Source organism: Cyprinodon tularosa, unplaced genomic scaffold, assembly GCF_016077235.1.
Source record: "Cyprinodon tularosa strain WSP-4 unplaced genomic scaffold, ASM1607723v1 ctg362, whole genome shotgun sequence".
Taxonomy (NCBI): domain Eukaryota; kingdom Metazoa; phylum Chordata; class Actinopteri; order Cyprinodontiformes; family Cyprinodontidae; genus Cyprinodon; species Cyprinodon tularosa.
The window spans coordinates 922371-1152500 of record NW_024039077.1 but is presented as its reverse complement, the minus strand read 5'-3'; the positions used below and the strand labels follow the sequence as shown (position 1 = coordinate 1152500).

Here is a 230130-nt window from a genome sequence, read left to right as displayed (position 1 = left end):
CCTTCTGCAGACACTCTGGTGCACCTCTCCAAAATTGTACGTGATCGCAGACAGGAGGCCTCCGATTGATCAAAGCTACTTCCGCTCTACACTATGCATATCTCCTTTTTGGTACCTTACCGGCTTGTTTTGTCTGTTTGACCGCCATTGTGGAAAACGGCTCGTGAAGTTGGATCAGCTAGAACAGCGAGGTGCATGAGAACCCTTTTTCCCGCGTACATGCCTGCCTTTTTTCGCCTTCATGTTCCTCCGTTGTCGCACAAACTTGCCCTAACTTTCTCACTGCCTCAAGTCGTATCTAGACCCACAGCTAGTCCACCATTGTCCCTCTTGCGTTGTGATGTGGAATAACATGCCGTAGACCACCCTTCAATATTGGGCATAAATCAAAAATATCTGCAACAAGCTCACTGCGACACACTGCTGCGGCAGGATAACCAGCCCTTTACACTACAAAATCAGATCTGTTCAAATTTTCTTATAACCGTTGATAATTTTAGATTTTAAAGTCATCTTGAAAACTAAGAATTACACATTATTTTATTCCATCTATTTTCTATAATTTTGCACCCAAAACTGACAATCTTCACTTCAAAGATAGTTTCAAACATTAGCAACCCTCTCAAGTTATAAATCCCCTGCCTTTGCTTAAATATTTTCTTTAAATACAAGCAGAAATCATAATTTTACACTTGGAAACATAATTTCTAATAATAACTGTATCCAACTTGGCTTATCCTAATAGCTTATTTCTGGAGTTTAATCATTGGATCGAAGTTTTTTTTTTTACATTTTCCAAATTTTAAGCACAGTAGATAATTCACAAGTGAATAGCATAACAAAAGAAGGCAGTTCTTATTCACTATATCTCTTGTATTGTAAAGAACATAAATGACCTTTCATAATTTATTTTAATTCATGCAAGGCCTTCAAGGCATCATCTTTTATTACTCCAGAAAACAGTTTTAAAAACTCTTTAAATTCTGACAACTTCTAAATTCAGTTTTACTTCAGTGTTGGTTCCTTTCGCATCAAAAAAACATAAATTTGGTTTGCTTTCATTTCAAAATAGCTTATTTTATGTCCATAATATGTTTAGCTTCATCACTTCTTTTCAACAGTTTCAGTCGCCTTCTTTATGATCCTTCCAGAACAAAATGAATTGGTATCATCTCCAAACATAACATACAGGTGCTGGTCATAAAATTAGAATATCATGAAAAAGTAGATTGATTTCAGTAATTCCATTTAAAAAGTGAAACTTGTATATTATATTCATACATTACATACAAACTCATATATTTCAGATGTTTATTTTGTTTAATTTTGATGATTACAAATGACAACAAATGAAAATCTCAAATTCATCATATCAGAAAATTAGAATATTGTGAAAAGGTTCAAAATTGATGGCCCCTGGTGCCACACTCTAATCAGCTAATTAACTCAAACCACCTGCAAAAGCCTTTAAATGGTCTTTCAGTCTAGTTCTATAGGCTTCACAATCATGGGGAAGACTGCTGACTTGACAGTTGTCCAAAAGACGACCATCGACACCTTGCACAAGGAGGGCAAGACACAAAAGGTCATCGCTAAAGAGGCTGGCTGTTCACAGAGCTCAGTGTCCAAGCACATTAATAGAGAGGCGAAGGGAAGGAAAAGATGTGGTCGAAAAAAGTGTACAAGCAAGAGAGATAACCGCACCCTGGAGAGGATTGTGAAACAAAACCCCTTCAAAAATGTGGGGGAGATTCACAAAGAGTGGACTGCAGCTGGAGTGAGTGCTTCAAGAACCACCACACACAGACGTATGAAAGACATGGGTTTCTGCTGTCGCATTCCTTGTGTCAAGCCACTCTTGAACCACAGACAGCGTCAGAAGCGTCTTGCCTGGGCTAAAGAGAAACAGGACTGGACTGCTGGTGAGTGGTCCAAAGTCATGTTCTCTGATGAAAGTAAATTTTGCATTTCCTTTGGAAATCAAGGTCCCAGAGTCTGGAGGAAAAGAAGAGAGGCACTTCATCCACGTTGCTTGAAGTCCAGTGTAAAGTTTCCACAGTCAGTGATGGTTTGGGGTGCCATGTCATCTGCTGGTGTTGGTCCATTGTGTTTTCTGAGGTCCAGGGTCAACGCAGCCACATACCAGGAAGTTTTAGAGCACTTCATGCTTCCTGCAGCTGACCAACTTTTTGGAGATGCAGATTTCATTTTCCAACAGGACTTGGCACCTGCACACAGTGCCAAAGCTACCAGTACCTGGTTGAAGGACCATGGTATCCCTGTTCTTAATTGGCCAGCAAACTCTCCTGACCTTAACCCCATAGAAAATCTATGGGGTATTGTGAAGAAGAAGATGCAATACACCAGACCCAACAATTCAGAAGAGCTAAAAGCCACTATTAGAGCAACCTGGGCTATCATAACACCTGAGCAGTGCCACAGACTGATCGACTCCATGCCACGCCGCATTGCTGCAGTAATACAGGCCAAAGGAGGCCCAACTAAATACTGAGTGCTGTACATGCTCATACTTTTCATGTTCATACTTTTCAGTTGGCCAACATTTCTATAAATCCTTTGTTTTTATTGGTCTTCAGTAATATTCTAATTTTCTGATATGATGAATTTGAGATTTTCATTTGTTGTCATTTGTAATCATCAAAATTAAACAAAATAAACATCTGAAATATATGAGTTTGTATGTAATGTATGAATATAATATACAAGTTTCACTTTTTAAATGGAATTACTGAAATCAATCTACTTTTTCATGATATTCTAATTTTATGACCAGCACCTGTATTTTAATGGGCCCCAGCACTTGGCCTTGTGGAACTCGATAGATTACAGGTTTAAGATCAAATTTAATATATGAAGCCTATTTATTAACTGGTTAACCAAAGTTATCTGACATATCGATGACATATCGTTCAGATTACTGTAAAGAGTGATCCGTCTAATAAATGCTTTATGTAAATCAATTAATACACCTAATACCAACTCACTATTATTTACAACTGTTGCAATGTTTTCCAAAACTTCCATCACAAATGATTTTGAGGAGGTGGCTCCTAAACCCATACTGATGATCATTTAAAAAAATCCTGTTTCTCCTTAAGGAATCTACCCTTGTTCCAATTTTTTGATTAAGATTTTTGAGGCAGATTGAGGCAGCAAAGAAACTGTTCTGTAATTTGACAACATTTTTACAGATTGGGATCACTTCGGCCATTTTCATCTTATCTGGAGAAATAACAGTTTGAGAAGATTTGTTACAAAAATATGTACACAAGATTAAACCTTTTTTTTCCCCATAGGTGGCATATTTAGCTCATTACAATCAGTACATTTGTTTTCTTTTTCTATTTCTAAAATGTCATTTTCACAAACACCCACATGAACATTGTGTTACATGTATTGAAAGTTCAATCAATGGTTTCATTTTCCTCACCTATAAGGGGAATTCCTTTTACCAATTTAGAGCCTACATTAAAAATTAAATGTTGAACTCATTAACTATACTCTCAATATCCCCAATCACTAAATTGTCAATTTTTTACAATGTGTGTTAAAAAAAAAAAAGCTGTTATTAAAATGTTTTAACACCTTATTCAATACGCACCAGGCAGTGCTTATATTCTTTTTATATATTTGAAGCAATTATTCATAATTTGTTTGGATGCACTAAAAACTTGTGAATGGGATCAAAAAAACAACCAAAAAATAGACCGACTTTTGTAATTCAAAAAAATATTTTTCTCAATTATTGCATAATAATCAAAAAAGCACAACAAGAAGTATATATTTCTTGTATTTAATAGTAGGTATGCACGATATAATCGGCCCCCTATCGGTATCGGCCTGTATCGGCCTTAAAACTGAATATCGGACATCAGCCACCCCACCGATATTTAACCCGATATTTGATCAGCTTCTGAGTTTCTAAAGTCTAAAAAAAAAAAAAATAAATTAAATACTACTTCTTTTTCTTCCTCAAAAACGTATTTTTTACAGACTTAAAAACTTCTAAAGACGAGGGAAAAAATATTGATACATTAAAATATCACAGTATCTTCATTTGCTGATATATTGCCATTTAAAAACACCATATCAATCTCTTTTACTAATGAAATATTGCTATATGTCATCGTTATGCTACGAAATCCCCCGAAAATTCACGAAATTTTGCCATTTTTTTATATGTTGATATATTGACGCGGTGTTGATCTATTTTACTAACAAAATCTTACAAGAATTTGCAAAATATCACGAGAGTTTGTAACAAAACGATGAAATTTCACGAGATTTTGAAAGTAAAATAGATCGATACCGCGTTTTTAAAAATCAATTTGATATCAGCATATGAAAATATATTTGAGTATATTATTTTTCAAAGTGTCAGAAATGCATAACAAAACTGCTATTTTCAATGACTACTTATTTTTGTCCAATTTTGACATCAGTATCGATATCGGTTATCGGCTACATGAGTTTTAAAATATCGACATATCGGATATCGGCCAAAATTCCAATATCGTGCATCCCTATTTAATAGATTATTTCAGGTTATTCAACCATCAGATTGTTTAGTTTTATATAGAAACACAACATATTTTATGCAACTTCTTTGAAAAACTACTTCTACAGAAGTATAAATAGTCCATAAACATTAGTTATAGCACAATTACTCTCAATAGATATGGTAAACAAAATATAAAGCAGCAAGACATGCAATATTGCCTGTAAGAGTTTTACATTTGATGTAAAAAATGAAAAATACATTTCTAATTCAGACATTATTATTACAGGTCAGCCTTGCATAAAGCATTGCTTAAAGATTGCTGTTCAATCTGTAGCATTTAGTGCAATTAAAACATTTGCCACCATGCTCCTGGTCCAAGTGGCAGCGTTATTCAGACAGCACTGGGCCATGGCGGCTATGGACGCATTTCCACCGTAGCTTAGATGTCCATACTGGTCTGAGGTATCCCCAGTTGAGCAACACAGTGGTGCCACTTGTGCCTCAAATTTATGGGTGTAACTGCAAAACAGGCCAATGATCACTTACATCTGTAACCAACATTTAACTATCTAACATCGCATCCGTTATATTTATTTAGAGTGGCTCTGTCCTTAGTCATCCTGCTAGGATTTAAGATCTGTGGGTTAAAAACCAAAATTAATCATAGTATCAATAAATTCTGTAGCTTTTTTATCATCAACACAACATTATGAAAATAATGTAATTAAAATAATTATTATTAAAGAAGTGTAGCCATCTGTGGTATCCACCCCCTTCCTTAACAAGATGAAGGTTGAACTTCCATGTTGTCCTAGGTGTGTTAAAACAAGAAAAGTTTTGTCAGATTTTTTCGAATAGTAAGCTGAAAATATTTTTTATTATACAATGTATGGAAGCATCACAGTTTATCTGCAAAAACCCCCAGTCTGAAAAAAAAAATTGTTTCCCCTCATTCTTAGCTGTAAGGTTACACATCAGATTTCATTTTAATTGCAGCCATTTCCTTCTCATTTACCGCTAATCAGCCCCAATTGATGCTGTTAGATTGTGTTCCCTCTAAGCTACGCCTCATATGGTTTCTGATCACTACAAAGCTGGTTTTAAGAGCTTTTCTGGTTTTGTTGAGCTTGTTCTTTGGTTGCTCCATTCATCGGAGGGACAAAGTGGCCGAACATTCTCACCAGATACGTCGGGTCCTTTCATCCTGCTTCCCTTCTCCTGACCTAATCAAAGCTTTTTTATCTGATTAACCTGACAGGGTTAATTAATCATGTAATCAATAACATGGAATAACTGAGTTAGGCTTCTGTGCTCCTGGTCTGCTAGTAAAGATGCTAAATATTGATTAGTGGGGCAATAATTGTTGTAAAACCATTAAAGAACATTACGGATAAAGGAAATGAGATTGTTGCTCAAACATGTTACTTCTAAGATTTTACCCATATCAACATTTTAGCTGAAAATGTATTTGGCTGCATATTACTTTTACTGTAGATGGTGCTATCACCTGATATTAAAGATTTTAAATAAACACAGCAGTACCTCACTGGTTGCATACAAAGTTTTTCTGAAAAATTAATTCAATTCAGATGGTTGATATAGCAAAAAATACTCAACATGTGCCATTTCAAGGGCACGTTACAGAGACAATACAGTCAGATTAGTTAGGAAAACCAGTTGATGGCATCAAATTGACTTGCAAGACATTCTCCTCCTGGATGAGCCTGTGGTGATGACGTTTGCTTGCATTTTGTCGTTGACTCTTCAATAATCCCTCACACTGACTGTGCATGTAGCGACAGTGGAGAGGATAAGGTTGCTGAGGACGACTGGGGGTTCAAGGAGATGGAAGCAAACATACAAAAAGAACCAGAGATACAAAAGGTAACCGTTAACCTGTCACAGTAAAAGAAACAGGACTACACTGGATACAGGCCGAGCTCGAATATATATAAAGAGATATCTATGGCAACAGCACAGTTGATATTTCAGTCACAGGCAAACGGAGATAGTCCAGATGAAGCTACTTTGATGAGACAAACCAGAGAGCTCATAAAATTATGTGTAGAACTTGACAAGTACTGCAGAATAGAGATAGAATGAGGAAAAGTGGACCCTATGTCCTCCAGCAGCCTAACCATATAGCAGTATAAAAATGGAAAAAGCTCAGGTTAACCTAACTATTTTGGATAAGGTATAGGAAAGGTAGAGCCACAATAGGGCCTAGGTGGAGCTGAAATTCTCCCCCGTCGGATCGGGCCCTTAATGCTCTACCTCCACCCACCTATCTACTCACCCAGCGACTAAGCAAACATAACTCTAATTATAAGCTAAAAAAAAAAAAGGAAAGGAAAAAAAATGAAAGTTTTAAGCCTACATTTTAAAGTAGACAGGGTGTCTGCCTCATAGACTAAAACTTGTAGTTGGTTCCACAGGAGAGGAGCCTGATAACTCAAAGATCTGCCTCTCATTCTACTTTTAGAAATTCTAGGAACCATTAGTAAACCTGCAGAATAATAGCGAAGTGCTCAATTAGGAACATTTAGAGCTTTAAGGGGGATTTTGAATTCTGTTCTGATTTTAACAGAAAGTCAATGAAGCTAAGCTATGAGACGAGAGATATAACCTGTCTTTTTAATTTTCCTCAGAACTCTGGCTGCAGCAGCTTCAATCAGCTGATGGCTTTTAACTACAGTTTGTGGACTTCCTGATAGTAAATCATTACAATAGTCCAGCCTTGAAGTAACAAACACATGCACAGTATCACCTCTGGACAGATTATTTCTAATTTTTGCAATATTTCATAGATGAAAGACAGATATTCTAGAAATGTCTTTGACATGGGATTTAAATGACAGGTTCTTATAAAAAAAATAACACTACGCTTTTTTACAGTTTTATCCCATCCAAATCAAGAGATTGACTAAACAGCTTGTGGTAATACAGCAACAGATTACCACATCCTGCTGTCGTATTATTTTAAGTTTTATTCCTATTCAAACAAGGAAGTAGCCTGGTATAGTGCTCAGCCAGATTGCACCTCCAATTAAAGGAAAACATCCATGAAAATGTCAAAATTCCTAAAAAACAAACAAACTCAAATTTGCAAAAAAAGTTGTTATGCTTGCTTAAGATGCTTTTTGGCTTTTGCAAAAAAGGGCTGACGTGTAAAACAGGAGATGGAAACAATTTTTAGCGAACTTTTACCTCCCATGACTGATTAGCTGTTTCCGCTGTCGGCATCGTCCCAGATGGTCTTATGCATATAAACATGGATAAAAGCATCATTACTCGCTGACACGTTAACCTAAGAACAACTTCCCAGACAACACATCCATTTAGGTTCCTCCATTACTGATATATGGTCAGGATCATCAGGGCTCCTCTTCCCTCCATAAAGGACATTTCATCCCAGCGCTGTGTGTCTCGAGCCCATAACATTATAACTGACCCCTCACACCCTCACCATGGACTGTTCTCCCTGCTGCCTTCTGGGAAGAGACTTTGAAGCATCCGCTGCAGGTCCAGTGACTTCCAGAACAGTTTCTTCCCCACTGCCATTAGACTGATGAATGTTGTATAAAATGGGGTTTAAGAATTTTTTTAAAAAGCGCTGGAGGTTGGAAACTTTAAATGAAATACCCGTGTTGTGTTTACATTTGATCACCATGTTTACATTTTATCACTGCTGCTTACATTTTATCACTGCTGCAAATGGCAATGACTTGAGAGCTGTACTGAACAAAGTTTCTTTTTGTACACTCTGTGTGTACAAGATGACAATAAAGTCTGACTAAGTCTAGATTGCAGCCTCTCCTTTGGTTTATAACAGCCCTGTGTAATGATGTAATGGGGACGGCAACATTTGATGTCATTATGTTTTGCAGTGCTTGGGGAATTTGCCTCAAACCAAATGGAAACAGTTCATTCTTTAATTCCTCTTTTGTTTTGCTTTTAAAAACCATTTTAAAGTGTAAAAAATGTGCATTTATTCAGATGGAAACACAGCAACTCTAGAGTTTATGGATAATTGGTTAAACCTCCTTATATTCACTAGTTGTCATGATGTTTTAAAGAGATCTGACCCACATGCAGGAAACCACTCAGAGAAACCAGAGTAAAAGTTTTACAGATTTATTAGGAGTCCAAATGGGTTGGATTCAGGTGAACTCAGAGGGCTGGTGAACCGGAACTGGAAGTTAGAGGGGAAGTTCACAGAGGTTAGTTCAGGGTCCGTGGGAACTTTGAACGACGTCTTGCAAAGACAGAGGTTAACTGGACTCAAGTTTGCGGAAAAAGGTTTCTTCCCAGAATCCAGTCGGTGTGGGTTTTTCCAGAGATAGAGAGGCTCGTTGGAGGGTGGACAGGTTTTGGTTTGGTCGGTTCCTGAGGAGCGGACTGCCACTTAGATTTCCAGGAGTACTTGAATGGGACGTATGGAGATAAATCCCCTGCTCAGTGTGAAGCTCAAACAAATCCTTCCAGGGGGGAGAAGGCCAATAATCCAGTATGCAGGCGGACTTCCTGCTGTAAGGCAAAAGACAAAATCAACATTAGAACTCAGAGAAACAAAAACTCAGTTAGACTCAGCTAAACTCAGCTCGGCTAGAGTACCCAAAACTGGCAAACACTCTAGCGTTGAGGTAGTGACAGTCCGCCGCTCAAATACTCCCCAGTGATGAGCCAACCAGCCGCAGGTGTGCAGGAGGACCAACGAGGACAGGGCACCACCTGGTGGTGGAGGGAGAGAAAAACACCAAAACACAACCCACACAGACTGGGTTCCTAACACTAGTGATGGCAATGCTACTATTAGTCTCTAAAGTACAAACCATAAGCAGGCAAGAAATCAGATTGGTTCTTACCTTGGTCAGAACAGGGAATTTTCTTTTTCCTAGATGTTCTTGAAAGAGGCTCTAGGGAGGATTCACTAGAACTTAGTTGCTGTAAATCAACTTATTTAATTAATGATCATCAGTCTCTGACCAAACCAAGCTGTTGTTACTGCAAGGTATCGCAGGATATTCTGTTTTTTTTGTGGCGGCCATTTGGTTTTCTGATAGTTTTGCGGTACTGCAGGTAGATGGCGCCACGTCTGTTTATGTTTGCTCATTGCACCCAGTGCTGGAACTATTTAGGCTCAAATAGTATGAGTATCAGGACAGATGTTTGGTGGATATAACCTTATTTAATCAAGATTAGATTTAAATAGTCCTAACGATCATAATGCTAAGGTTTCATTTGCAAGGTTTTTTTTGTAAAATGTTGGAGTTCGTTTCAATCTTAGCACAGACTCACATTGGATTTATGTTTGGACTTTGACTAGACCATTCAAACGAGAGCAAATTTTGCCCTAAATCATGACTTAAACCTATAGCTAAATATTGCACATGATTTGGATCTTTACCAAATTTAAATCACTTATACTTTGGCATGAGAGACAAATTTGGGAAAAATGTTTCCTTAAAATCAATTCATATGTTTTAAATTGATCCTACTTACAAACCAGCAAGGTTCCTTTTTCTTGTGTTTTTGTCTTCAGTAAAATACCTCTGGACTTTTTGAGTCCGATGCTGAGGCTGTCAATTGTCACCGCTGCCACCCTCTGGTTCAGTGGGGAACTGCTTGTCGCCATCTCACAGTTTTAGTGAATCTTTTAAAACATTCCTGTATCCAGGTTATAATCTGGATCATCACGAAAATTTCATGGATTGTTCCCTGGCATGAGGGCATGAGACACCTCTGATAAAAAAAGTCATTAATATCCTCCATAACCTTTCAATTTATCCTGTACACAGACAAACACAGGATCATAACCTTCGTGGCAGAGGTAATGACCCTTTGCTCTAAACTCAACACTTTCTCCTACCAGATGTTTAGCACCCTCCACTGTTACCATGGATTTCTATGGATTGTTCTTGCAGTTTAGGTCCAGTTTGTCAGTTTAGGTGAACAACATGATATTTAAAATACTCTGTTTATCATCTGACTTTATAAAATAAAATCATCATAAGCTTGAGGTTTTACCAAGACAGAAATGAAAGACTCTCTGAATATGCAGGATATGACTCATCTTTGACACCATATATAAAATGCAGCTGCGGTTTATTCATGTTGTGCAGGAATTATATATAGTTTTAAACACCATTTTGAGCCGTCTTTTAAATGTCCGGTTTTAGAACCGGAATTTGGATTATATTAAAACTCCTGAAAGGCTGATAATAGCCTCGTAAAGTTTTTGTTGCCAATGTTTGTTGGGGGGGAAAAAACGCAATCACCTCTTGCTTGTCAGGAAATATCAGAATACATCAAATTAGACTGTTTTTAATGGTTTAGGGTAGATTGGCAATACTCTTTTGCATATAGTAAATGTCTTAGTCCTAATATAATAGTGGCTGTAGTAATGTGGTAGTTTTTACTCTAGAAAATGTGTGTTACTTCACCTTCATTTCTTAAGCACCTTTTGGTACCAAAAGTGTGTCAAGGATCGCAGGAGAATGTATTTAAGCAGATTTGCTTTGTTTTTCTTGCTCTGCCAGATGAAGAGTTTATTTTTATTTATTAGTGTATTAGTTTCTCTCTTTTAGCTATGTTGACCTCTAAAAAAGGGTAAGAAAAAATATGTTGAAATACGGTTTTATATCACAATGACATGATGTAAAAAAGGACGGATATGTTTTATGGGGTGTAAGAGACACGGTCCTAAATATAACAGTTAGGAAGATGAATTAGTATAAAGATCAAAGTTAAACTTTTAGTTGCTTTCATTCATTACTACTAACAATGTTACATTAGAGGAACAAAGGTGGTTTGCCAGTGTTCTAGCTTTTTAAAATCAGACATTTTCTGATTTAATGAATTGTTTTTAACTCTCTCCCTGAGAAAATCACTGTATAAATCTTTCTGATATGGACATGCATTCAAGCAGGAGTTCTTTCTATGCTTACTTTCTGTCCTGTGGCCATTATATGGGTTCAGTTTTCCCTCAGTGTTGTTTATTTTTGAAATCCTTGGCTGTTAGTTTTGTGTTGAACTTTATTTTTTATTCAAATGCACAATTTGCCAAGCCAAATTTCTTATAAACCACTTTGGAAACAGCAGGCACTGACCATACTGCTGCACAAAAGAGCTGAATGATTTGAATACATTTGCATAAAGAAATGAGTGTCTTATTACATTAGGCATTGAAAGCTCTCTAAATGTAAATGTGGAAACCTCTAACGATAACCTGTTTTTCCTCTGTTACTTCAGTAGTATTATGAAGGACATCTGTAATTTATAATGCTCTATATCCAGGCTAACTTTTGTTATTTTATGTGGCAGTAAGGTTGTGACCTCATCTAGTCTGCAAAACACAGAAAGTCCCTGTTGCATCACTTCCAATCATGGACAGATTAGGGTGATTCATCTTACCGCTCATTTTCCCGCGAGGTTTAATCAAATTAATGAAGTTGGACAATTTTTTATTACTTTCACTAGCAGCCTTTTGAACTTTTTTGTTTTTTCACTTTTAAGGTTGGGAAAAAAAGAAGCACACCCATCTGCTGTGTTGCAGCCAGTTATTGATGCCAGGAGACTTCTAGCTTATTGTTGCCAAACTGAAAGAGGAAAATAAATCAGGGTGCTACTGCAATAGATTGAACTGCAGGAGTTTTTATTTTTTAGAAGAGGGGATTTAAGAATTTACTTGCAAGTCTATAGTTAACATTCATCAAGGCGCATCAAAAGGTCCTGCAGCACATTCCGAACAGCTAGGTCAGAGCATCATGAGCATTTAAGCATCTGAGGCGCTTTAAAAGCAGCCAACACTTGAGTAAGAAAACCTGAACTTTTGCTGTTCCACAACAACCAGTATATTTTGGTGTCGTGGCAGGATATCCTTAAACCTTTCACGCTGTTTGTGCTCCAAACCTTATAAATTCAGCTACCATAGCTACATAAGGACACATGGTTTAGTACATTTAAATATTCCCAATCAGGGCTCAATGTTAACCATCGCCCGATCTCCCGGGGCAAGTAGTTTTTATTGTTGGAAGACGAAAAATTTCATTGCATTTGCCCGCCGGGCAAGTGCAATGAAAGCAAAAAATTTTTATTTATCACTCAAAATTACCTTAAAATCACCTGCCTTTGATGAGAACGACCCAGAAGCGTTGCCGGCGCCATTTTTGTTGTTTTGTACACATTCTCGCGTGATTTGAAAAAGCTGCGTGATTTTCCGCCAGATGGCGTGATTTTTGTCCACCTAGCGGTAATTTTGATGTAGTTACCAAAACGACAAACAAGCTAGAAAGCGCTATTGTACCTGTGTTTCTGTATCATTTTATTCGCATAATCACTCAAAAATCATCTACATTCGAAGAAAACGACCCAAAAGCATTGTCTTAAGTTTTTAACCTGTCAAGTTTTTTTTTTTAGATTTTTAACATTACAATTTATATTTTTCCAAGCACACAACAGTTTAAAGCAAAGTTTAGTTTGAAAAGAATATGCAGGAAGGATTGAAAAGCATGTTAACACGGTAATGTAGGCTGGAGTTCATTATCTGACGCATGCAGATACACACCAGGAACCTTTAAACTTTAAACTGAATAAAAAATATTTAAAAAACAAACATGTTTCATTGATACCGGGTATATATACAAAAATGAATATTAGGAACTATATTTATCAAACATTATACTGTGCAAGTAAAAATTGTTTCTGGGCAAATGAAATGTGAAAGTCACTTGCCCAAAGGGCAAGTAGTAAAAATCTAGGGATGCACGATATAATCGGCCCCCTATCGGTATCGGCCTTAAAACTGAATATCGGACATCGGTCACCCCTCCGATATTTAACCCGATATTTGATCAGCTTCTGAGTTTCTAAAGTCTAAAAAATAAAATAAAAAATACTGCTTCTTCTTCTTCCTCAAAAACTTATTTTTTACAGACTTAAAAACTTCTAAAGACGAGGGAAAAAATAATAATACATTAAAATATCACAATATCTTCATATGCTGATACAGTATATTGCCATTTAAAAACACCATATCAATCTCTTTTACTAATGAAATATTGCTATATGTCATCGTTATGCTACGAAATCCCCCGAAAACTAACGAAATTTTGCCTTATTTTTATATGTTGATATATTGATGCGGTATCGATCTATTTTACTAACAAAATCTCACAAGAATTTGCAAAATATCACAAGAGTTTGTAACAAAACGATGAAATTTCACGAGATTTTAAAAAGTAAAATAGATCAATACCGCGTTTTTAAAAATCAATTTGATATCAGCATATCAAAATATATTTTAGTATATTATTTTTCAAAGTGTCAAAATGGATAACAAAACTGCTATTTTCAATGACTACTTATTTTTGTCCAGCTTTAACATCGGTATCGATATCGGTTATCGGCCAAATGAGTTTTAAAATATCAGCATATTGGATATCGGCCAAAATCCCAATATCGTGCATCCCTATAAAAATCCTTAACGTCAACCCCTGCCAATGTAATTAAACAGTAAGAATACTTCAAAGCCATGTAGACCTATTTGGTAAAACACACACATTTTCATAATATTTTATTTTTTTATATCTCTCTATACATATTCATATCTATGTATTACCTGGAATCCTGGGTTATACTCTTATATAAATTGAATAAGGTCAAATTTACCAGTAAAAGATTAGGAATGACTAAAATTTACCTGCAAATTAATCGTTTCCCCTGGTTGCACGAAATAGCTTAAGGAATACTGGTTCTGTTTTTATTACCTTGAAGATCTGCTTTATTAATGAAGGCTGTTTACTCTGACTCAATGATTCCAGATCTCCCTTTAGAGCACAAACCTCTTGAGCAACTATAACTTATCAGAGGAGATTTAAAACGAAGCCTCCTGTATTCATGGGAAAGCACCTTCCTCCACCTAATGCTACAAGCTTCCTCCTTCTCTACACCACTGCTGCCTCTGCTTCCTGACTGTTTTTGTAGTGCTGCTGCTCATGTCAGTCAACCGTCGAGCCTCAGGGAAGGAAGGGGCAACAGTTTCACCTCCTCACCTACCGCTTTAAAAAAACAACTCCCTGCTCAAGGAACTGCTTCTCGGCTGGTTTTTAATACCGAGCAGGAGCCCTTCTCTTGGAATAAACTGCCCAGAACACTGAAAATATGCAAATAAATCCATGTTTCAAAAACAATTAAAAACATGCAAATAGAAGACCTTACTAGTTACGGTTTTATTTCTTTTTTCCTTGTTTGTTTACTAAGAGATGCACCAATACTTTATTTTTCTGACGGGAAAGCTGAGCATATTGGCCGATTTCCGATACCGATCCAATACCACCGTTAAATAATTTAAACGTATGCCTCACCTTGTTAGTGAAGGCATCATGCCTGACATAAAAATGAAAAAAAAAAAGGTGAAAAATGAACACAGATTTAAATTAGTTGCTGTGTGTTTGCTGCATTACAATCATAAAATGGAAGTAACTGTATTTCTGTGTGTGATTTTGTTACGAATAGAAATGGCTAGATTCATCCCATATCTGATCCAGCTGATTAGTAAGTATCGGAGCAGATAGCAAATCAGGGGTTGATGCATCTCTAATCTGAGTAGAGAGCAAATTAGTTGTAAAAAAACAACAAACAAAAATATCTTTTTTTGCTTTACCTATGAGCTACAAAAGATTGGAAAGTTTAAAGTGTGTTAATGTCAGGGAAATGTCCATAAATTACCTGTCAAATCAAATTTTAAATATTAGAGAAGTTTTTTTTGTAAAGCAAAACCTGAGAAATGTTTGGTTGAATATTTTGTGATAAAAAAAAAATAAAAATTATGCTTTGTTGTTCTCAGCGATGAAACATTCCTGAACAAAAACATCCAAATCATGAAACATTCCCCAAAATTGAGTGGAAACTGTAAAAAAAAAAAAAAGGTTTATTTGGAAGATTCAACTTTTTCCTTCGCATCTGGGACCCATCTTCAAAGACGTTTGACTTTCTTGCCTTTTATACATTTGTGGGTTAAATTAAAAGGTTTACTGACAGTAATGTGGGGGATTTCCACTAATTCAATATTTTTTGGATTGTTGATTTAAAAAAAAACAACAAATGTTTAAGTTAAAGAACCAAAGTTGGGTAGGGTGCATTACATCAGAAATGGGAAAACAATGACACGCGTGTGTGTGAGTGTCCTTACCCCGGGTTACTAAGCAGGTTAGACAGAATATTTTGCAGATGAGATGTTTATTTACACAAGCCATAAAACTAATCCATACATGCTTGTGTGCTCAGTGCATTCATTTTTTTCATCTCACAGTACACGACATCCAGATAGGCAGCATTAAGGTCTGACAATATTCACTTAACAACTGCTGTTTGTCTCAAATATACTTTAACACACACATAAGTATAGCCATATTGACACAAGCATAAATACACAAACTTTCACAGAATTACTGACACTTATAGCGAAGATCATCTATGCTGCAGACAGGAAGTAGCTGGTCACTTTAGTAAACACTGAACCTTTAACTCAGAGCTTATCAACAGAAATGATAAAGTACTGTTTAAGCATAAAAAAAAAACGACATAAAATTCCAAAGTCCTCCCATTCCTCGTGTGCCTTTTTCCAATTTAGCCAATTTACTGCCATTCCTAAAAAACTGCTTTCACATTATTCTGATTTTGACTGCAGGCTGTAACCCTACCTCATGTGTTTTTGTTTGCTTTTTTTTCTCCCTCTCTAACATATTCATGACAGAAAACTTCAACAAAACTCTGTTGTTGGGTATTCTGTTACCAAACCTCAGGCTCATATTTAAACTGGATGCAGTTTCAAGAAGTGATTGTGATTTTTGTACGGGATCCCTCTGGAAATCTGCCACGTTTAATGTTTTCATAAGACTTGGCAGAGTTGGATTTCCCTTGAAGGTGACATCCCTCTTAATTAACTGTTATTAACAAGCTTCACTGTTTATTATTACCGAGAGTTGACGTTCCTAAAGCAGTTTGAATGGTGTTTTGGATTAAAGTGCTTATTTTCCATTGGTCTTATTAGCTGTTATTATAAAGTAAAGAAAGATGTTGGGTCAAAATGATAAACATTTAGTTCTAGAAGAATTGATGGTATAATTTGGCAGATTTTTAGCTTTAATGGGGAAAATTTGCTAATTTGGTGGCCTAATTTTCTGCGACATGCCTGTTATTCAGGCAAGAGACGGTGAGAGAGCAGGCTTTAGCAGATAACAGGAAGGCTTAATGGAGTTCACAAAGATATTTTATGCTTTTGAGCTTTCCATCCTCTAGGAAAAAAAAACAACCATGTTGATTTAGTCAACGATAAACCCGTTTTAAGGTCTGTCTGTAAGGAGTATTGTGTAATTTTGTCATATTTTAGGAGGCGAGGTAGGTTGAGGTACAATCAATATGCGCTGCAGGTAAAACACTAACTAGGAACTAACCGATAGAGTTTTTTTTAAGGCAGATACTGATTATTTTGGCATCACTCTTAGCAACTGCTGATATGTCCTGTCATTTTAAGGCCAATTCTTCAGTCGATGTTAATTCTTCTTCCTCAATTTACATGATGTGATATAGCACAAACATAGTCCTAATTAAAACGAATGGTGAACTTAGTTTAAGTTTTTCTTTTTTTAAAGTGAAACTTTTTTTTTTTTTTTATAAAAAAAGATAGAAAACTGCAAAAAGAGACTGAAAATGTTTGACGCTGCTTATGAGGTTATAGATAATTTTTTTTACATTTTAGATGTATATATTTTTTTATTTTAATCTGCTATTCCCTTTTGTTGGGGATTGTGCTTAGAAGAAAATGAATGAAATGACTTCCCAGCTGTTGCATCAATTATGTCTTTAGGCATAATTGATAATTTGTGTTAATACGATTGGTTTTGAGAAAAAGAAATACTTCAGTTTCTTTTTTTTTTTTAAATTTATACAGTTTTCAATCTTTTTCAGTTTCCAATTTTTTTTAAAGTTTTAATATAAATCTTTCCTTTCCATTTGGAAAAATATTTTTTAAAGTTTCCAATTTTTTCAGGTACAATTTATTTATTTTCATTTCAAACAAAGATGGCCTTAATTTAGCTCCATAGGAATGCAGGGGAGCAGCAATGCTTGCACTCCACACGATCTTAAGCCTTGGCTGCTAATGAAAACATACCAATAAATACATGCATCAGCAGGTACAAGAAAAAAAGACAACTAAAATCGGCCGGCCGACATATTAGTCTATCTCTAAGACAGTCTACTCTTAACTGATACAACCCCAGCAAAAGGGAGTCATTTATTAAGCAGAATAAGTGCTGAAGTTTTTCGGACTAAACTAGTTGATCACAAACATACTTTACAAATTTGACAATATCAAACTACTGCTACTAAATGTTTATAGTCTGTGGTTCTAGAAAACCTTCACAGCCATCTTGGGCTTTAAAGGTACTTCTGTTTTATAAATCACTGAATGGCCCAAAACCAAAATGTATTAAAGATTTTTTGTCTTATCGACCTTCTAGACCACGGCAACATTTAATTTTCATGCTACACTAATCTGAACCAGACCTGCCGAATACTGCAAAAATTGTAAAACCCTGAGTTCCTAAAATCAAAGTAAAAATGTTCTATTTAGACTTGTTTAAATATTTAGTCTGTAAGCAGTGTACTTCTTTTCTGACTTTTTAATCATGTGAAACACAACGAATTGTTTTGTTGCTGTAATGTGCCACACAAGTGATCTCGCCCTGCGAGAACCACAACTGCTCGACTTTTTAAAAACTTTCGAGTCTAACCATAATGGAACTCAAAAGTTTCATTAAATAGATTAATGCCACAGAATAAAAAAAAAAAGCAACGCCGAGATTCTGTATTAAGTTTCACTAAATTCCTGAGGCAAGGTTTGGACACCAAAACATCCCCAGATTTTTTCTGGATGACATGTGCCAGGGTATCAGTATGCGTCAAAGTAATAGTACAGTAAATTTAGAGCTCATTCAAATAATCATTTCCAGAGCAATAAATCTTTTTATATAACAGCCGATTTAGATGGAATTACCTCTTAGTGATTTATCCTAAAAAACAAATAATGTTCTGGGTGTGATGTTTGGTTGAAAACCCTCTTCAGATAAGCATGGTAATGGCAGCACATGCTATGGGGATGCTTCCCCCCCCCATTTTAATTATGCATTATTTGTGTCAGTCTATCCCATTGACAGAAATCTTTATTTGCGAAGTGACAAATAAAAACGGCCTCATATTTCTTATCACTTGATGTGATTTACAACTTGTTTCAGTAGCAACATCTGTGTTTCTTATGGCCTCTGCAGACGCATAGCTTTCCAAGACCATCTTTATCATCTCCCTGTCAGCTGAGATCCCTTTTACTTATATCAGCAGGCTTCTCACTGGTAGTAAATTACAAGCACAACTAATGCCTTTGCATTACAGATTTATAAGAGTCCTTTTTTCATCCTATCGTAATAATCTGATGAAGGCATAAACCATGAGGTGAGTTGTGTAGGCTTTCAACTAGCTGATGGAGCTATTCTGGCTTATCAGTTGAAGGGAAATAGCCTTAATGAAATGAAAACGCCCTGAAAATAAACACAGGAAAATTGTTGCAGTCCAACAAACATCTCCAGCTTGTGAGAATCTCACAGGCAGAGTTGCACATTTTGAACTGTCTAATAAATATAAATACAAAGGAACTAATAACACAGCTATGGTCATACATCTCCCTCAGTGTTAGGACAGTTTGTTGTTAAGGTCGGCTGACACAGTTCTACCGGTGCTATGTGGTCCTTTTTGGCCAGTGATTCGCTCACAGAGCCTCTGAGTCTTCCCAGCGGCTTCTTGCAGACAGGCAAGCAGAAGAAGTACAGCACACTGGGGGAGAGAAGGATGAAGACCCAAGGATCGACGATGGAGTTGGTGGAGATGAAACGGAGGGCGTCTAAGTCTTTATCGTGAGATTCAGTTTCAGGATTGTTGACGTAGACTCGGACCTGAGAGATTGATGGAGAGAAGAGTGTTTAATCGAGGTGCAAGCCGTGATGTCACAGACAGCCTGGTTATCAGTCCAACATGAGGGTCCTTTACAACACTAGCTACGCATAAAGCACCAAGTGACCTTCTCGTATGACAGAGAAAGTAAAACATGTTGAAATGTCAAGGAGATACTCATCAAATTCTGTTTATCACGTTAAATGTCAGAATTTTCTGTTCTTTTTTTTTTTTTTGGAAAACGGAACTTTTTAAATGTTATGTGGAAATCATCTGCAATGAGTTGTTTGAGAAAATGACAGATACTGGGAGGAAAAAGGTTTACCTCGATACAGTTCTTAAAAAAAGCTTTATTACTTCTTCAACTTTTTTTTCCTTTTTTTATTTGGTCTGAAAACCAAAACCATATAACCCAGAGGGTTTCTGCCTGCAAATACACAGCTGATATAAATTTAGTAAAGCTCCACAATTATCAGGTCTGTTTGCAACCTTTTGTTTCTGGTGTAAAGGTAATGCATTCAAGCAGAACCACCATTTCAGCTCTCAACATGTCTGACTAATTTGCAACTAAAGAGAAAAAAAAACATTATTTTCTTTCTTTTCTAAAGTTTTTCTAACAAAAAAAAGACTTCCATTTACAACCTAGAAAAAACGGTTTAGAGTATATATTTTTAAAAACATCTCTACCATAATTGCAGCAAATTGAGAATGAATCACTTAAAGCTAATTGATCCACACAGGTTTCAGTATTCCTTTCTATAATTTCTAGCCAAATTAAGTGCCAAAATATTTATGTATTTTTGCTTTACCTCATAAGAGGTTCTCGTATAGAAGAAACGTTTCCCATCTAAAGGCTGATTTATGCTCAGAAACCAGGTCGTCTGCATCTGCACAGACACTCGGTCAGGAGGCCTCTGATTGGTCAAATCTACATCCGCTCTACACTATGAATATTTCCTGTATGGTATCTTAGCGGCTTGTTTTGTTTGTATGAACGTCATTGTGGAAAACGAGTCGTGAAGTTGGACCAGCTAGAAGAGCGATTTTTGTACGGGAACGCCTGGACCCTTTTCCCACCTGGATCCCTGCTTTTTTTTAGCCTCATGTCCCTCCGTAGTCGCACAAACTTGCCCCTTGCAATTTTCCACTTCCTCACCGCCTCGGCTGTTTCTAGATGCACAGCTAGTTCGTGACTGTCCCTCTTGCGTTGTGGCGTGGAATAACTTAGTGCAGAGCACGCTTCAAAATTGGGCATAAATCAAAAGTATCTGCATCATACCTGCGACACACTGCTGCGGGAGTATAACCAGCCCTTAAGACTCCTGCCTATAGGAGCACTTTAGCTCACAACATTTACTCTGTAGATCAAGTGTTTCTAGAGAAGTCCATAAACTAAAGTAATTTCTTTCTGCTACTTCTTTTCTTCAAAGTGCTGTAAATCCAACAGTATAAGTGAAAAAACAATTTCAGGAACTCATTTTACAGGTATAGTGAACGATTTCTCTGGAAATGTAGGTAAGAAACGCCCAAGTCAGTTTGAACCGGACCTTCCTACCTGCTTTTCTGAGAATGCCTATTAAATGTGAGAGCATGTGCGAGCCCAGAATGACACTGTGCACAGCACTGTTTAGCGTCTGTCTGCATCGTTTGAGGACACCAACTTGGCAAACAAAGGAATTTACATTACACTGTTGATTCATTACCTGTAAGTCTAAATCTGCTCACTCAACACTGGAGGTGGGATGTGAAGCATGAGAAAACTAGCAAAGCGAGAGCACGTCACAAAGATCAGCATGTGAGGAGGCAAAAAGACGATACTCAATTAGACCTTTTAAAGCATCCTGTAAGAGATTTAGGGTAAAATTGACCATGCTTGATCTACTTTTACAAAAAAAGGTGAAAAATGTGTGTTTTTCTCTTAAAGGGGTGATAGAATGATTCTATAGGGCATTTGGTCCTGTTCCTTAAGGTTTCTGAATAGGGTGTGTAACATTGGTTGGGCTGTAAATGGCATATTTGCTGCTCTATGAGCCCTAATTCAAGCCTGGTTAAAAGCACTAGAATGAAACGACAAGTTTTCTTCCTTTTATGGTATGCTCATGAATATTTAGATGAGCTGTGCTCTGATTGGTTGGTTTACAACGAGCAAAGCTGCTGAGTAAAGACTCATCATAGCAACAAGCACTCACTCACTGAAACATCAAATTGTTGATATGGTAGGGTGACCAGACGTCCTCTTTTTCCCGGACATGTCCTACTTTTCATACATAAAAAAATGTGCAGGGGGAATTTCAAAATCGTTCAGGATTTTGGTCGACTACAGTGCAGCAGAACCGAGCTATCAGCTCCGGGGCTGGTCCGGTGCAGGGAGCCAGCGGGGGACGGAGCGACTCAACCCTGTTACAGTAGCCGGCTGAGGACGGGCGGCTCATGGCTCTCTGGTGAGGTCCGGTCCAGTCAGCGGCCCAGCAGTCGACTCTTCATAGCCGCTCTCCCGGGGCGTGACAAAACTACAGGCCGAAACCAAATAAGGCAACATCCCCAAGTTTACGTCAACTGGGGGCTCCCTTTAAATTTGCCCGTTTTATGGTGGAAGTTTGGAATTGTTGGCTTTGCAGAGAAAGGAGGTGTCGATTTGGTATGAACTTCTCTATACATCCATTCACCCACTGAACTATCGTTATTCATCTATGACAATGTAAATTCGGTTTTGCATTCTATGATCCCTTTAATCTTGTGTCGGGTATAATAATGTATTTTAGAGGGATTTTATATCAAGTGGGAAATCCTTTTGTAAAGAAAACTATTTTTTAAAGCTGCCATAAATCTGACCCTAAAGGCTGAACAGCAAGAGGAAAGCTGTAGTTGAATATAAGAAAAAACATTTTAATGGGAGTGAACAATTCTCAGGAATCTGCCTGCTCTAACACATCCTTCACCTGGTGAAACACCTTCGGCGGCATCATGCTGCGAAGATGCACACCCCAATTTTTATTCATTAAAACAACAAATTTTTGGTTTCTATGGACAGTTGATTTTATTTTTTTAAGAGCATAAATGTTTTAGTGAAGCACTACATGTTAACTATGTAGGCTGTGTGACCACTGGGTTTTCAGTTTCTCTTGTTTAATAATTTTCTTGACCAAAAATTACGTACTGCTTTTCTATCTTAATACTATTTGTTCTCTTATATCTCTCAACATCTGCTACATTGTTAATACAGGTGCTGGTCATAAAATTAGAATATCATGAAAAAGTAGATTGATTTCAGTAATTCCATTTAAAAAGTGAAACTTGTATATTATATTCATACATTACATACAAACTCATATATTTCAGATGTTTATTTTGTTTAATTTTGATGATTACAAATGACAACAAATGAAAATCTCAAATTCATCATATCAGAAAATTAGAATATTACTGAAGACCAATAAAAACAAAGGATTTATAGAAATGTTGGCCAACTGAAAAGTATGAACATGAAAAGTATGAGCATGTACAGCACTCAGTATTTAGTTGGGCCTCCTTTGGCCTGTATTACTGCAGCAATGCGGCGTGGCATGGAGTCGATCAGTCTGTGGCACTGCTCAGGTGTTATGATAGCCCAGGTTGCTCTAATAGTGGCTTTTAGCTCTTCTGAATTGTTGGGTCTGGTGTATTGCATCTTCTTCTTCACAATACCCCATAGATTTTCTATGGGGTTAAGGTCAGGAGAGTTTGCTGGCCAATTAAGAACAGGGATACCATGGTCCTTCATTCAACCAGGTACTGGTAGCTTTGGCACTGTGTGCAGGTGCCAAGTCCTGTTGGAAAATGAAATCTGCATCTCCAAAAAGTTGGTCAGCTGTAGGAAGCATGAAGTGCTCTAAAACTTCCTGGTATGTGGCTGCGTTGACCCTGGACCTCAGAAAACACAATGAACCAACACCAGCAGATGACATGGCACCCCAAACCATCACTGACTGTGGAAACTTTACACTGGACTTCAAGCAACGTGGATGAAGTGCCTCTCTTCTTTTCCTCCAGACTCTGGGACCTTGATTTCCAAAGGAAATGCAAAATTTACTTTCATCAGAGAACATGACTTTGGACCACTCACCAGCAGTCCAGTCCTGTTTCTCTTTAGCCCAGGCAAGACGCTTCTGACGCTGTCTGTGGTTCAAGAGTGGCTTGACACAAGGAATGCGACAGCAGAAACCCATGTCTTTCATACGTCTGTGTGTGGTGGTTCTTGAAGCACTCACTCCAGCTGCAGTCCACTCTTTGTGAATCTCCCCCACATTTTTGAATGGGTTTTGTTTCACAATCCTCTCCAGGGTGCGGTTTTCTCTCTTGCTTGTACACTTTTTTCGACCACATCTTTTCCTTCCCTTCGCCTCTCTATTAATGTGCTTGGACACTGAGCTCTGTGAACAGCCAGCCTCTTTAGCGATGACCTTTTGTGTCTTGCCCTCCTTGTGCAAGGTGTCGATGGTCGTCTTTTGGACAACTGTCAAGTCAGCAGTCTTCCCCATGATTGTGTAGCCTATAGAACTAGACTGAAAGACCATTTAAAGGCTTTTGCAGGTGGTTTGAGTTAATTAGCTGATTAGAGTGTGGCACCAGGGGCCATCAATTTTGAACCTTTTCACAATATTCTAATTTTCTGATATGATGAATTTGAGATTTTCATTTGTTGTCATTTGTAATCATCAAAATTAAACAAAATAAACATCTGAAATATATGAGTTTGTATGTAATGTATGAATATAATATACAAGTTTCACTTTTTAAATGGAATTACTGAAATCAATCTACTTTTTCATGATATTCTAATTTTATGACCAGCACCTGTATATGCAAATCTGTACATAGATAAAGCAGCCCTGATTCATATCAGCACCCAACTCAAGGCCTGCCTTTATAACTTTGCTTTCCACAAAATAACCAGGTGAGGAGTTTTTCTGTCATAAAGAAATTACTGCAATGGTGGCCTCTGTAGCTGTGCAGACTTTGTTTACCTTCCAGTTAGAAGCACTTAACGTTTTAAAGACTTGTATGATTAAGAGTAATTACTTTAGCTGCTGTATTGCATTAGATTTAGAGCATATTCAGAAAAAAACAGCTCTGTTTAAAAGGGTAAAACTCACATTTACATGTCAACAAAATTCTTCTCATTGTATCTCGGTAAAGCAGACAGTAATGAGCTAGCAGGATGTTTATAAAGCACACAGCAACATTCAAAAACATATTTGCGTTCATCTTAAGCCACAGACTGAAACAGATCTGCTCTCATTTGTGTGTTTTGTGGTTTTATAAAAGCCGGATGTTTAATGCAGAGCTAGAAGCAAATTCACATTCTTCTGTTTATGTTCACCAATGAGGTTTAAACTGGATACACGTTTAATAAGATAAGGAGGTGCTATAAAATGTAGATTTTAATCTCTTATCTGCAGACATCTTTGACATTATCTCCAGTTTAGCAGCATATTACTTGGGGGCCTGGGGGTCCATTTATTTATTTGTTATATTTATTTTGGTCACTTTTCTGGTCACTTTAGTTTATTCTTTGTCAGTATTTACTAACATAACTCAGGTCTCTTAAGTTATTTTTCTTTAAAACAATTCTGTTATGGTTAAAAAAGTTGGTTAAATAAAGATTTAATTGGAAGTCTGTGTTTGTGCTCTTTATTAAAATTAAATCATTTAGCAATATCACAAAATGTCCTGGCAGAGCTGCACATAAAATATGGTTTCAAATCTTTTCAATAATTATCGATATCGACCAATATGCATTTTTTTTTTTTATCGATAAGCTTTTTTTCTATATCGCCCAGCAATAATTACGCTGACCTCAGAACGCAACTAGAAATCTCATTTTCTCTCGTGTCGTGTAGGACAGGCATCCCCAAACTCGGTCCTCAAGGTCCCCTGTCCTGCAGGTTTTAGAGGTTTCTCTGCTTCAGCACAGCTGGTTATAATGATTGCAGTAGACCAAAAGCCTGTTAATCAGCTTTGAATTAAAATCAGCTGTGCTGGAGCAAGGAAACCTCTAAAACCTGCAGGACAGGGGGCCTCGAGGACCGAGTTTGGGGATGCCTGGTATAGGAGACAGCCACCTGGAGCAAGAGCTCTGGGTCAGATTAGATCAAACTCGGGTGGCAGAGATCTAAGGCAACACATAACCCTAAATAAATAGCCCCATTTACACTACCCTTGAAAAACCGATCCAGGCCGAGACCGGTCCGAGCTTGGATCGGTAACCAGGCCAAGCTCAGTTTTGACGACCGTTCACACGTCACACTTATCTCTGTTATCTCGACTCCTCGCCTCCTAGTGACGATGTGCGGTATTACTGCTAGGATTGAAGGAGGGACTCAAGCAGCTGGTGGCGGTAATGCACCAAACGCTGTTTGTCAACCGCCGTAAAAACCCAAGAAGAAGAAGACGAAGGAGGAGGGAATCAAGCAAATCAAAATGGCGGCGCCCGTCACATTCAGAAAGTTATGCTTGATTATTATTGCTGTACTTCCGTGTTTGCGGTGGGTCAGGCGAAGACGGCAACCTTGCGCGGATGTAGTTGAGAAAGTCGGCTTTTGGGAAGCCGACTTTCTGGAATGGAGTGTGAATCGGCATGTTCAGCCAGTCGGCGATGACGCGTTCTGCTCATGTGCTCTTGTTATCAGAGAACCGAGCCAGGAAAAAACCGAGCCGAACCCACCTCGGGAACTGGTCTGCAGTTAGCGCGGTCCGGTTATGTTTATCTCGGTTCAGTTCAGGTTGTTTCCGTTCACACACGACAAGTTATCTCAGTTACTGAGCTCGGACCGGTCTCGGCTCAGTTTTTTAAGGGTAGTGTAAACGGGGTAAATGACTCCTTTAGTAAAACAGGGTGGTGGCAGTATCATAATGTGGGGAAGGTGTTCAGAGTTTATTAAGATCAGTGTAAATCTGCTAGAGGCTGCAAAAGACTTGTCACTGAAGACAGACCTAGAGCTGGACTTTAAATTATTAGATTGGTAGATTAAAATGATCAAAAAGCCAAATTACAGTCCAATTTAGACTCTACAATACCTTTTTAAATGTTTATATTCAGTCTCTGAGCCTAAAATATGTTTCAAAAACAAAAACCGCTCCCAACAGTTGAAATCCCAAAGAAAAACATTCAAGTTAATGTGTAATGTTAATTACTTTTGCCAGTTATTTTTAGGTCTATATTTACTTTGCAAGTAAAATGATTTTTCACAAGGTCTGTGAATTCACAAAATACATCTAGGCAGAAGCAAACAGCTGCATTAGCCTCGAATATAGAAATGCTTTCAACCAATGAAATGCAGTGACGTGTATGACGTCAAGCTGAAGCAAAACAAACATGGCTGCGCCGGTGGAGGTATTTGTAAACTCTGCTATGCAGTCTCTACTAATTTTTTTGAAAACAGAAAAAAGCCACAACTTGTTCCTTGCAGGATGGGAAAGATTTTTGCGAATTCTTCCCAACCGGATTTTATTCATCAACTAACTCCACAAGGTATGAATCAAATCAAGAAAGTGATACTGTACGTCACAGCTGCTACTGCGATTGGCTAAAAGCTTGACATGGGATGCAGGTTGTGGATTTATTTCAGCTTGAAGAATTGGACTGAATGTCCATCCCTTTTGCAAACACTTTCCACAGGAGCCTTTCCAGATGTGTAGAATTCAAACTGAACTACAGGCTCTTGCATGTTAGGTCTATATGGCTCTGCTGTGAAATCGTCATAAAACCCATCTGGTGCCCCTTTAAAAGATGAAAACAAGTTTATGCTTGAAGGCAATATATATTTCACCAATGAATCTCTCTGAACTCGGCTAATATCCAGTTTAATATGTATGCTGGATGTCATGAAAGTCGTCATGTCTGGCTGATTTTAAAATGGGAATTTTTAGCTTTTTTTTTTTTTTAAACTTGGCTAAAACTTCTATTCCCTAGAGCGGACATTTTCACTCACTAAAAGAAACTTGTGGTCCTGATAGAGAATTACTCCAGTGCTTTTCCAGTGCAAGCTTTGACCTTTTTAAAATAAGATGCATTTGTGATATGCAGCCTTAGCAGCAGGTTCCCCTGGTTAGTTCCCTTAGGCTGGAGGGGATAAATCAGCAGCCCAAATGAGAAGCAGTAAATTCCCTGCAGCCATGGCCACAAGGTTGGGAACCAGCTTTTTAATACAATCCATGGAAGCTATGACAAGCTCACAGGTTTAGAAACTTCTCTTACCGTCCTCTCAGGGGGGTCACAAAGGAACAATAAAGGGTTATATTTGAGGGGAAAAGCAGCCTCTGTTGAATCAATGTATTCTCCAGCACTTGTTTAAGTCACTTCCTGCTTTCATTTTATCCTTCTTACTTCTCTCTCCATTCCTTATCGTCTTCTTTCCCTCTTCAATCTTTGCCGTTTCACTGCATTTTTTATCTGCTTGTGCAGAAATGATGCCATCCCTAACTGCTTCCTCCACATGTCAGTTAGTTCTTCCAGAGCAGCATCAGCTGCTGTTAATGTGTTGAAAAAAAGGGCTTTACAAGCTGCTGTGTTACTGTGTAAACATCTCAAACAGTGGGACAACAAGAATCTGCAAACGTTTTTGTTTGGAGCAAATTTTACTGTCATTTTAAATAGAACCACATGGTATCATTTCTCTGATTACCGTCGGTCTTGGACTTGTGAGAAACAAAAACAGTTTTTTCTCGGTTTGGTTTTGTTGTTAAGCCACACTGAGCCACGGAATCTCTCACACTGCGAAGCTATTTTCCTCTCCTTTGAATAGAAACAGGAAGCGTAATAAAAATGTTAAAGCGAAGACGCAGCAAGAGTGTGATGATCACACAAAACCGTCTTCTGTTTTTAATTTTCTGTATATAACTGGCCCTGCAAATGCTTCACCAATACATCCTCGACCTCTCCACGAGCGAGGTTCTCTCTGCCGTTTGGCCTTTTAAATTTTTAATGCTATCAAATGTGACCGCAGGCTCTTCACGTTCAAGCACGTCATCATGCTGCAGCTTCTTAATAAAGAAAAAATGTAATATAACCCAACTTGGTGTGGAGACTGGTGTCACTTTCCTGCTCCTCCATGAGTATTTATATAACGCTCTCAGTAAATTATTCATCTGCTGTACCAGATCTTAACGTGGGCAGCTATAAAACTGTCACTATGGCTGAAGGCTGTCAGAGAAGCACTTTTACAACACAAAGAATACTGAAGCTAGGATTTGGATACAGATGTCTTGGAAAACATCTGGCTAAAGTTAAAGGAAAGGTTACACCCCTTTAATCAGTTCACAGGTTGGTAAAGGTCCACCCATCCTTCTGCTCCAGTCTTTAAAGCAGTTTGAATGCATTGTCTGAAATACAAATACCTAAAATATCAAGAAGTTCGTTGCAATTTTGGACATATTGCACAGATGAAAACTGTGATTAGGATTTAAATCCAAAACATGACATAGTTCTAAAGAGCAGAGTAAGGTTGTGATTAACTTTAATTGAAGGCCTGATCAAAACCAGAGCTCCTTATTCTACTTGCTTGCCTTTTCTTTCACTTAAAAACGGGTTAACTCTACTTACAGAGTTTCTTTACCAACAGTTCTCCAGTTGCCCTTATTTATTTTTAACATGCAGTTTCTCCAAAGTTAACAATTTTCTCTTATAAAACCAAATATCATATTTGAGAGAAGATGGAACCCTTTGAAGACATATTTCCAGTTAATAATGTAGACATCAGGGGTAAACCAAAACTCCAAGAGCCAGGGAGAGACGAGGAAAGCAGACAGACGTTAGACGAGGATCCAGCAAACAGGAACTGAAGAGGGAGGGCTTTTAAAGGGGACAGAGACAAAGAGAGGGCTAACGAGGGAATTGGAAACAGGTGAGGGCAGAACAGAAAACAGAGCAAGGGAAAGAGGACACAAGAGGGCAGCAGAGGACGACAAATGGAAAACCAAGAAAAACAGGAACTAACAAACCAGGACTCTGACATTTTGAATATTGATCTGATAAAATAAAGTCTTTGTTAAAAAAAAAAAAAAAAAATATCAGCTTCCCTAAAACAGTTGTAAAATGTTAAGTACTATTCTTAATGCGCAGTCTGTTAAAGCCACTTTAATCTTAAGTTCTAGTAGCATATATATTCTTTAGAGAGGTTTTATTCTATAGCACGGACCATAAATGTTGTATAAATAGCCTCAGCTGTCTGAGTGATTATGCTCTATAGGCAACATAAAGAGAAGGACGGAAATGAGACAGACTGGATTGCAAAGGTAGCACGTCCATATCCGTGTTATCACTCTGTGTGCTCTGATGTTCCGATGAAATGTTAATAAAGGCTTCCTACGTCCTTCTGCAGATAGAAACCAATGTCAAACAGGTTAGTGGGACAATTGCTTGGACAAGTATGAGAAGATTTATATGGATGACTTGAAACTATCATTACATAACGAGATGAAATAATAGGCAGGATATAAACCAGACGTGGAGGCTCTCCAGTGTAAAGACTTGTAATCAGCAGTGTGTAAACAGAGAAACTCAGAGGTGGGAAAGTCTGCTGTTTCTCAAAGGCCACTTCACTGTTCCTCGTCATATCTAGCTTATTCTAATCACTGCTTTTAATGGTTTTGGATATAATTTTTGCATTTTAGGTTTTTATCTAAATTTGGCTTACATGTGGCCATAGTTTCCAGGAGATTCCTCTGAGCCTTATGCTGTTGTCACTGTTTAGAGGTATAAAGTTTGTTTTTTCTTAGGCTGCCATGTTTGGTATGGAAAGTTCAGGGTTCATTCTGACTGATTGTCATCAATGGTACGTTTCAACATATCCCTGCAGGAACCAGCTCTGAAATCGGATCAACTTTGACCAGATAATCTTCCCCAGATGTACTCAACCTTGCCCCCCTCCCTCCTTGGTCCTCTCTTCTGTTTTCCTTTCTTAAGGGCAGCTGTCAGTCTAGACACCTATTTTTGTAAGAAACTCCATCTCCTGCTTATTTTTCTGCTGCCGCCACGTCACCTCAAATAGCAAAGATGCAGATTTAAAGTTTTCTTGACTCTGCCCTGCTGCCTTTATCCTGTATGCCCTTGTTTCCACTCACTGAACCAGGATCAGATTTTTTTTATTTAGCCTCCTGATGAGCTGCTGCTGAAAGCTGCTCCTTGTGTCCTCTGTTTGCATACAAGGGTGTTGCCCTTGCTGCAAAGGACAATAAAAAAGGCCTACACAAATACTGGTGCAATTTTTTAATCCTTACTCTGTAGTTGTTAGATTTCACGCTGCATCTTAAGTTTTTTTAGGTTTGAAAAAAGCATGAAAACCACAATGATTTTACTTGGATTTTATATTTTAATACCATTATTTGTAATTCTATCATAATAAAATAATATGCAAAGTGTTGCACATCAAAGGTTTAGGTTGGGAAATGCTATTTATAAGGGTTTTGTAAAAGTTAAATTAAGAAAATAATAAACTTTTAACAGCGTCTGCTGTAAATGAGTCTGTGAGAGAAACGAGGTAGTTGGCCTGCCTGTGGTCTGTCTGTGGAATATTAACAACCGCCATAAAAACAGCAAAAAAAAAAACCCAAGCTGGGGCAGGAATTCAGCTTAAGCTGCAGAGATTATGGTTTCCAGCAACAGCTGAGACAACGGTGCACAAGATGGCACTTTGGTCCATTACAGTTGTCTACGCTTAAGTGCACGTCATGATCGATTCTGCATCCGATTTCAGATGTGTCACTTAAAAGCCAATGTGGTTCCATACAGATTAGTGGGGAGTCGCACTGAGACACCCTAATGGCTGAGTGAGGAGTCATTTATGGGTAATCATTGATCCAAGCGCCCTGAATCCCCTTTGCCTGTGCCAAAAACACATTAGAAGTTGTCTTGGGAAACTGCAGGGTCAGCTCTGGGCTGGGCTAATCTTAGGCCTGTGTCTTATATTCATCATGTCTGTTTAATCAAAGTGGCTTGAAAGCATTGCGCATAAATATTAAATAAATTAGAAGCATTCCTCTTAGTGTTAGTCCATCTCTGATCTGTGATTGGTGTCCCTGTGGTATTGGAACCCAGCTGTGTTCAATCTGACTCAAACTAACCCCTTCTGGAAGGAAGATGGTTGGGATGTTTAAAGTCGTAAGGAGGCGGCTGTTCCAACCGTTGCGTTTCCGAACTCTCCCGAGTGGTGCCCGACTTTACACGAGTGAATAAAGGGAATAAAGGGTGATTGGTTGTTTATCAAGGGGCAGGATTGTTGTGGCGGAAGGTTCGCAAGCAAGTTTCATTGTAGCCGGTGTCTCGGAAGCATCTTGCTAACCAGTTAGCAACTTAGTGCTAGTAGGTTCTAGGGATGGAATGGTTTATGAAAACCGTCCGAACCGTTCGGTTTGGTGTGTTGCGTTCGGTTCATGCGCTGCTCCTTTTTCTCATAGGCGAAGCGTGTACACTCCAGAGCAGAAGGTGGCGGTACTGTGACCAAAGCCAACCACCAGTAGTAAACAAGATGAAGAAGAAGCGAAGCAGCGTAGCCGGGTGTAGCAGAAAAAAATCAGTTGTTGTGGAGAATTGTGTGGGTATGGCGAGTGGGAAAGAACAGGAGTTGGAAGACGCGCCAGCAGCACTTTATAGGTCTGCTGTATGGGACCACTTTGCATTAAGTGACCTACGATGACGGCGGAAAGAAAGTTGTGGATAAAAGTGCTACAGTGTGCTAGCATTGTGCAACACGTGTTGATTATGCTAACAGCAACACGTCCAACATGTCAGCTTAGAGATTTTCCTAACAATCAACATTTACCGAACCGAAAACCGTGACCACGAAACCGTGAACCGAACTGAACCGTGGATTTTGTAAACCGTTCCACCCCTAGTAGGTTCCCAATGGGAAATTCCATTGGGACCAAGTAGCACTTAGCAACGACACTGTCAAGGAACGCCATGGACAGCGGAAACATGCAAGAGGAGGAGAGTTTAGTGTCGGAGGTCATAGATGAGTCTCCTCCATCATACATTATTTATTAAGAGGAGGAAAGCGGGACAAAGTTGTAGTAGAAGAGGACGCCAGGGCGGCAGATGCTTGGTTTGCTGTAGAAGGCTTACAGCCGTACATGTTTGAGCCCTTGCCTCGCAACGCTGCCAGTTCTGTTAGCTCTGCGCCTGCTGAAGACACAGACGTCCATCCCTGTAAACACTGGGATGGTGCCCCATGGTTAAAAAATTGATTGACAGATGACCTTTAATATATGATTGGCTGAATTTAGGTGTACAAGCTGATGTATAACTAACTGGCCTGCATAAGATAATGAAACACCCCCCCACAGATTCTAAGACAGGATTTCTTTTTTTAAATAGAAATTTTCAAACTTTTGGGACAATGTCATTTAAATAAATGTTTAAACCAGAATGATTTGACATTTAAATATGACTTCCCTACAACTTTAACAGTAACTGAGGAACTTCTAAGACTCCAGCCTGTGATAAACTGAAATATACTGGAACCGCCGCCAAGCAAACTGATCTTCTCCATTGCGGCTTATCCAAAATAATCAAGCCTAATAACTTTGAGGTAGACGCAGTTCTCGTCAGCCGTTAATTCGCTAATCCACCCTGGGCTCATATCAGACACATCGCAGATGTTAGTGTTTGTGTTCTGCATGAAATTTATGACTCCAGTTTCAAGAACAGATGAGGTTATCATCTTATTACAGTCCCCATCCAAACAGCTTCCTGATGATATTACTGATCTCATCCAGGCTTCTCCAAACCACATTTACAATCAGTGCATCTGCAGCCGGCTAGTAGGAAAAAAATCTCCTTTAGGTTTGCTTTGTGTTTCTTGTTTCCTCCCATTTGTGCTTGTCTCAAGTCAAATCTACATTAATCGATCTAGCATTTTGAAATTCAGCCATCAGCACCATCACACTGCCAGCCTCTCCGGCCTGCATTAGATTGCAGAAACGGTTACAAAGATAAGCGCTGTTTTAGACGGAAGATGACAAACCGCATCTGTTTTGACTGTTTCACTTCTGTTGAGAGCATCATGGTGAAGGCATCAAACCCCAGACCATGCTATTTTTGTTCTTTCACTTTTTGCTGATAATCATCAAATCAAATAAACCAAAGGGGAAGACAGACTGTCAAAGTCGCCATACCTGCCGTAAAAAAGAAAAAAAAAGTCCTATCCATGACCTTTTCTGTTATTTTCTCTAAACTGCTTCATTCTAAAGAACCTAATAATACCAGTAACCTGTAAGTTTGTTTTTTTGTTTTGTTTTTTTTCCCTGAATTTACAGTGTAAATTCATGTGGTTTTTTTAAAGGGATATTTCTGCAGTCCTTGCAGGATGACAAAATTTGTGCCCTAGTCATAATGACCTTTTGACCTTGACAGGAAATGCTACGGGGTTGCCAGGAATAACGGCAGGGAGGTTGATAAAATACTAAACACTATGAAACAATCATTCCAAACCACTAAACAAATTAAACACTGTTATATTAAATGCAACATCATTGGCCGAAATTAAGAATGATTCCATCTCAAAAACCAAATCAGCAGACAACAAATCAAGTAACACTGAAGAATATATTTTTTTTTATTCCATCTTAGCTTAATAGATGACCTCTGGATGACCTTTAACAATAATCTTTAATATATCTAAAACAAAAGTAGCACACATGATCTTTTTTTTTTTTTTTCATTCCTACAAATGAGCATTTTAACTACCCAAACCTGCACTAATGAATCACTAACCATTCAGTCTATTTGCTGAGTCTTTTCACATGGGTGGGGTTTCAGCTTCACGCAGTTGAAGCTCCTCCAATTTTATGATGCGGTTCGCTGTGCATCTAAAATGTAGAGTGGTGAACTCTCTGTGGTGCTGGCAGGAATCACTGCGGACACTGCGCTCTAGGTCTGAATGTACCTAAACTCAGCCTCTCAGGTAAACCGTTGTCTATTTGCTCTCGCAGTGAAATTCGGTTTCTCCTTTTTAATAGTAGCATGCTAAAATTGATTACTCTGTCAAAAAAGTAACACTACCAAAGGTTAGCACATGGTTCCTAAAAGTTCAATAAAAACCTTGCCACGTATGCATCAGTTTTACTTCTTTGTTTTAGTTTGCGGTCTTGCCACGGAGTAAGCCCTGTCGCAATCAGATACACGTTTTCCTACTTCTTCCTCTGGCTTTCATTACCTTTTTTGCTGGATCCACCATGTCATAAACCACCAAAATGAGAAGCTGTTCTATAACCAGCTGATGCTAGTGCAGTGCGGTGCTTGTGGTTACTGATACCGATGGTTTTGTCTCACAGTGCGAATAAGAACAGTCACCAGGTTGGTGTCACAGAAAGTTGCAGGTGTGGTTTTCCAACCAGAACCGGTGGAGAAAATGATCTCAAAATGATCTCATATCAAACTTTTCGATTACCATCACAGTCAGGAACTTGGAAGAGGATATTTTTGGGTTAAAAATGTTACTTAATGCTGGCTTAAATTTCTAAATAATTATTAAACTGTAAAAGTAAACTATTAAATTAGTCTAAACAGTTATAGTCTCTTCTGTCAGAGCATATCTTCAAAAATAGTTGTTCTGTTTAATAAAAATCTCATGTCTAACTTGATCTGGGCAGCCTTTTGAAGATTTCAGACCTAAATCAGTGATTATAGATTATAAACATTTATATCGACTCATATAAATAAAAATAATTAAAAAGGAGAAACTTTTAACTAACTGAAACTGTACTAAAACATACTAAAATAATAGATCTATATCATTCATTAACATTTTTATCATTTTTAAAGGCCTTGCAAACTGTTTTTTTTCCTACAGCGTTCCGATAGTCTGTTGCAACCGAACCAGTTTAAAAAAATGGTATCTTGTTCCCTATATTTATTTATATCTAGCTATAGTTCCCTATATAGGCAGTTAAATACATTACTTTGACCTTTTTCTATCCTTAAATTAACCAAATGAAAAACTGAACAGTGCAAATTAAATTAAAACTAGGCATTTTTAAAATAATAGAAACCAATAAAAATGATCACACCAGTTTTAAAAATTAGTTAAAATTGAATTCGATAAAAAAAATAATAGATACAACTTAATAAAACTAAACAAGAATGAAAAAAACTAAACCTATAAACTTGTTCTACATTTGGGGCTCTGGTCCTCGAAGGCCCTGCTTTAGTTTTAGCTATTTGAATTAGCTTGATCACAGCTGGATTAAATAACTAATAATAATAATAACTGAACTTTATTGATCTCACAATGGAGATATTTACTCTCTGCATTTAACCCTTCCCCTTGGTGAGCAGTGGGCTGCCACTGTGCGGCGCCTGGGGAGCAATCAGGGGTTAAGGGTCTTGCTCAGGGACCCTAAGTGCAAGCTGTGGGGATCAAACCGAGTATTTGCAACCTTCTCAGACCCCATGCCCACTGCTTTAACCTCTAGGCCAACATTCGCCCTAACTGCATTGCTGGAAGGCCTTGGCAGGATTTGGTGTGAGGCTAAGGAGATAATTCAGTGATTTCAACCAGGTGTTGAAGCAGTTACACATCTAAAATATCATCTAGCTTAGCGATCCTGATTGAATTGAGTGAATGACACAAATGTAACGGCCCCACAACCATCTAATGAGCAAAAAAAATAAGCATTTTCTCCTTACTGCCTTTAGAAATGTACACGTTTGCTGCTGGGACAGACTTTTTCGGTTAACATAGCCTCATTTTAAAGTTGATATTTATCGTGTGTGTGTGTGATCTGCTGCCATCTTACCACCAGGGGAATTGTGCAGACGATGAAGATGATCGTCATGAAGACCAGGGGGATGAGGTGCTCCACCTCGTGAGCCACAAATCTTCTGTGCTCGTTGCTGGATCTCATGCTCTTCATCACTGAGCCTTGTCTGTTTCGCCGCCGGTACATCCGGAAGAGCTGGTACATCACAAAGACGTTGCAGGCTACAATGGACAGCACCAACACCAGCATAATTGTGGCATATAGCTTAGCATAAACCTGTTCCTTGGGTTCTGTGGGATTCATGTCAATGAAGCACCATGTCCCGGGGCAGTATTGTACATAATTACCGAATTCCACAAAAGGAAGCATACAAAATAAGATGCATGTCAGAAACATAACAGGGATTGTAATATAAGCCCATTTCTTAGTGACAAGTCGGCTGTACAGGTAGGGGTGGCCTATTGCAAAGCATCTGTCCATAGCTGTAATGAAAAGGAGGGACATGGTGGCCAGGCTAAAGAAGGTCATGCTAACACCAAAGTAATTGCACACGCTACTGCTAGTTCTGCCAAGGGTGTCGTTAGAATTAATTCCAGAAGTCATTTCAACCAAAGTCATGTTCCACGCATATGCAAGCTGCACAACGGGGCTGATCAGGCAAGTCCCGGCCAGGTCCGTGAACACCAGCGAGCTGACGAGGATGTGGAACAAGCCCTTGTATCTCCTGTCGTCGGCCCTCTTGTTCCTGCGCCGTCGGATTTCCAGGATTACCAAGGCAGCCACGTTTCCAAAGATTCCTAAGCCAAACATGATGGCACTAATTAACGGGCTTGTATCCCCCTTTATGAATTTCCTAGAGTGGCATTCGGTATAATTAATGGTCATGGCAGGAGTTTTTCTTCTTTCCTTTAACGAGAAACTGTTTCCAATTCCTGCAGAAGCTTGATAATCGGTGTTCAAAGACGTTTTCAGGAGTAATTCTATAAAAAAAAAAAAACGGCAACAATTAAACTAATAACTCATCAGTTAATCAGCAAATAATTCATCTTTTGTTCCTCATGTTTTTATGTCGTACCTGTTGATCTTGTAATAATCTCATTTTTGCATAATTTGTTTCTTTGTAGCTTAATATGTCCGTAAATTATGAAAATAGTCATAAAATCAAAATAATTCAACCATTTATTTTCAGTTGTTGCATTCATAAGCCATAAAAGGCCTTATCCTGCAGCTTGTAGACCCATTCTTTGGATTACAGCCTGTCGGACCATCAGAAACAGCTCTGATCATCTGCTTAAACATCAAGAAAGATTCCTCTTTTTTTTCAGCTCTTAAAAATTTTATATGCTTCCCTTTAAACCACAGAACAAAAGACCAGAGAGTCTCCTCCTGTAAAAAGGGTTTACTTCTCTCCGATGGTTTCTAAACTGTTTGGCCGCAATATCAACAGCTGTGACTTGCAGCGTCGCTCTAATTTGATGCTTGAAAAACTGTGTGGGATTTACTGGTGCACACGAAGTGAGTAGTACCTGTTATTGACGGAGACGTGCTTTGCATACCCTGAAACAGCACGTTCCACAAGTGCTGCTCCAGTTTTAGAGTTGTGAAACTCATTGTTCTTCCCCTTCTTTCTTATGAATTCTCAGACATCAGCTGACTAGTCAAACTGTAACTTCTTCCCAAGAAATGGATAACAGCACGTACTCGGGCAGCTTCTAGCAGGAATGCAGTTTCTAAAGCAGTTGTTGCTAGAACCTGCTGCTGTGGCTTAAGTTAAAGTAGTTATTCCCCAAAAAGGAAATACAATTATTATTATTCTATCCTTTTAGATTAAAAACAAACATGGTATTAATTTGCTAACAGTCTCCTTTACTCTGATCCATGGGCGGTTCTAAACAGGGGCCACCTGGGGCCAGTGTCCCTATAGAACTGGTCCTGGCCCCATTACTGAAAACACAGTCTACAAAAATTTTAATTAAAAATACTTTTTTTTGTCTCAAAATAATTTTATGTCCATAGATTTGAGCAGGTAAGTTGGATAATTTACCAATTGAGTAAGATGATTAATGTTTAACCCTGTAATGCCAAATGTATCATATTTGATACATACAGTTTCTGAAATGTTTTGCGTCTGACACCTTTTGCATAATTTAATGGTAAAAACTTTGCTCAAAATCCTATTGTGCACAATCAGATATACCTGATAACAGAGGGCAGAAGACTACACAAAAAAAATCTTGATTAATCGCATAGTAATAAATTATTAATATCAAAAATTTATTTTTGTTTTTTCTTTTTACATATTTTGTTAAAAGGCCAAATAAGGAATTCAAAGCAAAAAAAAAAAAGTAATTTTCTGTTTTGTTTTATTCTTGGATCGGGCTTTAAAGGGTTAAAATTTGAAGGAAAAAAAACTTTAAAACAAAATAACTTTTTTTTCAAGTGCATATCTTATCTTTTAGAGTGAAAATATCAATTCCTTCGCCAGATAATCTTAAAACATGTTCAAATTAAGGCCAAATACAGTTAAGAATTTTTTATTTTTTTATGTCAGTTTTTGTGCTGTCATAATAAATAAATCAGTTACTATAAGTGCTGACATAAGAGACCTGGTTTGTCCTTTGGATTATTCTTAATATATTGCTTTTAGACTTTAACTCAACAATTATTTCAAAATTGCAGTCAGCTTTGTTGAACTACGGTGGGATCAGAACTTCTGTTAGATGAGGACTCTACAACTTTGGCTGTGTGGCTCATTTTATATAGTAATTGATGTGCTCTTTTTATTTTTTCCTGCGTTAAATTTAACCTAGAACCGACTCTGCTTTGATCCAGTTAAATAAAATCCTGTGTAACCAGCTGCGTTGATCTATCCTCTTCTGTGTCTTAGCTGCAGTATATTAAATATATAACATTACACATCGTTACTGGGAGGTGCAGCATGTTTTCAAAAGGGCACAGAAAGTAATAAAAAAAAAAAAAGGGTTAAACAATAGTTTCTCATTTTAAATATATTAAGAAAGCTGCAGAACCAAAGAGTTAAGTGTGGTTCAGCACTGAATACAGTGAAATTATTGAGTTTTATTAACATTTGAAGTTTTTCCAATCGATTTTTCTTCTTTTTTGGTTTGAAAAATATTAGTTTTATATACCTAAAATTTAAAAAATCCCTTACCATGAAAAGAAAAACCAACTGAAATAGTTAGTCGCTAAATTATTATCTACAAAATCATTTAAAAATGTCAAAGTGCATTTGTAATTAAGACATATTGCCTGTTGTTTTACTTATTTGAAATAATTATTGTATAATATATAACTTGTTATATATAACAAGTGTTATATATGAAAATGAAAAGTGAAAGGTGCATTCAGACTGATTGTCAGTCACTGTTCTGTACCAGGGAAAATCTTAATCAGAATTCCTTTCAGTGTTAGATCTTATAGGAGCCACAGCAGGGGCCAGTAGCTGTCCCACTGGCCCCTGACTAGAACAGCACGTGGGTCTGCACCCACACACCTGACTCACTTTCTGCCCAGCGGAACCGCTGGAAGTTCCAGCCGCAGAGACCGCATCTCTGACAGATGTGTCCAGCTGTTGGGTGTGTAATACCTAGTGACAGTGGAATGTGAGCATGCTCTGACAAAAAAAAAAAACAAAAACACAAACTTCTATTTCTATAGAGGAAGATGAGTCATTTCTTTACAGAAAACCGAATAGATGAAAAGTTTTCAGGACTGTTTATTAGGAGTTTTGTTTGGAGCGCGCGTTCGGGTGCGGCAACATCAACATTTGTCTTTTTAAGTGGAAAGTGAAGCAAAGAGCGAGAAAAAACAAACGTATGTTTGGTTGTAAATGCGCGCTATCTTTAAAGAAAATAAAACCGGACATGTTTACATCAGTAAATATTTATATGGAGTAAACAAACAGCGCGTGGACCTCCTTCAGAAGCATCCAGTAATCAGGCTCCAGTTCTCACCTGCTTTAGAAGGGGCTCCCGGTGCGGTTCTCCTCAACAGGTAGAAAATAGAAGCTGCTCCTAAATATCCAACTTAGTTTGATCCGGAGCCGCTCTGGTGTAAAGAAATGCTGGCTCGTGATAGGAGTGAGGCGCGAGGAGAGGAGATGTGATGAGGCGGGCATGAATTTGTCCCCAGCTCAGGGAGCGAGGCGGTGACGCAATTAGCCACGCCCACAGAGCTGTGCAAGTCGGAGCTGGTTAGCTCTCCGCCACACCTTCACATTCTGCAATCTACAGCCTCCACGGAAGAGGATTAGGGCCACTGAAAAAATAAGTTAACTGATTTTTACATTTTATTTCAGTATAATATGATAAAAAAGTCAGAATTCTGAGATTAAACTGAGAATTCTGAGATTAAACTGAGAATTCAGACTTTAATCTCAGAACTCTGACTTTTTTTACCTCACAATTCTGACTTTAATCTCAGAATTCAGACTTTAATCTCAGAACTCTGACTTTAATCTCACAATTCTGGCTTTTTTTTGTCATAGTTCTGACATTCTGAGATTAAACTGAGAATTCTGAGAAAGAAAGTCTGAGTTTTGAGATTAAAATTAGAATTCCGAGATTAAAATGAGAATTCTAAGATTAAAGTCTAAATTCTGAGAAAAACAAGTCTGAGTTTTGAGATTAAAGTCAGAATTCTTAGATTAAAGTCAGAATTGTGAGAAAAAAAGTCAGAATAATGAGATTAAAGTCAGAATTCTGAGATTAAAGTCAGAATTCTGAGATTAAACTGAGAATTCTGAAAAAAAGTCTGAGTTTTAAGATTAAAGTTAGAATTCTGAGATTAAACTGAGAATTCTGAGATTAAAGTCAGAATTCTGAGAAAAGTCTGAGTTTTGAGATTAAAATCAGAATTCTGAAATTAAAGTCAGAATTGTGAGAAAAGAAGTCTAAATTATGAGATTAAAGTCAGAATTCTGACTCTCTTTTTTCCCATATTAAACTGAAATTAAATGAAAAAATCAGTCACTTTTTGTTTTTTTGTTTTTTTCCAGTGGCCCTAATCCTCTTCCGTACCACAGAGATCTGACTGTTGGGTTTAAGAGAAAACCAGAGCATTCAGAGGGGAGTCTGGATCAGTATAGAAATAAAATACCAAGTTTTAAAGGAATAGTACACCCAAAACATGATTAGCCTTCATTTTCTACTCACCTCCATGCTGAACAACACTCTGGAGTACTTTTTTGATATCTCAAATGCATCTGGAGATCTGGGAGGCTTCTTGCTGTCTGCTGACATTCAAATAATGGAGGTCCATGGCGCCCGAGACAGAAAGGTCCATAAAAGTCCACAAAAACGTGTCAATATTCCTCCATACTGCTCGTCCAATGTATTCCAAGTGTCCTGAGTGGGTAGCATCCAGAATTTACTCGAAACAAAGTCATTTAGAATGTTTTTAGAGCCTAAACAGTAGTGTATAGGATTTCCTAATAGCGCCCCCATGCGCGCTCACGATTCTACGGAAGCCGGCAGACCAAACCAGATGAAAGTGCGCATTCAGCGTCTGGTCTGCCGATAATGCAAGCGTAGAAGAAGAAATGTGCTGTTTACCTGTGCAAAGAAAGAAACAACGAAAGAAAAATGTCTGAGGACTTCAGTGTTGAGGAAGAGCATGAGTTCTTTGCCGAGCTGAATGCGCTGGTTTGGTCTGCCGGCTTCCGTAGAATCGTGAGCGCGCATGGGGGCGCTATTAGGAAATCCTATACACTACTGTTTAGGCTCTAAAACGTTCTAAATGACTTTGTTTCGAGTAAATTCTGGATGCTACCCACTCAGGACACTTGGATTACATTGGACGAGCAGTATGGAGGAATATTGACACGTTTTTTGTGGACTTTTATGGACCTTTCTGTCTCGGGCGCCATGGACCTCCATTATTTGAATGTCAGCAGACAGCAAGAAGCCTCCCAGATCTCCAGATGCATTTGAGATATCAAAAAAGTACTCCAGAGTGTTGTTCAGCATGGGGGTGAGTAGAAAATGAAGGCTAATCATGTTTTAGGTGTACTATTCCTTTAACACTTCACCTCCTGGCTGGGGGATCAAAGAGTTTTATCTATCTAGATCAGAATCGGGTTTATTGCCATTGTTAGTGAAGAAGTTCACAACTAGGAATTTTTTGTGGTACAGTCGTGCAAACATGAAACATATATGAAATAGTAAATAAAATTATAAAAATCTCTAAAAACACTGGGGTATAAGGCATGCAAAAAATATACTAATATATACACTTAAGATAAAAATATGGATAATATAAAAAGTAAAATGTACAAGGTAGTGCAAATAGAGCAGAGATGATGAGGGCTATATCAATGAGGATCTTGCAGAGATGCCGTTAACCGAGTTTTCCCCTTTGTATTGCATTATAAGCATAATGTTTTCTTATTTTTGTGAGTTTAAAGTATGAAACCAACATGCACTTTTTTTTTGCCTCGTTTACTATGATACACCATCATAACAGAACAGAATAAAGATGTTGCAACAGCCATGTTTGATTCTAGACCCCACCTGACTAATCCTGTGGGTGGAGAGAAAGATCATGCATGAGCAAAAGTCTACAAAACCTCCTACAAAAGATTTATTGATAATTAATGCGGATAAGGTCACTAAGAGGACGCAGTGCTGCTTTGGTTTGGTGTTATAATAAAGTCTGCTGTGATGAAGCTGCATGATCAGTTTAACTAGTTCTAAATTTCTGCAGAGTTTTTGTTGGTTTCTGATGTATCCTGTAGGTATTTTTAAAACAAACATGGTCATCTCTGTGTACTTAATGCAGGCTGTAGCTCATTTAAGGTACCGATACAACTCTTTAAATAAACATACCACAGTGCAAACATTTCATATCTTCAGTAAGCTTCTGCAGAAACTGCTTCCTCTTTGCAGTGAGATATTTTGAGTATATGCAACATCCAGTATGTGCATGTGTGCATGCGCTTACCCTCCCGGGTCATAGTGTGTTTCCACTGGAGCGTCAAAGATCTGTGTGTCCTTCCTAGATGTGTCCCATGGGTTTCCTCCTGCAACATTTTAGATCTAAGGCTCTCATTTCCCATCTGGAATAATATAACTTTCTCTTCTTAATCATTTGTCCCTTGTGAATAGAAGATATAATCAGCGGCCTGGCCCCAACCCCCCTGCTGCCACAACAAAGTGAAGAACTAATCAATGATTGTCTGAAGATGGGAATTTTTGGAAATATTTGTTTTTGCTTTTCAGGGTCTAGGTTTCTTCATGGCGACAGATAATCTGCTAGATCATGATGTCCACTATGAAGACACAGAACATGTTTATTGTCAGAGGAAACGTTAAGTGCTCCGTAATGCATTGAAATGCTACTGTCGCATCATTTTACCTATTATGAAGAGCAGAATAAATGCCAGTCCGGCTCTTGAAATGGGATGTGATGCACGCTGAAAGCCTTTAAATGGCAGAAGTGCTTTCATTCCGGCCCATTAATGAATCCCCAATGGTTCTGCTGTCATTTTGTCTCTTTTTCCCTCGTCTCTCCTCTTTATGCTGCTTTTGTCTCCTTTTGTTCTCTTTTAGGTTCAATAGGTTCACATTTTCTATATATATATTGTGATAGACTTTCTATAAAAGATCAAACACAAAAATACATTAAGGAGACAAAGTTACAGATTAAGTATCAATTGTTATTTGAAGTTTGTCTTGAATAAAAATCTTAAAATGTGATGTGTTTAGCCTGCCTGGTGAACCTAAGTGGACCATTTAAATGATCAGAAAAGCTTTATGGTATCAACATCATGCTGAGGGGAGGAGTTTTTCTTCACCAACAGGTGGTTCTGTAAAGTAGTCCAAATGTATGACACACTTTTCTGATTTCCTCTTTATGAAAATATGTAAAAATATAATTGATTGAATGATTACATGGCCTGATTCTTTTAATTGTACAGGTTCGTATTTTACCATAAAAAAATCGAAATCCTTGTTTATCCGTTCTGCTGTTTCCTTCTTCCTTTGCTCCATATATACTTCCTTTTACATCAGAACCCCTTTCACCTCGTCCTCTGCCCTAATGACATTAAACCAAATCTCCCTTCCTCTACCTTTACTTTCCCTGCAGTTTTTCCTTTTTCCTGCCTTATTATTTTTTTCCCGGCTCTCCTAGGTGCTGTTGGTGTTCAGTTTGTGCCGTTCATTCTCCTGCCCTCTGTTACAGTAAACAGTGGAGCCCCTGCTGAGTCTGAATTATTTATAGGTTCATTTGTTTTTATTAAATATCAGGTGTCTCTGTTAAGACCAGTGCAGCCAGCATCCTTTCTCACAGAGTGTTTCTACAACGATGATTTAAAAACACTCAGACTTAATATTTGGATTAATTTAATGTGTCAGTTAATGAAAAGTCATTAAAATGTTTAAGTAAACATGGTCATCCACATGTTTTGAGGTAGAAATACAGTATGAATCTCCTTAGCCAAATACACAATATAAAGAAAAAACAGTTTGTCTGAAAACTTGCCTTTGGCTCCACCTGGAGGTAAGTTTGAGTAATTACACCACGAACTGACTGTTTCTTAGGAAATTCAACATTTTAGCACAATTTGTTATGTTTAAAAATGTGAAAAGTGTGGCCCTACATTTGGGCTCAGTCTACCTGAATCACCACTTTTTAGAACCAATACAATTACAGCCTAAAGTCCTTCAGTCTCTACCAATTCTGCAGAAACCAGTCAGTGTTTGTTGCGACCACCATTCACTCTGAGTGCAACTCTTCTTCTTCCTAAAGAGTCATCCTTAATTGCACGCGCAAAATTTCTGGACATTGGCAGGAACTGGAGAAATGGTATTGAATGTTTTCTAAAATATCAAACTAAAAAAAATCTCCCCTTAAAGGGAAACATCTGCAAAGCAGCTTGTGATTTTTTTTTTAATCTTGTTTGTTGGGAATATTTGTGGTTATTAATATTCTATTAGCCTACTCATTCAAATCTGACTTAAAAAACATTATTTTCCCTCTTTTTGTTTCTGAAAATATATTTAAATATAGCTAATAAGTGGTTCATAGTTACAGCTTTCAAACTTCAAAATCATTTGAGTTTATTGAACTTCTGACTACTAGATTCGCTGAAGAGGACATTTTTGGTTCCTCAGGTTTTCAGAGGATATTCTCCTCCTGTGGTGCCTTTATTTTCAATTTATCCCTAATTTTTATGTTCATTTTAATTTTTAAAATCCATTATCTATGCTCTTACAGCTTGTTGGCCTCTTCCTTACTTTCTCAATTACATTTCTTTCTTTGTGTCAGGATTTGGTGGTGTTGGTTTGAGGACCCAAATGCAGAGACGGGTGGCTGAGATGAATTTAAGTATTTTAATCAAGGTTCACATGCTCATAGGCTGGAGGTTTACAGGCGCAGAGGCAGGAGTCAAAAATCCAACAAAAATATATCATGAACCAGAATCTAGGAGACGTCAGGGAAAAAACCAAAAAACTAAGAACCAGGAAGAGACAAGGAAGGACGACAGAGAACTGACCAGAGGTTTGATGAGATGTAAGACGTTTGACGAGGATCCAGCAAACAGGAACTGAAGAGGAAGGGCTTTTAAAGGGGACAGAGACAGGAAGAGGGCTGATGAGGGAATTGAACACAGGTGAGCGCAGAACAGAAAACAGAGCAAGAGAAAGAGGACACAAGAGGGCAGCAGAGGATAACACATGAAAAGCTGGAAGACAGGAACTAATAAGAAAACATCAACAAAATAATAATCAAATAACTAGAATAAAAAAACATGGTGAAAAGAAAACTAAACACTAGAAATCAAGAAGCAAAAGAAAAACATAACAGAAACAGAAACCTAACACTTTGTGCCCCTCTGTGTTTTCTTTTGTCCACATCTTTCCTTTCTTTCACTCACTCTGAGGCTTTCTGCCTTCTCTATAAATAAAAATGAACTTAAGCTTATTAATGAAAACAATATATAACACATTTCCCCTTATTTTTGTACAAAATGGCATTTGCACTGCAACCCAGCAAGCTGCTACAGGAATTTAAATATGTACAGATTCCAAACTAAGGAATAAAGATGTGTGTTGTTTTTATATTATTGTTTTAATTCCCTGTCTATAGCAACAATCAGCCAAATATTTGTCTAGACGGTTTTCTTTGGTGTTTCTCACACTGTTGCCATAATATCAGCTATTTACAGCCAACATTATAAACAGTCTTTTAGCAATGAGGCAAGTTTAAGTCAAATTTTTACCAACAATGGAATCGAACCGTATCGTGGTGTATTCTTGAGTATCGCAAATAATCTAATCCTTGGGTCAGGAAATTGATACTGAATCGAATCGCCATGATGGGCGTGATTTACACCTCTTGTACCATAGCATAGAAAAAATAGAAAATTTAAAAGTCTGACTAGTTAATGGGGAGTGGCGGCCTAGTGGTTAGGGCATTGGGCTTTGAATCCTGACGATTATTATTTACACCCCTAGTCTATGCATGTGACATGAGTTTGCCTACACTCCATTTGAAAAGGGTCATTAAAACCCCTCAGTATGATTATGCCACCACCATGCTGGACTAATCTGGAGTTTCTCGAGATGGCACCACATATGATATAGCCTTGACAGCCATCGAATTACAATATGATTTAATCTGAGAAGCAAAGAATTTTGCTTGTCTCCTTTAAGCAGTGACTAATTCCTTAAACAGTTGGACTTTGGCAGATCTGCAACTTTACATTTTCCTGTGTTAAGATACATTACACCAAAGTTTCTTTACTGTTTTAGCAACTTTTCTATGTATTGTCCTGGGCTTTCACAACTGCGTTATTGTAAACATGTGGGGGTTTGATATTTGTGACGAGCTGATTTAGAACTATATATTAAAAAGTATGCTAGTAAATTGAAACGTGTGATTGAATAATTTTATGTCCACCTATTTATCATATTCATCAGGATATTATAAGATAAACCTAATAAGGGGAATTCTCTGAAGCAGGTTTCATTCCAGCAATTTCTCTTTTTTGCATCAATTAGAAAAAAAAAAAATCATCAAAAGGCTTGTGTTGGTCTGTCATCTACGGAAGAGGATTAGGGCCACTGAAAAAAAGAAAAAGTTTACCAGTTTTTAAAATCTACTTTCAGTTTAATATGGGAAAGAACACAGAATTCTGACTTTAATCTCAGACTTCTGATTTTTCCTCAGAATTTTGCCTTTAATCCCAGAATTATGACTTTAATCTCAGAGTTCTGACTTTTTTCTCAAAATTCTGATTTTAAACTCAGAATTCTGACCGAATTCTTAAAGCTAACACACATCAAGCCATAGCCATGTCTAGAGACTAAACTATCTATTTTGTTTTAATCACCTTCCGCTCTTCCATTATTGAAATAGCTTCACCAGGGACCCCTTGGGCACGTAAAAAGTCGCTTAATTCCATCATTTTCCACCAATGTGTCACTGGTCCTCCCAAACAACTCACATCTTTGTCAGTGAAGCTGAGTTCTCCCACATCTCTTCCTTCGGGGTGCCCTTTAAGATTAGGTTCCAAAATTCCGAGATTAAGTTAGAGTTCTGAGATTTAAGTTAGAATTCTGATTAAAAAAGTCAGAATTCTGAGAAAAAAGTCAGAATTCAGAGAAAAAAAAATCTGAATTCTGAGAGTAAAGCCAGAATTCTGGGAAAAATATCAGAATCCTTAGAATAAAGTCAGAATTCTGACTTTTTCCCCCATATTAAACTGAAATATTTAAAATCAGTTAACTTAATTTATTTTTTCAGTGGCCCTAATCCTCTTCCGTAGTCATCCAAAAAAAAAAAAAAAAAAAAACAAAAAAAAAAACAATAGTTCTGTAAAAGCTTATTGTAATGTAATAAAATACTGAAAGCAAGAGAGCAAAGTACATCCTATAGAGTGTAGTGCGTGGTTATGGACGCTAGGTGGCACAAATGAGGCACAAATGTATCGAAATTAACCGAATAAACAGATATGAGTAAAAAAAAGTTATTTTCTCAGATTTATTACTATTTTGTTTCCTCGTATTTATAACAGATAATTTTAACATAATTAATTGTAATTTTATTTGAACGTGAGGAGGGGACTGCTTAAGTGTGTCTTAAAAAGGGAGTAAAAAAAAAGAAAAGTTGCAGAACCATATGTCTTCATGAGTGTTGAGAAACAGATACTGTTACATCCGGATTAAAATACTCCATTACTGTTTAGCTCTAATCAGAGCCAGATGTTACCTCCAGCAGCAGTCCGGCTTTGACCAATCAGAGCAGGCCCAGCTCTTGGCCCCGCCCCCGCAGCAGCGGCGGGGTCTCTGAGGGGTTCTCCTCCTTTTCTGCAGCTCCGCTCTCTATCCGCCGCTGTTTTCTGCTTTCTGCCCATGGACAGAGGAGCGATGCTGACCGCGGCTCTGCTGTGCTGCTGGAGCTGCTCTGTGTATTTGGTCACAGCCATCCGGAGGACAGATCTGTTTCCTTATGGGACTTTGCATGGAGATGCAATTCTACCAGAGGGCGACGATGAGACTTCCAGAGCGCTGACCCTTCCTAGACCCCTTTACTTTTTTGACTCCTCTTTCTCCCAGCTCTACGTAAGTAGAAAACTAATCACTTAATAAATAAGTTTATTTAGAGTATTTGCACATTTCATTCAGTCTGTCAGTTCTATCGCCATAGAAACACATTTTATATTAACTATTTGCTACTTGGATAAAATTACACATCAGTGTGCACTGCAAAAAAACTCTAAAGATTAGCAAAAATGTCTTAAATTAAGTGTATTTACCATTAATTTGAGTAGGTAAATAAGATAATTTGCCAATGGAATAAGATAATTAGATAATATGCACTTGAAATAAGACCATGCGATTGTTTTTTACTTAGTTTAAATTTAAATTGTCTTGTTCCATTTGCAAAGTGTCTCACTTACCTCCTCAATTCAAGAAAAATCTACTTATTGCAAGAAAAAGTGACTTAATTAGATTTAAATTTTTTTTGGAGTGTGAAAATTCTGGTTACTCCAAATCCAAGATTTTATCTTTTGCCAACTAAACTACCAAGCGCCAAATAATTGAATTCAATTCAGTTTATTTCTATAGCGCCAATTTACAACACATGTCCTCTTTAGGCACTTTACAGTTCACCAGATCATACAGTTAAATGGATTCAAAGTTTTCTATCTAAGGAAAACCAGTTGATTGCTTCGACTTGAATGCAAGCTCTTACACTAAGCATGCTTGTAGCGAAAGTGGAGAGGAAAAACTCCCTTTAAACAGGAAGAAACCTCCAGCAGAACCAGACTCGGTGTAAGCGGCCATCTGCTAAATCAAAAAACATAATCTTTCAACACAAAGGAGGCAGTGATTTTTGTCACAGAAACCAGAAGACAAAAATCCAACGTTAAAACATAGCAATCGCACCATCGTCTTTTTTTTTTTTAATATGCAAATTAAAATTTGAAAAGTCAGGTTTGTGTTTAAACACCAATTTGAGTCAATGCTTTAAAGAATTCATCCTTTTTTTTTAAAGCGGTATGTCTAAATCAGCACCAGAAATCTCTGCAACATTCCCATTGCCTGATGCTGGCACCACTATCTAATACAAGACCCATCTAAAGAACGGAACATAACCTGAAACATGGTTCTCAGAACTTTCTGCAAATAGATACCTGAAAAAATAGTTTGTTTAGAAGTCACATATTCAGTCGTTAAAGTTGGGCATGTAGATGTTGTGCAAGTGGTTTGTTAGAAAATCTGAGAGAATAAACAGCAGAAGGAAGGGCAAGGGTACATCAGAGGCCAGGGATGATGTTTGTCTTTCATTTCTAGTTCATCTTGTGTGCAGATTATCCACTGGTGTCAATTAGGCATTTTTTTTTGTAAACCCAGCTGATAGTTTCTTATTATGGGATGATTTCCTGCAAAATACAAGCAGATCCACAGTTTTTGAAACACTCAGACCAGCCAATATGTCAACTACAGCCATGCAACCTCCAGTGTCACTCAAACCTCCTTTCTTTCCCATTCTTATAGTTTCTATTTGAATAGCAGATTAACTATTAACAGATAATTACCTGTTTATCATTAGTCGTGCATGATTAGTAAATAATCTCCAGTGGTTGCTCAGTGTAAGGAATCTGAAATGTTCATCCTATATTATCCTGGTTTTATATAGGTGAATTTCAGATGTGCATCTTTCTATAACACTAGTGGGTCATGCTCTGTTATCCAGCTAATATTGAAAGTCGTTTCACTGTGGTTTGCTGGTTTCCTAAACGTAATCAGGTCCAGGCAGGGAATCCTCGAGGCTGTCCCCGGTGGTTTCTGGAAGTAATGAAGAGGTTCATTATGTGGTTCCCTGGGTCCATCATGGAGCTCTAGTGGTTCATAGGGGATGTGGACTCATTCGGAGATGCCTCCTTTTTTCAAACACCAACCTTCGCTCTGTTTTTTCCCGGCGTAGGTGGCCACCAATGGGATCATCTCGGCCCAGGACCTGCCGATGGAACAGCAGTATGTTGACGACGGCCTCCCTACAGACTTCCCCGTGGTGGCACCTTTCCTGGCTGACATTGATACCAGTGGAGGACGAGGACACATTTATTACCGGGTTACTGGGACCCCTGGCATCCTGAATAGAGTCACCCAGGTTTGTCCAATTAAAATTTCTGATTTAAAACAACTTTAAACAAAATCTCTCGGAAGAAAAACTAAAGTCCTATAGATTTGTTTTCTTCTGTTTGGTTCATCCTCCATTAGTGCATTCCATTGTTCCTCCCTCATTTCTCTCCATCCGTTCGCTCATTCATCTCCCCCCCCAGGAGGTGAACCGTGGCTTCCCAGACGCAAAATTCACTCCCACACAGGCTGTGGTGGCAACATGGGAAAACGTGGCGGCGTATGAAGACCAAGCTCGAGCCGCTGGTCCTTCGAACAAGGTAAGCCGGAAATGGTGCTGGCAATCGCAAACCTCTGATCCTAACTGGTGCATTTTAGAGTTCATAAGACACTCAGACCCAAATTCCTATAATTTGTGTTTCATTTATGCTCAGCCTATTTGTAACCCCCAGCATTCCCCTCTAATCTACCTCTTAACCTTTTGAAGGGGTCAGAGGCCATTTTAAAGTGTCATCAAAGACCCCCTCCCTCCTTACCTACACATTAACTCTCCTCCAGTTCCCACAGTACCTTGACCACTCATGCACAGACCAACACTCCCCTCTCCTTACCCAATATTCACAAAGTTTCTCCTACTTTCTGACCATCTAGTTTCATAGATTTATATATATATATATATATATATATTATAGGGGGGATTTGTTGTAAGGAATGCAAGGAGGAAACAAGTTTCTGGAGCTGGGTCAGCTGCTTTGCTTTAGGCTACAACTCCAGCAGTGTTTGTTTATCCTAAATCTGTTCCCATTTATGAATTTAAAATTATTGTACGACGAGTCGTCCCTGAAGTTGCTCAGTACCTCAAAAAAATCCTAAAATCGTGTTTATCCTTAGAGAAAATCAAGGATTTATCCTTTGTTTTGGTGTAATGTTTAATTCCGTCTGCACCCAAACAGGAAACTGGGCTGAACAATTACAACTGTCATTAAAAAACGAGCCAAATTCAAATGGAGAAAGATGAGGAAATTCTCTACATGAGCGGTTCAGCAGATGTTTCCACTGCCTCAGCTGTTGCTCCATTGATAAATGCTGCATTAAGCGAGACACTAGCTTCATTTTGTGCACCTGTTTCTTTCCCTCCACCAGAAATACAAACTCATGTTTTCAGAATCAGAAATACTTTATTAATCCCAGAGGGAAATTACTTTTGTTACACGCTCCAGATACAGTTTATATATATATATATATATATATATATATATATATATATATATATATATATATATATATATTAATAGATACACAAAAGTTTATTGTCATCTACACAAACTTGTTAACCACTTCCACTGCATTCCAAATGCATACACTGGAAAAAATCGAAATCTAGATAAGTCATTTTTTCTTAAAATAAGTGCATTTGTTCTTGGATTGAGGAGGTAAAAGAGACATTTTGCCAATGGAACAAGACAATTTACATTTAAAATAAGAAAACACAATCGCATTGTCATATTTCAAGTGCATATCATCTATTTGTCTTATTTTAAGAGTAAAAATGCTCATTCCATTGGCTCACTATCTCATTTACCTACTCAAATTAAGGGTAAATACACTTAATTTAAGAAATTTTTTGTTATTTCTAGATCATTTTTCCAGTGTAGATATACACACTTCCTGGAAAAAGCATTTTTTGACATCAAACCCACACACCTTAATGTATTCGTTTGGTATTTAAAAAACAAATGAAAAGAGAAGGACACATCTGCCCGCCCGCCAGACGTGGCCATTTACCTGAACTGACCAAGCAAACAGAGGATTAATCAGAAGAGCTCATTGTAAATCCGGAAGCTTTGCAGAGATCCACAGCTGCGAATCTACCCGCCCTCTTGTGATCACATCAAATCCTAATTAAACCCACTAATGTTTTTTGTTATAAAGCCATAAATCCTTTTTTTACATCAATTCCCATTGGAATAGAAGAACTTTGGCCTCTCTCTTAAGTATTTCCTACTTCTTTAGGAAACAAATCGAGTAAGGATTGGCTTAAATCGCACCAGAAACACTGTTTAGGTTAAAAGCTGGGAAAGACTCCAAGTAAAGCCTGGCAGGCTGAGTTGATCAATTGAACAAACAGTGCTTTGTAGTTCCTGGAGTGCAGCATGTGGGATAGTGGGATGAAGGGAGTGGCAGATTTAAGGAAAAAACCCCAAGGGACCCTTCCTGTGACTGTCCAACCCTTTCAGCAGTGTTTGCTCTTTGTCTTGCCTTTTATTGGATAATTTCTTTAAAGCTTATCTTGCTATCTGATCAAAAGCCAAATATTAAAACATTTATCTGAGGTGATGCTTTAGCAAAGTGTCCTTAAGACCTTGAGCTTGATTTGATGGCGGTGATGTCGATTTATATTATTTTAGGTGGAAAATCAAAATAGCATCTTTAGGACAAGTGGAGTGGTTTCCACGTCTTGAAGTGCAAAATTCTTCTACAAGAGTTTATTTAAAGGTTCTTTTAGAAGGTGTGGGGTCTCAGCTGCAGTGCGCTTCAGCGCGCCTCACTTTGGACTGATAGCATCTTCCTTTGAAGAGATTAGCCAGAGGTTTAGGGTGGGGTTGGTGGGGGTTGGGGTTTTAAGTGTGTGTGAACTGATTAAACTGAGGTGTGTGCTTTTAGGGTTGTGTAAAAGAAGTCATGGGGTGGCATTTTGGGGGAAGGGCCAGACTATGGGTTGTTCTAGAGTTGGATTGTAGAAAAAAAAAGTGACTGTGCGAAGAAATAACCCACCAAAGTCCAATGAAACAAAATATCCAGCATTAACTTCATTCCTGAATATTGGCCTGCATGCGAAAAACTATTTGATCCCTTAAAAACTTAAGGATGCCGTTATATCACTTTACCTGGTTTGAAAATGACTGAAGTTATTCATGCAGGCATGTTCTTAATTTATTTGGATTTTTTTTGTTGCTGTTAAAGGAAACATGATTAGGCTTCATTTTCTACTGTCTGCTGACATTCAAATAATGGAGGTCTATGGTGACCGAGGCAGAAAGGTCCATAAAAGTCCACAAAAAACGTGTCAATATTCCTCCATACTGCTCGTCCAATGTATTCCAAGTGTCCTGAGTGGGTAGCATCCAGAATTTACTCGAAACAAAGTCATTTAGAATGTTTTTAGAGCATAAACAGTAGTGTATAGGATTTCCTGAAAGCGCGCACATGCGCGTTCACGACGCTACGGAAGCCGGCAGACCAAACCAGATGAAAGTGCGCATTCAGCGTCTGCTCTGCCGATAATGCAAGCGTAGAAGAAGAAATGTGCTGTTTACCTGTGCAAAGAAAGAAACAACGAAATAAAAATGTCTGAGGACTTCAGTGTTGAGGAAGAGCATGAGTTCTTTGCCGAGCTGAATGCGCACTTTCATCTGGCTTGGTCTGCCGCGGTTTCCGTAGACTCGTGAACTCGCAGGCGCGCGCTTTCAGGAAATCCTATACACTACTGTTTATGCTCTAAAAACATTCTAAATGACTTCGTTTCGAGTAAATTCTGGATGCTACCCACTCAGGACACTTGGAATACATTGGACGAGCAGTATGGAGGAATATTGACACGTTTTTTGTGGACTTTTATGGACCTTTCTGCCTCGGGCGCCATAGACCTCCATTATTTGAATGTCAGCAGACAGCAAGAAGCCTCCCAGATCTCCAGATGCATTTGAGATATCAAAAAAGTACTCCAGAGTGTTGTTCAGCATGGGGGTGAATAGAAAACAAAGGCTAATCATGTTTTGGGTGTACTATTCCTTTAAGGATCTAGTCACGTAGTACGTCCTCATGAATTTCTACCAAGTATCTAAATCTGGTTGCATAAAAAAGGTCCTCAGATTTGATTATTGGACAATGTTGGCCAGATATTTTTCTGTGTTTCACCTGTTTTGTAGTAATCAGAGTCCTTTGTGTATATTTATCATAACAAGACAACCTGATTGGAGGTAAATAAACAATAAAGAGAACCATATATTATGTAAATGGGAGAAGCAATGAAGTGAGTTAGCGACACAGGGCCAGGCATGAAAAGAAAAATAAATAGTCCAAAACTAGTGTTCTGATCACTCTCATTAGGGAATACGGATTAAGTGTCTTGCACACGACATTGAAAGCTGGAGCTGGGGTTTGAACTGACAACCCTTTGGTTGCAGGGCAAACTGTAGATACCAGGATTCTTGCATTGCATTTTAGCATAGCAGGCCACTGTGTTCAAATTTGTCCCAGCTATACAGAAATTCAAGACTCTATGCAAATTTTTATGACAGCAGCAGCTCTTTGACTGACATCTGGTCCAGTCCAGTGCATTTCACCACAAATTTTGGTTATACATTATATTGGTACCCCTAAGAAAAACCCACTCTAAGTACAGAAATAACTACAATCTTACAAATGTTATGATTAAAAAAAAAATTCTATAGATATAAACAAATGAAAGTCAGACATTGTAATCTAGTACTTGCTCAGCAGTGGGGCTTTGCACAGCTCAAAACCAGCCTATTAACAATAAATGGCATCAAAACAGCGTGGTGCGACCTGGGATAATGACAAAGGCAGAGGACGCTATCCAGGCACGTAAGTTCCTATGAACGCCACCATTTTTGTTTGTGTAATTCCCGACTTGAGAGCTGCAGTATCGTGGACACCTATAGGGGGCGAGGAACCATAGTAGTGTGATGTGTAAATGGCCGTAAGAAACCAAACTCTGCACAGTTAACTGATCTAAGCTCGGTTCGAACTCGGCACGGATCGGTTTCATACAGATAGTGTAAATTGGGCGTATGTTTTTTGGCGACATGGTGTGTACCACACTCAACATGGACCAGAGAAAGTAAAGTGTGTCTCAGGAGATTAGAATAATAATTGTACACAAAATAGGCAAGTTAAAAGTAAAGGATATAAGACAGGGGTGTCAAACTGGTTCCAGAAAGGGCCGAGTGGCTGCAGGTTTTCTTTCCAACCAAGCAATAGCACACCAGACTCCAGTCATTTCATAATGTCATCATGTTCAGATTGGACTCACTTGATGAGATGATAGGAGTCTGGTGTGCTATTGCTTGGTTAGAAAGAAAACCTGCAGCCACTCGGCCCTTTCTGGAACCAGTTTGACACCCCTGATATAAGACTATTACCAAGCTAGGGGTGGAACGGTTCACAAAATCCACGGTTCGGTTCGGTTCACGGTTTCGTGGACACAGTTTTCGGTTCGGTTCGGTATATGTTGATTGTTAGCCTGACATGATGGTCGTGTTGCTGTTAGCATAAACAAAACGTGTTGCATCATCGTAGGTCACTCTAAATGCAAAGCGGTCCCATACAGCAGACCTATAAAGTGCTGCTGGCGCATCTTCCAACTCATGTTCTTTCCCACTCGCCATACCCACACAATTCTCAACAACAACTGATTTTTTTCTGCTACACCCGGTTAAGCTGCTTCGCTTCTTCTTCTTGTTTACTACTGGTGGTTGGCTTTGGTCGCAGTACCGCCACCTTCTGCTCTGGAGTGTAAACGCTTCGCCTATGAAAAAAAGGAGAAGCGCATGAACCAAACGCAACACACCGAACCGAACGGTTCGGACGGTTTTCATAAACCGTTCCATCCCTACTCCAAGCAGATTGATGTTCATGTGATTACAGCTGCACATATTACTCTAAAATTCGTAGGTCTCTAGCCAACCTTCCTGGAAAACCAACCAAAGAGACAGATATTACTAATGTTAACAAAAGAAAACTGAAGCAACATCACCATCAGATCTCACCATCTGTTGTTGATTTAGCCAAAGTGGACTTAATGGGAGATGACCGAGCAGGACAACATTGTTGGAAACGAATCTTTAAAAAGCCAGAATGGAATTTTCCAAACTACGTACATGTTGACGAGCAACAAAAGTTCTTGGCCAAATGAAAAGTGAAGCACATCAAGAAAAGAAGACAGTCCCTTCTATGAAACATGAAGGGACTTCTGTTATGTTCTAGAGAGAAAGGTGCTGCCCACTGTCAGAAAAGTTAATCTTGCAACAGTATAACAGAGCTAAAAGCACCTAACAATGGCTAAGAGGGAAAAACAAAGGATTAGGATTAGTGAAGGATCTCTATTGCTTCAGAATAACATTTAGATTTTGTGTATTAAATGAATTAATCTGAACTAAGCTCAGGTTTAATAAAAAATGTACTTATTGTTCTGAATAAAAATAAACAAACAAATAAAGTGATAAGCGAAAAACATCTAAAGATGATTTAATAAGATTAAATAGATCCTTAATAATAATATCTGAACTGAATTAAGATCTAACATCTTTCTTGTCATCTTTATCCTCTATGGTCTCTAATGAAAGATGTTTTACACGAACCTTAATCCTTTTTTATAATTTCTCTGCACCAGAACCAGCACAATAGAACAGAAACAATTTAGTTTGACTGTTATTTTCTCTCTGATTGACCCGTCTTAATCTGTCGATGTACAACGTTCTTTCTTTGCTTAGAGAATGGATTAGATCATTTGGAGCCTCTCATGTTGTCACTTTTGGCTCATGTTCTGGTTGTGTTAGGGTTGCGCTCTTTCATAGAGACATATTGAATTTGCAAGAAAAGGTCACTGAGTTAATTTTTAGTAATTTTCTGAATTTGAAAGATAAAAGATTGTTTAGTTAGCTCTTTTTAGCACCATGAGAAGTGTCTCTAGATTATTTGTTGTTCTGAGCCTCCCCCCATGAACAACAGGGGATGTTTCTTGGATTATCCTCACATAGCCTCAAAGCATGTTATGACCGCTCTTTAACTTTGACACCATGTTATTCTGACCACATGCAGTGGGACTCATTTAGACCTTTTTTTTTTATAAAAGCAGGGATAAGAAAAAAATTATTATAGAAACAAGCCTGGTTTGTAGCCTGAAGTCTTCCTCTGCAGAAGTCTGGTTTGCGGCGTGCGTTTGCCTGCGTTGCCAGTTCCCACGCTGCAGGCAGTTCTGGTGATACTGGCAACTAAACCACAGCTGCTGTGTCTCTCTCTGCCTGTTTGCAGCTGCTCTGCGGTTAACTCACCAAAACACCAGCAACCAAAAGAACATGTGTACAACACGGATCCTGACCTCTTCCCACATTATGCTTCAGGGCTGCCTCACTGATTTCCAGCTCTATAACTTCTATCAGAAGGAACCACAGAGGGGAAACTCTCTACTTTTAAGCAATTACTGAAGTGGGATTCTGCGGAGTTACTTTAAGCAGTTATTATTAAAATTGGAAAATGATACACTGGTTCCAACGAAGTGGAAATATTTTTAGAACTGCACTTCATTACATTTAAAGATGCAGGAATGTTGGGCTATTTTTTTAACCCAGTTTTGCATTAAGATTCCAGTTTTTGACCATTCTCTGCCCATACTCAGACCAGGCTAAATGGAAACTATCACTGAATTTAGTTTCTTTTAGTTGGTTTTCACCTGATTTGGCCAATTATATTGATAGAAATCCTCAGATATAAAGTATTTCAATCCTCTGCTAATTATTTTTTTGTGTCTAAACATGTGAATGGCATGTTTGTGCATATAAATATAGTTCTTAACTAGCTTTCTTGTCCCTGCAGAGGAAAAACATTCCCACAGCATAATGTAGCCACTTCCATGTTCTATAATATGGGTGTTTTTTTTTTGGCCATACTTGTATCTTAGATTAAAAAAAATTGGTTTTTATCTCATCTGATAGGTCCACTTACTTCTGTGTCACCTACAAGGCTTCAGTGGACTCTGTTCACTTAACAGGTGGTTTCTGAAGACATTTAGAAAGGATTTTATTTAGGAATATTAAAATAAAGGGCCTGGATGCATGTTAATGCAGACTTTTTTTATTGTAAAACATGTTTCTTACGTTTCGCAATAATGCAATACCCATTTTTAGCTGTCACATGAAATGAATTCTAATGAATAGCATTGATTTTTAATCAAAATGCAACAACATGAAGAAATTTAAGAAGTATAAACACTATTTCCACAAAATGGCAAAAGTATGAAGCTAGTTAGAGTGGAACCAATGTCAAACATTTCATAAGGGTTCCTGGAAGCCTAATCCTGTATCAGCTGTGATTAACATGTGGATCTTAGGTTGTTTTAATTAGAGACTGTGATGTCTGCGGTTTGTGACATGTAATGTAAAACATGTGAAAACGCATGTAGCAGAACAGAACGTACCAGCCAGAAAAACGATGTAATTCAATTCAAATGCAGACATTTTGGTTATTTAGCGTAAACCACACAGAACTATCAGGCAGACAATGAAACTAAATCTTCTGTAATCTCTTTGGAAAGAAAAGCAGCAACATTAGTTCAGCAGTAATTACTGTTTATGTTTGTTTCTGGTCAGCATGACTAGTGTAAGCACTCTGGCTTTAGAAAAGGAAAAAGGTGTGAGGGAATGCTGTGGGGAGGTTTAGTGTTGAGTTACAATCTCCGAAAGTCTTTCATCTCTGGTGGCTGTAATTTGTTTTCTTCCAGCTGTGAGTCTGTAAAGAACTCCCAGGCATCTTTACCAATGCCGCGAAACAGCACATGCATTTGGCAAATAGCCAAGTAGATAGAGTAAGGCTGGGGGGGGGGGAGACATGACCCAAATGGGCCCGTCTCGATGTATTATACCAGATGGAGGGAGCCAAAGAATACAGCATTAGTCAACACAAAAAAGGCTATAATTGTAACATCAATGACACAAACGTTTCCTCTATGCTAGAAATATGCAGGTTCCACCTGTAGGGAGATTTGATACTGACACTAAAACAATAATTTTACTTTACATGAAATATTCAGAGTTGGACTAAATTTTACTGGATATCTACCCTTCTTGTCTGAAGGCCCTGAAACCAATCTCTACTCCATGTAGCTCTCACTAGTTAGCGTATTGCCTTGATTGTTTGACCAAAGATCGGTAGTTCGTCGTAGAGAAGAAACTTCATGAAAAATGCTTTATTACCTCTTTCATTGTTGTTTCATCATTCACTTAGGGCTTTAGTATCCGCCCATTATCTCTACCTACTGGTATAAACAATGGAATCGGGTTCCTGTCTTTGGCTGTCTCTTGGCGGAGGGTAAATACTGCCCGGAAATAACACCAGTCCATAACAGGGAAACACAGAACCATTACGATAAGGCACTTCTGAAGGCATTTATTTTTATTTTGTGGCATTAGTGGCCTTTGTTTCAGAAGTGGATGGACAGGATTGAGAGACGTTGAGGACATGAAACAAAGGTCTTTCCAGGTTGGGACTTTTGGATGAGGTCATTACTCTCAGATGCCAATGTCAACGTCAATGTCAAATTTATTTATATAGCACTTTAAAACAGGTATAAAACTGCGCCAAAGTGCTTTACAGGAAAGACAACAACATCAAATTAACAAAACAGAAGAATAAAAATAATATCTTTCTAATAATAAATGATATCTTTCTAGTCAATGAGGTAATTCCTACTAGCTTTTTTGGGGCAGCATGAAGGACAGCCCTAAGACACTGTCCGGTTGACGGAGTAAAAGGCATAAATTTTTAAAACACAGATAGAAAGATCTGAGCTGATCCAGTATATTTCAAAACAAGAGGCTGGGTTCTCCTGGTTCGTTAATTGATCGTACATGGATCGGGTTCTGATTGTGACACATGACAATCTGTGATGGATATATCCATGTGAATTATAGACAGAAGTCTGCCCATGCACTACATAGCACACCCTATGAGAGGCTCTTAAACTAGATAGAAGTTATTGGATCATAAATAGCAAAAGATACTAACAAGTGTTTGAAATAAAATATAAGTGCCTCTTTATTAACACTTGAAGAGGTATATAGCTTTCTCATCTTTTTGGGAGGCAGTTCGTTCACTTGGTTTTTTATTATTGAAGCTAAGAAAGAGAAATATTTATGATGATCACACAAACATATTTTACAGAAGTCTGTTTTACCCTAATCATAGCAGATCTTCTTCATTTCCATCCCTTTTCCCCACCTCCAAAATCCTTCCCCTAAAACTCTGCATCCTGTTTATCATGAATTTTCTACATGAGGCAAAGCAGACAATATCTAGAATGTTGTTAACTCTCAGTCTGTTCTCTGGGAACGATAAGTTTTAAGGCAGAGTTTGTAAAAAGTTTTGAAAGACTAATATATTTGAATTTGGTAAATTATTAATACAGGAAGAATTACATCATTCTGTGACTTTAAGAGAAAAATGTTTTTCTTTGATGCTGGATGAAGGACAGCCCACTTGAGTGTTATCGTTGAAACCATGTTCTATGAGGAGAAATGCTTGTGCCAAACCCCAGGCAGACCGCCTCCGAGGGAGCCTAGTAGATGCTTACCTTTATATCATACGTTGATTGTGTAAATGGTGTTATTCTGTTCGACTGAGTGTCCAATCCCATCTTCTGTTTTCCTATTATGTTTTCCACTTAGGTAGACATACAATATAATGCCAGTAGTTCTGGATTTCTGGAGTTGTGTGTTGACACGAAGAGGTGAGCCAATACTTTTGGCAGCGGAGTTTATTTCCGTTTCCTCTGATTTACCCACTTCCTGACTCCTTTCCACCAGCATCTCTAGCCTCTTGAAAGTAAAACTGGAAATGCAATTTCATTGTTTTCCTGCACATCTGCAGCAGAGGCACGCGGGAAGTATTACGGCAAAGCTTACAAACATGTTTACTATTTTCTTTAGCGTTTGAGTAAAGATCTTCAGAAAATGCCACAGCTGGACCATGTGTACCCAGTAACCTTTTCAATGTATTCTGACCTATATTTTCCTTTTCATTCTCTCGGTTTGTATGTTTCTCCCTCTAAGGATTGCAGGAGGGACACACTCAAATAGTCTATCAATATATTTCCATTATCTCTCACCTGCCTTAAATGCGTAGAGTGAATTTAGGTATTAAAACAAGAATATTCTTATCCTTTTAGTCAAAATAAACCCCCCTCCTCACTAATTACAAAGAGTCTGGCGACTCCTGCAAAGTCCCCCACCTCCTACAAACAACAAGATAGGTTTAAGATGTTGATACAAACAATTAGAAGCAGACCCACATACATTCACGTGAGATGAATATAAGCTAAGGGACATCTGTGTTTGTTTGTGCCCTGTGGCTCTCTGTCTAATGAGATCTGGTTTCCAAGTAGTAACGTCACTGTTTATGGTCAGACTCGGAGAAAGACAGCTGTGGAACCACATCTGGGCTGGTGGTGGTCAACATAAGGGTTGTTATATATACATCGGTGTCTGTGTCTGTGTGCTTGGAGGTATTGGGGAGCCGTTCCAAAGAAAAACAATGTAGGACTGCTCAAAGTGTTTCCTTCATTCATAAAATCGGAGTATTTTTTTAGTGTGGTTTGTAGTATGCAGTTTGCCCTACGTTTCCTCATACATCAGTCTATATAGATTAAATGTTTAGAAAGGTACATCAACAAATGGTCGCGGTGGGTGTAAGAGGCGGAAAGAGGGGTGAGAACCTCCCACAATACTGGGAGATGAGAGAGGAAGGGGGGAGGAGAAGTGAGAAGATTAAACATAGGAGGTAAATGTTTGATCGATCTGAGGGTGACAGAGCAGCCTTGGCAAACAGGAAGTAGCGGATAACAGCATAATCTAGTAGATTACCATACATTTTAGAGAAAATCCTTAAACATACGTTCTCTTATACTTTAAAACCAAAGCTCTGCAAGATAGTATAATGGACTGAAGCAATGAGTCCATAAGCCTTTGTGATTTTTGATAAATTAAGGTCTGGGTTTGAGACGAATTTGAAAATAGAGGCAAAATACATTTGTAAATGGAAGAGAGATGGTTGGATGGGGGGAAGCTAAAAGAAGTAGAGGTACTGAAAATGGATGAGCTCAAGTTCCTGGGGTCAATAAATAGCCGAAGTAGAGAGGTTGAAAGACATGTTCCCTGTGTAGCCAGAGATGGGAAGTAACGAAGTACAAATACTTCGTTACTGTACTCAAGTAGATTTTTCTGATATTTTTACTTTACTACTTATTTTTATGGCGACTTTTTACTTCTACTCCTTACATTTTTACACAAATATCTGTACTTTCTACTCCTTACATTTTAAAAAATTGGCTCGTTACTTTAGTTTTGAATCATTTCAATGGAGTTACCGTTATTATTTTTCACGTCATCAATACCAAATTCAATCTAATTGGATGGGAATCTACGTTGCATTTGACGCACCACTACAAAATAAATCGACAGATTCGCGGTATTCATTGGCGGCAAATCATTGCAGCTTGGTGGCGGTGGCGTTAGCATAGTAGTATGGACGACGAGATGATTAAAAATGAACACAACGGAGATCTAGTCCTATTGGCAGACATCCATTTAAAATGTAGGCAACGGCATGAAAAAAGTGGTTTCTACTTTTACTTTTATACTTTAAGTAAATTTACAAGCCTGTACTTTGTTACTTTTACTTGAGTAAAGAAGTTTAATCAGTACTTCCACTTTTACCAGAGTATTTTTTAACACAAGTACCTGTACTTTTACTCAAGTACGGAAAGTGAGTACTTTTGCCATCTCTGTGTGTAGCCTTATATCTACTGCTTCGTACAGGCTACATGGCTTTGGTTTGTGAAATATATCTGGGAATGTTTGCTTATTAAGCCATTTATGAGGCAATGATTAATTCATCTCCTCATTTTACGGTTTCTATCAGCCAAATTTGGATTTGAAGGGGAAAAAAACTCCCCAGAGGTTGAATTTTTATCCTTACATCTGTTTTCAATCATTTAAGAGTATCTCTTTATGTCCCTGAAGGTCAATACCTTCCAAGCTGTGATTGGATATGATGAAACCGACTCGTACGTTCTCTTTCTTTACCCTGAAGATGGACTTACGTTTTTTGGGACACGGCCTAAGGTAAACCCGGTGGGCTATATATGCATGTATGAACTGCAATGTTATACATAAATACAGCCTGTTAGTATTGTTTCTGTTAACACAGGTTTAAAATCGCTTGTTTCTTGCTGTTTTCTAGGAGTCCTATAATGTGGAGATAGAGCTTCCTGCTAGAGTCGGCTTCAGTAGAGGAGAAGTTTCTTATTTCATCATTTCCAAAACCGATGGACCTTTTTACAGCGTTACCCAGGATGAAGACAGTGTTAAAAGGCTTTCTCAGTAAGCAAAAACGTGAAAGTTGTCGGCCAAAAACTGTTGTGTGTTAATACAACATGTTTAAACTTGACAGTTTATAAGTTAAAATGTATAAAGAAAAAAATGAATGTAACTTGAATGTAGCTACAAGCTAATGTTCATAGCGTTAGCTAAGTTTTTTGGCTCGTCATTGGCAGTTTCCTAAAGCGGTGAATTAAACACCACGGAAATTAAACAAAAAACCTTTTAAAATGTATTTTGGCCATATATTAAATCAGGATTTGAAACATTTCGATGGCTATATAATTCAGTTAAAAATGGAGACCTAGCAGACAACAGCTCCGTCTAGCATTGATGCTAGGTATTTAAAAGTTTAAATACGGTCTTATATTTTCATATCTCCCTGCACTCTTTAGCTTTACTTGCAACTGTTAGTTTTTGCCCCATTTTGTTCTTTTTTCACTGAAGACTAGGATTTCATTCACCATTAGACTGTTGTCATCTCTTTACTAATTTAAAGAGCATTTAAACCATATTTATGCTATTTTTCTCATTGCATAGTTGACCTGATGAAATTAATTACCTTAAGGACAAGCCTAATTAAAAACAGGATGTAGAAAAGATGAAGAAATATGAGCCATAATGTGTGGGTATCTTGGCCATGCCTGTGATTAATTAATAACTGTTCTTCAGGGTTGGAAACACTGGAATAGCAGGCGTTTGGCTTTTCCACACTGGAAGACGTTACTTCTTCCAAGACATCATTCCTGCATCTACTGGTGGTCTCCTTGTTATCCCGCCTACTGTTGGATATAGCCCCTACCTGGTAATCTTATTGTTAGGGGTTTAGCTCCTGGTTTGTTTTAATTCTGTTCTAACTCTACTAACTTCCTCTCCAAGGACACAACCACCCCTGAATATGAGTTTGAAGATTATACCTTTGAGCCAGAGACAGAAGAAGAGGAGGGTAGCCAAACACTGACAGGCAGAGACCCAGAGTACCAACCAGATCCCCGTGGTAGCGAGCACTCAGACTCTCTTCAACCTGGAGGTTTCGCGCCTCCTCCTCATTCAGAAGACTCTGATCGGCAGATATCATACAAAAGAGAAGATGTACCATTGCCTTTGGAGCCGGTAGAAAGGCAATACGGTGCTCCTCGTGTTGGCATCCAAGAAGGACGGGTCCAGGAACAGCAACCACAGGTAACAAGATACATTTGTGGCCAATGATATCAGAAATAGATGAAAAACCATCTTGATTCAAATTTGCAGTCTTTTTTTTTACTGTATTAGTGCTGGTTTGTGAAATTGTTGAGATATAGATGTTGGAGATCAGCCTGTTTTCCAGTGTAGTCCTGTTTCCCTGACTGTTACTGGCTGGATGTGCTCTCTTGTCGTCTGCTTGGCTGTGTGTTTCCTGGACGGGTCCGCCTTGTACAGCTGCTTTTTGTTTCTCTGCTTCTGTCTCCTTGAACCCCAGTTGGCCTCAGCAGATGGCCGCTCACACTGAGCCTGGTTCTGCAGGAGGTTTCTTCCTGTTAAAAGGGAGTTTTTCCTCTCCACTGTCGCTACAAGCATGCTTAGGGTGAGGGATTGCCTTCGAGGCAATGAGTCGATGCAATCAACTGGTTTTCCTTAGATAGAAAACTTTGAATCAATTTAACTGGATGATCTGGTGAACTGTAAAGTTCCTTGAGATGGCGCTATAGAAATAAACTGAATTGAATTGAATACAAAAATCTTCAGAAATAATTTTATCTAAGGGATTGAGAGGTGATTTCCTCCTTCGCTGACTTCTTCATACAAGCTTTACCTCATTAAGTCATTTTCTCTCTTCCAATCCATGTTCCTTTTCTCCTTCCTTTCTTTCCATCATTCATTCATTCAAACTTTCCTTCCTTATATCTCTTTTTTCCAAACTTTCCATCAATCTTCAGCTCGATTCTCATGAACAACATGCCGCTATACCTGAGCTCCTCCCCATGAGATAGAGAGAAACACTCAACCCAGAGGGAGAAGTTGAACTTTAACCTTCATGCTTTGGACTCACTTCTTCTCCTTAAAGTTATGTAGTGCCAACGCCAATAGAACCACATTGTCTGCAGGACAGCAAAGATTGGACACCAAGGTTCTCAACCAGACAACTTCTCCACCAAGACCTCACCTCTTTATCTAAACCACTTAGAGGAGCGTTGACCTGATGCACCTCTGGCTTAAAGGAATAGTACACCCAAAACATGATTAGCCTTCATTTTCTACTCACCTCCATGCTGAACAACACTCTGGAGTACTTTTTTGATATCTCAAATGCATCTGGAGATCTGGGAGGCTTCTTGCTGTCTGCTGACATTCAAATAATGGAGGTCCATGGCGCCCGAGACAGAAAGGTCCATAAAAGTCCACAAAAACGTGTCAATATTCCTCCATACTGCTCGTCCAATGTAATCCAAGTGTCCTGAGTGGGTAGCATCCAGAATTTACTCGAAACGAAGTCATTTAGAATGTTTTTAGAGCATAAACAGTAGTGTATAGGATTTCCTAATAGCGCCCCCATGCGCGCTCACGATTCTACGGAAGCCGGCAGACCAAACCGGAAGAAAGTGCGCATTCAGCGTCTGGTCTGCCGATAATGCAAGCGTAGAAGAAGAAATGTGCTGTTTACCTGTGCAAAGAAAGAAACAACGAAAGAAAAATGTCTGAGGACTTCAGTGTTGAGGAAGAGCATGAGTTCTTTGCCGAGCTGAATGCGCTGGTTTGGTCTGCCGGCTTCCGTAGAATCGTGAGCGCGCATGGGGGCGCTATTAGGAAATCCTATACACTACTGTTTAGGCTCTAAAGCGTTCTAAATGACTTCGTTTCGAGTAAATTCTGGATGCTACCCACTCAGGACACTTGGATTACATTGGACGAGCAGTATGGAGGAATATTGACAAGTTTTTGTGGACTTTTGTGGACCTTTCTGTCTCGGGCGCCATAGACCTCCATTATTTGAATGTCAGCAGACAGCAAGAAGCCTCCCAGATCTCCAGATGCATTTGAGATATCAAAAAAGTACTCCAGAGTTTTGTTCAGCATGGGGGTGAGTAGAAAATGAAGGCTAATCATGTTTTGGGTGTACTATTCCTTTAACAGCATCGTTTGGGACAATCTTAAAACTACTACTCGGTTGTGGAAACTGATCTTGTTTTAGTTATAAAATTGTCAAAATGCCATGAAAAGAAATCAAGGTATCCACACTGCAAAAAATAGAAATCTCAATAGGTTATTTTTTTTTTTTATTAAAATAAGTGTATTTTTTTTTTATTGATGAGGTAATGGAACAGGACGATTTCCTTTTGAAATAAGAAAAAACAATGATATCGTATTATTTCAAGTGCATATTATCTATTTATCTTATTTTAGAGTAGAAATACTCATTCTATTGGCAGATCATCTTATTTACCTGCTCAAATTAAGGGTAAATATACTTAATTTAAGAATTAATTTTTTAAAACTTATTTCTGGATTGTTTTTGCAGTACACTAGTCCTGCGTCTTTCCTAAAACATTCCCATCACCCATTGAACTGCAAGTCTCATCTCATTTTAAAAAAGGTTTTAGTTTTATTCATGACAACTTGAAGATGTAAATCTTTTCTTCCAATTTTGCTGGTGCTGAGGAATGTTGTTTTCAAGTGTTGATGCGCTGCCATCTTATTCCCATGTCATCGTTCTGTGGGTTTTTAGTGTCTGGAGAGGGTTTATGTTCTGGCTTTGTTCTCTGTGACATGATGAAAAGTTTAAAGTTGATTAATGTTTTTCTATTTTGTCTCCATCTTTAGCTTAATTTGGACGTGGTGGACTTGTTTCCACCCCTTACAAGCAAAGTAGCCCTGTCTCCTGGAGGACACGTGGTCAGTGTGGATGAAGATGATGTTGACTTTGACACAGGAGGTGAGAAACAAACCACACAGGCATGTGTTTTGGTGTGGGCCGTCTCGACTGCTGTCACAGAGGATTTCTATTGTAATTAAAATGTGGGTGTTTAAACTGCTGCGAGGATCAGTCATAGTTACTACATTTTATGCAACACAATTTCATAGAATTTGTTCAGTTAGATCCAAAAGTTGATTAAAAGCAGCTCTTAAATTAAAATAGCCTGACTTTACAAGCAATACTCCCTTTAAATGCCAGTGTTGGCCTAGTGGTTAGATCAGTGCGCTTGTGCTCTGAGAAGGTTGTAAGTTCCCACTTTGATCCCCACAGCCTCCACTCTGGGTCCCTGAACAAGACCCACACTGCTCCCTGGGCGCCGCACAATGGCAGCCCACTGCTCCCTAAGAGAATGCAGAAATACATTTCTCCAGTGTGAGATCAATAAATTTCAATTATTATTATCATATAAACATCAATTATTAGATATAAAGAGAAAAATTCCAAAGGTTTATTGTCTTGGCCAACAAAAACAATCTTTCACTTTCACTATTTATCCTCAAAGTCTAAAAAAAACTGCATTTTTTTTTACTTTTGCCAGTTATTTACCTTTATCGGTTATTACAAAATAAGTTACAACATTTAGATGATTTATTCCAGTCTGCATACTGTAAACACCGTATCAGACGTTGATTTAGGAGCAGAAGAGATGCCACTGTGTTTCCTGTGATGTTCGCTGCACTGTTTGCAGCTTAACCTAAACTTGAAGATTTTCGAAAGACTTAAAAGCGTTTCCACATGAAACCTGATCTATAAAGACAACAGGGTGTAAATAATAATCGTTTTGTATCGATTCATCGATCCATGATGATCCGATGCATTGACACGTCCGTAAGAGTATCAATTCATGTATTTTTTTTCCTCCGGTCTATTTTTATCCATTTGCTCCTGGACGTAATTCTGACTCCTGTGCTGCGGTGGCGCTAAACCTCTTTTGCCCTCCTACCTGGCTTCCTTTAGCCACTACCCTCTTTCCGCTTGCAGTATTTTTTATTGTAAGGCCTTTCAGAATCTATAACACAGAAGCATTATTATTTTCCAGTGAATGAGGTTTTCATAGGCTTAGGTGGAGTACAACTTTGCTACTTCTGTTATTTGCTGTTGTTTCTCATATAATATGCAGCTTTAATTGATTTATTTCAAGTTTGAAACATTGTCTAGCCTGTAAGGTAAAAAAAAAAATTGACCAATTTATCGAATCAAATCATATCGTGGTGTATTCTTGAATATAGAAAACAATCGAATCGTTGGGTCAGGAAATTGATAGTGAATCGAATCGCCATGATGGGTGTGATTTACACCCCTAAAAGACAAGTTTAACGCATAAAAGGGAGAAAACACCAACGTTTCAGTACTTTGAAAGCATCAGTTTATAAATATCTTTTCTTGTATTAAATTTAAAAGAGATTTTTAAATATCTATAGAAACCCCGGTTTGTAAAAGTCAAAACTTGAAACCAAAGTATGACTTGTGTTTCTGTTAAAATCTACAGGAAACACCATCATAATAATAATAATACATTTTATTTAAAAAGGCACCTTTCTGGACACTCAAGGTCACCGTACAGAAGCATAAAAACAGTGTCAGAAAAAAATAAAAATAAAACTGCTTCATGTCTTTATGAAGCAGTTGCAAGAAACATTATTTTTTTGCCGGCTCTAGAAAAGAAACCAGATGGAAGAAAGTCCCAGCAGGTTTTCTTGGAATTCCAGATCTTATCTGAGGTGGACATAGAATCAATGGACTGTGAAGCTAATTAAGGTTTCCTGCTGCCTTAAAAAAATGGCTCCAGTATATATTTATAAATCTCATTGAATATATCCTAGCTGCAAAGGTTTCTGGCTATTTTATCCCATCAAACCCAGACCTCATTCTGCACAGCTTTTAACAATGAAGTTTCATGAGCAGTGCTTGTGCCGGTCTGGCAAGCTATCTTTCACAGGGACTAGATGCCTTTTGTTGTGAAATGATGCTGAGCAAATGGCTAAATAACAGTTTCAGATCTGTTACTGGGGTAATAGACTGCAGTCCTGCAACAGCTCAGATTCTCTGTTGCCTTCAGTGTGTGCAGATCAAAGCGGTGCGATTTAACACAACCATAAACACATGCCTCTTCCAGCTTTTTGGGGCCAGATGTTGGCAGGTAGTGAGGAGTTTCTAATATTTTTTTTTTATTTTGAGTACTCACTTAAGGATCTGTTTTATTCATTGAAAATGAGTAGAAAGAGAAAAAAAATCTTATTTTATCTATTTGGTTTTTAAAGAGAAGCTACTGTCCTACTAGAGATTTTCTAATAGCAAGAAAGTTGGCTTACGATGCAGGACGATTAACCACAATAATATTACTTTCCATCCTTAAATCTAACTTAGAAAATAGACAGATAAAGTACAAGAGATGGACGTTTGTCCACGGTTGTTTCAAGTCTCTCTTTGTTGCTCCTGCTTTGTGTGTTTAAGGAAACAAACTTCCCAACCGTTCAGCAATCAGCAGAACCTGCTGTCCATTCTGCTTTCTATATCTAGCTGAAAGAGAAAGTCTTTCTATGGCCATTATTTCTCTTTACAGTGAGCCAATGAGGCAGAAATGTTGCTTCATAGCAGGGGTAACTAATTAAAAATCAGCGATGTCTGAATAAAAAAAAAAATTAGCAACCAGTAAAGGTCCGGAGACATTTTTTATTATAATTTGTTGCTTTAAACTGAATTTAACACTGAAATAAAATGTGGTGTTTATGCATCCATGTTATACATTGACTTATTAAATAAATAAAGAAATAGAAAATGTTTAGATTTTAAAATCTAAAGTGTTTTGTTTTTTTTAAATAGAGAATAACAATCATTCAGTTTAGTATATAGACAATTTCCTGATTCATGTACTTATGAACTGAAGGGTCTGACCAGGAGGTAACGCTTCTCTTTAGATCTAAATGTCCACAAATCATGACAGAAAGAATATTTTAGTACAAAGATGGATTTTTAAAAAGGAATTGTAAGGGACCTGCTAAGGGCCCATCAAGGAAAGTTGGGAAATTTTGAATGGCTACTACTGTATATATTATTTCATTATATTTATATTTCAGCTGAGAATTTTCTCTATAAAATGTTCTGAACATTCATAATAATGAGAAAACCTAAGTTCAGGGTTAAAAAGCAACTCCAGGCGATAAATAAACCCCCCATTAAAGCAATGTCAGTTGTAGGAGTGCTAATCTACTCCTTCTTTATGGAGCAAGGCTACACAGCTGCTTATAGTATAATGCTGCCGCTGTGCAGGACATCTCCAGGTGTGTTTGATGTGTGTGGTTTCCACATTCCCTCCCTCGCAACTCCCCAAGGATTCAGCAATAAACAAGCCGGTGTTCTCAGTAGACCTGTATGGTTTCGTAAGATTTAAAAAGTCCCTGGAGGTCAAACATATGGGGTCAAACAGGATGCCTGCGTTGGGTTTATCTAAGAGAAAAACTAATTTACACTTCAAGACAGACTGCATCCATCCGTCGATTTTCATGCATCTTTTTTAGACGTTATGTCCCTCAGATTTTGATAAGGTAGAGAAACATAAGCGGGTATATAATTGTGAAATGAAAGGAGCATGACCTTGAAAGTAAAAAAAAAAAGAGAGCGCTCAATATGAATCCGTGTATGGTTCGTTCTTTGTTTTTTTCGTTTCAAAACAAAAACGATTTTTCAAAAAAAACCTAAATCGAAATAATGAAAAATCTAATTAATAGAAAATCAACAGCGTTTGAGTAATGTTTTCCCATCTAAATGAAAATAACCGGAAATGAAGTAAGTCGGCAAAGAAAAATCATTTACAGTGGAAGAAGACGGCATCAAAACAAACCATTTCTAAACAAAAGCCAATGGCTGCACTTGAACTGTTTTCTGCATTGATTATCAAACTTTTTTAGAGAGGAAAAACACATTCTGAAATCAGTGATGTTTTGAGCCGCCATGGAGCTCCACATCACTCGGTAATGAATGTCAGAAGGTTTCGTATGGAGCACAACTTGCGCCGATTCCCTCTAAATAACACAAACGTTTCCATTTTGGTAGTACTAACTGAAAAAGTTCTTCTTCTTGTGGACTATAATGGCGGTTGGCAATAAATTGAAGGCGTACATTACCGCCACCTACTGGTAACTAAAAAAGTTATGTGTTGGGAGTTCAGGTCTTCATTTCCGGTTCTGCCATACGGTCCGTTGAATAAACAACAAAATAAAAGCTTGTCTTTGGTTTAACCATTGCAGTTAAAAAACAAAAACAAAACGTACACTTTTTTTTCATTATTGCAAATGCCGTTTTTCTAATTTCGTTTTAAAAACGGAAAAACAAAAAAACCACATGCTTGTTTTAGTTTTTCGTTTTTGTTTTGAAACGAAAAAAATCAAAGAACGAACCATACACAGATTCATATGTATTCAGACTCCTGTATCAGTCTGTTATCTTTACCAATTTAGCACATTTCCTTAAGCTAACAACAAACGTTATTTCAAGACCTATCAGACACATTAAGAATTAAAAAAATACATAATATAATTCATATAATTTTGCTCAAAACAAAGAATTTAGTAGATTAAATGACTTTTTGTTGTACTTCTCACTCATGTTTTCCTTTTCCATTATGCCAAAAAAGAGGTCAGCTGGGTTTTCTGTATTTTCATAAATAGATGAAGCGCTGAAAATAGTTTAGGTTCAACCAGTTAAACTATTTTGCACAGAAAAGTATAAAAGATTACAATTAGGCATAGGCAGAGAAACAGGTTAGTTGAGAACATGGAAGGAGAATAGAGGGATCCAGCTGGGGATGATGACCACCATGGACACTGAATATTGAGGGAGGTTATGAGGAGAATAACATTGGAAGCTGGAGTGAAGATTAGAGGCTTATGAGGAGCAGCTGAGGCAGAAGGATTGTAGAGAAGCTGAGGGAGAAAACCTGTTCACACAGATTAGAGCTAAACGAACAGGAAACAAGGAGATGACAAATCAAAATAATAATAATAATCTGGCATATATAGACTATAAAATTACATTTAGGGGTATCATAATAAAGGGGGCATCACAAATACATGCTACACATCTTAGATATTCATTTGTTACGATATTTCTATCATTTCTTTGTTATGCACTAGTTTTTGTTGGTTCATTTAAAAAAATCCATAAAATTGAATTAGTTCTGTGGCTGCAATGGAAAAACGTGGACACTATTTATGAAATCCAACTTTTATCCACTGAGTTGTGCCAACATGCTGCGGCAGTGGGATGGAAAAAAACTGTTTTGGTCCAGAATTATTTATTTGATAATAATACAAAAATAAATGAGACACATGCAGGGAGGAAATGGAGGAAAACTGTCACTTGGAAATGATTAATGGAGCTTATATCACTTTGAGCTTTCTCTCCAGCTTTTGGAAACTGTCAAAGTTTCCACAAAATAATTGTGTTAATTTCTTCTGTAATAAAAAAACAACAGCTTTTCTGCATATTACTTAGCTCCAAGAATTAGGTTTAGACCTGCAGCAAAGATCTTGTTGTATATTGCAATTTTTAATGATCATTTTGAGGTTAAACCTTAAGGTTATTTGGTTCAAAGCTGACCTGGACCATTTTGTCGTGTCGCTAAATGAACCAGAAAATGCTTTTTGCAACATGTGTCCTCACAAGCAGAAAGCAGTGGGAGGTTGGCTTGCAGCAGCTGGTTTCTTTCCAACCAGTGCCTTGTATATTTGTGTATGGCTGCATGTTTCCCCTGATCCCACCCATCCACTTCTTCTAGCCTAGTTTTCCATGCGTGAATTCAAGCTGTTTTGAATTTGTTTTCCTGCAATTCGATCTTTTATGTTTGTGTAAATACAGATCTATAAAAGCTATCTATAAAGAAACCAGAATGTATTGTTTTGTTTTATTAAAAAAAGCTGAAGCTATAGGAAAGCTTTTCTCTAATGATAACAGAGTAGTTGGTCAGAAAAAAATGCTCAAAAGCTCAATACCTGCTCCTCTGAGTCAGTGTTGGTTTCCCGTCTACTTTCTGTTGGCCTTTTGCAGAAACTAATGATTAAAATCATTACATTTATATATTATATATACTCTAAGGCTATGTCCAAACGTCCCCCCTAACCTCTAGATCCCTCAATCACTACATAGAGTGGGGACTACATGGTGGACTTTATAGTGAACTCTGTTAGCCATCCGTTCAGACAGATGATCTCTACTTTTTCCATCCCCATTGGTCACGTGACTCCGCCTCCCTGAATGATGCCTGCGCCATCTTTGTAATTTCTCACCCCCGTCGGGTAGCAACAGCCATAGGCGACAAATCCCATGATTTGTGCAAAGCATGCTGGGATATATCTGCTCGTCTACCATGGATGATCACTACTTTTCAAGGTGCATTGCGGGAAATTTTGAGTCCACTACTTTTTCATCCACTAGACATTTGGACACTCATTTAAAATGGCGCCACCACTTTATAGTGCACTGTATAGGGATAAGGGACACACAGCTTTTGACTGCTTCTTTAAAACTATTAATTAAGAAGTAACTCTTTATTCTCACTCATAGTGATCCAGTACACAACGGAGAATAAGGAAACGTGTGCCAGGTTAGTGAAAACTTTTATAAACTGATTATATCCTGTTTGGCTTCTATATATTAATCCATATCCCTCTATTTTTTATATAATAATATGTAAATATAAAGACTGAATACCTATATATATCTCCCATTTTCTTATTGTTTAGGTTCCAGAGGCAATGTTCCCAGAATGCATTCTGTTCAGATTATCCCACAGGATTTTGCTGTCACTGCCAAACAGGCTTCTACGGAAATGGCCGCCAATGTCTACCAGACGGTTAGAACCCCCCTTTGAATCAACATTATTTTTTTTTTAAACAAACCCTTTGCCGTGGGTTAAAAATGATTTTGCTGTGTAATGTGTCTCTAGGTGCTCCTCAGCCTGTCAGCGGTAAGGTGAGTGGGACGGTGACGGTCGGCTCCACTCCGTTTGAGCTGAATGACATCGACCTTCATGCCTACATCGTGGTTGGAGACGGTAGAGCATACACAGCTATTAGTGAGGTAGGTGACTCAAATCTACCCGTTAACTTATGGTGAACAGCTATGGAGCAATTATTAGCATAATTAGCAGCTAACCCTTTTTTTCTGTGTAGGTGCCAGAGTCATTGGGCTGGCCCATGATGTCCGTTTCACCAATCGGAGAGCTTTTCGGATGGCTGTTTGCTCTGGAGCTGCCCAATAGCCAGGCAGGATTTAAAATCACAGGTGATCTTGTTTTTGTCAGTTTTATGGGACAGATCTTCCCCACACACGCATGGGGACAAATTGTTCCTTGGCCAGGACTTTCTGTGTTTTGCTTAATGGTCACCCAGCCAGATGTTTTTTTTTTTTTTCTCCAGAGATGTGATGCGATATGAAACTTCTACCTCCCTTCTTTAATAGGAACCAGCTGCAAGTGCGTTTGTTTTGGAGAGCAGAGTTTCTTATCCCCCTTGTCAACAAATGAAGCTTCATTATGGACCTGATGCAGTGTAGGAACAGTTGATTGATCGGCTGACTTGTTGTGTAACCAGGTGCCGAGTTCAGTCGTCATGCTGAGGTGCTGTTTAACCCTGGGAACCAGCGCCTGTCCATCATCCAAACAGGCCGTGGCCTTGACGAACACAACCACCTCAGCGTGGATACAGCAATCAATGGCAATGTGCCATACATCCCCCCTGGAGCTGAGGTTACTATGGAGCCCTTCAAGGAGACCTACCAATACTACCCATCTGGTAAACATGATAATATAGGAGGAGGAAATAAAACCACCGTAATGCTTTATTGTCTAAAAGGTTTTTCTCCTTTTCTTTACATCTCATAGTTACAACCTCCAGCTCCGTCAGGCGGTTTTCCGTTGTTTCAGCTGAACGGGGCGCAGAGTCCTACACTTTCCACCTGAAGCAGAACATCACCTATCGTGACTGTCGCCACAACAGCCAGGCCGCCGCCCCTGAGACGCTGCAGATCAACATGGAGAGGGTGTTTGTGATGTACGACAAGGAGGAGCAGATCCTGAGATACGCCGTGACTAACAAGATCGGCCCGGTTGGAGGTGAGTAACATATAAAGCTGCCTTTAAAGGAATAGTACACCCAAAACATGATTAGCCTTCATTTTCTACTCACCCCCATGCTGAACAACACTCTGTAGTACTTTTTTGATATCTCAAATGCATCTGGAGATCTGGGAGGCTTCTTGCTGTCTGCTGACATTCAAATAATGGAGGTCTATGGCGCCCGAGGCAGAAAGGTCCATAAAAGTCCACAAAAAACGTGTCAATATTCCTCCATACTGCTCGTCCAATGTATTCCAAGTCTCCTGAGTGGGTAGCGTCCAGAATTTACTCGAAACGAAGTCATTTATAATGTTTTTAGAGCATAAACAGTAGTGTATAGGGTTTCCTGAAAGCGCGCGCCTGCGAGTTCACGATGCTACGGAAGCCGGCAGACCAAGCCAGATGAAAGTGCGCATTCAGCTCGGCAAAGAACTCATGCTCTTCCTCAACACTGAAGTCCTCAGACATTTTTCTTTCGTTGTTTCTTTCTTTGCACAGGTAAACAGCACATTTCTTCTTCTACGCTTGCATTATTGGCAGAGCAGACGCTGAATGCGCACTTTCATCTGGTTTGGTCTGCCGCGGTTTCCGTAGGGTTGTGAACTCGCAGGCGCGCGCTTTCAGGAAATCCTATACACTACTGTTTATGCTCTAAAAACATTATAAATGACTTCGTTTCGAGTAAATTCTGGACGCTACCCACTCAGGACACTTGGAATACATTGGACGAGCAGTATGGAGGAATATTGACACGTTTTTTGTGGACTTTTATGGACCTTTCTGTCTCGGTCACCATAGACCTCCATTATTTGAATGTCAGCAGACAGCAAGAAGCCTCCCAGATCTCCAGATGCATTTGAGATATCAAAAAAGTACTCCAGGTTGTTGTTCAGCATGGGGGTGAGTAGAAAATGAAGGCTAATCATGTTTTGGGTGTACTATTCCTTTAAAGATAGCCGTTCTACACAGCAGGTTTGAGATTTTTACAAATGAAAAACAATGGAGGGGTTAATGGAAGAGGTTTTAACAAGTGTTTTTTTGGGTGTTTATGATGCATAAAAAAATATGTGTAACACATGATTAAAGGTTGGTGTTTTACCAGGTGCTTTAAACCTGACAAATGAGCCTCACTGAGACTCATACTCTATATAACTGAGCCTAATCGCCATTGGGAATCCACTATTACAGACCTAGGACCCCTGACAGCATATTTTAAATTGACCGTCACACACAAGATTTTAAATTGGGAAAGCAACTTGAGCAGTTGTCAGATCTTGCTTTTATCAGTTAAGACAATTGAACTTTTCTTTCACAGCGACCCTTTGAAGCAGTTATTCATGCTTTTATTTAATCTGGATTTGATTATTGCAACTGACTCTATGTTGGTGTGTGTCAGTTTTTGATCACATCACTCCTGTCCTCGCCTCGCTCCACTGGCTGCCTCTGCATTTTAGAGTTGATTTTTAAATTCTTATCTTTGTTTTTAGTGCCTAAATAACTTTGCCCCACCCTAGCTCGCTTCTTCACCCCTACTTGCCACCTCTGTCCCTCAGGTCAGCAGAACAGCAGCTCCTGCAGGTACCGTAGTTTAAGAGGAAGCTCAGAGGAGCGAAAGCCTTCTCTATCTGTGACTTAAGGAATAGCCTGCCGCTGCACATTAGTGAGGCTCCTTCCTTGCTGAATTTTAAAACAAGGCTCCAGACTTGCTTTTATTCGCTGGCTTTTAACACCGGCAGGACTTAGTTGTCATGATGTTGTTTGCTTAGCTTTCTTATTATTGCCTTATTTTAAATTTTCATGCTGTATTTTATTCTTTTATTGTGTTTTATTATTTGTTTAACACTTTGTTTTCAGCTGTAGTGGTTTTAAAGCGCTTTATAAATGATGACAATGAGGATGATGATGAATATGACTGTATTAAACAGTAGAGAACCGAGGTCTATGCCCTGCAGAACCCCAATACTTTCTGAGGTTTTAATACTTTAAGGCTTCTAGATGCGCTTTTGCCCCCTAAGTCATAAAGTAAGTGAAGACCAATTAGAAAGGGTTTCATTGCAATGATGTGTGGGTCTTTTACTTGTTTACATCAGATTTAGACTATTTCAGTTTTCTCAGTTTTTCGCTTTTGCAGATACCTTGGAACTAGCATCTGGAATGCTGCAGTTTGCTCTTTAAAGTTCCCCCGACTGCTTGTTGGGGTCTACGTCCAAAAAACATTTGGCCTGCAATGTGTTCTGAAACTTTATTTCTTGATGGTGAACAGAGTTCTGAATTTAGCCATTAGTTTGAGTTTTAGTTTAGCAAAAGATTTATCAGCTGCCTTTTCAGCAGTGGTGTCTAAAGTACACACATTTGTTACTTAAGTAGAAGTATAGATACTGCAGTTTAAAACACTCTGATAAAAGTTGAAGTATCAACTTGACCTCTTTGGTAAAAGTGAAAAAGTATGTGCTCCAAAAACTATTTAAAGTATAAAAGTATAAAGTAACCTTAAAAAAAAACAGCCAGATGCTACTATATGAATTGAAAGCTCAATGTTTCGACTATTTCGAATAATTCTTGGAGATAGGGCCAAGGATGAGGGAGGTCTTATTGGTCTCCATCTCCCGATACGCTCTCGCCTGTGTCTGACCTTTCAGACATTTCAACATCTTTTTCTGAATCCCACATTGTAGCATGGCATAGACAATTCACGTTTACAGTTTGAAGAACACCTGCTTGCTTCTGATGATTTCCTTTAGCTAACCAATGAGTGTTTGCGTTCTATGACTCATCTAGTTACACTAGTTTTCACTAGATGTGGATGGAGCCATTGATCTGCATTGGATGGCGCACATGACGTGAAATAAATATTTATAAACATTAAACCGAAGCCAAGAGTAACGAGTAACGTTTGTTTTAAAAATGTGAGGAAAAGAAAGTACAGATACTTGTGTCAAAATGCAACGAGTAGAAGTCAGAAGTAGGAAGAAAAATAAGTAATGGAGTAAAGTATAGAACACCTAAAAAGTTTAGTACAGTAACAAAGTATTTGTACTTTGTTACTGTACATAACATGAAAATGAATGATTTTTCAGTTCATTTTCAGTTTAAAAAACAGAAAAAGGAGAAAAAAAATTATATATATATATATATATATATATATATATATATATATATATATATATATATATATATATATAAATTTTTACAGCCCTCTAGGAGTCCATCTATATTATCCAATCATTTATTGAATGGAGGATTGTTAGACTTGACTGACCTGATCCAATGTTTTAAAATGTTGTTTATATTTCACTGATTCAGTTTAAAACCATTTCAGTGTGAATTAAGTGGAGGACCTAACTATACGCTGCATGTTTAACTTAAAGCATTGGCTTCCTGCTTAAATCCCTCCCAGGCGAGTTGAGTGGCCAATTGGACCGACCCCCAGAACAGTAATGGTTACAGTTAAACTCAGTCTCAAACGCACACATGCAAAACGCACTGAATATACAATTACTATTTATGTTTCTGCTTTCTGTCACTCTTTGCGTCACAGTTCACTGAAAGTGATTCACACATTTTTAGTCTCTCTCTATCATTGCATTTTTTGCCCGCAGTGCTTTGCAAACATTTCTAGGTAAAGGGATTTGGCTCCAATGAGCAGGACAAACATTGAACTAAAGCCACGTAGCTTATTGTTTATTTTCACAGGAAATGTTTGGTTTTGTGGTTTCAAGACTAAAATACCAAGATTACAATGTTTGTTTTTGGTAATTTTGCTGCCTTTTTACGTCATATCAAAACATAATCAAATCATATCAGTAAAGCATACTTAAATATTGCACTACACTGCAAAAAACTGAAATCTATCAACATTTTTCTTTATATTAAGTGCATTTTTTCTTGAATTGAGAAGGTAAGTGAGACACTTTAACAATGCAACAAGACAATTTACATTTAAAATAAGAAATAACTATTGTTTGTCTTATTTCAAGTGAATATTATCTAATTATCTTATTTTAACGTTAAAAATACGTGTGACTGCTCAAATTAAGGGTAAATACACTTAACTTAAGACATTTGTACTTATTTCTGGATCGTTTTTGCAGTGTGTATGAAATATTTTTGTGTGTTTTCAGATTATCGTTTGATAGATCTTACCTAAAAGATATTTTTCTGCTAAAAAAAAGTCTAAAAACTACCTTTAAAAGTATTAAGCTCCCTCCTTTCCATCAGTTCTGACCAGTTTCCCTGATCCAGGTGAAAAAACTACTATATTTAAAAAGGGTGTGAATACTTTTAAAAGCCACTTTCCATTGCACTTCTTTAGCAATCATCCAAAAACCTCATGATCTTTGCTCCATCTTTAAGGGGAGAACTCGAAGGAGGCTTTTTTTCCTTACGTGTTGGTCGCAGACCAAGTTTCTGTCACTGGAACATCAGTGCTCTGATTAAAAAGCTTACCATTAAATATCTCCAGCACGCTCTTGCTGCTGACACACTGATATACTCTGAACACAGCTGGAAGATCTTGCCGGGATCAGAGGCTCTGTAAACACGACTTAAGTGGTGAGTGTTAACGGATCTTCCACTTTCTGGGAAATAATATCTAAGCCAATGATAGATTTTCTTGAAGAGGGGGGTTGCTGGGCAGAATAGCTGCCCAGTGAGGTCATGAGAATCTGAGATTGCAGACATGCTTAAGGCCCTGAAGAGATAAAAACTAATCATAAAGTATATTTACTTTTGGGAGGCTTTCAAAAATCATTCTTTTATAGCTCTGGCTTTTTAGTATTTACAGAACATTTGGATTAATACAGATAAAGTTTTACAGTAGGATTGGATTGTTTTAAGGATTTCAAGGTAAAGAGGGCTGATTGCACATGCAAAAAAAAGTTCAAATTATAGGAATATCTTGAAAAGGATTTAGGAAAGAGGAATCTGCTGAATTTGTGCATTGAGAAGAGGAGGAAGCACGTGAAAAGCAACAGGTGGGAAGCAGCAGCCATCACTTTGATGGTGTGCAGCGTGTGTGTGGGATGTGTGTGTTCCTAACCTCTCTGTCCTGCTCGCCTTCGCTTCTCTCCCTGTCTCTAATTATCCGTCAGTCTTTTTTTTTTCTTTTTTTCTTTTTCTCCCCCAATCCATGTGGATCTTTGCCTCTCATCTGCCCTCCTTCCTGGCCACATTACACTTTGAAGAGTCTTTTTCTCTCTCTCTGATAATGAGCCAAAATTGCTCTCTGGCCCGGGGAGATGAGGGGCAAGTTTATGTTCTTTATAGTAGAAAACGTGTTTCATAGATGCCTAAAACCTTCAAACATCATTAAAAAGATGTCTTGTTTTATGTTAAACTTTGTGCACATTCAAATCGTCTGGTGGAAAGTAGGCCCACAGTGCTGTTTTATATGAGACACCACAATCCTGTTAGACCATTTTTGTGGCACAGAGGACTCCGACATGACTCCCATCCTGTTCTTTAGAATCGATCCGAGCTGTTTTTAATCCTCTGCACATTTATTCATCTTGCTGCATTCTTTTGTAATGATTTCCGAGAGTTTTCTCTTTTCTAGAATTCCCTGGAAATCAGTCTGAGGTTTTTTTTTATATTCAATTGTTTTTGAAAGTTTATGTCTGAACCAGACGGTGGAATGAGGAGCCTCCACAAACCCCCTCTGCTGCTTGTATGTTGTCTCCTGTTTAACGTCCAGGACATGTGCGCCTAACCTCATCCATATGTTTTTTTGTTTGTTTTGTTTTTGTGTGTGTGTGTGTTGAGAACATGAAGGGGAGTCCTCTCTTTAGAGGAAACAGACACGTGGGAATTTGTCTGGAGCTTTTTTTTTTACATGTGTCCCTGGTTAAGTTTTCATGTAATTAATGAATTTTCCAGCTTTCAGTCAATCTGAGGTCGGACAAGACGGGCGCTGCTGTGGTGGCACTGTTGGATTTATACCTGACTAAACTTTTCAGTCAGGATTACTAAAGTTATTTCTCTTTGAAAAATTACAAAACATTTATTTCTGCTTTCTTTAAATTTACCCTACAAGGTTTTAATTAAATAAACCACACTGCTTCCTTATTTATACCATTAAGTATCAAAATTCAAGGATATTATGAAGAAACACCTGAGGGAACATAAAGAAAATGCATTCTATGTTCCTAATTTTGTCTAGAATAGAACTGGTTACCCTTAATAAACCAAAACAGGAAATGCTCATTTAAATGATTAGTTTCATGCTAACGCTGCACTGGAGTCAAATCAATGCTTTTTTTAACTTTCAATGGTTCTGTTTTGTTCTCCATGTTTGTAGCAGATACTTCTGTGGTCGAGCTGTTGAACCCCTGCTATACTGGGAGCCATGACTGCGACACCACAGCCCAGTGCATCCCACTGGAGGGACAGTCTTTCCGGTGCCAGTGTGCCACTGGTTATAGAGGAGATGGACAGAACTGTAACGGTACATGTCTTTCTGAGATCCCCCACACAAACGTGCACACATTCATCAGAAGGTATTTATTTAATCCAGGGTGGAAAGATGATAAAGCATCTGAGTTAAGCATGTAAGTAGCAGTTGGTTGTGAAGCACTAATTCTGACTGTCTGGGTTCGTTTCATGTAAATGTGTTAACAATCGGCTGATGGTTCAAGGTAACGCGCCTGTGCTTCTTCAGCATTTGTCAGGCTTGTGTTGAGGGTCCAAGTTCCATCTGGATGAATTGAACCAGAAGTGTTATCCTTCTCTTCTCATTGGGCTTTTTAAAGGGGACATGTTAAGACTCTGAGCTGGTGAGGGGTTTATCATGAGGCCAGCAGGTGGTCTCCATCTCCTGCTGACAACACCAAGAAGGCCCCTCAGCTCAGCCTCTCTTCCCATCTGTATCGTTTCACTGTCCTTATAGAACAATGCTTTCCAGCTAAAACTGACCCAGGGTAGTATGCAGGGAGTTAATAGGAATAGTAAACAAAGTAATTACTGCTTTTATTGCCCCACATATGGCGTATTCCTGCTTTACAGGGTGTCTTATGTACCCTCTCTTCCTTTGATGCAGACATTGATGAGTGTGCAGAGGGTTTGAGCTCTTGTGGCGAACACTCCCAGTGCCTCAACCTTCCTGGTACACACCGCTGCCAGTGCCAGAGCGGCTTTGAATCCAGCTACGACGGCCATACTTGCGTTGGTAAGACCAAATATATATAATCTGCTTTTATTCACTTTGAAACTGGGTAGTCAGTTAGACCAATTATTTTCTGCATATATTTTTACAGCTTGCTGCATTTTGTCATATTACAGCCACAAAATGTGTCAAACAAACTATGTCAGGACCTAACAGCATGCAGGGAAAATTGAATATGTTTTATTAAACAAAGCATCTGGGCAGTAAAACATAGCAGGGGAAGTATCATGCTGTGGGATGTTCTCATTCTAGCAGGAAAAACTGGTAAAAACTATCCAGAGATCAACCATGAAATACAATTATAAAAGGGGAGGCTGAAATTATAAATAGTTAAAAAAAATGATATCAATTTGATTAATCAGGCATCATTTCCTGGATCAAAGCTTTTTTTTATTGCAATTACTAGTGAAAGTATATTGGGGCATATCTCTACTTACTGACAACATCTAGATATTTCAGATTTTGGCTAATCTTAAGAAAATAATTTAGAGTGCATACAGGGAATCTGTCTTAAGACTTCCATGAAGGAGTTGTAGATACTCGCTTTGGTTTTTATAATCTGGACACTCTTTTTTTCCTCAACCATTCAAGTGCAATACACTACATAACTGTTAATTTAAGTCATTGTTTTTTGCTATAGCCCTCTGTGTTTATTTGTCTATCCTCATCCCCCAATACATCTTCCTACACCTTATTTAATTGATTTTTTATTCTATTTTTCTATTGTATATACTGTGTCTAAACATCCCCTTTTTTTCTTATATGTGCAATTTTTCCTGCTACTGGAAATACAATTTCCCGAAGGGAGTAATCCCAAGGGATTAATAAAGTCAAGTCTAAGTCTAAGTCTAAGTCATCCGACCATACTGACATATCTAAAACGTTTGTTTATAGCTCTACTTGTGTCTTTGTCTGCTTTAAAGCTAAAGAAATAATCCATCTTTCTTAACTCTGACAGCTTCCCTGTCTGTTTCAAAGCATCCTCACCACATTTTACCAACAAAATGTATAGAAACTTAAACACAAATCTGTATGAAATTTAAGTTTCAAAACTATAAATGCAGGGATAATGGGTTTTAATAGTAACAGTAGCTGTTAAAGTCTCCCTGCTTTGATTTCTGTCTTTAATTAAGTTTTACATCCTTGCGTAACATTAATGGTTGGCTGCAAAATCTACGTTGAAGCAGATATACAGTATGCTTAATGAGAGCCAATAAATGCATGGTTAAAAATCTCATCTATTCAATCAATACTTTAAGGTAAACAGTTTTACATCGTTACCTTTTTTAACTTAAATATAACACTTTTTAAATACTTCTTTTCATAGATTGCAGTGCAGTATTGTGCTGTCAGTATCTTACATCTTTGACAGAGCAATCGACGATCTTAGTTTGCAAAATTAGCAAATAATGATGACTCAAATCATTTTACAACATAAACATTCAATTTAGTAAAATTGGGGATGCCCCTATGTAATTTTTTAATTTCCGGTACGATACTGATTTTGACCTGATACTGTTTCAGCATAAATCATACCAAGAGATGTAGGTTTGTAGTTATTTTTTTAACCCACATGCAGAATCAGATGGAAAACCAGTGAATTTTAATGTTTTATTTGCAAAAAGCAACAAGAACAGCAGGAAGTTAGTGGAAATTTCTGGTTGGTTTGAGGGGAGAAATCAGACCGATCAGGAAGGAGTTGGTTGATGAAAACGGATTGATTTGCATACTTGAGAGATGGAGGGGAGGTAGCATGGATCTGTAGGAGTTTGAATCAGCGGGTTTTGCAGACTGAACCCCTGAGATCCAGGAGAATGTGAGTTAGATCTGAGAACGTTGGTATTTGCAAGAGACGTCATGCTGGAGTGCAGGTAGACAGGTGATGAAGACTGAGAACTGAGCACACAGGTGAGGCCTTTTCCATGAAGATCAGAGACGAACTGAGGTTCACTGCTTGTCTAGAACAATGATAGAGTCCAAGTTACAGAGATTCACAAGAAGATAAGGTAATCATCGGATGAAGAGAAATTATCATTAGCCTCCTTATATACATGCTAGTCATGTTAACTGAGAAATAGATCAGCTGTGCAGCAACATGGGTCAGCCCAGCCACTAGCAAAGATCCTCTCTGCAACAGGAAGCTCACTCACACCACAAAGGCCGCAAAACCCCAAAGACCCTAAGATAACTTATTTTATACTGTTAGAAAAGGTTTGTCCATGTGATGTTACTAAAAAAGGGAACAAAAGGTATGAAAACATTGACCCGTGTGAAATTAACCAATGAGTTACAGACACTTTTAACAGAGTGTTTCCATGAGCATGAAAATATCAGACATTTTAGATCAAATCTGACATCAGTTTTCCAATTAGTTTTGCAGATTAGTTTGCATGGGAGGATGAATCCCTGTTAATCCAACAGAAACAGTGTTTTAGTTGGAAACACCTCCGTTCAAGGACCATTAAACAACTAATGTTGAATGCACAGAAAGTAAACCCTGACACAAAGGATTTGATGCTAAGTTGATAGCTTAGCAGCCTGAGAACTAGGATAGCTGGATTAAATGTATAATAATAAAGAATCCAGACAACGGCATTAGAAATGAAAATAAATCATCTAAATGCCTGAAGAAGAAAAAAAAAACGCTCTTGAAGAAAACTTAGCGACCCCCTTGGAGTCAATTACCCTAATTTAGGAGGTATGGTTAGCAGATGTGCTACGCTGAAGCATGAGGCTGTGATTTTTTTCCTGACTTAGTTGATCTGAATCTTCCTTTGCTTTGTTCACTCAGACATAGATGAGTGCAGCTCCTCTCCATGTCACATCAATGCCAGATGCATCAATGATCTCGGATCCTTCCAGTGTCAGTGCCTGCCTGAATATTATGGGGATGGGTTCCAGTGTTCCCCTCGGTCAGGTTGGTACACTGCAGGCTGGTATAGTTGCCCACTTAGTTCCTGACGGTCACAAATGTCACACCGTGTGGCTTTGTTTGGTAAATTTGAACAGATCGGCTGAGGAGCCAATGCGAGCAGCACAGAGAACGTCTACAGAGTGAAGGACAAACAAGTGTTGGAGCTTACATCCCTCAGTGCGATTTTGATGGACAGTATCAACCACGGCAGGTAGGCTTTCGCTAATAGATTGGTTGCATTTATGTTTAATCGTAAGACTTTTAAATGTAAACAGGAGTCTAAGGATTAGGCTTTTTTTGGCTGATATTTGTTTTCCTTAATCTATATGTTGTTTATGTTGGTGCAAACCCCTATTATTTATCCCTAAGTATTCACTCAGAAATGTTCTCTTATATTTAAGCCTAAATGACTAAAATGGTTGATTTTCTGACGTGTGTTTCTTGTCCATGTGTTTTTGATCTTTATCCTTTCCAAAGACTGACTCACAAAAAATTCCAGTTTCCTTGCATCATATCAAACAATATTTCAATATATATATATACACTATATTGCCAAAAGTATTTGCTCACCTGCCTTGACTCACATATGAGCTTAAGTGACATCCCGTTCCTAATCCATAGGGTTCAATATGACGTCGGTCCACCCTTTGCAGCTAGAACAGCTTCAACTCTTCTGGGAAGGCTGTCCACAAGGTTTAGGAGTGTGTTTATGGGAATTTTTGACCATTCTTCCAGAAGCGCATTTGTGAGGTCGCACACTGATGTTGGACGAGAAGGCCTGGCTCTCAGTCTCCGCTCTAATTCATCCCAAAGGTGTTCTATCGGGTTGAGGTCAGGACTCTGTGCAGGCCAGTCAAGTTCATCCACACCAGACTCTGTCATCCATGTCTTTATGGACCTTGCTTTGTGCACTGGTGCACAGTCATGTTGGAAGAGGAAGGGGCCAGCTCCAAACTGTTCCCACAAAGTTGGGAGCATGGAATTGTCCAAAATGTCTTGGTATGCTGAAGCATTCAGAGTTCCTTTCACTGGAACTAAGGGGCCAAGCCCAGCTCCTGAAAAACAACCCCACACCATAATCCCCCCTCCACCAAACTTTACACTTGGCACAATGCAGTCAGACAAGTACCGTTCTCCTGGCAACCGCCAAACCCAGACCCGTCCATCAGATTGCCAGATGGAGAAGCGCGATTCGTCACTCCAGAGAACGCGTCTCCACTGCTCTAGAGTCCAGTGGCGGCGTGCTTTACACCACCGCATCCGACGCTTTGCATTGCACTTGGTGATGTATGGCTTGGATGCAGCTGCTCGACCATGGAAACCCATTCCATGAAGCTCTCTGCGCACTGTTCTTGAGCTAATCTGAAGGCCACATGAAGTTTGGAGGTCTGTAGTGATTGACTCTGCAGAAAGTTGGCGACCTCTTCACACTATGCGCGTCAGCATCCGCTGACCCCGCTCCGTCAGTTTACGTGGCCTACCACTTCGTGGCTGAGTTGCTGTCGTTCCCAAACACTTCCATTTTCTTATAATACAGCTGACAGTTGACTGTGGAATATTTAGGAGCGAGGAAATTTCACGACTGGATTTGTTGCACAGGTGGCATCCTATCACAGTTCCACGCTGGAATTCACTGAGCTCCTGAGAGCGACCCATTCTTTCACAAATGTTTGTAAAAACAGTCTGCATGCCTAGGTGCTTGAATTTATACACCTGTGGCCATGGAAGTGATTGGAACACCTGATTCCAATAATTTGGATGGGTGAGCAAATACTTTTGGCAATATAGTGTATATATTGAAATATTGTTTGATATGATGCAAGGAAACTGGATCTTGCTGCTTATAGAACAATGCCGCTTAGCTTTGGACTTTTACAGCTAACAGCCACTAGGGTAATACCTAAATCTATGGATTTTACCATCCACCATGTTGACGTCACATTTGCTTCAACACACAAGTGCGGGAATGCGGAGGTCCTCCGGAAGCAGACTTCTACCGCGAGTGGTACGAGACAGAATGACAGTGAGAAAGACAGACATTGCGAGCGCAAGACAGTTTGTGTTAAACATAAAAAACCTGTGGCTTATAGTCCGGTGCGGCTTGTATATGTACAAATCATGCAATTTAGCTTCTGCGGCTTATATTCAGGTCCGAAAATTACGGTACTTCAAAACAATGTTCTTGTTTTTTTTACCCAATATTAAACTTGAATTGGACTAAAATCCGCTCTTGGAATATAAACTGAGTGTTTATAATATCATTCAGCTTTTTCTTCCACTTAACCCTCCGTACTTTGCAAACCTTATTCAGTGTCTTTTAAGCTTTTTAGTAATAAATCATGAGAGGTGGTTAGAACTTTCTGTTGCATAAAAAGCAGTTAAATAAAAATCCTTCTGCATTGGCCATATGTAATTTTTTAATTTTTGGATAAAGTAATTTTTTTGTTCCTTTCAACAATATTAAAAAAAGACAGAAATTAAGAGTTGAAGTATATTATTCTGTCCTGATACTATCTGTGATATACAGTGAGGAAAATAAGTATTTGAACACCCTGCTATTTTGCAAGTTCTCCCAGTCCCAATCATGGAGGGGCTCATGTCCACTGTGAGAGACATAATCGGAAAACAAATTGTATAAATTACAATATATGATTATTTTTTGATTATTTATTAGTATAATACATCGGTGGGGAGAGCTTGGAAAATATCATGGTGTTCAAATACTTATTTTCTCACTGTAATTTTTAGAATAATTCAAAATTCATTTTTGATTATACTAATTTTTTAAGCTATTTCAATATATTCAACATTTTTTTAAATGTGGGTCTTTAGAAACTAAAGAAGATGAGCTGATTCTGCACATGACTGATTCTTTGCAGTGCCATGGTTCTACTGGACAATGTTGGTGTGTGGACAGTAGAGGAGAGGAAAGACCGGGAACCAGGACTCCCCCTGGAGCAGCGCCTGTTGAATGTGAAACACCAGGTAAAACCTTATTTACCTGGGTCAGTTAATTAGATAAAGTAATCATTCCCTGGGTGTTAATCTGGGTGTTATGTTTGGTTTCACTTTCAACCAGATCGCCCAAAGACTCAATGTGAGCACCACAGAGACAGTGTTCGGACCGACAGTAACGATGGACGTCTAATAAATGGAGCTTATGTACCTCAGTGTGATGAAAATGGGCAGTACAGACCTCTGCAGGTCAGTACATAGAATAGGGCTTATTTCACCTGCTGTTGTCTTCCTAGCATCTCCAACCAGTCTATTTATGCACACATGTTGCTTACTGGATATTTTCTCCATTTTGGAATCTGAGAGAGTTGTTGGTGAAATTCCCAGTAAATTAGCATTTTCTGAAACATAAGAAACCATAAACAATGAGGTTTAAATTCCCCTTCTTCCATGCTTGGATTTCACATTAACCAGGCAAAATATATGAGAAAGAAATTGAACAGTGTACCAACTGAAGTGTTATTTTATTCAACTTGCTAGAAGGAGCCTTAAAGCTGAGGAGTACCTGAATTTTCATCTTGCTGAGCTCAGTTCTTTTGTCTCCTGTGGTTTGATGTTGAAATAAAAAGCTATTTTTTATGAGAAAACACATCTATATAAATCTTTGTATCATCTGCATAACGAAACACCCTGACAAGATTTCTCCTTTTTTAGTGCCACGGCTCTACTGGATATTGTTGGTGTGTGGACAGTAGGGGGGAAGAAAGACCAGGAACCCGTTCTCCACCTGGTTCACCCCCCATAGACTGCGACAAACCTGGTAAGTGGTTCTTCCCCACTTCACACGACCCCCCGGAAGGTATCTTATCGGTGGATAATATCCGAGAGCATAAGCAGGTTTATTATGTCACGTCGTTTTAAAGCCACCTGTGAACCCACTAATTCCTCAACTAAGAGCCAACTCAGATGGCGTGTTTACGTGAACTTGTGAGCTATGTGCTGTTGAGGTTACTGGGTCATAGGCTTGGAATGCCTGGAAAAACAGGTGGGTGGTAAAGAGCAGGGTTGGTGGCCAGCGCCATAGTCGTAGTAACTCCTGACAAGTTGAAGAGAAATATAACAAGCAGGTCTTAAGTGGTGGTATGTTTGTAGATTCAGTTCTTTATAGGCTTCCTTTAACGTTTCTAAGCTCCTAAATAGATTTTTATAGGTTAATAAATGTCATAAGCAGGGAACACTACTCTTTTTATCATTCAAATTGTCAGTTTTATGAATTACTTAGAGATTCCCATCTTCTATTTATTTTCTTATGGGCTATCCTTTGCATCTTTCTCAACCTCATGACTTAGATCGTCCAAAAAGCCTCTGTGAGCACCACAGAGACAGTGTTCAGACCACAGACTCGGATGGACGGCCTCTTCTTGGAGCTTTTGTTCCTCAGTGTGATGAAAATGGACAGTATCTCCAACAGCAGGTTTGTATCTTTTGAGAACTTCCTGATGATTTTGGTGTCACTTAAACAGCATCACAACAACAACCTTACTGTTTCCAGTGCCATGGTTCTACTGGACATTGTTGGTGTGTGGACAGTAGGGGGCAGGAGAGAGCAGGAACCAGGACTCCACCTGGTACACCTTCTGTGGACTGCAGCAGAGCAGGTTCATATTTCCTATATGAAGTCTTTTGATAAGAATCACCTGAAGGATGGGCCACATACTAATATAACATATTTAGATCAACGATATTCCTATTGTTGTACAGCTGTTCAAAGACAATTATATTTTTTCCTCCACAGAGATGCCTCCAGCTTTTATTTAGATGTTAATACCGAGATCAATGAACGTTCTGTATGAATAGTGTAAATGTGCAACATCATCTTCCAACAGATGAGCCAGAACGTCCAAAGACTCGCTGTGAGCATCACAGAGACGGCGTTCAGAACTCCGGTTCAGATGGACTTCCTCCAATTGGAGCCTACGTACCTCAGTGTGATGAAAATGGACAGTATCTACCAGAACAGGTTAGCGTCTATTAAATGTTTCTCTGTTTTTGCTTTCACATTAAGCTATTTCCCTGTTTCACATACGTTTACTGTTCCCAGTGCCATGGTTCCACTGGACATTGTTGGTGTGTGGACAGCATTGGACAGGAGAGGTTGGGAACCAGGACGCCACCCGGGTCACTCCGTGTAGACTGTAGCAGAGAAGGTAAGGCTTCATACTATGGAAGCAAATCGTTACCATATTTAAAATGAAAAAGCATTTTCAGAAATGCTTTTTCATTTTAAGAATGTGGCTGCATTGTTTGACTCATAAATGAAATTAGTAATCAATAATCCTGTTTGCATTTTCATTTTCTTCTTCAACACTGCTCATCTTTTTACTTAATTAAAATGAAAAAGACATTTTAGATTTATTTTTCAAAATGTACCCCAGCAAATACATACAATGCAGCCACATTCTTAAAGTGAAAAAGCATTTCTGGAAATGCTTTTTCACTTTCAAATTTTACATTTCAAATTAAATTTTGGTATGTATTTGCTGGGGTACATTTTGAAAAATAAATCTCAAATGTCTTTTTCTTTTTCATTTTAAGTAAACGGATGAGCAGTCTTGAAGAAGAAAATTAAAATGCAAATATGATGACTGATTACTAATTTCATTTATGAGACAAATAATGCAGCCACATTCTGAAAATGAAAAAGCATTTCTGGAAATGCTTTTTCATTTTAAATATGGTAATGATTTGCTTCCATTTCATACAAATTAAGAGTTATGGTGCATTATGTTTGCAAAAAAAAGTAAAGGTGTATTTACAGTTTAAACCTGCATCTCAGCACAGCTCTTTGATTTTCCCATAAAAAGGAAGATCTGCTCCACTTAAATGAATGAACTGGACATCTAGTACTGCAGATTTCCAGGGTATAAATGACCAATTTTGTCTTTATTTAGGGCAAATGCTTCTCTTATTTTTGTAACTGTATGTCCATTATGCATCCAGGTCTCAAAGAGTGGCAGTGTTTGTGGCTTGCAGTTAAAGTGGGATATTTAATGTTTATTGAAAGTCAGCAGTACCCATGAAGAGAAAACACTTAAAAAAAATAGCCCCCTGTAGTTGTTTTCATTTTTACTGGTTAAATTGCCCTGAAGTGTATATATATTCACTGTTTTCATAATCACTTGGAGCTAAATTTAACAGGTTGTTGTAATGTTTGACGTTTCTCAAAAACAGAGGCTGCAGAGTTCATGTCGCTTTCAGAAGTGGAGAGGACTGTATTTACACATGTAGATAGATTTGTTGGTGCTCCTTAGTTAATAAAAGAAAACCAACATTTGTCACAGAAATAACTTAAATCTGAAAAAAAAAGAATACGAATTTAAAAATATATGCAAGCAAACAAATTACAGTCTGGCATTGCTTTTAAACCAATGCCTCAACACAACAACAAAAAAATAAACTCATGAAACAGGCATGGGCAAAAGTGTCGGTACCCTTAACTTAATATTTTGTTCTTACCTAATCTCTTGATACAATCACTGCAATCAAATGATTCCTGTAACTTATAATGCGATATCAGCTCCTCTCAGTAGGTATTTTGGCCCACTCCTCGTGCCTTTTCCTGATGACGTTTAGCTCCTTCCAAAGATGCTCAATAGGATAAGGGTCATGGTTCATTAAAGGCCCCTTCAGAATGGTCCAATGTTTGCCTTTTAGCCATTCTTGGCTGTTTTGGGTCATTACCCTGTTCTAAGACCCATGACCTGCAACTGAGACTAAGCTTTCTGACCCAGAGCTGCACATTTCTCTCTAGAATCCCTCGATAGTCTTCAGATTTCATTGAATCCTGCAGAGATTCGAGCCACCCCATAATTGATGAAGCAAAGCAGCTCCAGAACATAACAGCATCCTCCATGTTTCACAGTAGAGACACAGTGTCCTTTTCTAGATATACTTCATTTTTCCACCTATGAACATGGAGCTGATGTGCCTTTGCAATAAGTTCCACTCTTTGATGACATTCTCCCTGAAGCTTTGCAGCTTCTCAACATGTAGTTTGACAAATTCCAGTCTGGGTTTTTAAATATTTGCTTCCCACAATGTTGTCCTGGTTGGTCGTCACCTATTAAGTCCATAAACAATGACTGATGGTGTGATCTGACACTGATGATCCATTAAGCTGAAGTTCACCTTTAACCTCTTGGGAACTTTTTCTTTTGTTAGCATTAGTCTTATCCGTCTCTTTGGTTCGTCATTAATTTTCCTTCTGCAGCCATGTGCAGGCAGTTTGGCTACAGTCCAATGGTTCTTACATTTCTGAATAATATGTGCAGCTTTAATTGGAGGAACATCGATCTGCTTGGAGATGGTCATATAGCCTTTAACTTTAACATGCTTGTATATAATTTTATTTCTAAACAATTTCCTTTGCATTCTCTGGTCCATGTTGAGTGTGGTACATACCATGTTACCAAACAACACAGTGATCACCTCTAGCCATATAAATAGGCCCACTGACTGATTACAAGTTTGTAGATACTGGGTTGCTTGATTTAACATGTCCCTTTGCTTACATTATTATCAGTGTTTTCTAGGGGTACTACTTTGTTGGTTCTTTAGGATTCTGTTAAAGCATGTGTTTGGTTCAAAAATGTAGGTTCGTAAAAGAAGGACTGAGTACACACAGAAAGGGATTTTCAACAGCTTCCTGCAGGAGGGGAGAAAGAGCTGCAACCAAACACTACTCTCTCTCTGCCCCCCCTCCATCTGCTGTGGCTTTTATTAACAGAACATAACACATGGTTACAAAACAGAGTATTGTTCTGACAGGTCATAAGACAGGATGCTCCACTGATTGAATCATAAGACAGAGTGAAGCATCTCCTTTCCCCAATGTTCTATATGCACATACATTAATTTTATAATCAACATTGAATAAACCTAACAGCATGTTTGAAAAGCAATGTCTGACTTTAATTTGTTCACTTTCATAGATTTTTTATTTATTGTGAATTTTTATGACCACTGTGTTTTTTTCTTTCATCACACAACGGGTAGCGGCAATTTTGTCCACATGTCTTTCAACTTTTTGTATACATAAACATGTTTATATGAATAAATCCATGTCCTGTTACTGCATAAAGCAATCCCTCATTACCTACTCTTTACCATCATGCCTCACACTTGATAAGGTTTAAAAGCTCCAAAGGAAAATATAATTATAAACGAACATTAGTGATTCAGTGTCCTCTGTCTACCTCTTCTGCTAATGTTGCACGTTTCTCAATAATCTCTGCAAATGTGTGTCTTGATCTCAGGTGAGCCAGAGCGTCCAAAGACTCACTGTGAGCTTCACAGAGACAGTTTTCTGGCCTCCGGTTCAGATGGACGTCCTGTCGTTGTAGCCTACGTACCTCAGTGTGATGAAAACGGGCAGTATCTACCAGAGCAGGTTAGATTCATTTCGCTGGTATAATTTTTTTTTACTTCCTGTTTCTAGTAAAGCTTTAATGTGCTTCTGTTTATAAACTAAATAGAAGTTAGTAGAAAAATATTTAAATTGTGTCCTCTAGCCTTGATGTGGTGGGTGGTGTTTATTTCAGGGCTGCAACTAACAATAAAATGTTTTGATTAATCGATTAGTAATCGGATAGTTAAAGGTTAATTAAAGAAGATCTTTTACGAAATTAAACCAGGTGAAACAAAAACTTTTCCACTTCAGGAGTTCTAGAAAGAGCATATCGACAGACGAAGGGTTCATATTTTTTATCTTAAATGCAAAATGCTTATATATATATATATATATATATATATATATATATATATATATATATATATATATATATATATATATATATATATATATATATATATATATATATATATATATATATTATATTTTTTTTTTTTTTTTTTTTTTACAATTTTGGGATAAGTGCTGCTCCAAGTGGGTTTCTCTGTCAGCTAAAGGCATGTTTTACTGACTCAACACTCAAGTTAACGATTAATCGATTACTAGATTAGCTGAAGGTTATTTCAATAATCGATTAATCAAATTAATTGTTTCAGCCCTTGTTTATTCATGTTCTCGTTACGTCTTATATGTTTTAGGACATTAAATATATATATATATATATATATATATATATATATTTAAAAACAGATGAACAGCTGTCTGACAACAAAAAGTAGGCTAAAAGATCTCAAAAAGGAATGAATCATACCCTGATCAAAATGAAATAAAAAAAGAGAGATGAGAGACAAACTAACTGGCATCTGTCAGCAGCATACAGTTCTGTGTTTATCATAGGCATCTGTCCATCTGAAAAAGTTCTTAAGTCTTTCTAAGGTTTGAATGTTCAGTAAACCACAGCTGGAGCCATAATCCAAATATGGAGAAAACTCAACAGTGGTATAACCTTCCCAGGACTGGAAGGTTAGTTCCAAAAGTACATCCAGGGTAAAGGTCAGTGTTCATGATTCAACAAAAGGAAAGAGAGATGAGGCAAACCCCTGCTGATCTCATAGGACTAACAAAAGTTAACCAAACCATTTCTATAAGGACTTTAGGGGGAAAAAAAATGCTGACTCTCAATCTAAAAGGGAATCTGTTCTGAAGGTGACTGTCCCGTTACATCTGGAGTAAAAATCAAACTGAATTTTAGGGGAAAAAAAGCATCATACTGCTAAAACACAGTAGTGGTGGGGGGATGGTCTGCAGCCCTTCATGCTCCAAAATCCTTCAGTCTGTCTGTAGAAAAACTTCCTCAGCAACAATGTTAAAACCCTTATTTCCAGCCATTTGAAATGCTTAATAGCTTTTTGCACAGAGAAAATGGCAGAACCAGTTATCAGGTTTAGAGGGGCAGTTACTTTTTGTTTTAATTGTGTCACGTTGGTTTGACAAGCTTTAAGTAAGATGAATGTATTCATCATTTGAAAACTGCCTTGTGTTTGTACACGGTCTGTCATTGATAATATTTGCTGTTCTGAAACATTTGAGGAAGATGAAAAAGAAAAATGAATGAAGATATGGGTCAGGGGCAGACACTTTATTACAGGTCTGAAGCAGAAAAGATAATTTTACACAATGGTGAGCAGGCAGCTGCTAATATGTTAGTGTTTACCAAGATTAGCCCATATAGCATGAGTGAAATGCAGATCTTTCACTCCAAGAATTAAAAAGGGCGATCACATTTTCAATTTCCCTATAGCAGGCAGAGATTACAATTTAAAGACAGCAGCTTAAGTCTAATATTGTTAGCCTGTGTGAGCTAAATGTCTGGCTCTCTCTCACTCGCCCCAATATGCTGTGGAAAATGGATAATTTTTAAACGTTTCTTCTCTGTCCTCAGACTTAAGTTCAAACTCACTCAATATCAACTTCCACATCGAAGGGTGTTATCACCATTCATTTTCAGCACTCGTGTGTCTGAAAAATATCGGGTTTGCGAGTTTTAAGCTAAAAAAATGTGTCCACTTCTAATTCTCCTTGTTCATCTCAGGTGTGTACGGTTCAATATGAGACTCCTCAGAGCTACATGTTCATTCTTTACTGTTGTAGTGCGACGGTTCTACCGGATACTGTTGGTGTGTAGATGAAAGGGGGCAGGAGCTGGCAGAAACCAGGACTCCACCTGGTACGCCTCGTATGAACTGCAGCACAGCAGGTAGGATCCCTGAGCAATATGGAGGCTGGAGACTTATGGAGAGATATTTGTGCCATCGGTTTGAGCGCGCAGGAACCAATCCGAGCGCGCAGTGAGACAACAAGCGCACGTGCAAAGCCGGTCTGGCGCGCGCTCAACTCTGTAAAACCCTCTGAACACACACTGTTCTCGCGCTCAGTTTCATCTCTGCGCGTGCTCGAATCCGTCTCTGCTCGCGCTCGACCTGCTCTCTCTCCGCGCTCAACACCAGCTGTGCGCTCGGCTATGGCAAGCTCGACTCTCTGCGCTCGCAACTTCAGCAATGTATGTAAATGAACCATACCATCAGCCAATCACACTCAGCTTCTTTTCATCCAATGAAAGCATTCGTTCCTTCTTCTTCTTCTTTTTTATCATGGCGGATCGCAAGCAACTTTAAGGTGCATACCGCCACCTACTGTTCATGAGTGTGTAGCAACATTGTTTTACATCTATTAAATTCTATTTTTTTATTTTGTATTCTGCAGATAACTAATTAATGCTTTCCTTAATCTATAAATATCCTTTATATTTCCTTTATTTCCCAATAATCCTTTAAGACTCCATTCTTGGCCTGTCATTTCAACTACTCTTCTCAATTTCTCCCTTTCAGGTTCATATGTTTTACAGTTCATTAATACGTAAGCATTCGTTCCAAATACTACACCGGGTTAAATGAAAAAATAAAAATAAAAACACAATCAGGAAAATCAAACAACTCTTACAGTTATTTTGTCAACATTCCTAAGATGGTACTATAAAATATCTTGAATTATCTCAAATAAACTTCAGTAAAACAGTTATTAGATCATTGCCTCATCCATCTCTTTTACCTGCTATTGACATGGATTTAAATTTGCTGTTTTAAAAGAAAAATAAGGAGGATATTTCAGGTTCAAGTATGGTTCAACAATATATAGATAAAAAATATTATGGATATGTTAAATTTTTTATGGATGCTTCAAAATATTCCAATATTAGGAATGGTGTTTTGTTTTAGTTCCAGAATTTATTTTTAAATCGGGTAAAAGAATCAGTGATGGAATTCAGCCTACAAAGGAGAAAGGTTTTGGATCATATTGGCCTTACAATGGATTGAAGAAATCGTTCCATTAAGAAGTTTAGTTTGCTCTGATTTTAGATCAGCAACCGTTATATTAATTTAAACACAATTATTCAGACAGCAGACCTGATCTGAAATTTAACAATTATTATTTAGAAGACCTTTTACAGATGGACTCTAAATAAGAGGGTTATTCTTTATTATATATATTAAAAAGAATAATTTGATAAACAGGGTTTTTCAGTTGGTGGCGGTAATTGTTGTTTGCCAACCTCCATAAAAAACAACAAAAAGAAGAAACACCCGCCACAAAAGCTAAGAGTAAGGCCAATATGATCCAAAACATTATCTATATACTGTTGAACCATACTTGACCCTGAAATATCCTCCTTATTTTTCTTTTAAAACAGCAAATTTAAATCCATGTCAATAGCAGGTAAAAGAGATGGATGAGGCAATGATCTAATAACTGTTTTACTGAAGTTTATTTGAGATAATTCAAGATATTTTATAGTACTATCTTAGGAATGTTGACAAAATAACTGTAAGAGTTGTTTGATTTTCCTGATTGTGTTTTTATTTTTATTTTTTCATTTAACCCGGTGTAGTATTTGGAACGAATGCTTACGTATTAATGAACTGTAAAACATATGAACCTGAAAGGGAAAAATTGAGAAGAGTAGTTGAAAGGACAGGCCAAGAATGGAGTCTTAAAGGATTATTGGGAAATAAAGGAAATATAAAGGATATTTATAGATTAAGGAAAGCATTAATTAGTTATCTTCAGAATACAAAATAAAAAAATAGAATTTAATAGATGTAAAACAATGTTGCTACACAATCATGAACAGTAGGTGGCGGTATGCACCTTAAAGTTGCTTGCGATCCGCCATGATAAAAAAGAAGAAGAAGAAGGAAGGAACGCTTTCATTGGATGAAAAGAAGCTGGGTGTGATTGGCTGATGGTATGGTTCATTTACATACATTGCTGAAGTTGCGAGCGCAGAGAGTCGAGCGAGCGGAGAAACAGCCGAGCGCACAGCTGGTGTTGAGCGCGGAGAGAGAGCAGGTCGAGCGCGAGCAGAGACGGATTCGAGCACGCGCAGAGATGAAACTGAGCGCGAGAACAGTGTGTGTTCAGAGGGTTTTACAGAGTTGAGCGTGCGCCAGACCGGCTTTGCGCGTGCGCGTGTTGTCTCACTGCGCGCTCGGATTGGTTCCTGCGCGCTCAAACCGATGGCACAAATATCTCTCCATAGAGACTGACCTGCAAAACGGTTCAAGCAGGAAATTGAAATGAACTAATGTGATGACATTATATTTGTTGAGCTTAAAGGTATAGTGGAGGATTTTTGCGAATTTCTGAAAAGAATAAAAAAAATGCACATGCACAACCCTGTACCTGCTGTTGAGAGGGAGCTCCTATTAAAAGCGTGCATTAGCCTATATCATCTCGTGCATGCTCTGTTTAAAAGTTGCTGTTTGCATCGGTCATACAAGCTTACTTTCCAAAAGAAGATTTTAAATTTTCCAATATGTCAGACTCACCACTGGCAACTGAAAATTGGGAAAAGCACATAGGATGGCCTTAGGTAAACATATCACCAGAATGATTGACAATTAGGAGGACCTTATATTTTGATGATCCACTCGGAAAAAGAACATCCACCGCTTTGTCTTTAATAACCCGACCATCAACAGTTTCTTAATTATTATAATTCCTAAATACATTTTGTAATAGAGTTTTCTATTAAGTGTAATATGTATAAATGCATTTTCTTCTTCCAACAGATGAGCCACAGCGTCCAAAGACTCACTGTGAGCATTACAGAGACAGTGTTCAGACCTCCAGTACAGATGGACTTCCTCCAGTTGGAGCCTACGTACCTCAGTGTGATGAAAACGGACAGTATCTACCAGAACAGGTTAGACATTTATCACTTTCTCTTCATTTAACTTCACATTATGACACTTGGGAGTCCTACTTCTTTCATGAGCAGCACATAATGTTTTTCTTCTTCTGTTTCCAGTGTGATTATTCCTCTGGACATTGCTGGTGCGTGGACAGTCAAGGACAGGAAAGAGGAGGAACCAGGACTCCACCTGGTTCACCTCGTGTAGACTGCAGCAGAGAAGGTGAGGATCTATACCAATCAATTCCCTTATATATGTATTTGCTTCTACTTTAGACCCAATCTCATTTTGATTTTTTTTTTGGATGTTTTTTTAACAGATGAGCCACAGCGTCCAAAGACTCACTGTGAGCATTACAGAGACAGCGCTCAGACCTCCAGTCCAGATGGACTTCCTCCACTTGGAGCCTACGTACCTCAGTGTGATGAAAGCGGACAGTATCTACCACAACAGGTTAGACTTTCCCATTTTCCTTAATATTGAATAGTTTTATGCTCATATACCATTTAATACTATATATGGTGTGTCTATACTGTGGCAGTGCCATGGTTCTACTGGACATTGCTGGTGTGTGGACAGCAGAGGACAAGAGAGAGCAGGAACCAGGACACCACCTGGTGCCACACCTGTAGACTGCAGCAGAGGAGGTGAGGCTCTACATCTCATCAATACATGAAAATAGTCCAGAATAAAAATAATAACAATAATAATTGAACTTAATTGATCTCACATCGGAGAAATTTACCAGAGTGAGGGACTGTGTAAGTGGACCTCAGGATTCCAAGCTCTATCCTCTAACCACTAGGCCGCCACTCCCCCAATGAATCTAAATATTGAATCTTAACTTGAAGTTAGATTGGAGATAAAGACTAATGTTTCTAACTGAAAGAGGTCAGAAAACACATTCATATGCTGTATGTCCAAAATTAAATTGGAAAAACGTGTGTTGTTTTCTTGCAAAAAAGCCCAGATGATCGTCCCTCCACCTCTGGGCTGTAGAGTGAGTTTTATTTTTTTTATTTTTTTATTTTTTTATATTGTGTTTTATAGCATACCATTAAAACTTTGGTTTTATCTCTCCTAAAAAAGTTATTTTCTCTGTTTGATAGCTCCACAGCACTGCCATTCCACTCTTCTCCTTATTCTGTCATGAACTCAGATGTTTAATCAGAAAACTTCGTTCATGAGGCCAGAGATGGAGCAGTTGGATTTTGTATATTTATATTTTTATTAAATAATCCCAATGGCTATTGAGTCCAGTCATCCTTCCATAAAATGAGGAACCTAGCAAAGCCTCAGAAGGAGCTGTAGGGTCCAAAATGTAAAAGATAGTCTGCATCGAAACAGCAAATGTTAATAATTCCTATTGCAGGCAGTGAGAGCTCTAAGTGGTTTGGTCTATTTTACACATTAGGCAAGTTAAAATTCAAAGTAATTCAACAACTGCTCAGCCTAGAACAGGTCTAGAACATATTGCTTGATGAGATCTACCCTTAGTTTGAGTATTTAAAGGGGAACACCAGTTTTTCTACATTGGGCCCTTGATTTTATGTTATCACATTCTACTCACTCATATTAGTTTTGTGTCATTTGAAACCGTTCTGAAGATATTCCGTTAGGTTATATCCAAGTAACGTCTTCCTATGGGCAACGACTTGAAGGCATAAACTAGACTGTTCATAATTTATCATTTATGGTACACCGGCATTCATAACATGTAGGCGAATTACCGGTACTGTCCGCCAGACATCCGCGGTTATATTTTTTATATTTATATATTTATATATATTTTTAAGCGGAGTGTGTATGACTTCATCGTCGCACGCCAGCTACCATTCATTCATCCTGTCCGCTGAATTGCTGCTAGTTTTACTCACATGCCTGTTTTAAAACATATAAATATAAAAAATATAACGGCGGATGTCTGGGGGACAGTGATTCGCCTACATGTTATGAATGCTGGCGTACCATAAATGATCAATTATGAACAGTTCAGTTTGTGCCTTCAATTCGTTGCCCATAGGAAGACGTTACTTGGATATAACCTAACGGAATATCTTCAGAACGGCTCCAAATGACACAAAACGAATATGGGTCGGTAGAACATGATATAATTCCCCTAAGTTTTGATGATGTTATCTTTGAGAAGAGAAACATGAACTTTTCATAATAACCCTGTTGAATCATCGATAGATTAATGCACTAAACTGCTATCCATGTCCAAATTGACTGACTAGTACCAAAGATTCCTTAAAGGCCTTCCAGGCCTTCAACTGTTAGGTGATAATACTTCTGTTACAAAGGAGGCTGTAAAACTGTATGTTCTTTTTGTTTTTCTTTTTTTAACAGATGAGCCACAACGTCCAAAGACTCACTGTGAGCATTACAGAGACAGCGCTCAGACCTCCGGTCCAGATGGACTTCCTCCACTTGGAGCCTACGTACCTCAGTGTGATGAAAGCGGACAGTATCTACCACAACAGGTTAGACTATCCCATTTTCCTTAATATTGAATAGTTTTACGCTCATATACCATTTAATACTATACATGGTGTGTCTATACTGTGGCAGTGCCATGGTTCTACTGGGCATTGCTGGTGTGTGGACAGCAGAGGACAAGAGAGAGCAGGAACCAGGACTCCACCTGGTGCCACACCTGTAGACTGCAGCAGAGGAGGTGAGGCTCTACATCTCATCAATACATGAAAATAGTCCTTAAATCTAAATATTAAATCTCATCTTAAAGTTAGATTGGAGATAAAGACAAATGTTTATAACTGAAAAACATCAGACATGAAATTGTGGACAGTTAACCAGTTTTCCAAGATCTCTTTATTTCATTTATATTTACAAATGTTTGTCCAACTTTTAAATAGAGAAACTTATTGTTTTTCTAATTTGCAAAAAAGCCCAAATGATATTCTTTTTAGCTTAAGGTCCAAAGTTAGCATACATTTTTTTGTTTGCTTGTGTGTGATGTCTGATTTTCTATCAGCAAACCAAACCCAAATCATTATCCCTCCTCCTCCATGCATTCTATACACCCCATTGGAGCTATTGTCCTGCATGTCTTTGGCACAGCATGCCTGTATCAAATTAATTATCCTCAAACAAATTAGTGTAATTGAGTGATTTTAAACAGGTTTTTTCAAAGCAATGACATATTTAACCTACGGTACATGACATTATCCCTTCAAGATTGGAGCTAACCAGCTCTACATGACCTCAGAACAAATTATAGACCCCGATTTAGAAAACAGATCAAATACTGCATAGACAAACAAGCAGTAAGTTGATTGGCCCACCTGGGCACTTCATGTGATATACCAACTAAAAATAGATCTATATTTTACAAATCGTTACAATTTAGAAAGAACATTGCTTATTATTTTATAACACCACCTTTCCATGGAATGACCATTATGCAGTGCACCTTTTGTACCCTCAGGTGATTGATTCAGCAGCGCACCATGACAGGTCCAAAGGGTTGTATATTGTTATACAGCTTAACCCTGCTGTGAACATCTCCAGAATCTTATCCCTAATATAAACCTTGAAAGATAATCTGTTTCTTCCTTGTCTGTGGTAGCATTCATTTGTCCTACTGCTGCCATCTTTAGTCTAGATTAGCTGTTATTTTCCCTTTACTGTCCCTGACTTTGTACTCCAACATCACCCAGGCTGTGCTATAGCAACTTGGTATATACCTCATTTACACTACCCTTGATAAACCCTGCCGAGACCGGTCCGAGCTCAGTAACTGAGATAACTTATCGTGTTTAAATTAAAAGCAAACTGAACTGACCAGAGATAGACACAACCGAACTGCGCTGACTGCAGACCAGTTCCAGAGGTGGGCTCGGGTCGGGTTTTCCCTGGCTCGATTCTCTGATAACAAGAGTGCATGAGCAGAACGCGTCATCTCCGTCTGGCTGCACATCCCAATTCACACTCCATTCCAGTAGTTGGCGGTAATGCCCCTCCGGAAGTTGCTTGCCAACCAACACAAAACAGAAGAAGAAGAACAACTATAAACAACAATCGAAATCTTCTTCACGCAACATTTTGATGTGCTTGATTCCCTCCTTCTTTGCTTCTTCTTCTTGTGTTTTATGGCGGTTGGCAAACAACTTTTGGTGCATTACCGCCACCAACTGCTTGATTTCCTCCTTCAATACTGGCAGTAATACCGCAGATCGTCACTAGGAGGCGAGGAGTCGAGATAGCCTGATGTGTAAACGGTCGTCAGAACCGAGCTCGGCCTGGTTAACTGATCCGAGCTCGGACCGGTCTCGGCATGGATCGGTTTTTCAAGGGTAGCCTAAATGGGATATTAGTCTCCCTGGGAAGTCTGAGAAGTGAAAACATCCTATAGTTGGACTGAAGTCTCCCTTCTTATGAAGATGGACCACCACCCCAGTCTGCCTCTCCATGGGTACTCTACCCAGACACATTGCAATTTTGAAGAGCTGTGGCAACCACAACCATGGCACAATAGCTCAGATATACCTCCATCCTAGGGCCTTACTACCATTACAACACCTTGTTGTCTTCAACTTGTGTGCTGAATGAGTCTTCTTAGTCCTCAGTCTCAGCTTACAGTAAGAAAGGAAGGTAAGCAGGGTTGAGGAGATCATACAAGTATTCCTTCCACTTTCCAACAGTTTTGAGGTTAGCACTTCCCAACCCCCACTGTAAACAGCTCTAGGGAAGCACTGCTTCCCCCTACAGAGGCACTGGATGGTTTGCCAGGCTGTATACTATTGCAAAAGCTTCAGATATTTGAGCCTTGAATAGCGTGGACTATTGACATACTGTGTAGAAGTCATTGCTGTGCCAATGCGTATGATCCAATCATTCTCGTCTCTTACCTATAATCTTTTTGGGTTGCCTCAAACATGGAGATGTAAGCTATAACCAAACATCTCATATATTGTAATTTCTCCAAAAATTAAATGCAATTCATTATATGTTAATTTTGTTCTTCCAACAGATGAGCCACAGCGTCCAAAGACTCACTGTGAGCATTACAGAGACAGTGTTCAGACCTCCGGTCCAGATGGACTTCCTCCACTTGGAGCCTACGTACCTCAGTGTGATAAAGACGGACACTATCTACCACAACAGGTTAGACTATCATCAGTTTAGTTACTTTAAACTGTTAGCCCTTGAAATTAAACACATCATCAAGTCTTCACTGTCTCTGGTTCTGCTGCAGTGCCATGGTTCTACTGGACATTGCTGGTGTGTGGACAGCGAGGGACAAGAGAGGGCAGGAACCAGGACTCCACCTGGTACACCTCGTGTAGACTGTAGCAAAGCAGGTGAGGCTCCAAATCAAACTTTAATCGTGCTAATATAGCAGTAGTTGTATCTGCTTAGAGGATCCATTTCTGATTATGTAGCATTCTAGATGATTTCAGTTGTAATTACATCTAGTCACAATATTTTCTTTATATAATTGTTAGCCCAGGAGGAATCTCAGGGAGCCATTTCAGCATTTGTTTCTTGCTGAAATTGAGTGTCATCAGCATATTAAATTATATAGACAATAGACTGCACTGATGCATGTTGTGTCACAGTTTTTCCCGCCATGGTAGGCCAAAAAAAAAGTATAAAAGATTAAATGTTTTCCAGATGAATCAGAGCCTCCTAAAACTCGGTGTCAGAATCATAAGGAAAGGGGATATGTACCTCAGTGTGACGATGATGGACAGTACATACCACTGCAGGTTTGTATACATGAAATTCCCTCTTTGAACAGACACCTTTGATACCTTTTTAAGATAAAGGCGTATGCTACTCAATCTTTATGGGTGTTTTAGTGCCAGCCCTCCACCGGTTATTGTTGGTGTGTCAACAAAGATGGAGAGGAGAGAGAAGGAACCAGGACACCGCCTGGGACTCAACCAAAGGACTGTACGAAACCAGGTGAGACACTTGGGTTTAGATCAATTAACTATTAGAAGGAATATAAGAGTATTAAGTTTATTTCACTTTGTTGAATGGAATCCATTGGATTAATCAGAGTTAAATTTATTGCTATTAGAAAAGCACAAGAAACCCTTTTAAAATACCTTCATTTCTGGAACTCGATGCTCTTAAAACTCACAGTCAGAGCACTGGGCAGCATTCAGGACCAGTATCTCTTGTTAAAATTTTTGTTCCTCGCTATGATGTACCTAATGCACAGGTGACTCTAGAGTTTTTATTTAATTAAATCCTAGTATGTGCTCATTGATCCTGTTCCACTTAAATCTTATATTGCTGTATAGGTAAGAGCTATTTAAGCAGGGATTGGATTACAGCAGTGTGTTGGTGTGTTAAGACAGTCAAATACATATTAAAATGGCAAAAAAAGTGGTGAAAACATTTATTTTCTCAGTTTGATTTATTTCATTCATGTTCACAGACTTCTATTTTTTCTCTTATGAACCAAGTCGGCATCACAATTAGGCAACTGTCTAAATGGAAGATTGATTCTAAAACCGAGATTTATATTTCCTGATAAGAGTCTTGAATTTAAAGCGAGTACACTTTCTTTTTAACATAAATGAGTGGGATACAACATAAAAAAAAACTTTACTTGTTCTATGGCATTAAATAATTAGCTGTTCTTCATGCAAGATTCATTGAAAATTCAACACACAAGGATGCTTTTGAACATGTGCAGAAGTTGCTCTCCAGGTTTCTGGTCAAAATAATTGATGTTCAGATTGACTGTAGCACCTATTATTAGCTTATAGCTGTATTGAAGTTCCTTAGGTTATCTAAAGGTTACCGATATTTGCAAATCAAGCATAGTCCATTACAAAAGGAGTTTAACCGTTTAGCCTTCTTGTTACTAGCTCAAAGTCCTGCTCTCTCTCGCTCTACTGCAGCCGATGAAAATAAAACCTGAAGTTGATGTTTGTTCACTCGGTAACAGCATCCATACATCTCTGTTAGAGGTAGCATGGTGCAATTACTGATCAATAAAAATACACATTTTTTAATTTTCTTTATTAGGTTGTCTTGTGCCTAGCATTCTTTAAGGGTTTCAGGAATTTGTTTTTCATCTTTGTCTTCTACAATAATTAAGTACATTTTAGCTAGGGCTGCAACTAGTAATTATTTTGCAACTTGATAAATCTGTTGAATAATAATTTCATAGTTAAGATGAAACTAAAACCCTGAGACTTGAGGGGTTCTTGATATAACATGTTTATAGACAAAAGAGGTTTTTCATTTTAAAGGCAGAATGTGCAAATATGTTGTACAGTTTTGCTTAATTTCTGCTTTGAGTCGATGCTTTAAAAAAATATGGCATTTCTCAGAGTTTGCTTGTCTGCTTACAAATGAATCGATTACTGCATTGGTTGATAATTGTATTCATAACAATCTGATCCAGCCCTGATTAGAGAAGCTTTATCTCTGTAAAGTGCCTTGAGATGACATGTGTAGTGAAATGGAGATACTATATAAACAAATTAAACTGAATGTAAGCCTCAGAGACCATTAACTGGATTCATCTTGTAATTTATTAGTTCACTTGAGGCCCACAATAAACTCTCCTCTAAAGCTATTCTGTATTTATGAGTTAAACAGCTCAGGAACTACTAAGTGACTAATCAATATGCTATCTAAACTACTAAATTTATTGGATTATGGGGTTAAATACCATATAATATTCCAACCACTTTAAGAACATCACTATTAATAGGTAAGAAACCAAAAGATCAGTTAAGTTTTAATCCGTTTTTATAAGAACTGAGCAGACAGAAGCAGGAAGCCCTGAATAAACATTTGCAGAAACCTAAAGTGGTTTCAGGTTCAGTTATAAAGATCCTCTTTGCTGTGAGTTATTAAAAGGCCTCTAGGCTGGTAAACAGTTTGGTCTGAGGGAAGACGTGTGTGTATGTGCTCCTCTTTAAACACAGGTTATTCACATACCATTTAATAAAGCACTTCACCTCACATTGCAACATATCCTGCAGAGCTGGGAAACAGATGCTGTGATTAGCTGAATAAATACCTGAAATGTCAACAGAACAGGATCAAAGTTAGCGTCTCACCAGTCTGTTTAGCCAGGTTTCAAAACAGATTTTTTTATTTTTCTTCTACAGCATCTAACAGTCGAGTGGAGAGCGTGTGTGAACGCTGGAGAGCCAGTTTGATCGAGCAATATGGTGGAAAACCAGACCCGCAGCAGTATTTGCCTCAGTGCGAACCAGATGGAGAATTCAGGTACATCATTATACATTTTTATGAGCAGCTAACGTTGTTTCCATGCAGCAACATTCTGATTCTGATCTCTGTGCGCCTCCAGTCCCGTCCAGTGTTACGGGGAGTCCACTTACTGTTGGTGTGTGAACAAGGAGGGACAGGAAATCACTGGTACTCGTTCACACGATGCTGTCAAACCAGCGTGTAAGTTAGATTATTTTTCTTCCTTAGCATTAAAGGGTTGAGGGGGGCAATTACAAACACATGCCACACTTATCAGATTAGCATATGTTAAATATTTGTAAGCCATGTTGTTAGCAAGTAAATATTATATAATCCAATCTTTTACCAGGCCTCCCAACAGTGGCACCCCCCGTCGTACGTCCCGTGACCCGTCCAGACGTGACTCCTCCGGCAAACACCGACGTCACTCTCCTCTACGCTCAGGGGCAGAAAATAGGAGCTCTGCCTCTGAACGGGACCAGACTGGATGCAGCGCGCTCCAGTACTCTGCTGACGTTACATGTAAGAAATGCTGCGACTTTCCATTCCTCTTTTTTAGAAAAATAAAAACAAAGCTGGTCTAAAAATAAAAAAAATAAAGAAGTCTCTAATTTTGCCTCCATATATCATTTTTACTGGCTGTTGACACCCAATGTGTCAAGTGATGCAATGTGTGAGAGACATCTGTGTAACATCTGCTGCGGATGAGTTTCCTACGCCTACTCTAGCAGAAACACAGAAGAAAGGTTTGAATCTGAGATGATAAATCACACTTTGTCAGGATAACAAAGATGTCTGCCATCTTTTCCTTCTTAAGGCAAGTTTAATCAGTTTAAAAAGAAAACAAATCATATAAGAAAAATCATATTTTATAAAAAAAAATCCCCTAAATTGAAAAAAAAAACATGTTTTTTAATTGTGCCCTGCAAAAATGATCCTAAAATTAGTAATAAAAGTCTTAAAATGTGTATATTTACCCTTGATTTGCCAATAGATTATGTTTTACCTTAAAATAAGATAATTAGATATTATGCACTTGAAAGCATTTGAGAATGCAGATGGTTTTTTTCTTATTTTAAATATAAATCGTGTTATTCCACTGGCAAAGTGTCTCATTTACCTGCTCAATGCAAGAAAAAATGCACTTAATTTAAGAAAAATCCTCTTACTTGTTTTATTTGAAATGAGAAAGCTATGGATTTGATTCCAGCTTCCTCATGTTACATGTTGATCTGTGTAAGACTCTCAAGATCTAACTGTCAAGCTTTAAAATAAGCAGATGTCCAGCTGCAAGAAAACCTTAACAATTTCAATTCAATTCAGTTTATTTATATAATGACAATTTAAAAGCATGTCTTCTCAAGGAAATTTAGAGACAATTCAATCAAATCATACAGACAGATTGGTACAAAGTTTTCTATCAAAGGGAAACCAGGATTCGTTCTTCCTGGATGAGTTTGCAGTGACTGTAAACAAATACGGCTAATTCTGAAAGAGGCCAGGAGGAAGCATTCTTTCTATAAAAGCAATATGGCAGCATGGTTTTGGTTTGCAAATCTATATTTGAATATGTTTCATTACACTTGCCGTCAGGGAGGGCAACTGAGCCGGTTGTCCCGGGCCCAGGGTTATTATAAGATATTTGCAAGGAAATTGGAGCTTTATTCTGTATAACTGGTTTTGCCGCTGACACAGTTTCTCAGAAGTTTATTAAGCTGCTATACATAACGCTGGCTGCGCTGCAGGTGGAGAAAGGAAAAGACAGAACCTTAATCTTCCCTCTGTACACGGTCAGGCAGCAGCTCCATCACTTTAACATGAAGGGTACGCAGGAACAGCTTTAGATCGGACAGAACTTAAGATCGTCCTCACCTGCAAAAGCCTGAGAAGACGGTCATAGCTTAAGGGCTCTGATGGAGCAAACAAACTGATCAGCGTCTGTTAAGGGTATCTTCCTGCTTTGCTAGATGAGGTTATAATTAAGACTGGACCAATGGGTGTTGTTTAGAAGTTTTGATGTTTTGAATTTGACTGACGAGACTAAATGGCGTTTCACGGCTGCAACAATACTGCGGTGGACGTGCATAAATACACAATCCTTCCTTACAGCTTTAAAGGTATATTATGCAACCAGGGTTGATTTTCCAGCGAGGCTCCCCCCAGAGGGCGAAAGTAAAAGTGCACTGTCGTAAATATGCTCAGCTGTTCTCCTGGTTTCTCCGTCAAGCCAGGCGCGGTTGTTTTGAGCTTAGCAGACAGGCGAACGCACTGAATGACTAACACAGTGAAAGTATGAACATGCACACAGAGAGAGAGAAACCATTCCAATGTTACTTACAATCGCATCAGCAGAAACGCGAGGTCCGCGTCAGCCTTGCAGCCTTCTTTTTATTTTAGCTCTCTCCATTCGGAAAAAGCTTGCCCGATGTTCACCCGTGTACGACTCCTCTCTCTGTCCAGAGCCCTTTTCCTCTTTCTTGCCTGCTCCGACATGGGCTTTCGCTGTTTTCTCTCTGGTTCCCGCCATGATAACTGCATAAATATCGCCACTGCGCTAGCAACGAGCATGCCTTTCACTGGGGGCGTGTAGCTGTTCTCGCCGTAAAGCAAGACCGACTCTCGTGAGACTTCTGAGCCTGTGGGTGCGGGCCGAGGGCTCCTGCGATTGCAAGTGCGGTATTTCCCCTACAGACCACCAGGGCGGCCGAGAATACCTTTGTTCGACCTGAAATGACTCATTTAATCATCCAAAACGTTATGGAACACATTAATTAACTGAAAAATGTTGCATAGTGTGCCTTTAACTGCTCAAGGAAGATTTTAAACAGAACATGTTGTCCAATTTAAACGCGTCACACAAGTAAAAATCTATAAATGGGATCAAATGCGACTGGAGCATAAATTAAAAACTGTAAAGATCTCTATTTGTAAATGTAAACATTTAAAAGTTACCAGAGATGCTTGCATTAAATAAATAAATATAGTTTTTATCCTTAACAAATAAATAATTAAATATTTTTCACCTATCTAATAAACTGTTAAATATGTTTCTCTTCCTTCCAGAAAAGGTTCCTTTAAAAATTTAACATTTAAGGAGAGATGGGCCCTGACTCGTCAATTCTTTAGATTTTGTCAGATGATATCAAGTATGGTGGGAGCTGTTAGAATCGGGCTTTACTTTGTTTCTAACTTGCAGCCAATGTTGTAGACTTGGCCTAGTCAAAGTTTATCTATGATGGGAAGTTTTCTGATAAGGTGTTGTGTGTATTTTGTGAGTCAATCCAGTGGAGAGCAGGAAAACTGATGCTTTTTTTGCATCATTTGCAATTTTCTTTTTGCATAGACTGCAGACTTACTGTTTTCTGTTTTGTTTTTCAATGTAGGGAGACTTTAATAGAGTTATTTAACTGGTTTAAAAAGTAAAAGCTCTCTAGGGGAGCTGCTTTTAGCAGATATGAAGTTCTGAGCTGTGTTCATTGGTGTGTCTGTTCCCAGGGCTCCATTGTTGTCGGCATAGCCTATGACTGCAAAGAAAATAAAGTCTATTGGACGGATTTGTCAGCGAGGACGATAAACAGAGCTTCTGTGGCAACCGGAGCTGAGCCTGAGATACTCATCAGCACAGGTAGGAGGGTATTCCTGGTCCTCTATGGCGTATTGGATCTGCCGGTTTAAGGAAGGAAACGCTCTCCCTTTAGGTCTCTTCAGTCCGGAAGGCTTGGCTGTGGACACCAAACGCAGGTTGATGTTCTGGGTCGACTCGAACACAGATGTGATTGAAAGTGCTGACCTGGACGGCAGCAGAAGGCGGACCCTGTTTGACTTGGACTTGGTTAACCCCAGAGCCATTATAGTGGTCTCATCCACTGGGTAAGCTTTTTTTTGTCCATCTGTACTTTACTTTTAGCCTTAGTTTGGTCAAAAAATACTATGAACCTGTAGCATCTGGTCTGCATGTATCAACAACTATCCATTAAAACTAATTCCATGTTTTAAAATACGCATTTGGAGGTTTAATGGTGTCACTTATTGACTCCAACTCACAAGCTCCCACAGAGGATGGCTGTGACTCGAAGTGACGTATCAGACAAACCACATGGTTCAGCTTTTAATTAAAACCAGCAAGGTCTCAAAGCAGCTGTGAGTCAATCCAGCGGAGAGCAGGAAAACTGATGCATTATTTGCATCATTGGTTTTGTTGAGTCTGGTTTCGAGCCATCTAAACTAAACAGGGACTCTTTGATAAGAGTCTGAAGGATATTTATGAGTTTGAGAATGCTTTACAAAGTTCATGCTTGGCTCCTCCATTGCTTTAAATTAGTCATGCTTCTTGATTGGTAGGCTTGGAGGAATCCCATCTGCTTTCCATCCTCTGAATTATTGTAATAATGAGCTCTTATGCAGCGTCGTGTATTAGCATGACTCATCAAACTTGAAATGTGTTTCACATCATCGCCTTGACATATTTGGTTTGAGTGGGTTCTGGATGAGAGCCAAGTTTTCCATTAGCACTCATATGTAAGATCCCCACCTGGCTCTGAGCTGATCAGAGGTGGTTAATCACTCAGCCACAGTCTACTGGGATTTAATTATTTTTCAAATGTTTTTAGAAAGTTTTATTTATTTCGTTCTGCATATCAAGTTCTGTATCATGCCACCCTGTAGGAGTCTATATTGGACTGACTGGAACAGGGAGGCTCCTAAGATCGAGACCTCCACCGTGGACGGTCAGGGCCGCAGAGTGGTGGTGTCTGACGGGGTCGGTTTGCCAAACGCTCTGACGTACGACTTCTCCTCTGGACAGATCTGCTGGGCGGATGCCGGTAAACATCAAACATCCAGGTTCCCCAAAGTCCGCTTTGTAGATAAAGGCAGAGTTGATTCAGCATCAATCATCCTTCCTTCAGGTACAAAGCGGTTAGAGTGCATCTCTCCAAATGGCTCTGGACGAAGAGTGATCAGCTCTGGGCTCAACTACCCCTTCAGCATGGTCTACTACAGCAACCACTTCTACTGCAGCGACTGGAGGAGGTAGCCATCTTTAATTCTCCACCTGCTGCCATTCGTTCCTTTCTGATTAGTAATCGCCGTGACTCTCCACAGGGATGGAGTGATCGCTGTGAGCAAAGACAGCAGCAAGTTCACTGATGAATACCTGCCAGAGCAGCGCTCTCACCTGTACGGTATCACCATAGCAACCAGCCATTGTCTACCAGGTAAGATAAAGGTGACATCATATTTACAGATATATTGAGTTTCACAAAAAAAACAGAAAAAAATGTGTCTGATCGTAAAGTGGACCATTTGATCTGTTTCCTCGATGTTCAACCATTTGCTTATTAGTGCTATTTTTGCAGCATTTATATTATGGGCCAAAAAAAGCTTTATTTTTACAAATAAAATCTGAAAAGTGTGGCAGGCTTTTGTGTTCAAGAGTCAACAGTGTGTGGAACCACCTTTGACTGCAATCATAGTTCCTTCCTTTGGGATAAGAAGCGTCTTTAAGTAGCAGTAACCAACTCTTTCCAGGGATTCCTAATTAGATGTCGTTCTGGACTTTGAGTAGGCCATTCTAACCTAAATATGCTTTGATCTAAATATAGTATCAGCAGGCTTTTACTATCCATTATTATCTTGTGTCTATCTAAAGCCGGGCATACACGGTACAATATTTTTCAGTCGTTGCACGCAGCTACAGCTCATGATGCATGTGCGCCCCTTATCAAATCTACCCGCTCACACTGCATGTCTAAAAACCACATCAGACTCATCCTCGGAGTGAGATGACTCATATATCCGGAAGCCAAACCAGTAGAAGAGGAATATGAAGCTCACTAGAGTGAAACGCGCTGCCTTGCAATTGAGCAATTTTGTGCTGAAAGCCCTAAAAAGAAAAGGCGGCGACGTATTTGGACAAAGATATGGCTGGGCAAACGTGGCTACGACAGTCTCAATTCTACAGAAAGAACTCCATTTCATTCATTGCATCCCCGCCATGCTTCTCTGTTTACATCTGAAAAGAAGAAGAAGAGTCCCTGTTTGCCCACTGAGCGATTTGCTCACGATGGTCGATAGAAAATCAAACATTTGATTTTCTCCTGACCACACAATTCCTGATCAGGAGGTGTTTGGGAGAGGCTGATTGCCCCTCGTTACCCCTGGTACACTACACCAGGCGTCCCCAATCTCGGTCCTCAAGGCCAGCTGTCCTGCAGGTTTTAGAGGTTTCCCTGCTTTAGCACAACTATCAGTCGTCTCTTCCCGACCTCCACTGGAAATGCGATACTACGCTACTTCCGGTCGCCAACTTTTTCAGCTTTGGATTTCAACATAAATCTAGTCTTTTTGAGTTTTGTTTTCGTTTCATTTTAACCTTGTGCTATATAGTGCATAATCTAAAGAAAGATACAACTAAAATGCAGATAAACTTGGTTTAATCATATTTTGCCAGACTGCATTTCTGATGATGTCAGAGAAGCAGTTTAACGAAGAAAATTTAAAAAGCATAAACATTGTCTCACAAAAGTCATAAAACATTTTTTTTACAGATGTGCATTAGCATTCTTTAGTGAGTTAAGGACAGAAATAAATAGTTTTAGTACCATAATTACATTATTTATGGACACCCGGATGTATATCTATTCGCGCATGCGCAGAACGGATCGCGCTTTCGGGACGGATCGGGTTGTGACTAGAACTTCTGTTTCTAGAGTTCTTTATTTCAGCTCAGGAGTTGAGCCCAGTTGTTTCATTGTTTCAGGAGCGTTAAGGTGGCAAATAAATGTCAAAATCTGTGAATTCGGGAGATTTGTTCTCCGTTGTACCTGCAACTAGCATGTTCATGTGCTAAATAAAAACTAGCCCCTTATTCTATCATTTCATACTTTGAATTCCTCCTCTGGCAATTAGGAAAAATCTAGAGAAAATCCACACCTTCTAATAAGCTGCATGGTTCAAAGCGTGGAGGAAAAGTAGCAGCTTATACCCCTGACAATACGGTAGTCTTTTTTTGTACGTTTATCATGTAATATATCCCAGTAAGACACATTAGAATGTTCTGGTGTAGCTGAATAAACTTTGAAAAACTTCTTAAATTATATTAGCATTTTGGAACATTGCCGATTACCATTTCTGCTGGGTTTTATGAGAAGTTTGCCATCCTGAAAACTGAACGTTACCTTGGTTTCAGCAGTTTGTCTGGAATGTCATCGCATCCTTTCCCAGCTGTGATAACCATCCATTAAGGTCTTGTGGGAAAAGTGCGATGGTGGGCACCATTTGTAAAGATGACAACACCCATCAAGCATGTGAGGCCACCCTCCTGACTCACCGTGCACGAGCCACAGACTGATGATTACACAGCGGCTGACGACCCCTCTGCCTGTACTTTGGGTCTCTGATGTCCCCGGCTCCTTTCAAAGCTGTGTTTTTAAAACACCTTCAAAGTGCTACGTGGCCCCTTTAAGTACAGGATAATCCTCAAAGCGGCGCCCTGGCAGATGTCCCGGCCAGAGAATCTCGACGCAATGATCGGGGGTGCTCGTCTCTGTAGTCGGGGCCTCCCTTCAAAGACGGCCGATGACAGCTCTGAGGCACACTTGTTAGGGGTTTGGGAGGCGGATGGAAGAGGCTTTAAAAGTCGTCACAGTTGAAGACGTGAACACAGAGAAAACTCTCAGGGCTTTATGTGTTTGTTCTGTCATTAAAAACAGCTGGATTCACACAGGAAGGCAAATCTCCTCCTCTGACTGTCACAGAAATAAAAAAAGGTGTTCTTTGTTTGTTTTTTCAGGTAGCCACTAACAACGGATCAGGAGCCGCACAGTCATTTGGTGCTTTAGTCATGGGAGCCCATCACAGACTGCCTTAACATGGGAGCAGATCAGGAGGCAGACCCCCCCCCCCCCCATCCTCACCCACAAAATATAACCCAAAGTAAATGTTTTGTAAATTTGTTTTATACCTCATTTTTTTCTACTTTTTTTTAATTGTTAATTTGTTTTTTATCACAGCTGTAAAACAATTTAGAAGCTCCACCATGTGTGTGGTTTTCCTACCACTTAAAGGGACAATCCAGGATTTTTAAAAGTAGGATTCAGATAAAGCGCCGCCTTAAAACGACCATCTCTTGCCGTTATTTGGAAAGGCCACCGATTTAAAGACACACTGTTTAACTTTTGGCCACTGGGGGCGCTGGACCTGTAACTGCCTGTATTTTGCTTCTACTAAACATTGAAAATAACAACAAAGATCTATGACTGTATACTAGGAGCAAAGTGTTAACTTACCAGTCTAATAATAAAGCTGATGAAAGAGAATCGGTTTTACATCCAGCCTGCGCCAACGAACAAACTCATTTCCAAAATCGATTCCTTTTTCCGCAGGCACATCCCTTCATGTTTTCTCTTTTTATCCTCCTCAGAAGGTTTAAACTTTTTCATTGCCTCAGCCATGACCGGTAGTCAAAAAAATAGAGCAAAAGCCATGACTCCATGATACGTTCTTCCAGGTCACATGACCTGGCCAACGGGGGTATTTAAAGATGGGAGGCCCACTCGTAGCATTCAAGCACTGTACATGGCCTGAGGAATCATTTAAAATAAGTCATATGCATCAACTCTTTAGGTCAATAAGTCCACCTTTAGCTTAAAGACAGGAAATAAGCTGAAGCTGATGCTTTTATACTGTCCAGTGGGAGCGAGTTTCACTCAGTTTTCATTTCACAGACATTTGTGTGATCTTATTAATCTTAAATTGAACTCAGCAGTATTAATATGGATTTAGAGCCAGTAGGTGTTAAACTGCAAGAAGCGTTGGTTTCATCAGGACATATTTCCTTGCGTTAGCTATAAGAAATAGATTTTTTTCTCTCTCTGTCCAAGAAGTTGTAACATAAAATGGTGCAAATAATATTATTTTTTTTCAAACTCACTGCCAAAAGCAAATCTGTTTTTTCTGGGATGAAACCGGTCGGATTGCAGCAGCTACAGTCCTGTTAATTTGCTGAATATTTTCACATTTTAAACCTTTTCTTGTTAACGAGATGTGATATTTATATCAATAAAATGTGATTTGATACCGGGGTTTTTTTTTCTATGATTGCCTTCCAGTCAAAGTGTGATCTGTGGTATGATTCATTTCAAAATTAACCTTTATTTCATCGACAGGAACAAAATAAAAATTAAATAGCTCAGAACAGCCTTCAAAAGTTCCTCAGTCTTTGAGGAAATTAATTTTTTTTTAACACAACTACATGTAGTTTTTCTACAGGCCTCTCCTACCTTCAAAAAGAAGGTTTGTATTTGCATCTGAGGCTTGGGCCATTGCTTCAAGTTCAACCAAACTGGCCCACATCATGCAACAGCTGTAAAAAAAAGGAAAAAAAACTAGAAGGAAGAATAAGGCCCTTTTCTCTGAGAATTAACTTGAAAACTCCTGCTGCTCGGTCCTCAGCTCCCTCCAGCGACTCTCTTCCATCGCCCTCTCTCATCTGCCGACCTTGCCCAGCCGGTGGTCCGTCTTGGGGTCGGCTATGATGGCCTGAACGGCAACGATGGCCTCGTTGATCTTAGTCTGGAGCTCCCGCAGCTCCTCAATGTGCAGCAGGCGTAAGATCTGAGCTGCTTCGTTCAGGGTGGCGTCTGCGAGGAGAGAGGAGGAACTTTGTTACCAAGCTGGGCGACCTCTTCAGCATGCATGTTTAAAACAAAACCATGTCATTTATCCTCCCTCACCGCCAGTGTCGAAACCGAGAATGTGTTTGTCTAAAGTAACCGGAACACCCTGCAGAGAGATGCGGGACATTTTTAAGCAGAATTCAAATATGACTCTGGGATTTAATTTAATGTGTCTTCTTCTCACCTCTTTGTTCTGGCTGGCTTTAGCTATGGCCTCTGGTGAAAGTCTCTCCTGGATTAGAATCCGAATGGCCTGCAAACGGCAGGAAGATTGACACCGATTAGAGAGCCCTGCAGTTCTGATGGATTTCATGAAGGTGTTTTAGAGTAAAGCAGTTTAATACACAGGAACACCAAACATTCTGCTTCAACTCCAGCTCATTTCATCCTAATGAAGCATATTAAAGTATATGGTTGGAACGCACCCACTATTAAGGAAGTACTCCAGAGGTTATGCAGATAACATAACACACACCCACCTTGAGCATGACCAGGTAATCGTCATGCCGTTGTATCTTAAGGATATTGGCCAAGGCTGTAACTCCCGCTTTAAAATCTGGAGAATTACCTGAAGGAGTAAAGAAAATGGATTAAAATGGAGCAATGGAAGAAAAATCTACAGGAGGAATGCTTTACTTACTGTCAAGGTTCACTAGAGGATCCCCGGCGACCTTATCGCTGTTACCGGACGTGGCCAGAGGCGGGCAGTTCTTATATTTATCAACTGCACAAAAGAAAATAAAGCTCTAATTTAACCTACCATTCACTATACTACCACTCCACCTAGTGGACATTATTTGTATTAACACTAAAGTGCACTAAATTTAGAAAACCATTTATTGAGCATTCAAAACTTAACATTTTCAATTCAAAAAGGACTTTTTATGGGGAAGGTGGTCACCCCAATTAAGTCCAATAAAAGTAAAGTAAGTACTGTTCATAATTAATTGCCCAGAACAGACAATGCAACACAGAACAGAGACAACAGAAATATCTGTAGAGGTTTAAAAATTATTTGTTCACATCTGTTTGAAATAAAATTATGCACAAAATACAAAGGATTGTGATTTTTTTTCCTTTTATTGTATTATTATTTTAGCTGTTGACACATTTGGGGAGGGATTTGGGTTTACGTTCAGTAAAGGAAAGCTGATCATGCAGTGGGTGAGGTTCCCTGAGATTTGCACCCTTAAAACATTTTAACAGAAATCTCCTCTGTGTTGGTCTTAACAGAATATATGTTGAGCTTTAAAAAAAATGGTTATTGATAACAAAATATCCCAAAAGAAAGTCTTTGCTGAAAAGAAAATCAAAGGGAAAATAATCCAAATCTACGGAAGAGGATTAGGGCCACTGAAAAAATTATAAAAGTTAACTGATTTTAAAATTCTATTTCAGTTTAATCTGAGAAAAATGTCAGAATTCTGACTTTTTCCCCATATTAAACTGAAAATGTAAAAATCAGTTCACTTTTTTTTTTTTCTCCCAGTGGCCCTAGTTCTCCTCCATACAAATCAGTATGCATTACCAGCTGAAGGACTTACCATTGTCTCCATATTCATAGCGTACAGCCAGGCCCAGCAGCCAGTCCAGAGCTTCTTTCTTCTCTTGAACTCCAAAGGGACAGTTCAGATCCTTCAGGTACTACAAAAACACAAAGCAGAAAGCTCAAACACAGATCATGGTGTCCAGAAAGTCCATCAAACAGCAGCTTCCTCACCTTCTCGTAGGCTTTGGGCCAATCTGAGCTGGGGATGTTCCTTAGGTTACCTCTGTCCTCAATCTTATAATGTCGGATCTTCTGGTCCTCCAGCCACACCAAACAGTTCCTGAACTGGGTTTCATCTGAGCAGGTATGACAAGCAGTTAGCTCGATCTGAGCAGGTTATTATTATTCAGCAAGAAATTAACCTAAACACATCTGGCTGGTGAATTTAGATTTACTTTATTTATTTTAATAAAAACAGCCAAATTTACTGGCCTAATATACAGATTCTATCGGTAAATATACTTTAAGTTCCAGTTAACTGAAATAAAAGCTTAAAATACCCCCAATATATTGCTATTTTTAGTCTGGCACTTCACGGTCTCCTATATATTATAGTGAACGTGCTGAGAATACGTCTACCAGTTAGCTAGCTACGAGGAAAGCTGAACGAAACCGGTTAGTTTATTCTATTTTTCCTCACCTGAGCAGTCAAATCCGTTGGGGTCGTGATAGTCAAGGGCAGTAAGTTTTCTGCGAAACATTTCACTATAAAAACTTGGTGCTAAAACCTCCGCTTTTCCTATCAGACGCTTGAAACACTACTGCTAGCACCGTGTTTGACAATGCGCATGCGCACTTCGGGCCCAGCTGGTTTCAAGTTACCCTTTCAAAGTAAAAGCTTCACTGCCAATTAATGCAAACAAATGCGGGTTCTTATGTTTTCCTGAGGTTAAAAATATACAGGTGCTGGTCATAAAATTAGAATATCATGAAAAAGTAGATTGATTTCAGTAATTCCATTTAAAAAGTGAAACTTGTATATTATATTCATACATTACATACAAACTCATATATTTCAGATGTTTATTTTGTTTAATTTTGATGATTACAAATGACAACAAATGAAAATCTCAAATTCATCATATCAGAAAATTAGAATATTACTGAAGACCAATAAAAACAAAGGATTTATAGAAATGTTGGCCAACTGAAAAGTATGAACATGAAAAGTATGAGCATGTACAGCACTCAGTATTTAGTTGGGCCTCCTTTGGCCTGTATTACTGCAGCAATGCAGCGTGGCATGGAGTCGATCAGTCTGTGGCACTGCTCAGGTGTTATGATAGCCCAGGTTGCTCTAATAGTGGCTTTTAGCTCTTCTGAATTGTTGGGTCTGGTGTATTGCATCTTCTTCTTCACAATACCCCATAGATTTTCTATGGGGTTAAGGTCAGGAGAGTTTGCTGGCCAATTAAGAACAGGGATACCATGGTCCTTCAACCAGGTACTGGTAGCTTTGGCACTGTGTGCAGGTGCCAAGTCCTGTTGGAAAATGAAATCTGCATCTCCAAAAAGTTGGTCAGCTGCAGGAAGCATGAAGTGCTCTAAAACTTCCTGGTATGTGGCTGCGTTGACCCTGGACCTCAGAAAACACAATGGACCAACACCAGCAGATGACATGGCACCCCAAACCATCACTGACTGTGGAAACTTTACACTGGACTTCAAGCAACGTGGATGAAGTGCCTCTCTTCTTTTCCTCCAGACTCTGGGACCTTGATTTCCAAAGGAAATGCAAAATTTACTTTCATCAGAGAACATGACTTTGGACCACTCACCAGCAGTCCAGTCCTGTTTCTCTTTAGACGCTTCTGACGCTGTCTGTGGTTCAAGAGTGGCTTGACACAAGGAATGCGACAGCAGAAACCCATGTCTTTCATACGTCTGTGTGTGGTGGTTCTTGAAGCACTCACTCCAGCTGCAGTCCACTCTTTGTGAATCTCCCCCACATTTTTGAAGGGGTTTTGTTTCACAATCCTCTCCAGGGTGCGGTTATCTCTCTTGCTTGTACACTTTTTTCGACCACATCTTTTCCTTCCCTTCGCCTCTCTATTAATGTGCTTGGACACTGAGCTCTGTGAACAGCCAGCCTCTTTAGCGATGACCTTTTGTGTCTTGCCCTCCTTGTGCAAGGTGTCGATGGTCATCGTTTGGACAACTGTCAAGTCAGCAGTCTTCCCCATGATTGTGTAGCCTATAGAACTAGACTGAAAGACCATTTAAAGGCTTTTGCAGGTGGTTTGAGTTAATTAGCTGATTAGAGTGTGGCACCAGGGGCCATCAATTTTGAACCTTTTCACAATATTCTAATTTTCTGATATGATGAATTTGAGATTTTCATTTGTTGTCATTTGTAATCATCAAAATTAAACAAAATAAACATCTGAAATATATGAGTTTGTATGTAATGTATGAATATAATATACAAGTTTCACTTTTTAAATGGAATTACTGAAATCAATCTACTTTTTCATGATATTCTAATTTTATGACCAGCACCTGTAATTTCTCCCGAATTTTGTTTAAAATATGATTGACTTAAAATCTTTTAATTAACAGTCTCTCAAAACTTTGACTTCCGTAAGTTTTTATTTTTTTAACGTTTAATTTCCCTAATTTCTAATATATTTGTGAGGACTTTTTGTTTTATGTGTTTTGAAGTTCGACCAATACAATATCTTAACAATTCTGATTAACTTTCAGAATTACTTTTGCTAGCTGAAAGTGTGATTAACAGCGTTAATCTTTAATAATTTTAATCTTGGAAAAGGGATTCAGTGTTTTTTGTTTTTTTTTAATCCCAGATCATAAATAAAGTTACCTACAAAAAGGTTAAAAAAATAAAAATATAATAATAATTTTCACTATTTGTTTAATGGGAACAACCCCAATACTCCATTGAAGATGTATCAGATATCTAAAGCCGTTGTTATAACTTAAAGTTCAGGGTAGACTTTTAAATATGTGAAAATGTAAAAACTTATTTATCAAACATGTCTAGTAGTGAAATAATGAATAAGGTATTTTTATCAACATAAATCTAGTTTTTTATCTCAGAGGCTATTTTACAAAAAAACAAACAAAAGTCAGTAAATAGAGACTTTCTTTGGAAAAAAAACAGTTTTATTAAACATAAGGTTTCATAAAATGAAGGAAAACAAATCAAGATAAAAAGAAAACATGAAATACGGATCCATCACTTTATCAGAACACAGATTTGCATTCAGAAGGGCCTCATGCGGGGGCCAAGGGGTGGCGCTCTGTTTGGTGGTGTGATGGCTATGTCCAGGTAGTCTCCGATCTGGAAACGCTGAGATTGCAGAGTCAGGACATCATCTGGGCCCTTCCTTCCGGACAAAGTACTGCCGATTTCTTTCAACCTTTAAGAGATCAGTTTCCAGTTATTTTAATAATTATCACATTAACCACTTATCTGCTCACAGCTGTAGAAAAATGGACTTACTTGTACATCTTTACTCTGGGATCAGGGTAGACTATAGCAAAACTGAAGTGGGTTCCCTTTTTCCTGGCTTCTGGATACACTTCCTTTACTAGACTAGTTAACTCCTTCAACGTAGCATCCATCCTGCAACACGTTTGAGGTCATCAGGTACACTTCTACTTCGGTGACGCCTTAACCACACAAAAAATTGTTTATATCCCTACCAGGTGTATATTTGGAGTTCACTAGAGGGCACGTTGCCCCGAGCAAATTCATCTCCTCTGTGGTGTCGCCCGCTGTTGGTAGTGAACACCCGCAGGAGGAGTGGACAAGTCTGCAGAAAACAAGACAGCCCAGTATGAGTACTTTTAACATCAACTCTGTGGATAAAGAAGAAGAAAAAGGCTATGCAAATAAATCAGTTTAAAAATACAAGTCAGTAAATCAAGCCTTATAATAGAGAACACTCGTGCAATCGGTATTTGGGTTATTTTGGTGGTCTGGTGGACACCCGGGCCGGACTCTGACAAGCTTTCACCCGGACCACTCAACATTTTATGTAACATACATTTATTGTAGTTTAGATCAAATTAGGGACAGCTTTGACAGCCCAGCTGCAGCTCTTCATGACCTATTGCAATCACCTTAGACCAACCATTTTTTTGCTCTCTAAGATAAAATATGCAGATGAGACAGAAGATAGCCCTGCCGTTAAATCGTGAAGTATCTAGTTGAATACCCCGTTTCAGAGCATGTGAAAATCCATCGACCATGACTGTCCTCTAGTGGCAAAATCATGTTACTACAACACACCTATTTTAGCCAGGTAGGTGGACATGGCTTCCAACTACTCACAATTGTTCTTACATGTTTGAGTTAAAAGAAACAAAAAACAAACATGTGCATTTTTTAAGTTATGCTAGAGACACATGTTAACAGATAACTGCCGTCATAATTTACCGATAACTTTCAGAAAAGCTGATTGATAGCAATTTATTTGCCATTTGCATCGAGCCCATCTTTAAAAATAAAATTAATCAGTCAGTTAATACAGATTAAGTATAGATTGACTATAATTAAATAGAACATATAAAACCATTAAAAGGGACATAATAAAAAATGTACAAACAGGCACACTATCACCACAGGGGATGAAGCATCCAGCTGCTGGGAAGCTACAGCAGGGGCAGAGAACAGAACATGAGTTGATCAGAAAATGTATGTAATTAAACACGGAACAAACCTAGAATAAGACCCGCTGGAGGCTTGACTTTCACACCTATTTACAGAGCTGTCAATTAACACCCCCGAAATAGTCCAACAGCAAGGCGCACACCATGCCCATGATAATACATGGAGGTGGCAGCATCATGATGTGGTGTAATTCAATTTGGATGGAGCTAGACATAGGGAAATTTGAGGAATTGAACTGAGACTGAATTAGAACCGACATCAACACTTACCACGTCTAGAGGTCTTACAAAAGGCTCTGTATAGAATACGTTCATTACTTTGTTTACAATGGTTAAACTAGTTAACTATGGCCTTTACCAAGAAAGATACAGTGGCCTTTCATATGAAGCAGAATCTATATTAAAAAAAAGAATGAGATTGGGAAATATAATCTTTTTTGGCCTTTTAAATGTTAAAAATGCCCCTAAAAGAGGTAGAAAACATTGCATCATGTTTACATAATTATCCTTAAGGCTTCACACTTCACAATGTAAGAAAGATTATGTGACCTATGCAGAGCAACACAGCAAAGGTCTAAACCATCATGTTTAGATGTTGAAATAAGGACAAAGGTACGGTGGCCTCAAAGGGTCACCTTAATACACAGGTCACAACGTAAACCTCAACACCACAGGGCCACCAATAATTTCCACTTTTTTCCCCCTTTCCACTGATTTACTTTGGAGAACAGTAACTGGGATTTGGTGCAGCTAACTGCGTTCAGATCGATTTCAGTTCGTGTTTTTTCCTCGCTCTCCCGAGTCCCACCTCTCGGGGAAATATCATGGGATCTGTCGCTTTGGGGCGTTATATTATTTGGGGTCGATATTCACTACGTAGAGAGTCGCTACGGGGAGGAGGAGAGACACAGCAGCACCCAGTGAATTTTAACCGGCAGCTACTTCCATATATGTTTCAGTAACTTTTAGGAGACTGGCTGGTTAAAAAAATTAGAGATGCCACAGAAAAATCCGTTTGTTACACATACGGAGCTTTTTTAGCTAAAAATGGCAGCAGATTGTACATTTCTAGAAGTTAAAAAAGCTGGGCTTCTAAGAGGACCATTACTGAGAGTTCCAGATTAAAATGAACACATATCTGTTGTTTTCTGATTGAACAGAGATTCTAAAGATCTTCAAAATTAATTTCTACTGGTAGACAGGATCATAAATGTGTTTTTAAGCAGAGCAGAGACTCAATTAGGGAGAGCTGCAGATTTAAAGGTGGGATATGCAACATGCAATAAAATATATCCCCAAGTTTACAAGCTATAACAAAATTCAACATATTTTGTAGTTGAACAAGACTCAGAAATATGTCTGCCAGCCAACCCAGAGACAGACAGACTTACGGGACCCAGACTTCAAATTAAAATGTAAGAAACCAGCAAAAATTAAAGCACAAATAATAAAAACCAGTGCATTAATGATTTTTGAAATATAAGGCTCAATATATGGAGTCTGGCTGTCAATGACATATGGGACAAATTTCTAAAATTTGATTTTGCTGCTTGTGGAGGAGGATAATCACTGATGCAGCTTAAAGGGAAGCCAGGCGTGGATGGAAATGAAGTTGTTTCCATGATAGAGATGCAGGATATATTGATGTTTCATTACTATCGGCTGTTATTCCTCATTTTTATACATTAAATGTGTTTGAGGCCTTCATAAATAACGCACTAAAGGCAGGCATCTGTCTATAAACATCAGTATATTGTGGTACTCTAGTGTTTTCACCTTAATACAAAATTACTTTTGAATTAAGGTGACCCTTCACGGCCACCGTAAAAAAAAAAAGGTACGTATTCTTTCGATTAAAGCTAATGTCGATTTACAGCAGAGCTCATTCAGAAGCTAACTTCATCATCAAGCATACTAAACCCCTCTTAATTACCGTTATAATAAAAAACGTTACAAATCTACAATCGCGAGAGAAACCCGCAACAATACTTCGTTATCGCGATATGTGACAACAAGTCGACATTTTTTTGTGTGTGCATAAAACCAATCTTAACGTGTTTCTACAGAACATGCCGAATAGCGCTTAGCTAGCAAAGCTAAAACGCCACAGACGCACGTCGTTATTATTCTTTTATCGTTTCCCAAAGCCGCTGAGTTATGCAGTATTAGTCCTGCGAATATTTTAATTAAAATATCTGATATGTTGCAAATACTTGATGTAACAAATAACTGTTTGCTCTCATAGTAGCAGATGCTAGTAGCAGCATATGCTAACCGGGTTAGCTCCGATTGGAGAAGGTAAACAAGCTACAGGGAATTACGGAGTTAAACCCAGATGTTTACCTTTTCCCGGTCGATGGGTTTCTCTGGCTCCTTCTTTATTTCTTCTTGTGTAATCCGTGATTCCAGCGCCATTGGTATTAATGGTTTTTGTGGTCACACAACGAGGTCTGGGTCCGTGTTCTTTCCAGAGCAAAGCGGTGAATGAGGTTCTTCTTCTACGGACTGAGGGAGATGACGACTCATCACTGCCCCCTACTGGTTACAATTTTATAGACAAAAAACCCAGGCAGTTAAAAACCTACAGAAGGCATCTCATTTCTCATCTATGTTAGAAGTAAATTAAATAAAAAAACAACATATGCTGTGAAGGTTTGCTGAGATTCATTATCAAAAGATTTATAAAGAATAACTCCATAGAAAAATCAAGAAGAATGACATTTTAGCAGTTAACTATAAAAGAATTTCATAAACTTTGAAAACTTCCTGTTATATTCTCAAAGTCATTGTTTTTGGAAAGTGTCAAAAAAATACAGTAACTATGTGAAAGCCACATTACACATGCAGGGAAATTACAATTGCACATTGTGAAACATCTGCAAAACATGGGAGTGGCAACGTAATGCTGAGGGAAAAGGTTTTACTGCAGGGCAGATAAGGATTTAAGAGTTGATAGGAAATGGAAAATATGTAAGAGGCTAAAATGAGACAGAAGTTTAGCTTTAGTAGGTCTATACTCTCCTTGAAGTTCCCTAAAAGTTCAATTTTCCATCTGTAGCAAGCTGTTTGGAAGTGATAGCTAACAGGATTTAAATCATTATTATATTAATAATGGTTTGTGAAATACCCACATGTCAAGATATAAAAAATGCTTCTGCTTTTATGCTTTTAGCCCAATGGAACTGAGCTTGAGTTCAATGTTTTGTTTCTAAGAATTAAATCCAGTCTTCAGATGAGCAAAGCTAGCAGAGACATTTTTTCCAGAGATGTGGTGTGATTGCAGTGATTGGAGGTGAATAACTGAGTCAGGAAGAGGGAACAAAGTGCACCCCCCACTTTTCCCACTTTTATTTGTAGCAACAACTTTAAGTCATGTTCAATTTTTTTTGTAGAACTTGTTGCATCGTATGTAATCTGTGACAAACTGTAGAAAAGTTCAAGAAGCACAAACACTTTTAGAAGATGTTGTAGATGTAAATTAAGGATGTGTCCCAATATTTCTAAATGACCTTTAGATTTTGCTCATAATGATCAGTAATCAGACCTTCCACCATCATTTATTCCTGATTTATACGTTCATCTGCAACAGAAAACCTCTTGGTGATTCTGCAAATCTTTTCTCTTACCCAGAATGTTTAAACTCTTAATGTTTCAGTTTTACTGTTTTTTTTCTATTACCTGCAGGTTCTCACACAGCAAAGACCCACAGAGCAGAAACCTGCTGTTTGGTCACATGCTGCACTCCTCCCTCGCTCACTAAACTGTCTGAGGAGGCGTGTGTTTAGGATTCTGGTAAAGATGTGTGTACATCTGTACAGTACTCCATAGTACAGTGTGTGCTTCCTGACAGTGCTTCCCTCTGTTCTCTCGCTGGCTGGCTGATCAGAGACCAGGAACTACTCTAACAATCTGCACCCTCTTTCCCCCTAATTCCCACATTACTACTCAAAGACCGTGCTGAAACGATCCATCAGGCTTTTCTTTGCTGCTCTGATTGAATCATCAGACAGAAGCCCTTTTAGTCTGACACTGACACTGATACCATTCACTAAGACAGGGCATTTGTGTCAGGTTAAAACCACAAACCTACAATATATTTAGTTTTTTGACCTACATAAAAAAAAACAACCCTAAACTATCATGTTGACGGGTCAACAGGAAGATGGATGACCAGAGGATGGGGTAAAGGTTAATCTTCCAGTAGGATCATGTCCTAACATTGTCTATATAAGACTCAAACTCACTGCGGATCCAGACATTTGAATTGAGTAAGCTTCCTGGAGAGGTGGCGAAACGTCTTCAAAACTTGAAAACCAAGTCCAGTGGATATTTTTTTAATTTTTACGGAATGACTTTGACCTGGATGACTGAGAAACTTCATCAGCGATCATGTCCTAACTTACAGCAAGAGCTGCACTGGAAAGGCCTAGTCAAAGTTAGGCTGTAAAAAGTTAGGTGATCTCTGAATGCAGTTGACTGCATTTCATTTTGTTTGAGGGCATCACATTTTCTTTCTGTTGAAATCTTTTGAAAGAATCTGTAGTGCGAACGGAGGAAGTGGCTTTTGCTCCCACACTTTAACAAACTGTGGGAAAAGCTCATCTGTCCCAGTCATCAGCAGCACAGAGAGCTGCACTGTCCCGTCTGCTGGCCACTGCCAAGACGTAATTCAGATCTGAGGAGTCCTTCGGAGCCGCTAGCTGTGTCCAGTTACAGTCGCAACAATCACACACAGACACGCCGTCCTACACACCTTCACACCACAATGCAATACTGTTCTTTCAACCCTCCAAACTGCAGCTTGGGCTCATTAGAATGCAACTAGTTTATCGCTGAATAATGTGATAAATAAAACAATCTGGTTTAACACACTGTCAAAAACACAAAATGTTAAAAAGATGTAGAAACATTAAATCTTTATACTTATGACTGTCTAAACACAAAAATAATCAGTTCTCTGTTTTGTAACACAAAGATGTGTGTCGGCTAAAGGCCACGAAGAAAAGACAACAGCAATAGTCTTTCTTTAGAAGCTGTTACTGTAGATCGATGTCGTCGTAAAGTCATTTTCAGACAATTCAGTTTATCATTCAAAAACATGATAACATATTTCATAAATGTTACCACAATCATGTAGCAGACTGATAATGGCACACAGGTAACACTTATTCTAAGCTATTGATGCTAACAGCTGTTCTAGAAGCTACTGAATTAGTTTTTTTTCACTTTATTAACCGCCAAGGAAAGCTAAGTTTTTTTCTAATTCTTAAGATGGATCTTATTTGTCCACCTTAAATAGAAAAGAAGAGCAATTATCTTAATCCAGGAGTGAATTTACCAGAAAATAGTCAAAGTATTTAAACTTACAGGCCTGACCAGGAGTGCATTAATAAATTCATTCCTTAATTTCATTTTAAATTTGGTGTTAACATCAACCTATCCAGGGACCTCAGATAGAAATTAGTTTGTCCATTAATATGTACAGTCGCTTTCTAAATAGATCAATCAGTAAAATCTAAAATTAACTAACTAAATAAAATCAGCGAGTGTTGGTAACTCTGGAGGAGCTGCTGAGATCCACAGCTCAGGCGGAAGAGTCTGTTTGCCTAAAAGCTGTGATTTAGGCTCCTTAAAATCAGTCCTTGAAGGCAGAATAGTAATGAAAGTACATGGCTTAAATGATGGGCTGCATGGTGGGGCAGTGGGCAGAACTGCTGCCTTGCAGCAGCAACGTTCTGGGTTTGATTCCTGGGATCTTTCTGCAAGAAGTTTGCATGTTTCCCCTGTGCATGCATGGGTTCTCTCCGGCTTCCTCCCACAGTTCAAAAACATGGCTGTTAGGTTAATTGGCTTCTCTAAGTTGTGTGTGAATTGTTGTGTGTCTCTGTGGCACCCTGTACCCCGCCTCTCACCCGTAGACTGGCCCCACCGCGACCCTGACAAGGACTAAGTGGGAAAATGGATGGACGGTTTAAATGACACATTTATAGTTTGTGAACACGTGGGAGAACAAGGGGTAATTCATTTTAGTTATTCAACTTGCATGTAGAATGCTATTTAGATTAAAATACCTCGGACACACAATGCTAGGACTGCCCTAACACGTTCATGGCAGTATCATGGTGTGGGATGAAAAACTAGAGGTTTAAAAAGCACTTGAAACTGCAGCAGAGTTTCACCTTCCAGCAGAATAATGACCCTAAACATCCAGACAGGAATACAATGGAAGGATCTAGATCAGCGGTAGGCAGCGGCGGCGTCCTGGAGCTTCTGCATCCATCCCTGCTCCAACGCAAACATGAAACCAAAGGTTACGTTATCTCCTTGGCATGTAAGCAACTCCAGCATCTTTAGCTCTCACAGCTCTGCCTCTGTTCAAAATTACAGCTGCTGATGGAGACATAACCCAGATGAATTTTATTTTGAAACCTCTGTACAGGAAGTCATCCAGCTGAAGTCCTCAGAGTGGCAGGCAGCAGACTTAGGAGCTTCAGGTCTGTCTGGCTCTGCAGAACACATTCTGATTCACTTCAGATAAATTGTGTCACCTGTAAATTTCTTTGGATTTATTTATTTATTAATCATTTTGCAGGAAAAGCAAAATTTGGACGCCTTTGGAACCAGTACCACTATGAAAAAGGTGGGAAAATTAATCATGTTTATGGAAGTTTAGTATTGTAGAAAATAGATTAAAAAACAAAAAAAAAAACTCCTCCTCTCTGTTTAATATTTTTCTACTGAAGAAAATCTGTACTTTTGGAAAGTTAGTTTGAATGATAGACATGGTGTACAGTCTCAGTTTCAGTGGGCTGCGAGGTTCATCAGATGTTCACATGAATGCTGGCAGCAGGCCTTCTCCCTTCCTCCTCTCACTTTCATTCCTTTTCATCCCCTTCCTCTGTCAGAGATGGCTTTTGTTTCTGTGGATTTCTCTGCTTTCATCTTTTCCCACAGAGCTCCTTGGACACGTGCACTATCCTGATCAACAGCATCAATAAATCTGGAGTCAAATTTTTGACAAACTACCAAACCTTTTTCTGTTTAACCTGCAGTTTTGTGGATCGCAGAGTTGTTTTCTGAGCTGAATTTTTCTTCCTTTGTACAGGATGTCTTGGCCGGCTCTGTACGCTCAGCTGGTTGGTGCAAACCGTCACTCCACTTCCTTGGGAAAAATCTGGCTCTCAGTGCTGTTTATTTTCCGAGTCATGGTGCTGGTTGTAGCTGCGGAGAGTGTCTGGGGTGATGAGCAGTCTGACTTCACCTGTAACACGCTGCAGGTAGCGTCTCTTAGGAATGACTCTCATTTTGTTTTAGGTTTTTAAAGAACAATTATATGTGCATACTTTACAAATTTTACATTGTCTTTTACTTTTCCTTTCCACTGTTGCACTGTTCTTGCTTAGGATTGGAAAATGGAAATGTCAACATTCTATGGACATTGCTGCTCTCATAGATTAAACTTTTTTGGGGGGGTGCATTTGTCTTTATTTAAGTTTTTTTTTTTCTAGATTTGTGTTCTTTTGAATCAAATTGGATTTTTTTGTTATTAAATTAAGCAATATATGTTTTTAGGACTGATATTTTTAATAATATATATATATATATTCAGAGCTGATATTGTTTTGTTTGTTTATCTTATTCTGTTCTAAAAGTACCAAAAGTTGAATTCTTTTTGGGAGCATTAAAAATGCATTATATTAAATATTTTTTTATTTGGCCCCGCTTTCCTGTTTTATGCTGTTTTGTAGGCATACTGAAAAACTGGGGTGTCTCAAATCCATCCATCCATCCATCCATCCATCCATCCATCCATCCATCCATCCATCCATCCATCCATCCATCCATCCATCCATCCATCCATCCATCCATCCATCCATCCATCCATTATCTGACAGGCTTGTGTGTCTAAAATCAAGAAGAAAAAAAAAATTCCCCATTGAAAATCTATTCAAACTAGGTGAAATTATCTGTGCATGCAGCAAGATATTTTTACTTACGAAAGATTTTAGATTTTTAAATCTAGAAATAAGCTTAGACTATACTTTAAATTAAAAATTATGTTTTAAAGTTAAATAAATCATCTAACACTTGTATATCTAAGTTTATTTTATCAGTAAGAACTAAATACTTTGCAGTGTAACCTTCCTACTCCACATGTATTCCTACTCTCCTTGTTTTCTTCTATGCCTTTCCTTAGTGAAGACTTTATTTAAATATAGAAAATCTCTTCAAATCAGTACTAGAAGGTATCAAACGATCACAAAGCAGGGACTAATTGACTTCACTCACTTCAAACCCTTATATGCCCAGAACTAGCTGCAACATGGTGCAGGTTTTAGTATCTGTTGCTTTGCTGCAAGAAAGGCGGTAAAGACGATGGCTGGATGGCAAACTAATGCAGCAATCTATTTTCCCTCCCAGCCAGGCTGTGAGAACGTCTGCTATGACCAGTTCTTTCCGGTCTCCCATATTCGCCTCTGGAGTCTTCAGCTGGTCTTTGTGTCCACACCGACCCTCTTGGTTTCTATGTACGTGGCCTATCGTAACCACTGCGACAGGAGACGACTCCTTCAGGTGGGTGTTTCACTTTAGCTGTTAATCAACAGCTGTAATGAGGCAATCTGTCTTAGCAGGGATTGTATGTTTAAATCTAACCAGTGCCTAGACAAAAGTCTTTAAAGTCACCTACATTCAAACACGGTGGTGGTAGTATAATGCTTAGGGGTTGTTTTTCTGCTTTGGGACATGGAAATCTTCTCATAACTCGTAAAAAAAAAAAGTAATTATGGTTTCTTTATAATAACTTATTGTCCAAATATTTTCCACACTGCAAGTATGTATACTAGAAAGATGTTAGACATGTATTGTGTAATTTAGTTTTCTGTTTCACTTATCCCCCTGGAACAACAGATGGAAAATAGCCTTTGGCAAGAATCCGTTGTGTTTATATTCATGTTATCATCATTTGTCTATATTAACAAACTCTGTCTCTTTTAAATAAATAGATGAAATAGTCAAAGCAAAAAAAGAAATATTTAAAATAAACACACTTGTTACCTTGAAAGGACAGAGTGGTTTTTATTGGCAAGAATCAAGAATTGCTTTGATAAATACACATTGTGTGAAAGATTGATAAAATCATATCAACAATAAATGTTTCCTCATAGCTTAGAATTAACAGTTTATAAATGAACCCAAGGGGAGACGCCATGTTGGGTAGCCATTTTGAATCAGAGTAACCAAAATGGGAAAGACGAGGGGTTTTACCTGTATCTGAAAACATTATCATTCCACCATTCACTTTCTGGTGCAATGGAGGAACATCTTTAATCTTTGTCTGGTAAGAGGCAAGAAAAACAAGACAATAAGGGAAAAAGAGGTAATAATGGCATAGCTTTAACTAGGTGGAAACTATTTATGTGGGAGCAGGTGGTTTAAAATGGACACAGAGGTTTCCGTCTTTCTGTTGGACCGGAATTCAATATAACAGTGAAGTTTATTTTGGTGTTATGTTAGAAGCACAGCAGTGATTTGTTTGTTATCCCTCCTGGATGTCCTCCGTTAGTTAACAGTTATTATTCTTCACAGAAGTGATAAAAGGTGGGCGACTTTAAGCTTCTTTCAGCTCTGTTTTCAGAGACATTTTCCATGTGTTTCAGATGCTGGTGAAGATTCATCCAGGTCATAGTCATTCCAAAAACATAAAAAAAAAAAACAATCCCCTGGACTTTGATTCCAAGTTTAAAGACCTTCCGCTTCCCTTATAGGAAGCTTTTTCAATTCCAAATGTCAGAAATAGCGTTGAGTTCGAGGCTTTATAGAGTGGACTAAAATAAAGCCTTGTTTTGGCAAATTGAGCTGGAAGAACGGACCTGCCCCTTAGGAATGGGGAGTCGTTTGGGTTTTTTGTTAGCCTACAACACCCGATACAGGTCTATGCCTCCATACAGGGGACCAGAACATCTCGCCTGTTCAGCCAGGCCAACAATTCCCCCTAAGGACCCCCTTTCAGAAGCATAGACCAGTATTGGGTATTGCAGGCTAACAAAGAACCTAAAAGACTCCACGTTCTTAAGCGACTGACCCATTTGTCCATTTCAATTTGCATGTTTTCTAAGCCCAAACAAGGCTTTGTTTTTGGTCCATTCTATAAAGCCTCAAAATTATTGCTAATTCTGACATTTTGAATTGAAAAAGATTCACGGTAAGTGGAACATCCTCAATGTTTCAGAATTTGCTTGTTAGCCTAAACTGGAAGAGCTCTGATGCAACAGTTACCAGTATTCAGAAGGAGTAGAATGTCACTCCGTGGCTTCTATAGAAGGTCTCACAACCTTAATAAGGGGGCAGCCATCTTTCATTTGTAATCCGTTTAAATCACCCCTAGATGGCGATAAATCTTACACACTGTCCCTTTAAATGAAATCCTCATTTGAAACAGTTTTATATTTTCTCTCTTATTGTCCGATTCTTGCAAGAGTGCCAAATCAGTCTAAGAATTTGTTTTTGCTGCATTTGTTTAGAGTCATATATGCTATGAGTCTTTATAATATGTGCATGAAACCCAAGGGGACCCAAGCTGAGGCTATGCTTATGTAACATCATACTAGAATTATTAACAAGGTGTAGTCTTGTTGGACTTTTACACTTTTTATTTGTATTTTCTTTGATTAAAATCAGATTATTTCCTTCTCTTTACATCTATGCCCTACTTTGTGTCAGTATAAAATGTACAATCTTTCTAAAATATGTTAAAGTTTAAGGTTATAAGAAGCTATGCCATGTCATCTCTTCGTATCTGTGCTTGTCTTAGAAGGTATTTTCTGATATTTTCTTCCTATGGGATGCCCTCCTGTGTGGCAGAGTTCTGGCCGAGCTGGCATGCTCAACAACAAGGGACAAGAGGAGGAGCTGGAGACGCTAAAGAAGAGGAGACTCCCGATAGTTGGCGCTCTGTGGTGGACATACTTCTGCAGCCTGGTGTTTAAGATGCTGTTTGAAGGCAGCTTCATGTAAGCTGTGGGGCTGAGGGTTCTCTTTCTGTCTATAAGCACGCAGTGTACTACATGTCCTTCTCCCTCCAGGTACGTCCTGTATGTGGTGTACGACGGTTTCGAGATGCCCCGCCTGGTGCAGTGCGATCAGTGGCCCTGCCCCAACCTGGTGGACTGCTTCATCTCCAGACCTACAGAGAAAACCATCTTCACCGTTTTCATGGCTACTGCCTCTTCTATCTGCATGGTGCTTAATTTGGCTGAACTTGCATACCTCGTCGCCAAGGCTCTCAATAGGTAGAGACGTTGGTTGGTTAGACTACCCAGTGATTACCCAGAGATTTAATTCCTGCACATTTTTAGATTATATTGATTTGTCTTTCTTCGTTGACAACATGTTGTCCAGATGGAGATGAAATGAGCAATGGGAAAGGTAGAGTTGGGTTTGAAGAAGCCTCAGCATATATGTCAACATAGAGACTTTTTTTACTCTTGTAAATGCAGGTAAATATGCTTCTATACTTTATATGAGTCCAGAAATTGTGACCTGAAGAGGATGTCAGCAGTTTAACACTAGATTTGGACCCAGAATTGTGTGAATGAGAATGCCAAACAAAATGCCTTTATAGAGCCAGAGTGCCATCTACTGGACAATAATAAAACTACATCTACCCATAGAGGTTCTGATCTTTATTCACAGTTTCATTGAATCCAGTTGAGCAACCATCTTGGACTCCATGGACCACTTTTTTTTCTCCACTTGGTTCACATCTAAGAGCATCACAGTTAAGCCTATAATGTTTTTTGGGGATTTTAGATCAACACAGTGTTGTGCATTTTTGGTAGTGAATGGAAAAAGATGTTTTAATACTTTTTTTTACAAACCAAAATGTAAAGGATGGATCTCGCAGGATTATCGGTCCCCTCCATCTCATACCTCTCAATAAAACCCAGAAGTCACCTAAATAGGAAATTAGCTGTGTGATTTAATCTCAGAATAAATGCAGCTGCTCCCTGAAGGTTTCACAGGTTTGCTGGGGAGCGTTAGTGATCCACAGGAGGAATCCTCAGTTTAACAGTACAGGGACTAATGCTTTTTTTTTTTTTTTTTTTTTTTTAAGAGGGAACAGGTTCATTAAACTTAGCAGAGACACCTCTGGCATAAAACATGGAGGTGGCAATGTAGTGAGCTGGACCCTCAACGATCCTTCTGGACACATAAGGCGAACAGCAGAACAGCAAATTCCCATTTAGTTTCCAGAGAGAGATGGTGACATCACAGCCTGATTCTGGACCAAAGTAAGGAGTTCACTGATCAGTTGTGTTGTGCTGAGGGTAGTGGTTAACCTAGACTTCCAATGACTCACTTAGATTTCATTTGGATTAAACCAAATACAAACTTATTTTGTATTATGAAAGATACAAAAAAAGTCATGTTTTATAACTTAAAAATAATGCACAGGTTGTTTATGTGTTCATTTTTCAGACAAACCCTGGTAGAACTTTTCATAAAGCGACATTTTAATTAGAAAAAAAGTTGTATTCATTCTACTTTTTCCACTGCTAATTCCTCTATTTAGGTTATATATGTATTTATTTTCTGTGTCCCTAGCAAATTAACAAGTAATGGTTAAAATGTTATTTGTTGTTGTTGTTGTTTGCATTCTTGATTTTAATATTTTTTAATTTCACTTAAAAAGTCAGTGTTGTGAATCATAAACTGTCTATTTCTAATGAATAAATCCAATACTGGAATTGCAGTAAGAGCTAAATGGAGATTGCCTTTATAGATAGATAGATGATAGATAGATTAAAGTCAGAATTCTGACTTTTTTCTAATATTATAAAATTTAGGAATCAGTTAATTTTTTTGTTTTTTCAGTGGCCCTAATCCTCTTCCGTAGGATTATCATCCGAACTTTATTTTAAATAAATCAATGCATTAGTATTTATTTAAAATATACTTTATTGATACTCCATACGTAAACCATGATGATTATCTATTGCAAATAAATAGGCTTTAATATACAAATGACAAACCATTATTTAAAGTTTATAAAATAGGTTTGTGTTAGAATAGTAAATAAAAAAATTAAATGGGAATTTTTTATTGAATAAAATGATATGAATCTTAAAGTTTGTTTGAATTTTTTTTTTAGGGGGGTAAAATTATGAAATGTTAAACTTTTTTTGTGTTTGATTGTGACGTCAGAGTGGCTTCCAGCCGCCGCTCGCATATTTACGCGCGCGCCCTCCTGCCCCCCTCTCCTGTGCCCCATGCACGGGGGGACACCAGTGAGTGTGAACGACAGTGGCGGAGCGCCTTGTTCCACGCGGGACGCAGCCGCTGCGCTTCGCGGGACGGCTTCCACTCACCGCCTTTTTTCATCTCCTGTCACCACAAGAAACCACGCGTCTCTTATAAAAAAAAAAGACAAAAAAACCCCCCCAAAGAACTAAACTTTTCCATCTTTCTCTCTGCCTCTCTCTAACCCCTCTCCCCTCCCACCGGGACTAAAACCACGCAGGAAAAGAAGAGGAAGCAGGGAAGGCTGGAGAGGAGCCGAGCCTCAGAGGGGAGCGGTAAGCAGGTGGATGCTGGAGTGATGGGGGAGGGAGGAGGAGGGATTATCATCCCTCCACATGCTGGATTATCAGCTCCTCTCATGCTGCGTTCACTGCCTTTTGGAAACGGGAAGCTTCTGATACTCTTGCACAGTGGAACCCAGTAATTAAATTTGAGGTGTTTTGATACAAAAAGTGATTACTGCCATTCAAATTATAAAATAATTTTATTTTACCTCATATCAAGCTAGTTTAACATAACTTTATGATTATTTTCTTTCAGTTCCACTCTGCTTCCTTTTTGATGTGGTTTATTATTTCTTATTATTCCATGGCAGCATTATGCTGTTGGAATAATTATGTCTACTTTTTCTTCACTTTAAATCTTTTTGTTTCTGCAACTCAGTCATTTCGATACTAATAATCCATTTATATATTGGCACAGCTTCAAAAATGTTTTTATCCCTCATTTAAGTATTTACCAAAAGTATTTTTGCTTTTATTTATACTTTTTTGTCTATATGCTGATCTTATCAGTTGTAATTTGAAAAATATGCATCCAGAAAATGTATCAAACTGCAGTCGAGGTGAATGCACAAAGTTAGAAATTAATTAGCCGATGAGCTGATTGAGATAAGGTGTGGCTACAGCTTTTATTCTGGGTATTTTGGTGTGTAAACAGCAAATGAAGAGTTAACTGTTTGGGGCGTTTCAGGACAAAGAGCACTGATCCATCAAAAGCGTGCAGCAGCCTGGACAATATCCATCTGGCAGCTTCTCTATTGTCTGTCCCGACCTGTGGTATTTCATCACATCAACACATAATGTACATCTGCACATGGTGCTGATGCACCAGACACTGATATGTTAGCTGAGAGAAGGATTAAGTTTTGCATCTCTATTTATTCTCCCTAGAATTCCAACCTTGTAGAGCAAGCTTTGGTTTCAACTGTTATCTCTTCACTAACTTTGATTTGCTGCCCTCTAGAGTAAAATCTCTGCCCATTATTTGTTACTTGCATCTATGTCTGGGCTTTGACTAGGCCATTATAACAAATCAATATACTTTGATTTCAACTACTGATTCTCGATCCTGTATTAAGGAACAGCAATGTATGGCATGCTGGGGGCGCAATGCAGTGGATTGGGATTGAAAGTGCATTGGAATAGAAACTTGCAGAACAGTGGGTCCTGAGGATCAGGATTGAGAACCTTTCTTCTATTCTTATGTCTGCTGCACACTCTACATGGATTCAGATGGTCTATAGAGCCACTGGTTTGCTAAACTTCTTAAGCACCAGATTTAGGGATTGCACAGCTAGTTCTCATGCAAACAATTTCTTCCACCTGAGCGGTGGATCTCTGCAGCTTCTCCAGTGTTACAACATGGCTGCCTCTCTGAGTAATGATCTTCATTCTAATCCTGTCAGTTTAGGTTGATTGCCTTATTTTGGTAGCTTTACAGCTGTGCTATACTCTCTATCCTTTTGAATGATTAACTGATCACTAATGTTTGTTCACTGATGAACAGCATCTTTTAACTTAAATTGGTGAATCTGTGTTTTACAGTGTAGGTAAAGGGGGTGAATACAAATGCATGGCGACAGTTTTAGATGGTCATGTCTAAAAATTGGTTAAAATTGCTGACTCGTTTTCTTTCTGGTTGTAACATAGAAAAATTATGAAAAGTTGTGACTTCAGCAAGGCACTGTACATCTTATGAGACTATTGCTGATTTAAGGTTAGGGAAATTTTAAAAATTAAGAGCTTTGTTTGGAAGGGGAATTTTCTCTCTGCACTATAGCAGGCACCTTGCATGTTTTTTGGCTTTCATATCAGTGTATCTCAGGGAAACATTTGCTCCCCTCAGCATTCCTGGGATGTGATGAGTCCAGCATTCAACATGGACAACCTGTTATCCACTCATTCACTTCCCACAGATGGTGAGGCCATTGTCCTCTCACCAGCAGCCCTACAGTGCACACACTCAAAGTTATAGAGGGGCTTTTCTTTTTATTTATTTTTTAGAGTTTTAACGGCACTAGGGGCTTGTTTTTCTGACAGTAGGCTGACAGGAAAGGGGGTATGAGTGGGGGACAGCATGTGGCAAAGCACCACAGGCTGGATTCGAACCCCCGCCGGCTGTGTCGAGGCATGGGTCGTGCACACTAACCACTGCAACACCTGCATGCCCATAGAGGGGCTTTTCAAGCAAAGTTCATAATTAGAGACTAATCTGCCCTTTAGGTTTAAAGGTACACTATGCAACCAGTGTTGATTTTCCAGCGAGGCTCCCCCCAGAGGGCGAAAGTAAAAGTGCACTGTCGTAAATATGCTCAGCTGTTCTCCTGGTTTCTCCGTCAAGCCAGGCACGGTTGTTTTGAGCTTAGCAGACAGGCGAACGCAATGAATCACCATGTCTACTGCGGTAAGTGACTATTTTGTTCCAATTTTCGAGTTTGAAAATTCTCGCTGGTTCCACCTTGATAACTGCACAAATATCGCCACTGCGCTAGCAACGAGCATGCCTTTCACTTGGGGCGTGTAGCAGTTCTCGCCGTAAAGCAAGACCGACTCTCGCGATGTACGAGACTTCTGAGCCTGTGGGTGCGGGCAGAGGGCTCCTACAATTGCAAGTACGGTATTTCCCCTACAGACCACCAGGGCGGCCGAGAAAACCTTTGTTCGACCTGAAATGACTAATTTAATCATCCAAAACGTTATGGAACACATTAATTAACTGAAAAATGTTGCATAGTATGCCTTTAAGTGACAATCAGCCTTGAGTAAAAACGCTGGTTCAAATTTTTACTTCTTAAATCATTAAGGTTGTAAATATTTAATGCCACTGTATGCACTCCAGTGTTGAGGGAATAGGTCAAATTTGCCAAGGTTGTAGAAAGACCGAAGTGCATTATCTGATACCAATGTCTACAGAGCTGCAATAATTTTGTTGGTCCAAAGGTCTTCTAGAGTCTTCTCGTAATTAGTAGCCAGGATTTGTTGTGATGATCACCAGTCTTTTGTCTTCCTCCAGGCTAGATAATTAAGTGAAGCATGGGTGACTGGAGCTTTCTAGGGCGACTGTTGGAGAATGCTCAAGAACACTCCACTGTGATTGGAAAGGTGACCATCCTTTGGAATACCCTAAGAGAGTTTCATAACTCTTTGGTTTACATGAAAAAAGACTGACTATATCTCCATCACAAGGCAATTATGCCTCAGAAATCTTTGACTTAACTTCTGTTTTGTAATTGTTTAATCTTTCCTTTCCAGGTTTGGCTCACTGTCCTTTTCATTTTCCGTATCTTGGTTCTTGGCGCAGCCGCTGAAGAAGTTTGGGGTGACGAACAGTCAGACTTTACCTGTAACACCCAACAACCTGGTTGCGAGAACGTCTGCTACGATGAGGCCTTCCCCATCTCTCATATACGTTTCTGGGTGCTGCAGATCATCTTTGTCTCTACGCCCACTCTCATTTACCTTGGCCATGTGCTGCACATCGTGCGCATGGAGGAGAAGAGAAGGGAGAGGGAGGAAGATCTCAGGAAAGCTGGACGACATCAGGATGATCATGACCCTTTCTACAATGATGGAGTTGGTGATGGAGGGGGAGGAGGTGGTAGAAAGGAGAAGCCGCCAATCCGGGATGAGCATGGGAAGATCCGAATCCGTGGGGCATTATTAAGGACCTATATCTTCAACATTATCTTTAAGACTCTCTTTGAGGTGGGCTTCATCCTAGGGCAGTACTTCCTCTACGGCTTTCAGCTGAGGCCGCTTTATAAATGTGGCCGCTGGCCCTGCCCCAACACTGTGGACTGCTTCATCTCCAGGTAAGGGAATTTCAGTTTTGTTCCTCTTCAAACTATTTAACCTAGCTTTGAATGGTTCATCTCTACATGCAGCTGAAACACAGTACAACACAGACACAATAGAAAGGATTACTAACAATTCTTCACCATCAGACAGTTGATAAGACTTAACATCTCCTACTTTAGGTCAGTTAAGATTACCAAAGGGATTAATATTTACTAAATAAAATAATAGACTACAGTTTGCGAACTGATCATATTTTTGGATGACCATAGCAGAGGAAAACTCTTCTTGTTTTAACCTTTGCAAAGTCGTTGAGTCATATGTTGGCTATAATGGTTGAGACAGATCTTCAATAGAGATTTTAGAAAAGGTCGAGTACCTCCCAACTTCGCCAAAAACCTTCCAGCAAGTGTTGAGAAAGATAACTGACTGACTGTGGAACCTCGGAGTAGGTAGTCCAGCTTTTGGACCAAATAATTAACCTTGCAGAGTGGCCAAGGCAGTCATGGGAGTTAGGTTGTCAAGTCTAAACATTTTAAATCTAAACTCATGCTTATGACTATCTCTCCCAGGGCAATTTGTTGGAAAGTGCTATAGGGTACCAGATATAATCGGGCTGCTCGGTCCTTAGACAATGAAAGCAAGAGCTGTCCCTGCAGTTTGATGCAGACTCTAATGTCTTACTAATGCAGTTCAGTTCACTGTTCCTTTTTGTAGTGTACCTACCTAGACAGGATCTCAGTGGGTAGCAACAGAGAGGAGGATGTCTTTTTTAATTAGCTAAGAGTCTAGGAGATTCCTCTTTTCAGGTGATATAGTTAAGTGGCAGTTCCCAGTACAAGATCCCCAGTATACAAGGGATTTGTTTAAAGTCAAGCATGAGAGAGCTGCAACTGGATTCAGCTCAAGTCTGAAGCCATGGTTTTTAACCATGAAACAAAGCTGGAGCCTGAAATCCTGGAAACTTAGCAATCACTGAATCAGGTTTTTCAAAACATTCTCTTGACTAGATTTACTTAAAGGTAGAGTAAGATATATTCATTTATTTAAGAAAAATAATGTGAAGAAGGGGTCAGGGAGTGGTTGTAGCTGGAGTGGTGGTAGAGAGAGTCATCATTTGTCACACATCTTGTTTTGGTCTACAAAGAGTATTGGACAGCCCACCCAGTGGTCAAATTCTCCTGTGTTTGAGACCTTTCAAAGGCAAGAATAACATTTCCTGGTTATTGAGTTTAGCTTAAAAATTGAACTTTGCAGAGTAGCTGCTAAAAAGAGTCACTTTGTCTCAATTTTGAGCGGAAATGATCACACTCTGCCTCGCATAATCACTCATCGATTGGAGAAAGTGGGAGTTTGCTTACTGAGCAGGTGAAGTGTCATCAACGTAGGTGCATTGTACAAATGAGAAGTTTGTGCTTTGATTTTAGGTGAAAGAAAAGCAGAACGTAGTTAAAAGCTCAAAAAAGTTAATCTGCATGATAGCCTCTATGATTACTCCAAAATAAGCATCCCATATAGCTTTTCTGCACTGTGTGTATCCACCTATTGCAAAATATATTTATTGAAAATATTGATGCCCAAAAAAGAAAAGTGAACGACTTCTAACAATTTTAAAATCCATAAGAGGATTTGTTTTGGTCTAACTTTTCCATGTGTCACTGCTCGATCCATGCATGCTCCTTAGAAGTCCTCCGAGCTTCGCGCTGCAGTGGAGTTGTGTGAAATTTGAGGGCTGAGAACTTTACAGTGCAGCGGAGCTGGAGAAAGTGTACATTTGGGGTTATACTTTTTCCCTGGCGAGGAAGTTTAAGCATTTTGATTTCTGATAGAAAAGTAATGATAGGGTGAAGATGGAGGTGGAGAGACAGATTGGGCCTTTGTCGGTTGTATTGTGGGTATTGCTCTGGTCTGCTGATGTAAAAAAACTAGCTGTGCAAAAATGTGACACTGAAAAATGTATAATTTTCTTCATGTCCAGTCTATACAGCAGCAATAAGATATTAACTATAACTAAATTATGAAAGGGTCAGTTAGGGCCTTTAATCAGGATGTCGTCTCCCTTTGAAGGTTTACTGAAGGGACTGTTTCACCCCTCTGGACTTGGATGAAGTTAAAATTTCTTAGAAAATCTTCAAGAAAGTCTTCATATTATGATTTGTAATTTCTGTTAGATTTTTTATTTTATATTAAATATTAAAACCCATATGTTTTTTTGTTGTTGTACCAGGCCTACTGAGAAGACGATCTTCATCATATTCATGCTAGTGGTGGCATGCATCTCATTGGTCCTCAACCTCCTAGAGATCTACCACTTGGGCTGGAAGAAAGTGAAGCATGGAGTCAGGAAGGAGTTTGTCCCTGACAGTCTGTCTCTGATTGGTGCCAATGAGCCTGGAGACACGGAGACGATTCCTGAACAGACTTCTGCCCCAGGGCTCCAGAGTTTGCCTTTGTGTGTCGTGGGGGGTGAAGTTACTGAAGGAGGAACTTACAGTCACACTGGAACCTCCCACACAGTGATCTCATTAAACCCCAACAGGGTTACAATACCTCCATCTCAGGGGCATAATGTAGAAAGTGCCTCTTTTCACCACGATGACGTCCTAATGGGGTCGCTGCCTGCTTCTATCTACAGTGAGAATGAGGAGAGCAATGTTCATCTCGCAGAGATGCAGCAGAATTGGAGAAACATGGCTTTGGAGCTCCACAATCTAGATGAGGAAAATCCCCCCACTTATCCTCTTCCATCTCCCTTCCCTTCTACCTCTTCCTCCTCTCAGGATGAGACAACATGTTTGGAAGAGAAGCAACGATCCACATTTCCAACACTTCCTCGCAATACACCTCTTTCTCCGCTGGCGCCTAAGGAGACAACTGAGGACAAAGAAAACAGTGTCACCGCAGTGCCACATGATGACTTTACAGTGATAACGAGGGCGGAGATGCATCAGCCTCCCACAGCTGTAGGGACAGACTTAAGGAGGCAAGGAAGCAAGACCAGAGCTCGTCCTGATGATCTGGCTGTGTAGCTAAAAATGTACACACTCACACATTACCCAAACCATGCACACGTGCTTTACTTTACACATACACACATGAAACCAAACCAAAGTCTGTTCTGCAGCTTCAAATTATTTTTTCAATAAGGAAAAAAAACACCATCTTTGAAAATACAATTTGAACATCAATAGCGACCTCATGTCTATATACTACTGTAGCTATGAAGATTTGTCACCAATAGACATGGAAATATCAAGTGATGCTTACTGTAAAGCTTAGAGGTAGACCAAAGAAAAGCAACGTTAGTGGGTCTTCTGATTCTGAGAAATAAAACGTGAATAACTATGCTGAGGGTTGATAAGTTCTGTAAATTCATTTTTTTTTGTCTATGAGAGCTTATGCTAAGAGGTTTTAATCATAGATGAAGACATTTGTTTTATCAAAGTAATGGGGCAAGAAGACAGAAGCATTTCATATTTGATTAACACTCATTAAAAAAAAGTTTTCAAGTTTTTTTTTAGACATTTTATGGGTGTTCTTTTTTTTTATCTCAATACACTGCCATGGATGTAGTGCTATATCTTAATGCCATTAGTAGACAACTTCAGTATGATGAAATTCAGCTCGGATTTATTCTGATTCAGTGATTCATCAGATTTGATACCAAAATATAAAACTAGTTAGATTGGAGGAAGGTCATAGTAATTTGAAACTGAATGAAAATAACAGATTATTCTCAGGGCTGTCTTTTAATAAAATCCTTGTATTCTAATTCCAATCATTCTCTAAAGGATATAAAAAAATCTAATTGTGTAAAATGGTGAACAGTACATACTAAATAAAATTTCTAAGAGTTTTTCTATCTGCACCTTACTGGGAAAATGTGATTGTAATGAACATTGCTAGCTGCTACAATCTCACTATTAAAACCATTTTTGACAGAGCTGTGTGAGAATAAAGAAAATATTGGCATAATATATAGTGGTAAATCAGAATATGCACATACAATTGCACATTATTCCCACATTATGTACAATGGTTTTATCAGCGCTCAAAAACCTTTATTTTATGAGCCTATTTTCTGAAATGATTGTCACAAGCACCTCGAAAATAGTGCAATGCAAAAAAGAAAAACTAAAACACCCTAAATATGTCAGGGAAAGTCAGAGGTTGGGGGTCATTTCGAGTATATTTTTTAGATGGCTGCTGCACATTTTCTCTATACAAGTGGTTTACATAGTAGTATATAACCTTTGTTTTTGACATATGTTTCTATTGTACTTTAATATATCGAGTTGTTAAAAATAGACTGTAATTGTTTGTAAAAGCTCTACAGAATTTAACAAATCCAACTGCAACCAATAAGTGCTCAATTTCAACTGTGATGTTGCACAAAAGTATGGCTTCCTTTGAAATAAATTATTTTTATTAAATTCCAAATTCCTAAAAGATAAACGCACAATAGGAATAATGCAGCGCAATGCTTAAATTGCATCGATTTTGGCTTCAGTGTTACGTCTGGTTCTGCTGGTGGTTTCTTCCTGTTAAAAGGGAGTTTTTCCTCTCCACTGTCGCTACAAGCATGCTTAGTGTAAAGGAAGGCTGAAGGGTCAATGAGTCAATGCAATCAACTGGTTTTCCTTAGATAGAAAATCAATTTGACTTATGATCTGGAGAATTGTAAAGTGTATATATATATATATATATATATATATATATATATATATATATATATATATATATATATATATATACACTGTTGCACAAAAGTATTGCTTCCTTTGAAATAAATAATTTTTCTTAAATTCCAAATTCCTAAAAGATAAACGCACAATAGGAATAATGCACCACAATGCTTAAATTGCATCGATTTTGGCTTCAGTGTTACGTCTGTTAAAAGGGAGTTTTTCCTCTCCACTGTCGCTACAAGCATGCTTAGTGCAAAGGAAGGCTGAAGAGTCAATGAGTCGACTTTATCAACTGGTTTTCCTTAGATAGAAAACTTTGAATCACTTTGACTCTATGATCTGGTGAATTGTAAAGTGCCTTGAGATGACGTGTTGTGATTTGGCGCTATAGAAATAAACTGAACTGAACTGAAACTGAACGTAAGTGCACAAAGAAAACAAAAAAAGCTTTTATTTGTTTTATTTGCTCTCAAGGTAGCAACCCTATTTAGAATAATCAAAATGTAAAAGATATTCAGAGTTATGACAGATTTATTTTCTCAGCTTGAAAATTCTGTTCGCAGTTTTGATGCCTGAAGTTAGAATCTACAATGTAGATGGTCATAAAAATAAGGAAAGCCATTAAAGGAGAAAGTATATCTAAAACTTTTGACCAATACTGCATGTCCCTCCTTAATTTTCCATTATAATTTTGTAAAACAGCTTGTAGTACGTGTTTCAAAAGGGAAAACTGCTGAAGTTTACCACCAGCTTTCTTATAAATAACAGTAGATTTCTAAGTTTTTTTTTTTTATCAAAATGACTAATTAAAGGTTTATAGAATTCGTAAACGTGAACATCATAGACATAATTTGACCTAAGGTGCAGACAGCAGAAGTCTCCCTAATAAAGTTGCAGTAAATAGACACCCTTTTCCCTTACTCCACATCTTGTGTATGCTAAATTTAAGCAGGACCTGTAGGCTTAAAAAGAAACATTTCTAAATCCAAGATGTCTATCAAGCAGCATTTCTATCACCACCATGTAAGACATTTGAACTCATAAAAAATTTACTTAAAATGTAAGTGAAACAGCACTGTCAGAGATTCTTTTTCTCTTCTTTCCATTTTGATCACCATAGCTTCCACAAATTAGCTTTTCATCTGCTCCCAGCAATTGTTGTAAGCTAAATTGACTGTTAGTGTATCTTCAAGATGATAACAGAACTTGTTAGATTAAAGGATAATTTTTCAGTCTCTCCATTTAAAAAATGAAATCAGTTGATTACTTTCTATCCTGCTATACATGGTTTTGACTTTAAGTAATGAAATATTTAGCCCATTCAGCTTTTAGCCTTTATGCTAACCAGTTTTGTAGCTAGTAGCTAATAACATCTAAAGAGTGCTGACTTTTTCGGTCTAACTTTCAGGTCAGAGAGTAATAATTCAATTTGTTTTATCTTGGTTAATATTGTTTTGATATTTAAACAGGGTTTCCGCAGGTCATTAAAAGTAATAAAATTATCAGTTTTTTAAATTAAGGCCTTAATTGTCATTAAAATTCATTAAATGTGATCATCGTAGCATTTAAAATTCGTTATAAAAAAAAAAAACATTTATAGAACAATTTAGTCAGCTATATTATATCACGCTATATTTGTGCGGAACTGTTTCCGGTTGATCGTAAATTGCAACAAAATTTCAACAAAATTGGCGGGAAAACGAGGAATTCGGGCTGCAGACGAAGGATTTTGCCGTTTTACATATATATATAAATATATATATATATATGTGAGAGTCTTGGGTACTTGTTGATGTTATTAAAATTATATAAAAGAGCAATAAAAGAGCATTAAATTACAGTTATTCATTCCTGTATAAACCCTGTTAAAAATACCCCATTAAGCTAATTCAACTGCTTTTAGCCTTTAAGCTTTGCTAAGTTAGCCGTTATACCATGCTTGTAACTAATATCAAAAGATGATAAATGTTTTGACCTGTCATTTTAACTCATTTAACTTGTTGTTAGATATTAGCTGTGTTTTTGTTTATTCCTACTTTCTATCATGTGGTTGTGACTTTAAGTAATGAACCATTTAGCCCATTCAGCTTTTAGCCTTTATGCTAACCAGTTTTGTAGCTAGTAGCTAATAACATCTGAAGAGTGCTGACCTTTTTGGTCTATCTTTCAGGTGAGAGAGTAATAATTCAAATTTTGTATCTTGGTTAATATCGTTTTGATATTTAAAGAGGGTTTCCGCGGGTCATTAAAAAATAATTAAAAGTCATTAAATTGTTATTTTTGTATTTATGGCCTTAACTGGCATTAAAATTAATTAAATGTGATTATTGTAGCATTTACAATGCTTTATTTAAAAAAAAAAAACATTTATAGTACAATTTCGTCAGATATATTATATCACGATATATTTGCGTTGAACTGCTTCCGGTTGATCGTAAATTTCAACAAAGGCTACGTTCACACTGCAGGCCTTGATGCTCAATTCCGATTTTTTTGAGAAATCCTATTTATTTTGTGTTGCAGTTCACATTTCCAAATATATGCGACATGTATGCGATCTCCTGTTTGAAGTGCTTTCATACAGCTTATGTGTCCCGCATGTGCAGTAGAGGACGTAATGACATCACAAGCCAGCAGCTTGGTGTTTACGAAAGTTAACATGGGTGGTAGTGCTGGAGCCCATCTAGTGATCTTTCCAAACCTTAAAACCTCAATCTTTTCAAGATGGTTATAAAAAATATTGCTCTCTGCATCGTCGTCCGCCATGGTGTTTGTTTTTCTTGCCGCCTCTGTGTAGCAAGAAGCAGAATAGTGACCCTTGTCGATTATTAATGGCGTTCAGGTCGGGTGAATGCGACCTGATCGCCCACACACAGGTCGCATTTGAAAAGATACGCTTCGTATCGGATTCAGGACCACATAGCCAAGTGGCCTGGGTCGCATTGGAAGAAATCGGATCTGTGTTGTTCAGACAGCCATGAAAAGATCAGATCCAGGTCGCATATGGGAAAAAAAAATCGGATTTGGGTCACTTCAGGTTACAGTGTGAAAGTAGCCAACATTTGTAAAAAATTGGCTAGAAAACAAGGAATTCGGACATGCAGGGCTGAAGCCTGTCGACGGTAAAGATGACAAAGTATTTAATGCCTTAATTGTCATTAAAATTCATTAAATGTGATCATCATAGCATTTAAAATGTGTTATTTAAAAAAAACGAAAAAATTTATGGATCAATTTCGTCAGATATATTATATTGCGATATATTTGTGCGGAACTGCTTCTGGTTGATCGTAAATGGCGACAAAATTGGCTGGAAACAAGGAATTCGGGACATGGCTGCAGCCTGTGGACGGTAAAGATGACGAAGGATTTTGCAGTGTTTTATATATATATATATATATATATATATATATATATATATATGTGTATATATATATATATATATATATATATATGTATATATACATATATATTAAAAGTATTAAATTACAGTTAGTCATTCCTGTATAAACCCAGTTAAATATACATCATCCAGCTTATTGCTTATTCGACAGCTTTTAGCCTTTAAGCTTCGCTAAGTCAGCCATTATACCATGCTTGTAGCTAATAACAAAAGTTGATAAATGTTTTGAACTGTCAATTTAACTCTGTTGTTAGCTATTAGCTCAGTTTGTGTTTATTCCTACTTTCTATCCTTTTATATATTATTTTTAAACAATTGGCCACAAGATAGTTTGATATTTCATTGTTATTAGCATTTAAAATAAGAAATACAGATAGTCAACCATGTAGTGCTTAGACAGTCCCTACTCCAGCACACCTGAAACTAATCAGCAGCTCGTTAGCAGGCCCTCTGCAGAGATTCAGCCATTTGATTAAGCTGTTTTGGAAAATGAAACAGCTATAATTTGCAGAATAATAGCTCTCAGGGACTGGACCTGTTTGACCCCGGCATGTTCTTTCAAATTAATTCACAGGTTAGTTTATTCATTGTTTATTTTTGATATATTTCATCCTTGTAGATATTGTTTAAAACATTAGCAGTGACCAAGCTAGCCTTTTCACCCACTCTATGTATTTATGATAAACTACGTTAGACAAAAGTCTTTTTTTGTACTTTTTATTTTTATTTTTTTTAAGAAACTGGAAGAGGAATAAATATGACAGATATGAAGTGATTAAAACACATCTTAGGTAAATAAATGTCAACAAAAGCAAGTATGAAAAAAGTTGAATTACAACTGAGCTGGCTGGCTAGATTTGGGTCTTTTATTTTTTTTTATTAAGAAATAAAAAAAATAGGTTTGCACTTTTATTTCTTTACAAAGACAGAGCTGATTGTTTTGAATCTGTCAGTAAAAAAAAGAAAGTGTTTGTGTTGTGCAATAATACAGCCTTTAGTTTCAATGAAGAGAGGGATTTGCCAGCTTTACAATAGAAAGAGAGGAGAAAAATGAAGCAATCCCACCCTGAGGTTTGGCTTCTCAGGCTGTGTGTCTGTTCAGGTGCCTTAATCTTGTATTAATGTTTACAAAAAACGTGATATTTGCAGTCACATCAGGGCTGAACTATTTAAAAGTTATAAATATGTAAATAATGAGAAACTGTTATATCACAACTTTATTTTAACCTACCACTTATCTCTGACAGCTCTCACTACTTAAGCTGCAATACAGACTTTCACCATGAAAACAGAATTAAAAAAAATAGTTTTTTTTTTCTGGAATTAATTAAAGACAATTTGGTTTTAAGGGCAGCATTAAGAGTGAATTAAAGGAAGCTGAAATTTAATTTCCTATTTTTGCAATGCAGCTTGAATAGAGGACAGAAATTGCTCATTTAAAAAAATGATTGTGTTTGCAGTGTTTCTATAAAATTCATGTGTCTCCTTGAAGTGTTCTGTAGGAAGATTGTTTTTCTAGATGAGCAGTAGAATATATATTAGATATCCAGTTTTTTGTAGTTTTTTTTTGATGGGGGGGAATAAACTACGAATTATAAAATGTTTGTTTGTTTAAATAGTCCATAAGAGTATATTGATTGTTGTTCTTTTCCTTTTTTCCCTCCTGCAAAGAAAGGTTTCTTAAAATACAGAAAATTTATAGTAGGTAATGTTCTCCTCTATTGTGAATAGCCAAAGTTCTAAATGAGTCAGATTAAACAAATTTCTGATTTAGTTTTGGTCGTTGTAGATTTACTCTTTTCAGACAAACCGTACATATCAGTAATAAAACAGAAATTTTATTTTAGTTGAAGATAAAATACAGTAAAATAGAACCTGAATTTTACTTGAAGAAATTAAAAAGTCATTTTGAAGACAAGTCGTGATTATATACAATTATGTCTATCTTGACGTATTTTAAAAAAAACTTGTTTAAAAACATTTAAACTAATGACCTTAATGGTTAAATCCACCAAATATGGTGCAGTTAGGCACAATTCTGTGGTTTTGTTGCATTAACGGTTCAAAATGCTTTTCTAATTCAGATTTAGGTAAAGTCACTGATTTTTTTAGAGCTATACCACCCAGCTATCTGATTGCTCCCTAATATCTGTTATAGGTGTTTCTATTTATTTTTTAAAATTAGCTAAAACTAATCTAGCTAAACCAGAGATGTTATTTAAGCCGTATGTTTGCTGTTTGGGGCTTTGTGCCATTTGTTTACAGGTCTTTGATTAGGCTTAGTTAACTAATAAAGGACAACAGAAGGTAAATATCTTCATCTGTTCCTTGGCTTGTTGCAGTAAGTGCAGTATTAAAAATGTTAACCAAATAAATGTTCATATTGGTCATAATTTAAGGTTTAAGCAAGTCCTGAATCCATGAGAGACTATTTTAAACTTGTTGAAAATGTGTTGAAGCAAAGTTTATTTTCCTTATTTTGGTGAGATGTTCGAATTTTACCCTGAATTAGTACCTTTGATATTCAAACTAAGATTTAAACAGCTTAAGTTCAGAAAATTGAATAGTTTGGGTTTTCTATGTCCTAATGTTTGTTATTGAAATAATACCTGCAATGGAAAAACACTGAAACCACAGTGGATGATGTTTTTCTTCTGTCCTGGACATGGATGGAAAGACTTTATCCTATTCTAGCTCTTACACCATAGATTTGCCTTAAATGAAAAGATTTCTAAAATGCTTCCTTAGCTTTCTAACAAGTAGGTTATTTTGCTTGTACTCTATTTAAAGAAAATTCAGGCCAACCAGACTAAATAAATACGTCGTCTATTGAAGCAAAGTGCCTCTCAGCTGAACATTTTGTTAGAGAACATGTTGATGTAAATGTTCATTTACCTCAAATGTTGACGGGACTGTTTCTGAATAAATTTTTTTGTACCATTACTGTTGTTTTTATTTTACAATCATACTGATCAAAATATATTCCCCTATACTTTTACAAAAGATGCCTAACTAGAACTTAAAATGAGTTGGATAACAGAGGCATTACCGTTTCTGCCGTGAATGATGGAGTACAATAGTACTTTAAGATAATAACATTTTATAATATGAAAAAAATAAACGTGCCAATTGATTTATAACGTTTTTTTAATTCTTATTTTAGCTGTGATGCCAGAATTGTAAAATATTTCTCAAAGAACAAAATGATGAATTTTTTCCCATTTGCTGCAGGAGGTGAGGATATAAGGACATTTAAGCTGAAGCGGAAGAGCATCAGTTGTTGCCATGGTGACAGCTGTCTGAATATGGCTGGCAGTAGGCAGAGGAAGGTAGGAAAAGGAAGCAAGAATCTCTCTGTCTACCTTTAATTTGACATTATATGATGTAAGAAGGATCTAAGCACCGTTTTCTCTATGGTTTAAAATATATATATATAAAATAAAAGCAGTTTCTCTTAAAGCTCTTAAAGAATTTTTCTCTTGAAGAAAAATTCCTCCACAGTAGAAAACATTCCTTTATTAAACCATTTAAAACTGCAATGATAATAACTTTTCCTAACGTATTTCTTAATGTCCTCTTTTTTTATGCTGTTTTAACCATGCAGGACTTGTTAATCGATGTACTAGAATAGAACCTGTTGTTCGACACAAAAATAATACACTGATAGGCCTGTCAAATGGTGGAAAAAGAGACACAAGATGAGGTTAAACATCAACTTTACTTCTTAGTCTTGAAGACTGGGATTACATGCATCCCTTTGGGTAGTTAGTGTGAGGGATTGCTGCAAACTCAGTGACACTGAGGACCTATCAATCATCTAGGAGTGAATTATGCCCAGTAGAGTCACTGCAATCAGGTGGGATTCCTCACAAAACCTTTAGCTAATCTGTCTGTATGTTTCAATTGAATTGAGTGAAAAATGTCTGAAGATGAAAAATGCTATGATTTGGTGCCATCTTTTTTATTAACTTTATTTCTTTTTTTCCAATTTTCTTTTTGCTTTGCTCGCTTTTCATTTTTTGTCTTTTATCAACGGCAAGGTTATCTACTCAGATTAAAAAATTACATCAAACCCTTTTTTAACATAAACAGTATAATTAGTAATAATTAAACAATTCAAGTGTGTGTGTTTACTGAAAATAAATACCCTAATCTATTCAATTAAATGCTTGAATGTCAAGCTTTAAGCTTTAGCCATAAAAATTGAGTGATAATCCATGAAAATAACTTTTCTCTGTGAAAAGTTCTGTAAAACTTGGATATTAAATTATATTTGGTTAGTGATGTATGATTCAGAAATAAGAATCAATAAAATACCATTTACTTCAACAATTCTTTCTTATATCAATTAAATGTACTGTATGTTATGTTCTAAATTGGTAGAGATCTTTTCTTCTGCTCTCCCCCAGCAAAAAAAAAAAAACTGTTAGGGGAAAGAGTTGGTGTTTATGCAAAGATATTGACATATTTATCTGATAAGGGTCAATGATTAACTGCTTGTAATGTTTACTTGTAAACTTTTGTTTTTTTAGTCATTGGAGGAAAGAATTTAAAATCTTAAATCATTTTATTAGAAGGAAATAACATTTTAGTTAAATAAATCCAACACAATTCAGCTAAAAGACAAATCAACTGATCGTTGCGATAAACAAAGGAAGCAATCTCTCTGCCGTTTGTGTTTGCTTGTAGATTCGCTCCGTTTTATGCGTACATGTCAGTCCTCACTGTCTCGGCTACAAACCTGTGCTGAGGCCAGCGCTTCCTTTATGCTCACAAAAAGTCCCAGGATTTTGACTGAACAAAGACCTCTCCAGAGAGCATAAAAGGCCTCGAACGCTGACTAATGCTGCTCTGACCTTCGGACACACTGAAGTGTATGGGTCCTTATGCGCCAATATGGATTCAGTCAGTTTGTAAAAACCCCCAGATTGTAAAAAATGAAAAAGGTTGGGAGGATGATGCTGTGGTCTGTTTTTTTTTTTTTTTTTTTTTTTTATCGTATGTACGTGACAAAAAAAAACAAATATGTACATGTGCAAGAATTTGAGAACGAAACTTTAGCTTCATCCTTTGGTAGCTGCAAGGTTTTGAATCATACTATTATGTTTTTCTGATAGATTAAGATATTAATTATTTCTAGTTATTCTAATTTCAAAATCAGCTATTGTGAATGATCCAAGTAGTCCTAAAACAATTACAGCTAGGTTTATTGAAATCTGACCTCCACAGCCTTGGTTTACAGTGTTTAATCGCACAGCTTTATATGCTTTCTAGGCTAATTTCTAAAATATGCCTTTCTTTCTGTATTCCTTGTTTTAAAAACTAAAGGTGAAGGAATAATTGAAGGATTGAGTGGGAAAATTAATAAAAGAGTGAAGGGAAAAATGGACAATGATGGTAAGGAAATAGATTAAAGGAAGGAGTGAGGAAAAGTTTGAAGAACAGACAAGTATACTCTATCTACAATGGTTATTTTTCAAATGTTCTCCAGACCTGGAAAATATTCCACCATGTCTCACTGTATAATTTAATTTCTACTTCCATTTATTTTTTTATTGTATTTTTTTGGCAATTAATTGTATGCTTATATATTTATTGAGCATTTATTTATTTCTGTATTTATTTTAAAATATGGCAGAGTTGGTCCTCCATAAGTGTAGGAACTTCTCTGCAAAAAGTGTTAATCTAAATGAGTAATTTTCTCTTAAAATAAGTGATTTTTTTTTCTTGAATTGAGGAGGCAAGTGAGAGACTTTGCAAAATAACAACACAATTTACATCTAAAATAAAAAACAATTGCATTTTCTTATCTCAAGTGCATATTATCTAATTATCTTATTTAAGAGTAAAAAAATCTCAAATCATCTTACTTACCTACTCAAATTAAGGGTAAATAAACTTAATTTAAAAAAATGTTGACTTATTTCTAGATCGTTTTTGCAGTGTTATCTTTCTGGTGTATTTCAGATAGTCGCTCCTCTAGTGGAGAGACTAGTTTGGTTGAAGTTTAAGAGTCAGTTGTTTCAGATCACCTAGCATTGATCATAAAATAACAGCATGATTTGAACTCAGACAGCTCTTTTTTTTTTTTCTTTCTTTTTATTCACCAAATCAAAGACAAACTTTGAAACAAGGCTTTTCCAAGGTTCCACTTATTTACCTTACTTTGCTCCATTTATTTTAATTCCATGCCAGAGGTTATTCTAATAGGGTATTATTTATTTATGGTTTGTTTTATGATGTTTATTTGAACGTGTTTGTGACTGTTCCCTAATCCTGGCATCCCATCATTGCTGAGGTTATGGCCTGGGGCTGAGGGGCGATCCTTCCTGCCGCCAGTATCATGGCGCTTTCATAGTGATAAAACTGTGAGCCTTTAAATAGATTGATTCCATTTTCACCGCACAGACCGGCGTCTATGTCGGATAGCGGCAATGGCAGTTCTCTGTCGATGACCCTGGGTGTGGCAGTAAGGTCGATGTTACGCATCATGTTCCCTGTTGGAAGGAAATTGTGGAGACGTCTTAAATACTTTTGTTAAAATTCAAAGCACGTCATTAGCAGCAAGATTTTAAGACTTTTACCTTGAATTATATGAACAGTGTGTTGATTTGGGCATACAAAAGCAGCATCCACAGGGCCCTCAATGCCCAACTCCTCCTTCACGGTTTTAGGGTAGCCTTCAATCAAGGTGAAGTGAGCGTCTGCTTTATAGATGTACACCTGATCCCCCTGAAAATGTTTATTGCATAAAGTGGAAGTTGTTTTTTTTCACATTTCTTCATTTTAATGCCATTTTATCATAAAATAGGAAAGTATCAAAAGGATACCTTAATCAAGTACATCCTGTTAGAGTAGGAGAAAACGGCATCGACCCCGTCATTGACTTCTTTCCATCCCCTAGTTATTGGGAAGGGATGAAACCCATCGCGGTGTGTGTCAACACGCAGGTACACTCTACCTAAAGAGATCAATACACATTTGGTTAGTTGGGGCTTTGCAGCAGGAACAGGAAATTATTTATATTCACAACCCTACTGAAGCTAAATATGCATTATTTTCTGACTAAACTGTAAAATTAATTTTGTGTTATTGGTCACCCTCCATAGGATTTTTTATTATTTTTATGAATGTAGATAGACCTGTAAATCAGAGGCTTTGTCCGTTCGCTCAGCGCTCTCTTTACCACAGCAGAACAGTGCAGTGTCCGCATTATAGCAGTAGTATTACACTTCAACTTTTAATACAATTTTTACTTGCCCTAATCTAAATCGCAGTTTTTTTAAATGCAATTTTTCTTTTGCATTAAGCACGTATGTTAAGTATGTTGATATTTCACTTCAGGGATTTCAATTTTTTGTTTGTGCAGAGTTCATTGTTGCAGGGCTTTCCCTTAACATTTGCTTGACAAAGTTCCTATTGCTAGTGCACAGTGTCTGTACAGTGGTCCTGAAGGGCAAACCACATGAACAAATCTTTAAACACAACTACAAATTAAAAAAATACAAAATATTTAAAAAAGCAACAATGGTTTCAAAAAAGCCATGGCATTAACTTGAAACCTAAGATCTTGCTGATTGGACAACGACACAGTTTGACTATTAAACCGCAAGTCAATCTGCTTTTTCTGTTCAAACGTTCAACATGCGAGCATAAGCAGAATGCCATCGTGTTTCTGAATATGTTGTTGCTTTTGTTTATTTGTAGATGTGGTTTGCACTTCAGGGCCATCGTAGATCTGTGTGCTAGCTAGGGGTGTAAATAATATTCGTTTTGTATCGATGCATGGATCCAATAGCTGACTATCCGATGCATCGACACGTCCACAAGAGTATCGATTCATGTTTTATTTTTTTCTCCAGTCTATTTTCATCCATTTGCTCCTGGATGTAATTCTGACTCCCATGCTGCGGTGGCGCTAAACATATTTTCCTCCTACCTCACCTTCTTTAGCCACTGCCCTCATTTCACTCATACACACACACTCGAGTAAACAGTAGGCAAGACAGACATGGCGGAGATAGCGGAGGTGAAAGAAGAGGTAGGCAAGACAGACGTGACAGAGGAAAAAGAAGATGATGTATTCTTGAGTATGGAAAATAATCGAATCGTTGGGTCCAGAAATTGATACTGAATTGAATCGCCATGATGGGTGTGATTTACACCCCTAGTGCTAGCTACAACTATCTCTTCCTTTTGGTGTTATGGCAAACCCACTTTAAGGGTTTTACCACTACCTTAAGGGCTGGGGGGGAACATTTAGGCTACGTTCACACTGCAGGCCTTAATGCTCAATTTTTTTTTGCGTTGCCATTCACATTTCCAAATATATGCGACTTGTATGTGATCTCCTGTGTGAACTGCAGTCATACAACGCAAATGTCCCGCATGCGCAGTAGAGGACGCAATGACGTCACAGGCCAGCATGCTCTGTGTTTATGGAAGTAAACATGGATGGTAGCGCCGGAGTGCATCTAGCAATCTTTCCCAACCGAAAAAAAACTATATTTTCAAGATGGTTAAACATAAATACTACACTCCGCATCATCATCTGCCATGGTTGTTGTTTTTATTGCCGCTTCTTTATAGAAAGACCCAGAATAGGGACCTTTGTCGGGTATTAATGGCATTCAGGTCAGATGAATGCAACCTGGCCGTTCACACACAGGTCGCATTTGAAAAGATCAGATTCGTATCGGATTCAGGACCACATAGCCAAGTGGCCTGGGTCGCACTGGAAAAAATCAGATCCGTGTTGTTCAGACTGCCATGAAAAGATCATATCCAGGTCGTATATAGCCAAAAAAAATCAGATTTAGGTCACTACGTTCACACTGCAGCAAAGTGTGAATGTAGCCTTAGTGCCTTACTCTTGATACATTTTATGCGACTAAAATTGAGGGACTCTGCGATTAAAACAATGTCCATTTTTGTTTTTCAAATTGCCATTGTAGTGCAAATGCAATTAATTGCCTAGCCCTGATTCTTCTGTTACCTGTAAAGAAATACTTCCTTCCTCCATCATCTGTGGTGGCTGCCTCCAGCTTGACGTCACTGCATTTTAGGGGTTTACGATCACCTCCGTGACCTGCCGTAAAAAAAAGAAATCAAGAAATGTTGGAAACAAATATTGTAGAAAATTTGCAGTTATTAATTTTTTACAAAACAATTAATATGTTAAAATTTTCTCCTGAAAGAACCCACCAAAGTTGGGGCAGCTCATGAAGTAATGTCGTGCATCCTTGGGGTAAGTACCAGTCACCTCTCCTGAGATGGGGTGGAAGCGGGTGAAGTTATGTCCGTGGAAACAGTAGTAGTGCTCAAGCCAGCGGAAGGCAGACTTGCACGAGGGCAGGTGTGACCAGGTCTTGGTTTTCACGGTCTTTGTGGCAATATCATACACATGCACATCATGTCCTGTAGGAGGAAACGTCCCATTTAATTTGATCAGCAGTTTTTTGTGGGAGGTTAACTTTAATGGTCAACAAACCTTTAAAGAATAAAACCGAATCAGTCACGCACTCTCCCTTGGGACACTCCACTGCAGCGTCCAGGTGAGTGGGCACTCCAGGAAAATCCTCTTGTATTTGTTTTGGATACCCTTCCTCCAGATTTTGGTTGAAATAACTGTACACTTTATCGTTCTGAAAATCAAATAAGTAACTGAGTTTATCGTGAGATGGCATATAAAATTTCCCTACTCTGAAGTCAAAGCCAGATGTATTGAAGGTTCCATACCTGGAAAAGGTAGATGTGATCGTGGTCATCTGGATTTTCAGTGTTGTGCATGCGGAAAGCGGCGTTGACAGCACCACTCAGCCCCCTAAAGTGCAGATTGGAGAGCTGAGCTGGACCAGTGAAGCCAGTCCACAGATGGTCCCCTGTGAAGACAAGAATTGAGGACAACATATTTGAACATAAATTAAAGATGAAAAACAAGATTAAACAGCAGTTGTTGTACTTAATTGAGTTTACAAGTTTACCACACCTATAAAGAAGAGGGCAGTTCCTTTTTCATCGGGTGTGATGGCATCAAACTCAATACCAGCACATCGATCTGGAACTGCAGGGCTGGAACCTCCATCTAGAGGATCGAATGGTATTTATTACAAGCCACAAAACGTGAATGTATTTCCCTTTAGATCTTTCCAGCTTTTCTATCCATGATGAAGAAAAGTATGAAAAATAATTGTAGTTTCTTTGTTGAATTCTGTGTAACTAATGGCCACAAAATTATTTGTGGATCAACAGAAAAAAAGGGTAGAGGGGGAAGACATGCAGGAAAGGTCAAGATTTGCACCAGGGTGCACAGCTGCACATCACTCTGAGGTCAGTTTGTTCAGTTGTCAAGATAATACTCATATTCATCCTTTTCCTCTTATATAGGACCGGGTTTTTGGGTCAGTAGTCTCTCACTTCCCTCTCTTGGTGAGAGACATAGGCTCTGAAGAAAGCCACCGAAGGGTAGACCTGTTTGAATTCACAGGCAAAACGCCTCTGGTCTCCTTAATTTCAAGAACTTCAAAGGACCCAGTCCAGGTAGACCAGGTCCTTGGAAGATGCAGCCACAATTCCAGGTCGTCCCCTAGGTCCCTTCTCGGTGGGAACCTCCTAGAACACCTATATCAGAAAATGATGTTGGAGCCACCTCAAGGGGCTGTATTCTGAGCCTCTGCGGAGAATGCTCCTTTCAACCGCTTGTACTGTATCCATCTCACTCTTAGTCAGGACCCTCCATAGCTGAGGGTAGAAACATAGACCGATGGTAAATCAAGATCTTTGCCTTTCGGCTCAGCTCTCTACTACAACAGGTCTATGCAGCATTCCCATTATGGTGACAGCCACAATGATCCATCTGTTGATTTGCCTTCTCTTGGAATACTTGAATTCCTTCTCTGTATGCAGGATCTCTCCACCAACCCGAAGGGGACAAGCCACCTTTTTCCGGTCGAGAACCAAGGTCTGGAGGAGCTGATTCTTTTCTTAGCAACTTTTCACTCATCTGTGAACTGCCCCAATTTATTTTGGAGTCAATTCAATTCAGTTTATTTATATTGCGACATGTTACAACATGTCATCTCAAGGCACTTTACAGTTCACCAGATCATACAGTCATTGATTCAAAGTTTTCTATCTAGGGAAAACCAGATGATTGCATCGACTCTCGATTCGAGGCAATCCCTCACACTAAGCATGCTTGTAGCGGCAGTGGAGAGGAAAAAATCCCTTTTAACAGGAAGAAACCTCCAGCAGAACCAGGCTCAGTGTGAGCGGTCATCTGCCAAGGCCAACTGGGGTTCAAGCAAGGAGACAGTCATATGGACAACCACAGTGCAGTTATTACCAGACTCCACACAGAAATGGATTGATGGACACAATCCTACAAATGATGATGAAATACTAAGACGGTTAACACAAACTATATTTTCTTTGGTCAAGGCTTTTTAATTTCCCAAATGATGTAACTATTAATTGAATTAAATTTGTGAGTAAAAAAGGTGTATTGGTAGAGAAGCAACATTTTTCGAATTCCACAGCCTTGAAAGAAAGAACTACATTGAAGCTCGATTTGAAATAATATGATTACAGAAGTTACAAAGACTTTAAGGACTTACCTTCAACAGCAGCATCTTGTCTGTGGATGATAAAAAAAATCTGCTCAATTTTGTTGTTTTTTCAATGTAGGATTAAATAAAATTTCTAACTGCTATGGGGTCAATCAATCAATGACGAGAGCCCTTCTGAGCCCTGTTTATCGATCCAGCTGCTAAACTTTGGTTACACAAGTTTTGTCTGTTGGTTCGCAATCGATTACCCTAAAATTCTGACTAATTCTTGGAAATTCGTGAGAGAAGAACCATAACGTTAGATAGAAAGTTTAATGTAAATGTTTGGAAATGTCCCACATCTGCACCACATTTTTAAGGCAGCAAATATTAATTTACATTTATCATAAATGTCCATCAATACTCACAGCGGTGCTGCCAAGGAGAGAGCAAACAGAGCGCACAGATACAGACTTCTGGTCACCAAAAGCTCCATGTTTACTCTGCTGATGTGGTGTCTCACACTGGAACAAGGCTGTAGTGTAGATGAGCAACAATTCAACCTGTGCTTTTATACCGACGTGTGCGTAAATGTGTGTGCAAATGGACCAGTTGGGAAACTCTTAGCCTGCATAGCTCGACAGTGTGTTTGTTTGCACAGATAAAGAGCTAGAAGTTTAGTTGTTGCACAATTAGCTGTTACTGCCCTTTACCTTCGTTTGTTAGGATTTACTTCTGCTTATTTACATGTTTTTGAATGTTCATGTTTTTGTAAAAGCTGAAATTCTTGAATTTCATGGAGCTTGCAAAGAAAACAAGCTATTTATTTAATTTACATAATGTAAGTTTGATGTTCTCATAATGGTTAGGTCAAGATTCAGGACATTCCTTTGCCAGATTATCAGAATTACTTCACAATATATTGCATATTTTTTTAATCAAATATTTAAATTGTGATAGGTTCAACTCATAATCAGGTCGTTCAGGTTTTATATGATTAGAAATTTCCAGATCTATTGAACTGAAATATTTGAATAATAAAGAAATAAGGGACCCCTTTATTAAATGGAGAACCCAATTTTTCATGTCATTCTGTGATGTGCCAAGTAATAACAAAATACAGACTTAAATCTGTTTTAATGTTTATATTATTTTTATGACACAAGGCAAATACACTGAAAACATCAACATCTTGTATGCATAGATAATGGTGGTAAACAAAAACAGTTTGTAAGTAGTTTTAGTCTATATAATAAGTTCTATATAATTGTTTAGAGCTTAATCATAAATATTTACCATTAAGGACATTATTAAAATTCAAACGCTGGTGGTCAAGTTGTCCATTTTTCAAATTTTCACTTCATACCCTTGTACTTGAAAATCTGCTTTCCTATGTCATCCTTCTGTGGCCCACAATAAACCCACACTTTGACAAAAACATCTATAACTACTTTATTGCATGTATTGAGAGATTCCTACTGTCAGATATGTTAGAGAAGAGAAAAACCTCCACTTTGTAAAAACGGAACAGTAGAAGAGTAGCTTATCTCATGACTGACTGATACCCTTGTGTGACACAAAGTCACAGCTGCCAAACTTTATTCCTTATGGCCCATTTGAGTCTAATAAAATTGAGAGACTAGCCTCTAACAATGATTAACCTCTCAATCATGGATATGATTTAATCTTATAATCAGAGTTATATGGCTACATTTCCTTTAATGTATTTAGATGATATATCCAGGTGTAGACTACGATGGGATTAAAAATAAAATACTTGAAGTCTACAACTAATCATAGAGGTACAAACCCTGTTTAAGGAATATTGGAACACTTTCTCTGAAAGATTACACATATTCATTCCTTCTGGAAAAAATAAATGCAAGACATCCACAACTGCATAAGTACCAAATAGCAAAGGAAATCCCAAAGCCACAGGTTTTACTATTAACACCTCTTAGGATATTTGTCTTCAAATATATGCCTTCTTCCATTTATTTGTAGCGATAAATCTTGACGCAGTGGTTCATGCTGTCTGAGACAACCATATGGCCATCAGGGAGGAGTGCCAGCCCTCGTGGGCTGTTAAGGTTTTCAGATACAAGAGGCCATCCAACACCCTTTGATGGGTAGATGAGAACACGGTGGTGTTGCTTTCCCCAGTCTGCCACTAAGACATCACCATCACTGTCGATACAAAGGCCCCAGGGGCAGGTCAGGACCGGTCCAAGGCCTGAACACACCCCAAGGATTCTGATGGTGTTCCAGCCAGGTTCCAGGACCCGAATGCATGGGACGCGGCCAGTTTCATTGCCTCTTTCTGAAACTGCTATTAGCCGAGTAGTGAGACAGGCTGCAACCAAGTAGGGTCTGTGATACCCGGTTACAACTGTACGTTCTAACCTAGCCCCGGTTTTTGGATCCAACTTTAAGGCAGTCAAGGTGCCGCGCTTGATGTCTGCGACAATGAATTCATCTTGACATGTAACGGTGACCCCTCTTGGAGCATCCAGGTCTTCATTTGTTAAACCAGTCATGGTGCCACCAAATGTTTGTAGAAGGCGTCCATGACGACTGAAAACTAACAATGCTCGTTCAGCAGCACAGGTCAAGGCGATGAGGCCCTTTGAATTTACAGCCACGTCAAAATAGTTGCATATGCATGAAGACCTTTCTGATCCCGATGGAGAGACTTGCTGCACAATGTTCTTTTGGAGATCCGTCACTTGGATACGGGCATTACCACAATCCACCACAAACAGTTGCCCTCTAGCAGTTGCATGAACACCACTTGGCAGGTTGAAGTCAGTTCGGCCTGATCCTTGTTTACCGAACTGTTTCACCAGATAAGCTGTGCCAAAAACAGCTGAATTAGTCCCGTTATCAAATTCTTTAAAACGCATGTCAGTGTTGCCTGTCTTATTGTTGCAAGGCAGCGATTGTTTGTCTTGATTTATTTTGTCACCATCGATTGCTGACATGGACAGAGATCTGCTGACACGGTTGACAGTTAAACCAGGTGTAAGCCGAGTTTGAGATCTCGATTGCCTTTTAGGGCTGATGATGCTCTTATTTGATTCTGGAAAGTTTTCATGGGCTTGTTTAAATGTTGAAGGTTCTGAGGTTAGATGCATTCTACTGACTCTTCTCATTTTTCTGCACTCAGTTTTGTCATCGTTACCCAAAGGGCTTTCCCTACTGGAAAGCTCAGTGGTGCAGGTTGAGCAGCAGTGGTCTTGCTTAAGAGATTCATTTTGTGGAGAATCTACAATAAATGTACTGCAGGAATCTTCACTGTCACCAGGGGATGAAAGGCTTCCACTGTCTAATGAGTTCTTCTTTGAGAGGCTTTGTTGTGAAAGAGAAAGACGTTTTGGAGAAAGGTCTGTAAGACTGTATCTTGAGACTGAACCCTTGCAGCTAGCCTTTGAAAATGTTGCATTGTTTCTTTTATCATCTTTTTCTCCAAGAGGGCATGATGGTTCATCGCACGAAACCATAACAAGGGCCTTTTGCTTTCTTTTACCTTTCACCGTATTGTGTCTCTTTGTTTCATTATGTCTGGAATCAGATTCGTCCCCCTCTGATTCTCCTTGACTGGAGACGAGCGGAATAGCAAGGAAAAGATCCTGCCCTTGTGTGTCTGAACAGACAGATTCTACCTCTTCATCTTGTGAAGATTCTGATACAACGCGATGTCTTTGGATGGAAGACCTCATCAGCCTTTGCTCGTCATCATTCTCTGTAGGGCTTGACAGATGCAGTTTCCGAACAACACGAACGTTTCCACTGTTTGCCTTGATGTTTTCCACTGCTCTACCTCTGTTATGTTGGGGTTCCTGTCGGATTTCACGAGGATTTATGTTTAAGAATTTTGCATCACCAGAGTGCAAGGCGCATTTGTGTCCCTGGTCACCACAGACCCCAATATTATAGGTCATACCTTGTTCGTGAATATCAACCTCCCCAAAATGTAAATTCTTATAATGGGGGCTGGATACAAAATGGACCCTTTTCATTGTTAAAGAGATTTCCCATGGTTGAGTGACCTCTGCTACGCCTCTTTGAAGCTGATTTCTGTTTGATCCATCAGCTTTAAAACCCCATCTAAGGATTTGTTCTTTTAACTGCCTAATTTTATTAATTTGCTGATCAACAAGTGACTGCACAACTCTCACAGCTGCAGCGTTTTCCCTCTTCACTTGACTAAGATGTCGCTGGGTTTCCCTGTAGTCCTGCTCCACCTTTTCAAGAAGGCGTCGCTCCTCACGTTGAGCTTCAAATACTGCATTGTCCAATTCACGGTTTACCTCCTCCACTTCCGTTTGCTGACGCTCCCTTAGACTCTCAAGTTCTTCCTCGCCTTTCTCCAGTGTTGAAAGTGCTTCTTTCACCCATGGAGGAGATAAAGTAGGTGATTGTGGTGTAAAGATGGAGTCCCGTGGGGTAAAGTACAGGGGAGATGAGAAGGTCACATCTCTCTCTTTTGGGGTGCTGTGTGTCAGTAAGGCTGAGAAACCAGGAAGGGCTCTTCTTTCAGAGTGCGACCTCGTGAACATGGTGATTGGTAGATTTGAAAAAGCCAACGTGTCTTTTTTGTCTGTGGAGATAAAGAAAAGCAGCAAACTGAAATAGTGCAGTTTGTACAATCTTTACTATTAGCAGAGTTTTATAAATATACCTCAGATACCTCTAAAGATAGAACATAAAATCCTCCAAACAGCTTTTTATGTCCATGCCCACAAATGCTTTTTAAGTATGACCAGCTTTATCAAATTGAGGCAAAAAAAGATTGTCCATGCATTTTTTTCCCCCCCAAATAATCAACAAAATCACCTTCTCTGACTCTCATCATTTACAATAACTAAAAGCCATATACATTTGGGCCGGTCTTCCATCCATCTTTCATTGCGTTTGTGTCCCATACAGATGGTGGGGCCCTTGCTATGACAACCCCAACCACATTGCTGTGGTTTAAAATTATATTATAATACTTCCTGTAAAAATTAAGTTTTAGGACGAGCTAAAACGAGTAGAGTACGTACTAATGGAAGAGGATCATTACTGATGTATGAGGACATCTTGTTTTGACACATATTTTTCCCATCTGCAAAAGTTTTGATCCGTTCATACTGATCTTAGATCCTTGATGTGCCATAAACAAGCCGTCACCATACAAAGAGAAACAACCTCATACAATGAAACCTTAGCCAATAATTCTTGGTGTGTTTAAAATCGAAGTAGGTGTTCGGACCTTGGTTGACAAACTCTCTGTGATCCTCATTTCAGTCCATGATGGTTTTTTGGGGCGGTTTTTCCCCCCAACAATGAAACTTTATGGGACCTTTTTGCAAATGGATTTGCATACATGAGCAATTCAGAATTTTCTACTTAAATCTAACTATAGGTCTACATTGATCACTCTGGAGCATTGGCTGAACTTTTCCCATTTTAGCTTTTCTGCAGATTATTCCAACTGTTTTTTCTATATTTCTTCAAACATTTGCAGTTTTGTTCTATTAGAATTGTTTCAAGGTCCTTTTAGCCAGACTTATGTGACAATTGTTTATATACTCCACCTGCAAACCATTGCCAACCATTAAAATATGTTATATTTGCTTTAAAAAAGACTGGGTTTAAAACATAACATCTATCATTTGTAACTAATGAGCCAGACTATAACTTTATTCTCCGCCATCACAGACATCCTTTTGTTGTATTGTACACTAGTTTCTCAAGCCTTCAGGTATTCTAGCTGGCCAGCCTGTTTATATATATATGCCGAAAGGACCTGTAGCAAGTTTTAAATCTAGGACAAGAGTTTGCTTTCACTGTGACTTCATGTGGACCAGATCTGGTTTCTCACAGGGACTCTAAAGTGCTCTCAGGTTGCCAGTGTTCTTTTTTCTAGGACGTAAACTAAAATACTCAGACCACCTACTGATCACTACGACATAAATTTGTTCCCAATTAACATTTAGCATGGATTTAAGGCCACAAATGCATGAAAAATTTTTTAAGACTTTACTCGTGAGTTCAAATATCTAAGAAATATTAATCATCCTCATTCTTTTTTCAAATTTTTATCATATTACAGCCACAAGACAGTCTAGAACAATAGGCGAAAAAACTGAGGTTCCAAAATTTTGGGGTCTAAACTTTGACTAGGCCTAATTTTCCTGGACAAATTATTTTTTAGACAACTCTACTTCTACTTGTTCGTTTTTTTTTTGTGGTGCTGCACCAACTTGTTGTTACGTTCCAAAATAAATAGCCTTTCAAGATGACCTTAAATAAATTTGACACTATTGTTACTATTACTATTGTGTATTGTTAATATTATATATTAAACCAAGAAAATTAAGAGTAGGGAAATTATGATCCAGAATTGTAGAAAAGGTTTCCATCAATAGGGTAGTGCAGTCAAACTGTCCTTAACATATTTTCCTGCATTAATTTTAACTTTTATACTTTAAATAATTTTAAAAATGTACTTTTACACTTTTAATTGAGTAAAAAGATTTAAGTTGATACTCTAACTTCTAAAAAGGTTTTTTGAACAGTAGGATTTCTACGTCTACTTTAGTAATAAACATCAATATTTTTGACATCTCTGGTCACTGTTTAGATTCCATACAATTTTCAAACCTTTGGACCTTATTTATGTCAAAATTAAATTGCCCAAGAAAGTTAAATTCTGAAAGCAATTGTTACCCAGTGCACAGCAAACTCTCCTAAATCCTATTTTGTCCTTCTAATAAATTTTTCCACTGCTGTGTCACTAAAATCTCAAGAAAATACTTATTTGTAGAAGAAACTTGGCAAAATATGGAAAAAGATTCAAGGATATTAATACTTTTGTACATCATCACCATAGATGTGGGTCTTTTAACAGCCTGACAAAGAACAAGAAGGCTTTTTCAAAGATAAAAAAGGCAGGTGTCAGTTTACCTTCACATGCTCACACACAAAGAGACCATTGAAAACCTGTGAACTCCTACTTATTTTAGGAAAAGTATGAAATATGTAATATAAAGTAAAGATAAACGTATCGGTCAGAGTAATAAAAACTGCAGCTAACTTTAACGTAAAAACAATAATCCCCATCACCCCTCAGGGTTGTTAAATTTGGGTCAACTATGGTGTTATATGAGAAGCTTAGCTACCAGGTGACCTTAGCTTAGCTGCTGCGAATGGAAAATGTAAACCATTCATAATTTAGGAGGTTATTCAGAATGTGCAGGAGGTTTCCGACTGGGCAAAACTCAACAATAAAAGCATTGACTGTGAGTTACAAAAAAATAATTCATAGTTGGGGAAAAATAAACTTGTAGAAATGGTAATTCAGATCAATTTAGGTTAGATAAAAGAAGAAAATATATCAAATACATCTCATCATATGTATCGCCTTCATCTCACGTTTTATTATATACAGGATTTTAAATTCAAACTTGAATATGCAGCCCTGAGACACATTTGTAATGTATGTAAAATGATGTGGGCATACCTGAGTTCAGAGTATGGTCTACGTCCTTCTCTCCTCTCTCTGCTCTGCGCTGCATTCAGCCGTTTGTCTTCCCTCCTCCTTCCCACGGAGACAACCCCATCTCGCCCTTCCACCCTCCCTCTATGGCAGGAGTGAACTTATACAGGATTTTGATGATAATCTCAACAATTTTAAACACCCTAAACAAAAAAATAAATAAATAAAAATTTAAAATAAGAAAAAAACACTTGATAAGGAGTAACTCTTCTTATCATCTCATAAATACAATGAGGCATGCTTGAACATGTCGATATAGTCCTAGCTCCTCAGTGAAAAAAACGGCTAATAAGGTAGAAAAACAAAAAATGACCACAACAAAAAACAGTTTGCAAAATGACATCCACGTTAAATTTTAATGGATATACGGTAGTAAGATAAGAGACTGACAACGTTTTCATTTGACCTTTACATCTCTGTATGGTCTAAAATCCAGTCCTAATATCTACTGCTTTATCAACATTTCAGTACCATACCACTGCTGTGAATATACAGGTGCTGGTCATAAAATTAGAATATCATGAAAAAGTAGATTGATTTCAGTAATTCCATTTAAAAAGTGAAACTTGTATATTATATTCATACATTACATACAAACTCATATATTTCAGATGTTTATTTTGTTTAATTTTGATGATTACAAATGACGACAAATGAAAATCTCAAATTCATCATATCAGAAAATTAGAATATTACTGAAGACCAATAAAAACAAAGGATTTATAGAAATGTTGGCCAACTGAAAAGTATGAACATGAAAAGTATGAGCATGTACAGCACTCAGTATTTAGTTGGGCCTCCTTTGGCCTGTATTACTGCAGCAATGCGGCGTGGCATGGAGTCGATCAGTCTGTGGCACTGCTCAGGTGTTATGATAGCCCAGGTTGCTCTAATAGTGGCTTTTAGCTCTTCTGAATTGTTGGGTCTGGTGTATTGCATCTTCTTCTTCACAATACCCCATAGATTTTCTATGGGGTTAAGGTCAGGAGAGTTTGCTGGCCAATTAAGAACAGGGATACCATGGTCCTTCAACCAGGTACTGGTAGCTTTGGCACTGTGTGCAGGTGCCAAGTCCTGTTGGAAAATGAAATCTGCATCTCCAAAAAGTTGGTCAGCTGCAGGAAGCATGAAGTGCTCTAAAACTTCCTGGTATGTGGCTGCGTTGACCCTGGACCTCAGAAAACACAATGGACCAACACCAGCAGATGACATGGCACCCCAAACCATCACTGACTGTGGAAACTTTACACTGGACTTCAAGCAACGTGGATGAAGTGCCTCTCTTCTTTTCCTCCAGACTCTGGGACCTTGATTTCCAAAGGAAATGCAAAATTTACTTTCATCAGAGAACATGACTTTGGACCACTCACCAGCAGTCCAGTCCTGTTTCTCTTTAGCCCAGGCAAGACGCTTCTGACGCTGTCTGTGGTTCAAGAGTGGCTTGACACAAGGAATGCGACAGCAGAAACCCATGTCTTTCATACGTCTGTGTGTGGTGGTTCTTGAAGCACTCACTCCAGCTGCAGTCCACTCTTTGTGAATCTCCCCCACATTTTTGAATGGGTTTTGTTTCACAATCCTCTCCAGGGTGCGGTTATCTCTCTTGCTTGTACACTTTTTTCGACCACATCTTTTCCTTCCCTTCGCCTCTCTATTAATGTGCTTGGACACTGAGCTCTGTGAACAGCCAGCCTCTTTAGCGATGACCTTTTGTGTCTTGCCCTCCTTGTGCAAGGTGTCGATGGTCGTCTTTTGGACAACTGTCAAGTCAGCAGTCTTCCCCATGATTGTGTAGCCTATAGAACTAGACTGAAAGACCATTTAAAGGCTTTTGCAGGTGGTTTGAGTTAATTAGCTGATTAGAGTGTGGCACCGGGGGCCATCAATTTTGAACCTTTTCACAATATTCTAATTTTCTGATATGATGAATTTTAGATTTTCATTTGCTGTCATTTGTAATCATCAAAATTAAACAAAATAAACATCTGAAATATATGAGTTTGTATGTAATGTATGAATATAATATACAAGTTTCACTTTTTAAATGGAATTACTGAAATCAATCTACTTTTTCATGATATTCTAATTTTATGACCAGCACCTGTAGTTAGTGATTATGTCTCTGATTTAACAGACTTTGGGTTTTATTGCAGGAACTGGCTACCCTTCACTCATCCTGTTTGTCAGTATTTTTCAGAAACATTTTTCCTTGAAGTGTCCCACTGATGTTCAGAACTAGGTCTCAATGCCACACCTGTATCAACAAGGCTGCTTTAGAAAGGGCACAAACACGGCGAGCTGTTCTGCACCTCACCAGCTGCACTGAAAGTTATTCCTGATTCCTAAATGTTTTTAGATCAAGGATTAATCATGAAATACTGAATTTTGACGTTTGCACACAGTTCTGAAGGTGACTTTGTCCAATACTATGCACATAAGTGGGGAGTTTGATGTGCTTTTATTCTATATTCTTAATCATTTTAACAATATATGGCGTATAAAATAGTGCAACGAGTGTCCTCTATCAAGATGTATTCACCAACTGGTTCATATACGGCCATTTAATTTCTACTGGCAGTTTTAAGATCTCAATGCATGAACGTGCATCTTAAATGATCTATGTTGAAATGCAGATATAATAAAAAATCTATCATCAGGTGCTTTATATAAAACTTTATTTTTGCCGTTTATATTTCCAGAAATGTCTACACTGGTCACAATAAAAAAACAACTAATTAGTCTTTATAGTCAGCTGAGAAAAAGTGTGGTTTAATACAGACTGCTGCCTTCTGTTGCCATCTCTTTGAATATTCAAATATTTAATGATAATGAGGTCAAGCTGACTGTCCAGTAACATCATTAGCATCACTCCTGGTGGGCTGGTTTAGTGATAGTCACTATCTGCAATAAGCTTTTAGACTGAGACACAATGTTGAAAGTCAATTTACTAATAAAATATATTGTTTTTACCTCAAGAAAATCATCACATCTATTAGATTTACAGTGTTGTTCTTAGGACTGAGAGTTCCTTGGAGTCGGGCGCCTATAATCGATTTGCTTTGGATAACATCTGATGTCATCGACCCTAAAAATGTAGATGTGATTCAGATAAGGGGAGTATGAAGAATGGCCAATGTTAGAGATATAATCACTAGAGTTATACTGTTGGAAAAAACGGTATTAGAAGCCAGTAGTACATATCTTCCTTTAACCACTAGATGGCAGCAAATACAAAGCAGCAAACATCTGAATTCCTAAGGTTAAGTTTTATTGTTTTTAATAAAAATCATCAACCCATTCATCAATATACAGTCGTACAGTAAAATCTATCATAAACATCCAGTGGGGCAAAATTGTGTCAGATTAATTATTATATTCTAATTGTGTTTCTCTACCAGATTTTCTTTTATTTGGAAATCTAGGAAAGAAAAATAAGTTATTTTCTGTGTGCTCAGTACTTAAAACTGCTGTTCACTGATTTGTTTATTAATAAATAAATATATATTTTTACAAATAGCCTTATATTACATACACTTGTGAATTAACATGGGACTTGAAGGTTGATGTGAAGACCTGAAGTTTTCTAGAATTAAACATTTGGTAAAAACAATGGATTTAAACATTTTAACTAATATCTTATTAATCCTTAATGAAAATCATTTAAAACCTTTAACAATTTCCCTGCTGTTTCATATTTATTTACTACTTTTGTTTTAGTTTGGTACATAAATCCCCCCCAAAAAAACATAAAGCAGCTGATCTACAATCGACTCCAACCAGATTCCCTGCCTTTGAGAAGTATTCCAGTAGCATGATTCTGCCACCACTGTGCTTGACACTATAAGATGTCCAATAATGGGTTCTGTTTCGAATTCATGCAGAGATTATTAAAGGGTATTAGTACAAAAGGGCTGAAAACACGTACACTCCAACCTGATTTACTCTTGCTGTATAAAGAACATTATATTTTGGGGGGAGGAAGATATTCTGAAGTTGCTAAAAATAAATTTTGACTCCAATATGGTGAATCAAATGTGTTATCTTTGTGGGTGATCCAGCTCTATCCAACCTCCTCTGTCACACACACACTCACACACACACACGGATAGACAGACGCAGAGAGCTCTGCCCCCTGGTCACAGATGGGTCCAGAGCATCTCTGTTGCTGGATGTCACACGGGGTCCTACAGGCTGTCTTGCTGGGTGCCGTGACTGATTATTTCCATCTTCCGCTCTGTCAGGAGAGATGGAAAATCATACGGGCCTGAGGTGGCGCTCCGTTATTGATATCACTGTTAAAAGTCTCCGATCCAGCTGCTCGCCTCGCCTGCAACATCACTGCAATTAAATCTACATGCTGCTCCCAGCCTGTCTGTGTGGCAGAGAGTAATGGCCCCAATAGTTACTGTAACAAAACAATAATGGAATTCATCATGGCAGTATAACAACCACATACATATGCGTATACATATATTTACCTGTGCCCAATATGACAGGGGGATAATGGGGTTTTATTACCACTTACAAATAAAAACGAGCAACACAATAAATCAGATACTAAGTGGACTTGTTGCACACAAACAATTAAAAATGGCCTTCTTTCATACGAGGGATTAGAAAGACTGTAAAGAAATTCATATTGTGATCTTCTCTTCCACTTTGCATAAAAAAGGCAATATTAGGTGATGAATATGGTAATGGTCCTCATTCTAGTGGGACTATCTCCTTTCAGAGGGGAAGATCTGGTTCGGCTGTTAGATTCGATTAATTCCTCCTCATGCCACTCCTCATTTCTGTATCCCCCGCCACCCTTCCACCCCCCAGCCCTGCACGTCCTCTCTAACACTTTCAGGCCTATAATATTAGACCAACAATCGCAGAAACAAAACGAGCTGGAACAACCAGGATGGGAACAGATGGCACATAATTGCCTCGTGGAGGAAGCCAGGGAGTCAATTTTTACCCATCCTGGGGGAGTTTCAGTAGCAAGGAGGGGGGAGAAAAAAGTGCAGGTGCATTTGTTTTGATCAGCTTTGGCCCGGAGGAATCATCTGAAGAATATTCATCACACGCACATTAAGAAGGGGGAATTTAACAAAAGCTTTGAGGGATGCAACGGTGAGCTTCCGCCAGGCTAAGATAGAGATGAGGGGTGAGCTTAGAGCAACAGATGCACCGCGAATTAATATCGCACCAAAGTGTTGCAAAAACTGTCAAACTCTCAGATGGTAGCAGTCTGCCCACAGATTTACTAAGCACTTTTTCGGATGCAATGATTAACAATAAAAAGATTCAACAACCCTTTTACTGGTATAAAACATTAACTTTCATTATTTATTTTATTTATTCACATGGAAGCAAAATCTGCATCACTGATATCAATAGTGATGTTAAATAGTTCCCTTAAAAAATATATATAATATGTTGCATTGAGCTTATCAAGATGAGGCTTCACTAAATAAAATTTGTGTTTAATAATGATGATGCAGTAAATTTTACTTTGCTCAATTTTAAACAATATTGATGTATCAACTATGGATTTAATAAAATAAAAGAATAACAGTTTATAAGGGGGGCATTTATTTACTTCTTTAAAAGCTGTTAAGAAAATCTACGGAAGAGGATTAGGGCCACTGAAAAAAAAAAAAAAAAAAGTTAACTGATTTTTTTTATTTTATTTCAGTATATTATGGGAAAAAAGTCAGAATTCTGAGAAAAAAAGTCAGAATTCTGAGATTAAAGTTAGAATTCTGAGAAAAAAGTCAGAATTCTGACTTTTTTCCCATGTTAAACTGAGATAAAATTTAAAAATCAGTTTACTTTTTTTTTTTTTTCCAGTGGCCCTAATCCTCTTCCGTAAAAATCTGTTGATGAACCACTTATATTATTTTTTACTCAATACATCAGTGATTAAAATTAACACCTTTAGGCAGTAAAAGCGTTGATTAAAACACTCTTAACATTAAATATAGTTCAATGCTGTTTGATTAATACTATGATGATGGATTATTTTCAAAAGAAACCTTGGTTTAGATCTGCTTGATGTAAAAATCATTATCTTTTAGATGCAACTGTTAACCAATTCAGGCAGTAAAGTATTAAAGTAAAGGTAAATAAGCTAAATTGTAAACAAGGATGGAAAGGTACTGCTAAAGGGTTTCCTCCTATATTCTTGCTGCCGTCTTCATTCCTCTCTCATCCTGCAGCAGCAGTTCTACTTACTAAAGCGTTCCACTGCACAGCTTGTGTTTGTTGTCTTTTTTTAAAAGTAAGAGGGTTTAAGTATCTTAGCATCTTGTGATAGGATAAAATGATAAAATGACAGAAAGTCTAGGATTTCATTCACAGCATTGATGATGTTTTTCCACTAAACCTGGGATCAACTGTTTCCATCGACTGGTCAAGCTGCTTTCTAATCTCTATGGCCAGGTAAAATTTTATATAAAATTTTACATTTGATATTATACATATCTTAGTAGACTTGAGCCAAAACATTCATCTTTAATAGGATGGCTGGGTGTAGAAAGATGTCAGCTAAATTGGGGCAAAAGCCAATGTCACTACCCGATCCATCCCGGAAGTACGATCCGTCCTGCGCATGCACAGGAAGATATATATCCATGTTTCCATAAAAAATGTAATTATGGTACTAAAGTCACTTACTTCTATACTTAATTAACTAAAGAATGCTAATACAAATCTTAAAAAAATGACTTTTCTGATACATTTTTGATGCATTTTATATTTTCTCCGTTAAACAGCTTCTCTGACGTCTGACATGTTCAGAGCAGTCTGGCAAAATATGATTAAACCATGTTTATCTGCATTTTAGTTGTTTCTTTCTTTAGATTATGCACTATATACCATAATGTTAGTATGAAAGAAAAATATAAAACTCAAAAAGACTAGATTTTTGTTTAAATCCAAAGCCGAAAAAGTTAGCTCCTGGAAGTAGGGTAGGATCCCATTTTCAGTTCAGATCGGGTAGAGATGAGAGGTAAAATAGGATTTTAAGGCATTTATTTTCCCAGGAAATACATTATTAACATTTAACACATTATATTTTAGTACATTCACTGTTTTTGGGGAGAGAAAAATGTAATTTAGGTCTCTTAAACCAAATAAAAAGGTTGACCCAGATGTATATCTGGATATGACAGAATGGATCGTGTTTCTGGGACGGTTTGGGTAGTGACAGCCAAGTTCTGGATGGTTCCAATTAAAGGTTTACTTGAACCCAATGGAACAGTTCATAGTTCATTGTGAACCAAACAATATTTCCTCAGAGGTTGAAATTTACTTCTTCTAAGATGTTAATTTCAACCAGAACGTATCTGAAAGTCTAGGTTATGCAATGATGGTACCCAACTTCTGCATCCAAGATGTATGCTTCTAGCTTTAATACTGGTTAAACTTTCCAACTTCGACTGACACCCAGGTACTGATTGTAATAGTTAAGAGGAAGATATGTTTCAATGCTGTGTATATAGGTAGAATACCATGAAGAAGAGTGTTTTTGTCTTGTAGATGGTAACAGCAGCCATGGAGAATAAGAGAGTCCAAAAGTGGAAAACCGGAACTTGTTATCTCGGCGATTATGTCACCCCCAACTTCATAAATTGTACTTTCAGGGAACATTGAATGCAGCATTAGACCAAGGATCTTAACCAGTAGATGATGAACTGTTCTTTGGTGTCTTGAGTCTGGATTGGGAAGAGGATATATAAACTTCCAGAGACTTCCACTGGCCTAATATGGTCGCTGCATTTAAGGAAGATACGGTTATTAGATGTTGATTCCTGATAGAAGAATGATCTTGCTTGATGGGCGACCAGGCTCTGCCCCCCAAAGCCCACCGAAAAAACAAAAAAAGAACAACTTTTCATCCCGCCAGTAAATCAATAATAGGATTTCTATATTTCTAAGTATGCAACTTGGAAATGACCAAATAGGTTTGAAAGGTTTCTCAAAACCTAAGACAGATTTTCTTTCTAATAAATGTTAAAGTTCTTAATCTTTATTGGTTATTTCATTTGAGGGTTATAAAGTTCCTTCGAAAATTGCTTATTTTTGTTGGACCGATAAAAGTTTTGCTGTAGATTCATCGTAGGAGGTTAAGTCTTGCCCGCAAAGCTAGATAACACTATTTGTCTGAAGCTACTCCATCCTTGGACATGAATCAGTCACATATTGCACCGAGATGAGTTCTTGTTCCTCTGTCCTCTGAGCACTGACCACATCTGTTCAATTACCAGCATGGAAAGTGCATTACCATTGGCTTTGTTGTTGGGGATGCTTGATTTTCTTAGTAAAAAGCAGATGAATTTATAATGCTGTGATCTCCTCTGTTGTGAATCTCTTCAGCGGGCCGAGGCCTCCGGATTGGAATAAGCATTTTGATGAGCTATAGACGTCTCTTCTTTTTACAATCCCAAACTTGCGCTGGCTGCCCAATACCAAACTAATAAATTACAGCCCCCGTCTCCCACATAACTCACTGATAAATAAAAAAAAAGGTCTGCCATGGTGTGCAGCTGTGACCCAGGGTTACCTAGCAACAGGTCATGCCCAGACGTGATGCACAAGGTGGAGATACACCTCTAAGGAGCAGGAGAGGAGGGAGGGATGGTGGTAGAGGAGATGAAGGGGGAGGAGGGATGGGTCTCATCCTCACTTTCTATGACCCTTGACGGATAGAAACGCACTCAGAGGAAACGGTGTTTGATTGACAGGGATATTTGAAGAACCTGAGAGTCTTTGGTTCCCGGCTTTTCTCCTCCAACCTGGACTCTCCGTAATTTGAACGTCTATAAAGAAGAATTGCCTCCCATGCTTTCTTTTTGCTTATACCCAATTGTTTCACTTCAAGATTTCAATGTAACTGACCCAAATAAATAGGAAAATCATCTTTCTTTTTTTTTTTCCCCACAAGGAAAAAGAGCCCCCTCCCCACCACATTCTGCCCTTAATTATGAATTAGCTGTAATTAACCACACTTTTTCACAGCTGAATTTAATTTCCATAGCCACACCCAGGCCTTATTACAGAACGAACTGTAAAATCAAGATGTCACTAAAATATAACTCATCTGACAACTTGAAGTAGGATGGAATATATTAAAAACTGACACGCCACGTCCTGATCTAAAGAAATTAAGGAATACAAGAAAAAAAAAATACTTAACGTGCTTCAATCTAGAAAGAATCACTAATCTAAAAGCCTTTGGAATGACCCATGAATGAGTTCTTCTGGGTGCAACGGCATTCTTGCCAACCCAAAAAAATAAATCTACCTCACATTAGCTAAAAATATACGACTTTAAGATAATTTTCTGTATGACCTAATACTTTGTGGACGGTTACAATTCATTACATCTATGTTGATCAACGTGGCGGTAGTGTGTTGGTCTTTGACACCATAAATTCTACACACTACCACTGAATCTTACATCAACAGTTAAACTTTACTACTATGCCTGTCTGTATCAGTACTTTATTTTGTATGCAGTGTTAAGACATCATTTGGGTTCTTTTGAAAGTATTTGGAGGACGATATGGTGCAGTGTTGTGCATATCTGCAAAATATCATGTAGAACAGTGTTTGGTCATCATGGTTGTAATGATGGCTGTAGAAAATATGAGGGTCCACAAGCAGAAAGCTGGACCACGTTTACTTTGGAAAGCCTGGTCACCAGGGTAGATCTTGCAAATGAGAACTGCTGTAAACATTTAAAGTAGGGAAGTTTAACTACTGTTGATGTGAGTTGGGGCTCTGATGATTGCTTTTATGATGGAGAGCAGTGCCATCTTCATGTCATCCAGCTCTAAACCAACCAAATCTTCACATATCAATTACAATTATCATGATAGATGTGTTAGGATAATTATAATTGAAGATGTGTGAGTTTATTACACCTTGGAATTGGCTGCATGTTGCGTGTCAGAACGGATGTTTTAATCTAATTAGGACAGTTCCTCTGTCTGGATATACAGTTATAATCTTCATTCTGTACGTGGCAAAGATCTGGAAATGGAATAAGAGCGGTGTCCTTCAGCTAAGATCGAAGTGTAATATCTTGATAAGGCTGGAGCCATGGATGTCTACGCGTCTGCTAATGGTATGATGTAAAATAAGATGATGTGGCAGACTGGAGATGTATAAAATGCCTCTTTAACAGTTAATCGGGGCCACTTCCTGAGAGGTGAGCCCGGAGGTGAGAAGCTGCCTTCTGTACATTCTAAGCAATTTCTCTGATCTGAGTAAGATTACAATTTCTATCAGAATCTGTTGTCATGTATCATCATTATTTAATACATATAAGTTATACAGTGTTATTTAAAGAGTCTGTCCCCAGTGTCAAGGTGCACACACAAAGCCTATCTTTAACAGATGTAATGGGTTGCAACTTACAACTCAGCATTATGTCATCGGCCTACAGAGGATTCTCTTAAAGTCATCAGGTCTTTTTCTTTCCTAAAGATGGAAGCATCAGACCTGCAAAATTCTTGGCATATCTGTCTCCACTGAATAGCTTTACAAAAGGAGAATAAAAGAGGGTTTTGCAGTGGCCTAGTTAAAGTCTAGAAGCGTAGAGTTGTTAGACTTTGCTATACCATGAAGAGTGGCTTCCTAGTGGTTAGGGTATAAAGCTTGGAATTCTAAGTTCAAGCCCCACCCCCACAGACTGCCACTCTGGCTCCCTGAGCAAGACCCTTAATCTCCCCGGGCACCCCACCATGGCAGCCCACTGCTTCCTGAGGGGATGGGTTAAATGCAGAGGTAAATTCCTCCAATTTGAGATCAATAAAGTTAAGTCTAGATTAAATTAAACCACTCTTCAAAGTAGGTCAAAAGTCATCCACAGCGGTCGAAAACATCTTGTATATTGGTTTGGATCAATTTTGTCTCCTAAAATATGATTTAAATACGTTTTTTTTGCATTTACTCAGATTCCTATGATCTTTAAATTTCTTTTTTGAATTAAAAACATTTCTGTTAAAGCAAAGAAGCAAAACAAACTGCAGAAATCCTAATAGTAAGATAGACCAAACATACTACTGAAAGACATAACGAGAGGAGTTTTCATTTAGCTGAAGCCCTGAAATACAAACGGTTTGATACGTATTTTATTTTTTTACATCTGCCATAAAGAAAGCAATCAGATCTCTTGGTGGTAATTCCTCCTGAAGAGCCAACTTGTGTTGTCCTCCATGTCCTGCATGCATACATTATCGCAGTGAGGAAAAGCATTTCCCTCAGTGAAGTACACAATCAGCCTTCCAACCTCACTGCCTGGAGAATCCTCTGATGAAAAGCTTTACTGACAGGCCTAAAGAGATTGAGCAATAGCACAAGAGACACCCAACTGCAGAGGTGTGCGGCGTCTTTGCCAGAGTACTGTGGGATGGAAATAAGCGTTCAGCACACTCCCCCCCCAAACACACACTGGGTTCTGCTTTTCTTCTGTTGCCCGTGCGACAAACCCTCAAGGGGGCTCTGCAGCTGTGCAGGGTTAGCACATGGTCGAGTTAGGGGCCACACACAAACACACTCATGAGCAGACAAATACTGATTTTGGTCTTTGCAAATATGGAATAATTATGCTATGTAAACTGTAATACCGTGTCCTTTTTAATTAGAAGAAATCATGTGGAATGTTTTCAAAAGGCTTCAAAATGCAGCTGCCAGGGTTATTCCCTCCATATGAACATGCTTTCATCCATACTGTAATCTATGTAGCATGCAGGCATTTGCCAAAGGATTTATTCCCCTTAAACTCATTCACATTTTGTCACTCTGCAACGACAAATTTTTATTGTATGTAATCAAGATTTTATGTAGTAGACCTACATATAATTATTACTTAATGGTCATTCAGAATCTTTGACACCTTAATAGGTTTTTAAAATCAGTATGTTTTGAATACTTACTTAAAAACTTGCTATATTATTGTATAATTAAAGAGGTGTTACTCTAATTGATGACAACTATAACATTGTGTCTACTTTGTAAGTCACTTTCATTTCAGTTTATTTCAACTCAATTCAGTTTATTTATTTAGCGCCAATTCACAACACATCATCTAAAGGCACTTTACAGTTCACCAGATCATCCAGTCAAATTGATTCAAAGATTTCTATCTAAGGAAAACCAGTTGATTGCATCGAGTCATTGACTCGGATGCAATCCCTCACACTAAGCATGCTTGTAGCGACAGTGGAGAGGAAAAACTCCCTTTTAGAAGGAAGAAACCTCCAGCAGAACCAGGCTCAGGCCGACTGGGGTTGGATAAAAGTGTCTGCTAAAAGTATAAACATGAACACAAGTTTTTTGTAAAATGGGCTGACAGGAAAGGGGGTACGAGAGAAATGCAATGCGGGATTAGTTGGTAAAATAGCATAATGGATCATGCAAAGAAGCTATTAGTCTAAGACGCAGTTTTACTTATTGCACAGTGATGCAAATTAGGAAGGGTAAAGAAAAACACTGCGCTCGCCAAACATCTTCCCCTACACCAGGTGAGTGAAGTAAGGTGTTACAGGCACCCAGGGGGGTGGGGGGTTGGACACCTCCTCATGCAGTTAATGGGCAGCTTACACATAGTGATAATGTACCGCTAGCAAACGTGACATACACCATCAGACACTCGTAACCTAAAAAAATGGCTTCTATCACAGCTGCTAACAACTCTGATTAAAAATACATAATCTGCAAACGGCCCCCTGGTAGCGCCGTCAAGCCATTTTTGGGATAATTGCAATTGGTCTCCGTTATGATCAAAGGCAAGACACACCTGCTCGCCCAGTGCTTTCGTTTCGCTGATTACACTTTCAAATTTCATCAACGTCAAGTGGAAAGATATGAAATTATGGCGTAAACCTGTTTACTCCTGGTCAGCAGAGTCACACTCCCCGTCTCACGGCTGGTCATGCAATCCATCCTCCTGCTCCTCACCTTGTTTTTAAATTTAATAAAGCATCATAGTTTGTTGGACAGCAGAGAAAATAGACAAAGGGGTCAAAGAGCAGCATGAAAGACATAGTATAACTCATAATCTTGTGGAGAGAAATACACCAATACTCTATTTTCTCTTTACCTTACCATCCACCTGTATCTCTGGGGTGGGGGTAGGGGGGGCAAAGCATCAAGAGACAGAGCACAAAGCATTCGCTGAGAAAGCTTTGCACCCAGCACTCACCCAATTTACACCTCTAGCTGTCTTGCAAACCCCACCCAGCATCCCCTGGTGACAGCACCATGCTAACCATCACCTCCCTGCTGGTACGGCTGCATGTGTGTGGAAATAGGTGTGGATGTGTGTAGAAAGCTGGATTGGAGGAAGTAGCATGTGCTTTTCCCTTGGAGAATTAAGTATTACACCTTCAGAGAGGGTTTATTTTAGAAATATTTCAGTCAGTTTGTTTAATGCTTATTTTTTGTTCAGACATGCATGACCACTGAACTTTAGTTTGAGATCAAACATCAGAGAAGCCTTTTTCCTGCAAGATTGTAACTTCACTCAGGAGTTGTGTTTTTTTCTTCAGTTATCTTAAAACATAAAGTAGAACATAAATAAAAAGTCCAACAGCTTCTAACCTGTAGGTCTCCATGAGAGCTTGCATGCTTTTCCCAAATAAATTGAAGACACTAACTGTAGATTAAACAATTATAAAAACTTTATAAGGCAATAAAAATGTTTTGTGGATCCTTGAATTACTTGCTGCTGTTGAATTTCCAAATATTCATGTTAATTTTATTAAAATATATGTAGTGATGCATCGTGATCCCTTTAAAGTAAATTCAAAATTAGTAAATATATCAAGAATGAAACTAGTACTTGCTGTGTAGATACATATTTTACCTCTTGGTGCATCATACTGTAGAACTGTCATGATTGGTTTCAGCGATCTGACCCACATGCAGAGAACCGCTCAGAGACCAAGGGAAAAAGTTTAACAGGGTTATTAAATGTAGATGAATTACAGAAGTTGGATCTGGAACTCAGTGGACTGGTGAACTGGAACCGGAAAGTCTGAATGGGAGATCACAATGATCAGTTCAGGGACCGTAGGAAATTTAACTGAGGCTTGAATATTTCTGGAGAGGGACTCACGTTTGAGGGGGCTGTTGTCAATCCTTGAATCCAGCTTGTGGGGGTTAATCCAGAGAAGAGGGAACTCTTTGGAGGGCGGAATGATAGACAAGCGTTGGACCCAGAGGAGTAAGGAGCGGACTGTCACTTGGATTTCCGAAGAGGACTTGAACGGATCATGTGGAGGTTTTCCCCTGCTCAGTGTTCTCAGTTAATCCTTCCAGGGGGAGAAGGTCCAGGTATCCAGTTACTCAGGAAGGCTTCCTGCTGAAGAGCAAAGACAAAAACTAGATAAGACTCAGAGAAACAAAGCTTAGGTAAGACTCTGCTAATCTAAGCTTGGCTAGAGTACCCAAAACTGGCAAGCACTCTGGCGTCAAGGTAGTGACAGCCCACTGCTCAAATACTCCTCCAGTAATGATCCATGAATGAACAAGCCGCAGGTGTGCACGGAGGACCAACGAGGACAGAGCACCACCTGGTGGTGGAGAGAAGGAAACAGACCACACAAACTGGATTCCTAACAATAACAAACGATCAATATGCTTCTGAGGTGCTTTTTTCCACTGAAGCGACTTTTAGCAATTACCCAAGTTTTAAAACCTTTGTATGTTTTGATAAAGTTTAAGTAATTTCAGTTTCACACAGATGAGCAGTTTGCTGATTGGTTGGTTTATATTGAGCAAAGCTGCTGAGCAAAGACGCATCATAGCAACAAGCACGCAGTCACTGAAACATCAAATTGTTGATATGGTAGGATGACCAGACGTCCTCTTTTTCCTGTCCTACTTTTCATACCTAAAAAAATGTCCGTGGGGAATTTTAAAATCGTCCGGGATTTTGGTCGACTACAGTGCAGCACGTAGTCGAAACACACTTGTTTCGTTTGTCGGTTTTGTTGTTTTTTTTTTTTACTTGCTTTCATGGAAGAAAATAATACAAGAAAAAAAAAATCAAACCCGGAAACTTCTTGCTGCAAGGCAGCAGTGCTACCCACTGCGCCACTTAGCAGCCTGCAACAGACATTTCTCAGAAAATATGCCAAGCTTTTAATATAACAATACAACAGTTAATACAACAAGTTTAACTCCTTTCAGCCAGTAAGTGGCGCACTCTGCACTTATTTTTGGCTTGAATCAGAGAAAAATAATTCTGATAAGAAGCCATTTCTTACAGCGCCGTTAGGATCTGGCACCGACTGTTCCTATTAGTGCACAATCCATTCTATTCATGTCATCCAAAACAGCCTTTTATACACTATCATCTTTTCAGTGAAAGTCTTTTATTCTGCACCACTCTAGAGTAATTCAGTGGCTGTAATAGCTTTGAAAAATAATTTTATTTTGACAAAGTTGTAGCTGTGAGCCTTAAGGGTATATTTCACGGAGCTGACAGGTCTACAGTGCAAGGAAAAACGGTATTGCCCTATGAACTTTATAGAGACATGTCATAGCCAGATAAAAAGTTTGATAAGCATGCAAATTTTTTCCTTTCTACCTGAAATAAAGTTATTTGGTCTGAGACTTGCCTTCCGTCAGCCACAATCTCGTTATCCAAAGAGAAAAACTGTAGGGGGACACAGCTGGTGGTTATTGCACAAAAATTAACGTCAGATTTTACAGTTGCAAGCGATTAAATTTTGCAATTACGGTCAAGAAATAGATTTAAGATTGGCACATAAGTAGAGAAAAAAATGCACCAAAAGGAATGCGATTTCCAGAAAGTATGAAGATATCAGCACCAGGGGAATGATCATTCTGGCTGCCTCCTAGCTGAAGTTAACCCAAAGTTACGATGATGAATAAAGGGTCATGAAAAGCTCACTGACAGGTTTTGAAATGATGTACCTACTGTATGTAAGGCCTGTTTAAACATCTTGACAGGATTAGAGTGGAGTTAAACTGCTTTGCGGGCGCAGTTAATTGAAGCGGATGAGGTTTTTAATAAAGCGTGCAGTGTTAGCAGCTGACAAATGGCTTCGCTGACACACATGGGAAATTGCATTTAATGGCATCAGGTATGTGCTTTGCTGGAGCTTATCACATTACACTGATGGATGCACGCATACATGCACACTTGTACTCGCATAAACCTGCATAAATGTCCCCACACATGCTTTTATCTTGTTTATTTGTGTGTGCACACATGCACGGTGGCCCAAATAAACCCTTAAACATCAATTCACGCTTACCTGACCACTCAAGGTGTTTCCCTTGAGGAAGAGGATTCAGTGGGAAAGCTTAATCAGACCCAAAATGCTAGATTAGCTCAGTTATGAAGTATATAAAGACGGACCTACCTTTAGCTGCTGTTTGGAAGCAAGTAAAAAGCTTTACATTTATTTTGAAGAAATCAAGCACTATGAAAATAATTTAAAATAATTAGTTTGTAGCTTTAACAGCTTGCACTTACAGTAACTTAAGAAAGCTGTATTTTTATTATATATTTATACAATGTCTGATGAATCTGGTCTGATTTGAGTAATTTATGCCCACTTTCTAAGAATTTTTCTTTTTTTTTACTTTGAATGATTTCTGTGGGACACCTTGCATAAATCTTTTGAAACTTTCCAGTCATTGTGGTATGTTTCTGATGATTAGACGTCAGCTTTTAGAGAAATGGCATTATGTTTGACTCCTGAATGCTGTATTACATCATTGAATGTATGGTTGACTCAATGACTGAAAGGTAACTAGTTCCTGTGGCTTAAACAAACCCTCTCAAATGCTGTGCTGTCGATGTGAGTTACACTAACATGTCTGGTTTTCCCAAAACAGAGGACAATATCCTCTTTGTTGATATATTTATAAAAGAATATTTATTTATATTTTTATTTAGGTCAGGGGTCTTCAACGTTTTCACGCCAAGGACACCCAAACTGATAGCGAGATTCAGTGAGGACCCCTAAAATGTGTGTGTGTATGTATGTATATGTATATATATATATATATATATATATATATATGAATCCCTTGCTCAGTGTGAAGCTCAAGTGATCTGTTGAGGAAAAGTTGATTTAAACCTCCAGTTTAAATCCTCAGCTCAGTTTGAAGCAGCTCAGTTGAAGATGATCCTTCCAGGGAGAGAAGGCCCGAAAAATCCAGTTTGCAGGATGACTTCTTGCTGAGAGGTAAAGACAAAAAACAAGATTAAAACTCAGGTTGACAAGAACTCAGTTTGACTCAGCAAAACTCAGCTTGGCTAGAGTACCCAAAACTGGCAAACACTCTGGCGCTGAGGTAGTGGTAGTCAGCAGCTTAAGAGCACTCCGTTAATGAGATAACCCTCTGCTGGTGAGGAGGTGTTTGTCTGGTGGAGGAAGGGAGACAAACACAGAAACACAAACACACAGACAGGAATCCTGACAATCTGTTTACGACATTGTGTTGAATTCATGTTAATGTACATTTAAAGACATTTCAATTAGTGAAAAAAATTGCAGGGATAATATATAAAAAAAAAACTAAAAAAATTTAATCAAACAAAACTTTCGCGACCCCCACACAGTACCTCTGCAGACCCCCTGTTGAAGACCTCCGATTTAGGTAACTGTTTTCAAGCCTTTGACATAAGTTCTGCAGAGGTGCGGCTCCTCCTTTGGTAGTTGTCAGTCAGTGATAGCCTGTTATAAAATTGTTATAGAATTAAGCAAAAAATAGTTTTCCAACATCCATGCAGAATCAATTTGGGGTCAAACAGTCATTGCTCATGGTGAGGCTTTAGGATCCGAACAATCACAACAGAACAGGACGTAACACTGGAAGAACGTTTCCTGCCTCATGGGACGTGTGCAGCTGTAGAGTCATGAATCTATGTTTAAACTTTGTTGTTTTAGTGCAGAAAGTCAGTTCGGGTACAGACTTTGAACACTACAGGTTCCCATTCTGGATGAATACAACCACTATTAATAAACCTGAAGGCTCCCCTAGATATGTGTACTAGGTTAAGCAGATAGTCACCACAGTTTATGTTTGAATATTTTTCTACTGTTGTGTAAATGTCCCTATATAACATCTGAAAAAAAGTACCATATATTGTATTATTTCCATGTGAATCCCAGATTTTTCATTCTTTTTTGCATTTTCTAAAAAGTGCTTTAAATCAGTCCTGCCTGCCTTTATCCATGCAGGGTCTGATCCTGGCATTTAAAAAAGGAGGAAGGCAGTCAAGGCAGGAGAATAAAGCCATAGCCTGAACAGGATTTTATTTTTTATTTTCAATTTTTTTTTTTTTTTTTTCAAACTGGCAGAAAAAGACTATAGAAGAAAGTTTGAGGTGTATTTATAAACATTTAGGCCTCAGAATTAAAGAAACCTTTCATAGTTCAGAAATCCAAGGTAATAAAAAAGTATTTTATATTTGATTTATGGTTCCACAGAGACAATTTAAAGCAACCTATAGAGCAGCAGAAAGGTCAAAACCAGTGACATTTCTCAGCAATTATCTAAATCCTGGTTAATTTGCTTCTCATTGTGTTATTTGCATAGATATTTATAAACATCTCCATGATACATTTAATTAATTTAATCTTCTAAGTATACAAATGCACAGTAATGCCAAATTTAAAGAGTTTAGATAAGGCATATTTGAGAAGTTAACAAAAACATGAATATGGTTTAAATCTTTTATCAGATTTTTATTTTAATTTCTAATTATTATAATAGGCTCTAATCATAGAAGATCTAGGTCGGAGTTCTTCAACAGGGGGTCCGGAGACCCCTAGGGGGTCCACAGAGGTACTGCATGGGGGTCGCAAAAGTTTTGTTGACTATAGGACCAGTTTGATATAACACCATGATATAACACCATTTCATACTGTAGGAAAGAGCCTTTCTTTAACAATACAATATATAATTTGGGGGTCCCTGCTTCATCTCGCCATCAGTTTTGGGGTCTTTAGCCTGGAAAACGTTGAAGACCCCTGATCTAGAGAATTGGAAGTTGTTTTGACATTACCTTTTTGGTCTTTTAGGGTAATTTTATTTGATTGCAGTTCTTGTACAGTTCTGAGATAGACATACAGATCATGCGGTAAACAGAATTACAAAAGCTGTATTTATAGGAAGAAATGCAATCAACATTAGAAGCACTTTCCTTATGGTACATATGGTCACGGTCTTGTTTCTGTTAAGTTTTCTTTTGAGTATTCAGTTTCATTTTGATCCATGTTTTACTTTTTTATTTAGTTTAATTAGTTTTGTTGTGTTTTCTGGTTATATTTGAGTTCTTATGCTTTTCTTGATTGTCCTCTTGTGTTGGTCTCCTTTTCCCTAGCTCCCTTCTAGAATCCTCTGTTCACACCTGCTCCCAATCAGCTCATTAGTCCTGTCTTTGTTCAGTCTCCTATATATAATCCCTGTGCATTTCCTCAGTGCGGGTTCCTCGTCTTTTCCTGACTCCTTACGTGAGTTTTTCCCATGCAGTTGTCTGGATTTTGGTTCCATTTATTTTGTATTTTGGATTTTCTGCCTCAGTTATTCAATTTAATCTTCAATAACTCACCTCTGCATTTGGGTCCTCAAAATCTGAACCCAACCCTGACACATATAGAATCAATTGCATATAAATGTGTTGCTTTGACTATATAATTAGGTACTCTATTGTAATAATTTAGCTTTTTGTTGTGAAATTATTAATGGTATGATCTTGAATTTACTGCTGTTAAGAATTATCAATCTCCTTAAAGATTTCTTTTTTACTTTCTCTTTTGTTACATATATAAAAAAAAATAAAACAAACCAAATAAGAGCAATATAAGCATAGTAAATACAATTTAAATGACTGCCTTTATATGAAGGCAGAAAGGAAGAAAAAAGGTGCCCAAACTAATCTGGCCACGAGAAAAAATATGTTTTATATTTAGTCTAACCCTATTGACCACACAACCATCCCTCACTATTACCAGCTCTGTAGAAGTGTGATGCTCTTGGGCTGCACTGCTGCTTCAGGGCCCGGACTTCTTGATGTAATGCATAGGACCATAAATTCTGTTATAAACAAGAAGACTTTCCTTTATCTAGACTGCACCTTAGATATGCAGTAAGGGCGTAGTCAAAGTCTAGAAACTTGAACATGACTGAGAAGCTGTGGTGTGACCTTAAACAGGTTGTCCATTCACAATCCTCCAAAGATTAACTAACAGAAGTCCACCCACAAGGACATTTTTGAGTTACCTGCATAAAAACACTCTTTGTGGGTGCAAGGTCAATTCTCGGAGAGGAATGCATTGAGGTGGTTATTAAAATGATAGAAATTGCAAAATCCCCAAATAGCTCTCTTAATTAGTTCTTTCTGTTCTTCGAATAACTGGACAGAATGTGTGCAAAGAACTGTCAGAAAGGACAACAAAGCCACATGAATTATTTCAAGTGATATGTAGGGAGACGACTGTGTAGATGCCCTTCAGGAGTTGTCAGTTTGATATCTCACCCAGCATTGCACACACACATATACACACACACACAGAGATGTATATCTAGTGTCGGTCTGTAAGAAATTCCTCATATGAGAACAATTAGGAGTCTCATTTTTTTCCTAATATCAATCATGCAGCTCATGAATAAAGACAATTAGGTCCTGACGAATCCATACAATTGCATCTGCCCTTTGAGCCTCCACCCCCCCTCTCTTTGATTTGGGATTGATGCCTCTTGGGTATACAGCACACTCATCACTGCAAACTCAGTGTGAGCCACCGCAGTCAATAATAGGAGACAAAACAGAGGAGGCAAGGGCCCAGTTGTGGACTAGATCAGATCCTCCGGACGCGTGTCACTCTTCATTAGGGAGGCGGGGTAGCAGGGGACGCCCTAAAGGTGAGGACGATCGCAGAAGCTGGGGATGTGGGCAGAGAGGGGAGGGAGGGGGGCATGTGGCAGCTGTGGAACAATGACAGAATCTGTGTCCAAAGGCCCCTCAGGCCAAACACCAGCTCTCCTCCATCCTGAACTGATCTCTCGCCTCTGGACCCACAGCGGAGGGGAGGAAGGGAGGGAAGAAGAGACAGAAATAGACCAGTCACACTTGGTGGACTTTCTATCCAGACTTGCTGTGTTGAAGACGGACAGACATTGATGGAAGACATAACATCAATGTGTCTAATGTCATATTCATAGAAATGTGATTGGTTTACCTCAGGCATGGGTGGTTCTCCCAACAGCACAGCAGCTTGGATAATGTCAGGTATTAATCTTTTATAGCCTCCATTAAATTAGGCACTTTGATCACCTATTACTAATTTACACTGATTACTCCAGTGTTGGTGAACATGCAGGCAAAGCCAGTTACTAAAGGATACCCCTCCCTGGGCCTGCCATTTCAGGAGACTCTGATATTTACACAAGTAGGAATAAACATTTCTCTGTTTAATTAAGTTGGGGTAGAACACAAAACTCATTTGGATTTGGTCTTAATTAAAATTATGTGTTCAAAAGATGAGTCATTAAGGTGATTTAATTTTTAAAATTACATTAATGAACAAGCACCCTAATGAGCATCAAGGGGCATGCAGGAAGAGATGGTTTCAGGCAAATTTTACTGCTTTGCCTAAATGCAAACATTCTGGACTGAAAGTAACTTCTCAGCAACAGATCATCCCCACAGAAAAACAAGGCAGTTGCTGCATCATGCTGTGGGGATGCATTTCTTAGCAGAAAAGGAAAATCTAGTAAAGAAGATATGATGTTTAACAAAAGGCTGCTCTGGAGGAAACATAAAAGCAGAACAATTATTTTACAGACATGGAGAGCAACAATAGAAAGGTTTAGATTTAGACAAATTAAAGAAATTTGATATTCTGCCTTCAAGCAGAAAAACCTGGAAGAGTATGAGTCTAGACTGAAGTTAAGATGCTGTGGTAATATCTTAAAAAGGCTGCTCACTCTCAAAACCCTCATATAAAACAAAGGGTGAAATAGACTTGGAGCAAACTGTGGCACAACTTATTATTTTGGGGGAAGTTGCATATATCCAGGCTAGACTGTATAGCCATATTCTCTTATGAAATCGAGTCCCCTTATTAAAACACTGTCTTTTGTATTTACCCAGTTTACCTTTGTGACCATGGAAATAAATGCAGAAGAAATCTGTAGAGGCAGACACCTGCCAACAGCACTGTATTTGCCTTAGGCAAGAAAACTGCACTGATAAAATGGATCCTTTCACAGCCTCTTGCAAGGAATAGGAAAAGAAAACCAAAACAAATCACCAGCTGTTGAGCAAACATTAACAGGCAAGACCTTAGAAAGTGATGCAACAAGAAAAATGGCAAAAAAACATGTTTATTTTTTTTTTATCAAAAACAACAAAACACATTTCTCTCCTGTTTTTTTTAAATGGTCTAGAGCAGCGTTAGGATACATCAGTCCTTTTGTGCCACTGTCCTGCAGCATTTGCATGCATCCCTGTTCTGGCACACCTAAACAGAGTTATGGCTATCAACAGTTTATTTGTCTCAGGTTTGTTGAAGAAGGGATGTATGCAAAAGCTGTAGGATGGTGGCACTTGAGGACCATCGTTGCTTACCACAGGTCGAGAGAAACCAAAGTAGAGTTACATTCCACCTGCTGAAGTAACAGCATGATTTTAGTAGCCTAGTAAACTAGCCCCACCGGCTACCGGCCAAAATAATTTTTGCCTGCGATTTCGTCTAGCCTCGATCAATGCCCCAGACCCTAGAACTGGCGGCCCAATCACAACGCAGAGATGTTTTGAATTTCTGGATGCAAAGCGGGCGGGGTTTTGAGGTCGTGACGACAAAGCTGCGTGACGCTGGAAAAAGCTCAACAAGAAAGATGGCAACAACTATTGAACAGTTCTCGTTTGACTCAGCTTTGGAATCAGTTTTGGAAGGATTAGACTTGGGGTTTTCATTGAAACTTGAGCAGGAAGAGGCTCTACGCTCATTCATTTTTAAGAAGGACGTATTGTTTACACTCCCCTACCAGCTTTCTGTCGCGCTAACTGCGTCACAGTAAGTTGCACTATTTGGTCAGCGCGTTGGCCAATAGGCACAGACATGGTTTGAAAAACAGCGGGTTGTTCTCATCAACAATCATCCGATGTCTCATACATCGGGGTCAGAATAAATTACTCATTTAATCTCACATTTAGTCTGGTTTATCAGGCTATGATTTTAGCTATTTCATGTATTTTTGTTTCAGACCAAACAAAATATATTCCCTTGCAATTAGAAATTAGTTAGTTCTTTTTAAATTTAGATTTTTAAATTTTTGGCACTAATAACTATTATTGTTAATAGAAAAACTAACATAGGGGGAAAAAATCAAATTCCTCAAATTCTAGGTTTAACCTAATAACCCGGGTTAAACCCCTTATAACCTTGGTGAATATTCGAGAAGTAGTTGCAAGATGTCAATTTTTGATTGCAGTCCTTCCAAAAGTACTGTCATGGTATGATGTTAAATTTTGACGCTTTCACCACTTTCTATTGGTGCTATCTGTAAAATGTATACCAAGTATGGGCATTGATGCCAGGATAATCCATCCTATTAGACAAATATTTAACATACTGTATGCAGAGATGGAATGCATCACATTTGAAATTAGCTGTGAAACATTGGATTTGAGCGGCCCTTATTGTTTAATACAAGTTTTGTCATACCAATCCGATGTATTGAACAGCTTTCTACTTATCAGTAAGTTGGTAAATTTCCAAAGTCTTCAGATTTCAACCATCTTTATTCTGCTTTAAAAGGGCCTATTGAATATATTTTTCTGGTCCAAATATTGGAAGAAAAAAAAAAAGGAAAAGGCATGAAGACACTGCTGGGTGCGCTAAAGCTACCGACGGCTACCAATATAAAAGGGCCATTAAATACTGATGGGGATGGCATGCAAAAATAGCAAAAAATAGCCAAAAAAAATGACAGCTTTCTTACTATTTGACAATAGCCACACCCATCAACCTATAATGATCCTTGCCTGTGGCAATATGTAGGGCTCAGCCTCCCACCTGAAAAATTGACATTTTCAACTCGACTCAACATCCCGTCATACATCACACGAAGAGCTGCGCCATCAAAGCATCCAATGTTTGTGCAACACATCCATTTTTGGCATCGGCAATACATCACACTAATAACCTCATCTAGAAAAGGACAATGGGCGCTGTGACGCAGGCCTGTGCTCTCCTGCCACACGTAGGTGGCACAAGTTCGCCTTATTAGCCGGGTCAAACATAATCAGTGATAGACACTGCGCGGCTGCTTAATTACGGCTGGCAGCTGGCAGCGGGGGCCTTCCTTTAGGGGCCGGGTTATGCATGGGCATAACCCTCTCCCCTCCCTTCTGTAGCAAGCAGCCCTCCACAGCCTCCCACACTGCCCCAAATGAGGAATAAATCTAACCTCGCTTTTGTTTGCAAAGAAGCATGTAGCTGCCCCTTCATTTAAAGCGCAAACAGAAATGTGGACAGAAGTTGGGAATAAAACAGGGATTAAATTAGTGTCATTTTGATATAAAGGTGTATATCTGTTATTCTTTATGTTATAACAGGACTGAACATTGTTAAATCCACTAAACATGATTCCCTAAGTACAATTTCTGGGATTCACAAAAGACAAAATGAATGAAATATGACATTTTACAAGTACTCACTCACAACTATTTAAACTACCATAAATGTATTTGTATTGATTCATTCGTTTATGACTTTATTTGCATACATGAGAACAAATTTGGCATAGCCTACTAAATTGGGTATTTTAGAAACACCACGAAGTAGTTTTCCAGTGCCACTCCTCCTACAGGACCTTTTGAAAACAGCAATTTTGGAGGACACATATCGCGAACAAATGTCAGAAGAGGTAGGTAGCACTATACATTATCTAATGTAAACTACTGTCCAACCGCACTTCTGTTGCAAATCATTAGTTTTATACAATCCACTGAAGTGTAAGTCTAAAGCCCCATTTACACTACCCTTTGAAAACCGAGTTTGGATCAGTTAACCATACCGAGCTCGATTCCTTATGACCATTTACACACCATGCTAGCACGGTTCCTTGCCTCCTTGTGACGATCTACTGTACAACTGCTCTTTTAAAGGTAAAAAAAGCAAATCAACATGTCGGCGCACGTAACATTCAGGAAGTTTGGTTATAATTGTGATATTTTGTTGTTTGTGGGGAGTCAGGCGGTCAATTTACTTGATAGTCGACTTTTGGGAATTAGATATGACAAACGATAGTCTGATCAGGGCTTACAGATGCAGGAGACAATGACAGATGTTGAGGTTTATCAGACTGCTAAGCAGAATTATCACTGGAAATCGTGTGGCAGGGTAGGGAAGGTTGTATTTTTATGAATGTCTGAAATTTCATGATTACGAAGGCTGACTGTAGGGGATGACTGAACCGCACTGAGCTCTACTGATGAACTAGTACCAGTTTAGCACAGTTCGGTTGTGTCTGGCATGGTCCAGTTCAGTTGTGCAGGCCATTTACACTCAACAATTATCATGGTTACCGCGCTCGGACGATCTCAGCACGGTTTCAAAAGGGTAGTGTGAACGGGGCTTATGTTGCTTAATCGCTCTAAAGTCACATTAGTAACACTAAGAGAGGTTTGCACATATTCTGCATAGAAAAGCAGCGATTTGGCATCGGTTTTGCATACTTGCTTTTATTTGTAGTCTCGCCATAGAGAACCTGACCTTTCTCTTCCTTCCTCTTCTGAAAAAGATTGTCTTACTAAATAAAAATGCTGGTTTAGCCATTTCATAAAATTAAAAAAAAATAAAAATTTGTTCTATAATATACTGTGGGCAGCGCAATGCAAAGCATGTGGCTATTAATCGCGATGGCTTTATATTAGGCTGCCATAAAGCTGTTCATCTTACCGCGAGAGTAAAAACAGAACACATGGTCGGTGGCAAAGAAACTTGCAAATGTTGTTTCCTCACAAGAGCCAGAATAGGGAGATGACAGACGTTGCAATTCTCATGAACACTCACTTAGATCACCATCGCAGAGGGGGAAGGAAGAGGACATGTTAAGGTAAATATGCAACTTCAAACAAAATGTTGGACAATTTGTAGTTCTGCTTACTGTAGATTAAACACATCTGGATACTGATCAGTTTCTAGATTCAGCTTATAGAGAAGTTTTCAAAAGTTCTTATTAAAACAGCTGAAAAGTTATGCACAGGATATGAGCAACACATGGTATGTATGCATTTATATATGTATGTATATGGTTGTGTGTGTGTGTATGTATGTATGTATGTATGTATATATATATATATATATATATATATATATATATATATATATATATATATATATATATATATATATATATATGTATATATATATATATATATATGTACAGGACTTATGATTTTGTCATTCTCCAAACAAGCTAGCAAAGCCCCTGAGCTATTAGAGGACTCAGATTTTTCAAAATTCATAACACAGACTGCCTGACAGCTTGTTTGCTGCACTCTGGATGACACAACAGATGTATTCACATCCTAACTAGGCAGAACACATCCTGAAAAGGCACCTCAGCTCCTGCAACAAACTGCTTGTAAATCTGCTCTTAAATGAGAGCGAGCGAGAGCCCGGCTTCTGGCTGCCTGCCCGATGGCCTGCCTGCTGCGCCACAGAAGAGATATAGCCTCGTGAAGTTTGTAACAAAGCCGTCTGTAGCCTGACATACTGTGAGATTTAATCTTTTCCTGCTACCTAAATGTTGCTCAAAACGCTTCTCTTAAAAAGATGGAAACGGTATGAGGCCAGACACGGTTGTGCGCTGGGATCTCCCAAGGCCGTGAGGCACACAAACACAGATCTCTCACACATGCAGGAGCCCCCTGATTCAGTCCCCTCTGGTTTATTGATCCACTTCATTCTCACACAATGAGATGCAGACAGCATCCCCGCATCCAGACCGCTCATAATCATGATATAACTCATGAGCGTATTGAAAGCTGCCATAGGTAGGGAGAAATCGGATAATGCCACAGCCAGGATAATGAACAATATCAGATGACATATCGTTGTTGTCATGCACACTGGATAATGAAACATATGTGTGCTGTTAGCTTTGAATTGTCTTGCTCAGGAGCAGAGACACAGCTGCAGACGGGTTTTTATTTTGCCTCTAACCTGGTTTATCATTTCCACATTTTCAGGAGTGTAGAGAAGGGAATCTGCCTACTTTACGAACTTTATTTCTCCAATGAAATTCAAAGGTCAGGCGCGGCCATAGTGACATTTGGGTCTTTTAAACGTGTGATTGAGGCAAACTCAAGACCATGAGCCTCTCCCTGACTGCTTCCTTTTAATTCAGCCTCTCACCATCACATCACACTGTAACCATGGCAACTCTTCTGATCGATCAAGTGCCTTCTAATGCCCAATGTTTCTCCAAACTTAAACAATCAGACAGTTGTCAATGATGGACAGTCATGCAGGGGACTCCAACAGAGAGGTACGATGCTTGTGGGATTTACCTTGGGGAGTCGGTGGGCCAAAGCTACTGTTCACCGCTGCTACATAAAGTTCTTCTACAGATGAACACGAATAAGCACTACAGGAGGATGTTGTACAAAGTCCACAGCACAGCTTTGTCTTCCAACTGGACTGGTTGTAAAAGTGGTTTGGGGCTAGACTCAATTCATACTTTTCCTTAATCCACAGTGACTAAAGAGCTGCCACATCAATATCTACATTAAGGATACATTTGCAGCAACACCACCTTGGTAGCTAAACCAGTTAAATTAGTTTTAATTTGACATCTTTACTTTGGCCATACCTGAAGCTACGTCAGTTGATGCATCTTGAAGAGCATCTTCATGGAGTGCCTCAAAAAGAAGTTCTTGTGGCTTTCGTACCTTGAGAGGTTTTAGTATCTTCGGATGACTTTTTTTCCACCAATAATTTCCTTCCTGGGTGTCAGGGAATCTGACCTGGCCACATTGGGTTCCCCAGTTTTTAGATTGTTTTTCAATCAATGAGCATGAATTTGAAATATTCCTCCTGCGAATAATAAAAGATCCCATAGAATCAATGAATCCACTGGAGTGTCTTCACCTCCATGGTGTTCAAGCATTTCGTCTCGAACTACATCAAGGATTGCTTCAATTTCAGCCGTGCCTGAGGAGTTCTTCTCTGACCCTAGGGTCTCAGAGACTGTGTTTCCAATGGATGGATGTTTAAAATATTTGTGTTTTAAACTCTTTTTCATTCAAGCACATTACCCCATTCATTTAAAGGTCACACTGAAATTGCTCCATTGTTGCGGTGTTGTTGGGAATCCTAAAGATGCAAAAGGGTCTACAAAAGAGTCGGCCTCCAGCCTTGTTGATTGATTGTTGTTGTTTTTTTTATTCCCCAATTGCACAATATTGAAGTACTTTTCAATATGTAACTGAAAAACATGCATCTCAAAAATCCAAACTGTATTGTCTTTACAGTAGCTTGTGGCGATGGGCATTAGGTTCATGTGAGGTTCTGATGTGTCACATTTTCTTTATATCAGTAGACATAGACAGTGGTTTAGGGTTCAGGGTTCACTCTGTGATATTTCACCAAGTCTCTGTTCATTTGGCTTGCTTGTTGGCTGATTGTGTTTGTGTACAGAAACATTGCATCCTTTTATGCCTTTGTGAGTAGTGCCTCGAGATGTGGAAAACACGGGGAACCTTTCAGAAACGCAAACAAACGCACAGAGGAAGAGGAGAGAATGAGCCAAAGCAGAAGGAAGGGAAAGCTTATTACCACAAAACAGATGGCCCCCCAATTCACCGTGGCCCCACAGGGACCTGGAGGGACAACTCTTTGCACCTCCAGGTTACCATCACTGCTGAGAGGGGCGGGGTGCTTAAACACGACTCTGTGTGTGTGCACTTTTGTGTGTTAACTTGTAAACAAAAAGCAAATTTGAGGCATCCCTGGCAGGGTGCCACTCTCTGCTCGATTTCCCCAGAGTTCATGCTTTAAAAAATGTTTCATTTACAGCTTTTGTTACTTCTTGAAATGGATCACCAAAGAAAAACAAGCTGCATGCTTAGCAGAGTTTTGTTCTCTCTGTGGAGACTGAGAACTACTAGACTGGCATGTCCAAAACAGGGAAGTAATCCTCCTCTAACTAAACCACACAAACACATTTGGCATCAAGTTTTACTGCTTCAAAGCCATCACTCAGCATCGTCTCTGGATGAGCTGATGTCACAACATCCGTAAAATGAGATCTCACACGCGTCCAAGCGTTCGCACCCTTTTGAGGTGACGCGTGCGACCGAATGGAGTGGTCGCGCACGCACTGGATGACAGGCAGCGAGTGGAAATGAAGGATTTGGAGTTCCATCCCGGTACATTATGCAGCAGATGGCGTTCAGGCCGAGCACGGCCAGGCCGCTCCCAGGAGAACAGGAGCGAGAGAAGCGGCAGAGGGGAGGAGAAAACACGAAGGGGGGGAAGTGTCAAAAGAAAGGGGTGTTAGACAAAGCTGCTTTTTTTGTTTGTTTCCATTTTTTTCCTTTTCACTTATTTGCGTAATCACATGTTTGTTTCCCGGTTTCATGATGGACTCCCTCATGGTTCACCTAAGCTGCCTCCACTTTCTCCTCCTCACCTCCCCTCTTCCTCTCTCTCGACACCCTCCCCTCCCCCTCCAAGCCAGCTGAGGCTACACCTGAGCCCAGCCACGAAGGCCCCGACCCCAGCTGACCTGCTGTTGAGTGAAGAAGAAGAGAACAGAAAAGGTAGAAGTGTAGTAAATGTAACATATTAAGCTTTTTGTTGTTCCCCAAGAATCTCCACCTAAAAAAGCAGCTGCATATCTCCATTAATTTCAGCTAGATTCACACTTCACAGCTAAGTTGATGAAATGCCATAATCAATACACACACACACACTGACACACACAAATACAAAGCATTCTGGTAAGTCCCACAGATCTTTGCCCCTGGCGCTTTTTTGTTTTGTATTTTCTGAATTAATTGAACCAACGCTCAAGTGTGGGGCCAGATGTCACTGCAACCTGTGGGGATTATTAGAAATCTGTTTCCACCCATTGTTTGCGTGGACCCTTTCAAAAAGCAACGCCTCGCACTCTTGCTGCTGAAGTTTCAGAGCGAATCGAGTCCCAAACCAGATTGCTAATGTACAAAATAATAGTCTCAGAGTTCCAAGAATAAACAGAGCCCACATATCGACATGTGGGACATTCAGGGAATTTTCTGACTCTACTCCAATGACCATGGCCCGTGCCCATTGGCCACCAGGCCCCCCCCGATGTCCTCCTAGTTTGGTCCAAACACTGCCATGCTCCTTGGCTGAGCTTTAGGCCTAATGAACTCATCAGCCAGCTGGAGGCCATAGATGGAGAGGAAGAGGGCTGAAGAGAAAGAAAGTGAGCAAGGTTAGTGGGTTGCTTGGAAAATGGAGGAGGGTGACTAAAGAAAGCTCCCCAATACCTTGAATTAGGCAGGTGCATTTCAGAGGGGGGCCTGAGGCCAAAGTGGGAGGGTCAGCCAGTTGGAGGAAGATGTGTAGGAAGCCGTGGAGAGGAGGGTGTAATGGAGACTATGAGAAATGGTGGTGAGAACTGGATTGATGATCCTCGTAAGCCCAGATGAGCAGGTGATGGTATTATTCAGTTAAAAAAGGTTGGTCTAGCAAGTACAGCAAGTACTCTTAACCCAAGAAAGTTCTGACATTTTGTTAGGAGGAAATCAAACTTTGGATGGGTTTCAGGATTTTATTTGACACAAAAACAAAACGTCTTTCGACTTTTTTCTCAGTCTGATTAAGGTCTTTGCTATTCTTTTTAATAAAATTTTTTGCTCTTAACAATTTAGCTGTTGATCTGGCTCTGTTTCAGGACAGATAAACTGAGGTAAAAGATACCTGTTTATAGACTTGAACTTTGTTCCTCCGTCAACCCTTTGTATTTAGCTCCATCCATCTTCTTATACTTCTTATACTCCCCTCACGGAACAGGGCACGCACACCAAAAGTGACGCGACTTGCCTTCCCAACCCCTGAGCGTGGTCTTCTGAATTACAGTAACTTGGCGCAGACAGCACACGCCAGCCTCATTCCAAATAGGAGGGTATAAAGTTGTTCTCCATGAACAAGTTTGCCTGTACTGACATCAAATGGTGAAGAAGGTTCAAGTAAAACAGTTTGGTTAAATTCAGTGTTGTTACCTTTTATTCAGTGACTTAAAACCGCATACAGGGTTACGTTTATTGGCCAATTTTTGTGGTACAAACTAGGGTTGTTTCCATCACCTGCTGCACAAATAAAGCTTGTAACAACTACCTGTAGTATATGATGCATTCAGCTTTTATTAAGTAAGAAAAAGTTTTTTATATCTGTTATTTAAAAAACAAAACAAACATCTAAAACGTTTAAAAACGTCTCTCGGCAGCAGGTGAAGGTACAATTCTGCGTAGCCACCATAAACACACCTACACCATAAACACCTACAATACTCATGAATTCTTAAATAAACGACAACTGCATTTCCGCCTGTTATGTTGATCAAGGACCCTCTGTGGTTTTTGCGATTACTGCACCTACATCCGCATCAACCATAAACGTGTGCACCTCTCTATGGCTCTCGCACAGCATGCACAGACCGGTGCGACAACCCAACAGCCTTGATGAGCTTCTCAATACTCAAAGAGTATACCCACTTCATGATGCCAACACCACTGTATTAGATCATGGGGGTCATGTATGTATCAAACAAGAATGGATTCCTGACGCTTCCTTTAGTAGAAGTTTTGGCCTTATAAATCGACAAACTGACAGAATTTACCTTGTTCAGCTTCCCGTTTAGCAAGTAGCACCTCTGCTTTAACCATTTAGCCCAAAACAGCCATGTTATTTAGCCATCTTCAGGCAAAGCTCCAGCTTTCCTTTTGGAAGCTTTGTAGTAAATCTCTACAGCTTCTTATATTCTAGCTTTAGCCTCTAAAATCAATGTGCATTAGCCACAGAATGGCTTGTAGTTTTCATTTAGGCTCCAAACAGCACCTTTCTGTCCTTTTTGTTAAAATTAAATATGTGATTTTGAGTAAATGTCAAATCACAGCTGGCTCGTTTGCTGACTAATGGTGCCTCTGAAGTCATCACACTTAGATCAGCATCATCATCAAGACGTGATGTGTTCACTGCGCAATCAACAAACTCATCATCCTTCCTCTCATCTCTCACACTGCGGTCCCCAGTGTATTTCTCCCCGCTCTGTGAGTTTGTGTGGCTGCACATATCTAAGAGGGAGGGAGGGAGAGAAAGCGAGCACCTTTGTGTGTCCATATGTGTCTGGGTGGCGGTGAGCTCTCTGGGCGTCCTGCTGGGAGCACAGATGGTGCTGAGGCCTGCCACAGCAGCTCCAACGATGGCCACATTCTCACATGGGACCCTCAGCTTTCTGGATCCCACACCTCCTGTTCAGGCTTGAGTCCACAGCCCCTCCCCCTCCTCTACCCGTTCACTCTCTGAGGCGCACGGGCCCGGGGTCCGGGCCCACTGCCTGTTCCTCCACTCTGGAAAAAAAAGAAGAAAAAACCCGAACACAACACATGGGAAAGTTGGCGGTCACACTCTCCCCAGAGTGTTTTGCTGGGTGTGAGCGAGCGTCTGAGTGATGCAAATGTGAGAAGAGTTAGAGCGTTGTCAAACGCTGAGCTTCTGGGGCTAAATGATCAGTCACAGCATCTTCCTTTCTCATTTTAGTTTCCTTTTCCCCTTCATTTCGTCTTCATTTTTGTCTCTGAAGCGTTTGTTCTTCTGTCTTTTCTACACGGCCATCTAATTTGTCCTCGCTCCTCTCCCTCACAAAGATGCCCCCTGTGGCTCGCCGTCCACCTGAGAGAGGCCTCATACATCTCCTGACAAAGTGAATAATCCTCCCCATTTCACAGCTCCAGCCCACTGCTCCCTGCGAAAGGCTCCAACCTGAGCCTGTTTGTGTGATAGGTGACAGGTGGGCGCATGTCACACGAGTTCAAGGTGTTCTTTTGTTGTAACAAGCGACTCAGACAGCTGCGGTGTCTGCTGAGCTTTGACTGATTAGAGAAATAACTCCATCACAGACGGTTCAGCTGAGTGACATCACTTCCTGACTTCTTGTTGACGGATTCTTGAAAATCAGGTCCACCTACACGAGGATAGGTTTGTTCTTTGAGCTTCTGGGAGGTATACCACAGGCTCCCTCAGATTGGAAAATAATTTGATCCTTTTCAAAAATCTCAGCTTTGAAATGTGCATCTTATTTCCGGAGAATCCGACAGCAGCGTTAGGCCTCAGCTGGTGATAAAAGCCAAGCAAAGAATAATCATAACTATAAATCACCTCTGCTCTTCCTGTGGGTCTGCAAGTGCTGATTGATTATGGGAACTACAATAAGTGGACTCAGGAGCCTGGATAAAATTTGTTTTTTAGAGGGTCATCTTTTTAAAGTAACCTTTCACAATAAAAATGATAAAATACCTCAGACATGACGATTTTACAACATCCCAGTGTTTTTTTTATTTTTGCTGGAAATATAAAGTTATCACAAGTAAAATATGTGAAATAACTTCAGAGTATTTTTGCTGCTAATTGCGTTAAAAGTTTTGTTTTGAAAAAATGTGAGGTTGATCCAGCTGTGATCTGCAAAGCTATAATGAAAATATATAATCCTACTCCAGGAAGTAAATAAAAGCTGCAGTAGTGATCTGAATAAGTCTGACTGTGTCCAAAGCTTTACTTTTAATGTTTATTTTAATTATATAGTTTGCTACTGTCAGAGTAACAATGAAGCACAGTAAAGACACTCATATAATAGTGGTAAGATTGTTTCTGAGAAAAAAGAAAACCTATATTATGAAACAAGAATTTCTGAGCAATGAGTGCAGTGCAGTCTAAAATAACTGTTAAAAGACACATTTTCTCCTATTTTTGGCTAAATTTGTAGCTCAGTGCACTGTTACACTATGTAATGGACAGCAGGAGTTTCCAAAAACATTTCATGATGTCAGACTAAATTAACAATCTAAAATGTTTCCAAGCTGCAAAGAAAGCGTTGACTTTTTACTAAAAATACAAAAAAATACATATACTTTCTTAAGAATTGACTAAATGGTTAAATGTAACCTTAGTTCCTTCGAATGAGATATCTAAATCGATTATTTGTAGGTTAGCATGAGGTGGATAGTAATTAGTCACATTTAGTGGAGAAACACTTTCAAAAAAATGTACTTATAGAAGTAGGTTTACTTCTTACTTTTACTTGAGTAATATTCTTGTAAAGTATTGCTACTCCTACTTGAGTCAAATCTCTGACTACTCTGTCCTCTGTAATTTGAACTATTAACAGTTAAAGTTTGTTATCCTTTCCTAACTTATATACAGTTCTTATTGTAAGGATTGATTTTCTAAGTTTTATCTAACATAAAAAAGAAAAAAATAATCATTCTGCACAAACTTGTTCTTTTATATTCATGATATTTATTTGGATTCTTTATGCACCTGAATCTTAAAAATTACAGAACTTACACATCTGGAAAAACTAATCCATGCGTTTATTTTTAGTCTAATTGATTACTAGCACCGGTGTTTTCACAGGTCTGCCTAAAAAGTGGATCAGACAGCTGCAGCTGATCCAGAACACTGCTGCCCGTGTCCTCACTAAGACTAAGAAAGTAGAGCACATCACCCCGGTTCTAAAGTCCTTACCCTGGCTCCCTGTATCTCAGAGAATAGACTTTAAAATAAATCTCTGAATGGCTTAGCACCTAAATACATCACAGACTTGCTATCAGTGTATCAACCCTCCAGACCACTCAGGTCTTCTGGCTCCAGCCTGCTCTGCATACCTAGAACCAGAACTAAACATGGAGAAGCAGCATTTAGTTCCTATGCTCCACTTATCTGGAACAAACTTCCAGAAAACTGTAAAAGTGCGGAAAAGCCTGAGTTCCTTTAAATCAAGACTAAAAACACATTTGTTTAGAATTGCCTTCGACTTTTCTAGTTAAACAGTTCAGCTGAAACAATATTAGTTCAACTTTTTTTTTTCTTTAGTCCAACTGTTTTTAATATTCTTTTTTGCTTCCTGCTTGCTTTGATTCTGTTTTATTTTCCTATATTTTAATCAAGTAAAGCACTTTGCATTGTCTTTGTACTGAATTGTGCTATACAAATAAATTTGCCTTGCCTTGCCTTGCCTTACACATTAAGTTTGTTTTCCAGCATCAATTCTAAACATTAAATCTGATGTTATTATCCAACACTCAGTTACTCAATTGGCTTTTCTACCAAATACTTTGTAAAAACAAAAACAGTTAAAGTAATGCTACTCTTACTTGAGTACAATGTTTAGGTTCTCTACCGACCTCTGGCCTCAGCTGGGTCAAGAGAAACATGAGGTCAATTCTAATCAATAAGAACAATACTTGGTTCTCTCTTTATTTCCAAAGAAATGCGCTTGATTTAATTGAATAGATCGAGTAAATGCAGATCTTGATGAACAAAGCTCTTGAGTAAACCTTGATTTTTTTTTTCCTTTTGCGTACCTAAGATGTCAGTCTGTCATTAAAAACTTTGCTCTAATTTAAAAGAAATGGATCTTCAGCAGTTGTGGAGACAGAACTAGATCCAGAGGCTGCACTTTGGACATCTCTGATGTACGTCGTGTTACTAAGAGGAGTGATTTGATTTCTTCAGACCATGAGTTGCAGAGTTTTCCTCTTCTGTCCTTCGAACATATTTTTAACGGCTTCAGAGAAAAATTACGACCAATCTTATTAATGATCTGTGATGTTTTCTTAAACAGACGGGATGGGTGTTGAGTTTGTGTAATTTGGCTGAGAAAAGAGTAAATACCGTGACTAAAGAACATCCATTAGCCGTTCTCTGGTGACTCCACCACCCTGCAGTGTGCTGCCTGTCTCCACACTCACTACATCAGCTGTGGGATGTAATTGCAGCAGGCACCAACAAAACAGCCTTGGAGGTGTCCTTCATGTCTTTGGCCGAGAGCCTCGCGGACTGAGGCGGGGTCCGGGTGCTGCAGACCACCAAACGCAGGCCATTTCCACTCTGCTGTCTGTGGAGCAATTAGACTGTGAGTGTGTGTGTCCGTGGGCTCCAGCTGTCAGGAGGCCTCTGTCTCCTGGTCTTGACATGTCTCCAATACACCCCACTGCGAGTCTCTCTGTGTCACACGGACCCGGTCGGAGCCCAAGGCGAGCTGTCCGTCATCTCGCACAAACGTCCCCCCTTTTTTTTTCTTCGTAGATACGGTCCTTCTGGCGCCGTGGTTGGAACTTTGCTCTCATTCACAGCGTGTTTGTCTGGGAGTGTGTCTGCTGTGGCAGTAAACATGGCGGTGGCTGCGGGCCACGCCAAGTCATTCGTGCTTCCCCTTATCGTTTTAATCACCTCGTTAGGCGCAGCTAGTAACCCACGCTCGCTGGCCGCTGCTCCTCCACTGGAACCCTGCCCTCCTGACCCGGTGCTGGTGGTGCCACTGGGCATGGGGACGCTGGGGTGAGGAGAGGAGATGATTTTCATCATTAAAACCCCGCTTTCAAAAGAAGATGCCATCTTTACCATGTGTTGGTGAAAGCCAGAATGTGGCAGTATTTCTTTTGCTTCAAAGCTGAAATAAGTACTTCTTAATACTTTGTAGATATTTTCTAAAGCTTTGGTTTTACTGAAATTGCATTTCTATACCAGCTTTTTATCTAACTGGATGAATGGCAGATGAGAAAGAGGCCTCCATTTATCATCTCATCAGCTCTAAACAGCTTCCTTATCCCTGAAGGACCATATTCCCAAAGCATAATGCTGCCTCCTCCGTGTTGATGCTGTACAATGTTAGGTAAAAAAGGGTTACGTATGAGTCTCATCCAACTACACTGCAAAAAATAGAAATCTCAATAAGTTATTTTTTCTTAAAATAAGTGCGTTTTTCCTTGATTTGAGAAGGTAAGTAAGACACTTTGCCAATGGAACAAGACAATTTCCTTTTAAAATAAGAAAAAACAATTTTTTCTTCTTATTTCAAGTGCATATTATCTAACTATCTTATTTTAAGAGTGAAAATACTCATTCCATTGGCAAATCATCTTATTTACCTGCTCAAATTAAGGCTAAATATCCTTAATTTAAGCAATTTTTTACTTATTTCTGGATTGTTTTTGCAGTGTAGAGCAGCTTTTGCTTCATGTGTTCTGTGTTCCTAGTTGCAAAGTTTGTTGTACCAACACATTTTTCAACAATAAAGCTGTAGGTTTCCTGTTAATTTAAGCTCCATCTGAGCTGTGGGTCACTACAGCTCCTCCAAAGCTACCATATGCCTGCTAGGGTCCTCTTTGATAGATGTTCATGAGTGAGAGTGAAACTTAAAGTTTGGTTTGCTTATAAGCTCCTTCTGGCTCATATTTTCAGTCTTGAGTTTTCAATTGAATATTTGAATAATCCATCATACACCTGGAAATAAAAGATAACAGAAAAATGTGTTTAATTTCCTTTCCTGATCCTGTCATGATTACAAACACAACCTCCCACAACAGGTATAATTTAACAGGGATAACTAGTGGATACTTTTACCTGTTAATATGTTTTTTTTTTTTTTTATTTGACTAAATCCTGTAAGAACATGAGGCCAACATGCATGATAAGAATCAGAGTTAACCCCGTCCTTCATCGCCCACCGAAACGCCCTCCCGTTGCCCTCTCTGCTTGCATCTCAAACAAAACAGTTTCTATTTTTTAATCATTGCTATTCACTAAAAACACACGCACACATGCACAAACTCACAACATGCATGTACCCCCCCACTCCTCCCCTCTACCCATCCTTTATCATGCACACATCTCTGCCTTCCCTTTGCCCAGTACTCCCACGGGAGGCAGAGCGCTCGAGGGCCGAGGGGCGTGAGGAGAAAAGGAGGAGGAGAGGCAGGAGGAGGGAAGGAAGGGGGAGGCGGTGTTAGACAATGCCCATTCCTCCAATATATTCCGTCCCCTCCGTCCATGAAGTGAGCCTTTATTAGTGGGGATCGTTTGGATCTTATCTTTCACATGACGCTCGGTGGATGAGGAGGAATCAGAGAAACGAGGTGGGGGGGATTTATCTGCGATCTGCCTGATTCCCGACCTGGAAGAGTGTCGCTTATCTTCATCCTCTTCATCCCCGTCTTCCACATTCGGATGGACCAGTAGCCCTCCCTACAGCCACTCTCATCTATTGTCTCTACTGCCTAAATCCAACAGAGGGCTGGTTGATTCCCCTCTTATCATCCCAATCAGTTTTTTTTATTTTTTTTTTGCATTTTTATTTCTAAATCTAAATGTTTCTCTAGATCTCCTGAACTAATCCCAGGAAGACTTTGCACTCCTTTCTGTTTTCAATGCTTTCTGTGATGCTCGTGTTGCAAGTTTCCAGCAGGAAAAAGTGAAAGAAGTACTTTTTTTTGGTGCATTTTCTTCCATTTCCTCGTCTCTTTGACATCTGATGCTTGTTCAGCTCGTGGAATATGAGTTAATTGGGAGTTTCTTAATCAAAAGAAGAAAGAAATTACCTCCCAACTCTTTTTAAGGTAAGAAAAAAATATTTTATCTTCTTGATTTGAAAGAATATAGCCTTTAATATTGTCATATTTGTAGACTAACAGAAAATTGAAAAAAAAAAATCATGTTTAGAGTTTGTTTTTATTTTAGTTTTTCCATTTATCAAATAATTTATAACTAGCTGCAACATTTTATTTGGTTGTGCTTTATTTAAAGTGTCTTGTTTGTTTAGTTTCTGCTGTCAAGTCACTCCAGAATAAGCTCAGCAGATGTGTTCATCACACTGTGACAGATGGCCAATTCTGATTATGTTAATTCAGGGGGAAAAATGGCCAGCTTCTTCCTCAAAAAATAAACACAAGTTGAATCCAGTTTTATTTTTCCCTCCTAAAACCCCCCAGAAATACATAAATTCAAACATTTAAACATATCTTTTAAATATTCAAGCTTCTTTTTAATTAAAATATAACATTTTCATGCATTAAATTAAAGCAGCATCAGTTTTAGTTTATTTTTACAAATATGAAAAACTAAATTAGTCTTTAAATCTTTTTTTTGTTGGTATTTCATGCAAATGTACTACAGATAATGCAATCTTTAAGATTCTTTTCTGCTTAAAACGTTTATAAGATTATTTAGATAATCATAGGGGAGATTAACAAAGATTAAACCTTTCTCTTGACGTACTGTCATTTTAAACGTTTAAATCTGTTTAAAAGTGTGAAAATTGTGACTTAAAAGTGTAAGTTTATTATTGAAATGTGGTTCAGGTTGGTCAGAGCAGTTTGACAAGTTTTAATATTAACCTTTTTAGGCTGTATTTTGATTAAAAATGTAAATATGTTTAACATGTATATTTGTATTAAGATGAAAACAAAAAAAAATGCATCCTATTTTGACATTTACTTAATCATATTTAGTTACTTTAACACAATTGTTTTATGTTCTACCCTGCTTACATGAAACAATTGTGTTAAAGTAAATAAATATGATTAAGTAAATGGCAAAAAAAACTGTTGCATTAGTTTTTTTCAGTGAAAAGATGTCCAATGATGTCCACAGTTTGGAGAGGCATTAAAATGATCTTTTGAAAATGTTAGATTATTGCATTTCTGTATCATTTGACAGCTTTTTTTAATGTATTTTTTTTTTATAGCCCTAAATTGAAACTATATTTTATTGAATATATTTTTAGAGTTCATAGATTGATGGATTTCTGTGCTGAGGCCTCTCTGCTAATTAAATATTTAATTAACTTCTGTTTTGATTAGATGGATGTTGTTTTATTCTCTAAGATTTGTTAAAAAATGTATTGTTTCTTGCAGGTTTTTGAGGAGGAACGCCCGCCCACACAAACGAGTGCAAACATGATGCTCAGTCCGGATCAGGCCGAGGCGGACCTCTCCTGGACCCAGTCCGACCCGGAGACGCTCCTCAACGGCCTCAAGTCCGCCGGCTGCACCTCGGATGAGCCGACGGAGGGCGAGGAGCAGCGGGCCAAGTGCAAAGCCGAGCAGCCGCTCAGCAGAGAGGAGAAGAGGAGGCGGCGGAGGGCCACGGCCAAGTACCGCTCCGCGCACGCCACCCGGGAGCGCATCCGGGTGGAGGCGTTCAACGTGGCCTTCGCTGAGCTGCGAAAGCTGCTGCCCACGTTGCCCCCGGACAAGAAACTCTCCAAGATCGAGATCCTCAGACTGGCTATATGTTACATCTCCTACCTGAACCACGTGTTGGATGTCTGAGTGGGAGAGGATGGGGGGACTGGTGTGGGAGTTTTTTACAGAAAGCGCGGTATTTTTTAAGCCTTTTACAGCTGATACTTTAGGCTATGGAAGAGGATTAGGGCCACTGGAAAAAAGAAAAATTAACTGACTTTTAAATATTATTTCAGTTTAATATGGGTAAAAAAGTCGGAATTCTGACTTTAATCTCAGAAATCTGACTTTTTTTTTAGAATTCTGAATTTTTTTCTCGGAATTCTGACTTTTTTTCCCCTCAGAATTCTGACTTTAATATCAGAATTTGGGATCTTAATGATGGGTACCATGAAGGAATATATGTTTGAGCACTCAGCTTCACTGATAAAGATGAGTTGTTTGGGAGGGCCAGTGACACAATGATGGAAAATTACGGAATTAGGCGACTTTTTATGTCCCTAAGGGGTCCCCGGTGATGCTATTTCATTAATGGAGAAGCAGAAGGTGATTAAAACAAGAGAGCTAGTCTCTAAAACAGACATGGCTACGGCTTGATGCTAACATGTTTGTTAGCTGCCAAAATTCAGTCCGAATTCTGAGAAAAAAGTCAGAATTCAGAGATTTAAGTCAGAATTCTGACTTTTTTTTCTCATATTATATTGCAATAAAATTTTAAAAATCTGTTAACTTTTTTAATTTTTTCAGTGGCCCTAATCCTCTTCCGTATTAGGCAGACAAGCTACACTGAAAAAAACCAACAACTTAGAATTCAACCAATTAAATTGGAGTAACAATTTACATACTTTAGTTGGGTTTATCATCAGTCTGAGTTTATTTTTTTAGGAAATTCTAACAAATCATCAAAGTGATTTTTGCCCATTTACTTTGTCTTCCATGTTATAAAGAGGCCAAAAATAACATGGCGGTACACCTTCCTTAACCCAGACAACCACAATAAAGATGAGCTTGTTTGAGGCAATAAAAAGTTCATCTTGCTAGCAAGGTCTGACTTCAGCAATATGTTGGTATTGAAATAGTAAATATAAACTAAATAGTTTTGTCAAACATAACTTAACAGTTCTTAATATAACTGATATTATCTGTAATGTTCTCTGCTGGCACCACCCTGAGCAGATTTAAAACTTTCTAAACTCTTCTCATAATATTTTGTCAGAATTAAATAAGAAACGAGTAACTCTAAATCATTCTGGTTTTCCTTTAAATTGAAGGTATGAGGATTTGAGTTTTCTAGATATTTAAAGGTGTAACTTACATCTATCTGACATCTATGACATAAAGCTCCTTCGTTTCTCCTCACCTACTATTCCTAAATTGACAAAAACCTGTTAAATCAACCCACTTTGTCTAATCAGTTATAATCCAGGCCTTTTTTAAGCACTTGTTGCTTTAAAAATTAAAATACAAAACACTATTATTAATTACCTTAAGAAATAAACGCAAGTTCTGACAGAAAAAAAGTTAAAATTTGACAAATAGTTGCAAAGGCTTATTATGAATCAATTTTAAACATAATTCCTGATTGCAAATGATTTAATTGTACCTGCTAATAAACACCTAAATAGGAGTTAAGGTCATTTTTATTGTTATTTATATCAGCTAAATATGTCATTGCTTATTTGATTTGTCCTCCAATAAAAAATAAACCAAAAATAGTCTGGTAAAACATTGCTGATAAAGGAATTAACATTTTTATTCTTCACCATTTTTAACAGCCTCATGTTCTTGAGGATCCGCTTGCTAGCGAGTTTAACTTTAGCATTAGCGCTGTTGCTAAACTAGCTTAATTTGGACCCAATTTAACATTTCTGAAATGGAATGTAAGCAATATTACACATCACATTAACATGCTAATTTTAGTTCAAGTTGAAGTGATTTTATAGCTAATCTTTAATGTGCTCCTAAATTCCTTTTAACAGTGCACATTTAGCTTTTTTCACTGTGTCAGACTGAGGTTTAACAGATAACCTGGCGGGTTTTGGGCGGTTTTTCACATCAAAATGAAGGGATGTAAACGTATAGCTGCTTTAGATCGTATAGTTTAGATGAACTTTTCCATACGGGAAAAAAAAAAGATTAAATGCGTCAAGTGCTACTTATGACATGAGAAATTGTGACCTTAATCATTTTTAAAGTGTATCTATTTATTTATTTATTTATTTGTTAATTGTGTTTATATTACTGGTAATTTATTTATGTTGACATTTTTCTGTATAAATGTATATTGTTTGTTGCTTCAATATATTTTTAGGCTGTGAAATTGAACGTGGAAAGTGATGGTGTTTCCCTGTTTTTTTTTTTTTAAAGAAAGAAATATGGCACTTTCTGTTAATCCACCGCATCTCTTGTTTGCTTTTGATGTATGTTTGATGTCTCTTTGTTTTGCTTTGATAATGTTTGTTGTCGATCGATAGCAACGTTGAGCACTTGAAGTGTGGGGCATCCGTGGCCCCGTAGATATTTGCTTCCCTAAAATGTTGTGTTGGGACGTCAAAGAACGTCATTCAGTTTTAAAATTAGCCTTTTTTTTTCCTGTCAGTTTATTACAAGGGGTTATACAGTGATTACCACAATGAAACCTCTTCTTTTGCTGTGACCAAAAACAAAGTCAGAATTTATTCTCCTCATTGTGCTGTTAGGCTTTTATTTTAGAGTACATGTATTTATTTGTCTGTTCTTTGTATCCTGAAAAATTCCAATAAGTAATTTTATAGCAAAAGGAGAAAAAAAAAACACATATCCTCTATCCAAAGATTTTTTTCGTCTCTTCAGGGTTGTGTAGGCTACTTGTTGCTTTATGCAGATTTTTTGTAGAGTCTTAGAGTGACAGCTGGTTTCTAACAGATTTTTTTTTTTTTTTTTCAAATTTTCCGGTGTTATTTTTAATTAAAAACAAGTACTTAAAATAAAAGACTCCTCTTCCTATTTTAGAGTATTTCTAAAAACATTTCTGCTAATGAGCGTTAAGTTTGAAAAAAAAAAAAAAAAAGAAACCCTGTAGATTACTTGTTTACATGGAGGGATGATGTCATTCAAGCTAGCCAATCAATGTATGGCAAGCCATTGATGACAAAAAACTGTAAAAATCCATATTTACCATGGGATGATAAAATCCCAACTGGAATACTAATTTACACCAGGGGATTACATTATGTCCCCCTCCTTTTAAAAACTCAGTAATCAAATAGTGCTTTTTACAATAAAAGCTTGTTATATAAAAGCTATGGGTGTGAAAAAAAAAAGGCAGCCAATTCAAAGCAGCTTCTGATCTTTTCAGTTTTGGTGACATTTCAGTTGAATTATAAAGCTCTGATCAATGTTTAACCCAGGTGGATTAAAAGCAACATCAATTTTTACCACAAAGGGCTTGCCATACCACAAACTATATGTAAAATAAAAATTCTACACTAGTTTTGATTAGAATGACGTACAAAGCGCTGATAAGCAGCCCAAACAGTCAACCTTTAATCTATTTTTCATGAGCTGTAGTAATATTTAATACAAAATTCAGGCAGTCTGACAATTCCTACATTCCTGATCAGAACTTCAGCTTCAGGAGCCTGTTCTTGTATTTTATTTTATTTTATTTTTTCTGGACGGGGAATTCTGAAGAACAAAATATGAATCTAAATAAAATGCAATACACATATACAAATATTTGGGTGCCTATGGAGTTCAAACTTTATGGGACTTAAAACCTTATGCTAATAATTAGGGGAGTAATAATGCTCAGATTGATCATTAATTGGTTTGTTGATCTTTAACCACTGTGACATTTGAGTTTATCAAAAACCAATTGAAATGTATCTGTGATTTATCTCTTTTCAGTGAGCAAAACACCAATATTATTTGATCTGTATTGTCTTTTTTTGTCACACTAATTTGTCAAACATAATAAGCTATTGGAGGATTAAAGCTATCCAAACCAACTTGGACCCTACAAGTAACAGGGTGTGAAACCTCTGGAGGGTTTGTTATACCTTCCAATGGGTTCTCCACCATGTTTGGCCTGATTATGGTCATGTCACAGTATCACCGTTGGCTATGAGCTCAGACTTCTACTTGGCCGCACCAAATCCTTTATTTTGTTTGAGGGTTTTTATACATTTAAAATTTCAAATTACTTGTGTGATTTGGATAATTGTCCTGGCTGAGCTTAAGGGCACAAACTAATGGCCAGACACTCTGTATTAGGATATTTTGGTAGGGGGAAGATTTTATGGTTAACGGCAAATTATTCACTGAGAGAAGCAGAAAAGTTGCCCCAGACCATCATTATTCCATCACCATGTTTGATTGTTGGTTTGTCAGATCCACTGAATATTTTCCTAAAGGTAAAGTGGAGGATTTTTGCAAATTTTTGAAAAGACCCGCCCTCTCTACTGCACATACACAACCCAAGAGTGTGCACGAGCCAATTTCTCCCCGTGCATGCTCTGTTTAAAAGTTGTTGTTTGCAACGTTCATACAAGCTTACTTTCCAAAAGAAGATTTGCAATTTTTTCACTACGTCAGTCTCACCACCAGTAAGTGAAAAAAGGACGGCCTTACGTAAACGTATCACAAGAATGATTGACAGTTAAGGCTGATTTATTCTTCAAAACTAGGTCATCTGTGTCGGTGTCGCGGTGAACGCAGAGACGTCCCCGCCCCTTTCACAGACACTCTGCTGCACCTCTCCCAACTTGTAGATGACCGCAGACAGGAGGCCTCTGATTGGTCAAATTTACATCCACTCTGCACTATGCGTATTTCCTGTTTGGTACCTTAACGGCTTGTTTTGTTTGTATGACCACGACTCGTAAAGTTGGACCAGCTAGAAGAGTGAGGTGCGCAAGAACGCTGGGACCCTTTTTCCACCTGGATCCCCGCTCTTTTTCACCCTCATGTCCCTCTGTTGTCGGGCAAACTTGCCCCCATTTCCTCACCTCCTCTGCCGTATCTAGACCCACAGCTAGTTGTGGAATAAAAATAGCGCAGACCACGCTTGAAAATTGAGCATAACTCTAAAATGTCTGCGTCATACCTGCGACAAGCTTATGCGACACACTGCTGCGGGAGTATAATTAGCCCTTTAGGAGGACCACTTATTTTGATGATCCACCCGGAAAAAAAAACATCCTCCTCTATACCTGTAAATGAAAATGTTTCTTTTTAAATGAGAAACATACTTTTGTGGTGTTTGTGGTGAGTAGATATTTTTATGCAGAAATACTTGTATTGATACCATTTTATTCCATTTTCACAGACTAACTGAGGCCAGTGAGATCTGATTTAGATGGTTTTCTCTGACATTTTGTACGACTTTTTTAGGCCAGAAGTTTCTCCTCTGTTCCATTTTTACTGCAATGGATGATGACTCTCCCAGTCATTCACTGGAGCCTTTAAACCTTTGAAGAGGCATGGCTTTTTCAGCTGTTTTGTTTTGGCTGTACTGTATTTCTTAGATTATGAAGTGGAGCTTAATATAAAAGAACATCTACATGCAGATCTACATTCAGCACTCTGTAAAAAAACACATGTTGAAAGGTGTAATAAGTGCTTCACAGTTTAGCATACTTATGAGATATCACCCCTTATTCACCCTACTGTCCAAACACACATTCACAGCTAGAGAAAAAAACCCATACTCACTCCTTCAAACACACACATGCAAACACACACTCGGTGGTCAGCAGCTAAAGGCAGTGGTAGGCTACATATATATATGCTCCTGGCTGAAAGGCTCTCTGCCTCCCCAGAGAGGGGGCAGGTGTTACTCCAGACGAGCCAAGACAACCAAATTACTGGCCGTCTGGCACCTCCCGTGGGAAACGCGGCGAGGAAGAAGGGTTGGGAGAGATGGAAATTTATGAGAGGGCAAGCGTGGAGATGTAATATTGCCAAATGGTGTGAGTAGAAAAGACCCAAATATTTATAATGATTTGTTAGATATCTAGACGCCTGCTCTCATCGATTGGGCCAGAAAAGGACTGTAGTTGAGTTAGATTGAAAGAAAATGGTTTTATTCAAACCACATCAGGTTAGCAGAAGTCAACCTTTTTCTGTGAAGCTTGGGTGGTCAGATGGGATCTGAACCCTGTGCCATTGAAATGCAACAGGCTGCTGTATCCATCCCTGTTCTTATTCCCTTCATATATTAAATCACCTCTAATTTCTTCAGTGTTGCTGATGGAAGTTATTAGGAGCCAATGTGAAAATCCAAAAGCCTCATGCAGGTCGGGGGCCACAGGTTGCAGACCCGTAGTTCAGTTGGAAAATAAACTAAGTATTGGTTAAGTTCTTGGAAGCTTGATGTATTGGTTTATAACATAACGGCTTTAAATTTTCTACATGCTGTTATCTGGTCTTAATGATGCAGTTTTAACATTCTAGCTCTGATAACAAACCTCTAAAGCCTACAAATATTTTTGCACGTTTATACTGTGTCCCAACTTCTGTTGCAGTTCTTAACTTTATTTATTGATTGATTGATTGACTTTATTGATCTCACAGCAGAGAAATTTTCTCATTACATAATTATAGCTAAACTGTAAAGCGGACAAAACTTACATTTTTTACCTTTGTGATTTTTCTTCACCGCAGTCTTTTCTCAGTGTTGATATGAAATCGGCAAAATAGTTTAATCTCCCTAAGACACAAAAATACTTTTCCTTTATACAATGAACTATGAAGTAAATGTATCTAAAGTATCACTTGATTTATATCCTGGCAGTATACATAATGATTTTAGCGGTTCAAACTTTAAAACCTCGAAATTCAATATAGCTGCGGCCTAGGTAAGCAGTATAGATATTTATTAAAATAACACATCAATATACTTTTCTAATGGTTGAATGTCCTCAAATAAGGCAATGTCCGTAAAAAATGTCTCTACAGAATTAAGATAGATACATTATTGACTTGTCAGCTACAGCTAACAGGAGCTAGGATGGATACTTGGCAATAAATATCAACAATGCGTAAAAGGTCTAAATCTTGCAATTTGAAGGCAGTTAAGCTAGGTAAGTAGAAATATATTTACATGGCACCTTTTAAGATAAAAATCACAAACTGCTTCGACAAACAAAATAAATACAAGAAAGTAAAAGCAGAGTTAAATGAGTTAGTTAAAGGAAAAGTCCGGTCAGCAAGGAAGGATCAATGGATCATTATCTATACCAAAAACTAATATGTAGGCTGTGATTTAATGAATTTAGTGTTTATCAGTAAAAAATAAAAATAAAAGCAATCATTTTCGTTGCGATTTCTAAGTCCGGAACCGGCCATTTAGTATAACCTCACTCCTGACATCTTCTGGCAGTGATGTCACGATGTGTTAAGCCGAGCGCCATTCTCCCCAATGTACAAGCAAAATCAATGCGAACTATTAGACACATCTGTAATCAACTACAATTATTTAATACTTCACCATTGAAATTCATGAGAGCTATAGTTAAACTGACAATGCCCAACTTTCATGGCAGTTGGATGTTGTAATACATCGGGTCAAATTTGAAAAGAAAATTAGTTATTTGGAACAATTTTGAAGAGGGAGGATTTGCCATCGAACTTCTGGCCAGGGAAAAAACACGTAATATGTAGCCGACATTTTGAAGAAAAATGTTTTCAAGATGACTTGGATAATAGTACGTCGTGACAAATACCAGATACAGCATTGGGACTTGCTCAACAGCCGATACCGCACCGTGACGTCACAAACCGGTAGGTGGCAGTAGTGTTCTTTGACAAACGTGGTTGTCTCTGGTAAAACACATTCAAATTAAATTACTCTTAATTAAAAACATTTATTGAACAGCATGTAATAATTTCATATTTAAAGTACTTTCAGAAGTTTGAATTCTGAATATGACCAGACTTTTCCTTTAAAAGTCCACTGATCTGAGAGTGGGAAGAAGGGAGTTCCAGGGTCTTGGGGCCACAGAAGAAAAGGCTCTGTGTCCTTTAGTTTTAATTTTTCATGATGTACAATCAAAAGGTCTTGATCACATTACCTCATGGCCCTTATGGGGATGTAGGGATATAGAAATTCAGCAATATAAACTGGTAAGTCAAAGTCAAGTTCTTGTCCAAGGTCAAATTACTTTGGTCAAGAAACAACAGCTACATTTGGCAAAACGTTGCAGATGGTAGAAACAGGAATGATTTAGAGATTTAATGTTATTGTCTAGGGTACAACCACAAAGGTTATCCAAAGGTCTCTAACAATTTGGCCCGATAACCAATTGGCTCAATTATCTGATTTATCTTTACAGTTATTTTTGTAATGAGGATTACCTCATTTAGCTGAGGAAAACTTTTAGAGATCCATATTTTAATTGAATCCAGGCAGCTTAATAAAATGTGAAGTTTTGAAACTTTTCTTTGGATGAAAAGAGATACATATAAAGAAGGATATCATCTGCAAAAGAATGGTAAAAAATATCCTTAAAAGATGATGGCAGCAGGAACCAAGCGAGAGCAGGTAAATCTGAAACAAGGCCATAGACAGACCCCTGTGGATCGCCAAAGAGAACGGAACAAGAATGGGATCTGAACATAGATGTAGCCAAAAGGGTTGATCTATCAGACAAGTAGGACAACTGATTCAAAGCACAACCTAAAATATCAGTTGGATGGTTATTCGTTTTATGGCATGCTGCATCAAAATATCTTTGAGACTCTAAAAAGAGGTGTTTCAGTTCCGTCCATCCATCCATCCATCCATCCATCCATCCATCCATCCATCCATCCATCCATCCATCCATCCATCCATCCATTTTCTATCACGCAATCAAGTGGGTTTGCGAGGGGTGCTGGTGCCTATCTCCAGCGGTCTACGGGCGAGAGGCGGGGTTCACCTTTGCACAGGTTGACAGTGCATCACAGGGCAACACAGAGACTCACAACCATTCACACACACTTACACTTAAGGGCAATTTAGAGAAGCCAATTAACCTAACAGTCATGTTTTAGACTGTGTGAGAAAGCCGGAGTACCCGGAGAGAACCCACACTTACTCATGCAAACTCCATGCAGAAAGAGCCGAGCCAGGAATTAAACCTGGATCTTATTGCTGCAAGGCGGCAGTGCTACCCACTGCTCCACTGAGAAACCCGGTGTTTCAGTTGAGTAGAATTTTTGAAACATTGGGTGAACGTTTTCCTGTCATGATCTGCTCCGATGGCTGGCCTTAATTGCTCATTTCACTCACCTTCCTAGTTTTGCCCAGTTCCTAATCATCTCTGATCTCATCCACCTGTAGGTTCAGTAAAGCCCAGCTATTGTGGCCAGATCATTGTTTGATGTTTGTTTGCTGTCTGTTTGTTTATCTCCGTTGGTTTGTCTGTTTAGTTTATTCTATGGTTCATATTCTATGGTTCTCGGCGGCCAGTGGAGTGAGAGGGGTTTAGTGTTTATCTTGTCCTCTGATCGTGTCCAGATCCTTCTCCGCGGTGCTCTCAGGTTTTTGGCTCTGAAAGCAGAGAGGCTCAGTTTCATTCCTGTAAGCCTGGCTCCTAGGAGGAGACCAGTTTAAAGTCCTGCTGAACTCTTGGTACTACGCCTCGTCTCTGCTTCCCTCAACCACTGAGCCTGCCCATCTGCATCTGAGCCTGCCGTTCTGCTTCTGTGCGTGTCTGTGTGGGCACGCTTCTGCTCCCGTCTGACTCTGCACTCTGAACCTGCCTGAAAGCTTTGTGGTTTCCTTAAACCCTTTTTCTGTCTGTTCCTGTGTGGATCTGCCCACTTTGTCAAGCTGAGGCCTCCTGGATGTCAGAACTTTCCTGTTCTGACCTGGATTGGTCTCCTGTCAGCTCTCTGTGGTTGCTGTTATGATTGGGGACACCCTTGATGGCTCTGCATTGGATCCTGTTTGGCAATCCATCGGATGGATCTTGCAGATTTAGCAGAGAATGGACTGAACTGTTAAACCAGGTAAATGACTGTCATCTCCTGTCAGATGATCGTGGTCACTTACCTCTGTTTTTTTCCTCCAGAGAATGCCTCGAGGCCATACCCCCTTTCCCCACAGTCGCTGCAGGTCAACACATCCACAGCAGCCCGTTTCTGTTCAGTTATGTTCTGTTGTGTTGTAATGAACGTTTTGAACTTTCCTACCGGCTGTCTCATCTTAAATACTGGGTCCATCTGTTCCGCTTCATGACATTTCCAGAATACAGTGGTGATCAAGAATAGCAAGTTAGCTGCTTGACCTCCACCTACAACAGAATCTCCACCAGAGAAGGACCTGTGGGGACTGGTCTGTAATTATGAAACAAAGAAGAATCCAGATTAGTCATTTTTAAGAGTGGGTTGATGAAGAGTGGCGCTCTTTCAACAAATGGTAGGTATAAACTGAAGCTGGGGTAGTAGTGGTCCTAATGGTATTTAAAAGAATTTTTAGTTACCTTTGCTCTTGACAAATAAGAAAAATATGATGTCTTTGCTTCTTCAACTGCATTGGCACATTCTTCTTCTTTGACTATTTGAGCTGATGTAACAAGTACATTTCTCCACTGTGAGATCAATTAAGTCAATCAGTCTATTTAATTTAGTTCTCTTTGTCAATCGTTCAATTTTTCAGCAGTAGCAAACACGTGCATCAATATCAGGCTCGGACTGGGAATGATTTTCCTCGCATTTTTCCATGTACACCGGCTCACTTATGGACCGGACGCGACAATGACTGCTGCTGCGTAACTTCCACACTCACCACATCAGCAGGGTTGCCAGATGTCACCGACTGTCCAGCCCAAAACATTTTCATAAACTGTGTGAATGTACGAAATCTCACCCAATTTGAACCGAAGTCTATTGATCTCTTAGGCCATAAATCTAAAGAAAAGCATTTTTTTACCCATAGACGGCCATCCTAAACTGCCGGATTGGGAAACATCCAAACCTGACAACAATGCACGTAAGACTGTAATCGTTAGCCTTTAGATGCAAAACCCCATCATGCACCGCAACATATTTTTGCAAAATATTCAAACATAAATTCGCCAAATATAAGAGGAACATCATAGTTTATATATACATCATGCATGATTTAGGTAGTTACTGTATTACGTCTTGAGCTCCTTGAGTTTTTACTGTCACAGGTAGGTGCTTCGGCCGGAGAGTGTTGGGACCGGTATGATTTAAGGAGGGCCGGCCCTCGTAGGAGCCAGGCCACTATACAAGGAGGTGTGATATCACTTATAGTTTTAGTCTACTACTTCTGTGACGTTACCTGTTTTTTAAAAACTAGGTAGTTGCTGATCAGGTTTGACCATTGGATGCATAAAAGCTAAGTTTAAGTTGCAATAAGGCTGTATGTTATATCATAGTGTTTTCATTGGTTTTTAAATTCTGTTTTCAGTGTGTCTCCCAACTGAATTACTCTGAAGAATAAACCATTAACATCCCCAAATTTATGCCCCAGTTTTGTGTCCATGGTACATTTTTAAGTTATTTAACTTCGTTTCTCAATTAATTTATTTTACTGTGCATCAAAATGTCAACATCCATCCATCCATTATCTGACATGCTTGTCCCAATTGGGGTCACGAGGGGTGCTGGCGCCTATCTCCAGCTGTCAATGGGCGAGAGGTGGGGTACACCCTGGACAGGTCGCCAGTCCATTGCAGGGCAACACAGAGACAAACAGAACATACAACTATTCACGCACACACTCACACCTAAGGAGAATTTAGAGAAGCCAATTAACCTAACAGTCATGTTTTTGGACTGTGGGAGGAAGCCGGAGTACCCGGAGAGAACCCACGCATGCTCAGGGAGAACATGCAAACTCCATGCAGAAAGACCTTGGGCCAGGAAAAGCCCCAAAAAGACATGTCCTCTAAAATCTGACTGGAAAGTATTGGCATACAATGACTTCACTTGTCATAAAGATAGTAAAAAGGTAATGGATCTTGGCTAAAGACTAAAGGTGGTGGTATTTTCAGGTTTGTAGGACTACATTTTTAAGAAATACATGTAAATGAATATGAAGTTTTACGGAGTAGAAAATAGTTTTTCTCTTCTGATTTTAATTTTTAAAGGTTTATGTTGTAGATATGAATGCCATTTTGTTTGACAGACTTCAGTGCCTTTTCAATTTATTGTATTCACTAGTCCAAGAAAAGGTATTGAATATTTGGGAAATCTAGAAAAAGATGCATAGATCCTGCAGGAATCTTTATTGGTACATGAGGCTATGAAAGGAGGTTATAACCTTCTAAATTTGTGAATGAGGGACTGATTACTTGAAAAGGTTGAAGCAAAGATGAAACATATTTAAAGAAAATTGATGATAATAGGACTTTTCTTTCTTTGATATCTAGCATTGTATTCCATGCATTTTTCATTTATGCAGCTCGTTGCAAAAAGGAGAAGCTACATTTCAGTTTGTATACTTACGATCACTTACTTACTTAAGTGATCCTTGCCTTTTTTGCATACCTAAATGGAAAAGAAAATAACATGCAACAAATTACATATATGATACATCATTTTAAAGTTCTGCATTTGTGTTGTATACTTACTGTTTTTTTATGCGGTTGTTTTGCCTTGAACCTAAGTCAGAATGGGAGCTGAGGTTTATTTTTGCACATACAGGTGCTGGTCATAAAATTAGAATATCATGAAAAAGTAGATTGATTTCAGTAATTCCATTTAAAAAGTGAAACTTGTATATTATATTCATACATTACATACAAACTCATATATTTCAGATGTTTATTTTGTTTAATTTTGATGATTACAAATGACAACAAATGAAAATCTCAAATTCATCATATCAGAAAATTAGAATATTGTGAAAAGGTTCAAAATTGATGGCCCCTGGTGCCACACTCTAATCAGCTAATTAACTCAAACCACCTGCAAAAGCCTTTAAATGGTCTTTCAGTCTAGTTCTATAGGCTACACAATCATGGGGAAGACTGCTGACTTGACAGTTGTCCAAAAGACGACCATCGACACCTTGCACAAGGAGGGCAAGACACAAAAGGTCATCGCTAAAGAGGCTGGCTGTTCACAGAGCTCAGTGTCCAAGCACATTAATAGAGAGGCGAAGGGAAGGAAAAGATGTGGTCGAAAAAAGTGTACAAGCAAGAGAGATAACCGCACCCTGGAGAGGATTGTGAAACAAAACCCATTCAAAAATGTGGGGGAGATTCACAAAGAGTGGACTGCAGCTGGAGTGAGTGCTTCAAGAACCACCACACACAGACGTATGAAAGACATGGGTTTCTGCTGTCGCATTCCTTGTGTCAAGCCACTCTTGAACCACAGACAGCGTCAGAAGCGTCTTGCCTGGGCTAAAGAGAAACAGGACTGGACTGCTGGTGAGTGGTCCAAAGTCATGTTCTCTGATGAAAGTAAATTTTGCATTTCCTTTGGAAATCAAGGTCCCAGAGTCTGGAGGAAAAGAAGAGAGGCACTTCATCCACGTTGCTTGAAGTCCAGTGTAAAGTTTCCACAGTCAGTGATGGTTTGGGGTGCCATGTCATCTGCTGGTGTTGGTCCATTGTGTTTTCTGAGGTCCAGGGTCAACGCAGCCACATACCAGGAAGTTTTAGAGCACTTCATGCTTCCTGCAGCTGACCAACTTTTTGGAGATGCAGATTTCATTTTCCAACAGGACTTGGCACCTGCACACAGTGCCAAAGCTACCAGTACCTGGTTGAAGGACCATGGTATCCCTGTTCTTAATTGGCCAGCAAACTCTCCTGACCTTAACCCCATAGAAAATCTATGGGGTATTGTGAAGAAGAAGATGCAATACACCAGACCCAACAATTCAGAAGAGCTAAAAGCCAATATTAGAGCAACCTGGGCTATCATAACACCTGAGCAGTGCCACAGACTGATCGACTCCATGCCACGCCGCATTGCTGCAGTAATACAGGCCAAAGGAGGCCCAACTAAATACTGAGTGCTGTACATGCTCATACTTTTCATGTTCATACTTTTCAGTTGGCCAACATTTCTATAAATCCTTTGTTTTTATTGGTCTTCAGTAATATTCTAATTTTCTGATATGATGAATTTGAGATTTTCATTTGTTGTCATTTGTAATCATCAAAATTAAACAAAATAAACATCTGAAATATATGAGTTTGTATGTAATGTATGAATATAATATACAAGTTTCACTTTTTAAATGGAATTACTGAAATCAATCTACTTTTTCATGATATTCTAATTTTATGACCAGCACCTGTAAACTAAAACACATAAATGGTGGCCTGGACAACCAAAGGATTTTTCAAAGCAACACCCAGAGTTAATCTTATGGCCATGACTAGCTCCGGTTGCTGTTTTTTTCTCAAGCTGTGTCAAACAGCAAACATGAAGAAAGCTCCCTTATAGATTAAAATCTAATTAAAAACAAGGTGGTGGTAGCAACATACTGTGGGGATGTTGTCTTCTGCAGGCACACAGTTTAGGTTGATAGGGGGGATAGGTGAAGCCAAATGCAGAGCAATAGTGCAGCAAAACCTGTTAATCTTGCAATTGTAACCATTTTAAAAGTACCGTAAGTAAAATAGAATATTCTGAGGATCAACGCAAACAAATCGCTTCTCAGACCAGTTACAGAAATTAGTTTAACTACATTTACAATATTTTATTTTTCTTCAGAGTGCGGGGGCCCAAAGTTCGTATTGTGACCTTCTGGAGGTATATTGTGATCTCTTCAGTGCCTGTTAGTGCCGTTTTCTCATTGCCTCCATTATCATCTTTCTTTCTTTAACCTCCGACCTCATCTTTTTGTGGCCGTCTGTTTAATTAGTATAAATCAGATTTTACAGGCCCATTATTCAAACCCGACAGGCTCCGTATTTAAGGCGGCTCCGTCGAAGCTTCTGTCAAAGGCAGGGAAAACGGAAAGAAAAAGGAAAACCAGTATGTTGCATCAACAGATTGTCCTCTTCAGAGCACAAAACAGGCTCTGTGATTCTGGCATGGCGGGGAGACGGGCTTCTGCTAAAGCTTATTGAATGGAGGGGTCCATCTGTACGCTGCGACGGAGCACCACCAGGCCATTTGTGCTCTTCATCCCAGAAGCTTCCGTAGCATCGGTACTCTTCAATTTATTCTTTAGAAAGCCCCTCAGAAAGAAAAGTGACAGGCGAAGCCCAAAGCGCTGAGGGCACTGAACAGCCTGGCTGACAGTGTGGCCCCTACATGTTTGTGTGTGTGTGAGAAAGTATCACATCCCCCCCCCCCCCCCCCCTTTTCCTGTCTGTACGGTGTGGCTTATGTAATGGTGGAGGCCGAGGAGTGACCATATGTCAGGAGGTGTGTGCAGACGGCAGGGGATTATACATCGGCCATTAGCAGCATTTGGACATCCTTCTCCTCATAATCATTCAGGTACAGGCCCCACTCAGAGCCTGTAGGAGAGCACACACACATTGATCCACACTGGTTTGATCCTGAGTGCTCTGTGTAAATTGGACGGGGAGAAAGAGTATGACAACAAACAGCCATATGTTCGCAGTACGAGCAACAACATTGGGGGCTTTTTGTGTTTCCTCGTTTTTCCCGTTGTTCTCCGCGACGCTGGGTATTATGGAAACGTGCGTGTTCCAGGCAAGAAGTCCCCAGTCAACATTGCAACTCTGTTTCCCCGCTCGCCTCTGCTGTCTGTGTGTGTCTGGGGGAGTGGATGCGTACGCGTCCCCGACGTGTGCATGTTGGTGCGGTTTGAAGGGTGCTCGTGCTGCAGAAGTACAAAGCCAGGTCCATGTGTTGAAATGCAGCCCCCGGGATGAGCCGTATTATCCCTGCCTACTTCACCAGCAGGGTCCCGGGGCTTGAGCTGGCTCGTGGCCCTTTGTCTCCAAACAGATGGAAATGGGCAGAGGAGGGAAGAAGAGGGGGAATCAGAGAGGAGGTGGAGGGGAGAAAGAGTCAGTCTGTTCTCATTAAGTGCTGCATTGAAGAAGACGTTTCCCCCACAATGCGTCAGCAGCCGCGGATGTTGCCCGTCTCATTCAGCCTCACGCTCCGACCATCTGTATTGCAGGGGCTGTCATAAGGTGTGTGCGTACGCACAAGGCCCCGGCACATGGCCCAATCTGGAGAGTTAAAACTGAGATATTCATTAGGTTTCAATTTGGTTAAGATTTTTCTCCCTTTTTAAATCCGATTGTTGGGCCTTTGTGGTGGAAGTCCCAGTGGGTGTGAGTCACCATGATTCAGTGGGAGAGTTTATTCAGCCTCCTGCTGCCCCCCTTATTTTTTAGTCCCAGAAGACGGGACACATCCAGCATGCAGATACAGAAAAAATGAATCATAAGGGATCCGGCTTTGTATTTCTAGAATAATTTTGAAGGCTCTAAATATTAACCAATAAAATCTCTCCTATCCAAATCTAGCACCTTGATTTCTAGATGCATTAAGCATTAAACACAACTTGCTAAGCAGAGGGTCTGTGAACCAGTGCATGCTGGGTTGCCGTGGACATGCTACACAATAGCAAAGTACTTGCATCCCAAAATAACAATGTACCACCATCTAAGGCAACAAAATAAAGAAGTAAAGCAGCAATAACTTGAAGCAATACAGTTGTGAGGGGACAAACAATCCTAACGAGCTACCAGAGGGAAATATTTAGGTTATTAACGTTTTGGCTAGCTTGTTTGTGAAATGAGCCACGGCACATATGAGCAACTCAGTTTCTAAATTGTAAAAAGTTAACCTCAACTCACCAGCGGATGGATGCAGGACATAAAAATATTGTGGAAATGCTAGCTGCTATCTCAGCCAGTTGTTTTCCATGATGTTTTCACGATAAAAAGCGGGGGAAAAATGTAAAAGACTCCACTTCCGATGCGTTTTCCCTCTGTTAATGCAACAATTGTTCAGTATTTTATTGTTTCTTTTTCTGAATAACCAAAAAATAACAAAAGCAGCAGTCCACCAAGCCACATGCCCCTAAACCCTCTATGTGCAAACCTCCCACAATGCATTTCATTGCTGACTGCTGATGTCACTTTCAAAACCCCTGCACAGTCACGCTTATCCAGAGTCCTCTTTGGTTACCGCACAGCTCCTGTTAGGCAGATTCCTACCTCGGTATATTCACCCCTCTTTGAGGTCAAATTATCGTTCTGAAGCATAGCCTCTGCAGCCATCATATGTCTCTGTGCGTGACCACGCCCCCGCGCAGAGCTTCTGCAACCTCCGTCGAGCACCTCAAGTAAATCCTGACTAAGCATCGGACGGTCGCAAACCCTCGCAGAACTCAAGCGGAAGTGCGCAGACAAAATATCAGCTGTGATTGGTCCTTGGTATGCCTTTCCGGCTGTCTGTGTGGTCATCCTTCTTGATTCGGTGACGGAGTGTGCCATTGTTAAAACCGAGGAACAATGGACAACTACGACAAAAGGTTAATCGAGGAGGTTTGGAAGTACAACCACTTGTACGATGCCTCAGACAAATTATATAAATAAATATATCCTCTTCGATGTCCAGCAACTCTAGATCTATCTCCGTGACTGTGATATCTTGCAGACGCGCTATTGTTGTTTTGGAAGATAAACACTTCCCCCGGCGCCGCCAAAGTTCTTGCAAGTTCTCGAATGGGCTCCCCCTAGCGCTTTGGCGGGAAACTGCTGTGCGTCCCAACAAATTCCAGACCGACGGCGCAGAAGCATACCAGCAAAACTGGTTCGCAACCAGACGCAAGCGACATTTGATGTGTGCGGTTGCAGATGTTATTATCTGCCCTTTAAGCACGGCGTACACTGTGCGATTTTCCAGTCGTGCGACAATCTTTCAATCGGGCCTACTTTCAGCCTGATTGTGAGTCGTGTAGTGTACATGGTATAACAAGGGGCGATCAGCCTCTCACGACTCCCTCCCGAACATCGTTCAACATGTTTGCAAATCGCTCAAGGCGCATGCGCAAAGAAGGATTCTTCTTTTTTCTAAAAAAGTTGTCGGATTTTCTTTTTTAGGCTTTCAGCGCAAAATTGCACAAATTTCCAAGGCAGAGCGTTTCACTCTAGTGAGCTTAATATTCCCCTTCTATTTCTTTGGCTTCTGGATAGACGAGTCAGAGCAGCTCCATCTCACTGTGGAGCTGAGTCCGATGTGGTTTTTATTTATTTTTTTAGTCATACAGTGTGAGCAGGTAGATTGCATGAGAGCGTTGGGCCGAACATAAATGGTGAGCTGTGAACTCGCACTGTACGACTAAACCCTGCAGTTAGTTGTACAGTGTGAGCAGCAGCTGGGTGCAACGATTGAGAAAAAATTGCACAGTGTACGCCCAGCTTTAGTCTCCAACTTTCTACAACAAACCTTGATGAATGTCGTCCAAACTGACCGGTCATGCATCTTCAAAAAAAAAAAAAATAGAGATCATGATGGTTCCCTTTAACCTGACAACAGCCAGATGCATGTCTCGCTCCGCCTAGCTCCACTCACATACATCTGGGACACCGCTCATTGAAAGTGATTTCCCCAACCAAATTTATGGTCTGGCCAATCAGGACGCAGGGCGGGTGTGTCCTGGAGTGGAGAAGCGACCGTGAGATTCCAACAACAATGGCGGCTCGCATCGAGGAAGCAAGCGTTAGCATTGATGCTGCTATTTCTTCTGTGTTGTCCAATCCATCTGATATTGTTTCATTAAAAGAACATCAGAGAACGGCTTTGAAGGCTTTTGTTGGTGGAAACGATGTTTTCGCCCTTTCCCGACCGGATTTGGCAAGAGCTTAATCTACCAAATGGCTCCTCCTCTCACAGCGTCACGGGTTAGCTTCGGTGTGAGTGGTTGAAATAGCATGTCGATAAAGATGACAGACAAGTGGCTTATCCAATCATATGCAAGGAGTTTTGATAAGGCCCAGCCTTCAGTAAAGGCAATTCCTATGGCAGTGTCCCAGATGTATGTGAGTGGAGCTAGGCGGAGCGAGACATGCATCTGGCTGTTGTCAGGTTAGGTTCCCTTACCATGTTTCACAATAGGCATGTTTTTCTTTTGATGTGCAGTCTAGTGGAGGTGAAGAATGATGAAGTGTGAATGTATGGGCCACGTTTTGGGTTAGGAGTTCTTGGAACTTGGGATGTAACATGTGGTGGTGCGTAGTCACTATATTTCCGGGCATGAAGTGTGATCATACTTATAGTACTACTCATAGAATTGCATAATTGTATCTTCTTGGCCGATTTATGGAGCTGTTGCCGTATCCTGAACCTTTAGAACAGGCATCCCCAAACTCGGTCCTCGAGGGCCGCTGTCCTGCACGTTTTAGAGGTTTCCCTGCTTTAGCACAGCTGATTATAAACAACATTAGAGCTGAAGCCTGTTAATCAGCTTTCAATTAAAATCAGCTGTGCTGGAACAAGGAAACCTCTAAAACCTGCAGGACAGCGGCCCTCGAGGACCGACTTTGGGGATGCCTGCTTTAGAACGTCTTGTACTTCATGTGGGGCCCACCCAGTTAATGTTGCTTACGGGCCTATTGTTGTGTCGTTACGCCACTGGGAAAATGAAAGTCAGAATGGTCATTTTGGATCAATTGAAAGGGTGTCGGGCTGCTCAGTGGCACAGTGGGCAGCACTGCTGCCTTGCAGCAAGAAGGTTCTGGGTTCAATTCCCAGGGTCTTTCTGCATGGAGTTTGCCTGTTCTCCCTGAGCATGCATGGGTTCTCTCCGGGCTACCCCGGCTTCCTCCCACTGTCCAAAAAAACGACTGTTAGGTTAATTGGCTTCTCTAAATTCTCCTTAGGTGTGAGTTGTTTGTCTCTGCAGTTGCCCTGCGATGGACTGGTGACCTGTCCAGGGTGTACCCCGCCTCTCGCCCATTGACAGCTGGAGAAAGGCACCAGCACCCCTCGTGACCCCATTCGGGATTAAGCGTGTTAGAAGATGGATGGATGGATGAAAGGGTGTCAAAATACTAAAATTGTATGAAAGTTTCTTTAGCAAAGTATTGGTTTAAATCTTTGTAGTTAACTTATGAAATACGTTCATGTCTGGTTTGATTTGGTTTCCTTTTTTCATCCAAATGTTAAACTTTTCTATGTACATTTCTTAAATATTACACATTTATAGGTTATAATCTGGGAGCATCATGAGAAAAACTTCCATTCATCCTGCTGTGACCCCCTCCTTCCTCCTCTGCATGTATGCGTGGGGTCTCATAAACTCCATCTCTCCCCACTTCGTCTTCATTTTTACACGCTTCCATTTTCCTCCCCTATTTACCCAAAAACCCACTAAACTCATAAACTCCACGTCGTTGAGGGGGGGGGGCCATCCATCTTCCGGACACCAAATCGAATTGATCCCCAGCGGAAGGAGGGGGGCGGTGGGGGCTCCCTATCTCAACACGCGCCATCTGCGCGCGCTTCCCTCTTTGAATAGGACGTGAAAAGTGACAGCACGCGCCCGCTCGCTGCCTCTGCCGCGGCGGGTCGGAATGCGCTCGTGCCTTGGAGCCTCGCGCTTCCATTCACCTGTTAACAAGATTTCAGAGCTTTCGCTCCAGCTGATCGATTCAAGCAGAGGCACAGAGCTCCGCTTATCATCTTCCTTCTTTAAAACATAATAAAGAAACATAAAATAAAATGTATGAATTTTAATAAATATAAGGATTTTTTAAAATAGTGACAACAAATAAAAAGATAAACGTCTGTCTGTTTGCCAGATGTTGGCCTTTTATTTGCCACCTCTGTTGCAATGGCGGACACCTACCATATGATGGCACTATAATCTTTAACTGAAATCCTCTAGAAGAACAGCTGTGACCAGATGTCATCATGTTAAACAGCTAAATTCCATAATAATAGTCCACTGTGATAAAAAAAAAAACGAAGAATAAAACTTAATCTAACACATGCATACTATTTTAAATTTAAGAAATAAAATAGGTCTTGCTTTACTTTAGATTACTTTACTTTAGATTCTGCAAGTCTGTCTACATTTCTAAGACATAATCTTAGCAATTTAAAGACACTTTTTAGTTAAACTGAAACCCATTATTGATATATAGTTTGTAACATTCTATTTCGCTTTTAATATTTTAAGGAGAAAATTTTGTTGTTTACATGCACCCAAAAAGCACTCAAAATAAAATGAAATATACATTTATATGAAAGATTTACTTAAAAACTTGTTTAATGGTAATATGTTTAATAATTAAGCTGAAAACTGAAACAGATTATATGAATTTTTGATATAGATACATAGATTATATATTTTTATTTATTTACTCAGTATATTTACAAATCTTTTAAGAAGAAATTCACTTCAATTTATTTCTATAGCACCAATTCACAACACATGTCATCTCAAGGCACTTTACAGTTCACCAGATCATGCAGTCAAATTGATTCATTTAAGTTTTCTATCTAAGAAAAACCAGT

General features: G+C 38.7%; 9 protein-coding genes across 17 annotated transcripts; 4 read left to right on the top strand and 5 right to left on the bottom strand.

The window, feature by feature from the left end:
- Positions 1–17601: 17601 nt before the first annotated feature.
- Positions 17602–40420, bottom strand: ptger2a (prostaglandin E receptor 2a (subtype EP2)). Its single transcript, XM_038295917.1, has 3 exons — positions 40240–40420; positions 36302–37245; positions 17602–19530 (listed from the first exon to the last, which is right to left on the bottom strand). Exons 2-3 carry the CDS (start codon positions 37148–37150, stop codon positions 19252–19254), a joined length of 1128 nt encoding a protein of 375 aa, XP_038151845.1. The 5' UTR covers positions 37151–37245; positions 40240–40420; the 3' UTR covers positions 17602–19251.
- Positions 40421–48600: 8180 nt separating this feature from the next.
- On the top strand, positions 48601–117095 carry nid2a (nidogen 2a (osteonidogen)). 8 transcript variants are annotated; one of them, XM_038295905.1, is made up of 46 exons: positions 48603–48852; positions 50723–50908; positions 51081–51197; positions 63693–63794; positions 63913–64052; positions 64722–64854; positions 64929–65231; positions 67848–67959; positions 74563–74602; positions 74742–74851; positions 74945–75078; positions 75171–75282; positions 75591–75791; positions 75881–76111; positions 82413–82556; positions 83148–83276; positions 86065–86190; positions 86283–86398; positions 89067–89172; positions 89267–89391; positions 89857–89962; positions 90492–90616; positions 90695–90800; positions 91029–91162; positions 91244–91349; positions 94458–94591; positions 96704–96809; positions 99682–99815; positions 99921–100026; positions 100124–100257; positions 100346–100451; positions 102154–102287; positions 102376–102481; positions 104798–104931; positions 105023–105128; positions 105442–105536; positions 105630–105735; positions 107910–108030; positions 108113–108213; positions 108362–108534; positions 111508–111637; positions 111711–111882; positions 112678–112835; positions 112920–113043; positions 113116–113228; positions 115805–117095. In XM_038295905.1, the coding sequence occupies exons 1-46, from the start codon at positions 48643–48645 to the stop codon at positions 115813–115815; spliced, it is 5958 nt and encodes a 1985-aa protein (XP_038151833.1). In that variant the 5' UTR covers positions 48603–48642; the 3' UTR covers positions 115816–117095. The 8 variants fall into 8 exon arrangements, with proteins under 8 accessions (XP_038151838.1, XP_038151834.1, XP_038151837.1 ...); XM_038295904.1 differs by having other exon boundaries at positions 82410–82556; XM_038295908.1 differs by lacking the exon at positions 100124–100257 and having other exon boundaries at positions 82410–82556; positions 99921–99928; positions 100354–100451.
- Positions 117096–117140: 45 nt separating this feature from the next.
- rtraf (RNA transcription, translation and transport factor) lies at positions 117141–120080 on the bottom strand. The gene is made up of 8 exons (XM_038295913.1): positions 119879–120080; positions 119410–119534; positions 119234–119333; positions 118330–118413; positions 118169–118257; positions 117874–117942; positions 117747–117795; positions 117141–117653 (listed from the first exon to the last, which is right to left on the bottom strand). Exons 1-8 carry the CDS (start codon positions 119937–119939, stop codon positions 117499–117501), a joined length of 732 nt encoding a protein of 243 aa, XP_038151841.1. The 5' UTR covers positions 119940–120080; the 3' UTR covers positions 117141–117498.
- A 2268-nt stretch (positions 120081–122348) lies between these two features.
- Positions 122349–126376, bottom strand: sap18 (Sin3A-associated protein). Its single transcript, XM_038295914.1, has 4 exons — positions 126217–126376; positions 122905–123014; positions 122702–122824; positions 122349–122618 (listed from the first exon to the last, which is right to left on the bottom strand). Exons 1-4 carry the CDS (start codon positions 126286–126288, stop codon positions 122462–122464), a joined length of 462 nt encoding a protein of 153 aa, XP_038151842.1. The 5' UTR covers positions 126289–126376; the 3' UTR covers positions 122349–122461.
- Positions 126377–130500: 4124 nt separating this feature from the next.
- LOC119790355 (gap junction beta-6 protein-like) lies at positions 130501–136693 on the top strand. Of its 2 annotated transcripts, XM_038295880.1 has the most exons (5): positions 130501–130513; positions 130979–131150; positions 132295–132447; positions 134737–134885; positions 134958–136693. In XM_038295880.1, the coding sequence occupies exons 2-5, from the start codon at positions 130980–130982 to the stop codon at positions 135166–135168; spliced, it is 684 nt and encodes a 227-aa protein (XP_038151808.1). In that variant the 5' UTR covers positions 130501–130513; position 130979; the 3' UTR covers positions 135169–136693. The 2 variants fall into 2 exon arrangements, with proteins under 2 accessions (XP_038151808.1, XP_038151807.1); XM_038295879.1 differs by lacking the exon at positions 130501–130513 and having other exon boundaries at positions 130769–131150.
- A 447-nt stretch (positions 136694–137140) lies between these two features.
- LOC119790354 (gap junction alpha-3 protein-like) lies at positions 137141–145930 on the top strand. Its single transcript, XM_038295878.1, has 4 exons — positions 137141–137450; positions 140470–140558; positions 140709–141268; positions 143479–145930. The coding sequence occupies exons 2-4, from the start codon at positions 140490–140492 to the stop codon at positions 144278–144280; spliced, it is 1431 nt and encodes a 476-aa protein (XP_038151806.1). The 5' UTR covers positions 137141–137450; positions 140470–140489; the 3' UTR covers positions 144281–145930.
- Positions 145931–155421: 9491 nt separating this feature from the next.
- Positions 155422–161468, bottom strand: hpxb (hemopexin b). Its single transcript, XM_038295915.1, has 10 exons — positions 161317–161468; positions 160958–160977; positions 159331–159426; positions 159081–159223; positions 158833–158986; positions 158547–158759; positions 158338–158430; positions 156173–156303; positions 155927–156074; positions 155422–155839 (listed from the first exon to the last, which is right to left on the bottom strand). The coding sequence occupies exons 1-10, from the start codon at positions 161382–161384 to the stop codon at positions 155613–155615; spliced, it is 1293 nt and encodes a 430-aa protein (XP_038151843.1). The 5' UTR covers positions 161385–161468; the 3' UTR covers positions 155422–155612.
- A 525-nt stretch (positions 161469–161993) lies between these two features.
- On the bottom strand, positions 161994–168532 carry LOC119790361. The gene is made up of 2 exons (XM_038295886.1): positions 168396–168532; positions 161994–165488 (listed from the first exon to the last, which is right to left on the bottom strand). Exons 1-2 carry the CDS (start codon positions 168448–168450, stop codon positions 162883–162885), a joined length of 2661 nt encoding a protein of 886 aa, XP_038151814.1. The 5' UTR covers positions 168451–168532; the 3' UTR covers positions 161994–162882.
- A 37957-nt stretch (positions 168533–206489) lies between these two features.
- LOC119790374 (helix-loop-helix protein 2-like) lies at positions 206490–208922 on the top strand. Its single transcript, XM_038295903.1, has 2 exons — positions 206490–207093; positions 208390–208922. Exon 2 carries the CDS (start codon positions 208432–208434, stop codon positions 208804–208806), a length of 375 nt encoding a protein of 124 aa, XP_038151831.1. The 5' UTR covers positions 206490–207093; positions 208390–208431; the 3' UTR covers positions 208807–208922.
- Positions 208923–230130: the final 21208 nt, after the last annotated feature.

Excerpts from the sequence above, each read along its gene's own strand:
- ptger2a (XM_038295917.1), bottom strand. The coding sequence starts at position 37,150 with ATGACCATTAATTATACCGAATGCCACTCTAGGAAATTCATAAAGGGG. Across the intron at positions 19,531-36,301 it reads TCTGCACAATTCCCCTGGTG|GTCCGAGTCTACGTCAACAA; the intron begins GTAAGATGGCAG and ends TCAATCTCTCAG.
- LOC119790355 (XM_038295880.1), top strand. The coding sequence starts at position 130,980 with ATGTCTTGGCCGGCTCTGTACGCTCAGCTGGTTGGTGCAAACCGTCAC. Across the intron at positions 132,448-134,736 it reads ACAGGAGACGACTCCTTCAG|AGTTCTGGCCGAGCTGGCAT; the intron begins GTGGGTGTTTCA and ends CCTGTGTGGCAG. Across the intron at positions 134,886-134,957 it reads CTGTTTGAAGGCAGCTTCAT|GTACGTCCTGTATGTGGTGT; the intron begins GTAAGCTGTGGG and ends TTCTCCCTCCAG.
- LOC119790374 (XM_038295903.1), top strand. The coding sequence starts at position 208,432 with ATGATGCTCAGTCCGGATCAGGCCGAGGCGGACCTCTCCTGGACCCAG.
- LOC119790354 (XM_038295878.1), top strand. The coding sequence starts at position 140,490 with ATGGGTGACTGGAGCTTTCTAGGGCGACTGTTGGAGAATGCTCAAGAA. Across the intron at positions 140,559-140,708 it reads ACTCCACTGTGATTGGAAAG|GTTTGGCTCACTGTCCTTTT; the intron begins GTGACCATCCTT and ends TTTCCTTTCCAG. Across the intron at positions 141,269-143,478 it reads GTGGACTGCTTCATCTCCAG|GCCTACTGAGAAGACGATCT; the intron begins GTAAGGGAATTT and ends TTGTTGTACCAG.
- nid2a (XM_038295904.1), top strand. The coding sequence starts at position 48,643 with ATGGACAGAGGAGCGATGCTGACCGCGGCTCTGCTGTGCTGCTGGAGC. Across the intron at positions 99,816-99,920 it reads GACAGTATCTACCAGAACAG|TGTGATTATTCCTCTGGACA; the intron begins GTTAGACATTTA and ends TTCTGTTTCCAG. Across the intron at positions 105,129-105,441 it reads TGTAGACTGTAGCAAAGCAG|ATGAATCAGAGCCTCCTAAA; the intron begins GTGAGGCTCCAA and ends AATGTTTTCCAG.
- hpxb (XM_038295915.1), bottom strand. The coding sequence starts at position 161,384 with ATGGAGCTTTTGGTGACCAGAAGTCTGTATCTGTGCGCTCTGTTTGCT. Across the intron at positions 159,224-159,330 it reads AACTGCCCTCTTCTTTATAG|GGGACCATCTGTGGACTGGC; the intron begins GTGTGGTAAACT and ends TTGTCTTCACAG. Across the intron at positions 158,987-159,080 it reads ATCACATCTACCTTTTCCAG|AACGATAAAGTGTACAGTTA; the intron begins GTATGGAACCTT and ends TTTGATTTTCAG.
- rtraf (XM_038295913.1), bottom strand. The coding sequence starts at position 119,939 with ATGTTTCGCAGAAAACTTACTGCCCTTGACTATCACGACCCCAACGGA. Across the intron at positions 118,414-119,233 it reads CTATGAATATGGAGACAATG|TTGATAAATATAAGAACTGC; the intron begins GTAAGTCCTTCA and ends TCTTTTGTGCAG. Across the intron at positions 117,943-118,168 it reads ATTACCTGGTCATGCTCAAG|GCCATTCGGATTCTAATCCA; the intron begins GTGGGTGTGTGT and ends TGCCGTTTGCAG.
- sap18 (XM_038295914.1), bottom strand. The coding sequence starts at position 126,288 with ATGGCGCTGGAATCACGGATTACACAAGAAGAAATAAAGAAGGAGCCA. Across the intron at positions 122,825-122,904 it reads GAACTCCAAATATACACCTG|GATGGATGCTACGTTGAAGG; the intron begins GTAGGGATATAA and ends AACGTGTTGCAG. Across the intron at positions 122,619-122,701 it reads CCCAGAGTAAAGATGTACAA|GTTGAAAGAAATCGGCAGTA; the intron begins GTAAGTCCATTT and ends GATCTCTTAAAG.
- LOC119790361 (XM_038295886.1), bottom strand. The coding sequence starts at position 168,450 with ATGCAGCGCAGAGCAGAGAGAGGAGAGAAGGACGTAGACCATACTCTG. Across the intron at positions 165,489-168,395 it reads AGACCATACTCTGAACTCAG|ACAAAAAAGACACGTTGGCT; the intron begins GTATGCCCACAT and ends TTATCTCCACAG.